Consider the following 288,358-nt stretch of genomic DNA (forward strand, 5'->3'; position numbering starts at 1 on the left):
CAGTTGTCGTAGGGATGCATTGAGGATCGAAGGCCATATGCCGCTGCTCTTTGGTGCAGAATCGAATTTGCGTTTTCGATGCAGTCCCCCCAGTATTCTTCTGTGCATTTATGTTCGATGCCATCTCGATCTCAAATTAGCTTTCTTTTTCTGCTCTCACTGCTGCAAACATACCCATGGCATTAAAAAAAAAAAACCTGTGTAAGGTAGGAATATTATGATGGGAGCACCTCTGCTGATGCCTCCTATAGCTTTGGAAAAACAACTAATACTCTGGACCGATCACTAGATGGCAAAATATGTATAGCATGCAAGAAACAGACTCACAAACCCCCAGAATCGTTTATACCCACATGAAGCAGAAAGTAAAGAATAACCTAGTGCAATAGTCCAACTCTGCATTCCCATACTTGGCATATTTCAAAATCAATGCCATAGGTGAATCCTTGTGGTTTCAAGCCCACACTCCAGGAAAGGATAGGGGACCAAAAAGGCATGACAACATTAAAAAAATATACATAATTCTTTAAATCTTTAATACGCTGGAACCGATGTGACAGCGGCTCAACCAAACGACACCAAATAAAAAGTTAAAAATCTTAAATCTGTCCGTTTTTTCTTCGTTCCACAGTGAAGAGAGTACTTTACAAGGATCTTTGCTTTTATTGTACAGTACTTAATGAAAAAGAGTAACCTAGAAACACCTTCAGAACCCAAGATGCTGATGAATGAATCTTTTTTGATGAGCTACAGTTGTGGAAGAATGAGGGCATAAGAATGGGGAGAGAAGGGAGTAGAACATTATCCAGCACTTATGCTAAATGCCAACGAGCGAGTCACATTTTGGGACACTTCTTTCCCAGGGTGGGGTAGTAGGGGGCAAGAGAAGAATTGTTGTACAGTCAATGCTCAATGAAAAAGCAAGGTCCGGGGGTTTACTTTATACATGTAGCATCATCTTGGAAACCCCTCCCTCTATTCCATTCTTCCAACCCTATACTCCCTATTGCGAGAACTGCACATTTTTCTAAAATCAAGATGAAGGCAAAGCTGGATGTGCTTCTTGGTCTGTGTTGCAGTCATGCAAGTGTCAAACCCAGACAAGGTCAATCAATTTGTGGGAGACAATAGGTTTCTTGGTCATGCTTCGGCCCTTCTACTCCTCACTCTCGCCCCTACCCATAGACATTTTATTGCTGGTTTTAATAATTGGCAGGGTTACAGACCGGGGCATACAATGTCTAGACGTCCATTTAGAAAACTTGGCAGGTCCCGTGGTGGGATGGCTAAGTCGTGCATTTACGAATTCCCTGTGTTGCAAAGAAAATTGCAGAATTACACAGAAGAGGGCTTTGGTATGGCGCTGAACTGCCAAAGGGCCATCAACAAAGGATTGGGAGGAGGGAGAGGGGATCAGAACAGTGGATGGAAGTGCTGGTGTGGGATGGTAGGTGGGGGTTATGGGAATGAGTGGCAGGGCGTTAGGATCTCCATTCCAGTTTCCAGATGTATAGCTGTCCAACCTGCTATGCCGTTTAGTCAAATAAACATCTCTTCTGTCATGATTTAAGTTAGTCCTGAACATAGTGGATCAAAAGATTTTAAATGTTGAGTGTTTTGACCTTCAGAACCGGGACCTGTGCTTGATGAATAGAGAGCAGATGCCACGAAACAAAATATGCAGTTCTTTTTACTCTTGGCTTCTCAAGCTGTTTGTTTGCGTCTACAGTTCTCGTGCATCCCCACCCCCCCTCCTTTTGGCTGAAGGAGAGGCCACCCGCCTTCACCACATCAACGACAGGGCAATGTCTTGCAGTCCCAGTGGAAAGTGTGCCCTGGGCCCTGACCCGATGCTGGATGGCTAGCTGGGCAATTCCTGCGAGATGAACCGACGTAGGCGGTCCAGGTATTGGCTGTAGAGTTCAATGTCATTGTGGCCAGCCCCCTCAACCCACAAGGGTTCCACTGCTTTGGGACAGCGCTCATACAGTGCCAGCCCGTGCGAGAAGTCGATCACCTCATCTTCTGTGCCATGGATAATCAGGACTGGGGATGTGATCTTCGATACCTTGTCAACACTAGAGTGCAAGACAAAAACAAAAGAAAATGGTGATTGGGTGACTTTGTAACTTTGCAGTGTAACCTATGTTCTAACGAGAGTGCTGAGCAGGTGATGCAAGAACAAGAAACACAAGGCCCATGCTATGAAAGTAGTATAGACTTCCAAACAAGAAGAAGAGCATGGTTAAGCTCGAAAAACGTGTCATGCTGAATCTGTTGAATACATTTTGTTGCAACTGAAGCATTGCAGAATTGTATCCTTTGGCGCTGTATGACTGGAACTCTTGTCAATACCTGTACACAGGCAATGTACCCACAGTGACCAGTTACCTGCAGCCTAGATTACCTTCTACAAACAGTTTGCAAGCGCAGTGGACTCATTGGACTTTATTGCCATTTGAATCTTAGCCTTGTCAGTATGAACAGTGAATTACTCATAAATGCATGCAACATTGAAATCTTACATTCCTGTATCGGATTAAGTTATTTAACTACTGGGTGACTTCCAGCTGATAGGAGAGGTTTGAAGGTTCCACGTTTGTTGAAATGGGAATGTTCGTGGTTTAGCTAGCTGGAGAAGAGCTTCATTAGTCTGCCCTCTACATTCCGCGATGACCACAAATGAACATTGTTTTTTTTTCTTCTTCAGTTCATCAAGCGAAGAGTACAAAAGATCTACCTCATAAATTTTGTGATCAAGCACATGTGCTTTAGCATTCAATCTGAGCATTGTGGCTTTAAACTAGGCGGGTCTGTGGTCATCCAGCAGGCTGATCGGCATTACCATACATTGTGCGGCTGCATTCACCTGGTGAAGTGTAGACTCAAGCAAGTTATTACCAATGACATGGTGCAGTTATGAATGGCTAAGAACTGTTCCAGTGTCAGCCGGCATGTCGGTTGGCAATTCATACAAGTCTAACTTAAGTCTGATTACAGCCTGTAAGGACAGCACCTGCCGCAAATTACCAATGGCCAGAGCAATTTTGCTTCCCAACTGCATCAAGCATTTCTTTCTTCCTTACTGGGAGGTTGGAGGCGATAGAAAAAAGGGGCCTTGCGCTCCTTGATTTAACAGAATAGCACATGCAACAGATGACCGAGTCTGCATAGGCGAGCAAAGGCCTATCTTCTTGGCTGGTGAGCTTTGCATTTGGCATCTATTTTTCAAAGCAACTGGTGGAATAGTCTCACTGCTGGAGTTCCCACCCACTCTTGCATGCATGAAACAGGGCTACGATTCCAGTTTCTACATGAGGAAGAGTGGAGAAACAGCTAGTCCAGTCCAGAGTACAGCCAAGAGACGCTAGCACCTGATAATCTTCATATAAAGCACTGCCCAAATGGGCCAGTCCTCTGCCTGGCTGATCGTAGTGCTAGGACCGGTAATTCTATGTCCTGCATGGGAGAGAGCCATATGTTGTGGTGGAGAAGGTGGTGGTTGGACCAGCAACGGTGGTGGTTGGACCAGCAATGGTGGTTTCTCGGGATCCCCCCCCACCCACCCCCTGAGAAAGCATCGAGGAGATTAATTGTACAGACGAAGTTGCCCAATATAGCAACTGTGTCTTCATTTGAAGTCTCTTCCTCTAAGGTACGTGCTCTGGACTAGCGGCTAAGAACTAGGCAGGTCTCCCCTGCCTGTGGGAGTTTTTTTCAGACTGCCATTTTGAAAAACACTTGCAAATAATAGGGGACAACCGTATTGCAGAAGAACTGTGTTCAGAAGTGAAACCAACTGGTCTGTGGCCCTCTCTGCAATTTCAGAGCATACCCTAGGTGTAAATGCAAGGGGAATCTAGAGACGGCCCCAGGAAGTAGGAAATATATTGCCCCAAGCCAAGGGCAGTTTCCATCATTAGCCCCCATCCAGTATACCATAGGGCAGTACAAATTCACCTCAGAGAGCCCCGTGGCAACAGGCTCTCCACAGTGCTAGAAGCAGTCATATTAGCCCCTTCACCAGAAGGGGAACGCCCTCGGTATGAAGATGTCCAGCCACCGAAGATACATTAAGGAAGCAACGGAATTGTGTATTGTTGAAAAATGCGAGATGCCGACCTCTACCTTTTGAGGAACACTCTCAGAAAAGTTCATCCCAGTAAGAACCAACCCCAGCGTCCTGTAATAAAGGGCATCAGACAATTTCCAGGAATGGTCACACACTATTCAGTGGTTTCGCCCTCCGGTCCCTCCCTTGCACGCTATTCATCCTGTAGTGGGACCCCTGCAGAACTCTGTATTGCCCCCAGACGCTAGTTTCAACTCCTTCAGCCACTCCCCCTTCCCACCATGAACATCTCTGATATTTAATCTATCCTCCTCCTTCTCCCCTGCACTCCCCTTTACTGGGCATCTAGTCTGCCGCCCTACTACTCCTGCCAGTCCACTGCAAGTTGATACCATGCCCAGGAGCTGGCTATTAACATTTCTTGAGTTGGCATGAGCCTTGGAACATGAGCATAAGCCATCATATGGCATTGAAGGCTGCTCTGTGCTTGCACACAGGATGCAAACACGTAACCCATTGTGTTTGGTTACAATGGTATGGGGCTCTAGTCAGGACCTGCAGAGGTCTGAGGTTCGGGGCCTGAAAGAGCAGTTAAGAGCCACTAGTTAAGAGGGGGAGGTAAATGGTGGATTCACAAAACCCAGTCAGGCTACAGGAATCAAACCTTCCCCACAACTCCAATATTAAGCCTCGATCCACTCCATCAATGGCACCACATGTCCCGCTCCCAAGAGGCAAAGTATTGAAACACCCAACAGAGGGGAAGGAAATGAAAGTACAAAACATACCCCAACAATTCTCTCATAAACAAAGTAGTAGAGTCGTCTCATTCTACCAGAAAGTGCAGTGGAAAACATCTCCCTTTGCATTCAGTCGCAGAGCTTACTTGTACCAATCACTGATATGGCCCTAAAAGCACACTTTAATTAGTAACTCGACATTTCCAAAGCAAAGGGAAGTAAGCTGGACCCAGAGATTTGATACTTCCCAGGCTTAAGCCCAGTTACCTGCAAATAAGTCAGGAAACCAGGGAGCAACAAAACAGGCTACTCAAACCCAAAGAGCACATGGCATGGCTTCACAATGGCCACCACCCGTTTTAACCTCCTCTCCCTAGAGTTCTGAACTACAAGGCGTCACTCAGGTTGATGCAGGGTACCTCTTGACGGCCCAGGCATTATAAAAGCATCTCTGCGGTCTCAGTCTGGAATAAGGCAAGCAAGAGAAAAGATGTGAGCTACGAGACCGGAGACAATCTGAAGACTAGTAGAGCCGAGATGACTATGTCCAGGAGCCTTGAGAGACTGCTGAAATCAAGGCACAATAACCCCTTTATCATGACAAGGGTACCCTTATCCCTTGCACAGTTAGAGAACTGGGAGACAGCAAGACCATGGGAAAGAGACAGGCCATGGGAAGGAGAAAGATGGGGAGGGATGGAGTCCGAGAGAGAAAGTTGCAAGCCTACTCTGGGCTATATATATCCAATATGATATGGCATTTATAACGCGCTTAAACAAGTGTTTCAAGGCGCAACGAGGCAAGTGAGAGGGAACAGAGGGAAGACAGAGACAACGATCTTACTAGGCCAGGTGACATTGAGGTCGCGCAAGTGGAGGGGAGGACGGAAAAGTACTAGGGGAAAAAGGGAGGGGCCAGTGCAGTACGTAGGATAACAATAAAATAAATAAAAACCTATAAATACAATAAATAAGTGTAGCCAAGTGGTGGCAAGTGTGTGGGACAGTGCAGACATCAGGTGTCGGGTGCTGTAGGGAGGCCGTTCAAGAGAGGCCCCAGCCGAAGAAAGACCTACTACCAACTTGTTGCTTGGAGAAGCGACTGACCCTGAGGGAGTTGGAGGCGGATGAGCGAAGGGCTTGAGAAGAAAGATATTTAGGAAGAGAGAGAGAGTGGTATTTAGGCCCCAGAAGGCCTTGTGGACAATGCAGACGGTTTTGAACTTAATCCTCGCAGCCACTGGGATACAGTGCAAAGATTTTAGTCCTGGAAAGATACGATCCCTGGGCTTGAGGCCAAGGACAAGTCTCGCAGTCCTGTTCTGGATTAGTTGCAGAGGGCGGAGAGTAAAGGCAGGCATATTTAGAAAGAGGCTATTGCAGTAATCCAGCCTAGAGAGAACCAGAGCTCTGAAGACAGTGAGCTTCTGGGGGAAGGAGAGGAAAGGAAGAATACCTCCAAGGAGGTGCAGCGGGTAGTGTGACTTCTTTGAGACATCAGAGATGCGAGGAGAGAAGGAGAGTGTGGAGTTGAAGATGACTCTGAGGGGTTTGGCCTCACAGGTGGGAGCAGGAAGAGGGCCAAGAGAGGTTGGCCAGAGAGTGACAGGAAGTGAGGGAGCAGGTGTGCCGAAGAGGAGAATCTCATTCTTACTGGCATTAAGGCAGAGTTCATTGGTGGCACACCACGCCTGGATAGCAGACAGTCAAGAGATAAGAAGGAGAAGAGGTGCCTGAAGGGAGCATGAAAATTAGCGGTCATCCGCTTAGCACTGAAAGTTGGGGCAGAGAGTGGCAATGCAGTGGGCAAGAAGTGCCAGGTATTGATTGAACAGGCAGGGAGAAAGGTTAGACCACTGGAGAACACCACAGGTAGCGAGAGAGGAGAGGAAGGACCCAAGTTGGACCTGGGAGGGTCGATCGGAGAGGAAAGAAGTCAGCCACGCCAGGGCCTGATCGGTGATACCCAGGTTATCACCGAGACGGTTGAGCAGGATGGCATAGTTGTCCGTGTCAAAGGCAGAAGCCAGATCAAGTAAGATGGGGGTGTTGGAATCGAAGTTGGAGAACAGGTCTTCACGAATGTTCAGGAGAGCAGTTTCCGTGCTTCTGGCAGCTCTGAAGCCAGACTGATGAACATGGAGACAACCAACAGATTCAGTGTGGAGATTAAGCTGGGAAATGGCCAGCTTTTCCAGGAGTTTGCCCAGGAAAGGAGTGATGGAGATTGGGTGTAGTTAGCCGGGCAGGTGGGGGTCGGCAGAGGGTTTCTTAAGAAGAAGGTGCACAAGGGAGTCCTTCGGGGGAGAAGGGAAGACTCCAGTGGCAAAGGAGTGGTTGCAGTCAGCCAAAGCAGGAGCCTGGGTGTCAACGTGGTCCTTGATGGTTTTAGAGGACCAGGGGTGAACCTGTTTTGACGTGACTTTTATAGATCAGACTCGTCTACGAACCTCGTCTGGGGATTACTGGGGAAAGGGGGAGGAGGGGTGACCAGTTTCCTTTCCAGATCGCTGGTTCCCGCCAAGGTCTAAGAGCCTGTTTGGGTCTTAAGCATTGTCCCAGTAAGGCGGCCCGGGCTGGTAGGTTAAAGTAGTGTGTCTATGTAATACCTTGAAGTACAGAGGAGGAGGGAAGAAACACTTGCGGTGGGAGTAGGCAAATTGGGGAATAATTGCTGGTAAGTATACCAAGAAGATGCTGTATGCTCTAGCCACGAGTCTAAGCAGTTCTATTGAGTGAGCTTGGTGCTATAATCCAAGGACTAGGAAGGCACAAAGCAAACTAGGCACAACGGAAGTGGCGATACTGAAGACTTCTACATTAGACGAGCGATACCTGAAATGTCTAGCGATCCCCAGAGAAGCCGTTACACTCTGCTCTTCCGTGGTCAATTCTGAAATAGTATGTGTGTCTCAGATAAACTGTCTCAAAGAGAGGGAGATGAAGGGGTGAGCACCCGTCTTTTATTAAGTGATTATAAAAACAGACTTGTTATCCATCCTGAACTTTTAGAACACGTGTTCCCTTTTGAGAAAATTCAACCGCCTACGCCACCGGGCACTGGTGCACATCCTTAACAAACAGTGCAGCTTCAACAATCACTCCAAAGATTCTCAGGAAGCTCTGTAGAGGTCATTTAATCTCTGCTCTCCTTCTCCTCCTCCAAGGAGCATTGAAGCAATCCACAGATCAGATCTTACTTCCACAGCGTCTGTACACAGTTGTCGAGAAACTCTAGGACTGGTGGCAGTGTGCCTCACCAGACGTTCACTCACCACACCTGGCAGAGAATCAGAAATTGAAGGAAAGGCTTTCACACCCAGCTTATGTAGGTCTTCCTTAATGTGTTGTGATGTAGGAACTGCAAATGTATCCTTTTCAATATGCACTATTCAGTTTAGTCAGGAGGGTCACTACTTCGGGCTCAACAGGGCGTACATATCAATTTCCTGGAATGAAAAGCTATCCATCAAGGTGGGAAAGCGATCTACCTATTTCCACTTGGGACGAAGATGCTAATGTACACAGCACCATTGCCTTGTTCTTTGAATAGGTAACTAGGAAGACAGACCCAGAAGACTTAACAAGCCTGACAAAACTGGGAAGTTAAAACCGAATTTTCAGCTTTTGGGTTCTCCCCTTTATACCACTAGTCACAAATTAAAGTGCAAACGTCTATCAAGCACTAACGGCTACCTGCTGGAAGGCTCCCTCAGACACAGGTCAGATAACTTTATAAATACATCTATCTCGTTTCAGGCGACCATGTAAGCAATTCCCAAAATCTGTTGCAATCGAGTCTGGCACTAGCAGTCTGATAACTTGGACACTTGCAAACAATTCTGGTTCTAAGACACCTGGTTCCTGGCAAGGAGGAACATGTTGAACTTGACCATCAAAAGATGCCATATCTCATACTCTGGTAGAGCATTCTTAATCCCACCCCTCCATTTCAAACTTGAAATAGATGGGTGAAAAACTGCTTTCAGACGAACTTGTTTTAATAATGCACAATAGTTCCCTCCAGTACAGAAAGAATGGGTTTTGGCATCCTAGGAGGCCTTCACCAGATCACAATGTTGCAGAGAGCTTGGTATTTATTAGATTGCTACATAAATAAAAAGAGAAGTATATTGGTTTTCCTACGGATGCCATCTGCTGAGGCAACCTACGCTTCGTACCAAAGGGCATCAATGTACAAGCCTTGAAAAGAGTTAGCCGTCAGATATTGGGGACCGCAGCAATATTTTGTGGAATCAGAATATCATTCTGGCCTGGTTTGACAAAACCTCATTCCCACCATTTCAACCTATAAACAAAAATATGTTGGCATCACTGCCTTTCCCATCTGAACATCAAGTCAGTAAAAGCGTGTCAAGTTGCCTCAGCACTGTTCTGGGCGCTTCACAGCAGAACACTCACCTTTCCATCTGCAGATCACATTTGGACTCCATTCTTTCCTCTCGCTTAGAATGTCCTGGTTTGGTCTTGCAAGTTTTAGATCACCAAGTACCAACTATTTGCCTCTTCCGCTCCTTACAGATCACCTACTCACTACCATTCCTAATTGCCCTTCCACTCTTTTGAACAGTGGAGTTGGGCTCTACACTCTTAAGCAATAATATCCAATAAAACCAATTCGTTTTTTCCCGATGCCTCATTTGTGCACGTCTCCATCCTGGTCACTTTCTGCCTTTGTTCTCCTGCTCTTTCATTTCCTTTTCAACTGAATTTGTCTTGTATTTATATTCCCTCTTTCTAATCTGGTTAATCGGATCTTCCTTCTTTCTGATCCCCTGCGTGTCTACAGTTTAGTTTTTATCGTTTCTAAATGCATGCATGGCTCAGACCCTTAATTAATGCTGCTCTTTTGCAGTTTACTTCTGTTCCAAACCTCTTTATTCAACGACCATTAGCAATCTCCCTATGCTTTCCCCCTCCCTTGGCCCAGTCGCACAATCAATCCTTTTCATTCACAGCTTTCACAAAATACCCGTCCGCTCTGCCCATAGCTGGTTCCTTCATTCTCTCAAAGACCACCTGCCCTGTATGGTTACTATTTTGTGCATTATGGGTTTCCATCTTTTCATGTAAATGTTATAAATTATGGTGCAGAGCATTAGTGAATTTGCATAAAACATTAAGCGAAAGATAATGAAATATCAGACATCTTTAACAGAAAAGATCTCTCTCCCCAGCCTTTGTGAGCAACTGCAGAAATAGGCCAAGATGGAAAGCCCCCAATGACTGCATCCTGTACCACTCACTCCTATGACTCACTCAGGCCTTTGTTCGGTGAGAAGGATCCTGGCCACTACAACATAGTAAAGAACACTTCAATACATTTCCGAATAAAAAGGTCCCACATTTCGAGATATTCATCCCATATACATCCTGTAACTACAGTGTGACGAATCTTTAGATGTCGTTACTTTACCCCCCCATGAGGCCAGGGGAAATAGGCCGCTACCAAACAGTCCCCCTGAGGGTGGTAAACAGCAGGAGAAGCTCATGGGACGAGACGTCCGCTCTGGGGACAAGGATTATCATCCATTGGAATCGTGGTACAACACGCATCACCAACACTCTCACATCCCTTACACCCCACCTCTGTGTACGTTTGGGAGACACTCCTACTGAAGGAGTCACATGGGAGTCAGACCCACCCCGGAGGTACCGCTAGTGAGGACGACGTCCCGCTTGGGAAGGAGGCAAAGCTGCTGACCAGTATTGGAGAAGGGGGAATTAATTCTTCCCTACCCTGTCCGCCATGCACAGGCAGATCAGAAAGCAGGAAGGACGGCAGTCCTGGCGAGAGAAGCCGCCAAACCACACAGTTGCTGAGAGACGTGCAGTACGCCCAAGAAGAAACTCTGCAGTGCCACTACGTGCTCCGCCAAAACAGGAGAACTACAAGGAAAGCCTTCGCAAGTGCCCAAGGGCGGCAGAGAATATCCGGCAGCAACCCAGAAGGTGCAGGGGCTTTCTGGGTCTTAGAAGGGAACATGATTAACCCCATAACCAGCGTCTGGGACCCAGAAATAATAACGCAAAGAACTTGGAATCATAATACCTGGCAGGATAGTGAAGTGGGTAAAAAGGGAACAAGATGCAGTGAAGAAAGGCAAGTCTGGGATCTGCAACTTGAGAAAGACCAGATTGCTCATCATCTCCGTGGCAGTACCTGGCAGGGTAGTGAACGAGGTCTGCTCAGAACGAGCCACTTAAGAAACGTGGTTCTGAGAACCACAACTGCCTTGTTAAGCCTGAGAAATGCCAGGGGAAGGGAGACATTCCCCCTTGTATTGTGAAGAGTAAGAGGGAGTCTGAGAAAGGCCAGGGGAAGACATCGCATCGCCCCCCTCCCGCCTCCCCTGGTATTGCGAACTGTAAAACTAAAGCTAAGAAAGGCCAGGTCAAGGGAGTAATTCCTTCTGGTGTTGTGAACTGAGAGCAAAGCCAAGGAAAGCCAGGAGAAAGGAGTCATTCCACCTGGTACTGTGAAAGTAAAAGCCAAAAGAGTGTGAGAACAAAGCCAAGTAGGGCCAGGGGAAGAGAGTCATTCCCAATGCTTTTTGAAATCGTAAAGCCAAGTAAAGAGAATCATGGGGAAGGGTAATTTCCCCTGGCTGTGTGTGGAAAAATACTGAAAGCCAGACGCCTGGAGAAGGGAGGCATTCTCCAGGAACCCAATAGAGAAGAAACTGTGGTCAATAAGGAATGCTGATGTTTGATCTGGAACTTTACCTTTTTAAGTTTAAATTGAAAACATTGCCGCTTTTTGGCATTATAACCTGGAGCTTTGTTTTGTGCCTTGGAAAAGGGATTGAGACTTTGGGAAGGGAGTCCTTCCTTCAGGTAAAGATAACTGGAACTGTGATCCGCTGTCTAGAAGAAGGGAGCCATTCTTCTGGACAAAGAAGATCCACTACCTCTTTAGTTATTGTGAGGGACAGATGTAGGTTTTTGACACAGGATGGTGGACTAATGATTTACACTAAAATCTTGACAAATCTATTAGCCCTTTCAGTTGAGGTAGCGGAACCCCTCTTAGAGTTAGGGAAAGTCAGTTTTCTCTTTATTTTCATTACTAATAAAGGTTAATGCCAACAATCATGACACCTCTGTGTAAGTCTCCTCCTCCTGCACTCTTACAACAGCCTTTTAATTCATAATCCAGAAGCCTAGCCCAAGATGTGACCCAGCCCCTTCCAGGTCTTTACTTCTTGATGCCCCAACATGTTCGGAATTGACAGAAACTGAGCTTAAAATAAGGCAGCTCTATTGATTGGCCGTCAATAGCCAGCCCAGCTGGTGCCCATTGCAAACTTTAAATGTGCCACACATGCCTGTACAACTCGCTTACAGATTACAAACTCTACATATTTCTACCCCTTAGCTTATTTATTTTCACCACTATTGTGACTCTCACCATTTCTTCCTCGAGTTTCCTTCCTGTTTATCTTTACTTTGTATCTCATTTGTCAACCATCTTTTTCTAGATCTGCATTTTTCTTCACTTCATCCTTCTCCCATTGCCTAGTGCCAGTTCCGTCATGGTCCCCTTGCTGTATGAGCTCTTACATTCTGCAGCATTCTCGCCCCCTATCTTTCCGTTTCATTATTTGGCTCTTCATTCATTCATTAATTCATTCATTAATTCTCCCGCTTTCATTTGCACTTCAACCCTTCACCATTTTTCTTGGATATGTGACACTTGTTTCTTTTTCTCTTCTTTCCACTCCTTTCTTTTTTCCTGTATTCATTTTTCTTCCATTGTTTTTCGTTCACTTTTTTCTGTGTCCATGTTCGGTGTTAGTCCTATTTTGACTTGTGTTGCCATTACCTGCCCAATTTGACATTTCAGCGGGGGGTTGAGGGGACACAGACATGCCAGAGCTACCCTTTTTCCTCTGCTGCTGCCAGATCAGTATGTCAATCGTGTAGAAATGTCAGACCAAAGACCGATTACCACCTGCCTTTGCAAAGACCCTTTCCACTCTGCTCCCCAGCTAGTTGCTCAGGTAGGCCCTCCCCTAGAAGGTCCCCGTTTATCAACACCCACCCAACACTGTGACTCATGTGGTACCTCTGCCTGGGTTTCTAGATTCTGAACTGATCACTGAGATTTGCAAGGGACAAAAGGGGTGTCCTCAGTTAAATAGGTCGGTTTTGGGAGCCCAAAAGACCTTTGAGTGAAAGGAAAATGGTGTCTCTCTTGATTTGAACTACTTTTTCATACCCATCGATTGAAGACTTTAAACAGATCACCAATATCCAGAGGGCTCTCTGGGCGCTGTACAAAGACTGGCTAGCAAAACAGAGGCATCTTAACATGCAGGAGCAACATTTCAAATATCCAGAGAAGGTGTACTCACTATTTTGGATGCTTGCACCAGAAGGTGGCGACCACCTTTCAAGGGGGATATGGAGGAGCAGCTGCCTAGTGATTAAAGGTTTAAGAAGGCACTGTGTGAAGGTTTAAAAGCCAGATAAGTGGAATCAGCAGCAATGGCACATTTAAAATGCAAGGCAGGCTTTTTTTAATTGAACATCATTTGTGCCACTTGCCCAGTGCAGATTTCTGGTAGCATCCAATACATGGTCTCTGTCGCAGGCCCCAAAGCAAACAAGCCACTCCATTCTGACCGCTCTCAAGTTTCCCAAATGACCTAAAGAAAAGACCAGCATAAAGGATGTTGACATAATCCAACCTTGAATTCACTGGGGACCTAACAATCAAGACAATGTCTCTAGTATCAAGTAAGCGTGGGTCACTTTTCTTGGCATTCTCCTTAGGCCAGAACACCTCTTACCCAACAAGTTGATGAATCCCAGGGATCCAGAATAGGCCCCGGATATCAAGACACACACTCTGGCAGCTCTTCATTTCTACAGTGGTGCACAGATTGCACATCAAGTCTTAGACCAATGCCGTTTTACTATGCAAAGCCTTGGATTCTGTGCTCTGGAGGAACGGTTTGCTTTTCCTCCCGAGTGGATCAAGGCGACCCTCAATACAGAACCCTCTTCCATTGGTGTTAATGGAGCAAGTCAGAAAGACGGCTTCTCAGCCTTTACCTGAAGCCAGAGGTTTGAAATATATACAGGGTACTGTTGTTCTCCAGCATGGGTCTGGCATGGATTCACATACTCATGAATATTCCCAGTCGTCAGGCTCGGAATCCTCAGTAAAAGAACAGTTTCACTTTGACTTAAAACTGTATTTCTCCTCCAAGCCAATCATTGTACACTGGGTCATACTGCCCCAATCCAATGACAGCCCTCTCCCTACGCTCCAGCCCTGGTGGCCATCTTCAGATTTGGTAAGCATCTAAAGTGGCAGTATGAACCAAGAAGAGCCACAGAGGGGACTGCAGGAGGGTTTGCATGTGAAGCCATGCCAGACCCATGCTGGAGAACAATAGTTACAGGTAACCTTTTTCCCTGCATGGGGTCTGGCATGGATTCACATGCTCATGAATAACGATTCTACAGCAGTACATATACACAACCACAGGAAGTGGCAAGGCCCAACAGAAACAATACCACCTCTGGAACAGACTCTCCTCAAAAAAACAGGTTGCATAGCACCGCTGGGCAGACTCGGACTCCCTCGAATCCCTGTTGACGCAGTAGAACCTTGTGAAGGTGTGCGTGGACCTCCACGTAGCAGCCCTGCAGATGTCGAGCAGGGGCACAGCAGAGAGAAAGGCTGTTGTTGCTCTGATGGCTCTGGTGGAGTGGGCTATCTGCCGGCCTGGCAGCAGCGTGCTCGCCAGTCGATGACAGTGTAAGATGCAGCCGGAGAGCCATCTGGAGATAGAAGCCTTCAATAAGGCTGTTCCTTGATTTACAGCTCCAAGATGACGAACAACTGAGAAGCCTTCTAAAACTTTTCGGTACGTGCCACGTAGAACTTCAAGACACAAGCAACGTCCAGTGAATGCAAGGCCCTTTCCGAACTGATTCGGGAAGAAGACGGGTAACACCAAAGGCTTGTTGATATCTAATTACGAAGTCTTCTTTGGCATTAAGGTGTGGTGTCTATGCAGTACTACCCCCGAAGGGCGGGAAGACAAGTAAGGGGGCTTGCAAGACCGGGCTTGAATATCCCCAACCCTCCTGGACGAGGCCATGTGGAAAGCGGTCTTCGATGAGAGAAACTTGAGCAGGACCTGATGCATAGGCTCCCATGAGCTTAGTTAGCACCACATTTAGCTCCCACGCTGGTGGAGGACCTTTACCGGAAGAAAAGTTCTGAAAAGTCAGTGAGAGCACAGTGACGGTCCCCTGGTGTACCTGGATATGGCAGCAAGATGCACCTTGATCGTGGCATGAGCCAGTCCCGTTTTGGCCAAGGATAGCAATTATGGCAGCAGTTGAGGGGCTGTGACCCGCAGCAGAGTAATCTTCTGAGTCCTGCACCACACAGAGAAGCGTTTCCATTTATGCCCGTAGCACTTCAACGTAGACGAGGCCCTTACCAGGATGTCCTTACATTCGTCGGGTAGAGCATAACCCTCCCCAAACTTTAGGGTTGCAGAGACGGGTCGTGATGTAGAATCTTTCCCCCCTCTCTGGCAAGAGGTTCTGGGAATAGTGATAGTCTGATGGACAGGGCCACTGACAGACCCAGCAGGACTGGATACCAGTTTTGTCTCAGTCACGCTGGGGCGACGAGTATTATCCTGCAGTGGCACGGAGTGTGTTGATCACACATAGGAGGAGAGGAGACTGAGGAAACGTGTACAGGAATGCGTTGCCCATGCTCTTGGGCTGTAGGAACCTGCTGGTGAACCTCTGGCACTTGGTGTTCGCCACAGTCGCGGAGATCGATCTGGGACTGGCCCCATTTGCTGAACAGAACATCCACCTGGTCTTTACGAAGTTCGCACTCATGGCAAGAACGGAGTTCTCTGCTGAGAGAATCCACAATGGTGTTCTTGACGCCCGCTAGGTGAAACTTGACGAACAGTGCAGCGCCACAGGTCCTGGGCCTCCTTGGATAGGGCTGGTGAGCGTCCCCCCCCCCTTGTTTCCAGATGTAGAACATGGTGGTGGTGGGGTCTCATGAACCTCACCAACTTGGCCTTCAACTATGGGAGAAAATGCTTGAGGGCCCAGAATACAGCTCAAAGTTGCAGGACGTTGATGTGTAGGTCCTTCTTCCGGTTACCAGAGGCCTCTGGCGTGCAACTGTCCGGCGTGGGCTCCCCATCCCTCTAGGGAGACGTCTGTGGCGACAGTCTGCTGGTAAGAGCTAACCTGAAACAGAGCTCCCTGGATGAGATGTGGCCATACGCTCCACTGCTGCATCGCCGACGGAACTCCTCACTGAGCGAGATCTTGTCCACAAAGTTCCCCAACACCTGCATCCACCTCGCATACAGGAACTCTTAGAGACTGTCTCGTGTTAAGTCTGCACAGGCAAACTAGGCTGATGTAGAAGGACATCATGCCAGCAGTGACTTGATGGGCCAAACCGTCTGAACAGGCAAGCACTGTACTTTGCCTTGTATGGCTCTCACCCTCTCCTCCGAGGGCGACGCCAACCACATCAGTGTGTTGTCGGACACCTAGAAATAGCATGTCCCGAGATGGCGTCAAGCAAGACTTTGGATAGTTTATGGAGAACCTCAACTTTTCGCCTGCCAGAGCGTGCGAGCGGGAACGCACCAGCCAGTCGTCCAGGTAGGGGTATACATGGATACCTTGTAGATGAAGATGTGCCACCTATTTCAGGCTGAAAGGCAGAGCCTTGAACTGTTATGCTGACCTTGAACTACGAATCGTAGGAACTTGCAGTGTTTCTTGTGAATGGGGATGTGGAAGTAGGATTCCTCCAGATCCAACGACGCCAGAAAATCCCCTTGCTCCAGCTGGCCGAGCACATGTTGCATCGTGACCATCCGGAACTTTTGGGACTTCAAGTACTTGTTGAGACGAAGATCTAGGATCGGCCTGCACTTCTCTGTTTTCTTTAGAACCAGAAAGTATCTGTAGTATACTCCAGAGCCCCGGAGACACTGGGGGATGGGTTCAATTGACCCCTTCTGTAACATGGCCTGCACCTCTTGCAGAAGCTGGGGTCCGTGTTGTTCTTGTCGCTGAATCGGCGGAATACAAGGACACCTGCGTGGGAATTCCAAGGTGTGCTCCTATCCGAGAAAGTCCAGCACCCATCTGTCCATGGTGATCTGTTCCCACGTGCCGACAAACTTCACCAGCTGTCCCCCTCCTCCCACCGGCGTGCAGAAGTGGTGGCCCAAGGTCACGGCCGGTTCAGGCCTGTTGGGGTCAGAGCTCTGCCCTGTGGGTAGCACTGTCACTGTCCTCCACTGCCTTGAGAGCAACCCCTGTACGCTTCTTGAGTGGAGGAGCATGAAGGTGGCCAGTGCGGTGTATTATAACCCTTGGAAGATCTTGCTGGTTTTCCTCTGAAAGAGCGAAAGGACGACGGCCATCGCTGCTGCAGGGAGCGTGCCATCATCGTGTCTATCTTTATAGCCTGCAAAGACTTGTCGACTGCCTTTCCAAAGAGGTTCTCCACGTCCAACGGCATATTCAGCACCTTCGTCTGAACGCCTAGGCCGAGGTTTATCGTCTTCAACCAACCTTGATGACGCAGGGACACCCTGTTCCATATCTGGCAGAAGCCTGTGTCCACGATGTCCACTGCCACCCAGATGGAGTGATCTGAGGCCACATACCCTTCCTGAAAGAGTTCTAGTGCCTCAACCTCATCTTCGAGCAGGAAGTCCAGAATAGGACCCAACATTAGTTACTGGGCATATCGGGACAAAATGGCTAGGGCGTTGGCTGCCTTGATAGTAGAGCCTGCTGTATAAATTATCCACTTGCCCAATGCATCCAGCTTTTCCCCTCCTGGTCCGGAGCTTGGCCGTCTCTTGGACACCTGCGAGCGGGGCATCCTCAAAGGATCTCTACCTCCTCCCAAAGCGAGTTCGCCCCTCAGACCGACCGGTCCTAGATGAGGCTTGGCCCTGCCCTGCAGCTGAGTCAGGGGCCTTGCTCGACTTGAGCCACACTGACAGTCTAGTCTGTAGCGGTCCCATTTGGTTTTCTCTGAGAAACCACAGCACACCTCGCATACCTCATCGTGGTCCGGATGCAGGCAATATCAGCATTTCTGATGCCGATCTTTCACAAAGACGTTTCTTAATCCAGACTTTGCGCAAAAGGGCTTAAACTTTCCTTCTTCAGTCATGGCTGAAAGGCGCGAAGTAGGCCCAAGGCCGAGCCTTCTTCGTCGATGACAATCCGACGGTGGATGAAGATCTTTGCCAGTAGCGGATGCCCGCTGCCGGCCTCGGTCCTTCATCGAAGGCAATTAACCAAAAATCAGTCAAAATTCTAACTATTTTGGTCAAAGAAATCAAAAAAACACAAACTTTGCTCAGAGAGCAACTTGAGGACTCCCACACTGAAGTGTGCACTAAAAATGTGAAGATGGCCACCAAGGGTGTAGCTTAGGGAGAGGGCGGATATTGGATGGGGGCAGTATGACCCAGAGGACTGAGATTGGTTTAGAGGAGAAACGCAGTTTGAAAGTGAAACTTTTCTTTTGCTGATGATTCCCAGCCCGACGACAGGGAATATTAATGACCATGTGAATCCATGCCAGATACCAAACTTTGTGGCCCGAGGAGCTTGTAAGTATGTTTGAAATCCCAGCTGGGTCAACTTTTAATCCTTCTGTTGGAGTTAAAATGTTTACCAACGAGTCTGCAGGAAAGTCTGCACATCAGATCTAGGTTGTTTTACGGAACATCGTGCACTTCAGTTTCTCCCCCCAGTGAGAGTTGTATATGGTTAGGCTTACAGTTTCCCTACAGTTTTCTTAACCCCTTCAACACTTGCTGAATGTCCCACTTCGATGTAGGAGGGTGAAGCACTTTTTGCACAGCATGATTGGAAGTCCCGATGCATCTGCAGGCTGGTCTCTAGACACCCCTCCGCTACTAGATCTCAGCTTGGTCTCTCTCCATCTACAGAAACACAATTAGGAAGCAGGATAGTGTAGGTCATCTTGAGGAATAGGACTCTGGGACTAACTGTGAAAACTGAACTTCGAAGAAGGGGGACTGGGATACTTTAGTACCGAGGCCAGGCCTTCTGGGAACATTTCAAATGATAGATTTCAGAGAGGTTCCATATCGCGTCCAATTTAGAGGCGATGCATGCAATTGTCAGATCTCTGAGAACATTCGTAGGCCGACATAAGCAGGATTTGACAGCAAAATTCCAGAAATGCAACTTTGAATGGTCTGGATTTGCAACAATTGAAAGAAAGGGAAGGGGCGAGAAAAAGGGCAACAGGTGGATAGGAGAATGACCGGTTTGATTATAACTATATGCAACCATTGTAAAGTTTGCGCCCATTTCTCTGGCTGTCACTGTAGGACAGCCTTCTTCATACATAAGAATTCAAAGTACCCAGAATTGCAAATGTGGCAGCATTCATTGAGAATTTCAGGTGCATAGCCAAAAAGGTTTGCCACATAACTTTGTAAAAATGAGAATTGAATCTAGTTAGTTTTGACATTTGGACGACGGGACGAGCAAAGCAGACAAGTTCCGCCTCAATGCTGGGCCCAGAGGTGATATGGCGAGGATCCCATCAATACTCCCACCATGCCATGTGCATAGGGTTATGGCTAGTCCTAGAACAACCATACATAGAGGAATCTGTTACGGCAATCCCAGAGCTGGGATTTCCTGCATGTGCAAGTCCCCTCGTGTGTGGGTAGAAATAGCTCCTAACTTTACAGAGAGAAAAAGGGGGACCTGAGCTAGGCCAGAAAATCTACGTGTTAGTAAGTCATTCCTGACACAAGCCCACCGCTGTCATTCAGTTGAGGACAGATTGGCCGTGAATAGACTCCCTTAGGCAAAATAGGACAACAAGAGAGGGCCACCCAAGAGGAAAGGCTAGGCAGCCCCAAGTCCCACCTTAGACCTAAAAGTGAAACAAGTGTCGGACCCATCAGCCAGTTCCTATATCGGCAACATGAAGAGGGAGTTAGAACTCTGAGATGGACATTGTTTTAGAAGTTGCAGTCCAGTTGGCAACAGAGACCAAGAAAACTATGAATCCCAAGTTCCCCATAACAAGCCTGCAAACATGAGTTCCCTTACTCCAGAGAGAGGATGTATAAAGGAAGATGGATCGCGAGGTGAGTTATAAGTCAATTCCAGGTCCCACACCAGGCCTGTAAACCATCAACAAGGACACGGGTGGGGCACAAACACCCAGCCCCATCCAGCTGTCACACCAGAATCCTATTACACCAGAGAGGCTTGAAGGCAGGATCGAGGCCCTATAAAAAGGCACGGTGTGTGAGAAAAGGATAGGGAATAACTACGGAGAGTGCATTTGGGGCTGGTGAAGGAGTTGAAGCTGCAGACTAGAGAAAAGCCCATTTAGCCTGGGCAGAGCAAGAGACAAGAGGCTGAAGGCTGGGGTAGGAAGGAGGAACTTAAGAAATTAGGTTGTGACATCTTATGGTGGGGGTTGGTAAAGATGGTTGGTGGAGAAAGTCATCAGGAGGCTGGTGAAGGAATTCAGCAGGGGGGTGGTAAAAAGGTTAGAAGGTTGTTGAAGCGAGGACAAGGTGCTAAAACATCTTGAAGGAGTTCCTAAAGTGAAAGAGGCAGAAGGGGCTTGTCTTGAGGCGGTGGCAGGAGACACACAGTAGGAGACCCCCGATGACCACTGTTTCCCCCAGGTAGGTTCTAGAGGAGGAGGAAGAACGTGCACAAGGTGCAATATCGAGGAGGAAGATCATAACAAGAGGAGAGCCGACTGTGTGATCCTGTGTGATCCTACCAGAGGGAAGCATTAGCACTCTTGGCCAACTATGCAGCCCAGCAAGGAGCTCAACCCCCTGGCTCTAGCTCTCACTCAGCCAGAGGCTATTGCTCTCCATCCAACACTGAAGAGACTCGAAGATGAGAAACTGTACTGCTAAAATGAAAACTTTGGTAACCACTTCAAGCCATAGACGAGAATCAAGGAGATTAGAGGGACACAAAGAACTGTGGGACCCAGAGTGTGGGAACCCCTTAAGCAAACAGCATGTTTGCTGTATATGCTACTGTGCGTAAATGTCACAGATTATATATAGGAAGCACTATTAGGAAATTAAGAGAAAGTATCATAGAACATTTCCGAACGATAAGAATGAAAGATGAACGGTTTCCACGAGGGGTGCATTGGAAATCTGAAGACATGGGACACAGCTATATGGATTTGAGGTATTTTGGGATGAATAGGCTACTTCCACATGAAAGAGGAAGACATCGGGAGAATATGCTGCAGAGAGAAAAGGCTACATTTATTTTTCATTTCAACACAACGAAAGTTGGATTAAATAAGGACAAACAATGAAATGTATTTTTAGGCAATTAATGACTGAAGAGAAAGGTATGATTTATAATTCGATCCGTTACTGCCTGGGACCTAGCCATTCATTTACTTGTATTAAAATATGTAATACAATATTGTGTTGTCGCTTAAGTACATAATGTTTCTGCCAGGCAAGAGACTTTCAATTAATCATAATATGCAAATTCTTGGTGATAATTTTGCAACTAGAGAGCCACATATACGTCAAAAGATGGCAAAACTATTAGTCCAGTTAATCCTTTGTCAACCTTGATTATTAGGGAAATACACAATAGTTATTTAAAATGGCACCAGAGTGCTGAATCATATCATTGCATCCAACTAAATATGGGCCATATCACAGAACCATTGACCAGATGACAAGAGCTTGTGTCATCACTTCTGAACTCCCTAGGGGCATCCCAGCTAAGGGCAAAACACTGAAGGGCGTGGATCAGCTGTTGACCAGCCTCTTTGCCTATAAGCCTTTGCTTTCCGAATTACTGTAATCTCTCTCCACACTGTGCTACTTCCCCTATAGTGCATTCACTCCTGCTTCTCCAACTCCCCTCTTCCTACGTGTTTTCCAATCACGCTACAACTTCCTCCTTTCCCATCGCCATTATAAAACCCACAACTCTACACTTATTCATCTCTCTTATACCTCACCTCCTCCCAACAAACAAAGCCAACAAGCAAACCATACCTCCTCTCACACCTATCCACATTGCCTCTCTTCCTCCGAGACTCAACTTCTCTACTTTTCCTTACCTCTTCAACTGAACATTGTACTCTGGAATGCTCAGTCTGTATGCAACAAAACTTTGTTCATCACCGACTACTTTCACTCCAGCTCTCCTCCCCTAGACGACCTTGATATCACTGAAACCTGGATTTCTCCATCCGACACTGCCACACTGGCTGTCCTACACGACTCCAAACTGTCCTTCATTCACTCTCCTCGACTGACAGGCAGAGGTAGTCTTGTCGGACACCAACTCTCTTCCCGCCTCTATGCCTCACAAATCGCCAATGCCACATCCTCTCCTGCCACTTCTGAATTCACCATCTCTAATATTCATCTGCCTCACTTGGTTCACATCAGCTCCATCTATCGCCCTGCTCGTCCCACTAGACCATTCTTTGACGATCCTAGGAAACTCCTTGATTCTCTTTCCACTAAATATCACCTCATTCTCTTATGTGACTTTAACCTTCACTCTCCAACCACTTCTCTTAACTTCAGTCTTTTCTTAGTGGCCATGCTCTCCACTCTAGATCCCTAACCTACCTACCCACACAGGGGGTAACTCTTTGTATCGCTTATTCATTGCCACATCTCTTTCAGCCACTAATACTACTGTCACACCATCCATAGCTGATCAGTCAATTGTTTCCACCATCTCCTTTCCATGCTCTGACCTTTCCTCACCACTTGCTTCACCCATTACTAAAATGAAATGTAAGCCTTTTTCCACCCCCAAAGTCTCCACCCCCCCCCCCCCCCCCCCCCCAAGTCTCTGCACCATCAACCATGGGTCATCCCCATTCGTACGCTCACTAAACACAGACATGCATCGGCTGCTGCACAAACTGAGGTGTACCCTCAACTCCATCTCTCTGCCCTGAACACACCCAAGTCCACTCTTGACCGAGCGAAAAGGGAATTCGACCCGACTCACTCAAACCATCCTCACCAGCTACAGGGCACCCTAAGCCCACTTCTCCCAAGTCTATGACTATCAACTCCACTCTCACAGCGAATGGCCTAGGTGAATACTTTGCTGCACAAATTTAGAAACTTAGAGACTCTCTCCTGACCTTCCTCATTTTCCCTCCTCCATTTTACACTCTTCCCGCTCTACCATCATCATTCGCCTCCATCTCCCTCTTTAGTCACAATAATACAGATGGGGCTGACCCTAGCGGCTAACTTTCACCCTATGTCTTTCCTTACACACTGCTCTAAAGTGCTCAAAAAGGGTTGTGTTCAATTGTCTTAGAAATTTCTTAGGACTTCCACAACCATCGAGACCCCCTACAAGCAGGTTTCTGCACCTGTCACTCCACAGAAACTGCTCTCGTGAATGTGTCCAACTTCATCGCCTATGCCAAGTACTCAAATCGTCCTCAATCCTAATTCTCCTTGAGCCGCCTGCTGCCTTTGGCACTGTTGAATGCTCCCTTCTTGGAAGTCGCAATTACGCCCTTCCCTCCTCCATCTGTTGCTGGTCCACAAGGCTCTGTCTTGGGCCCACTCCGCTTTACAGTCGACACCCCAGCGTTGGGGCACAGATCTCCACTTTTGGGTTCTCATACCAACTCTTTACGAACGACAATCCAATCATCTTCTCCTCAACTCTCCTCTGTTCTCTCAAAGTTTCCAACTGTCTCTCTGCCATTAAATATTGGATGGCATCACACTCTCCGATGTTAAACTCTACCAAAACAGGAGTGCTCTTTTTCCTTGCCAAAAGCTTTCTTTCTCGCTCTCATCTCTTCCTCTGCCTATCCAGTTCACAACTGACACTGTTCTCTACTCTTCTTCAGCTAGAAACCTTGGGATCATCTATGACCCATCTCACATCTTCTCTACTTTCATCTCCAAAACTGGAACAGCTCACCTCAACCTCCTGAATATTAGGAAAAATCAGGGAACCTCCTTTTCACGACCACCAAGCACCCCTTAACCACACTTGTCTTCCCTAAACTGGACTACTTGCCAGCATCTTCTTTGGTCTCCCCAACTTTGCTTTCGTCCACTCGACGAGATCATTAACTTCGCTACCAGGACTCTGAGCTCCCTCACTTCACACCTACTTCCTCGTACAGTCACCAGGCTGGATGGTCGACAATGCAAAACCGGTCCCAACTTAAATTTCTTCTCCTGGTTCACAAATCTATTCACAGTTATCCTCCTATATCCAACTCTACAAGCCTTCTCGTAATATCTGCTCTGCCTCCTCGACTACTCCGTGATTTCTCTCACTTCCTCCCCTTCTCTTTTCTTGCTCTACTTGCATGGAATTCTCTTCCCTCAGAGATCCGAGAAGCAGTCCACACCCATTTGTTCAAAACCAAACTAAAAGCCTACCTCCTCGCCTCCGAGTTACTCTTCAAGTATCCCTCATTTGCCTGCTAGCTAACATTTTCCCTCGTCTCTAACCTACCTCTGTCCCTCACTTCCTCTGCCTCTACTCTAGAACTTCCCCCATCATGGTCACATCCTGAGCACAGTTGGCTGTGCCACCTACATGCACTGGTTGTCCTTAATCTATGCATGTCCAATTATGTTTTGGCCCTGCTTACTGTTCCATATACTCCTCCACAACCTGGTCAGAATGTCCCTCAAACTCACATTGTAAGGAACTCCCTGCTTCCTGTAAAATCGGATTTCTTAGCTATTCAAAAAGAATCCTCTTTTGTGATCAAAAGAGCTATATATATATATATATATATATATATATATATATATATATATATATATATATATATATATATATATATATATATACATACAAAGTATACAGCGCTATTGATGACCAAAAGAGTTTGAATTTAAAATCACATCAATATGCACGTTCCTGGTGACAATACTGTAACTACAGCGAGACATTTATATTCCAAAAGATGGCGCACCATTAGTTAGATGTTAGTCCTTTCTTTCCTTAGATTATAGTGAATTATTTAACATGCATCCAAAATGGCACTCAACCGCAGATGTACATTGTATTGCGAGGTAAGGAAAAACAAAAAGTATATATGATGGAAAGATTTTGCAGAGATAATTTGGTAATTCGTCTGCTGTATATACAAAAAGTGTTTTCTTTTATTGGTTTTCATAGACTTTCATACCTTGATAGACGTACAGCATATAAATTAGAAGCCTTGGGGTGACTACCTTGATTCATGAGGGGAGCTGGAAAACCATACACGGACTAATCGATAAATGGAGTTTTTGTTAATTAGAATCAATACGAACATATGTGTTTAAATACTGAATAAAGTTAACATTTGTTACAGGCAACAAATTGAATCTGGTCAATACGTTTTCTACCCAAAACGGCGTTTGAATCAGACGTTTTCAACCTATAAAAGTAAGAAGATTGAGTACAATATCTTTATAAAAGTCGGGCAACCCGGCAATTATCATTTCCAAGTATTTTAAAATATATGTAATCGAATTAATTTGTTTTGTAGCCCCAGAAGTACGTGAGGCAGAGGGACTCTACTCTGCATAGTAAGAAACACATGTTGGGCGAAGAAATTCATAGCACAGACTATTGCATACACATTGTTTGATGTTTAGGGCAAATAACTGTACCTCACAGATGATTGAATATAAAGTGTTTGATGTTTAAATTGTTCAACAAAATGTGTAGGCGGTGAATTTCATATTCTAAATCAAATATAAACTGGCTGCCGTTTTGAAACGTTTCGGTTTGCGACATGCTTTTGTAAAACATTTGAGTCGGGGTATAGCTAAGCACATTAGAATACAACTGTTCACATGTGATCCCCTTAAGATCCATACTGAAAATCAATAAGATAAGCTATGGGAAATAGGGTGCAGGAACTCCTTAACGCACTAGCTATTGTGTTCATTTACCAGGAAAGTCTCCGCTCTGAACTTGCAGATAACCGGGAGAACAGTTTGTTGAACGCTTTACTTCTCCGAGAGATACTTTCTTTTGTTAAGTTGTCCCAAAGCAGTACCCCGCCCAGGAGGATAACCAACCTGACCATCGTAAATCGGATTGGCACCCTACACATTTGATATTTTGGCCATGGCTTGCAAAAGTTTGTTCATAAAACCTTTAAGATGTTTCCCTGGTCCGACCTCAGTCGATCCAGATCCTTCATGTGTCACAGTGTAGAAAGACTGGGCCAGCTATGAGAGAGAAAAGGGCAATGAAATGACAATGCACGAAAACGGGCAGGTGATTTTCCCGGAGGGCCCAGTTATAAAACATAAGCTAGCGGTTCATTTAAACTAGCTTGGTGAAAGGATGGTTCTACCATCGTAAGAACATTCAGCTATCTGACCCAATTCTAAGGGAACGGTTGAAAAAAAAATGTATGAAGGAAAATATTAATACTCTGCTAGGCAAAAGACCTCTTGAAGAGCGTGTGTACAGCAACCATGTTTCACAAGTTCTGGGAGATGAACAAACCACAATTAATTTATGCCAGAACAGAAGCCCAGGGTTATAAGAAATCCCCCGCTTTCTCTTCAACTTATGAATTAGCTTTGAGACAAGTGGTCATGGAGGTAGGCCAAACAGGAAGTCCCGACAACTGAGGAGAAATGCATCTTACAGAAATGATTCCTCCCATTCTTGAAGCAAAAATGTTACATGTCACACTGATGTTGGAAAACAATAGTCTGTTTCAAACAGGCTTGAAAAATCTTAGAAAGCATGCATTGGTGAAGTTGCCACCATGACCAATGTAACCATCCTAAAGTGTTGGTTTAGGAGAAACTAATGAAAGTAAAAGGAACAAGTTACTTACCTGTAACTGTTCTCCAGCATGGGTCTGGCATGGATTCACATGCTCATGAATATTCCCCGTCAGGCCGGGAATCCTCGGTAAAGAAAAAATCAGTATCAGTTTTGTTTCTGATCTGTCTTTCTTAGTAGTAACCAATCACTGATCTCTGGGTCATACTGCCCCCAGCCAATGACTGCCCTCTCCCTAAGCCCCGCCTCTGGCAGCCATCCTCAGATTTGGTAGCACGCAAAGTGGCAGTATGACCAAGTGAAGAGTCGCAGAGGGGTAGGTAGGAGGGTTTGCATGTGAATCCATGCCAGACCCATGCTGGAGAACAACAGTTACAGGTAAGTAACTTGTTCCTTCTCCAGCATGGGGTCTGGCATGGATTCACATGCTCATGAATAAATGAATACATAGCAGTATACACATGCACAACCACGGGAGGTGGCAAAGGCTCAACATTAAGCATTACATCCAAAACTCAACATTAAGCAATTCTTACCTCCTCACCAGGCTCACCTTAGGCGAACAGGTTGCGCAGCACTGCTTGGCCGACCCTGGACTCCTCCCTGGAGTCCCGATCGACGCAGTAGAATCTTGTGAAGGTGTGCGTAGACCTCTACGTAGCAGCCCTACAGATGTCCAGCAGGGGCACACCAGACAGGAACGCCGTAGTAGCAGCGATCGCTCTGGTCGAATGGGCTCTCGGACGGCCGGGCAGCAGTCAGTTTGCCAACCGGTGACAGTGCATGATGCAGCCGGAGCGCCATCTGGAAATGGAAGTCTTCGAGAGAGCCTTCCCTTGATTCACAGACCCAAAGTCTTCCGAAAGCTCTTTGTGCGGTCCACGTAGAACTTCAGCACTCTAGCTACATCCAGCGAGTGCAAAGTCCTCTCGGCCGGCGTCGAAGGCGACAGGAAGAAAACTGGTAACACCAAGGGCTTGTTGAGGTGGAAGTCCGATGGCACCTTGGGCATGAAGGAGGGGTGCGTCCTCAGCACCACCCTTGTGTCATGAAAAGCCAAGTATGGAGGCTTGCAAGATAGGGCCTGGATCTCTCCCACTCGTCGTGCAGAGGTGATGGCCACGAGGAACGCCGTCTTCCATGACGGAAACTTCAAAGGCGCCGAATGCATAGGCTCGAATGGGGCCCCCCCATGAGCCTGGTCGGCACCACATTAAGCTCCCACGCCGGGGCAGGAGCCTTCACCGACGGGAACGATCGGAATAGTCCTTTCATAAATTCCTTCACAAGGCGATGAGACCACAAGGACGTCCGTCCCGTAGTCCTGGTATATCGGGAGATGGCAGCCAGATGTATTTTGATGGAGGCGTGAGCCAGTCCAGCTTTGGCCAGCGACAGTAGGTACGGCAGTACTTGAGGGGCCGCAATCCGCAGAGGGTTAATCTTCTGTGCACGGCACCAGACAGAGAACCTCTTCCACTTATGACCGTAACACTTAAGGACGCCCTGGCATTTGCAAGAACCTCTCTGCAGTCAGCCGGGATATCGTACCCTCCAAACTCTAGTGCTGCAGGATCCAGGCCTGCAAGTTCAGCGACTGTGGGTCGGGATGGAGAATGGCGCCCCCTTCTCTGGAGAGAAGATTTGCGTCTGCCAGCAGCTTGACTGGTGGGGACGTTGACAAGTCCAGAAGGTCCCGGAACCAGATCTGCCTCGGCCACGCTGGTGCGACGAGGATCATTCTGCACCTGGACTTCTTGAGCTGGTTGATGAGGTGGAGCAGCAACGGCAACGGAGGGAACGCGTATAGAAACAGGACGTCCTAGGGGAACGAGAAAGCATGACCCCATGCTCCTCGGCTGCGGGAACCTGCTGGCGAACCTCTGGCACTTGGAGTTCGTCGCCGTCGCGAAAAGGTCGATCCGGGGTTTGCCCCATCGTCGAAAGAGCCGATCCACCTGGTCCTGACGTAGTTCCCACTCATGGCACGAGCGCAGCTCCCTGCTGAGTGAGTTGGCGATGGCGTTTTTTATTCCTGCCAAGTGGAAGGGAACCAGAAACATCCCTTGGGCGACGGCCCAGTGCCACAGATCCTGGGCCTCCTTGGATAGGGCTGGGGATCTGGTTCCCCCCTGCTTCCGTATGTAGAACATTGTGGTGGTGTTGTCTGTGAAGATCCTCACCACTTTGTCCTTGAGGGACGGAAGGAACGACTTGAGCGCCCAGAACACTGCTCGGAGCTCCAGAATGTTGATATTGAGAGACCTCTCCTCCGGGAGCCAAAGGCCTCTTGCGTGGAGATCTCCAGTGTGGGCCTCCCAACCCTCCAGAGGGGCGTCCGTCGTCACCGTCTCCTGAAACGCCGGGGTTTGAAAGTCCCTGCCTGTACTGAGGTGAGCCCTGGTATCCCACCATAGGATCGGCCGACGGAACTCCTCGTCGTGAGGGATCCTGTCCTCGAAGCAACCCGTCGCCTGAAACCAGCGGGCGTCGAGAAACTCCTGTAGCGGACGCATCCAAAGTCTGCAAAGGGGTACAAGATAGATGCACGAGGACATCATCCGGAGGAGGGACTTGATGGACCTCACCCTGGCCACGTCCATGGCTAGTAGGTGCCGCACCTTGCCCAGGATGGTCTTGGTCCTCTCCTCTGACGGGGAGGCCAATTGCCCCACCGTATCGAGCTTCGCTCCCAGAAACAGTGCTACTTGCGATGGAACCAGGTGGGATTTGGGGTAGTTGATGGTGAACCCCAGTTCCGTGAGCAGCCGGACGGTCCTCGCTGTGTGTTCGACGGCGAGTTCCCTTGCCCTTGTCCGGATTAGCCAGTTGTCCAGGTAGGGGTAGACGTGGATCCCCTGCAGGCACAGCCGCGCCGCCACTGGTGCAAGGTACTTGGTGAATACCCTGGGTGCCGACTTTAATCCAAACGGTAGGGCTCTGAATTGGTAGTGGCTTCCCTGAACCACAAACCTGAGAAACTTCCTGTGCCCTTTTAGAATGGGGACGTGGAAGTAAGCATCCTCCAGGTCCAACAACGATAGTATTTCGCCCTCCTCCAGCTGTCCCAGCACGTGCCGGAGGGTGACCATCCTGAATTTCTGCGCCTTGATGTCGGCTGGAGAAGCCCGAGGGTCATCGCTGCCGTCGTCGTCCGTCCCCGTCGCTGTATCCATCGCTGTATCCTCTCTAGAGTCCGGCGAGGGGGTTGAGGGGTCCACAGGCCTCGCGGGCACGAAGGGCGGAGAGTGGTGGATTCTCCTCCGCTTGTTTGGAGGGTTTCCCGACGGGCCTGGTTCTGGATCCTCCGTCGGGGTCCGTGGTAATCTCGTCCTTATCTTGGTACATAAGGACTGGATCGCCAACAAAATGGCCGCCGAGCTATCCTGGGGCTCAGGTAATGGCTGCGACGGACGGGATGGCCGCTCCACTGGGCTCTCTTCATCGCCATCTTCGATCACGTCAGCGGGGTCCGTCCCCTGGGATCGAACCTACTTGAACCTCTCGTTGAGGCCTATGAACCTCTCGTTGAGGCACTTCTCGGTTTACACCAGCTCCTCCTCAGAGGCTAATTCCGAGTCTGTAATGACCACCGCTCCCCCCCCCCTCTTTTTCCGCTGGGGACTTCACGGGGGTCTTAAAGATGGGCTGGAAAGAGGATTCCCTCCGCGGTGGCAGGGATACTCTGGGCCCAGAGGCCGTTTCCACTGGCGTAGTCTCAGCCGGCTTCGCCAGGGTCGCAGCGACCACTTCAATAGAGGCCTTTGCCGGATGGATCAAAGCCCTCACCACCTTAGGTGCGTCCTGGGCCTTCGCCTTGGGGGGAGGGTCAGCGCCTCGCTCCCCCTTCGAGATCGACCGGGGCCCGCTCCAGCAGCTTACCCGGGTTCTCGGACTTCCTCTTCCCCGAACCAGAGCGCTGGCTCGTGGTTGAACGTGCCGGGGAAGTCGCGCCCTGCCTGGCAGCCGAAGACCCTGACCTTTCGGCGCTCCCGGTGCCCGCGGACTCGCGGTGCTTGGCCTTCTGTTGGGCCCCCGTCCCAGGGGCGCCCTCACAGGACTTAGAAGCCTGCTCAGACTTTTTCTTCGCCTTCTCACCTGCTGTGCCCTTCTCCAGCCAGGCGGCGAGGCGGGAAAGTCCTGAAAAAGCACGAAAACGCAGCAAAAACCAGAGAGCTAAAGCACGAGGACTCCCAACACTTAAGCGTGCGGTAAAAATCTGAGGATGGCTGCCAGAGGCAGGGTTTAGGGAGAGGGCAGTCATTGGCTGGGGGGCAGTATGACCCAGAGATCAGTGATTGGTTACTACTAAGAAAGACAGATCAGAAACGAAACTGATACTGATTTTTTCTTTACCGAGGATTCCCAGCCTGACGACGGGGAATATTCATGAGCATGTGAATCCATGCCAGACCCCATGCTGGAGAAATCAAAATATCTCCACACTTCCATCGATTTAAAGAAATAAAAGTGGGACCACTGTTTTGAGTTCCCTGAGCAAAGCCAGCTGTGATCCAAGCATTAATGGAAAAATGTGTACGGTGGAGTGGAAGATGAGTGAGACAGAATCCCTCCCAGAGCACGGACAGAACTCAACGCATAATCTCACAGCTATCCTGATAGAAGGTAGAACACATTTCATCACACCTCTGCTACTGCCGAGGTGCTACACACATGGGAGGAGCTGGCGGGGATGATAAGGTTTATTAGAGGGGGCACACAGAAACAGAAAAGATTTCCCGAAACCATGAGATGGAGAGGACTGGTGGAGTTGGGAGAGAAACCAGTGTAGCCTCACCTCAGCTGTGGAGAAATCAGACCAGCAACCACTGGCACCCAGTAGGAAGTAGGGGTGGGCAAAATTACAGCTGGAGAAACTAAATGGTGAAATTTGCCCCCAATTCAGTAGCCTGCAGAGGTTTTTTTCCTGTCCCTGCGTCATTTTTTTGTGAATCTCACTTTACCCAGATATAGAATTTTGTTTTCACTGAAATCCAACCTTTGTGCGCTGAACTCATTTTGTAGACTCTTTAGAAAATATCTGGGAAAAAAGGAAATTTCAGTTGTGATCAGAAATGTCGGTTGACACCCCCACAAAAAGTTTACGGCCTGTAAAAAAAAAATCTTGTGCTTAGTGATTTTTCTAAACACAGAAGGGAGGCCGAGAGAGGAGGCAACATTGTAATTTTCCCATTGGGTGATGCATTGCACATGATTAGGTTGCACCACAATATGCTCACTGAGGTTAGGTTATAAAGTTTTGTACTGTGCCAATCAGAATGGTAGTGGTCTTACAGCACCAACACTGTCCAATAAACTGGCATATCAAGGCCCCCCCCCACCCCCCACAGGATCACACGATCATAGTCCTCTGATAAAGAAGAAAGGTAAACAAGGCGATAGGTGAGAGCGGGAGAAGTGGGAATAGGTTAGAGATTGCAAAACAAACAAATTGGGAAAATACCAAAGGAAAGACGGAAAATGATTGCATAAGTAGGTGGGACAGGGACAGTCAAGAGGGGGGTAGGGACCCCTCGCAGCCAGGGATGGGGTGGACTACCTGGGTAAAAGCCAGTACCAGCCCTATCCCACAGGTGAAGGTAGCAGCTAGGAAAGACCCAGTTCTTGCTCCTTCCCCATGAGAAACTTCACTTTTTCCATGCCTCAATAAGAAAAGCAAGTCTGCCCCCCACTCCTGGCAGTACCACGAACAATCGCTGCAGCTGATCGTCACAACGAAACTCAGACGCCAAGAGCAGAACCATACCAAGCGGAGGTAAGAGAGCAGCCGCTTGTAAAGGGACATGTGGCAGCGCCGCACAAACATGACACCATGCAGAGCCACTGGCTTGCAGGACCCACCACACCCGAGCAGTAAAGCTCAAGGAAAAGATGTACCCACCCTACACCACCAGGTGTTAAAAAGGGGGATGTTCCCCAAGACATTAACAGCCAAGCTAGGAAAGACTTTTCACCGCTGCCGTATAACTGAAGCAGCAAAGCCGAATGGAAGAAGTGGGCGGTGCCAAGAGCCCTTTTGAAAGTGTGCATCACAAACGCACTAGGAGGAAAAAGAGGCAAACAGATTGGCTAAGGAAAGCTGGCATGGCAGCAAGAGGGGAAGTATAAAGGAGGAGACGGGTGTGGGTTATCCAGGTAGCCTGACGCATACCTCACCAGCATGGATGACCTGCCATGAGCGACACTAGAAAAGTCTTCAGATAGTCCAGAACAAGGCCCTACGGATATCGTCTGGAGCTCCATTCTTCACAAGGTTAGCTGACCTTCACAGAGAACTGGACATTAAGATGTTGGACGAACATCTAGCAAAGCGGAGCAAGAACTTCTTGCAAGGACTAGATCCAAAACCTCTGATCAGAAGACTCTCTGCCACCAATGCAAACCCTCCGACCGCTACCCAGGGCCCATCATGGCAGAGACCCTGTGAAACCAGTCCTGCTGTGGCAAGTCCACACAATGAAGAATCCTAGCCCACTACATGCTCAACCCGAGAAGATGGAGTGATGAGGCTCAAGCCTCAGTATCCAAAAAGATAAAAATCTATCAGCAAGAAGACAGTGTTATCCAGGTGAGGTCAGCAGTGGAGGATGAGGTGGACCAAGTGAACAACAAGAGGAAGAGTAATCATCGATTCGTGGAGGAATTTGTTGAACAAGGTTCAGTGTTTGTTGAAGAGTTAAGAGTGGTCTGCAGATTGCATTTGCACGAGTGTGTGGTGGGTGCTGAAGAGTTTTTTTTATATAGGGAGGCACTATGAAGCGAATAGTACCGAGTGGAAGAAGAGTGGTTTTGTAGTGTAGTAATGGGGGCCAAGCAGTGTGAGTCGGCGGAGACGCCCAGAGGCAAGAGGCGGCAGAGGGGCCCAGAGGCAAGAGGCGGCAGAGGGGCCCAGAGGCAAGAGGCGGCAGAGGGGCCCAGAGGCAAGAGGCGGCAGAGGGGCCCAGAGGCAAGAGGCGGCAGAGGGGCCCAGAGGCAAGAGGCGGCAGAGGGGCCCAGAGGCAAGAGGCGGCAGAGGGGCCCAGAGGCAAGAGGCGGCAGAGGGGCCCAGAGGCAAGAGGCGGCAGAGGGGCCCAGAGGCAAGAGGCGGCAGAGGGGCCCAGAGGCAAGAGGCGGCAGAGGGGCCCAGAGGCAAGAGGCGGCAGAGGGGCCCAGAGGCAAGAGGCGGCAGAGGGGCCCAGAGGCAAGAGGCGGCAGAGGGGCCCAGAGGCAAGAGGCGGCAGAGGGGCCCAGAGGCAAGAGGCGGCAGAGGAAGAGGGGCACAGTAGTGGGAGGAGAGTAACTGATGAGGGATAAGTATTGTGAGAAGAGTAACAGTTAAAGGACTGGGAGAGGAGAGGGGGGAGCTGTGGCATCAAAGGGTGGAGGTGGTAGGAGTGAATTTTGCTAAGATCAGAGGGGGCAATGTAGGAGCAAGACCACAGGTAGACCATAGAAGTAGAAGGATAGCAAGAGTTCTAGTGAGTGAATTGGGCAAATCCAACAAAGAGAGAAAGGGTACTCCTCCTCCCCACCCCCCCACCCCCCCCACAATTTAGAAATGTTACTTCTGCTAGATTAGTGACAGTTAGGCAGTCCCTCAGGAGTTAGTAAGCCTGCATTTAAGCACAACTTGGCATTTGACCAGGGATTAGACAGTAGGGGTTACTGGTCCATACTACTAACCAGGTTATGGATGACTCAGCGAGGTGGACATCCCACAGGAAAAGAGCAGGCGAGGGACAGCTCTACAAATATTACCTTAAAAACACTTCAACTGCCCCAAAAATATAGCACAATTTCTGACTTCTGTGTCCTTTTCTGGGAAATTGCTGGGCTACATGTGACAAGGGGGCAGGAGTTCTAATGGTAGGCAGTAGATCAAGTGGAATACTGATCAAGAAAGAAGGAAAATAAGAAAATTCGTAGTACAAGCATTTTCCAGTGATAGCAGTTCCTAGAAATTATCAGCATTGGCGAAGCATGGGTGTGTGATGGACCAGAGAAGTGCTCGAAAAGCCCTTTAAGTGTGGGGGCACGCAGCATTTTTAGGCGCCCCTTACAAATCCCAGGTATATAAACTGGGACAGCAAAGCCTACCATCAGAAATGACAGAGCCAGGGAGTGGCTGTGTAAGAAGGTTAATTACCAGGTTACTCACCGTAGTGACCACCTTACTCCTAGTCCATAGTCCCCTTTCCTCCATACTTATGGGACATCTCTCCATCCTGTGAGACGGGACCGGAGCACTTTGTAAAAAGCATCCACATTTTTTTCAAAAAATGTGTCCCTCTTTCCTGCGCGGGGCCCGGCACGCGGCCGTAACCCCGCCCACCTTGGCTCCACCCCGGGCATCGCCCATCAGTCCTTTTCTATTGCAGGGTCAAAGACCCATTAGCAATAACAGAGGAACCTTATTAGAGGGGACGGCGGGCGTATGGAGGAAAGGGGACTAGGGACTAGGAGTAAGGCGGTCACTACGGTGAGTAACCTGGTAATACTCCTACGTTCCGTCCCCTTTCCTCCATACTTATGGGAGATTCCCAAGCACTCCTTACAGGAACTATGGGTGGATTGAAGTACCCCTTACTGAAACAGGTTCTTGAGCACAGCCTGGCCAAACTGAGCGTCAGCTCTAGAGCTCATATCGAGGCAGTAATGCTTACAGAAAGCAGATGGGGAGGCCCAAGTAGCCGCTTTAGCGATGGACTCCCAGGGAACATACTTCTGAAAAGCAACCGCGGCTGCCGTGCCCCACACCAGGTGTGCATGGATAGCTTTAGGAGGTTTAAGCTTTTGGACGGTGAAAGATTCCGTGATACAGGAGGCAATCCATCTGGAAATAGATGCCTTAGACGCCGGTCTGCCCTGAGGGTTACCGAAGGTCACAAAAGTTGTGAAGAACTCCGAAGCTCGGAAGTCCTGTCCAGGTAGAACTTAAGAGCTCTTCGGACATCCAGGCAGTGTAGAACCCTTTCCGCATCGAGGCAGGGTTCGGAAAAAAGACCGGACGGGAAATCGATTCAGATGGAATTCGGTCACAACCTTTGGTAGGAAAGCTGGGTTTGTCCGAAGGACTACCTTGTCCTTATGAAAGACCAAGAAAGGATGCTCCACCGACAATGCCTGGAGCTCACTCACTCTCCTCGCTGACGTAACGGCGACAGAAAGGACACTTTCCAGGACACGTACTTGAGGTCAACCGTATCCATTGGCTCAAAGGGTTTATGGCGCAGCGCCGTCAGGACTACATTTAGGTCCCAAGGCAGGTGCGGACTACGAACCGGAGGGTAGATGCGTGTCAAGCCAGCAAAATTTCTCTTCACCACCGGGTTAGTTAAAGAATAAGAACACCGGTCTGTAGAGAGGAAAGCGGAAACCGCTGAGAGATAAGTCCTGCAAGACAGAACATGAACCCCTGACTCTGCTAGGGAGGATACGAAGGACAGTACCGTGTCAATCGTTGCCACCCTCGGGCCCAAACACCAATGACAGAACCTGAGCCATTTACTCTTGTATTGGGATCTGGTCGAGGGTTTCCTGGCTGCCTAGATAATGCGCATGTTATCCGCAGACAAATCCCAATGCTCTAGAGACGTGAACTCAGGCACCATGCCGCCAAGTTGAGCGATTGTGGGGAGGGGTCCCACATCTGCTGTTCCCCTTGGTGAGGAAGATCGGGAGTTACGGAGCTATCAGTAGAAGAGAACAGTTGACAGCGATCTTCAACTTCCAAATTGCTCGATGAACTAGGGGAAGAGGCGGGAAGGCGTAAACTCTCATGTTGTGCCATGAAATCTCGAGAGCGTCCCTCAGAGAGGAGGCTCCCAGCCCCCCTCTGGAGGCGTACTGAGGAAGCTTCTTGTTTACCGCCGTGGCGAAGAGGTCCACCTCCGGTGCGTCCCAAGGTCCACCTCCGGTGTGCCCAAACGCGAGAAAATCAATGAGGATCTCCGCCTTCAACTCCCACTTGTAGCTGACCACTGTCTGCCGGCTGAGGGCATCCGCAGTGACATTCAGCTGGCCCGGGATGTGCACTGCAAGCAGCCAGACCCCATGAAGCACGGCCCACTCCCAAATCTGGATGGACAGGTCCATGAGAGGGGGAGACTTTGTTACCCCTTGCTTGTTTATGTAATACATTGATACCACATTGTCCGTTCCTATGCAGACCACCTTGTTGACAATGAGCGGTCTGAACGCCTTGAGCGGCAGAAAGATTGCCAGAAGCTCCAAATGATTTATGTGCAGGAGCTTGTCCTGAGGCGACCAGAGGTCTGAGACCTGAAGAAGATCCAACGTCGCACCCCACCCCAAAAGGGAGGAGTCTGTCGTGATCGTCACCATGGGGGCTGGGTCTTGAAACCCTGCGCCCACTGACAGGTTGCTGAGAGATGACCACCAGTCCAGGCCCACTCTCATGGAATCCGAATCATTATCCGCTTGGAATCTGGGTCCACAGCCTGACGCCAGGAGCTCCGAAGAGCCATCTGGGTCCGTCTCATTTTGAGACGAGCAAGAGGAAGAGCCAGTACACACAAGGCCATGAGGCCCAGAAGCCTCTGGAACCACCAGGCCGACAAGCTCTCCGACTGCGCAAACATCTAACACGTGGCCAACAGATCCGCCATTCTGTCCCCGGTCAGATACACTCGGCAGTCGATCGTGTTCCAACGAAAACCCAGGAAAGTCAGGTCCTGTGAGACCGTCATGGAGGATTTTCGCCAGTTCACCGACAGCCCAAGATGGAACAGGAGCTGAAGGAGAGACTGGAGGTTGCCCGCTGCTGCCAACGGACAAGGGCTGCGTAGGAGCCAGTCGTCCAAATAGGGATACACATGGATACCCTGGAGACGAAGATAGGCCGCAATCACCAACATCATCTTCGTGAAGACACGCGGCGCCGAACTGAGGCCAAAAGGAAGCACCCGAAACTGGAAGTGCTCCTCTCCCAAAGAGAAGCAGAGGTATCTCCTGTGTGGATTCCAAATCAGGATATGCATGTACGCATCCTGAAGATCCACCACGCTGAGCCAATCGCCCATCTGCAAAGAGGAGCGAATCTGGCCGGGCGTGATCATCTTGAATTTCTCTTGGGGTAGGAAAAGATTGAACTGGGAAAGGTCTAGGATGGTGCGCAGTTTGGGCACCGTAAACAGCTGGAAGTAGAGACCCTCCCCTCGCTCCCCAAGGGGAACGGGTTCCACAGCTCTGAGGTGCAGAAGTTTCTGAACCTCGGCCTTGAGGGAGGGTGAGCCCGACAGCTGAAAAGGAGGGTTGAGGGGTGAGGTAGGGGGGAAAAGGTAAGCGGAAGCCCGCTCGAGCGACCGACAAGACCCATCTGTCTTCTGTGATGGTCTGCCATGCCTCCCAATGAGACGCAATGCGTCCTCCCACCGGGGTCTCGTGCGAGCGCGGAAAACCCTCATTTGGCAGGCTTGTCGGTGGCGGTGCCACCTGAACCTGAACGCTGTTGTCTACGGCGGTTATTCCCCGCAGGAGTATGCACTCTGCGAGATTTGCGGTCGAGGAAGCCCCTAAAACCAGAGGAAGGTCTACTTTGCGACAACGGTCTTTGAGACTTGAAGGGAGCTTTAACCAGAACAGACAATGATTTAGCCGTCTGAGTGCTATCTTTGGTGAGCTCTACATCAGTAGAAGAGTGAAAAAGCTCCTTATCGAATGGAAGGTCCAGAACCTTGTCTTGCACTTCCTTTGAAAACTTAGTGGCATGCAGCCACGCTTGCCGCGAGGTATCAACCCCAAGCATCAGACCCTGAGCCGAGGTGTCTACGTGATGAGCCGCAGCCTCCAGGAGATCCTGGGCCAAGACCCTGGCATCGGAAAGGCCCCCTCTGAAATCTTCCAACTTCTCGACCGGAATGTGCTTCTCAAACTCCAACAGACCTCTCCACATCCGCATATTAGCTCTCGCCAAAATCAATTCAGCATTGGCCTGCCTGAGCTGTAAGGCCGAATTGGCAAAGATTTTCCTCCCTAGGGAGTCCAGGAGCTTGTCCTCCTTTTCCAAGACCTGAGTAGCCGTCGCAGAGGAAAAATTTACTTTCACAATTTAGTTATTTTGCCTTCTGTTTACTTTATTCTTCTGCATACAGAACAGGACTGAGACATATGCTCTATTACTGCCTGTACTTTTCGCTTTTCCATTTTATCAGGACACTGTATTTTGGTTTTTGCTGTTTTGATAAAGAAAGTGGAGTGAAATAATAATAAAAACTGCACCCCCCCCCAAAACAAAAAAGTGGTGTCTCGTAAATAATACAGAGCACACTCATACAATACAATTTATATTGTCTTGCCCACCCCACAGGTGGTTTAGATTACATCACTAGGATGAATCATTGGTGAATCTGTATATACTAATTAAAAAGGGGGGTCCTGGGAGTCCCTCTGCCAGACATTAGTCCTGGTAACAAGAGACTTACCCAGAGTCTTTAGCTTACTATCTTTCACAGAGAAGAAATATCCCAAACAGATCAGTCTTTGTCCTGCCCAGGGGCAGTCCAGCACCGAAAATGCTAGGAAATTCTCCTCTGAACAAGAGTACCAACAGAAAACCCAGACACGTGTTTCAGTCTGGTTGGACCTCATCAGTAGGGTGGATCTGTGCCTCTCTAAGAATAGTGAGCAAGGGGTCCACGTCTGGATTCCCCAAGTAACTTAGGGTGAGACCCAAAGTTACTTAAATGTGCTAATTAAAAAGGGGAGGTCCTGGGAGTCCCTCTGCCAGACATTAGTCCTGGTTACAAGAGACTTACCCAGAGTCTTTAGCTCACTATCTTTCACAGAGAAGAAATATCCCAAACATATCAGTCTTTGTCCTGCCCAGGGGCAGTCCAGCACCGAAATGCTAGGCAATTCTCCTCTGAACAAGAGTACCAACAGAAAACCCAGACACGTGTTTCAGTCTGGTTGGACCTCATCAGTATGGTGGATCTGTGCCTCTCTAAGAATAGTGAGCAAGGGGTCCACGTCTGGATTCCCCTAGTAACTTAGGGTGAGACCCAAAGTTACTTAAATATGCTAATTAAAAAGGGGGGTCCTGGGAGTCCCTCTGCCAGACATTAGTCCTGGTTACAAGAGACTTACCCAGAGCCTAGAGACCCAAGCTACTCCTCACTGATGAGCCCCAACAAGGGTGAAACATGTTTGGGGATGCTTGTGGTCTCGTGCAGAAGGGATGTGACCTAGCAGTTCGGGCTGGACTTCCCCTTTTGGGGTGGGGCCAAGCCTGATTTGCATATGGTTTTTCCCCTTCTGTAATGGCTTGGCAGGCGAAGAACGATGGTCTGGAGGGTTGCCCCGAGCAATGCCAGTGGTTAAGATTCAGTCTAAACCTTCCAGCCATCACCTCTTTGTTTTTGCTGAATCTGTATACACACCATCATTTTTCAATATAATTAACTACATACAGAAGTTATAGTATGTTGCAACTTTGCTAGGCGGCTACCCCTTCCTGTGACGCATTGCGGAGGAGGATGCTGCAGGCCTGGATTGCAATGTAGCTGCAGCCACCACTGTGGACAAGGGTAGCGGACAAGATGACAAGGCCACTTCTTCCGACGAATGTAGGCTGTACCTCGCGTCAATCTTTTTATTGGGAAAAAGCCCCGAGTGTGGCTTTTCCCAAACTCTTCGGACCTTGGCCAGAATGTCCTTCTGCAAGAACAGGCCGGTACGTTCCAAAGGAGACAAGGTGAACGCCCCAGAAAGCACGCCCTCCTGCGGAGCGGGTGCCTCGGGCACCAGAACATCTAAGAAACTCATCATGTCCAGCACCCGGTCATGGAAAGCTCTGAGAGGTCCTCGTTGTCCTGATCGCCTTGAGGGTCATCTGACAGGTCAGGATGCTGCTGAGCCGTGTCAGGCACTGCCTTGTCCACTGGGGACAATGGTGGCAAAGGCTGAAACGCAGGGGAAGGCACCACGAGCAAGGGAGGCGCCGGCGGGGCCACCGGCGGAACGGGTGGAGCCGGAGGCGCAGGTGGACATATCTCCTTAAAAAGCCCTTTGAAATATTCCCTCATGGGGTCGGTGCGCATAAGCGCTTGAAATTTACCGAAAAAGGCGTCCTCAGGAGATTGTTTCGGACCCTGAGGAGACCTCTCATGAGGTGGACAAATCCAGGGACGTAACGGGGAAGGGTGCCTCACCGGCCCCTCCACCGACGGATCCACATAAATCAAGGGAGCCGCCCCCGCGGGCAACAAAACATTGTGCGGAAGAGGCATCTGGGCGTTCCACTCATAAACCGGCCAGTAAGGATGCGCACAAGGGACCTTAGGTTCACCCGAAGGACCGAATCCTACACCAGGGGCCGATGGCGTAGTAGTAGGGGGTAGTACCTAAAATGGCAGCCATGGTCGTGGCGGGAACTGCGGCACATGAGCAAGTGAGGCAGGGGTCCCCGTCGATGGGTCAGGGGTCTTAACTTTAGCCTCAACGTAAGGAACCTCGGCAGAGCCGGTACTATGAGGCCTGGAATGTTTCTGCGACATACCAACCGCCAACTGAGCCTTCGAAGGAAGGGCATCGGCACTGCCGGTAAAAGAAGAAACTTTCTTCTTTGCCCCCTCAACAGATCTGGTGTCACCACAAGAGCGGGAACGGTGAGCAACCGCTTTCACCGACAGGGCCTTGCCCGGCCCCTCAGAGCTGTTGGTAGCCTTAGCCTCTGTACGAGGGACCTCGCACCTAGGCCCGGTAGAAGACTTATCAGCACGGGACTCGAACATCCGCTCGGTAACCTCAAGCCCAGCCAAGACCTCGGGGCGCACTCCGGTTTTGTTTTTGAGGGAAGCCGAAAGAGCGGCCTCAGAGCAAGCTCCGGTACCCCAAGATTCAGTAGAACTGGGTCTACAAACAGCCCCCACAGGAGGGGCCTCGGAGCGTACTCCGGTGAACACAGGCCCCCTACGGAGACCCTCGGAGAAAAATCTGGTAGAATGATTAGGCCCGACCGGCACCTCAGGGCGAACCCCGGTAACAGAACGATCAACGCCCCTCCCGGCCCGAGAGGAACCCGGAAAGGTATCCCCCAGCCGGGATGATCTGAACAGTAAAGAACTTACCGGGCGTTTTTTCTTCTCGTCGATGAACGCCTGAAAATGCGAAGGAGTTTGTCCGAACACCTCCTCCCACCGCTCGAACCGTCGTTGAAGTGCCCGGACCGAAAGGGAGTCACAGTAAAAACAGGAGTCCCAACGGTGTTCCGGACCCAAACACTCTAAACAAAGAGGATGGGGATCCGTCCTCGCGAAGCGACGGTGACACGATGAACAGTCTGGAAAATCTAGTTTAAAAGACAGACAGACAGATTAGTAAACGAACGCTAGCGAGAGCCAGAGAGGAAAACAGGGAAGTCTTCCGAGGATGCAAGTGCATCCGGCCCCGATCGTGTGGAGAAAAGGACTGATGGGCGATGCGCGGGGCGGAGCCAAGGTGGGCGGGGTTACGCCCGCGTGCCGGGCTACGCGCAGGAAAGAGAGGAGGGACAAATTTTTGAAAAAAATGTGGATGCTATTTACAAAGTGCTCCGGTCCCATCCCACAGGACGGAGAGATGTCCCATAAGTATGGAGGAAAGGGGAGGGGACATAGGATTACTAGAGAAACCACAACGGGAGATAGGGACATGGAAGTGAAAACCGCCTACGAGACCCACATGTGCATGGCATCATCATTAGGGTGAATTAACTAACATGGGCCTGATGCTCGAAAACTGTCTCTTCGCCTCCTGGATTGCTTTAAAACTCGCAGTTTCTCGGCCGGCTGACAGCAGCTGCAAACCCAACTGCATGTTGGGAAGGTTGAAAGATTCAGGAAGAACTCTGGAGTTTATTCTAGGAGCCCCATGTTTTGTGCTAGCCAATAACATGGGAAAAAGGGATTGGACTAGGAGCAATATAGTTTGCAGGTAGTCATTATTACGGTGGAGGCTCAGGCCTATAATCAAACTAAAGTTGTTATTATTAAGTTGGTTAGTTTCAGGGTTCAAAAAGGCACAACATCCACAGCATCTTCCATAACCATCCAAATCACGGGCACCAGCTGACACTGCCCCTCAAGGTTCAGGGAGAGCATGTGCAAAGCGAAAAGTGACGTCTGGAGGTTTTGAATGAAGCTGAACCCCAGGCACTGCTCTCGACAGTCATATACGGGTCTGTAATCTTTGGCTCATCAGGTGCTTAGCACTACAAGTTGTTGCAGGCGGTCAAAACCTTGGGGGTCTTCTTAGATTCTGATCTTACCATGTGCAGACAGGTCAACTCTATTGCATCTGCTGCGGCATACCATTCAAAACTGCTCAATGCAGCCAGACCCTTCCTGTCTAAATAGAACTGCCTCACCATAGCAAGGGCTATAATTGGTTCCCGGTTAGACTATTGCAATGTCCTCCTAGTAGGCATCTCTGCTAAAAACATTAGGAAACTTCAGACCATACAGAACAATGCCCTCTGGGTTGCTACCAGCATCTCAAAAAGGGAACACATCTCTGCTACTAGGAGATTAGTCCACTGGCTCCCCATCAAGGAACGCATCACCTTCAAAACCCTTGCCATCACACACAAATGTTTCAACACTGCACCCCTGTATCTCTCCCAGAGATTTGCTAAAGCCATCTTGGACAGACCTACAAGAACGGCATACACAAACATGGTCACTATTCAGAAAACCCAGGTCTCGCGCAGGAGGTTCTAGTTTACCTTTCATTGCTGCGTCCCAATGGAACGCCCTACCAACGTACCCAAGTAGCACTGAATCACACACAGCCTTCAGGAAAGCCATCAAAACATGGCTGTTTGTATAAAAGGGCCTCCTAGATTTCTGTTGCCTCCCTTGTTCTTTTAACTCTGCACCCATTCACTGTAACCTTGTTGTTCTAGGAGTTATGATTCATGGAATTTTCCATGTACCTGCCTCCTGTTCATTATGCCTAGGTTCTGCTCTCTAACCCATGAGTAATCCTTCATAATGCCCTTGGGCTGTAGTGCACTTTACAAATACAAAAATAAAGTCACATTTATCCAAACCAACAAAATCAATAGTGCGGGATCATGGCTGTAATTATACCAAACACCTGGAGAAACCGCAGGTTGCAAACCCCTATTCTGGACCACCATTTTTCAGACTACAAGCCAGGTGGTGGGGGGGGGGTACACCCCACACTAACAGTGGAACTCACTTCCGGAAGGCATCAAAGCAGTAAGTCTTCTTCATGTCGGGGAAAGCGACCCTTATCCCAGAGGTCAGAGCTGAATGCAGGACAACAGCGGCACACTCATATCGCGATGCCAGGTCCACCGTTGGCACAGTCCCAATGCTCTGTCCGTAGAGGATGATGTTCTCAGGGGAGATGCCGTATCTGAGGACGACAAAGGGTTGCTTGCTTCAATACAGGGCCGACAGACTGGAACAAAGTGATGAACACAAGTACACAAACTGATACCCCACGTAGCACACAGACAGCAATACACACCATACACTCCAGTCATAGCAAGTGAAGAATGAGCAGGGCTTGGGTGGTCAACTACATCATGAAGGACACCATGAGCACTGCGCTTTCACTGCTCCATCAATTGCCTGCTGGACGTTGCATCGTTAGGTCACTACAATTGAATAAAATGCACTGAAATAAACACATGATAAAATCAGAGGCTAGGAGAGGCATAAGACGTCTGTCCTTCCTGTTATGGAGTCGGGTAGCAACACTGCTGAGCACGGTGAAGCAAATAGCGTGGACCGTGGTCATAACTGGAGGACCTTTTTTTCAATATTCGTGACCCACAGCCGTGCGAATAAGGTATCTTGTGCACTGCTTGATCCATTCAAAATCAGCATGTGAACTCAAGTAACTGCAATACTTAATGTGGACACAGGGGGTCAGCAGCAGACCATCTTCAAGGCAGGACCTGCTAGTAGAATATGAAAAGTGGGAACGATCTGAAAAAGAGCGGGCTATGTACAATTTGTCTAGCAATATTTTTTCATTAACACATTAATGCCCCAAACAAACTCCAAGTCACCACCTTGGCAGGTTTCATTAAAAGCCCAATAATGGATAAAGAGCGTTCCTTTAAAGTGATGGGAGGGTTACCAAAAAATCTGACAGTACGGGTCAGAAGCCTAGGACATTTGAAAGTCTAAACATGCATAGGCAGACCGGTGAAAATAAGTTATCAAAAACTATGTATAACACACGGTTTTGTGCGCTTGAGGTGCTCACAAAAAGGATCTGCTGCTCGTACGGCTCAGACTAACCCCTGGGGCAAAAGGTCAATGCGAGAAGGGCTTTGACAGGTCAGTCGGTGTGAGCCCCTTACTTGGGCGAATGTGGCTAACTTTAATCAGTCTGTGTACTCTGCAGCTGGTAGTTTTAAACAATGGTAGCCGACCTGCCAGCGTTACATTGCACAATTTGACACCATGTTTGCAGAAAAACAAGTAACTTACCAACTGGTAACGTTCTTTCGAATGGATGTTGCTTCAACTTATTCCTCATCTTTGACATGCAAGGTCTAGCTGTGGCTGCGTCGGAAAACTTTTTGGCAGAGGTCGCCCTGCGTCGATGTCATCAAGCTGATGTTCCTTGAAGGCCAGAGTAGCACGCACGGCGCCCGATGGCCTCAGTTCTGTTTTTCCCCTCCTTGTGCAGCAGAAATGCCCATAAACACAGGCATGACAGTACTCAGCCTTGGTGGAACGAAAGCTGTAATAGCATGGGAAATTCTACAGAGGGGTAGGATGGGAGGGCGATGAGGAATACGTTGGAAGAACATGCCGTCGAAAGAACGTTACCAGTTGGTAAGCAACCTGTTCTTCTGCAAACATGGTGTCAAATTGTGCATTTTATTGCTGGCAGGTCAGCTACCTTTGTTTGAAACTACCAGCTGCAGAGTGCACAGACCAATTAAAGTTACCCACATTCTCCCAGGGAAGGGGCTCACACCGACTGACCTGTCAAAGCCCTTCTCACATTGACCTTTTGTCCCAGGAAGGGGGGCATATTCCTCCAACGTATTCCTCACCTTTGACAGACTCCCAAAGCAGTATCCATGACTGGAGGAGGGTGCAGAATTTATGTATATTGAGAGAGCAGAGTAAAAGTACTGCCTTACCAAAAGCGACATCATGAGCATGGCAAGTATCCAGAGAATGCTGCTTTGTAAACTTGTGTATTGATGACCACGTTGTTGCATCACATATGTTCTTAATAGGGACACCCTTTTGAAGGGCTGTCGATGTAGCCATGCCCCTGGTGGAATGGGCTTGTAAACCCTCAGGAGGGTCTTTGCCTGCCAGTCTGTAGCACTCAGATATGGTGAGGATGATCCATCTAAACAAGGTCTGTTTGGCAACAGCCTGGCCTAGCTTGTGTCCAGTATTCCCTACAAAGAGCTGGCCGTCCACTGTCAATTTTAACATTCTGGAAATATAAAGGCTTAACGCTCACCTAGGGTCCAACCTATGAAGCCTTTCCTTTTCCTTAGCAGGTTGAGGTGGAGGATAGAAGGCCGGTAGCACAATCTTCTGACTTAAATGAAAGTCAGAAACTACCTTAGGCAATAAGGAGGGTTTACCCGTAACACAACCCTGTCCTTGTGGAATACAGTAAATGGTGGCTTGGAAGAAAGTGCCTGCAATTCGCTCACTTTACAGCCTGATGTTATAGCAACCAAAAGTATTGTCTTAAAGGTTAACCACCTTAATGGGCACATGTGCAAAGGTTCGAATGGTGCACAAATCAGAAATGTTAAAACCAGTTTGAGGTCCCAAACCGGAACCTGAAAAGGAGATGGAGGGAACACATTTGTGAGCCCTTTTAGAAATTGAGACACCAGTGGGATCTTGAAATAGGAGCATTCTTCTGATGATCACTTAAAGATGCTGCCAAGTAGCCCTTAATGGTGCCAACCTGAAGACCCTTATGTGCTAATGAAAGCAAAAAGGATAAAACATCCGGAGTTGTACACTGAAAAGCATCAACATTCTTTTCTCTGCACCAGTCGCAAAACGTATTGCAATGGAGACGGCACAGAGAGCTTTTGTTGCTGCTCTTCTGGCCGAAAGCAACATCTCCATTATATCATCCGGGAGGTCCCAATCCTTGTATCGCAGCCTTTCAGAAACCAAGCGTGAAAGTTCAGAGTTTTGACCTCTGGATGGAGAACCAGACCCTCCTCTCGCGAGAAAAGGTCCTCTCTTTGTGGAAGACGCATCGAAGGACAGATGGACATGTCCAAAATGTCTGGGTACCACATTGCCCCAGATTGGTCCTGGCCCAATCTGGGGCAATGAGGATCATGTGTGTCCTGGACCTTCTCAGCCTCCTTATGACATGAGGAATGACGGGGACAGGAGAGAACAAGTACAGTAGTGAGAATTCCCAATCCACCATGAACATGTCTCCTAGATCTCCTCTTGGAGGAAAGTGCCTTGAGCAGTAGTGCTTGCACGTCCGGTTGACCCCGGTCGCGAACAGATCCCAAAGGGTGAAGATCTCTTGAAGGACTTCCTGATCTAGTTCCCACTCGTGGGAGACTGATCTGCCTGCTCAGAGCATCCACCAATGTGTTCTCCTCTCCGGCTAGGTGCACCGCCGACAGAGAGATTCCTTCTTGAATTTCCAAGTACCAGAGCTGCATTACCTCTCTGCACAGTGGTAGTGACCCTACGTCTTCTCTCGTTGAGGTAGTGCATGGCCACTTTGTTGTCCGTCATGATCTGGACATTCTTCCTCCGGACAGAGGGCAGGAAGGCCTTTTAGCACTAGTCCGATTGCCCTCGGCTCTGTGTAGTGTAGATTCCGATGGAGACCAACGACCACCGACTGTCAGATCGTTGGCATGAGCTCCCCACCCGGTGAGTGAGACATCCGCCACTACCGTCATCTCTGGCCATGGTTGCCAAAAGGGTTCTCCCTTCAGAATATGTTCCTCGCTGGCCCACAACAGAAGATCCTGTGCGAACCTGGTTGGAATCTGAAGTCGGTCCGACATCTTTCCTGAGAATTGGGACCATTGTGTTCTGAGAGCCCATTGAAGGGTTCTCATTCTCAGGAGGGACTGTGGCACCAGAAAAATGCAGGATGCCACAAGGCCGAGCAACCTCAAAAACTCGAAGGCCGGAAGATTCTGGGCACTCTGGAATTTTGTCACCATCTGAAGAATGTCTTGAGCCCTCACCTCGGGTCGCAAGCTCTTTCCCAAGGATGTATCCATCACTGCGCCAATGTATTGGAGCCTTTGGGAAGGTGTCATATGGGACTTCTTGTAATTGAGGGAGCAACCCAATCTGTGAATAGAGTGGCAGGTAATGCTGAGATGATCCAGTGCTTGTTCGGGAGAATGCGCCCTGATCAGCCAAACATCTAGGTAGTGGTAGACAGGAGTCCCCCCCCCCTTATTCCCCCCTCCACCCCCCCCCATTTTCCCCCTCCTGTTCAAGCATCTCAAGTCCAAGATGGGACTCGCTCCTCCATCCTTTTTGCGTATAAAAAAATATGGGGAATACCAACTCTTGTTCCTCTCCGTTACAGGCACCGGTTCTATAGCGCCTTTCTCTAGCAGTGTCAAAATGTCCTGCACAAGGTGTGGATCCGGAATTCTCAAAAGGTGTTTCCCCGGTGGATTGGTCCGAGGCTTCTTTATAAAAGGAAGGCAGTAACCGTGGTCAATTGTTTCCAGAGCCCAAGCATCCGAAGTAATGTTTTGCCATTCTTCTAGAAGCTGAGTCAGTCTTCTCCCCCCCCCCCCCCCCCACCCCACCAGGGAGTTGTGACTCAAGCCCCGAGAGTGGTTTTGAAGCGACTGTTGCAGAGGCTGATGGCAAAGAGGCTGCTGCTTCAGCTGGCTTGGCACCTCTACCTCGTCCACCACAAGGAAATGTTTGTTGGCCTCTCCGACTGGCTATTTCTCTCGCCCTTCCAAATGAGGAGTAGTAGCAAAAAGATCTACCCCTCCAAGGATGTCCGCTAGGAAGAAAAGGCTGAGGTTGCCCAACAGCGGCACCCAAAGATTTGGCTGTTGCCTTCGAGGTCTGCAACTTCTCAAGGCTCTAGTCAGCCTTGCTGCCAAAAAGATGAGACCCGTCAAATGGCATGTTGAGAAGTCTAGCCCGCACATCCGGTGCAAAACCAGACTACGCAACTACGCAAATCTGCACATATCGGTGCTAGTAGCAATGGACCTGCTGATGCCATCTGCAGAATCCAACCCAGGCTGAAGGGATTTACACATGGCTTTCTTGCCCTCTTTAACAATAGCGAAGAAGCCGTCCCTTTCATCCTCTTTGGGAATACGCTCTGCCGCCATAGAAATACACTCCCACAGAGTGTACACATTTTTTGCAAGGGCACAAGTGGAGTTGGCAGATTTTAATGCCATGCTCCCTGCAAAAACACCTTTCTTGCCCATCCATCTACATGCTTATCGTCCCCATCGGCAAGGATGGTAGGGTACGCTGCCTATTTAGAGGTAGCCGTAGCTGCTTGGACCACCAGACTCTCGGGAGTTGAGAGTTTTGACGGGTAGCCGGGGTCGTTACTGGTGGGGTGGTATTTCTTTGTAAGATTTTTGTCAACTGACGGATTAGTTTCCGGAGTCTCCCAATTGCTGCCCACCCTTTTTTGAAGTGCCACATGGAAGGGCAAGACTGGATCAGTAGGTGGACCCTTGTCCAGAATGTCGGTTAGATCATCCTGATCATATGGGGATGGAGGTCTAGACCTGGGGTGCACTACATACGGCGGACCAAATGCGGCCCTCCATACTGTGATGTGCGGCCCACCAGGAGTGTTTACTTTTACAATGAGATACAACCTACTTCAAGCAGTCGGCCGCATTTCATTGCTTAAGTAAACAGTTTGCCCAGGACTATTGCTGGCTAGGAGGCCAGCAGTAGAGACGGTCATTTGTAATGGACATCTTAACAGCACATTTGCCGCCTTTCTTCCCAACCGTGCATATTTTAGCATTTTCCATGTTCCTTCAAGAGGAATTAAGGTGCTGAGAAGAAACATGTAATTGCCCTTTGAAATGCAAAGTGACTTTAATTTTGGGCCCAGTCAATGGCGCCACACTTGCATAGTGACAAGTATAACAAGAGCTTTCTGATTCAACACTAGATTAGCAACGGAACAGGGTGGAAGAGGGGTGCACATTCTATTTCATATTCACGCCACAGTGTTATTTTTAAGTTAATTTGTCCAAGCATGCTGTGGCGGGAAATGTGATCAGTGATAATTTAGTAAAACGACAAAAAAGAGGGAACCAGGGTAAGGGCCTCTGCCGTATTTTATGACAGATGTCCACAATGGTTCTTTTTGTGAGTGCCAGGAACAGAAGCAGCTGTAAAAACATCAAATTGAGCATTAAATGGAGCAGTATATTAAGGCTTTGGCAATCTCTACTTTGCGGTTCATTTAATTTCCAAAAGAAATGCAAGTGCCAGAATTAAAGAAAACCAGGACTGGGCTAGAATCTTTGGAATGGAATGGGGGCCCTAGGGGTGTGTATGAACAGCTGTCATGATTTTGGGGAGGGCAGTACAAAATGAAATGTTCATGCTGATGCGTTCTTTCATAAACACCCAATAACTATAGCACACAACCACATAATGCAAATAAGGGTTTTGGCCAACTGATTGACTGAGTGCAGTAATGTACCGAAGAGCATGTAAATAGGCTCTGCCGGCTCACTCTGGCACCCAGAGGTAGGAGGGAGCACGTTTATGGAGTGCTGCTTACAGGGTGTGGCAGAGCCCCGGACCTTCAAGCAAAATGCTCCTCGGCATGAGAGGGTGGGAGAGGAAGAGGGGAGACAGACACAGAATAACAGAGAGAGAGGAAGAAGGGAAGAGATGGAAAGAAACCAAAAGAGACAGAAATAGTAACATAGGGAGAGACAGAAATAGTAACAGTGTGGAAGAGGGACGAGAAAGAATGAGCGAGCGAGCGAGAGAGAGGCGTTGGGCAGCAGCTGAAGATAAATATGTGAAGAGAGTAACATATGTTCATTTGTGTGAAATACATGGTACTGAATGGTGTTGCAGCTCTCTGCACTTGCAAATTAAGTGTTTATCTGCTGGTGATAACCTACATGGGTAAGATTGGGGGTTTTATCAGTAATCTTCACTACTCCTAGTTCTGTTCTTCCTACAGTACTTACTCTCCGAGGGCCCCACCTTCATGACCAGGAAGCCTTTTCTGTTTAATTGTCCTTGCTTCACCCCCTTGCTCATGTCGTGTGGTCACCCCTCAACCACTCCACGCAACACATTAGTAATCCGGCCCATGGTACGCAGTTTCAAAGGTACATTCGGCCCTCCGAGAAAACCAGTTGTGCAACCCTCGTCTAGACCAACCCAATTATTCGACAATCTTAGACATAAGCTGTCTGTACGAGGAGTCAGCATGCTCTCCTGGCTCTGGTTTGCCGAACTCCAGTTTAGGAGAGGTGTCAATGCCACTAGAATTGTGAAAATTGTCAGAGATCTTGCATTTTACTGCCCTCAGAAAGAAGGCACTCCGGCACATTTGGTGTACCGTACTGAAGCCCAAAAGGAGCCTCCTCCTCATCTGAACGCTCTTCCTCCTCAAAAATGGAAGTTAGGGACTTGAAAAAATCCTTTTTGGCAGGAGTGTATATCTTCTTTGGTTTGGTTTGGTTTATAACCCAGAGACTTTCGACGTTGTCGAAGTCGTCGGCTTTGTCTTAATCAGTGCCTTTTTCAGAGGTTCACTAGGCACTGGTGGCTGAGCTAGCTAAATTGGCGCAGCTGGCGTAGGTGTTGACAGTGGCATTGATGGCTTAATAGGGGTTGAGGACTTGATGGGCACCAATGGCGTCGACTATCTCGATCTCTCCCCCGGTCTCGAGTGATCCTTGGATTTCTTTTCCGATCGAGGCCTCACAATGAGGATCACGCCGTTTACTCAGGCTCAAGGGCGGGCAAATTTTAGGCCAAGACCTCTCCTTTCCAGCTTTCAAAGACGGCTCGGTCGGCACATTAGCTTGTTTTTCAAATATTTTCTGCATTTCCACACAGAAAGCTTCCCATTCTTCGGGTGTAGACTTTTTGGACGGGCATGCCACCCTCTCGGGGCAAACGCCTGATGAAGACGTTGCTGAAGGCGACCGGTGGTGCCTTCTCCTCGATCTCTTTGAAGAAGACGATGGGTGGCGGGAACCACTCCTAGACCTAGAGCGCTTGGACTTCTTCCTCCGTGGAGTCGCCTCTCGAGTCATTGGTCGAAAGCCTAGCGGGTCGGGACTTGGGGGGGCGGGGTATGGGGTTTGGAAACCTTTCCTACCTGTAGCTTCGACTTTTGTTCCCTAAAAGCCTTTCCTGTCTTGGATTGACACTTGGAACACATCAGTCTTGTGGCCCTAGCCGAGGCACCACAGACAGACTCGATGCGGGTCAGTTATGGACATCTTCAAGCCGCAGTTTTTACATTTCTTGAAACCGGATCGAGTTGTCAACGGTGCAGATGACGAAGACATAACGAGTGGTATTTGGATAAAGAAAGAGAAATATACTTCACAAGTACGAGGTGCGCCGGGTTTCTCATGAATCAAACGCGTTTGCGGAAAAACACAACTGAGGCCAACGGGTGCCATGCGTGCTACTTATAACCTCTGATGAGGTCACCCTCGACAGAGGCCTCCGAGGGACAGCAGCTCAACGCCATCGACGCAGGGTGCCCTCTGCCGAAAAAAGTTTTCTGAAGCAGCCGAAGCTGGACATTACATGTCAAAGATGAGGAATCCGTTGGACGACAACCCATTCGAAAATTACAGATCAGCTTAATCATGAATTGCGATTCAGGTCTGTGGGACGCAGTTTCTTGTTGCGGCTTGTTGTCCTTATCCTACCCTGCCTGCTGCATGTAAGACACTTGGCTCTTCTTATGGCCTACCTGGCGGGAACACTCGCCTTGTTCTCAGATGTGACATGGCCAACACCTGTTCAAAGGCAATACACATCTCTTATCTACCAACAACGCCAAGATGCCCCTTTGGGGGTGAACATGCGCGCTAAAAATACAGCCTTGAGGGACACCAAACTCGTCATCTGTGCCTTTTTTGGATGGTGGCAGGGGCGTGCCCTAGTTTTCATACCCCTGCTGATGTAGACATAGGCCTGTTTTTGAGCAACTTCCTGGGCGACGAGGCACATGCACCCCTTCCCTGCCCCCATGCCATGTTCTCAATGGGCATCTGATGTTAGCAGGGGGGCCAGAACCCCAATCCACGCGAGACCGCTGGCCTCAACGCCTTTAGTAGCCATGGACCCATGCTTTACGTTGGCGGGTGACTGCCTGGCTCTGTGCGTGGACTTATTTCGCATTTGTGGTCACCGGCGGATCTGATGTCATTGTTTAACATGAGTTAGCTCTGATACAATAACGAGATATACCTAAAAGGCAAACTTGGCTGGTCCAGGGTCCATGACATACCAGATTACTGGCAAATGACTGACACTGTCCCAGCCCTACAGGCCTTTCAGAAGCAATGGACTGACAAGAGATACCAATTCTGCGCAGCCCAGAAGAACTTAATGCAAAATGCTCATCGAACATGAGAATAAATGAAGCAACAAAAGCAGAAAGGTAGACTATGTTCTTCCGAGACAATGGAACATCAATCACTCATTCATAACAGAGTGCATTTAATACAATATTAAATGCACTGTGCGCAAGAGTACAGCACAGTCAATAAAAGGACACACTTTTGAACTAAGTAACTGGTTGGTGCATAACTCAGTGGGTTAACGCACCTGCTAAAGATATCTGTTTGCAACCTGAAGGTCACAGTCTCCATCATTTCCAAGGGGGCTAACTGAGCCTTTTATGTTTCTTAAATAAAAACCAAGGCTGCCCGGGCTCTCCAGTGTTGTGGACGCTCCCTGGAGATGGGTCCTACTATGGAGAAAGGCACCAGCGACATAAGCGCTATGCTACACTCTCATGCAGCACCACCACTCAGGGAGACCCTTCTGCCCCAGTCTGCCTACACCCTGCTGTGATGGGGGCAGTGCTGGGAGGAGGCTGGAGGTGGTCACGTGAGGTTGGCAAGGCACGGACACTCATCCCTCATCTCTCTTGTAGTAATGTTGCCTCACTAATGTCACTGATCACCCCACCATGAGTCCTGCATCACCTCCACTGAGCAGCATGCCTAGCCACTGGTCATGCGGCTTCATCCATCACCTTGCCTCCCTGAGCAGTCACCGGCCAAACAGCTTATTTCACAGTCCATCACGCCTCATATTCCCTCTTCAACCTTCGAAGAGTGGGCCGGTCACTGCTGGCTATTCTGCAGGCTCGTTACTACTGCCAGCTGTTCCTAATATTGCTGATCAATATGGAACAAGTTACTTACCTGTAACTGTTGTTCTCCAGCATGGGTCTGGCATGGATTCACATGCTCATGAATATTCCCCGTCGTCAGGCTGGGAATCCTCGGTAAAGAAAAAACCAGTATCAGTTTCGTTTCTGATCTGTCTTTCGTAGTAATAACCAATCACTGGTCTCTGCGTCATACTGACCACAGCCAATGACTGCCCTCTACCTAAGCACCGCCTCTGGCAGCCATCTTCAGATTTGGAAGCACGTGAAGAGGCAGTATGACCAAGTGAAGAGCCGCAGAGGGGTAGGCGGGAGGGTTCGCATGTGAATCCATGCCAGACCCATGCTGGAGAACAACAGTTACAGGTAAGTAACTTGTTCCTTCTCCAGCATGGGGTCTGGCATGGATTCACATGCTCATGAATAAAGAATACATAGCAGTACACACATGCACAACCACGGGAGGTGGCAAAGGCTCAACATTAAGCATCACATCAACTCAACATTAAGCATCTTACCTCCTCACCAGGCTCACCTCAGGCGAACAGGTTGCGCAGCACTGCTTGGCCGACCCTGGACTCCTCCCTGGAATCCCGGTCGACGCAGTAGAATTTCGTGAAGGTGTGCGTCGACCTCCACGTAGCAGCCCTGCATATGTCCAGCAGGGGCACACCAGATAGGAACGCCGTGGTAGCTGCGATCGCTCTGGTGGAATGGGCTCTCGGACGGCCAGGCAGCGGTCGGTTTGCCAACCGGTGACAGTACATGATACAGCCGGAGAGCCATCTGGAGATGGAAGCCTTCGAGAGAGCCTTCCCCTGATTGACAGGTCCAAAGTTCACAAAGAGTTGTGACGTCTTCCGAAAACCTTTCGTGCGGTCCACGTAGAACTTCAGCGCTCTAGCTACATCCAGCGAGTGCAAAGTCCTCTCAGCCGGCGACGAAGGCGACGGGAAGAACACAGGTAACACCAAGGGTTCGTTGAGATGAAAGTCCGACGGTACCTTGGGCATGAAGGAGGGGTGCGTCCTGAGCACTACCCTCGTGTCGTGGAAAGTCAAGTACGGTGCCTTGCAGGAAAGGGCCTGGATCTCTCCCACTCGTCGTGCGGAGGTGATGGCCACGAGAAAAACTGTTTTCCACGATAGAAACTTCAACGGGGCCGAGTGCAGAGGCTCGAACGGAGGTCCCATGAGTTTGGTCAGTACCACGTTGAGCTCCCACGCCGGGGCCGGAGCCTTCACCGGCGGGAACGATCTGAACAGTCCCTTCATGAACTCTTTCACCAGACGATGAGACCACAAGGACGTCCGGCCCGTGGTTCTGGTGTATCGGGAGATCGCAGCAAGATGAATCTTGATGGACGCGTGTGCCAGACCAGCTTTGGCCAGCGTCAGCAGGTACGGCAGCACTTGGGGAGCCGTAATCCGTAGAGGGTTAATCTTCTGTGCGTGGCACCAGACAGAGAACCTCTTCCATTTGTGTCCGTAGCATTTAAGAGTCGAGGACGCCCTGGCCTTTGCAAGAACCTCTCTGCAGTCGGCCGGTATGTCGTATCCTCCAAACTCTAGCGCTGCAGGAGCCAGGCCTGCAAGTTCAGCGACTTCGGGTCGTGGTGGAGGATGGCGCCTCCTTCCCTGGAGAGTAGATCCGCGTCCGCCGGCAGCTTGATTGGCGGGGACGCCGACAAGTCCAGAAGGTCCGGGAACCATATCTGCCTCGGCCACGCAGGTGCGACGAGGATCATCCTGCACCGTGACCTCTTGAGCTGGTTGACGAGCCGGATTAGCAGAGGCAAGGGAGGGAACGCGTAGAGGAACAGGCCCTCCCAGGGGAACGAGAAAGCATCGCCCATGCTCCTCGTCTGGGGAAACCTGCTGGCGAACCTCCGGCACTTGGTGTTCGTCGCCGTCGCGAACAGGTCGATCTGGGGTGTGCCCCACCGTCGGAAGAGGCGATCCACCAGATCCTGCCGTAGTTCCCACTCGTGGCACGAGCGCAGCTCCCTGCTGAGTGAGTCGGCGATGGTGTTTTTTATCCCTGCCAGATGAAACGGCACCAGAAGAATCCCTTGGGCGACGGCCCAATGCCACAGGTCCTGCGCCTCCTTGGACAGCGCTGGGGACCTGGTTCCGCCCTGTTTCCTGATGTAAAACATGGTGGTGGTGTTGTCGGTGAAGATCCTCACCACCTTGCCCTTGAGGGACGGAAGGAAGGACCTGAGGGCCCAAAACACTGCACGGAGCTCCAGGACGTTGATATGCAGGGACTTCTCCGTCGGGAGCCAGAGTCCCCTTGCGTGCAGATTTTCGGTGTGCGCTCCCCACCCTTCTAGGGAGGCATCCGTGGTCACAGTCACCTGGTGGGCTGGGGTCTGGAAGTCCATGCCCGCCGTCAGATGCGCGCGGGTGCCCCACCACCGTATCGCTCGTCGGAAACTCTCGTCGAGCTTGATCCTTTCCTCGAAGCTGCCCGTCGTCTGGATCCAGCGCGCATCCAGGAACTCTTGCAACGGGCGCATCCGGAGCCTGCACATGGGAATGAGGTAGATGCAGGAAGACATCATCCCGAGGAGGGACTTGATGGACCTCACCTTGGCCGCGTCGGCCACCAACATCCGTTGCACCTTGCCCAAGATGGTCCTGGTCCTCTCCTCCGACGGGGAGGCCAGAAGGGACACTGTGTCGAGCCTCGCTCCCAGAAACAGTGCGACTTGCGCGGGCACCAGGTGGGATTTGGCGTAGTTCACGGAGAATCCCAGGTCCGTGAGGAGTTGGACGGTCCTTGCCGTGTGGACCACGGCGAGCTCCCTCGTCTTGGCGCGGATGAGCCAGTCGTCCAGGTAGGGGTAGACGTGAATCCCCTCGCGGCGCAGCTGCGCCGCCACCGGTGCGAGGCACTTGGTGAAACCCTGGGTGCCGACCGCAGTCCGAAGGGAAGGGCTTTGAACTGGTAATGACGCCCTTGGACCACGAATCTGAGGAATTTTCGGTGCCCCTTTAGGATGGGAATGTGGAAGTAGGCATCCTCCAAATCCAACGACGATAGGAAGTCTCCTTCCTCCAGCTGACCCAGGACGTGCTGGAGGGTGACCATCCGGAACTTCTGCGCCTTGATGAACTTGTTCAGGCGTCGCAGGTCCAGGAGAAGTTGAGGGACGTGAAGTTCTTTCCTGGCCACGGGGGGGACGCGCGGGCACCTTCTTTGAAACTCGAGCGCGTGGCCCCGGGCCAGGGCGTCCAGCACCCAACGGTCGGTGGAGATGGACTCCCACACGCTGACGAAGCCCGCCAGCCGGCCTCCCACCGGGGTGCTTCGGTGGGGGCCCGACCCCACGGCCGGTTCAATCCTGCTTGGACGCGGCCTTGCCGCCTTGGCCTCCTTGGCGACGACGGCGGGGGCCGCCAGACTTGCCTCGTCCTCTGTAGGCCTCTTGCGACGACGAACGGGCCGCTTGACGGTAGGAAGCGAAACCGCCGCCGGAACCTTTGGAGGCGCCCTTGCCTCCGCCGCTCCGAAAGGGCGTCCGCCGTTGCTGCAGCACTCCAAGGGCCCGGGCCGTCTCAGTATCCGCCTTGATGGCCTGAAGGGAATCGTCCACTGTCTTCCCAAACAGGTTGTTCCCGTCGAAGGGCATGTCCAGGACCCTGTTCTGGACGTCCTGCCGAAAGTCCGTAGCCTTGAGCCATCCGCGACGTCGAAGGCAAACGCCGTTGCCCATCTGGCGGAACCCAGTGTCGGCGATGTCCGTCGCCACGGTGATGGCGTGGTCCGAGGCCACCTCACCTTCCTGCAGGATCTCAAGGGCCTCCGCCCTCTTGCCGTCCGGCAGAAAATCCAGCAGGGGAGCTATCTTGTACCAGAGTTCCCTGTCGTAGCGGGCCACGATAGCCAAGGCGTTGGCCGCTTTAATCGTCGTCGCCGCCGACGAGATGACTCTGCGTCCCATGGCATCCAATTTCTTTCCCTCGCCGTCCGGCGGGGAAGTCGACGTGGAGGCCGCACCCCCCCCCGCTTTCTTCCTGGCTGCCGCGGAGACGACGGAGTCCGGGGTAGGCTGCGCCCGGAGGCATAGGGGGGCCGAGTCCGGGACCCGGTACTTTTTCTCGTACCGGTCTCTTTTCGCTGGCGTCGTGGAAGGGTTCTTGAGGAGGGAAAGGCCCTCATCCCAAATGTCGTCCAACAGAGGCACTGCGAGGACCGTCTTCCTCTTGGTCTCGCGCCGTTGGTAAAGGAAGCCTTCCTTTTTCTTCTCCTCAGGGCAGAGTTGGAAAAGCTCGGATGCCCTGGCGATCATTGAGTGGAACGATCCAATCTCGTCGGGCGGAGAAGCCCTGGGGGGAGGCGACGACGGAAAATCCTCGTTGTATGCCTCGTCGTCCGTACCCGTCGCTGCCGTGTCAGTCCCCGTATCATCCCCTCGGGTGGACGGGGAGGAGGGCTGGACGGGGCGCGATGGTTGAAAAGGAGGCGGTGGATGGATCCTTCTTTTCTTGGTAGGGGGAACACCAGAAGGTCCCGGTTCTGGATCCCCCGACGGGAGAGGTTCCTCCGTCGGTAACGGTAGTCTCGTCCTTATCTCGGAGCATAAGGACTGTATAGCCAACAAAATGGCCGCTGAGTTGTCTTGCGGCGCTGGCAGAGGGGAATCCGACGGGCGAGCAGGGGCCCCGTCGGTATCCTCGACGATGTCGTCGTCGTCACCTGCGTCGGGGCCCATTCCGACGGGCTGGTCTTGTTCCACGCCTAGGCCGTGGCTTAAGACCTCGATCAGTTCCTCTTCTGAGGTTGAGGCCGAATCTACGACGACGCCCTGCCCCCCCTTCTTCCCCACGGAGGGTTTCACGGGGGTCCTATCGATGGGCACGAAAGAAGACTCCCTCCGAGGAGGCAGGGAGATTCTGGGCCCCGAGGCCGCCACCACTGGTGCAGCCTCCACAGGCTGGGCCAGGGCCGCCGCGACCGTTTCGATAGAGGGCTTGGTCGAATGGATCAAGGCCTTCACCACCTTAGGTGCGCTCACCGCCTTATCCTTGAGGGAGGGGGCACTGCCACGCTCCTCCTCTGCCTTAGAGCTCGACCGGGGTCTCTCCAGGAGCTTCGCCGGGTGCTCGGCCTTCCTCTTACCCGACCCAGAGCGTTGGCTCGTGGTTGGTGGTGCCGGGGAGGGTGCGCCCTGCCTGGCGCCCGTAGAGCCCGACCGTTCGGCGCTCCCGGTGCCAGCGGACTCGCGGTGCTTGGCCTTATGTTGGGCCCCCGTCGCCGGGGCGCCCTCAAAGGTCTTAGAAGACCGCTCAGATTTCTTCTTCTTCTCGCCAGACGGGCTCTTACCCTCCAGCCAGCTGGCGAGACGTTGATGGCGGTCCTTCATGGTCCGTTCCGACATGTTGCCGCAAAACGCACAGTCCTTCTCCACGTGCGTCTTGTCCCCATGAAGGCAGTAAAGGCAGAAAGAGTGTTCGTCCTCCTTGAAGACGTTCTGCAGCTGGCATCCAGGGCAGGCCCTGAACAGCTTTCCGGGCGTCGAGCTTCCCTTCTCCTGGGCCATCTCCGAGACCGGGCCTGAGAAGCTTCTGGAGTCCTCCGAAGTGTAGCTCGACGAAATCTTCACCCTTGAGGGGCACAGATGAATCCGACACGGGTCCCCGTTGATCGGATGTAGGATCGGTGGAGCTTGAGGCTCTTTTGACCGAAAGAATCGAAGTTTTTGTGAAAAAGCGCGAAAAAATAGCACTAACGCTCGAGAGCAATAGCACGAGGATCCCAACACATGAACGTGCGGTAAAAATCTGAAGATGGCTGCCAGAGGCGGTGCTTAGGTAGAGGGCAGTCATTGGCTGTGGTCAGTATGACGCAGAGACCAGTGATTGGTTATTACTACGAAAGACAGATCAGAAACGAAACTGATACTGGTTTTTTCTTTACCGAGGATTCCCAGCCTGACGACGGGGAATATTCATGAGCATGTGAATCCATGCCAGACCCCATGCTGGAGAACCTACATTATAGTTTTGATCTCTGCCTCGTAATAGTCAATGTAAATTGGCAATTCGATATTTGTGCAGAAACGTGAATGGAGGGAGAGATTCAAATGTATTAAAAGAAAAACAACTGTTCTACAGCTGTGTTATAATGATCATTTGAGCCCGCACTGGTGCTGGACAGACTTACTATAGCATGGATCTCAGACGAGCTTAAAATTGCTGTCTCTGCCCATTTAAAATAATAGCTGTATCCAAGTTCCGGCCATATGGGCCTTCGCCCTCCCCAACCCTCACATCTAGAACGCTAGAGAAGCACAGCCCTGAGGGCTTGTTTATTTTATTTATATAGCGCACCTGACCCTGCGGTATCTGGGCGCTTTGGAGTACAATTACATGAATCTGACACGCAAGTTGTTATACATTGCTTGGTAATCACTCACCTAGTTCCCAGGGACTGGGCGAGGCAGTCGTGTTGTGGGGCTATCTTCCCGTGTGTTCTTACAGAGTAGATTGCAAACGCAGAATAAAAAAGGTCAGCAAGGACCTCTCTTGGACAGTATGTCAGAAAAGAACATTCTGAATCTCTCTCTCAACTCATGATTGCAGAACAATAGTATAGGAAGACCCACACAATAAATACTGATTGTAATAGTGTGTTTATATCACAAAGCGTTTTCTGACAAACCACCACAAACACACAATGCAAACAATTGCGCGGTGGGGGACACACCAAATGCATACACACACTTGCAAAGAACTTCTTTTCTAAATGATCTTCGCACACTGTCCAGCACAGTTCCTTCTTGTCCTTTGGGAGGCAGTCGCTTTGCCTGGCACTCGCAATTCCGCCTTCATTGGCTCTTAAGCGATGTCTCCTAAGGATCTATGGATTTTTCAAGTCCATCATGTGTCAAGTCATTTCCTCATTGATGGGTGTATGTATTATTCACTGTTGTAATATAGAGTACGAGACCCATCACACTGATGTTTTGAATTTAAGCAATGACTGTTACCACTGCATGATAAATTGACCACTCGAGTTGACCGATCATATACCGATGAGTGATTTGAATTATACACTTTTTGCTGCTGGTCAATGGACCACCCTTCTTTCCTTACATATTTGTTAATTTGTAAAATGATTGTGTGTCAAGACAGGTGCTTCTAGGTTTACTATTTACTCTCCCAATGCTAAGTACGGAGGCTATCAACGCAACATCAAATCATTGCACTTTTGTTACTGGTGATGTCCAATAGTAATACATGAATGCGACATAGGATGCTACACGTTCCCTTATACTGTAGCGTACATATTCATGTGGATGGAATCATCATTTAGTGAACCACCTCATACTTAAGTAAACCAGTTATTTCCGGGGTGTTGACCATTTGTACCCATTTTCTTCACATTTTTTCTTTAGTGCGTTTTCCCCCTACATATACACTTTCTACACATGTTTTTATGGAGTATTATCCTTTCCGCTGGGGACTTGCACGATCTAATTAGATGACTTACTCATATTACGAGTTAGTGGTGTAGCAAATTTTGGAGCACTCTATAGATGGGAATTGAAATGTACTCCCCCTATCCCCCTCAAACCCCCCCTCCACAGATTAGTCCTTTAATATCTATTACAGTATGACGTGTAGTACATTGTTGCGAGACCCACTGTGGGGTTAGAATCTAGATTCTTGGTTCTGGTTGTAGTCAGCTACTGCATTCAGATTTGTCGTCATCTCTTCTTGTTGCAAATGGATGTCATTTTTATTTACTTGCCATTCAGTTCACTCTACTTCCTGGACATTCAGTCCGCCTTCTATTTTGATTAAATGGAGTTCGGGGTCGCTTATATCGGCATCGGAACCGGGAGGCGTTCTAACACTTACCCAGCACGGTCACGTTTTGCTCCGACAGAGATTACCGTACACCATCGGGTGATGGGTAAGATGAGAGAACACGCTTAGCCCTCCCTCTTGTGATCGTTTAGCATTGCATACCTCATGGGTGGGCATCTGATATTGTCCGCACTGTATGTGATCTTTTTTCAGAACTGTGGCACTGGTTTGCACTACACAGAGTGAATTTAAGGCACTTCACATTGGATTTACCCACCTGGGGCAGTTATCCTTTACCCAAGAATTCGAGGAGTTTCGTTATCACTTCATGGTGTAAGGGAGACTCGTTTTTCACAGGTTACTACTCCACACAGCAGACTAGGATTTATCATAATTCTTACCCCCATTACATACAGCTGGTTCTTCGGTTTAGTGAATGGAAGCTGGATTGGACATCTTGCTTCGTGTGACTCATATCAATAGGTAGGCTATGCTCGACCCTAGGAGACACAGACACAGGTTGATAGACTTTCTCCTTGATTATCCACGCAGTCTCTCTTGGGGCTACTTCTCTTTATTTACACTAATTCGGTGTTGTAGCTGCATGACTCATTGGTATTGTTTAGAATTTTGGGATATCTCGGACTATACACACGAGATGGAGATCAGGTCTGGTAGATTGTGATTTTAATGCAAGGTCTTTTTTGTGAATGTATTATGTATTAAGGCATCATGAACCATTGAGTGTAATGGAATTTCATTTGTATTTACAGTTGTATTTTTGCTCCTGAAGAAGGGGTTGACATCTCGAAACACGTTGAGCCTCTTTCAATTAAAGTATAAAGAAGCTGTTTATGGGCACCTCAAGTCTGCATTGTAAATTTCTTCCTGAAACACCACATCTAGAATCATTATTTACAATATATTTGAACTGTTGGCTGTTACTACAGCATATAAGTGTGCAGGGGATGAGAGTCCTAATTCTTACCACTGTTGTATTTGCCATTACCTCGTGTCACGCTTTTTATCTTCTTCCCCTGCACCCAAATTGGTTTACCATTATTATTTATAGTTGTGCTAATATTCTAAGAGTAGGTGAGCATTAAACACATTGATTTTTTTTTTTATCTGGCTTTCAAAGCCGCCGGCTAGAGCAGAAACCATGTTTTTAAGTTTTGCCTGGCCAGACACTAGCCTTGCTTTCAGTGCCTACATGGACAGACCAGCGATTTGGTCAGTGGGCCCATTTGGGTAGATGTTTGTCTCATTTAAAATGAGTGTTTATGCAGGTACTCTCCGAATCATCAGTACCTGCACCAAGAAATACTCAATCCTCAAAGCCTACCTGAATAAACACTTGCCTCGTTCTGGGGATTTGTCTAGGTAAGCAGATTGATCAGTCTCAGCATCTACCTTGCACATTATTCTCAGGACCAGCCTAGACAAGCATGACCAAGTTGTGGGCACATGTGTAGGCTGACCAAATTTTGAGGCTACTTTAGCAGGTGACATGCACTACTTACCGTAAAAGTATTTCTGATGATTGTATCTGCTTAGATTCACATGCTGTGCATATGGTCCAACATCCAGTGGTAACCGCGGAGTATTGCATCTTGTCTTTTGGGGGACCGAAAGGGGATGTCGGCATAGGCGTGTCTGAAACACTATCCCTATCGTGACGTGTGTAGTACCCAAAATCCCTCACGCGCCGAGGTCCCTCCGATTGTATTTTTTCTGCCATGAGGGAGCCCAAGGCTATAGAGAGTGAGTACATGAAGAGAGAAAGTAGTAAGAAGTCTATGTTACTTCCACCCCGAGCGGGGAGGCAGGGAGGGCGCATGTGAATCTAAGCAGATACAATCATCAGAAATGCTTTTACGGTAAGTAATGCATGTCTTCTGATGCTTGTTAATCTGCTTAGAATCACATGCTGTGCATAGACTAGCGAGCAGTACCCGGAGTTGGAGGTGGGTTGTGAGAAGGAACAGCAGAAAAAAAGTACTGCTTGTCCCACCTGAGAATCAGACCTAGAATGAGTGTCTAGGCAATAGTGTTTTGTAAAGGTGTACACAGAACTCCAGGTTGCAGCTTTGCAAATGGACTCTAGGGGAACATTTGCAATGAATGCAATAGATGCCCCAGTGCCTCGAGTAGAATGTGCTCTAGGCTTGAAGGGCAGTTCTCTCCTTGCAAGAGTGTAACATAGTGTGATGCATTTGACAATCCACCTTGATATTGCTGATTTAGAGACAGGGTCCCCCTTCTCTACCAGCTGCCACTGAAACAAAAAATTGTTCTTTCCTCAGTGGTTTAGTTCTATCCATGTAGAACATGACTGCCCTGCGCACATCTAGTGTGTGAAGGCTTCTTTCGGCCATGTTAGTAGGTCTCTGGAAGAACGTGGGTAGTTTGATTGACTGGTTCACATGGAACTTCGAAATAAATTTCGGCGCAAATCTGGGATGTGTGCACCGAACTACCTTATCTTTGTGGACTGTAACAAAGGGATCCAAAACCGAGAGGGCCTGTAGTTCGCTAACTCTTCTGATCGAAGTGATAGCTACTAGAAAGGCTGTCTTAAATCAGGTCTTTCAGACTAGCTTTATGCATAGGCTCAAAAGGGGGTCCCATGAGCCTATTTAAAACCACATTTAGATCCCACCCAGGGGATGGGTGAGTGATGGGGGGATAAATTCTTTTAACCCCTTCCATAAAGGCTTTAATCACAGGTATCTTCCACCACAACACCTTCTGCTGTGACGTGGTGTAGGCTGACAACGCCACAAGGTGAACCTTTAAGGAATTGAAGACTAACCCAGAGTCCAATAGATGGGTTAGATATAACATAATGTGTGAAGGCGAGCAATCGGCAAGATTGACGCCTTTGGAACTGCACCAGATGACAAAACGTTTCCATTTGCTGGCATAGCAATAACGTGTGTTAGGCTTTCTTGCCTCCCTCAGTATGTCCATGCATGTTTGAGGGAGTTGCAGATGTCCAAACTCTATGACCTCAGGAGCCAGGCTGTTAAGTTCAGAGTTTGTGGGCATGGGTGCAGTCTCTCCCCCCTGTCCTGAGACAACATGTTGTACGGGCAGGGCAGCTTGACTGGTGGGGATAGGGACATTTCCATCAGGTGAGCGAACCAAGGGAGCCACCAGAATCATGGTGACTGTTCCTGGTGCATCTTGTGTACTTTCTTGTTCAGAAGGGGAGTCGGGTGGGGGTTAAGCGTAGACAAATTTCCCCAACCAAGTTATCCAGAGACCGTTCCCCTTGGATCGGTTCTGGGGGTACCTGGAGGCGTAATCTTGCATTGGGCGTTCTCCTGAGTAGCGAACAGGTCGATCTCTGGAAACCCCCATTCTGCGAAGACGTTGGATACAATGTCTTCGTGCAGTCGCCATTCGTACTCTTCTGGCAGAGGAAAATCTCTGTTGAGTCCGTCTGCCAGAATATTAAGTTCCCCTAGAACATGTTGGGATATCAGGAACATCTTGGGTTTGAGAGCCCATATCCAGATGTTTTGGGACAGCTTGGATAGCCCTGGAGAGTGAGTGCCCCCCTGTTTGTTCAGGTAATACATTGCTGTTGTGCTGTCGGTTAGGACCAGCACGGTCTTCCCTTGCAGTTGCTCCTGAAAGGCTTTCAATGCTTTGAACACTGTTAGTAGCTCCAGTAGGTTTATATGGTTGGACGCTACCTGAGGGGACCACACTCCATGCGCTGTCTGTTGAAACAGGTGAGCCCCCCCCACCATGAGAGATGCGTCTGTCGTGAGATTGGCTTCCACTGCAGGGGTGGTGAAGGTTTTCCCCTTCAAGAGGTTCTCCCTTGACCACCACTGCAGAGAGAGAATGAGGGCTGGCGAGACAACTAACAGATCTTCCCAGTGTCCACTGGCCTGACACCACTGGCTGTTGAGCCACTCTTGCATGGGACGCATGCGCAGCCGCGCGTGGGGAACCAAGTATATGCATGACACCATTATCCCTAGCAAACGCATAGCTTAGCGTACGGTCACCTCTCGACCAGCTACATACTGAGGAACCTGATAAGAGCATATTCTGAACCCTCTAGCTGGAAGGGAAGACTAGACCGTATTCCGTACGAATTAGAGCCCCAGGAACTGTTTTACTTGGCTGGGGACTAAGCTGGATTTCTTTTCGTTGATAGAAAATCCCAGGCTGAACAGTAGGTCTACTGTTTTTTGGGTGTTCGAAAAACAAACGTCGAACGAGTCCCCCGTGATGAGCCAATCGTCGAGGTAAAGGTAAACTGGAACTGAAGTCTGCGCAGGTGTGTCGCTGCCACTGCCAGGACCTTGGTAAACACCCTTGGCGCCGAGGCTATGCTGAATGGGAGTACCTTGAACTGGTAGGGTTTGTCCTGAATCACCAACCTTAGGAATTTTCTGTGCGCTGGCACCATTGAAATATGAAAGTATGCATCTTTCATATCCAATGTTGTCATGAAGTCCCACTGTTTTAGCAATGGGATCACCTCTTGCATTGTTACCATGCAAAACTTATGGGGCTTTATGAACTTGTTCGCTGGGCGCATGTCTAGAACAGGACGCATGGTGAGATCATTTTTGGGTACAAGGAAGTACACTGAATAGATACCCTCGTTTACCTGAAGAATCGGACGGCTTCTATGGCGTCCTATCCCAGTAGCGCTTCCACCTCTTGGATCAGGATCTGCAGATGTTCCGGTGAAAGGCGTTGCTGTTTCGGCAGTCTGAACTGTGGAGGTCGGGCGAATTCCACACAGTAACCGGGGGCGACCGTCTTTAAGACCCACTGGTCTGAAGTTATCCCCTCCCATGCCTTGAGGAAAGATGTTAATCGCCCCCTGACCGGGGAGACATGGGAGGGGACCTGGACTTGGTGGTCATTCTGACCCGAAGTTGACGCTCCTCTGGAATTGGAGCCTCTGCCTCTATTCTTTCCACGCTTCTTACCCCTCTGGGGGTAGTAAGTGGGGCTTGCAGCAGGTTGACTTGAGTTGAAGTTGCCTGTGCCAAAATTGTTTTGAGCGGCGCAGGCTTGTCCTCGAAAGGACCGCCGAGAATTACTGCCCCTCTGTGAAGAGGGTTGCTGGGAAATTTGGTGCAGCGACTAATAGTCTCGTGCTCCTTGGCTGTCTCCAACGCATCGTCTACCGCCTTCCCGAAGAGGTTGGCCTCTTCGATGGGTTTGTTGATAATGGATGCCTGGGTCTCAGGCCTGAAGCCCGATGTCCGCAGCCACGCGTGCCTCTTTAGGAGAGTACCTTGTGCGAGAGACCTGCCTGCTGTCTCTGCGGTGTCCAGGGTATTCTCTACCACATTCTGATTGGCAAGTTTGCCCTCCGAGACAATGGCGAGAAGCTTGGCTGTGGCTGGTTCCGGAACCTCTTGAGGCCTTCCTGGAGTAGGTTCCATTGGGCGTCGACGTAGCTTGCCAGTAACGTTGGGTTATTGGCAATCCGGACGGTATAGGCCGCCGCTGACGTAACCCGTTTGCCTAAGGCATACAACCTTTTGGACTCCTTGTCCGGGGGGGACTCTCCCATGGCAAGGGGAACCCCTGCTCTCTTGCGAGTGTTGGTCACCACCAGCGAGTCTGGGATTGCGTGTCCTTTGATATAAAGCAGGTCGGTGGGGGAGGGTCGGAAAAGTTTTTTGACCCTTGGGTTCACAGCCCTAGTCTGAGCAGGTGTGTGTAAGGAAGGGGCCAGACGTCTCTTTACAGAGCTCAAGAGAGGGATAGACTGGCTTGCCGGAGGCTTTTCATTAATAATGTCCTCCGCGAACTCTTGTTCGGGCAAGGCTTCAAGCGTGGCAATTTTAAAGAATTCCGCTGCTTTTTTCAACATGTTGTTGAAAGACATTTGATCATCCACCGGGGATGCTTGTCGAATTGGGGTGGATGGGGGAGAGTCGAGGCAAATGATATCAGAGTTGTGATCGTCCTGCTCGGTGTCCTCCCAGTTGTCCGTTGCTCCTTGATCTTCCCCATAGTTGTACAGAAAAGAAGACTCCTCCTCTTCTGTATAGATGTCTCTATACGTGTCCATCTGGACATCTTCTTGATATCAACTTGGTGTTGGACATCTTGTGTTTGAGGGTTAGGGTCTACCCAAACTTTTTTCGGCAGAGGTTGATCAGAAGCCCTGAAAAACTGCTCCAGTCGATCCATACACCCCTCAAATTGCTCTGTGGTCCACTTGGATGACCCAAATGGACCTAGCTGAGTAGGAACCGTGTTCTCCGCCCTAAGGCGTTGAGAGGATCTCCTCAGGGTGCTTGAAAGGGGTACCTGATTTCTTCGTAAGAGTCTTCGGGATCGCCTTCCAAATCCGTGGAAAACTTTCCGTCGGATTGGCCCCTAAACTGTGGGCGGAACTGGTACTAGGCCCACCGCCGTAGCAATCCTATTGATGCTTTTACGGATAGTCACCGAATCTTCGGGAGACAACAACTCCGATGATGTGTCGGCAGTGAAAATGTCTTCCGCGGCTCCAGAAGGGCCAGCGGATGGCTTCTCGGGTAGAGGCCTACTTGTAGTTTTCGGGCCTGTACAGGCCTTGGAAACCTTGGAATCCGTCGAAGTTTCTTGTTCCAAAACTGACACGTGTAGTTTGGGGAGTAGCGCCCTTGTTATATTTGTTATGCCCAGTCGTCATGCGCTGACGTGAGGAAGGCTTCGGAACAGACCGATCCGTGGGCGCCGCCAAAGTTTCCAGCGGACCCGTTGGCGCTTTCGCCTTCTTCGATGAAGTCAAGGAGGGCGCTTGGGTTGTGTGCTTTGTGCGGTGCGATTGTACGCCTCTGTCACCGGGTGTGGTCCCTGTAGCAAGACCAGAGTCGAACCTGGAAGGGTCGGGGACGGGCGTGGTGGCCCTAGAATAGTCCGCCTCAAGGTCTATAACGTCCGCGTTGGACGTTTGGTCATCTGATGTACCCCCGTCACTTTCGGCTGGTGTCGTGGCAGGGGAGGGAGGCTCCACGCGTGACATTCTGTACACGGCCCACCGCTTCAACCGGCGCTCCTTAAGGGTTTTAGGTTTAAGGAGTTTACACGCCGAACACCGCTTTTCGTCGTGCTCTAGGGGGAGACAAGCGTTACACAACGTGTGCTGGTCTTTCCATGGATATCTGACCCTACACACAGGGCAGAATCTAAATGGAGTCCTTTCCATAGCAGAAGGGAAGGGCGACCAGACCAAAAAGCAAAGCAGTGGAAAATAGGAAAGACATTAACAGGATGGCAAACCCCGAGCCCACTCTCCCTACTGTGTAGGCCGGCCAGAAGGCCCGACCACGTGGAAGTCCGAACACCGGATCTTAGGCGCCGGAACCCACAGCCGTAGACTATTCCCCCGTAGTCTTCGTCTAAGATGTTCTTGATGGGCGAAGTGAATTAACCGGAATTAAACCGGCAATTCGGTAAGATAAACAAGGTCTCATGAAGAGCTCCACTATAGGGCGACCAGTTATCTTGGCGGAAAAAAGCAATCTGAGGGACCTCGGCGCGTGAGGGATTTTGGGTACTACACACGTCACGATAGGGATAGTGTTTCAGACACACCTATGCCGACGTCCCCTTTCGGTCCCCCGAAAGACAAGATGCAATACTCCGCGGTTACCACTGGATGTCGGACCATATGCACAGCATGTGATTCTAAGCAGATTAACAAGCATCAGAAACCCCATTATCAGCGCCTTGTCTGGAAACAATGCATTCCGAGGGTCAATCTGGCCATAGCCACTTATTCTCTAGGCCTGGACACAGTACTCATTCTTAGGGTCTACCTGGAAACACACACACACACACACACTCTTCGTTCTTGGACCCTGCCTTGCCCTGATCCCACAATCACCTTGTCCGGAGGGCCTGCCAAGCAGCATCGATATCAGCATAAATGTTCTTTTCGGACGCTCGCCCAGTGCTGACGCCATAGCCCGAATAGTCGTAGGAGAAGATATTGCAGTTAATCCGCGTGCCAAGGCCAATGTAGAAGCTGCTCATCTGACCAAGGTCCACAGCATTGCCGTGCGAGAAGAGTATCGTGAACCTGCACAGACAGGAGAGAGAGCGAGAAAGAGGCTGAGTGATGGGAGGCAAACAGACGACACATCATAGTACAACTCAGAGCAGCTCAAAATGACAAGGAGCAAAGACCTATTCAACAATAGAAAGTACACCACCAGGAAGGACAGGGTGAAAGGATTCCAGAGAAGATGCAGATATACCCTCATGGAAGGTACAACCACCAGGAAGGACAGGGTAAGAGAGGAGAGGGGGGGAGCTAGACACTCATGGAGGGTACACCACCAGGAAGGAGAGGGTAAGAGGATGAGCGCGAAGGAGCAGATATACCCTTATGGAAGATACACCACTAGGAAGGTTAGGGTAAAAGAGCATATCTGCTCCTTCTCGCTTATCCTCTCATGGAAGGTACACCACTAGGAAGAACGTGGTAAAAGAGGGGAGAGAGAGTGGAAGCTAGACACTCGTGGAGGGTATGCCACCAGGAAGGAGAGGGTAAAAGAGTACAGGAGAGAAGGGAAGGAGCAGATATGCTCTCATGGAAGATACACCAGCAGGAAGCTCAGGGTAAAAGAGGTGACGGCAAAGGAGCAGATGTACCTTCCATGAGAGTTATCTTCCATGAGAGTCTACCATCAGGAAGGACAGAATAAAAGAGGATGAGCAAGAAGAAGCTATATACTTGTGCAAGGTACACTACCAGGAAGAACAGGGTAAAAGAGGATGATTGAGAAGGAGCAGGTATATTCTCATGGAGGGTACACCACCAGGAAGGACAGGGTAAAAGAGGATGAACGAGAAAGAGCAGGTATACTCTCATGGAGGGTACACCTCCAGGAAGGACAGGGTAAATGAGGACGGGAGAGAAGAATCTAGAAACCATGGAGGGCACACCACCAGGAAGGACGGGGTAAAAGAATGAGCGAGACAGAGCAGAAAAACTCCTGTAAAGTAAGCCACCAGGAAGGGGACGGCCAAAGGTCTAGCCTCCAATAATCCATTACATGTAGCCTGTGGTAATGAGTGGAGCTTGCAGTCTGCTTCGGTTCTCTATCTGGCAACTCGCAGATGCTTTAATTGCACATGGGGTACAATGTTCCCAGGGGGTAAACGTTTTGGATTGAAAGCTGCTACATGCATTCAAAGTCAAATGTCCCATACATTATCCACATACACAGAGCACACCATTTCATATTTACCAAGAGTGAATCATTCGCGAATGGCTACTGGTCAGTGCACATTTGAATGCCTAATGTATGGAGGGGGTAGAGCAGAGAGAGACGTGTCCAGTCTGCAAAAGGCCAGTTGTAGGAGTTCAGTGTTGCGACTTGTTCTGCCTTCAAGTACACTCCCTGCTTCCTCCAACTGACTCGCTTCTACGATCTCCTGTCACCTTACACTACACACAAAGCACCCACAGGCCTATGCTCTCCTCTTTAGCCCCATCACACCCTCCTACACCAGCTGCTAAGCAGACCAAAAGCACTGTAGCCCATCAGATCTTGGGCTATTTCCTATGGAGAACATTGGCAAGTCTTTCTGCCAAACCCACAGAAATCCGATTGCCGCTTGTACACTGGGTGCTTCTGACCTGCACCATCAACACCACAGGTTCTGTGTGTGCCTCTCTTATTGTAAAAAAGGGGGGGGGTCATTAGTAGTCCACGAAAAGTGGCAAAAGCGGTATACATACTACTACTAACATTATAGAAACGGGTAGCAAACAGGCTTTCACTCATGAAACTACCACTCTGGCACGACAGGGGGGGGGTGAGATGGAGCAAACGAACTCGATGGTGGAAAGGATGGTACAATTCACTCTGAGCAGCACACAACAGAAACGGCAGAGGGGCTGGTAATAAACATGCATATGGTCTGTAAACAGAGCAGGGTCCGGAGAGGCGGGGTGACGGGGCAAAAAGACAACTGGGAGGAAAGGCGGGGTCTCAAAAATTAAGCATCCACTCACACGGAGGGGTACACGGCCAGAGAACACAGTGGTATCACCCCATTGAATTGCGTTGAAATGTGCAAAAAAAATTAAATAGAAAAAATAACAGGAACCATAGCAGCTTTGCACAGAAAATCTTTCGCCTCCTTACAAAGGGCATGGTATGTAGATTGGAAAAGGGCAGCTAAGCATGCTTACTGTAAATAACATCAGTGTGACAGGGAGGGGTACTAAAGGCCCCCCTGGTTCCAATAAAAAGTAAATGCGATTTAAAACTAGCATTGAAAAGCCAATAGTTTGGGCTGTTCTATAGGACGCACAACTTGTATGTATTCAATTATTCTACAAATAATCCAAATACAATTAATTACATGTCACTTACTACTCCTTAGATTTGTTTGTAGAAGAGAAATACAAAGTACTTTAACTCAAGGCAGTGGATTGGGAACATGTAGTGAAACCGTTAGAACATCAAGAGCAGCTGCAAAGCTGCAATTAACCCATTGCCTTTTAGACACATGCTCTTGCAGATAGAAATCGTAGTTTCAAATTACCTTAATGTGACAAGAATTCAGACAGGTATGCTACTAGCGTATAATGCATCCAGCCACAAATGGTAGAAAACAATGGCAATCCTATATATACTTTCCGGAACAAACGTTTTTTTCTAATACAAGCCTCAAACACTGCAGCGGTGCAGGCCAGTTAAATTAAATAGAAAATAGGCCCTCAACTGTTTTAGATAATGCAGAGCTGGCACCATTTACCTTAATAAAAAAAATGTCAGAGCACGAAACTTGTGTCAGCTTGTGTGTGTGATCAAATCTTACAACTGCAAAGAGAGATACTATCTCATCTCTCATTACACTTATTAGCATAAATGACTACTTGCTTCAGGGCATGCATTTTTCTCAGTGTACGGGCCGCCAACTACATAGACCACTCAGCAATAGTCCAGGTCAGAAATCTTTTAGTTGTCGGTGTACCAATCAAACGTTTTATTTTTTTAAAGGATGGCGTTAGCCTACCTTTATAATGAAACAGTTATCTATTGAAGCAAGGCATCCCCTGAAACACTTGGAACCCCACCCACACCTCGAGGTAGGCAAAGGGCTGTAAACTAGGGTAGCCACATATGATGCACCCTGATCCTCTAATGTGCATCATTCTTCTCAGCTTATGCCATTCTTGTGGCGGTAAGCCTCCGTTCCAAAGGCTGGTTGCAGCTCAAGGGGCTCGACTGGCTCAAAAATGTCCTTTAAGGCAGATGGCGGTAGATGCTTGGCGATGCACTCCTCCCAGCTTCTTCACTGAGCATGTGTTGTCCTTGAATGCAGACGCCCCAAAAGCTGAGAAGAGTGTTGCAGGCAGCTGCCATGGCCTTTAGTTCAGAAAATCTCTGGCACTTCCCAACTAGGAAGCTTGCTACAGAGCCTAGCAAAGCACGCTGTGTGGTGGCTGGGTACCGGTTCTGGAGCTGCTGGAGGGTCCTCTGGATTCAGTATCTCCCTATGTTTCCTGGAAGATGTTTAGGGGAGGGATCCTGCTTCCCTCTTGGAGGCCCTGGCCTTCCTTCAATGGCAGAAGATGAAAGGCAGACCTGTGCCTTCAGCCAGGTTCCAATGACGAGTTCTTCCTTCTACTTCTGGTGAATCCCTCAGATCTGCCAAAAGAGGGGATCCGCCCTCTGTTAAATCCAGATGGACCACAGGGATTAGTGTAGGCTAAGCCTGCCTTAATGAACCAAACCTGGGTCTCCACCAACAATCTCCTGTATGCGTGAGGTCATTACCTTTTCTTTTGTAAAGCAATCTGGTTAAGGGGTGAAAACATGTAATACTACATCTCACCCATCTTTGTCTGTTGTGGAACAAAGGGTCCCTCTGGTTAATGGCGCTCTCTGTAGTTCCCAATTAAAGCATCAGGTCTCCCTTGAAGCTGTGGCGAGACCAGACTTTCTGACTCAGTCAATCCACATACTCCTACAATCTGAATGGGGCCCCGCTGCAGGAGGACTACTGTAAATACGCAGTCCCGGACATAACATTTCACTGTCAATTGATACTGAGGGTAGGAGCCGACTTCAGTTTGACGGTGCATATGATGGGGTGTTGGGATTTCCCGTCTCCATTGTTAGACTCTGCAGCCAGGTCCCACGTTAAGCTCCGATTAGTATGCAAATGCTGCCACAAGCTACAGGGCTCTGTAGAACTCGCGGGCGGATCCATGGAGTCATTGTTAGTTCATTAGGTTGGCCATGACCGGGGGAAGGTTTGGCCCTCCCTTTCTGAGATGACATGGTGTCCTGGCTGTCATATCCCAACTAAATATGACAGGAGGACTGCACCTGGAGGCAGCGTCTACCCAGAGTACACTGTTCTATGCATATGCCATGCAGTGAGCATAAGGAAATGTGTGCAGATTAGCCCCACACATTTTCCAGAGGAAGATCTACCATGATTCAATTTCATTTAACATTTCAAAAAAGGCCAGGCGATGGCACACCCACCGTGCAGATGGTTGAATGCCTCACAGTAGCCCTCGCTCTTCCTCATCCAAATATGGTCTGTATGGATGGGGTCTTGATATATAGGCGTGTCAGGGACCATAGAGGAGAGAGTGGTCTAAGCGGAAAGAGGGAACTGCACTGGAGGGGAGTGCAAGCTGCGCTCTCCCAAGATAGTCGTCACTGGTACCATCAAGGGTTTTCCTCCCTGTGAGATCCACCTGCTGAGTACCACGTCCAGAGGGACAATCTGGTAGCAGCTTCACCTACCTAGTTTCACGGGAAGAGGCTCCCCCCTGGGAGCAGTAACAATACCATGGGATTCGTCAAACTATTTAACTAACTATTATTACCCAAAGGTGTAAGTATGAAGGAATGACTTGGCCCTGCCGGGATTCACAGTTAAGAGGCCTTCATGTCACATCTGCTTGACGAGTCAGCTATCCTCCTTGATTTTAATGAAGCAGTTGCAAATGAGGGTTATGTGACGAATCACAGGAATGCCTCTTCTCCCCAGGGGGACCCACCCCCATGTGAGGCTAGGGAAGTGAGCCCTCTCCACAACACCCTGCCGGGGCGGGGGGTTGTGGCAAGTGGGACCTCACCAGGAGAGACTCCCCCCTCTGGGGACAAGGACTCCTGTTCCTGTGAGGAACTCCCTATGAAACATCTCAACAATGCCTCTTTAAAACATCTCCTGTGGGAATATGTAGGAAGAAGCAACCAGTATGTTCTACTGTCACACAGAAACAGATATTTCTTTAAAAGAGAAAATTCCATTCAACTGGGACAAGGAGGACATATGAGAGAGAAAGACAGAGAACCACACGTGCGCTGGGGAAGTCCCAAGGCTACGTCAAATAAAAGGACGAAGGAGACTGGAGAAGAGAAAGCCTGCAAGTTACAAAACGAGAAGGCTTCATGATCCAGAGAGGGAGCATCCTGTGATCGGAAAGGAACACGAAGCAGAATTAGATGCGTGGTGTTTTATCTGGAGGAAAGAGAGAGAAGCGAAGTAGATCGCGGAGCCTCCTGGAATCCTGAGAATGAAAGGAAAAGAAGGTGGTGGCCTGAATACGGAACACTCGTGCTGGCCCAGGGATCCAATAAACACCCATGAAACCACTTGGAAAGCGGAGGCGCGGAACCTAGCAGTATTAGAAATAATGTGTGAACATCCTAGACAACGGCAATAGAGAAGAGACGTTACGCCATGAGAAACCGCACTGACAAAAGAGAAAACCCCAGGCACGTGGAAATCCTGGTGACGTTATCCCTAAGAGTACAAGGTAACAGGGAAAGTAGGGACACGGGAGGGAAGAATCATTATGGGACCAATCATACTCGTCCCAGTCAAAGAAGAGACATTGTGACTCATAAACCTTGCATACATTTACCACTGAAAGAGAAGAACCCCTAACTGTAAAAGGAATCAAGAGGTGAATAATAAAACCATAAAAAGTAACCATTAAGGAGAGAGGAAACTAAAGCACAGGGTAGCATTGAAGGAACTGTATGAACTGATAGAAATAGTCACTAGAGACTACCTGAAAATTATTTATTGAAAAAGAACTTTGCAAGAAGGAAAAACTCCAGGAGAAGGCAGTCATTCTGCTGTATTTGATTAGCATTATAGTTGTAGGGTCAGTTAGGCTTAGTTTGGACAGATGACTGATCCTGTTAAGACATTCACAGACTACTGACGAGCACCTTAGCTAGTTAATTCTGTTAGGGAGGGACCATGTATAGTTTAAGGAAAGACAGGCTTTTTTCCTTTTCTGAAAAGGCGGATCAATCAGTCTGCGTCCTTCTGACCCGAACACAGTATACACTGAAGGCAACCCGCCCCTCCAAATTTCAGCCCAGGGCTCAGAACACAAATGTATCGATTAAGTAGAGGGATCAGGGGTTAGTGGGTGACTCTCGTTCTACCCTGGGCTCTATATGTTAGATTCTAGGATCTCCATCGCTACTTGTTTCTAGGTCACTACCTCTACTCCCGAGATGCTCTTCTTAGGGCAGAGACATGTGGCTCTCCAGATGTTGTGGACAGACTCCCATGATCCCTCACCACGGGCTATGCTGGCTATGACAGGTGGGATTTGTAGTACAAAATATCTTGAGAGCCAACGGTTGCAGATCCCTGCCTTAACACGCCTAAGGATTCCGTTTTTATAGCACTTTGCAATAGCAGTTAGCCAGTATCCAGGAGCTCCCCGTTCTGCAACTAGTGGAAGTGGCCAGGATGTCCCTGCCCTCTGCTGAGGAACGGGCACCCTAAAACTAACAACTCTAGAACATGCACCTCACAGACAAGTGCTCTTGAGGGCCTTCAACTAGTATACTACCTAAATAGACAATCTAAAGCTTAAATTAGTCTATTAAAACTACTAGTAGTTTCCAACTTGAGAAAGAACAAAAAGGTATATTCACCCAGCCAATCCACTCCGGTGTAATGCTGTTTACATGTCAGACACATTCTGTTATTTCGTAGACATTTGATGGGATCGCCTGCAGCGCATGATCAATCATAATTACGCCCCGCTGCAAGAAGGAACACGGAATGATAACCTGTTCTGTGGGAATGTACCCACTCCGAGTCTGCAGCCACATGTTTCAGCTCACTGTACCTTTCACACAGAAGAAATATCAATTTTCAGATCAGTCTTTGTCCCGCCCACTTCTGCAGTCCCGCAGTCCCTGGTACCCGTACGCCCCCCATGGCGTAAGCAGAACAAGGCCTAATCTCACAGTTTTTGAAATGTAAGCAAAAGTAAGAGGCTGATTTCAAGGTTTGTCTCACTGGTGGCCCTTTAGGACTACCATTAGTTTTAGTTTTGGCTAGAATATGGTTATGAATATATATGGGAGGCGGCAGAGCGTGCACACTGAAATGTACTGGGAGCAAGAGGTGGGTGTGGCCAGTGCAGAGGATGGCGGCAGGAATACAATAACACTTATTTTTCCTCCACCAATTCCTAATTGCTCCATAGAATATTTACATGAGCTCCCCCACACCCTACTTCTGGTTATGGGGGACTGGGGGAATCTTGGCTTACTGACTTTCCAAGCATTTCATGTTTTTGCGTGCAAGTGTGGCTTCCCTGAGGACTTGCCTATTGCCCCAGTCTTCATATTGGAACCTTTTTCTTATTCTTGGGATGGCTTCTCAAGGGCGGCATCCGGCGATTTCCAACTGGAGAGATATTTCTGTTAGTCACCCTAGTCAGCTGCGCAACCCCGCTAAAGCTCCTCCCACTTCCCAGTCTCCCTAACATACTGTGTTGCTTCCACAGGTGTGGGTTTTGTTTAGTGTTTTCTAGATAATTCTATTGCAGATGGTGTGTTTTGAATAAAGTACACATATCTTCATATAACCTTGTTGCATGGACATTACCTTTATTGAATTACATTCACACCCCTCTTAAGAGCATAGCCTTTCCTCGGCCCAGGCTACCACAAAAGGCAAAGGAGGCATCTTTCTTAACTGTGCCAGTTTTACCTTTATGATTTTGTTGACTCTTAGTTTGTACAAGTGTGAGAGCTGGGTGGGCACTGTTGCTCCTACTTATCCTTGTACTCCTGCAAAGCAGAATCCAATTCCTCACAGCGAGTCCCCATCGTACTGGTCTTACAGCGTGTGCGAGCAAACTAATAGCGGGCATACTAGAAACCGAAAATAAAAGCAGTGCGATGAGAGATAGAGCAACACAATACATAAAGACTGTACAGAGGGAACGAGGATGCCTTCGGAGGCGGGGGAATTGAACAGTAAAAACAATGCCTGCACCTGAATGCTCCCATTTTATACCAGCAGAAGCCCTAGGTCTGGTCTACCTCGGCAAGACTGCTTTATGGTCACGTGATCGCATGTGGAAATTAAAGTAATTTGGAATGGGGGAACATCAGGAACCTGATCTGCCTCAAAGTTACTTTATTTTTGGAATATAGCCTGGTTTACAGAATATTCGCCCTATGCAGGCAATTTATATGCCATTCGCCCTACAGCCAAAAAGGCCCCAGCAGGCCTTTGCATCACTCACATTGCCCACAACAGAGCTATACCGCACATAGCATCACAGAATGTTTGGGGTGTATCGGTATTTTATCAAGTCCCTCTCACCTGCAGGCCGCATGGGATTCCCGTGTTAATTATTCTTATTGGAAGCATCTTCCAACACAATGCAGAGGAATATTCGGGCACAGTGCACTCTCAGCCCCAGGCCCAAGACAATTTATGCCACTACGCTATGGATTGGCTTTACTTTGCCTGTCGGTCTGCTATGCCCAGCCCTAAAGACAATGCAGACGATTCAAGCGTTGTGCACAGCAGCAGGCCCAACATGGCCCCTTTTGGGATGTCTCTCCTAGAATGCTCACTAGCCTATACTTCATTTTTACTCGTTTCCCTACAAAGCTGGATTTGAAAACCCAAAAGGTCTGAGGCTACCGCACACACGTGGCATCTTGCGTCTCATCAAAAGCACCAGAAACAATATTATCAAGAGGTGCCTATGAGCGCTGCAATTGGACTGAGGGGTTACTGGAGGTCCAATCTTTCCAAATGGACCTGTAAACAGGGTGGGTGTGGGACTGAAGGCTGCGGTTAGGGAAGTCTGCCCGGTACGGGGCCACTAGCAGGTGGATGGATTTTAAAATCAGGAGACAATTTGAAAATGGAGTTGTTGAGTACTTAAAGCCAGCCCTCGCGATGCAAAAAAGAGGTGGTCATGGAAAGAAGAGAAGTCAACGTGTCTCGTACTTGAGATTTTATAGCAGAAGGAGAAGGCAAAGTCATTGACAGAAAGAAAGGAGGAAAGAAGGGGGCAAGATAGACTGAGGAGTCACTGACCGCTTTACATGTTGGAAGGGCAGTGAATGGTTGAGGTTGGTGTTCTATGCAGCAATGGCAGAGTCGAAGGCAGCTGGGAGTGCACAGAGGGGGGTCCTTCGAGTGATGGAGAACAGGGCCGAGGGTTTTTCGCCAGTGGCTGCAAATGGTTGCCCTCAGTTGTTGGAAAGCTGGTTAGACTTATGGTTGGGGCATAGGCAACAGGGAATAAAGGGGGGGAGACTAGAGGCGAGTTCAGGAAGCCCGATAAGCGACGAGTGGTAGAGAGAGACACTGAGCGCCATTAATGGAGGAACCGAAGAGTAACAGCTTAACTGACTGTTGCGGGAAAAGACATAAATCATTCATCTGGAACAGAGGATTGTGAAAAGGCAAGTGGAAGGAGAGAAGGACAAAGGGGAAACACCGTTCTCTACTATAAACCAACTGGATACCAATCCAGACTTGACGGCTTCCAGCTATGCTGGGGAAAGGCAACTGGGAAAACGCTTACGAACGTATATACTACTACGCCCCATTGAAAGTACAGAGACTGGCGCACCAGCCCCGAAGCGCAGGGGCACTGGCAATAGTCGCAACCTCATCTAGCCTACTCATACTCCCACTCCCTCTCCCTCTCCACCTCCACCTCATTAACCTTCCCGGCTTTGCCGAGTCCTGCCCATGGTTAGGCTGGTTTTTCTGGTTTTGCACGGAGTTCAGTTTACCGACGGCCTTGGGCGCTAACCTTTAGGTAAAGAAAGTAAGAAACGGGTAACTTTGTCCTGGCCTTTCTATTCTCACACACGCACGCACTCTACAAGCATTATGCTCAGAGACCACACCCACACCCACATCTCCTCACCCTCCTTCAAACCCAGAAGGGGCAGGAGAGCGCGCGCGTGCACACGCACATGAGCAAACACACACAAGAGAGATGGGGTGGGAAAGATGTGCTCCGTTTCTACCCCTTCTCCCAAAACACAACTCCCTCCCCATTCCCCTTGCTAGAGCATGATTTGAACTACAACTACCAACAGCCCAAACCAGCATAGTCAATAGTGAGGGATCATGGGAGTCCTAGACCAAAGCATCTGTAGAACTGCAGGTTACGGACCCTTGCACTAAGCCAGGGATCGAAATAAGGATTTGATGAGCAGGAGCCAAAAGCCCTCCAGGGTATTTGGCATGCCAGTAAGCAGGAGCTACCTCTGGGAAACTAAGGGCTTCTACGAGCCCATTACACATTAGAAGACATGTAAGCTTAATGGTTCCCAAGTGTGTCCTAAAGCATTTATACACATTCCCAATCACACAAAGCTAATGCCACATAGGTATGTTTGTATGTGCCAGTTGGATTGGGGAGTTAGTAGCGCCTGGTGCTTGGTCGCAGTTACGCCAACCAGGCAGCACTTTGACTTTAAACTTTCTATTGCAGCTAACATTTCAAAAACAATGGTTCGTAATTTCAATCGTTAACAGGAAACAAAACAAATCTGCTAAAACTTCATGACTTCCATGGGAGCCAAAATACTGTTAGTGTAGTTACCTATATGCAAGCGTGGATGGCACAGCGAGCTCTACAAGGAGCAGCCTTGCAAGGGTAAAGCGCTGAGAGCATGACTGAGCTACATCTGCAACTCCATTCCATACAAACATGCTAACATACTATTCACAACACATTACATGCAAAACAACCCACTGTTCCAGCTCAAATTGTTTTCATATAGTAAAAACCAGCCACAGCAAAGGCTGCAGCTAAGCTACTCCCGCGACCCACAGGAATAAAAGGGCTCCCTGCGGTGGCAGAATCGCGCCAATCACTGCTTCACACCTGTGGTACTTACTATAGGGTGGCCAACTTTACACAGAGGCCTCCAAGGAGCAGCGCGCGCCTCGGCACTGCGTCATTCACGCCACTCATTTACCTCATATTCACTTTTTTGGTAACCGAGGTAAATGGCATTTAAACACACATGGAAACAAATATATATAAGATGTTTGTAAGACTAGCGCAGAAAACTACACGCAATCTAATATGCACATGCATGACATCATCAGAAATTACACCACACAAAATAACGTTAGAAAGTCTGCCTCAGATACCAGCGGCATGACGGTAAACGCGCCGTTATAAGACATTTTTGGTGGGTAATATAGGAATGGTCGGTATTATTATGAAACACTCAGTAAACCACGAGGCTTTTTATTTCTGAGCGGCAAACTAAATTCCTTGCAGAGACTCGCTATTTTGGCATAAAGAGACCATGAGAAAAAATTATTTGCCCATGATCACCCACAGTGGGTTAAGTAGTGAAACCAGGATTTTAGTCCTGGGGTGGGGTGGGCTGCGTTTCAGAGAAGATAGGAAATGACAGACGGGATGCGTCCGCAATAAGCAGAAAGGGGCAAAACTGGAGACCATTAAAGTTCCTGCCTGTCAAAGGAGGGCAGAAAATTAACAATTAATTTAATGGAGTTCCCCATGGCCAAAAAAAGAGTCGTTTTGCAGCTTTTATCACTAGCTTAAATACTATGCCAATACGAGTTTGACATGGTCTAGAAATCCTACCAAACTCGGTAAAAATCCCAACCGTCCTACAGAAGGGCAGCCCTTCCCCACGTGTGCAAAGCGAGGTGGATCCTTCCTACTCCAGGGGGCACCCTGTGGGGGCAGTTCACATATTGCGTCTCGCCAGCCTCATTCCATCTCTGGCAGGTCGGGCCCCAGAATAAGATATATACTGCATACTTGCTTTGCCGTGGTTTCCTTTTTATTAGATCCTGGCAAAGCTCTCCAAGGAGCTTTGGCATGATCAGAACCCCGTAAGGGGCTAGAAAGCCTGCTAATAAAAGTGTAGTGTTAGATGGACTCATCCTCCCTACCCTCGAAACCCAGATTCACCTCCCTGCAGCCTAAGCAGCCACCCCCACTTTCTAGCCATGGGGTGTTGCACACAGAGTGTGGGGGCACTTCAGGGAATCCATCCACCTCCACCTTTCATCTTCACTGCACCTCATCTCATCTCAGCAACGCCAAGTGAATAATTCCCTGCAGGGTTTCTTTCTGCGTCTTCGGAAACTGAAGTTAGGGAGCTGCTTCAACCCCAGGTGTGGAGGGTCAGTGGGTATTTAATGTTGGTCTGTGGCTGTGCGAGAGGCTTCAGGATCAGGAAAAGCAAGAGGGTAGGATTTTGGAAGAAACTACAAGGGTCCTGCCCTAATCAATTGACGTAGGCCTGACAAACTGCATTCGTTTCCCGTAGGGGGCAAGAACCCCAGCAGGCCCACTGGGAAGAGCTCCCGAGTGAGTTGGCGTGGGATTTGCCAATGCTCTCGGCCAGCCAACTATATGTGTGCTGGGACACTCGCATGTGAGGAAGCCTATTCTAGGAGTCAGGCGTGTATGCCCCCCAGAACATTCAGCGTATCCTGGACAGCCCTTCCCAGGGCTTTAAGTGGGATAAGAAATCGAGGGGGGCCCTCATTTGGGGTCATGGCATGTGGAATGGGTGTGGCCTAAAAAGTACACAAAGTGTAGTAAGGTACGCAAATAAATATATAAATGCATGTAAGCATTTATATATTTGTATGCGTACCTTACTATGGTTTGTGGAGTAGGCAAGACATTTTATAAACAGAAATATGTAACATATTTCTATGTTTATAAAAGAGGGCTTGGAAAGTACACAATTCTCCATCTTTTATAAAGCTTTGCTGATGGACAAAGCCTGAGGCGTCTTTGTCCGTCGGCAAAGCTTTATAAGAGATGGCTTGAATTGTGTACTTTTCAAGCCATCTTTTATAAACCTCGAACTATTTCAAGGAATCCCCAGGTTCGCCAAGGGTTAAAGACGCATCAGCGACCTGGGGAAAGAAAGGCACAGTAACTTCCTCTGGTGACCCCTATGGCTGGCTGGCACTTCCAGTTTGCATGATTTAATACACCGTTTGCATAATTTAAGGCGGGCGCCTCTCCTGTCGCTGCTGCAGCGGTAATGTGTCCCGCCAACGTTATGGTGGGACCGTAGGGCCCTGGCTCAGCCCCACTTTTTGAAGACTGCTGGGGGCTTGGCCCCAGCCCACTTAAAGCACTGGTCCTTCCCCTTCATCTGGCAATTCACAGATCCTTGCTGCACATTAATTTATCATCTTGAGAAAGACCAAGATTGAAAGGGAGAGGCAGAGAAAAAGAAAAGGCTCGACAGGGGGATGGGGAGATATTTAAACAGATTCTGTCTGCCAGGGTCATCAGCAGTGCGGGGAGGAGGATTTTCTGACATGTACCCTGATGGCACCTGGTTTTATCCCCTCCTCCCCACTACACGTAACTCAGTTTGTGTACTTCTTTCTCCTCAACATGGTCCCTGCTAAAAACGCCCACCATCTTGCACCATACACACAAATCCCCCAGACTCGGCCATCACAGACTGATATAACAAAGCTCTCCCCTTCAGTCCTATCACGCTGCCCCAGTAGCAAACCAGACCCAAAGGGAGGTCTCCTCTTAGGCTCTCTCCTTGGAAGAAAATACTGCCAAGTGTCTCCTCCACATGCACAGAACAGGAGCTGGCTACTTCCACCCTGCACCCTTCAACACCAAAGGTTTTGCATCTGCCTCTCCTGCTATCCCCCGTTAACATGTCCTCTAATATTCCTACAGGCACTTTACATTAGACTGAAAGAGGAACGGCTCATCCAGTACACGCCCCAAACGCTGGGGTGTCTGAAGAGCCAATGCTGCAGGCGGACAAGCAAAGGCGGCCCTTTCCTCTTTCCTGGACAGGTTTTGTGAGATGCAGCACACAGAGCAAACATTCAGGATGGTTTGCCCAAATGACCACCAGAGTCTATGCAGGCTTTAACCCCGGCTCCCAACTTCCAGCCCTCCACAGCATTTGCTATCCCTTCTGTGGCTAGACTGGCCCTTCCATCTGCTACACCACTGTGGAGTGCGCCCCCTAGTGGCACAATATCTGGAAGGGCACGAGTCCCAGAGCTTGAATAACAATGAACAACAGCTTCACGGCCTCTGCGTAACAGGCGCCTTTCAAATAATAAGCACAGCATAGAAGGACTTCCGTGCTGTGTATTCTTTGTCAGCACGGATGGGGAGGAGGGCACTGCTACTTCTGCCCTCTCCCATGCCATGGGCATCTGCCACTCCTCGCGGCCAAGAGAGAAGAAAGCAGGCACAGGTGGAAGTACAGAAGGGGACTATGGGCACTGGGGAAGAGAATGAGGTCAACGCAGGAATGCCAGATAACTGGAGCGAGAGGAAGAATGGGGGCCAGAGAGGAAAGGCAGAATGGGCGGGGGGTGCTGCAAGAGGAAGGAAGGAAGGAAGGAAGGGAGGGAGGGAGGGACATAATTGGGTCCAGATGAGAAAAGAGAGAAGGTTGCAAGAGAAAGGAAGGGGACACGACAATGACACTGAAAATGATGTATAGTTGGCCGGATCAACCGACTTATTCCCATCCTCAGAAGAGCACACAGGGGGGTGGGGAGGAGGGGTGGGCGAGGGAAGGAGGACGGTGGAGAGCAGGAAAGGGAGAGTGGGAAATGGAGGCGAGGGAGGAAGAGGGAGGGAGGGGTAGAGAAAGGAGAGGAGGGACAGACCGAGCCCGAGAGAGGGAAGCAAATAGGAAGAGGTGGGGGGCAGACAGAATCCGAGGGAGGTGACGAAAAAAGTGAGCGACCGAGCACAAATTAATTTGGTGAAAGACATCCATTCTGTGAAAGGATGGCCTAAAGATGGAAAGAGTGAGATAGGGAGGAAAACGTTGGGAGAACAGTAATAGCAAAGAGAACTGGAAATGATACAGGAGGAACAGGAAATAAACTCAAAGAAGAGGCAGAATTTTATGGGGAAAGAAAGATAGGGTGCAGAGGAGATAGAAACATACACGAGAGAAATGGAAGAAAAAGATCATATGATGAGAGATTCAAAAGTGGGAATCAAGAGGAGGCAAAAGAAATACTAGACAGAAGTGAAGGGTGTGGAGAGATGAGAGAGTAACAGCTTTTGAGGGAATGTGAAATGAGTTAAAGTGAAAGTGAGAGAAAATGGAAATGGGCAGTCGGGACCCACAAGGAAGAAGGGAGACAGAAAAAGTGCAGTGACGAAGGAGAAGCGAGAACAGCAGAAACCAAATTAAGATGGTGGGCTGGGTAAAGAAGAAGGTACCATATTAGACAGCAAGACAGCGATAAGGAATGAAAAAAGCGACTGGAGGATAGGCGGCAGTATGATGCTACTCTAGACGGTAAATCCCAATCCCACCCGTCACTAACATTTTGGTGCGGTCTGGTTGGGAAATGTGCGCTTACTCTCCCCACACTTCCGGACACAAGGCTGCTTCAGCAGAGCAAGTGTTATTCGTATTGGACTAATTGTAAAAAAACAAAGGTAATTCCCACAATTTTGATTTCAAACGAACATCCCCATTTCGCTCTTCTTGTAGGCGCCAGAGGTCAAGAGGCGTAGCAGCTACTTTTCCCCTCTAAAATTAGGCAAAAGGAGTAAAAAAAAAAAAAAAAAAAGAAATACTCCCAACAAAAAAAAATAGGAAGCAATGTACAGATTGGAGTGTGCCCACTGTTACCACCGTCAGGGCTCCAAGAATAGGTTTCTGTAGGTAGGACCAGCAAAGCGGGACCACAAGAAGGAGCTTGAATAGTATTACTGCATTTTCTGAAGATGAACTACAAGGTAAAAAATGCATCATTTGCATGAATTAATAGATGCAAAGAAAATCGGTATTAGTGTTAAAATATATTTTCACCTAAACGCACTCTTATTGGCTATGGGAATTCATATTTTACTCCCCAAATAACAATTTTACTCCCAATTTCAAATAGGGATCAAAAGAATCCCATTTCAAAATCTTGTCTGGAGCCCGGTTGAGAGGCAAGTAGGAGTGTGTGGACACTTGCTACCGGCTCACAGCTCTCACCCCCCCCCCAAACCCCCCCCAACGGAAATCATGGGTACACGTAGTGTCCGTATCTCATCCAGCAACCTCACGGATCGGGGGGGCAGGAATTCAAGGGTGGCTTGGTAAATTAAATATTGAAGACCAGTGACCTACGCCCAATTATGCACCAGTCAAACGAGAGCAAAGAGGATACATCCCCAGCCCTTGATTGACCTCAATTGAGATTGGGACAAATGGAACCAATTCTTACCATCCAATTGAATGATAACAGGGAGGCCATCGTATTCCATCTACTTCACCACTTCCTCCTCCAATGGAAAGAAGAGAAAGACACTATGCCTACAACTAAAAGCAAAAATGGACTACTGCCAAACATCTAAGTGGATTCAAAATAAATTAAAAAAACCTTTGAATGAGTAAAAAAAAGAAATGCATCACAAACTTCACCCGGAGACCAAGGGAAACGTGTCCTAAACTACAATCTGTACGGGGAGGAGGGAGAACTTGTGCAAGATCTATTCCTCTCCCAGACGCACTGCTAAACCAATGGCAAACTGGGAGCTTTCCATATTCCCCCAGCCACACGCCCCAACGAGGCACCTTCCGTGCCCCCTTCAAAAGGGTCACACAGGGAACTGCCTTAGACTCTACTGCAAATAAGGAGACACTGGAACAACAGGCGTACTCTAAAGAGGGTGTTACCAACCTTTACGAGAAACTGCCAGTACACACCAAGCTAAGGCCATGCTATGCAGTTCATAGTTCAGTCTTGGCTATGCTGCCAGCAGTCTGATTGGGAAAACCTCTACACAAGCTGCACCATTTGCTATGCAACGCAGGCAAGAAACAAAATCCCAATATCATAGCATTAACATTGTCCTCTTCCAAACCAACAACATAACGTTTTATGAGGGCCAAGTGGGATTTCATAACTGTACAAAGAAGAGTGATCGATTAAGCCTTACCTTTTACGTGTTCGTGTATTTGCACTGCTGGGTCATAAGTACAATTAATCGCCGCCTGAAGAACATAACCTTTACAATCAACCGCTCAGCAAAGCAGTTTCGGAGAAAGGTAGGCGTGTGTACCTGGAATTGGCGTTGGACTGTTTCAGTGACACATGGTGACCTGCCAGTGACAAGATTGACGTTCAGTGCACTTGTCGATAATCGATCAAGACTGTCAACACCAATCATTCTGGAATCGGAATTAAGGAGTGCAGAGATGCCAGACACATACGATATGGATGGTCTTTTCAAGAAAGTGAATAAAGCTATGACCCAGAGCTGCATTGCCAGTAATATCCGTGGTGATTTATGTTCCCATAAGAGCCAGATAATACATTGACCTTTTTAATAAAGGCAGTTTGAATTGTATAAACAAAGAAAAATAAGAACAGTGGTCATTTTAATATAGTCCACTGTCAATTAAAGATAGTCGTACCTGGGGGTGAGAAAGTCAAGTTGCACCCTCAGATCCACACAGCATACCATTTCAAGACACTGAATTGCAACTGCTCGTCCCATTTCCCCACCTTGTTCGTATTTATAGAGTTTGCCTTAATTTAAATAGACGATTTTCCTGTTTTCGATATGAAATTTCAAAAAGCTGCCATCCCAATGACGAAATTTCTACCTGAAATTTGGATGAGTGATCTGTAAGAATTCAAATCTTCGGCTATTCAAGGGAAAGATCTGCTATTTAGAGAAACTAGTATTTGGGGCATGGCCAGAATAAAAGACAATCTTCTGACTGTGGATTTGTAAGACTCCCAAAATATCAAGGGATCATTCAACAATGGGAATATATAGATAGTCATGTCTTGATTCGTAACATAGTAATAACACCATACCCATTTCATTGGCCACCTTTTATGGTCTTGATTTCTTGGCAGACATTCAAGCTTTAAATAAACTGCAGAGCACACAGATAGAAAAGACTTTAAAAGCTCCAATATTGGATCCGTTGAAACATTATTTGTGAGAAGTTCCCATGACATGCTGTGTAAAACGTATATGACCTCTGGTTGGTTGGGATGTTTGTTTTGCCATATTTCTACTAAATCCTTCATTAGTGATTTAGGAAGTTTGCAAAGTTGTGTAGATAGCCAAGTTAATGTTACTTGATTCATATAGGTTTGCCTTTAGATAAAGATGGAAGGCATTACTAATAAGGCAGTGATTTCTATTAAAGAAAAATATTCAGAAATAATTTATTAATTGTGCTTTTGACAATCGTAGGTAGTCATCTTAGATGTCCCATACAGTGCCCCTTGAATGAGGATTCAATAATTATTTTCATCGACTTATGTGAAAAACCAGAGGGTGTTTCACATCTTAATCCCTGGGGATCCTGTACTTAGGTGGCCAGTGAAAGCCCCTCGCTTTTGGATCCTGACCCTAGGAGTGGCCAAGAGAGGGAGGATCGATATCCCAGATTATTTTTTGGGAAACTACAACCTCCATAATTCCTTACAACCTCCATAATTCCTCCCCAATTCACATTGATCAAACTACTGAGCCGAGGAAGATGAGGAATGAAGCCAGCAGGATTACCTCTACTGACTTGCAATGGCTCTGTCCCTCTAATGAGGTCAGAGCCAGACACAATCCAAATCACATACACCTGCCACTTGTTAACACTCTGTCATGTTAAAAGGTGGCGCACGCAGGCACACTCAAAGCAAGTCTGGGTACGAGAAGGAACAGCTCTTTCAGGGTGGATGAGAACCAGGCTATGGAAGTTGGAAGGCCAAGGGGATGATCAGTGCTGCGGAGAACGAGAGAAAGCTTGGCGAGAATGCCATTCTTTCGGGAAGCCTCAAGCATTCCACGCCCAAATATGAAGGAGCGGAAGAGGGAAACCTTCAAAGTGCTTCCAGGTGGCCCGCTACCCTCCTGGGTGAACGACTGTGTTGGGGACGAGCAGAGGAGGTGTTGGCAGAGGAAGCGTTGGTAATGGCCTCGACTGCTATGTGAACATCATTGAAGACAAAAGTCTAATTAACACGACCAGGGAGTAAACGAGAGCAACACAAGCCTGGATTTGTGTTGAAAGCAAAAGAAAGCTTTTAGCAAGAGTTGAAGGGTCTATAAGCATACATCAGATGGCCAATTTAAATCTGATTCCGCATTTAGGGGAGCCGAGAATCTTAACGTGTACAGGTCTTCTTGTGAAAAAGTTAGTGAAGTGAGCAGAGGCAAGGGTTGCAAGGGCCAATATTCTGACAGTAGGTGCTGGGAGGGTTTGGGGTCATCTATAGTGCCCAGTCAAAGCCATGTTGTCCCTCATGGTTTGGAACTCATGATCCAGAGCCCCCTTCTTATGGGCTACTTTTTTGTACATGAATTCCATTTTAAGTGTGTCCTTTCAAAACCCTTCTTCTGCATCAGCAGTCAAGAAGGCAACGTCCCTACGCTCTCAGATCCATCCCTCTTCAACCTAATCTATGCTTTACCCAATATTGACTATTACACACCTAAATTATTGAACGAATTTAATGACAATACATGCCTTACAATTGAACACGTTATCAAGGACTACTCCTAGTGCATTAACATTGATGTAGTGGTAGCATTAAGTGCTCCAACACCTCTACTTAAAATGGGCAATTCGTGTGTTTACCTATTGCAATCGCTAGGTCAGTTAAGTACGGTCAAAAGAGTCAACACCTCTACACTTCGCTCAGCGGATGGGAACAGTCCAGAATAATGCAGCATTCAAATAAGTCCATTCAACTCAGTCTGCCAAATCTATTTAAAGGGTACATTAAAGACTCTGATCATTAAGATAACACATTATTGAGCTTTTTATTTTATTACTGTCAGGCGTATTTTTAAATGGAGAAAACTACATTTCCATTTCTTATTAAACAAGGTCTATTTTTGGTGCAACACACACACACACACACACACACACACACACACACACACCCCCCCCCCCTCCCCCCCTCCTCCTCCCACGACATGGAGGCACAGATTCTAACCCATCAGTCCAGCAGCAAACGTGGAACCAAGGAAATGGGAACAAAAATTGCCTGGTGCGCACTCCTGATCTGGAGCATTGCTACCATTAACATGGATGCCTTCTAACAAAGCACCACCAAAAGAAAAGGGTCTATGGAATCGATTTAGTATAGGGCTTGGGTCAAGGAAGACCATGCAAAAGGAAATTGGAGAAAGCCACGTACCTGTTCAATGGATGGCGCCCTTGAGAAGCATGCATTCACATCACAGTCCTCTGTCTAACAGAGAGCGAAGTGCAGGGGGGGCAAATACATGCAAGTCTGACAGCATAGAGCACGCCCAAATGGCATCTGTGAGAAAATGAAGCAAGCTCTTTACTTAAGGTCAAGATCTGTTTTGTTAGGAATCCTAAGAACTGGGACCTTGTTCGACTCCTAAGGAGTAAGTGAACTGCGAGTTAATCAGAATCTAGAAACATCAAGTGCATACACCTCGATCTATGTTCCTACTAGAAATCTCTGCTCGTCAAACCACCATCTTCTGCTGGTTCCGCAGGTCAAGAAATCAACTGTTGGCGGCAGGGCTTTTTCATTTACATCCCCATCTCTCTGGAACACTCTTCCCTTGGCCATTAGACTATTGGATGGTCATGCCATGTTTTGGAAAGTTCTTAAAACATTTATTTTTCCTAAATAGTAAAAGAAACTTCTACCTACTATGTGGTTTAGTTATGTGCGACTCAGATCAGCGCCAAGACACCTTAGGTGGTAGTGCGCTTTACAAGATTTGCTAATACAACATAAGAAGGTGGCAGGAGGCACCAAGGCGGTAGCAGGATTTGGCTGCTTGAGTGCAAGAGAAGCATTTAGCAGGATTTCATGGACCACTGCACATTGAAGAGGCAACGCCTTCTTCAGGGATGGAAGAAAGGTTATTGTTAGGCCAAGGAGCTACATCGGTTAACATTGACTTCATGGTTTTGCACCAACAAGGAGGGGAAGGCAACTGGCGGGGCCAGAGCTGCTCCACTGCCACCTCATGAGCTTCCTTAATTCGTTTAACATGTATATACTCCATCATGAGGGACTGTACCATAGGTAGACTGTCCCTACGAACATCAAAGCACAAGAGTAGGGCAGAGTGTAATCAGACAGGATGTTGCCCCTGAAACAGTACAACCTCCCTGAAGACCAAACATTCCCTGGAAATCCAGCAGGTCTTTTCAAGATTCTGCACCTCAGAGTACTGTCACCGTACTATACGCAGTGCCATACAACCCACATCCTCAGCAGAGTGAGACATGACGTCCCAGAATGCCCAAACTATCCCTTCTCCGGAGACTGCACCCCTCTTCCAATACCCTTGATCTAAGAATGAAGCTCAAGGATGCCATTACTATACAACTGCCCCAGATCTAAGAACCAAATGCAGAAAAAAGGCATATCCTTTCGGGGTATCACTAAGCAGTGATCCTCTGGAAGCTGCTGGAGAACGCAAGCCAATACACACAACCCATTAGAGCCCTCTCCACCCTGCAATGACGGCTTCCTCACAAACCAAGGTGATATTTTCACCACTGAGGAACCTCGCTAGAACAAGGGTCCACTCAGACATTTCTGTGCAAAGAACAGTCAGCCGGCATCCTTCTCAAATGACTAAGTAGAGAAAAGAAGCCAATTTCCTCATACAGCTATGATGGTGCAGTATGAGGGCAATAACCTGCACAAGCCAACAATATCCAAATCTAATCATGGGTAATTGGTCCTCATGACTTCATCGCTAACATTTCAAAAAGATCAAGAGTCTGGGAGGAGTGGATGATAAAAGCAGATTCAAGATGAAAAATGCCAAAACTAAAGTTCTGCTGTTGCGCTCACTTAACTAATTCACATCATTAATTTCAACTAGTCTTATGCCGTCCCATCACCTTTGCCAAGTCGGTTAAGAATCTGGACATCCTCCTAAATCCAAACTTTTTACAGTTACTAAAGTGTGCTTATTCCTCCTTGGTTACAGTGAACGTTACCCCGCCACCAGCCCCCACCAACTGCTGCTCTGCTGCGGATGGTTCCTTCAGAACTAAGCTGCACAATGTCAAGGCCACCCCCTCTAGCCTCCTGAACCAGCACTGTGTATACATAATGTTGACGGTTAGTGGGACAAAAAGGATCTAGCAACCCTCAGAGATAGCAGCCTACTTCTCCTCTTAAAGTCTACGCTGTGTCCCAAACGCCTTGATTTATGTTTTCATGTGTGTTTCATGTAGCATCCACCTAGCGTGCAGAAGTTTAAGGAACAGGAGGGCAGTTTACAATAGGTCTGGAGTAGTGGTAGAACTTGTTAGGAGCACAATTTCTTTCCTAAACCACAGGCGAGGCCCAGATTTGCCACCGCAATGGTGATCCAATATGGCAGGCCATAGCAGAAGGACTGTGTTGGTCCTTTCCCTGTGGAATAGTCTAGTTTCCAGCCTAGCAATGGTCCGGCTCCTAAGGTAGCTGTACCATCCAGGTTGTTGGCTTTATCCACAAGGAAGGTGGGTGTCTAGGAGGCGGTGTTGCCTCATTGGTTGAGCAGGCAACTTTGAGAAAATTCCTGGCAGGGGTAGAAAGCCAGCGAGGGCACACAGGATTTGAATTAACTGGGCTTGCTTATAAATGCAAAAGCCCCACCAACCTTAACAACAAAAAAGAAAAACTCAAACAAAACTCAATCAGAAATCTGCATTCTGTACATTACCACCTCCTAGCCATTCTGAAAGCCAGGTTAGTGTGCTGTAGTTACCAGTCTTTCCAATGCGAGCGAGGCGAGTGGCGCAGCTGCTCTTTATTATATTCTCTGGGCAAGTGTTGTGTTGTTTTGTGCAGGGAGCCCCGTGCCTACCCCGGTGAATTCTGGGCTCCTTCACTGCTCCGTGAGCCCCACTTCCTGATTGGAATCGGGTCTTCCCTCCATCCATCACGCCTCCCATCCCGCCCACACCTGCTCTGGTCCAGACGAGAGGGTTCCCCTTTCATTGCCAGTTCTCCCAGGGCAGCCCGCTGCACGGCAGCCCATCGGCTAAGGACCGAGGCGAAGGACGGCTCCTACAGAGAAGGCTCCAGATCGTATCTGCAGGTATCGCAGGAGAAGCAAGAAGTCAACAATAAATAAGTGTGGAAAGGGCAGGGACAGAAGCAATTACATCAAGCCATACTACCCTACCTCTCTCCACCCTGGAAGCTAAACTGTTGTAAACTATTCCCTCTGTGGTCTAGTCTGCATTTAGAAAGTCTGCCTAATAGCATATCTGTGGTCTAGTCTGCATTTAGAAAGTCCGCCTAATAGCATATCTGTGGTAGTTGCATTTAGAAAGTCTGCCTAATAGCATCTCTGTGGTAGTTGCATTTAGAAAGTCTGCCTAATAGCATATCTGCGGTCTAGTTTGCATTTAGAAAGTGTGCCAAATAGCATCTCTGTGGTATATTTGCATTAGAATGTCCAACGAATAGCATATCTATGGTGTAACTGTACTTAGAAAGTCTGCCTAATAGCATATCTGTGGTCTAGTTTGAATTTAGAAAGTCCGCCTAATAGCATTATCTGTGATAGTTGCATTTAGAAAATCCACCTAATAGCCTATGTGTGGTGTAGTTGCATCTAGAAAGTGTGCCAAATAAAATATCTGTAGTGCAATTGCATTTAGAAAGTCAGCCTAATAACATCCGATCTAGTTTGCAACTAGAATGTCCACCTAATAACATATCTGTGGTGTAGTTTCGTTTGATAGTCTGCCTAATAGCATACCTATGGTGTAACTGCATTTAGATAGCCCACCTAATAGCATATCCGTGGCGTTACTGCATTTAGAAAGTCTGCCCAATAGCATACCCGTGGTCTAGTTGCATTTAGGAAGTCTGCTAATAGCATATCAGTGGTTTAGTTGCACTCAGAAAATCTACCCAATAGCATATCTGTGGTTTAGTTCCATTTAGAAAGTCTGCCTCATAGCATATCCATGATTTTGTTGCATTTAGTAAGTATGCCTATTAGCATATCTGTGGAATCTGTGGACTAGTTCTATTCTGAAAGTCTAAATAGAAACTGCGATATAGTTCTACTTAGAAACAGTGAATAATCTGACTGGTGGTATAGTTTTACCAGAAACTGTGAATATTATAACCCTGTGATATAGTTGCACTCAGACACTGAATTATCTCACCCTGTGGTATACGTACATTTCAAAACTGTGATTAATCTCACCCTACGGTACAGCATATCTGTGGTTTAGTTAAATAGCAACTGTGAATAATGTCACCCGGTGGTATAGTTGAACTTAGAAAGTGTGAATTATCGCTGTGTTACAACGGTAGTATAGTTAATCATAGAGAGTGTGTCCAACTAACATCCAGTGGTATAGTTGAAGTGGGAAGGTGTGAATCAAAATCATCCAACGCCAACTATAACAGCTCAAACTAACCCAAACCATGAGTCCTTCCAACCCCCCCCAATGTCTGCCGAAAATAAACCCTTCCCGCCCGCCCTACCTCCAACCCCCTCTTCCCCAAACGATCCTGCCCTCCACCACATCCCCTACCCATCCTCTATCCAAACACCAAGCCAGAGGGGCACGATGGCAAGCCAACCATTCTAAGCCCACTCTTCCTCCCATCCCCTCCTCCCACCCGCCTACGATCATCAGACCCGCTACTCCCACTCCCCCGACTAACGCCCAACACACCAGTCCATCCCCTCCCCCAAACCCATCAACTCAACTGCCCGCCTACTCTTCCCATCGACCACCAAGCACCCCCCCCATCTAGCTCCCCTTCATCCATCCTCCCTCCTCACCCCCACCTCTGCAACTCCCTCATCATCCTCCTGTACCGAATTAAATTGCATCCTTTTTAATGCCCGATCTGTAGCAAAAAACAGACACAGCATCTTTGACCTCCTCACCTCTGACAATCCTGAACTGGTCTTTATCACGGAAACCTGGTTCTCTGTTATGTTATGTTATGTTATGTTATGTTATTTTGCATTTATATAGCGCCTTATATACCATTGGTATGGTCTGAAGGCGCTGGTAGGTTGAACGCCCTTGGGAACCGAAGTTCAGGTCAGTAGCGAGAGTAGAGGGAGTCCAAAAGTGCGTGTGCGCACCAGGTATGTGTGCAGCTGGTGCGGAAATCGAGTGGTTGCTGCTTCTTAGCTGTAGGTGTGGTGGTTGAGCGGTCAGGAGTATGTGTTCGCTCTGGTCGGTTTTACCCAGAACGAGTGTGGCTGCATTAGGCCTGAGGAGAACGCCTGGCTGGGGGGTGTGAAACCAGCAATGATTACTTAGAGTGATGTGGAGTAAGCGGGAGAATGTAGATATGAGAACAGTTATACCGAATGGTGTCATAGTATCTCTGTGTTCTAGATGAGTGGTGGTGTAAGGGGGAGAGTAAGCATGGGGTGTGGTATGATGTATGTTTTCAAGTGTTTCCTTCATTCCAAAGCATATTAAGTATCGTCCGTTGCACATATTCGTCCGTTCCTCATACTCGTCCGCTCCACACATTCGTCCAGTCATTATCATCGTCTAGTTCACACCCTTGTCCAGTCCGCACACTTGTCCGGTCCGCACGCTTTCTTTGCTGCGATTGGTGTGAGAGTGGGTAGGCGGGTCAGAGGGGGGGGGGGGAAGGTGGCAGGGGTATGATGGCAAGGCGGGGGGTGGGTGATTGTGGGGTGTGGTAGTGAGGGGAGCGGGCATGGGCAGTGCTGGCGGGTCGGCAGTGGGGTTCAGGAGACGAGTGGTCTTGGGTTTCTGATGGGCACTTGTGGAGTTGGTGCGCTCATGATTGGTGTGAGCTTTGGGTTGATTTGGGAGGGTTTTCTGATTGTAGTTCTAGGGTCGGTGACTCACACTTATAGGTACACTTCTGGGCTCAACTAGTCAAGGACTAGTTGGTGCTTCTAAGCAATTGGGTATACTTCTAAGTGCAACTTGGTACGGTTCTAAATGCAATTGGGTACACTTTCTTAATGCAGTTGGGTATACTACTGAGTTGAGCAACTTTTCAGAGAGGCTAATGGGCGCAACTTCAAATGTAGTTGGGTGTACTTCTAAATGCAGGTGGGAACAGTCCTAAATTCAACTTTCTCAGAGAGGCTATTGGGTGCAATTTCTAAATGCAATTGGGTACACTTCTAAATGTTGGTGGGAACAATTCTAAATTCAACTTTCTCAGAGAGGGTGCAGGGTACAATTCTAGATGCAGGTAGGAACAGTTCTTAATTCAACTTTCTCAGAGAGGCTAATTGGGTGCAGCTTCTAATTAAGATTGGGTATAATTCTAATGCAGGTGGGAATAATTCTGAATTCAACTTTCACAGAGGCTATTGGGTGCAACTTTCAAGTGTAACTGGGTACACTTCTAAATGCAGGTGGGAACAGTTCTAAATTCAATTTTCAGATAAGCTATTGGGTGCAGCTTCTAAAAGCAATTGGGTACACTCCTAAAATGCCGTTGGATACACTTCTAATTGCAAGAGGGAGCAATTCTAATGCAACTTTCTCAGAGAGGGTGCGGGGTACAGTTCCAGTTGCGAGTGGGAACAATTCTTAATTCAACTTTCTCAGAGAGGCTATTGGGTGTAACTTCTAAATAAAATTGGGTATACTTCTAATGCAGGTGGGAACAATTCTAAAATCAACTTTCACAGAGAGGCTATTGGGTGCAAACTTTCAGGTGCAACTGGGTACACTTCTAAATGCAGGTGGGAACAATTCTGATGCAAGTGGGAACCAATCTAAATTCAACTTTCACAGAGAGGCTAATTTGGCGCAGCTTCTAAATGCAATTGGGTACAATTCTAAAGCAGGTGGGGACAATTCTAAATTCAAATTTCTCAGGGAGGCTATTGGGTGCAACTTTCAGGTGCAACTGGGTACACTTCTAAATGCAAGTGGGAACAGTTCTAAATTCAGCTTTCACAGAGAGGCTATTGGGTGCAGCTTCTAAATGCAATTGGGTACACTTCTAAATGCTGTTGGGTACACTTCTACATGCAAGAGGGAACAATTCTAATTCAACTTTCTCAGAGAGGCTATCCGGCGCAACTTCCAACTGCAGTTGGGTACACTTCTAAATGGAGGTGGGAACAGTTCTAATGCGGGTGGTAACAGATCTAAATTCAACTTTCACAGAGAGGCTATCGGGCGCAGCCTCTAAATGCAACTGAGTACACTTCTAAATGGAGGTGGGAACAATTCTAATGCAGGTGGGGACACTTATAAATTCAACTTTCACAGAGAGGCTAATTGGGGGCAGCTTCTAAATGTAAACAATTCTAATGTATCTTTCTCAGAGGGCTATCCGGCGTACTTCTAAATGCGATTGGGAACAGTTCTAGATTCAATTTCATAGAGAGGTTGTTAGAGATTCCATCTAAGTGTGGCGTATGCTAGCAATCATTAGTTGACGTTATACTGCGGGCCATTGAAATGCAGGAGTGGGCAGGCTATTGGGAACACTTCTAGATTCTATTTACCAGAGAGGCTACTGGGCGCACTATTAAAATCAATTTTCCAGAGAGGCTATTGGGCGCACTTTCTAAATGCAACTTTCACATGCTAACATTCACAATTTCATCTAAGAGTGGACATGCTAACATTCACAATTCCAACTACGAGTGGACATGCTTAACATTCACAATTCCATCCAAGAGTGGACATGCTAACATTCACAATTCCATCTAGATGTGACGCAGGCCAATATTCACAATTCCATCCAAGAGTGGACATGCTAACATTCACAATTCCATCCAAGAGTGGACATGCTAACATTCACAATTCCATCCAAGAGTGGACATGCTAACATTCACAATTCCATCCAAGAGTGGACATGCTAACATTCACAATTCCATCCAAGAGTGGACATGCTAACATTCACAATTCCATCCAAGAGTGGACATGCTAACATTCACAATTCCATCCAAGAGTGGACATGCTAGTATTATGGCACTCTGTTATTGGTAGGTAAGATAGAGTGGCGGGGGTTTTCTGGAGTAGAGTGATTGCTCTACTCCCCACCCATGCCACACTCACGGTTTATGTTGGCGTTTGTTGGCTTCCTTGGCGTCCCTTGCGGACACCTGCTGACACGTCCTGGAGCCGCCTCTGTAGGAGCCGCCCTTTGCCTTGGGGCCCTTCGCCACAGGGGCTGCCGGGCAGAGGGCTGCCCTGGGAAAGTCAGGGATAAAGGGGAGGTGGACGAATCAGGGCCAGGGGAGGACAAAGGGGGCGGCACTAAGGGAGGAAAGCTGCCGTGCAGAAGGGAGGCAGCAAGGGTCTCCTAGCCCCAAATTGGTGGCATGGGGGGGCAGGGGCAACACAAGCACACACGCTTACCTGGGCCAGGATGGAAATGGCCGGGAAGGAGCGGAGAGAGGGGGACGCAAAGAGGGTACAGGGGCCTGGGGGCACAGAAAATACTTTGTGGGGGGGCATCTGGGGTCGGCTTGCCCTGCGTAGCACTCACCTGCTTCCTGATGGTAAAGGAAGCAGGGAGGCTACCGCGGGTCGCTAGACCAGAGACCACGGGCCAAGTTAGCCAATGGGGAACGGGGGGCGGGATGGGAGGCGGGAGCAGGGTGATCCAGGAAGGAGCGGGGAGAGGGGGACGCAAAGAGTACCAGGGGCCTGGGGGCACAGAAAATACTTTGTGGGGGGGCATCTGGGGTCGGCTTGCCCTGCGTAGCACTCACCTGCTTCCTGACGACTTTGCCCCATCGCCAATGCAGCCTTCCCCTCAGTCTACTCACTCTTCCCACTGAACCGTCCCTCTAGAGGAGGAGGAGTAGCAATCGCCTTCAAGTCTCACTTCTATGCCTCAATCATCAACAACCAACCCCCATTCCTTCCTGTGAATCACTCCTCGTAAAACTATCCCTCCACCCTTCGTTCTCCCACAGCTTCCTAATCATCTACAGACCCTGTGGCTATGATAAACAATTCTCAAACAACCTCTGCGACTCCATTGCCACCCTCCAACTAAACCATCCCACCCTCACCCTTCTAGGAGACTTCAATATATGGCTTGACATCCCCACCAACCCTATTACCCACTCTCTGGTTGATGGCCTAGACGCGATTAACCTCCATACCCACATAAATGAGCCGACTCACTATAAAAGGACACACTCGATGCCATCTTCAGCTCCCACAACCCGATACATCAAAACCCCACCCAATCCCATCATCTGGTCAGATCACTTCATTGTCTCCTTCACCATTAGCTCACCCAACCCGCTCTCATTACCCGAACCAGAACCTCACAATCTACGCAAAAGCTGGAAGAAACTAAGAATCCTTCCCGACCTAGCCGATGCACTCCTTCAGTGTACTCCCCCCACACCCCAACCCAACAAACCCCGAACATCCGAAGCCTTTGACTCATGGCTCAACAGCTCACTAATCCCTCCGACACCCCCTCTTGCAAACCATCAGCTCGGCATGGCCTTTTTCCTAGATGGTTCACACCAGAACTGAAGACCACTAAACAGCTATATAAATCCCTTGAACGCAAATGGTGGGATGACAAAACAGCCTTGAGCAGATCCTCCTTGGCCCAGCACCATCGGCAAGGCCGAGATCTGGAAAGCTAAGAAAGCCTATTACAAATCCTAAAATGTAAAAACCCCAGCAAAGAACTTCACAAAACCATCGCCAAATTCACCAAATCATCATGTACCATCACCCTTCCCATCCCCCACAATCACTGTGCAACTCACTCTCCCTACACTTTTACACCACAGCTCTCGAAAGAACAAACTCTTTAATCAACAAACTTGCTCTTACACCCACCACGCAATCCGCCCACCCTACCTGCCATCCCACCGCCTGCGACTGCTACCCAAACGACTTTCGACTCCTTCACTCCAATATCAACTGACCAATTCCTCAAACTTCTCTGTCCGCAAACCATCCGGCTCCCCGCTCGACCCCAGCCGAGCCACAACCCTCAAAGACATTTTTGCATCTACCTGCACAGGAGAACACGCAAGAACCATCATAAACGAATCCCTCTCCTCTGGAATTTTTCCCGACGTGTTCAAAACTGCTCATGTCAAGCCCCTCCTAAAAAAACCTTTCCTCGACCCTCTCGACCCCAAAAACCACTGCCCCATCTCAAACACCAGGTTCCTTGCTGGACTCATTGACCGAATCACCTACTCCAAACTAAATGCCTTTGTCGAAGCCAACAATCTCCTAGTCCCTGCTCAATCAGGCTTCAGAGCCCGACACGGAACCAAAACCACCCTAACCTCAATCTGGAATGACCTTAAAAACACTGCCGATTCCGCAGGAATCGCTGCACTAATCCTTCTTGACCTATCCGCCGCCTTCGACACAATCAACCACTCAATCCTCCTTGACCCCCTGCACTCTGGGGGGATTCCCGGGAAACTCTCAAATGGATAGCATCCTTCCTCGACAAGAGGAACCAAATAACCGTACTCTCCACCTATGCATCCCAAGCCCACCCAGTCAACACTGGAGTTCCACAAGGAGCATGCCTATCCCTGTTTAACCTCTACATGTCCACCCTCCCACGAATAATCTGCTTGCACAATATCCTGTGCTATAACTACGCCGATGACACACTAATCCTAAAACCCCTGAATTTAAAACCCAACTGCCAACCCGGCCTCGCTTCCTGCCTCCTCGACATAGATCACTGGATGACCACAAACCACATCTTGCTAAACCCCTCCAAAACTGAAATCATGGTATGTGGCAACACCGAATTTCTTCCGCACCCGCTACCCTGGCCATCTGCCATGGGCAACTCCCCAACACCGTCAAATTCTGTAAAAAACCTTGGATGCACCCTAGACTCCAATCTAACCCTCTTGCTCCAAGTCAACAACTTCTCCAAGTCCTAACACTACCAGGCGCATTTTTCCATACCTCTCCTTTCCCAACAGACTCTCCGCGGTCCAATCAATTGTTATGTCAAGACTGGACTATGCTAACCCCCTCCCTCTACCTCGGAGTCCATGCGTACCAACTGACTAAACTACAAAGAGCACAAAACGTCACGCCCAAACTGCTACTAGCACTTGGCACAAGAAATCACATCTACCCAGCCCTCAAAACTCTGCACTGGCTTCCGGGTGCCCGAAGGGTGACCTTCAAAACCTTATGTATCTCTCACCGAGCAATGCATAAAACCGGACCTCCATAGCTTCAAGACAAACTAAAACCCTACCATCCTCCACGCACTCCAAGATCAAGCTTTACCAGTCTCCTGGTCATACTAAAAACCAACTCAGTCAGGTTAGGTGGATCATCATTCTCAGCCCTGGCCCCCACTTTGTGGAACGCACTTCCACCCCACATCCGACTTACCGAGGACCTGATGTTTTTCTGCAAATTACTTAAAACATGGCTCTTCCCCTAAAAATAGCAATCAATGACCTTAGCCCAAAGCTGCTTTATCATGAATAACAATCCAACACTACAATCCAAGCGGGAAATCGAAAACTAATAATGTAAATTAAAACGGATAAACTGAATAGAACGAGTCGAGTGGACAAAATTAGTAAAGTGGATGAAAGGAATTAACTGGATGAAAGCAGTGAAGTGGATAAAATTAAGGAAATGGATGAAATCAATGAAATGGAAGTATACATGACGAGAGGAATAAAATGGAGGAGAGGATGGAAAGGATGAGTACATGTGACGGATGGTTTGCACGGAATAGAGTACATGGAATGGATAGATGACAGAATGACAGTGCATGGAATGAACGGAACAAATGGAATAGAAGGATCGAGTGCATGACATGGATCGAGTACATAGGACGAATGGAGTGCATGAAACGGCTGGAGAGGGCAGGAGACGGCTGGAGTGCATGGAACCGTTGAAGTGCATGGAACAGTTGACCATGGAACAGTTGACCATGGAACAGTTGATGACCATGGAACGGTTAGAGTGCATGGAATGGTTAGAGTGCATGGAATGGTTGGAGTGCATGGAATGGTTGGAGTGCATGGAATGCATGGAGCATGAAGGCGCTCGATCTCAAGCACCTACTGAAAACCACCATATCACGCTTACTCTCTTCTAGTATCACTGTATTCTAGTTGAGTGGTGGTGTATAGGACACATTCGGCATAGCTGTTCTCATACCAACACCTGCCACATACTCCCCATCATCCTAACCAAACACAGCTGGCTGCACACCCGCCAGCCTAGGCGTTCTCCTCAGGCCTAACGCAGCCACATCCAGTCTGGTACCACCCTGTCAGAGCGAACACATACTCCTGATCTCCCAACCACCACACCTACCACTAAAAAGCAGCCATCATACGAGTGGCCACACCTGCTGCACACATATCCGGTGCACACACGCACTTTATGTCTCTCTCTCCCTCTCTCTCGCTACTGACTTGAAATACAGTTCCCGAGGGCGTTCAACCTACCAGTGCCTTGAGATCATACCAATGGTACATAAGGCGCTATATAAATGCAAAGTAACATAACATAGTGGCAATTTGGATTGCCAGCCTTCCGAACTGTTAAGAAACTCGAGGGGGGCTAGGGGCGGTCTTTACAAGTAAAGTCAAATTATCACTCTCCAATGGCTAGTGGAAAATGAGGTTAGGTTGGCTGTAAGGTTAAGAAGGGACATGATGCCAGATTTTGGATTGCATTGCAGTAAAGTGTCTCTGTTCCTTGCTACTCTCAGAAATTGGCATTGTGTTGCTTCAGTTTCTTCCGCACCAGGCATGGACATCCTAAGCCCAGGCAAGCGACCCTTTTTCCAGCCGGCACCATTATGGAAGTGCCTAAAATAAAGTGTGCTGTGTGCATTTGCAGATTAGATAAGGGCGCGCAGTGAATTTTTATGGCTGGAAAGAGTAGCTTGCAACTTGACATTTTTACCCGTGGGGTTGGGGCACGAAGGCAACATTGTACTTTATGGTGCGCACATTAGAAATAATACGCACAAAATAAATGAAACAGAGTAAGGCCCAAACCTTAAACTTCATTACCAGAGCCTTGCATGATGAAGGGCAATGCTCCTGGGGTTTCCCTTCCCTAATTACCTGCTGTGGCACTGCCTTCCTGGTGCCGGCTGTCCCCTCTGTAGCAACACTGGGCACCAGGAGACCGGAGCAGAGTGTGTTCTAATCCACAGCCACAGTGGCAAAGTTGCGGCACATCACGCCCCAAGCAAGGGGGTGGACTTGGCAAATAGGTGCAATGCGTCATTTCCTGGACGGCTTATGGGCTGGATCACTCAGTTACATATCAATTACGACATAAGGGCTGCCTCAGGCCCAGGTACCAATGCCATTGAACTAATCGAGCTTTAGCCCCCGCCTCCCCTCCCCCCACGAAATGTAAGCTGAGGGGTAGGGCTGAAGCACAATTTGCTCAATGGAGCGAAATAGTTTTTTGTTAGAGAGGAGAAAGAAGCCGTTTCTCAAACCGGCAGCTTTCTGCACAGACACAGCAACACTTTAAAGCTGCTTGTTTCAAGAAAGGCTTCCCTCACCTCGGTCTAAAAAAAAAAATCAAATGCACACCTGAGCCCTCTCCACAGTGATGCGAGCAAGCATAACGTTTTATGTTCCTTCACATCTGCATCCTAACAACAAACATTCACATAAATTCATTCCACTGTAGATTATAACAAGACCTTTCCACTAATTAGTCCGTCAAAGCCTGCTTCCATGCAATTCTAGGGGGCTCAAACTCCATAGGCCCGGTCCACTTAGACTCCTGACTGATTTTATCCCCAGAGCAGTACGATTTGCTCCAGATGAAAGAGGATTGTTATACCCATCAGTCCCAGTTGGCCAAAAGGTTTTGAGTAACGGTGCGAGCTGACTGAAATCCCAGACTTGGGCAACCAACTGACGTGCCCCAGACCACTCAGGACACTCTTTGGTCCCTAAATTCCAGAACCACAGAATCATAGAAGGCGTCAACCGCGTTAGGTAATCTCTTACAACCCAATATGGCTTCCCCAGATGCCGAAACACATCCTCCGACAGTACGGAGCCAGTGTAGGCATTTGTTTAAGAGGGCGTCCTTTCACTCTCGCTTGTTGACCTGCAGTTTCGGCTCCCGAAGTAAATATGGAGTGGCATTGTTAGGGCTCTTGGACCATCATTTTATGTCATTCTCCCTCTAGAATGGGGTCGGAGTACTCCAGATTCCTTTGACTTAGTCCAATGGGTAGCCGAGAGCCTTAAGCCTCATCATTCAGTGTGGCAGACTTTGCATAAGGGTTATGTGTCTTCCTAAACTCCCTAGTCGTAATCGGCTGCAATGACTGCACAGCCTGGGTTTCCATCATGTTGTGGGCACCATTGCGCTTACATGGGGCAGAGACCAAGTCAGAGTTGTGGACACCAATGTTCTGATCCAAAAGGCACTGGTGTGGATGTATCCAGTGCGGGTGGACATAATGGAACTGGGTTATATGGCCTTGTTACAACAGAAGGGACTATAGGAGGCGCCTCTTGGGGCCCACCTCCTCCCCTCCCCTGGCTGCCCTGTGTCATTACTAATAGCAGTTGTTTAATGATGGTCAGCTCAGCTAGCACTTGACTACAATGACAGTTACATCCCTGAGCTGGTTGGGCCTCCTTGGCGGGTGATTCAGCAGAAGGCAAACGTCTTTGGTGCTTGGCCAGCACAACAGTTTATCAGCCCTTAGTGGAGTTAAATCGAAAAAAGGAGCTCGTCCCCGAGCACGTTGCCATTAGGGCCTTGCGCCAGGTGCTACAGGTGGAACTGGGAGAAGACTTGCCATCCATGGGTCCATGAGCCTCTGTTTCCATTAGGTCAATTGAGGCCGTTGGTCCATGCCCAATGATTAGTTGTGTAGGATCCTTAGAGGCACCGGACTCTTTCGACAGGATAGTGGGCGGAAACATACTCAGAGAAAGGGGCTTGGGTCTTGCCCTCCCTCCAGGCACTGCGGGCAGTGCTACTAACAAAAGAAGCCGGAGTGGCAGTGGCCTCCTCGAATGTTAGGGAGCCCTTCAACTAAGGACTGGACGGGTCTGGTAGCAGATGTTGCGTGATCCTACTGGGGGAAAAGGGTAAGGACAGGGGTCACAGTATTGTGGGCTACCTGATGCAGTAGGGGACAAAGGTAAAGACAACTGGCCATTCCAGCTGGCCATAGCTTCCGTTTTTGGGGTAAGAGTTAACATTAGATATGCAGGGAAAGAGCCCAGTATCACTATTGATACTAACAGGTACCTCTTGAGTGATGTCTATGGAGCCTATTTGCTTAGTGAGCGTTTCCTCCCAGTTGCTGCCGGTTCCGCCTCCTGCCCCCCGACCCTCCGTGGCAATAATCTTGCTCCTCTAGCTCAATTATGGCTCCTACCGAGGGCTCTTGGTTGTACCCCAAGAACCAGTGAATTTCTCGGATCAGATAGGTGGCATCCCACATAGTGTTGTTAGAAGTATTAGGGTCATTTGCTTCCTGTGTGTCGCTCATTTTCACCCTCAACAGGGAAACCATTGAGGTTGCAAACCCTGCCCCGATTCGAAGGTTTGGGCCCCCCCGCCTTCTCCAAATGCTAGAATCTTGCAAAGGATCATGGGTTTTGAGGCTTGGATAGGATACAGGAGGTCAGTCTGTTCACATTAGTGGAGTGTGTGGTATGGAGGGGTTGGTGGCGATTCCAGCTCCTCCATTAGGGATAGATCAGAGTACCAATCCCCAAAATCAAGTAGTCAAACGGTTGAATTCCAGACCCAGCCCAGCTTACTTTCTCTTTTCTCCTTGCACTCGCTAAAACTTGAGACCAGGACGTTCCTCTTAGACTCCACAGGCCTTGCACCCAGCACCAAATCAACTCGGGGACTTTTGAATTTAGCCCTCTGGGGGAAGGGGGGCGCAACCCCAGCAGCGCCGAAAACCAAGCGGTGACAAACACTGCGCCCTTGCCCCGCTGCGGGCGTCACCGCTGTGGGGCACGTCCAGTGAACATAAGCCCAATGGGGCATGGACAAGTTGCAGAGAAACAGGAAGCAAGGAGTCCAACGGGCCCAGCGCGAAACACTGCGCCATTGCCCCGATGCTTTTTGTTAGGCAGAGACGCGAGGGAGGACTTTTCTGAAAGTATCAGTGTTAAAGGGTGTTGTGCGAATTATTTCATAATGTATACATGTGTGCAAGGAGTGTGTATGTAATGTATGTGTGTGTGTGTGCACATCTAAATGAGCGAGTGTATGGTGAATGGGACGTTAAGTAAATGAATGTAATTGCGTGTGCGCCGTTGCGGGATGCTGGGCTACTACCATTTGATACTTGGGCCCCATGCCAGACAACCCTGCGGGTTTAACAGACGGGGTATATAGCCTTCAAGTTTGCCATGCCCCGTTTAGAAAGTGGCCCCTCTCACCCGTCTCCCCCACCACCAATAAATATAGGTTTTGTTGCACCCCTGCAGGCCTACCAGCTTTGCAGAGGCATCAGGCCAAGGCATGTCACACCACATTGCTGACCGTCCGGCTATTCCCTATGGGATAATTCATCAAAATATTCCAAAGTTATTAACTTTAAAATATGAGGCAAACTTACAGGGGTAGGTGACAAGACAATAGACATCTGACCAGGGGTTGAAATGAGTGAAAACTACAGGGTGCAATGTTCCCCATCCCCCTTTAGTTCATACTTTTTACGGTCCGCCGCACTGTTCCTGGACAGTGGGAAAGGGACACTTTTTTTTCTAAGTCCCCCCTACAGGGATACCGGTGGCACAGCGGTCTTGTTGCTATGGCCTGCTTACCAATCTTGCAGAGTCACCCTTTCTACACTTTATTTCGATTGTTTGCTTGGGTCATAAAGCTCGTTTAAGAACCTCCATGAAAAAAACGACACCCGCAGTGATCAGCTTTTACCATCTACAAATAAGACAATGCATTACTTACCGTAAAAGCATTTCTGATGGTTGTATCTGCTTAGATTCACATGCTGTGCATAGGTCCGACATCCAGTGGTCACTGCGGAGTATTGCATTTTGTTTTTCGTAGTCGAAAAGGGGACGTCGACAAGGCATGTCTGTAACACTATCCCTATAGTGACGTGCGTTGTACCCACAATCCCTCACGCGTCGAGGTCCCTCTGTTTGTATTTTTCTGCCCTGAGGGAGCCTTCTAGACGTGAGTGAGTACAGAAAAGAGAGATATAAAAGGAAGTCTATGTTCCTTTCATCCGAGCGGGGAGGAAGGGTGGGCGCATGTGAATCTAAGCAGATACAACCATCAGAAATGCTTTTACGGTAAGTAATGCATTGTCTTCTGATGTTTGTTAATCTGCTTAGAATCACATGCTGTGCATAGACTAGCGAGCAGTACCCGGAGTTGGCGGTGGGTTATGAGAAGCAACAGTAGAGAAAAGATGTCTTAATACTGCCTGTCCCACCTGGGAGTCAGATCTTGAGTGTGCATCTAGACAGTAGTGTTTTGTAAAGGTGTGCACAGAACTCCAGGTAGCCGCTTTGCAGATGGACTCAAGGGGAACATTTGCAATGAATGCTATGGATGCCCCAGTGCCTCGAGTGGAATGTGCTCTTGGCTTGAAGGGTAGTTCTCTCTTAGCAAGAGTGTAACAGAGAGTGATGCATTGTACAATCCATCTAGATATAGTGGTCTTAGAGACTGCATCTCCTTCTCTTCCTGCTGCCACCGAGACAAAGAACTGATTAGTCTTTCTCAGTGATCTGGTTCTTTCCATGTAGAACATGACAGCTCTGCGTACATCTAGTGTATGCAGACTTTTTTCTCCCAAATTGGAAGGGTTTTGAAAGAACGTTGGTAGTTCTATAGATTGGTTTACATGAAATTTAGAGATGAATTTTGGTGCAAACCTTGGGTGTGTGCGAAGAACCACCTTATCCTTGTGAACTGATACGAAGGGGTCGAATACAGAAAGAGCCTGTAGTTCACTTACTCTCCTAATGGAGGTGATAGCTATTAGGAAAGCAGTCTTAAGAGTGAGGTATTTAAGAGTTGCCTTGTGCATGGGTTCGAAAGGAGTGCCCATGAGTCTAGAAAGTACCACGTTTAAGTCCCATCCGGGAGCTGGGCTAGCTATTGGGGGGTGTATTCTCTTTACCCCTTCCATGAAGGCCTTTATAACTGGTATCTTCCACCACGACACTAAGTTGGGAAGTGGTGTATGCAGAAAGTGCCGCTAGGTGGACTTTAATGGAATTAAACACTAGACCTGAATCCAGTAAATGGGTCAAGTACAGAATAAAGTTAGTGGCAGAGCAGTCAACCGGGTTGATGTTCTTACTTCTACACCAGATGACAAATCTTTTCCACTTGCTAGAATAGCAGTGGCGAGTATTAGGTTTTCTGGCTTCCCTGAGGATGTCCATACATCTCTGAGGGAGATGTAAATGTCCAAATTCTATGATCTCAGGAGCCAGGCTGCTAAGTTCATGGTCTGAGGGCATGGATGCAGTGTCCTGCCCTTGTCTTGTGACAGCATGTTGTACGGGCAAGGAAGTTTGATTGGGGGAGATAGAGACATCTCCATCAAGTGAGCGAACCATGGCTGCCGGGCCCACATTGGGGCCACTAGTATCATGGTCACCTGCTCTTGGTGCATCTTGTGCACCACCTTGTTGAGGAGGGGAGTCGGGGGAAAGGCGTAAACAAATTTCCCTGACCATTGAATCAACAGACCGTTCCCCTTGGACTGGTTCTGGGGGTACCTGGAGGCGTAACTTTGGCATTGTGAGTTCTCCAGGGTTGCGAACAGGTCTATTTCCGGGAAACCCCATTGCGTGAAGACGTTTAAGACGATGTCTTCTTGCAATTGCCATTCGTACTCTTTGGGTAGGGGGAAGTCTCTGCTGAGTTTGTCTGCTAGCAGATTGAGTTCCCCTGGTACATGTTGTGATAGTAGGAACATGTGTTTGAGAGCCCACTTCCATATATTCTGGGACAGCTTGGACAGTCCTGGAGAGTGAGTGCCCCCTTGCTTGTTGAGATAGTACATGGCTGTGGTGCTGTCTGTGAGGACCATCACTGTCTTTCCTTGTAAGTGTTCCTGAAAGGCTTTCAGTGCTTTGAACACTGCTAATAGTTCCAGCAGGTTTATATGTTTGGAAGCTAAGCTCGGAGTCCACACTCCGTGAGCAGTCTGATGGGATAGGTGAGCCCCCCCATCCTGTAAGGGATGCGTCTGTGGTTAGAGTGGCTTCCACTGCGGGTGTGGCAAAGGTTTTCCCTAATAACAGGTTTTCCTTTGTCCACCACCGTAGCGAGAGAACCAAGGCCTGCGAGACCACCACTAGGTCGTCCCATTGTCTGCTGGCCGGACACCACTGGCTGTAGAGCCACTCTTGCATTGGGCGCATGCGCAGGCGCGCGTGAGGTACCAAATAAATACATGACGCCATCATCCCTAGCAAACGCATTGCTTTGCGTACCGTCACCTCTCGACCTGCCACATAATGGGGGATCTGAAACAGCATGCTTTGGACCCTCTCGTTGGAGGGGAAGACGAGGCCGTCCTTTGTTCGAATTAGAGCCCCTAGGAATTGTTTGATTTGGCTGGGGTCTAAGCTGGACTTCTTTTCGTTGATGGAGAAGCCCAGTCGGGACAAAAGGTCTACGGTCTTTTGGGTATTGGAGAAGCATGTTTCGTAAGAATCCCCTGTTATGAGCCAGTCGTCGAGGTACGGGTAAACCGGGATGGATAATCTGCGCAGGTGGGCCGCTGCCACTGCCAGTACTTTCGTAAATACCCTTGGTGCAGATGCTATCCCGAAGGGTAGTACTCTGAACTGGTAGTGTTTGTTCCCTATCTTGAACCTGAGGTATTTTCTGTGCGCTGGCAACATTAAAATATGAAAGTATGCATCTTTCATGTCTAGTGTTGTCATGTAATCCCCCTGTGATAACAGTGGGATTACATCCTGCAAGGTTACCATACGAAACTTTTGGGGTTTGACAAAATTGTTCGCTGGACGCAGATCTAATACAGGGCGCATGGTTAAATCCTTTTTGGGTACAAGGAAGTACACTGAATAAATACCTTCTGTTACCTGCGATAGGGGGACAGCCTCTATAGCTTCTTTTTTCAGTAGCTCTTCTACTTCTTGAAGAAGAATGGTGAGGTGTTCCGGTGTCATGCGCCGGTTCCGTGGGGGTCTGTATTTTGGGGAACCGTTGAATTCGATGCAGTATCCGTGGGCTATGGTGGATAATACCCAGCGGTCTGACGTTATTCCCTCCCATGCTGAAAGGAACGATGTTAGCCGGCCCCCGACCGGTGATGCATGGGAGGGGACCCGAATCTTTGGGTCATTTGTTGGTATTGGGCGTGGGGCCTTTTGGACTGGAGCCACGCCCTCTTCCTTTGCCACGACGTTGGCCTCTTTGACTGAACTGGGTGCTTTGGTTAGAGGGCCAGTTGGTAGCAGAGTAAAATTGTTGTTGGCTTTGCTGCTGGCGTTGGCCATGAAAGGAGCGTCTATTGCCATAGCTGCGTCTGTTAGGTGGCCTAGAAATTTGGTCAAGAGTTTTGATGGTATCAAACTCCTCCTTCGCATGTTCTAGGGCCTCATCAACTGCTTTCCCAAACAGATGTGTTTGTTCTATGGGCTTATTTATTAGGGAAGCCTGGGTTTCTGGCTTAAATCCCGAATTGCGCAGCCAGACATGGCGTTTGAGAAGTATTCCCTGAACCAGGGAACGTCCAGCTGTCTCTGCGGCATCCAGGGAGTTCTTTACGATGCCCTGGTTTACAAGAGTTCCCTCTGATATAGTAGCCAACAGGCGTGAACGCAGGGGTTCTGGTGCGTCCTCTGCTTCGCTGCGCAGTTTGCTCCACTGTGCATCTGCGTAGCTAGCTAATAGGGAATTGTTATTCGCAATCCTAGTTGAGAAGGCGGCGGAGGTTGTGATTCTCTTCCCAAGTGCACAGAGCTTCTTGCCCTCTTTGTCAGGTGGTGCCTCACTAGTAGATAGTGGTACCCCCGATACTCTTCCTTGCGTTAGTAACTACCAGAGAGTCCGGAATAGAATGTCCCCTGATGTACAAAGGGTCAGAAGACGAAGGGCTGAAGAGCTTTTCTATCCGAGGGTTGACCCCTCTGACTAAGGCCGGATTGGAAAGGGAAGGAGTTATTCTTCTCTTTATAGAAGCCAGGAGCGGAATGGACTGACCGACCGGGGCTTTTTCTTTAATAACTTTTTCTACAAAGTCTATGTCTGGGAGAGTCTCCCCTGTGTCTATTTCAAAATGCGCTGCTGCCTTGCGCAATAGTGCATTAAGTGAGGGCTGGTCATCTATAGGGGAGGTGTTGCCAATAGGTGAGTCCTTGGGAGGAGAAGGGTGAAAGACATCAGGGTCTGAGTGCACTGATGGGGATTGCCAAGGCTGCACTGATGGGGAGTGCCAGGGCTGTGAGGTAGCTGTATCTTCCTCAAAAGCTCCTGTGGTAGTGTAAGGGTCTTCCTCAAACCTCTCCTCCTCATGTTCTTCCTCTCCACCTAAACACTCCTCATCTTCCTGGAGGTATTGCTCCTCTTCAGTGAGGTCATATGCATCTGTAGAAGGGGGAAACAGCCTAGGAATCGTGACCCTAGGGTCATCCTGGGTCCATTCTCTTGGTCTTTTGGGTGTGGGTGGGTTTTGGCTACCCAAAAACCTCTCCATCTTTTCCATACAAGAATGGAGTCTTTCCATGGTCTCATGGGGAACCCCTGAATAGTCTAGAGGGGGGAAATCAGTGTTGTCACCTTCAAAACGCTGTGAACGCTCCCACAACGTCGACAAAAGGTTTCCGTCGCCCTCAGAAAAGCCCTCCGGTAGTTCAGAAGTGCCTTTAGATGAATGGGGCAGTTCCTGGCTACTTTTGTGCTTTTTCGGCGTTTCTATTTCCTTGGGTGCGGTATTCGACGTCTGTTTCGTCGTCCGCTTGCGTTTGTCCTCGGAAACAATTCTCGCCAGGCTCTCGACGACGAGTTCGTCGGTAGAGGGTTCTGGAGTCGGCGTTGTCTGCGTTACGCGCTGTTTCTCGACGGCCGCTCTATGGAGCGTTACATCGGGTGTCTTTGAGGTAGCGCCCGTGTTAGATGAAAGCCCAATCGCTGGTCGCCGCTGCGTTTGCGGGTGGGGCTTAAGACCCTTACAGTCTAAGGTCGACGCCGGAGTGCCCTGCGTCCCCTTCGGCGCTGGTGGATCCTTCGTCCTCGACGAAGAAGAGCCGTGGGTTGTGTGCTTAGGCCTATGGGGTCTGTGTGCGTCCTTGTCGCCGGGGTGTTCATCCCCATAAGCAGGGCATGAGCCGAGCCCGTCGGGGCCGGGGACGGACGTCGAGGAGCACGAGCGCTCCTTCTGGGGGTTAATGACTTCCGTAACGGACGTCGAGTTATCACCCTCCTCGTCACTTTCTGTAACAGCGGCGGCGGGTGAGGAAACTGACTTCGACATAGCGTAGTCCGCCCACCTCTTAACTTTCCGTTCTTTAAGGGTTCTTGGTTTTAAGAGCTTACAGGCCGCGCAGCTGTCCTCTCTATGATCGAGGGGCAAGCAACGATTACAGAGCTTGTGTGTTTGTCCTTCCAAGTGTATTTGCCCCTACAGCGTGGGCAAAACTTAAAAGGTGTCCTCTCCATAGCTGAGGCAATAAAAACTGGTGATAACAACCCCAAGGGAAAGATAGGGGAGAAAGAAAGACATTCTCGACGAGAAGAGAAAAGTTCGAACCCCCACTCTTCCTACTGTATGTTGGCCGGCGAGGCCTGGCCACGTGTTCGGCAGCACGGAAGGATCTCCTCCGTCTCTTCCTCTCCGTCGAAAACTTGCTCGGCGGAGAAACAGCTTCACAGCTAACGTCGAGGGGAGGGATCTTTTAACAGTAAGTATATATTAAGGACCGAGGTCCGTAGTACTCGTTTAGCAATGTCTCTCTAGGAGCTCCGCGTAAGGCGACCATAAGCTGGGCGGAAAAAAACAATCTGAGGGACCTCGACGCGTGAGGGATTGTGGGTACAACGCACGTCACTATAGGGATAGTGTTACAGACACGCCTTGTCGACGTCCCCTTTTCGACTACGAAAAACAAAATGCAATACTCTGCAGTGACCACTGGATGTCGGACCTATGCACAGCATGTGATTCTAAGCAGATTAACAAACATCAGAAATATGATTATTTCTATATTGCTGGGGGCACAGAGCTGCGTGTGGGCATTGGGGGTGGCTATAGCCTTTGACATGTCTCTAAAGATGGCAATGTTAGGCGATTCGATGGGGGAGGAGTCCGTACAGCTGTATGATGTGGGGAACAATGACAAAGTAATGCTGCTCTTAAAATGATGCATTGTCTTTCAATGCAATCTGGATGGTACAGTTGTAAAGCACAGTGGTGGCGGGTGCAGGAGAGACGGGAAACAAGGTAAGAGCTTTGTAGTGGGTGAGAGTGGAGGAGTGGCTGAAGGGTACGCATAGTTAAGCCTTCTTTTGTACACGTTGAACATTAAAGATAATAGAGCCACTTACACCCCTTTGTCTAGGTGTGATATTCCGTTAAATCCTTCAGGCCACCAACTCATCCCAACACTACGACCACCAGGGTGTGTTATGTTGTGGACATCCATGTTATGTTTGAGGCGGTGCTATGGTGGGAGGGGCAAGGAAAGGAAGTGATGTGATGAGGCAGGAAGCCTCGGGGTAGGGGGTTACATATAATAAAGTTCGGGCTAAGTCGAAGACCAGTCATAGCAATCGGAAACTTCTTGCACAGCCTCGAGTTGGATTCTCTATCTTAGAAGACGCAATACTAAAGGACTTAGCCCTTGCAAGCCAACGTAAAGAAACAAAACGAAGAAATAACACAAAGCTAATGAGGAAACGTCTTCTTTTGTAAAAACTGTCAACACAAACACAAAAAAACTAAAATAATAAAGTTAGAGTTGTGCCGGGGTCGGGGTAATTTGGAGGTGCTGGCAGATGAGTGTGGACTTGTTTTATTGAACTCGCCAGGGCATACTAGGACTGACATTCATACCGGTATGGGATCTTGTTTGGATTTGACATGGGTATCAGCATCTATGGTTTCGAAGTGTGTTTGGAAACTGAGGACAGATGACAGATCACAGGTCTATATCCGTAGAAGCAGGTGTCAGGGTGGTGAAGTCAGCAGGTCCTGCCCCGAGAGGGTGCAACTGCCGTAATTTGGATTGGGCGAAGTTTGGAGAGGGGTGTAGCAGGTTGATGGGTACGATGGGTTTGGGTGATGCTCAGGGGGTGGGGGTGCCACCCACTGTGGAAGCAATGGATTTGGCTCTGCATGATATCTTTCGGAGTGTTGTGGCAGAATTGGCCCCGGCTCGAGGAAATATCTTCCGGAAACCTGAGGTCCGGTGGTGGTCATCAGAATGTACAGCGGTAGTTCAGGATAGAAAAAGGAAGCGGCGGAAGGCCATGCGTACTAAAGCGGTGGCAGACATTGTCGCATATAAAAAGGCTAGGGCACTGGTGCAGAGGGTGATTCGATGTCATAAGCGGATGTATTGGAGGAATTTTTGTAGTACTCTCTCTAGTGATGCATGTTTGTCAAAGGTGTGTTTATGTTTATTCATTTATATTGCGCACCAGACCCGAAGGTATGAGGGCGCAGGAGCAGCAAGGTTATTTACAGTTTAGTGTTCTACAGTAATATACATTGTATGCATGAGTTGATACAGTTGCAAAGGATCCAGTGATACACAGTATGTAGCTAGACATATTTACATAGATAGCAGTGGCACATATTTACAAAGATAGCAGTGGCACGGTCCATTATTGGTCCCTATTTTTTAACCATTGAATGTAGCTGCGCCTGAAGTGAGGATAAGTTTGAAGTGTTCTGAGGGATGGTGGTAGGGAGTTCCAGTGTTAGGCAGCTTTCACCTGGAAGCTGTTGCCACCCATTTTGGTTCGGTTGAACCTTGGAACTGTGATGGTTAGCGTTGGTAGATCTGGTAGGCCTGTTAGGGGAGTATCTCTTTATTCTATCGGCAAGGTAGCAGGGGGCTGCAATATTGAGGCATGTGTGTGTTAGGGAGGCTACCTTGAGCATGATTTTATCGGTGGTGGTGAGCCAATTGTGAGTTCTCCTGGTGTTGGAGATGTGGTCTCTCTTGGGAATGCTGAGTGCTGCTCTGAGAGCAATATTTTGCAGGGTCTGGATCTGTTTGTTAGCTCCTACATAGAGGGCGTTACAATAGTCCAGTTTTGAGAGTACAAGGGCTCTGGCTAGGGTGATGCAGTTCTGAGTGGATAAGAAGGGTTTGGCTGCTCTTATTAGCTTACACGTGTAGGCTGTGGAAGAGGCCATGGAGCTGACCTGTTTATGGAAGGAGAGGGTAGAGTCTAGATAGATTCCTAGGGTTTTCACCTTAATGGGGTTGCAGTCTATGATGAAGCTGGAATAGTTAAGGTCCAGTTTGTTGAGATTATGGGTGGAACCGAGGATGAGGAGTTCCGTCTTGCCATCATTCAGGCATAGACTGTGTGAGGCTCTCCATGTCTGGATGAGGTATACCCTATTCACCAAGGCCAAATCCTTGTTGTAATCTCCCGTCAACGGGATGAGAATCTGGGTATCATCGGCATAATTAGTGTAGGCGATACCCAGACTGTCAGGATGATCAAACAGGGGCTTCGTGAACACGTTATACAGTGTGGGGGAGACGCAGGAGCCCTGTGGGACTCCACATGTGATGGGGATAGGGTCGGCAGAAGCTGAGGTGGAAAAGACACGCATTGATCTGTTACTTAGGAACGACTCGATCCAGCCGATGGCTTCTTGGGAGAAGTGGGCAGCCGAGTCCAGGTGGTTGCATAAGATTTTGTGATCTACTAGATCAAATGCTGCTGAGAGGTCTAGGAGGAGTAGTAGGGCCGTTTTCCCATTATCTCTCAGAGTGTCAATTTGGGCCTTCAGGTCAATGAGAGCCGTTTCTGTCCCGTGCTGGGGTCTAAAGCCAGATTGCCGGATTCGTAGCAGGTGGTTCTGTTCCAGATATTTTTGTATTTGTAGGTAGGCAGTCTGAACTAATATTTTGAGCAGGAAAGGGACAGTGGTGATGGGTCTATAGTTAGTGGGCATCGATGGATCTAGGGAGGGTTTTTTGAGTAGAGGGAGGACCCATGATTCTTTGAGATTATTGGGGATGATGCCTGATGAAAAGGAAGCGTTAATGAGTTTGGTAATGAAAGACGAGAGGTCTCTTGCGGCGTCTTTGATGATTTGAGAGGGGCAAGGGTCGCCCTGGCAGTTAGAGGGTTTAAGACTGAGGATGATTTTTTTCCACTTCTAATGTGGAGACTTTGGAAAAGCTGAAAAGGGTGATTGGATTAGGTGTGGGTTCTGAGGTGTAGGTCGTGGGGGAGTGTTAGTGGAGTTGATAGAGTTAGATAGGGCTTCTTTCTTGTTGATTTTGATTTGAAGGCCTGAGATTTTATTGGACAGGGCGTTTTGGACGCTGGTGCACTCTGGTTTATCTTTCACACATGTGTCTGGGACTGGGACGGGAGTTTCCAGCTCTTTGATGATAGAAAACAGTTCCCTAGTGCTGGATTTGGCTCGTGAGATTCTCTGGTTGTATGATTCTTGTTTAGCGAGAATGATTTCTTTTTTGTATGAGGAGACTATTTTGTTGAGGATCAGCTTGTTGGTGTCTATGGGGGATTGTCTCCAAGCTTGTTCCTTTATACGTTTCTCTACTTCGAGAGCTTTTAGGTGGGTAGAGAACCAAGTGTTCAGGTGTTTTATTGGTTTACATTTTCTCAGTTTTAGGGGTGCAATGGAGTCTAAGGCTGAGCGCATACTGTTGTTATAACTATCTACAAGGTGGTGGGGGTTGGAGGTAGCTGGGAGTTGGTTCAATGTGGGTAGAATGAGGGGGATACGTTTTTCAGCTGTGATATTTTACTTGCTTCTCGTGGGAATAGCGGTGGCAAGTAGGTTATTAGGGGTAGGACTTGAGGCTTGAAGGTGAGGAGATGGTGGTCAGACCATAGTTGAGGAGTATTGGCGGTGATGGAGGCCACACAGTTGTGGTTTGCTACCCAGTCAAGGGTTCTGCCTTTGTTGTGGGTGGGGGTAGATATTCTTTGGGTAAAGCCTAGTTCTAGCAGGGTATTGTTGATGAGGGTGGCCTGGGGGTCTTTGAGGCCTAAGTTGAAATCTCCTTGTAGGAGACTCAGAGGTATTTTTTAGGTTGTAGGTGAGGCAGGTGGTGAGGTCTTCCTCGAAGGAGCCTAGATGTCCAGGGGGTCTGTGGAGTACGTGGCTGTTGATGGTGATGGTTTGGGAGTTGGCAGTGGGGAACTTGGCTGTGAGTACTTCACATGATGGGAAGTGGTTAGTGGAGTCAAGTCTGATGTTAAGGTGTGATTTGGCAAATATAACTAGGCCTCCGCCTCTGGGTTCTGTTCTGTCCGCTTGGAGGATCGTATAGTCATCCGGGATAGCTATTGAAAGAGCTGGGCCAGTGGCTGCGTGGAGCCAGGACTCAGTGATGGCTAGGAAATCTAGTTAGTCTGCAAGGATAAGGTCTGCTATATCTGTGGCGTGGGCTACTACAGATCGTGCATTAATTAGTGTGCCTCTTATGGGCGGGGTGATAGTTTTGGTGCTAGGGGGTAGGGTGGTTGCGTTGCAAACCTTGTATTGGTTAGGCTATGCTTGGAGGTTTCCATGGGATGGTTGGTAGGTGTGACCGTGTACATAGGTGAGGTCCGGTTAGTCAGTTTAGTCTGTATGGGCTCCCTGGCTCGAGGCTCGTATAGTTTCGGTAGTCTAGCCCGTAATTTGGCATTTCTAGCAGTGAGGCTGCATGGTGCAGTGGTGTACATGATGGGAGGGGTGGTGTTGGCTATGGGGGTCAGGCACGAGGCAAGGCTGGGCTGGCCGGATAGGTGGACGATGTGGAGAATTACTCTCAGCAGTACTGAGTAGATGCCTGGTAGGTACATTCTGTTAGGTGTAGGTGAGATATGGCAGTCAGATTGCAAGGCGGGAGGCTACTGGGTGCATCTAGAGAGGTGGGGCGGTTAGGTCCAGGATTCAATAATCCTGTGCAGTAGTCAGGTGGAGGGTCGGGTAGCTACTGGACAGCATACAGAAACCGCAACCTGGGCAAAAATACAGTGTGCAGGCATGTGTGAGCAACTATGCAGTCTGACTACATTCGAAATTCACAACCAGGGCAGAATACAGTGCGCAGGCATGTGTGAGCAACTATGCAGTCTTGACTAGATTCAAAATTCACAACCAGGGCAAAATACAAAAAAATACAAGGACACAGTGTGCATGTAAGAGCAGCTATGGCAGCAAGGTTTGACTATGTAGGCGGCATAGGTATGAGCTTATGAGCTACTGCAATAGCGCTTAAGCTGGAGAGAAGTGATTGTAGAACCAAATTACAATTTACTGACATGTGCTAGGTATAGATAGGCAGGTCACGAGTGAATCCCTTGGGTAGAACATAGTACCAATGAGCAATGCTACAAGAATTTTGCAGGCAAGTTAGAAGCAGAGTGTTGATCTAGGACCCCACAGGAACAAGATATATGCATGTTAGCTAGACAGAATTACGTGCGCCTGGGGCGAGTGTGCAATGAAGGTGAAGGCAACAGGTTATGACATTGAGTAAAGGGCAGTTCACAGTCTATTTGAGGCAGTAATTTATAGGATCTTACATAGTTTTGAGGTCGAGGTCCGGCAGGTGCCGTTGGCAACGTGGTGAGGCATACCGAGAGAGTGTAGAAGCTCAAGGTTAGGCAGCAAGTGCATGCGGTCCCTGGGGAGCGTGAGGGGGTACAGGGATCTTGGTCCTGGGCTCCCTGCGGCTCCTGACAGGCTCACGACAGGGGAAAGGCGCCTTTGTTCAGTGGCTTCATTTGTGGGCCGGCTTGAAGCCTGCCGGCTTCTGATTGGGTGTCAAGTAGGTGGAACAGACCAATCCGGTCAGGTGCGGTGTTGTGGTCCGCATAGGAGGTTGCTGGAGAGACGGTCAGCCATTTTGGAGAGGTCTAAAGCCTTGTGGGGTGCAATGGTGGTCAATTGCACTCTGTAATGAAGAGGACAGATCCTGCTGTAGCGGCCACGATAAGACCGCAGCAGGTATAGTGCGGATGTTATTCCAGTGATCCGCCACGAGCTACAGATATTTCGACCTCACGCTGAGAGAAGCGTGGAGCGGCTGTAAAACAGCCTTATGGCCTACCTTGATACGGCCTACCTTGATACAGGCAGGGCTGGAGTAGCATCTTGGGCTACTTGCTGCTCCTATAGTGGGAGCTCCTGCTCCTCCTGGATGAGGGATACGAGGCAAGGTTTTGGTGTATGTCCGGGCAAGCGAGAGGCTTCACTCGGATTTCAGTGATTACAGATACGGGGTGTGATATGGTGGATGATGGTGGTAAAGCAGAGGCATTGGGAAAGTATTTTGCGGTTGTGCACAGCAAGGAAAACTATTCCCTGGTGTCCAGACGGAAAATGGCAGCATTCATGGCCGTTAATCAGGGTGCGCTGAATGTTCTAGACAAATGGACATCCAATATGGATATGTCCTTCACTTGAGTTGCGGGCTGTGCTAAGGGGCCGACAGGATTCAAGTCCGGGGGAGGATGGGATACAGTATATTTATTTGCAGCATTTGCCGGATGTTTGCTTACTGGAGGTGTTGCGGCTGTTTAATGTTGTGTGGGATCATGGTGCATTGCCTAGTGGGTGGAAGAGGGCTGTCAGGCTTCCGATTCTGAAATTGGGGAAGTCGGATGGTTTGTGCGGGTCCTATCGACCCATTACTCTGACATCCGTATTGTGCAAGGTGATGGAAAAAATGGTGTGTGGCCGTCTGGTGCACTTTCTGGAGTCGGAGCAGCGACTGAGTGTGTATCAGCACGAGTTTCGTAAGTCTAGATCCGTGATGGATGCAGTTGTGGCATTGGCAACAGATGTGGAGGAGGCATTGTCCTGTCGGGAAATGGTGGGGGCAATCTTTGTTAATATGTATAAGGCGTACGATATGGTGTGGAGGGATGGGTTGCTATTTGTGTTGTGAAAGAAAGGTGTTGGGGGAGGGGGGGAGATGTTTTCCTGGATTAAGGATTTTCTGATGAATAGGGTGCTTCGAGTGCGTGTTGGGGATGCATTGTCCCAAGAGTTTTTGATGGAAAATGGGACGCCCCAGTGTAGTGTTATCAGCTCTATTTTGTTTCTTGTAGCAGTGGATGGCCTTATAGAAAGAGTTCGGGAGTACGGCGTCAGGTGGGATTCTATGCAGATGGAGTGATTTTGGTTAGGGGGTAAGGTGGGAGGAGTGATTCGAGGAAAGTTGCAGGAGGCTTTGGAGGTAATGGAAAGGTGGTGTCAGGATTGGGGATTTAAGGTGTCCTCCTCTAAAACGGTGAGTATGTTGTTCAGACAACGTAGTGGTTGGATCTCAAGGACAGCGGGGATGAGTTGGTTCGGGTGATGGAATTTCGGTATCTTGTTGTGCTCTTGGATCAGTGCCTGTCATGGAAGTTGCAAGTGGAAAAGATGGTGGTAAAGTGTAAACAGCGTCTTAATTTGTTGAAGGAGGTGTCGGGTCAGGAGTGGGGTGGAGGGCAGGGGAGTAGGAGGATGAGGATGTTGTATGTGGGGTTGGTCAGGAGTGTGCTGGAGTTCGGCTGCAGTGCAGTTATAGTAGGACTCACCTTAATGTGTTAGATGGTATCCAGGCCAGGGCAATGAGAATTGTGACTGGGACTGTTCAGTCATCCCCCACACAGGCTGTGCAAGTGTTGGCAGGGATGTTGCCAATGAATTTGAGAAGGGAGGAGCCGAGTGCTAGGTATTGGCTGCTTTGCAAGTCCCTCAGTGTGTGGCATCCTGTGACGAAGTGTCTGGAGGTTAATTGGATGCATGCTTATAAGAGTGGGAGTTGGGAGAGGAAAGGGGGGACTTTTGGATTCCATACGGACAGGCTGGTGAAACAATTGGGTGGTGGAGGGGTTGTGTATGGTGGAAGATGTGGATAGGGATGTAGAACCAATTTGGATGCAGCATGACCTAATTGTCTGTTTGGATCTGGCCAAGGTGGTGACCAAGAAGGGTGATTAAGAGATTGCCGGTGCAGTGTGCGGAGGGGAAAGTTGGAGCTCAAGTATATACGGATGGTTCCAGGGATCCAGAGAGGAACAGGGTTGGTATGGCTTGCTATTTTCAGGGAGATGAGGAGTTTTGGGTGGCTAGTTTGTCGGATGATGTATCCATCTGCACGACGGAGTTAATGGCTATTAATATAGCGGTGCTTCGGATTATAGGGAAACAGTTGGCTTAGGGTGGTGGCGTTTGTGGATTCGATGAGTGTGTTGTTGGCTATCAAGGAGGGGAATTATGATAGGGGGGATATAGTTGTGCTCATTAGACAGCAATTAGGGGAGTGTGTTGCAGGGGGTACTGTGGTGGAGTTGGCTTTGGTTCCCAGTCTTTGTGGGGTCTTGGGTAATGAGTTGGTGGATCGGCTGTGTATGGGGCCACGTTGCGGGGGGAGGTGGATGTGTAAGTTCCATTGAGTGTGGCTGAGATACAGGTGATGGTACGTAGAAAAATTAAGGATATGTGGCTGGATCAATAGGATATGAGTTCAAAGGGACGGCAGTTGTATGCAGAGTGCAGGGAAGTGCGGGTTCGGGCATTTGAGGGGGGTAGAGTTGACACAAAGAGAGGAAACTATTTTGAATCGCCTTAGGGTGGGTCATTCGGGGTTGGCGGGATGGAAGTGTTTGAGGGGTAGAGTTACATCAGCGGCCTGTGAGGCTTGCGGGTGCCCAGAGACTGTGCCTCATATGTTGGATTGTGTGAGATTGGATGTGCAGCGGGAATTACTCAGAGTCCCGATGAGTGGCATTGAGGTAATTGTACAGGGGTTATCTGATCTGGTCAGTTGGAAAAGAGGGGTGGTGAATGAACAGTGTAGGTTCCTGCTTCAGTTTGTGCGGGAGACTGGGAAGTGGGATGACATCTAGTGGAGGTCGATGGCTGATTGGTGCTCTTTTTGGCGAACATCATCTTAATAGATGGAAATCGCCAGCTTCAGATTTCTGGAGTCATCCTAACAGAAAGAAGAAGAATTGTGCCGGTTTCCTCCGTGTGGGCCTCCCTTCTGTTCGTGCGAGCTGCGCGCACCGGCAGTAGTGTGTTGCGTGTTGGCAGCCACCGAATGTTGGACGCTGACACTGGGGTAATAGCAGACCCACCACTGGGCCTTGCTGTGTGCACTGTTGGGAGTATCTGGCCTGCGGTGTCAACCTGTGAGTAACTGAGGATCCTACGGGGCCCATTGCTGAAACCTTTTTGCCAGTATTGTCTTTGTTGCTGGTTTTCCTTTTGGCGTTTGTACTTCTGTTCCTTCAGTGGCGCCTTTAAACTAAAGCAGGTGTGCGGGTCGTGGAGGCGGAGTTTAGGGTGAACAGAATTATGGCAGTCACCAGTTTGGCTGTTATTAACTTTAAGGAAAACTTTTGCTGCGTGTTTTTACTGTTAGAATGTGTGCTTATGGGGTTGACTGGAAACAGCTGGCCACCTCACCATGTTTAGTTAGCAATAGCGGTAATATCGGACTATAAAGCCTGAAAACTGGTTGTCAATATCAAACTCGTCTTCCTAGACCCAGTGTACTACGTGCTGCAGCTCTTATTGCCCGTCTGCACCCAAATTAAAAGGCCTTCTGCAGGGCACCACTATACTTGCCTACATTCCAAAATCAAAAGTCTTGAGACTGTAATGCCGTCCACAGCACTCATCCTAACATTGCCCTTAATATTGCAAACTCTGTCAGTGCCCCGAGAGAGAAACAAAGAGAGAAAGAAAGAGAAACAAAGAGAGTATATATATATATATATATATGGGATACATTACTCACCGTAATCGTATTTCTGATGCTTGTATCTGCTAAGATTCACATGCTGTGCATAGGCCGACATCTAGTGGAAGCTGCGGAGTATTACAGTTTGTTTTTCGAAACTCGAAAATGGGCGTCGACACAGGCGTGCCAGTAATACTATCCCTAGTGTGACGTCCACTGTACCCAAGATCCCTCACGCGTCTGGGATCCTCAGATTGTATTTTTTCTGACATGAGGAAGCATGAGGAGTAGCGTGAGTACAGATAATCCAAGCAGATAGACAGAAGGTAAGACTACAAGCAATCATGCGCCTTCTCTCGGAGGGGAGGAAGGGTGGGTCGCATGTGAATCTAAGCAGATACAAGCATCAGAAATACGATTACGGTGAGTAATGTATCCCTTCTGAGGCTTGTGGAATCTGCTTAGATCACATGCTGTGCATAGATTAGCGAGCAGTACCCGAAGAAGGAGGTGGGATGTGAGAAGGGTCATGAGCAAACAGGTGTCTTAGAACCGCTTGTCCCACTTGTGTATCTGTCTTGGAATGAGTGTCAATGCAGTAATGCTGAGTAAAAGTGTGAATAGAGCTCCAAGTAGCTGCTTTGCAAATGGTGTCGAGGGGAACATTTGCAATGAAAGCCAGAGTGGCACCAATGCCTCTAGTAGAATGGGCCCTTGGCGTAAAAGGCAGAGTTTTTTCAGAAAGAGAGTAACACAGCTGTATACAGTTGATAATCCACTTCGAGATCGCGCCTTTAGAGACGCGATCCCCCTCTCTGCCTGTAGCTACGGAGACAAACAGTTGATCTGTTTTTCTTAGCGGTCTGGTCTTATTTACATAGTAGAGGACCGCCCTACGCACATCAAGGGTGTGTAGTTTCACCTCAGCCGAGCTTTGCGGGTTCTGGAAGAAAGCCGGAAGCTCGATGGACTGGTTTACATGGAATTTAGATATGACTTTAGGTGAGAACCTAGGGTGTGTGCGTAAAACCAGTTTGTCTTTGTGGATAATAAAGAAAGGATCTTGCACTGACAGAGCCTGAATTTCACTGACCCTTCTTATGGAGGTAATGGCTACTAAGAAGGCCGTTTTATAAGTCAGGTGTTTGAGACTACTTTTATGCATGGGTTCGAAAGGGGGGCCCATGAGCTTAGCTAGCACCACATTGAGGTCCCATCCTGGCGGTGGGTTCGAAATAGGAGGGTGAAGTCTCTTTACTCCTTCCATGAAGGCGTTAACTACTGGTACTTTCCACCACGATACTTTGTTATGGGATGTGGTGTAAGCCGAGAGGGCTGCCAGGTGTACTTTCAGAGAGTTAAAAACCAACCCTGCGTCCAGCAGGTGGAGCATGTATGTTACCACGTTGGAAGGAGTGCAATCAACTGGGTTGATTTGTTTATTCTGGCACCAAATAACGAATCTCTTCCACTTGTCAAAGTAACAGTGCTTTGTGTTTGGTTTCCTGGATTCTTTTAGGATGTCCATACACCTCTGTGGTAAATTGAGATGCCCAAACTCTATGACCTCAGGAGCCATGCTGCTAGGTTCATTGAGTTGGGTTCTTGGTGCACTGTTAGACCTTGTTGCTGGGACAGTAGGTTGTACCAGGCTGGGAGTTTGATGGGCTCGCACAGCGCCATCCTGCGTAGGTGTGGAAACCATGGTTGTCTCGCCCACATGGGAGCAACTAGGATGAGCGTCATCGATTCCTTGTTCATCTTGTACACCACCTTTCTGATGAGGGGTTGGTGGAAAAGCGTACGCAAACATCCCTGACCAGTTCATCCACAGGGCGTTCCCTTGGGAGTCTGGCTGGGGGAACCTGGATGCAAATCCTGGGCATTGTTTGTTTTCGCTTGTGGCGAATAGGTCTATAGTGGGGAAACCCCACTGAGAGAAGAGATTTTCTACGATCTCTCTGTGAAGGACCCATTCGTGTTCTTCTGGAAGGGAGTCTCTGCTTAGGGCATCCCCTAGGGAATTGAGCTCCCCTGGAACATGTTGTGCTGATGGGAAGATGTTCCGTCTGAGTGCCCATATCCAGATTTTCTGGGCAAGCTTGGACAGATTTGGCGAACGAGTCCCTCCTTGTTTGTTCAGATAGAACATGGCTGTCGTGCTGTCCGTCCGGATCTGCACCGACAAGTTTAGTAGATGGGGCTCGAACGCCCGAAGCGCTCGGAATACTGCCAGAAGCTCTAGCAGGTTGATGTGGTTCTTGGCTACTGAGTGAGACCAGAGACCCTGAGCTGTGTGGTGGAGATGGTGAGCTCCCCACCCAGTCAGGCAAGCATCTGTAGTTACCACTGCTTGTACTTCGGGATCGTAAAAGGGTTTTCCCCTTGCGAGATTCTCTTTTGTCCACCAGTGTAAGCTCTGTACGAGTGTTGGCGAAACGACCACTAGATCGTCCCACTGACCACTTGCCTGAGACCACTGTTTCGCCAACCATTCCTGCATGGGACGCATGCGCAGACGCGCGTGGGGGACCAGGTAAATGCATGACGCCATCATGCCCAGTAACCGCATTGCTTTGCGTACCGTTATTTGTTGACCTGACTGATAATGTGGAATTTGCAGTAGTATATTCCGAATTCTCTCTTCCGAGGGGAATGTCAACCCTTTCTGAGTATCTAGGATTGCTCCTAGGAACTGTTTTGAGGTGCTTGGCACCAGACTTGACTTTTTCTCGTTGATAGAGAAGCCTAACTCGTGGAGGAGGTCGATAGTCCTCTGAATGTTTGACCTGCAAATTCTTGGGGTTTCCCCCGTTATGAGCCAGTCGTCCAGATAAGGGTACACTGGGATTGCCTCCCTGCGTAGGTGTGCAGCTGCCACCGCCAGTACCTTGGTGAATACCCTTGGTGCTGAAGCTATCCCGAAGGGCAGTACCTTGAATTGGTAGTGGCGACTGTCCACTTTGAAGCGCAAGTATTTTTTGTGCGCCGGGAGCATGGAAATATGAAAATAAGCATCTTTCATATCCAAGGTTGCCATGTAGTCCCCCTTTTTTAGGAGGGGGATTACCTCTTGTAGCGTGGTCATACGGAATTTTTGGGGCTTGACATACTTGTTGGCAGGCCGTAAGTCCAATACTGGGCGCATTGTCAAATCTTTCTTTGGCACAAGGAAGTAAGTTGAATAGATACCCTTGTTTACCTGGTGTCCTGGGACGAGTTCTATCGCGTCCTTTTCTAGCAGAATGGCGATCTCCTCGAGAAGGATCTTCTGATGTTCTAAGGAGTGTATTCTTTGTCGTGGAGGGTGGTTCCGGGGACGCTGCAGTAATTCTATACAATATCCTGTGGACACTGTTGACAGCACCCATCTGTCTGAGGTGATCCCTTCCAAAGCCTGGGTGAAGTTGGAAATGCGTCCCCCTACTGGGGTTGCGTGAGAAGGGACCCTGAACTGAGCGTCACTGCTTTGGCGGAGGCGTGCCACCTCCCTTGTTGGGGCTGCCTCTGCCTCTTCCACGACCTCTCTTGTTACCTTTACTGTAACTTTGGGTAGACTGCTGGTTGTTGTTCCATTGTGTACCCTGTCCTTGGGCATAGTTGCCTCTTTGTGAATTTTGGCCGCGTGGGCGACGAAAATTACTGTTCCCCCTCTGATTAGGGGGTTTGTTGGTAAGCTGGCCAAGGGATTTGAGAGTCTCGTACTCGTCCTTGGCATTCTTAAGTGCGTCTTCGACCGCTTTCCCAAACAATAGATCTGGTTCCACCGGCTTGTCTATTAATGAAGCCTGTGTTTCTGTTTTGAACCCCGACTGCCGTAACCACGCATGTCTCTTGATAACAGTTCCTTCTGCTATCAATCTTCCTGCGTTGTCTGCAGCGTCGAAAGTTGCTTTCAATATGCAACCAGACACGGCTCTCCCTTCTGCCGAGATCCGAGCCAACTGGCCCTTTAGCGGTTCAGGAGCAGAGGCTATGAGCGCCGCGACCTCTTCCCATTGATGGCAGTTGTAACTTGCCAACAGGGTGGTGGAGTTTGCAATCCTTGCTTGGTAGGCGGACGTTGAGGCTACCTTCCTGCCAAACCCGTAGAGTCTTTTGCTCTCCTTGTCGGGAGGAGCTTCTGACGACGATAAGGGTGTCCCAGCCCTCTTCCGAGTGTTGGTAACCACTAGGGAGTCTGGTTTAAGATGACCTCTTATATAAAGAGGGTCAGACTGGGCTGCCCGAAAAAGTTTTTCGACTCTGGGGTTGACGGCTCTGGTGAGGTTAGGATTCACCAGGGATGGATCTATTCTACGTTGGATGGATTTAAGGATAGGGATGGTCTGAGCGACCGGCCTCCTCTCTCCCACCAACTCTTCTGCGAAGTCCCTTTCCTCCTGTACACCGTGGGTGTCGATGTGAAAATGTTCTGCTGCGCGAGCAAGAACTTCATTAAGGAGGGGTTGGTTATCAACTGGCGAGTCGGTAACTGGGGCTTCGCTCTCTACCGGGGAATCTACTCTGTAAATTTCCTCATCTTCTACCTCCTCCAGGTCCTCATCCTCCGCATAGTATTCAGACCCGGTTCGTTCCTCCATAATTGAAAACTCCTGGTCCCCTTCAGGGAAAGGCTGTCCTTGGTATCTGGGGTGTGGAGTAGAGTATGGAGTAGAGTAAGGCTGCACCTCGAAGGGGTCAGGTCTTTCGACGCGGGCCTTTTTACTTAGGGGGATAGGATCAGAGGAGCCTGAGGGTGTGGCCCCTTGAGGGTCATACGAAAGGAAATGTTCTGGGTTTTTGTCATAAAAATCCGCTAAGGAAGACATCCTTGACATGACCCTGTCTATGTCCTCACTGGACCATTCTTTGGAACAGGGTATGACTTTAGTAGGCAACTTAGAGGACTTATCAAGGGTACCCTTGCTGGATGTTGATGTCCCAGTAGATTTAGGTTTATCTGTCTGCTTGGGGTGGAAGGATGGTCTTACAGGAGTGGAAGGCTGAGCTTTCCGCTGTTTCCCTCCCTCCCCGTGCGTGGAAAAATGTTTTCCCTGCCCCTTAGAGGCCCCAGAGACTTTCGACGCCTGGCGCCGAGGGTCGGGAGAGGTATCTTGTTTCGAGCGTGGGGCCTCGCTGGTGTTAACTGCACTCTCGGTCTCTTGAAGCGCGGCCTGGGGGTGGAAGTCGTTTTCGTCTTCCGACGATCGAACTTCCGTTAATCTAGGGAGCGAGGCACTCTTGGCAAGAGTGGATGACTGCCTTGCGTCATGAGGCGATCTCGATCGAGAGCGCCCAGAGGACACTGAGTCGGACCGTTCTATCCGTGCCTCTTTCCGAGAAGTCGACGTCGTCGAGGTTCGGTTGGACTTAGTGTGCTTAGTGTGTGTAGGTGTAGCGCTTGCGTCGCCGGGGGTCTTCCCCATAGCCGCCCTGCCGGACAACCTTCCGAGGTCGGGGACCTGCGCTCGGCAGTCTTTCGACGCCGTAATGCCCTCGCCGTCCGAAAGTACGGCGTAGCTGCCATCGCTGAAGGCGCCCTCCGCTGCCATGGCTGCCTGCCTGGCGTGGTGGGCCCAACGCTTTGTCGAACGGTCCTTAAGTGTTTTAGGTTTAAACCTACTACACGCTCTGCAGTTCGCTTCGGGGTGGTCCCTCGGCAAGCAGAGATTGCACGTGGCGTGCCTGTCGACCCAAGGGTATTTGCGATTGCACTTGGGGCAGAATTGGAAAGGGGTACCCTCCATACGCACCTTGAGGCAGCGGGCTGGTAAGTGTAGGAAATATAGTGTACCTAATACCAAGAGTGAAGAGTATGTACCACCCCCCACTCTCCCTACTTGCAGGGCCGAGGCCAGCGGCCTACTAGGCCCGGGCCGAGGCCAGCGGCCTTCCGAGGCCCAGATCCGTCGTGCAGCAGCCGACGGTCGATGTCTTCTCCAGCCGTCGTCGAGATCGATGTTCGACGTTGGGGTGGGGAAGGATGTTAATAAATAATTTTAAATTGCAATAATAGCAAAAGTATGGCTAAGGCCAGGGGACTCCGCAAGATGCTTCCGACCAGTATGGCGGAAAAAAACAATCTGAGGATCCCAGACGTGTGAGGGATCTTGGGTACAGTGGACGTCACACTAGGGATAGTATTACTGGCACGCCTGTGTCGACGCCCATTTTCGAGTTTCGAAAAACAAACTGTAATACTCCGCAGCTTCCACTAGATGTCGGCCTATGCACAGCATGTGATCTAAGCAGATTCCACAAGCCTCAGAAATATATATATATATGGGATACATTACTCACCGTAATCGTATTTCTGATGCTTGTATCTGCTTAGATTCACATGCTGTGCATAGGCCGACATCTAGTGGAAGCTGCGGAGTATTACAGTTTGTTTTTCGAAACTCGAAAACGGGCGTCGACACAGGCGTGCCAGTAATACTATCCCTAGTGTGACGTCCACCGTACCCAAGATCCCTCACGCGTCTGGGATCCTCAGATTGTATTTTTTCTGACATGAGGAAGCATGAGGAGTAGCGCGAGTACAGATAATCCAAGCAGATAGACAGAAAGGTAAGACTACAAGCAATCATGCGCCTTCTCTCGGAGGGGAGGAAGGGTGGGTCGCATGTGAATCTAAGCAGATACAAGCATCAGAAATACGATTACGGTGAGTAATGTATCCCTTCTGAGGCTTGTGGAATCTGCTTAGATCACATGCTGTGCATAGATTAGCGAGCAGTACCCGAAGAAGGAGGTGGGATGTGAGAAGGGTCATGAGCAAACAGGTGTCTTAGAACCGCTTGTCCCACTTGTGTATCTGTCTTGGAATGAGTGTCAATGCAGTAATGCTGAGTAAAAGTGTGAATAGAGCTCCAAGTAGCTGCTTTGCAAATGGTGTCGAGGGGAACATTTGCAATGAAAGCCAGAGTGGCCCCAATGCCTCTAGTAGAATGGGCCCTTGGCGTAAAAGGCAGAGTTTTTTCAGAAAGAGAGTAACAGCTGTATACAGTTGATAATCCACTTCGAGATCGCGCCTTTAGAGACGCGATCCCCCTCTCTGCCTGTAGCTACGGAGACAAACAGTTGATCTGTTTTCCTTAGCGGTCTGGTTTTATTTACATAGTAGAGGACCGGCCTACGCACATCAAGGGTGTGTAGTTTCACCTCAGCTGAGCTTTGCGGGTTCTGGAAGAAAGCCGGAAGCTCGATGGACTGGTTTACATGGAATTTAGATATAAATTTAGGTGAGAACCTAGGGTGTGTGCGTAAAACCAGTTTGTCTTTGTGGATAGTAAAGAAAGGATCCTGCACTGACAGAGCCTGAATTTCACTGACCCTTCTTATAGAGGTAATGGCTACTAAGAAGGCCGTTTTATAAGTCAGGTGTTTGAGACTACTTTTATGCATGGGTTCGAAAGGGGGGCCCATGAGCTTAGCTAGCACCACATTGAGGTCCCATCCTGGCGGTGGGTTCGAAATAGGAGGGTGAAGTCTCTTTACTCCTTCCATGAAGGCTTTAACTACTGGTACTTTCCACCACGATACTTTGTTATGGGATGTGGTGTAAGCCGAGAGGGCTGCCAGGTGTACTTTCAGATAGTTAAAAACCAAACCTGCGTCCAGCAGGTGGAGCATGTATGTTACAACGTTGGAAGGAGTGCAATCAACTGGGTTGATTTGTTTATTCTGGCACCAAATAACAAATCTCTTCCACTTGTCAAAGTAACAGTGCCTTGTGTTTGGTTTCCTGGATTCTTTTAGGATGTCCATACACCTCTGTGGTAAATTGAGATGGCCAAACTCTATGACCTCAGGAGCCATGCTGCCAGGTTCATTGAGTTGGGTTCCTGGTGCACTGTTTGACCTTGTTGCTGGGACAGTAGGTTGTACCAGGCTGGGAGTTTGATGGGCTCGCACACCGCTATCCTGCGTAGGTGTGGAAACCATGGTTGTCTCGCCCACATGGGAGCAACTAGGATGAGCGTCATCGATTCCTTGTTCATCTTGTACACCACCTTCCTGATGAGAGGAGTTGGTGGAAAAGCGTACGCAAACATCCCTGACCAGTTCATCCACAGGGCGTTCCCTTGGGAGTCTGGCTGGGGGAACCTGGATGCAAATCCTGGGCATTGTTTGTTTTCGCTTGTGGCGAATAGGTCTATAGTGGGGAAACCCCACTGAGAGAAGAGATCTTCTACGATATCTTTGTGAAGGACCCATTCGTGTTCTTCTGGGAGGGAGTCTCTGCTTAGGGCATCCGCTAGGGAATTGAGCTCCCCTGGAACATGTTGTGATGACAGGAAGATGTTCCGTCTGAGTGCCCATATCCAGATTTTCTGGGCAAGCTTGGACAGATTTGGCGAACGAGTCCCTCCTTGTTTGTTCAGATAGAACATGGCTGTCGTGCTGTCCGTCCGGATCTGCACCGACAAGTCTAGCAGATGGGGCTCGAACGCCCGAAGCGCTCGGAATACTGCCAGAAGCTCTAGCAGGTTGATGTGGTTCTTGGCTACTGAGTGAGACCAGAGACCCTGAGCTGTGTGGTGGAGATGGTGAGCTCCCCACCCAGTCAGGCATGCATCTGTAGTCACCACTGCCTGTACTTCGGGATCGTAAAAGGGTTTTCCCCTTGCGAGATTCTCTCTTGTCCACCAGTGTAAGCTCTGTACGAGTGTTGGCGAAACGACCACTAGATCGTCCCACTGACCACTTGCCTGAGACCACTGTTTCGCCAACCATTCCTGCATGGGGGACCAGGTAAATGCATGACGCCATCATGCCCAGTAACCGCATTGCTTTGCGTACCGTTATTTGTTGACCTGACTGATAATGTGGAATTTGCAGTAGTATATTCCGAATTCTCTCTTCCGAAGGGAAGGTCAACCCTTTTTGAGTATCTAGGATTGCTCCTAGGAACTGTTTTGAGGTGCTTGGCACTAGACTTGACTTATTCTCGTTGATAGAGAAGCCTAATTCGTGGAGGAGGTCGATAGTCCTCTGAATGTTTGACCTGCAAATTCCTGGGGTTTCCCCCGTTATGAGCCAGTCGTCCAGATAAGGGTACACTGGGATTGCCTCCCTGCGTAGGTGTGCAGCCGCCACCGCCAGTACCTTGGTGAATACCCTTGGTGCTGAAGCTATCCCGAAGGGCAGTACCTTGAATTGGTAGTGGCGACTGTCCACTTTGAAGCGCAAGTATTTTCTGTGCGCTGGGAGCATGGAAATATGAAAATAAGCATCTTTCATATCCAAGGTTGCCATGTAATCCCCCCTTTTTAGGAGGGGGATTACCTCTTGTAGCGTGGTCATACGGAATTTTTGGGGCTTGACATACTTGTTGGCAGGCCGTAAGTCCAATACTGGGCGCATTGTCAAATCTTTCTTTGGCACAAGGAAGTAAGTTGAATAGATACCCTTGTTTACCTGGTGTCCTGGGACGAGTTCTATCGCGTCCTTTTCTAGCAGAATGGCGATCTCCTCGAGAAGGATCTTCTGATGTTCTAAGGAGTGTATTCTTTGTCGTGGAGGGTGGTTCCGGGGACGCTGCAGTAATTCTATACAATATCCTGTGGACACTGTTGACAGCACCCATCTGTCTGAGGTGATCCCTTCCCAAGCCTGGGTGAAGTTGGAAATGCGTCCCCCTACTGGGGTTGCGTGAGAAGGGACCCTGAACTGAGCGTCACTGCTTTGGTGGAGGCGTGCCACCTCCCTTGTTGGGGCTGCCTCTGCCTCTTCCACGACCTCTCTTGTTACCCCTGCCGTAACTCTGGGTAGACTGCTGGTTGTTGTTCCATTGTGTACCCTGTCCTTGGGCATAGTTGCCTCTTTGTGAATTTTGGCCGCGTGGGCGACGAAAATTACTGTTCCCCCTCTGGTTAGGGGGTTTGTTGGTAAGCTGGCCAAGGGATTTGAGAGTCTCGTACTCGTCCTTGGCATTTTTAAGTGCGTCTTCGACCGCTTTCCCAAACAATAGATCGGGTTCCACCGGCTTGTCTATTAATGAAGCCTGGGTTTCTGTTTTGAACCCCGACTGCCGTAACCACGCATGTCTTTTGATAACAGTACCTTCTGCTATCAATCTTCCTGCGTTGTCCGCAGCGTCGAAAGTTGCTTTTAATATGCAACCAGACACGGCTCTCCCTTCTGCCGAGATCCGAGCCAACTGGCCCTTTAACGGTTCAGGAGCAGAGGCTATGAGCGCCGCGACCTCTTCCCATTGATGGCAGTTGTAACTAGCCAACAGGGTGGTGGAGTTTGCAATCCTTGCTTGGTAGGCGGACGTTGAGGCTACCTTCCTGCCAAACCCGTACAGTCTTTTGCTCTCCTTGTCGGGAGGAGCTTCTGACGACGATAAGGGTGTCCCAGCCCTCTTCCGAGTGTTGGTAACCACTAGGGAGTCTGGTTTAAGATGTCCTCTTATATAAAGAGGGTCAGACTGGGCTGCCCGAAAAAGTTTTTCGACTCTGGGGTTGACGGCTCTGGTGAGGTTAGGATTCACCAGGGATGGATCTATTCTACGTTGGATGGATTTAAGGATAGGGATGGTCTGAGCGACCGGCCTCCTCTCTCCCACCAACTCTTCTGCGAAGTCCCTTTCCTCTTGTACACCGTGGGTGTCGATGTGAAAATGTTCTGCTGCGCGAGCGAGAACTTCATTAAGGAGGGGCTGGTTATCAACTGGCGAGTCGGTAACTGGGGCTTCGCTCTCTACCGGGGAATCTACTCTGTAAATTTCCTGTTCATCTTCTACCTCCTCCAGGTCCTCATCATCCGCATAGTATTCAGTCCCGGTTTGTTCCTCCATAATTGTAAACTCCTGGTCCCCTTCAGGGAAAGGCTGTCCTTGGTATCTGGGGTCTGGAGTAGAGTATGGAGTAGAGAAAGGCTGCACCTCGAAGGGTTCAGGCCTTTCGAACCGGGCCTTCTTACTTAGGGGGATAGGATCAGAGGAGCCTGAGGGTGTGGCCCCTTGAGGGTCATACGAAAGGAAATGTTCTGGGTTTTTGTCATAAAAATCAGCTATGGAAGACATCCTTGACATGACCCTGTCTATGTCTTCACTGGACCATTCTTTGGAACAGGGTATGACTTTAGTAGGCAACTTAGAGGATTTATCAAGGGTACCTTTGCTGGAAGTTGATGTCCCAGTAGATTTATGTTTGTCTGTCTGCTTAGGGTGGAAGGATGGTCTTACAGGAGTGGAAGGCTGTGCTTTCCGCTGTTTCCCCCACTCCCCGTGCGTGGAAAAATGTTTTCCCTGCCCCTTGGAGGCCCCAGAGACTTTCGACGCCTGGCGTCGAGGGTCTGGAGAGGTATCTTGTTTCGAGCGTGGGGCCTCGCTGGTGTTAACTGCGGCCTCGGTCTCCTGGAGCGCGGCCTGGGGGTGGAAGTCGTCTTCGTCTTCCGACGATCGAACTTCCGTTAATCTAGGGAGCGAGGCACTCTTGGCAAGAGTGGATGATTGCCTTGCGTCATGAGGCGATCTCGATCGAGAGCGCCCAGAGGACACCGAGTCGGACCGTTCTATTTGTGCCTCTTTCCGTCGAGGGTCGGTTGGACTTAGTGTGCTTAGTGTGTGTAGGGTGTGTAGCGCTTGCGTCGCCGGGGGTCTTCCCCATAGCCGCCCTGCCGGACAACCTTCCGAGGTCGGGGACCTGCGCTCGGCAGTCTTTCGACGCCGTAATGCCCTCGCCGTCCGAAAGTACGGCGTCGCTGCCATCGCTGAAGGCGCCCTCCGCTGCCATGGCCGCCTGCGCCCTCCGCTGCCATGGCCGCCTGCCTGGCGTGGTGGGCCCAACGGTGGGCCCAACGCTTTGTCGAACGGTCCTTAAGTGTCTTAGGCTTAAACCTACTACACGCTCTGCAGTTCGCTTCGGGGTGGTCCCTCGGCAAGCAGAGATTGCACGTGGCGTGCCTGTCGACCCAAGGGTATTTGCGGTTGCACCTGGGGCAGAATTGGAAAGGGGTACCCTCCATACGCACCTTGAGGCAGCGGGCTGGTAAGTGTAGGAAATATATAAGGTGTACCTATATACCAAGAGTGAAGAGTATGTACCACCCCCCACTCTCCCTACTTGCAGGGCCGAGGCCAGCGGCCTACTAGGCCCGGGCCGAGGCCAGCGGCCTTCCGAGGCCCAGATCCGTCGTGCAGCAGCCGACGGTCGATGTCTTCTCCAGCCGTCGTCGAGTGTCGAGGGTCGACGTTGGGGTGGGGAAGGATGTCAGTAAATAATTTTAAACTTCTATAATTAGCAAAAGTATGGCTAAGGCCAGGGGACTCCGCAAGATGCTTCCGACCAGTATGGCGGAAAAAAACAATCTGAGGATCCCAGACGCGTGAGGGATCTTGGGTACGGTGGACGTCACACTAGGGATAGTATTACTGGCACGCCTGTGTCGACGCCCATTTTCGAGTTTCGAAAAACAAACTAATACTCCGCAGCTTCCACTAGATGTCGGCCTATGCACAGCATGTGATCTAAGCAGATTCCACAAGCCTCAGAAATATATATATATATATATATATATATATATATATACATACATACACATACTCACATATATACACACAATTGTTCAGTTTAAATATTAGCTCATTTTCTATTTTGTGCAAACAGGCCTTGTACAGCTCAAAATAGAACTCCCACGTATAAGACCAGTTCAAAAATTAGATTATTTGAAAGTTACACAAATAAACAACTTGAAAAATATATGAACCTTTAAAGAAATCGTTTATAAGCAAAGGAGCATAATTTAACGTTTTGTGCACCCCCTCCCCTACATTGAGTTCATGAAAGTTTATTCCGACCTTTTAATCCCATCAAGCTCAAAACATTAAAACCAACAATATTACATGCACTGAATCAAATATAAAAATACATAAAAGATTTAAAAATAAGAAATTCATATACAAGGCGCAGTTACAGGCCATTCCATTAAAAATCTAACGCGATCATTAAAATGTATCCATTTCTAACGAGGGGACACAATGAAAAAGCATTTTCGATGCATGAGTAAATGCACTGTGCCCCGGATAAATCCAGGGCAGAAAGAAGCCTGAAAGCTGCTTGAAGATGCCTCATGCCTCTCACGTCCTCAACAATAGGAAAATAAATCCTTTCTCAGGGTCAGAAATATAGGGCAGAAAAACGGAAAGGATGTAACACTGGCCAGGTTGTTAAAGAAGTTAGCACCAAACTTTAATTGGAACATGTTAATCAGAACCAAAGACGGGTGTACCACGAGGCATGTCACCAAATCTGCATCTTGGGGTTAGTGCTACTATTTTCAGTTCCAAGTATTATTTTGGTAGAGTCCCCGCTCCCCCACTCCCCACATCCTGACTGGATGATTACAACTAAAGTTGGGCGTTGTAACAGGCATCTTTGGACACTGTTCTTTTAGGCAAAAGTTGTGAAGTCCAAGTGTGAACAATCCCCACCCCATGTACTCACGAGCTTCTCACTAAGAGGGAGATGTTGTATCTGCGAGTAAGTATGTGTGAATGCAGAGGTAGGCCTCATGGAATGTGATGTAGTATGTTGGAATCTGGGGAACCATGAGGTTCCAAGAAAGGAGTTAGTCAACTTGGATCCTAGACAGGAACCAGGGTGGATGCTAGCGACCTACTCCCTCACCTCTAACCCATGTAACCTGTAACAAAGAAGAAATAAAGAATCCTGTCTTGGTCAGTCTGGTTCCTACTCCTTGTTCACTTACCCGACCTAGACACTTCAGAAGGCTGGCCAGTTCAAGACAACATCTCGGTAAGACCTACCACCGAAAGATGGCTCCGTGCATTGAATGTCCTGGTCTCTACTAGGGTTAACGCAGCTTTGAATCATGTCAGAGGGTCCAAGCATCCGTGTTTAGGCCCAAAACTACTCACACTATGCGTTCCATGTGTAGCCCCCTGTGAAAACTGGGGGCAAGAACAATATTCATGTTTGTCATTTAGGTTTTACTTTGAGGTTGCAGCCTGGCATGCTGAGGGTTAATCTGTTCCAGTGGTCACTCATTACTTAACAGAGGTGACTGCATTGTGGCATTCTTCCCTGAGTGTGCAGGGGATTTTGGGGGGGTGAAATACGATTTACAGGCTAAGTGCCCTACAGTAATGCATCATTTTGCTTCGACAGGAGTCTATTCTTTGAACAGAGTTGAAAAGAAGACTGGTTAATGTGTTTTCATCTTCTTCCAATTAGTATTAATCAATTTCTTTTTACCACGGAAAGGTAGGATGGTGGTTTGGGGTCGCTACACTACACTTTCTGTAGTGTAAAAAAAAAAGGTTTTGAGCAGTTAAAATTCGATGAAAACCCATTAAACGAAGACAGCAGAAAGGGGTCTTGGGTAAGAGGCCTCAAGAATGCCCCTTGAATTCCTAAACTGCGGAGTCCTCCCCCGCCCCCCCGCCATTTAGCCACCATGAGAGGGGGAGGTGCAAAGCGCATACTTGCAGAGGTGGACCAACTACGTAACTGAAAAGAACGACAATGCATGCGAAGGGAATGAGGTATCTCCTGAGGCAAAGCACCATGAGGGTGGGAGTTTCGTTGCTTTAGCCTCAGCTTATTAACTTGCACAGATAGCCAGCCCAGGGCATTTGGGTTCGGCAGCTTCCAGAGCTGGTCGCTTTCAGGGGTCTGCTTTCCCCTTCGCGAGTATCCACAGGTACTCGGGTATGCGGGAGTGGGGGGCGGGGGGTGGAGATGAAGGAGGGATTGCCTGCGCTCGAAGGGCCCTCTAGGAAGCTCCAGCTGTGAAGGCGAAATGCACGCGGTCTGTCCGTTGCAGCAGGCGCACCCCACAGCTGTTCTTTCAGCGATGCGCCGAGACTTGTTAAGCACGCAGCTGTGTGCGCTCTAGATATGACGGTTCAGGCATTCCTGCTTTCGATGGGAACGGTGTGTCTTTAGCAAAGGTGATGTGTATTTTGGAAAGCTAGGAGACCTCGGATCTGTATCGCAGACGTTTAACAGCTTAATATTTCCCCTGGCCCTAGCCGAAGGTAATTTGTATACTGTGTTGTCGCCAGGTACTCTTACTCTGGATTATGTATCCCCTTAAGCAATTCATTATATAAACTCCATCATTTAGATATTCGGTGCACAGCTGGCGGTCCTACAATCATTCCCTGGATCATACATAAAGTAAACATTCGGATTCTAAAACACAAGTATGTGCAAATAAAATGCACATTGCCGGGCGTAACAAGGCCCCTGCAATATCGTATTTATCTGTCAGGTAGGAGTCATAACAGGCGTTTGTATCATTATACAAATGGTGTTAATTTGCATCGCGTTACATATTTCAAATTCAGTCTTTTTTCCCCGACTGTAAGTTTCGCTGTTACCTCTGCTATGTCCACCCTGCTCTTGCACATCAGTGCCATTGTGGGTTCCTCAGAGAAAAGGCAGGTCTACCTAGTTAGTACACAGTTGCCTCTCAAGAAAAAAGGAGTGAAGGGGCAAAAGGGTTTACATGGCGTCTAGATTATATGGTATCCCTACATGTTATCCCCACCAAAAATATTGCCGTACATATGGTAGTTTGTCTCGCCATAGGCGATATTTTTGGCTGGGATAATTTGTGGGAGCGGGGGTTGCCCCCCGCAGGGTCCATGGCTCAATATCGCGCAAAAATATAGCGATATTTTTATCGCCATATTTTTGCAGGGATATTAACACATGGAATCGATTACATTTCATACCGGTGGCTAGATTCACGTTTAATTTATTTTTGTATCTTCACAGTATAAGTGCCTGACAGAACTGTTAACCTATTAAATAAGCTCATGCTGTGCTAAGACAAAGGCTGATAAGATGACCTCTGCCCTACGCAACTGCTTGCCCTGCCCCCTTCTGGTCCTGTGATTTAAGAGTTGCAAAGTAAAAGCCAGGGATAGAAAAAGAAAGGGGGGGAATTTATGCTTGGTCCCATTGGGACGGGAATGGGTTTGAACCAGTGTCCGCATATCGATGGTAAACTAGCAGCATATGCATCACACCCCACTTGTGTCTTCCAATACCTACACACGCAGACACCCAGTCCGTGCACCGCTCCACAAACTTCCAACCCACAGAACCTCATCTGAATCCCTCTTCACCAACCAGAGTCCCCCTCCAAAACACAATAGCCATGGAATAAAATAAGCAGTGCTGCATAGCAGTAATGCTATGCAATTCTGTAGGTGTGCTAATTAAACTTGACACTTGTGTTGCACAGCAAGCTACACTGTTCAGTGAAGGAACAGAGTGCCCTGCATTCATTTCTTGCCTTCAGGTCACTCCACCCGCTTTACTTCGTTTAGCAAGTTCAAAGGGGCTAATGGGAGTGTGCAGCAGTAACCACCCTATTCACCCGTAAAAGTGGCAAAAACTTGTGTGAGAATGCTAGCCAAATTAATTAAATACATTTTAACACGCTTGGTACCGGAGACCTGTCTCTAAGTGCAGGACCGGGATTCAAACCTATGTTGCTCTGCGTTTTCTTGGTTCCAAGACAGATGCCTTGTCCCCGGAGCTATCCTGCCAGCCAAGAAAGGTTATTTGTCAAATAATTGCAAACCAGAAGTAATTGCAATAACACTTATTAAGCTAACTATATCCTGTTTGGCAAAGACCAGTAGATTCTTTTTAAAAAACGTTTAAGGCAGTCCTGCAATTCCATTCCTAAAAATATAAGTTACCAAATGCACAATTACAGTATTGCTGCTGGAAAGCACTGCATTGTTTCCATGTTTTCCAGTAAAGTTTAGTGTATCTAAATCTCATCAACTAGATTTAATTTTGTTGCGGAAGGTGCATCATATTCACAAATTAATACTTTTGAAAACGTACATGATCGCGCAGCCTAGTGTTATGGATGGCAAAAGTACTGTGGTTGCATACATCTGTGCAACGGTGCTCAACCAATGAGCTGACTCCGAAACTCATCGTCCACCCTATGTTTTCATCCTGTTGCTTTATAGCAACTACCCTGGAAGTGAGAAGGCCGTAAACTACAATATTTGACCTAGTTGGCCCCGTGCTCTTCCCACTTCGCCATCCACTCTGCTTAGTCTCTTACCTTCCTTTCTTTCTTTTACATTACGAATACGCAAAGCTAACTAGATGTTGCAACAAAGCAGTGCTGAATAGTTCCATCCAGTCTGTACATAAACACATCTGGTGCCATAACATACACTGAGGTTGCTTTGCTCCAAGATTATGATTGCATTATATATTAGCACCTGCTAAAGAGAGCTGGCCAATCTAGGGGCTGAGAACACAAGTGTAATATGCAAGTAGCCACCCGCATTTCACACCGGCCAGATGCGTCTCTGCCCAGCCTTCACCCTGTCCTAGGGGGCAGTGCCCCAGGCCAAGTCTCGGCTGGAGTGCCACACCTCAACCCCCCTTCGCCCCTCCCCTGCACACCTCGTGGCCCACCCGCATGTCCTGGAAACAGTTATTTTCAATTGCAGACATGTGTAGTTCCTTTTTAAAGAAAGCAAGAACTGTGCAAAGCCTGGTTCCCTTGAAAACAAAAAATATCAGCACCCCAGATGGCATTTCCAAGTGCAAATCGCAATAAATACTGCGTTCATAGGTGTGCAGGGCTAGAATGCTGCTCTTGGGCCTACCTGGCTCATTCACCCGAAAGTGGTATTCAACACCATATTGAAAATAGTTGAGATCAATGACAGGCAAGGTAGAGGAAGTCTCGTCTCCTAGGGATTCTTGCCCCTCAAAGGCGCTTCTACTAAGTAGGAGAGTTCTTCTATGGACTCTTGGGCTAAGCACTGTTACATCAGATAATGACAAGTCTGTGGGAACTGTATTACCCACCTGTGTACCTTCTGGCTTACTTCATCCATCACAAGGGAGTCTACATGTTAAATTGACACCTGATGCTGATGAGTGTCTGTTCCGATGCTGTTCCATTTGTTGCCTTATCACAATGTACAGTATTATACTTTATTATTATTTTTTTATTTGATCATAGTTTCATACAAAACATTTTTACAAAAACAAACACTTCCACACATCATATCTTTCACCAATGCACATCTCATTTTACAAGGGAGTTGGACTTCCACTAGAGATCTCAACCTCATCATAAAGCAACGCTTTCTTTCAATTCCTATGAGTTTATCTAGATAGTTAATGGTGGCACATATCGGCATACAATTGTGGCCGGCAATTAAGGAAGACCACCAGTCGTCGATGTTATGTGAGGCAAAAGTCGCCAGCGCAGCTGTTCGTTCCATAGTTGGTTCCGGACATTCGATGACCAAGTGACAGAGTGATTCTACACATTTGTCACAAAACCGGCAAGTGTTATTTAAAGTGTTGTTATCGTGTCTTTGGTCGGCAGCACATTAAGTCTCATCCAAAGAAACTTCTCTCGATGGTACCTGGACGGGAAGAATTGGAGATAATTCGGAACCTGATTTGTTGCACGCATGTCATGATTTTGAATTTGACTCTACTTCAGCAGCCGACGTTTTGTCAATGGTCTTGCTCCAATCACATTTACTGACTTTTTTTTTTTTTAACTGCGTGAGGGTTATTACAAGTTCTGTAGATGCACCAACATGGTCAAGATTCGTTAACACGGCTTCAGACCAAATTTTAAGTAGACCGTTTTGAGGTCTGGTCAGGATTTCTTTCAATATATTATAAGGTGCTATCGATCCAGGCAGTATCAATTTCCTTAAGTGAGAAAGATTTTCATAGGATCAAAGCACTCAGGGACTGAAGACCAAGTTTGAACCGAATTGCGGCAATAGAGACAAATTCTACTTTGCAGGACATACCGACATCCAAGATCGCTCCCGTTTCTGTTAGGGCTATTAAGTTTCACATTGCTCTGGACTTTACAACCTGAAATGTGCCCTACTAGATCCCTTGTATTACATGCTACAGAAATATTGGCTATGATATCTACTCTGGATTTAGACTGTTTCTTACTGAAACAGTTACATGAGGCTGCTACACAGCAGCACTGTTAGCCACCCCTCTGGGTTTTAAGATCTTTAGTGCAGATCAGCTCTAGAGGAGGGGGTGTTGCCATTATTGCCAAAGATTGGTGGAAATGGCATTTATCCAATGTCGCTGAGCTGGGCAGCTGTGAATATTTATACCTTAAGTTTAGCGTCAATTACAGTACCACTGTGGCATTTATTGTCCTATATAGACTCCCTCAAAACACACCTTGTCGGCCCAACTGCCATCCTAGACTGACTTAAAAAAAAGTATGTAATCTAAGAGGTCACCTCGGAAGCCTTTGCTGGCCTTGCTACACCGCTACTCATTGGTAGGCCTTCTCGCCTCATATACGGATATATCAGTGGCACAATTTAAGGAGATTACTTCCGGTGTAATTAATACTCTTGCACTAGAAAAACGAGGGTCGTTAAAAGTGAAGACAAAAATAAGACCTGATTCAACAGCAAAATTATATTGAACAGGAAGGTGAAAATGTCCTGTGAACCGTCTTGGTGTAGGGTCCCTTGTCCAGAGACAAACATTGCTTACCAGCTGGCCACTGCAGCCTATAAAAATAAAATAGATTGAAATGCCCAAGAGAGAATTATAACAATAGGATTGCTGAGGCCAAATCAGGACCTATGGAATCGTTTTCCATTCTTGAAGAGTTTGAGAGTAATAAACACAATGACAGCAAGTGTCAAAGGAGCTATAGCTGGTGTGAAAACATTCAGCTTGCATTTGTCAGGAAAACGGCGTCACACCAGCACAATATCCGGCTCAGTCAGCCAGGACTTCAAGGTGCCCATTTCAATGTTACATTTGGAGGTTAGTAGCCCAGGTAATAGGGATACTGCTCCCCCCCCTTAAGATCGTCTCAGGGCTTAAGCCCACTTCATGTAAAGGCGATGTTTGTCCAGCGAGCATTTTTAAGGGGGCTATTTATTGCCTTGCTCCTATATTCTCCTGCATAGTCAATTTGTCATTTTCCACCTCCAGTGTGACCATGAGCCTTAAAGGTGACCCCCCCCCCCCTTGCTTAAGGCGGTGACGTGACACTTGAACCTGAGGTTGCGGTAATACCGTCCAATGACCAACAGCCCTTTTATTTAAAAAAATCTTGGACAGGACAGCTTACCTGCAATTTAGGAAGCATATTGAAAACAACTGTCTGCTTGGGCGACAACAATCTGGATTAAGGAAATCTCATGGAACCAAAACTGCATTGACTGAGCTCAGGGCAAATGTCACTGAAATTATAGACAATGGTCGAATTGATCTGTCTGCAGCTTTTGACCTTGTGAATCACCCATTATTGCTGAAGAGGATCACTGATATTGCCAACTACTCCGACTCGGCTGCAGCTTGGATTGGGTCCTCTCTTGGCCCAAGACTCTCTATGGTATTAACAGCAGAATTTAAGGCATGAACTGTCTCATTGTCATGCGGTGTGCCGCAAGGGTCGTGTTCATTCCCTATGCTTTTCAAACTATACACTTGCCCATTATTCGATCTTTATGAGACCGGTGTGAAATATACCAACTATGCGGATGATACACAGTTTGTTTTAGAGTTGACTGGGACAGGACACAGATTCTTCTGCTATCAATCACATCTACCTGCTCGTACAGACCAGGGTGGCCTTTAACTCCTTGGCTCTAAATGACAGCAAGAGAGAGCTGCTAATAATTGGGTCTGCTCAGCGCTTGAAGTTGGAGGAAAGTTGCAACCAATTTGTGATTGCTGGCTTCAATATCCAAGTGTCCTCATCGGTTAAGACACTGGGAGCTGTTCTTGATTATAACGACAATGAAAAAACATATTGCACACCTTTGTTAGATCTACCAGTGCTTATACCATTAAACTAATCAAGCAGATTAGGCCACATCTCTCCATCAATTACTTGTCCTATCTTACTGGTGCACTGATTAATATAGACTATTGTAACAGCTTATTAGCCGGTATTTCTCAAACTAAGTTGACGTCTCTACAGGTCATCCAGAGCTGTAAAAAGGGCTCAAGAAGATGGCACATGTCACTGAGGCCAGAACAGCGTTCTTCATTGGCTAATGATGTGTCAGTCTCCCGTAAAATCTTACTTTGACACACAAATGTGAAATAGGTAGCGCCCCTAGATATCTTGTGTTTCGTTTACAGGAGGTTCTGGCCTCCAGGGTGCTTAGATGTAGTGGAAATAAAAAAGCTCCAGCAGGCACGCGTCAACGCGTCAAACTCAAGTATTCTGGTGGTACGAGCTTGGACTACTGTGCCCTGGAGCTCTGGAATAATCTTACACCCAATTTACGGGATGCCATGATTCTTACTAGCTTTAAGAAAGCAATCAAAACTTAATGTTACCTTTTTTTTTTATGAACTCTTAGTTATTCGTTGGGCTTCTGAATCTTTCTTCCTCATACTGGATGCCCTTTTTTTGTTGTTTGTTGGGTTTTATGGGCGCACTTAGGCGAGATGCGCCTTACAAGTAAATAGGGCCAACCTGTCCCCCTTAAATTGACAATTACCCTGCCTGCTGCAACACCATACTATGTACTTAGTCTCAGGCTATGACTTTCCTTTATTATTGTGAACTTTTGATTTATGAAACTTCTCCTTATACAGAAAATGCTGGGTCAAGCATACAATATACTGGACAATGCCATCCAGCTGCACAGAGCCTGCACTGAAAACTATTTTCAGAGCCCTGTCCATTTTGTGTCCATTCAAGCAGCTAACCTTCACATTTTACAGACATTCCTCTCACTACTGTTTTACTTGGCATGGTTCATTTTCTGTCTTGGCAAAAATAACTTCTGATGACATTAAGTAGAACAGTAAAACACTGCTAATCAAATAAGTTGCTAATCAAGAAATGTTTCATTAAAAAAATCTGCTAATCAATTTTTGAAAACTATTTTTGCCTTGAACACAACCTCATGCTCCTCAATGCTCATGCCGCAGTAATACATGCCAGAACATTGCTGATCTCCTCCCCATCGACAACCTAGAACTACTCTTTACCACCGAGACATAGAGCACCCTCACCTCCAGGTGCATCCTGTACGTTACATTCCTACAGGGGCCAATACAGTGATTTCAATGGGACGACTGGCAGGGGGCTAGACATTATCCACAAGACCTCATGGAAATGCACCCTCCAGGAACACACCCAACCTGCATCCATGAACACCTCTCTTGCCATTTCCCGCTGACCCACACTCATACAGCTACCTTCCACCTGCTTTACCAAGCAGCCCACCCAAGAAGGCCTTTGTCGACAGAATCACAGATTTCACCACAACAGCATCAGGCTGCCTCAGAGACCTCAGGCTGATAAGGACTCATGCCATTAAGAAAAGCAAAGAGACTATTCAAACTTTTCATCAACTAGGACATCAAACAACCAAAGATACAACCCACAATGGCAATAAACGTCACCTTGTATTCACTTCAACTGGTCTTCCACCAAAAACAGAAACTTTGGGCCTGATTCATGGAACGTTTTCCTATGGGATTTGTGCCATTTTAAAACGCTTCCATGAATCAGGCCCTTTGACTCAACGAATATAAGCCCTTCACACACTAGTACAAATAAGAACTCATCAACATCAAACATGCTATCTGCAAAAAAGAAAGTTCTAGTGGGTGGGATTTTCTTCAGAATGGCTTATCACTCCGAGAACCCTCTGATCAGCACACAGGACGTTCATCGCCAAAGTAAACTACTAAACACACATCATGGAAGCATCCAACAAGCAGAGCAATCTTTCAAGCCACGAAGCACTGCACCGACCTGCTGCCAGACCCTGCGATATCGTAATTAATTGAGAAATTCATTGCCATCAACCCCTTTTCACAAATAAGGTAAGACAACACGTTTGACATTCGGACATCCTGCCTATACCAACCCACAACACATCAAGATGGACCAAATTATGGACATTTACTCAGCTGGTGCTGGCCCACACTCTTGCAGCCGTCAAACAAACTAGAAAAAAAACCACAATCTCCCCACTGCCATTGTGAAGGTCAACAAATCTCTCACACAAAGCAAGTAACTGTACCACACAGACCAACTCGCTCAAGTGGACCACAAGAGATTGTAGCACCGCCCATTAGCCTGCTTGGTTCCACAAGTCTCCATCATCTTCCCTAGTCATCCCCAACCTCTACATGGACCCTTCTCAACACAGACATCAAGTCATAGCAATATGCAGAGGACACCCAGCCTCTGCCTAAAGATCAATTGTGTCAATGACATACATCTACTCAAGCGCACTGTCTGTCCCTAAACCAAGCCTGGATGTCAAGCGTTGACCTGGAGCCCAACCCTACGAAGGCCACCGTGGCCCCTCTGAAAGCCACCCAGCAAGCTGCAGCAAGGCTCATCACAGGACCAAGAACATTCTACCACATCACCCATATCCTCAAGTGCTGGACTGGCTTTTCCTTCAAAGACGCATCATATTTAAGTCTGCCTGCATCACATACAAAGTAGTCAACACCAAAACCGCACTCCACTTGGCAGAGAGAATGTCAGAATCTCTGGAGGACAGTGCACCACCAGAAGCCACTACAGCACCACAGCTGAAAAACAGGAAACCGGCTCTAGAACAATGTAGAAATGCAGAGAACATTTTCCCACCCTCCGTCCTACATTCAGGAAGGATCGGATGACACTACTCTTCAAAGAGCACCTTGCCAATCCCTCGACTCAATCTTATTTCTCCACGTCTAGAGACCCCTGCCCTCAGCATCCCAGCACCTCTGCACCCTACACTGTATAACACTTTGCGGCTTCCTAGCTAGGTTCACCCTTTATTAAATCTCATACATACCAGGAGCATAATTCTTACTTTACTTCTTAACTGGAGTGTTACGATGTGGGGTAGGTCTCTAACCAGAAGTACACACACCAGCTGTGGAGCCACGTAGGTTAAACCAGGATGCTTTATTATACATAGTTACATATGTACAACTCCAGTTACTTGCAGGTATGTACATAAAAGGATCAGGTAGACATTAGTAGACATTTAAGGGACAGACCCACCGGCCACTCTCTCGCCTCCAGCTCAGGTCCCCAGCTGACATTCATGGAAGACACTCGCTCAACATTCTCCTGAGCTGTCTTATCATACATATATCAACATTCTATCAGTATGAACTCCTGGCCAGTGATAAATAACAAGACTAACTCACATTACAACATCTCCCTTCCTAAAAACAGGTCATACAACACAACATCTCCAAAACCACACACGCCGTTCCTCTGCCACAACCAACAATCTTCCAGCCAGATCTGCCACTCCCGAAATACAGAGTCTGCCACACTCTGGCACAAAAACCTGAAGGGAAATTGCACAAAAACAAACTACACACCAAAAGGTGGGGAAGCAGGGAGGAGGGAATTACGGATTGCCAGCCACCGGACCCGGATGCAACGCAAAACATCGATGCAGAGCCAAAGCGAAACACTGCTACAGAAAACACATAGGGAAGGGTGGTGTTGCCCCGAACAGGAACAACAAACACAGAAGGGGCATGTAATCCACCAACTCCCAACCTCCCATTCCAGACACAAACATTTGCAATCCGCTCGCAAACATTACCCAAATCAGACAGTTCCACAAGAGTATCAACCCCCAAGATGCAAAGCAAACAATCAATCATCACTTCAAAACATCTGTGCACGCAACAGTCACCAAACATCACCAAATACCATACACAGACATCACTATCTATGCATGCACTGCAACACTCAACATACAAAAGCAGGATGAGTGGAATGAGGCAGCTAAGCAACACGTGCATGCAAACCTCTCACAGGTGGTGCATTGTCACACCCAACATGCCAACTCAGAAGGGAACCATGTTCATCTCTACTATGTTCTTCATCCATCCTCCACCCACGCAACATACATCCAGTGTAATCCACTCACGTGCATGCACAAATAACCCACAAATATACCAACACACGTACCACCACACCGCGACACACTCATCACAACAAAGTTAACAGGCGAGGTGCTCCTGGCAGCACCAAGAACCACTATAATTATATCTTTTTAATAACATACTAAGAAACTAATGGCGACACCTGGCCAACATTGTTTTCAAAATAGCTATAAACCACCTTTTCAATTCAATGCACCATTTTCTATACTTTCTTTTTCCTGCTGGGTGCACCATCAACAACTTTTCACTTTTTTGCTCAATACACACATTACAACTTTTAAAATCTATGCACAAATTACTATTTTTTACCTCTACAGCCCTGTGCAAAACTACTACTTGGAACACACGGACAAAATGTACCCGTTTCAATGTTTTTTGTTTATGTCCATCCAAAGGACAATCCAGGGTGTGTGTCCTATTCCGCTGCTGCGCAAATACCCCTGAGGCAGTCAGAAAACCTTCAAATCATCCACCGGGCGCAAAACTTGTACTGCATGAATACACCCTAAAGGCACCTGGTGCAGAACGACTACGCAAAGCATCTATTCTGGATGCCAAATAGATTAGCGTGAGCTTGGATAACTGAGCAGACCAAGCACCACAAAACAATTGTGGTACAAGGTCAAGCAATCACATGTAACGTTAATGTGCCATGACACAAAAAACCACGTTGACACAACAGGCCCAAAACTCAAAATAGATGATCACAAAACAGATCAGTCAGATCTAATGTCATTTGCACACTCTACATTTTTAATCACACATCATGTCACTTGAAACCACTTCAATTCTGCTTCTGTTCGACATTATTAATGCTGGTTTCACTGCTCACAACCTAGTGGCAGAGGCACCTAAATTACATGTTTTATGAATAACACAATTGTTCATCTATTTAAATATCCTTTATGCTGAGAGTATGTCCTAAAATAACCATTTCTCTTTTTCGTGAATGTCCTTTATACTGCAACATCTAACTGTGCATAACACACGAAATGCACCGGATTCCCAAAAGCAACTTTCTCTTTTATCTGAACTTTGCAAAAAGTCACTTTAAAAACACTCAAAAACGAATTTTATCATCATCATCATCAATAAATCAATGCACGCTCCATTAACAAAAGTATTTTCAACAGCGCGAAACTAACACACACACTACATTTTCATTAAGCATTGCTGTACCAATCTTTGAGGTTCTATTACATCCTCGGCAATCATGTGGTAATAAAAGAAACAATCTATCATGCTGCACGTCAAAATATCCTCGAGGAACCAGCAGCGTTTTACAACATGCTGCCTAACCTCTTCGCCGATTCACTAGGCCACTTGACGGGAGTGCTTGACAATAGTATAAATACAATTGTTCACTGGAAGAACTGCCTGGGCGCCAAACATTGTCTCACGTAGCACTGGCACACACTTCTTTTTTTATCCTTTTAGCGAAGGCTCATGAACTTTAAAGCAGTACATTAATCCTCTGTAAAATAAATGGTCACAGCATCATTAAGTGAAACTCATTTATTGTTCCTCGTGTGGTGGCACGGTGACGGCAGCTATGCTCGATCCGTTTGACATCGTGCTCCTTAAATCCCCTTTTTTCCATTCCTTGTAGCCACATATGCAATCTAATCACGCCGCGACCCCTGTGGCAAGCTTCATCTCTTTCAGAACGTTGAGAGGTCCGTTCCTCTAAAGGCAACCTCTCTGAAATCACTTACCTGTGCATCATGACACGCTTAGACTGTCCGGAGGTCCTTTTCTCTAAATGTGGTACTTAGACTACTGAAGCAGGGACAAATGGCTCTGGCTTTCCAATATGTGTTCTAGCCCAACAGCTGCTGTGAAACGCAAAGGACCCATTTGGCACACGCCACCAATAGTCCTACAGCGCATGCTCAAACTATTTTCCTTTTTTTTCTTATCCGCCTCATAGACCAATCCCTACACTGAAACACTAACCCGCCAGTGGACCACATGTCCCAGGATCCTCCCACAGCGCTGCTTGGTACTGCAGGGGCTAGGGCAATTCCTCAATAACAGCAGCAGCAGCGTGCACCATACTTTGACTGACACAGTAGGTGAAGTGATTTGATTTAGTTTTTCTTTTCTTTTAGCTGTTGGAGCACAGACGCTGGTAGCAAGGATATGCTACCAGAACTTCCAGTTTGTGCCACGCCGATGTTCCCATGGTGGAGGAACTGCTGTTGGGGGCCTCCAGCAGCCCTATGCGGAAATCCTATGTCCATGCGCTGGGACTGGGAGAGGATGTATTTAAGTGTTTATGCTTAGTACAGGGGAACAGTGGGTCTGACTGCAGCCGCTTCCCCCTCCCGCAGCTCCCCTTACTTTCATCCAGTGCTGTGTCTCCTGTAGCAGATGTTCTCTCTTCCTGGTGTGGGTTCCTTAAGACTTCCTCGTTGCCAATGTTATGAAGTGGGGTAGGGCTCTAACCACTCTAACCATAAATACACAGACAAGCTGTGTAGCCACGTAGGTTAAACCGGGATGCTTTAATATACATAGTTACATATCAGTTACTTGCAGGTACGTACATAACAGGACCAGGTAGACATTAGTAGACATTTAAGGGACAAACTCACAGGCCACCCTCTCACCTCCAGCTCAGGCCCCCAACTGACATTCATGTAACGCTCACACACAACACTCACTCAACATTCTCCTGAGCGGTCTATCATACATACATCAACATTATATCAGCATGCACTCCTGGCCAGTGATAAATAAGACTAACTCACACTACAACAGAGGTGCCAGCCAACCACACAGCCAATAATGCAGGCTTTGTAGTGCAGTTAAAGCCCACCCTCCATTCCACCCACTGGTGCCTTTTCTGCTGTCTGCAGTCGGTGCACTCCCTTGTCTGCGTCCTACAGCCACTCACCCAACCTGACCGCCCTTTACCTGCACCCCACTTCCTCTCCCCATTGCCCATGCTCGTATAGCACTTAACCTCGGGTCAGACAGCTGTTAAGGCCCTCGTGTCTATAGGCCTTTACTGTTTGTGGCAAAGCCGTAATGGTTTGTCTAGACCTTGGAAGCAGGCTAGAGTGCTAAATTAGGAACAGTGCACTTACTACTTGAAAAGGTCAGAATGCTAATACAACATTCCACCAACGTTCTCTCTAAAAACGGGGAGACATGAAGAAACATTGGAATGCTGGGAAAGAAGACCTTCAACCAGCCATTATTTCTCTCTGCTACGGGATGTTCCACAATGGCACTACCAGCATTCAACGGTTCTTTTTTAGACCACAATGCTGTTTGGTTGTCAGACTCAGGATGCAGTAGTCTGCAGCCCAAGTGAAATGAATTGACTGCATGTACTGCCAACTGGCTATTACCACCGAGCATTAAGGACATTAGTACCGGGGCAAGACCTCCAAGGTCTGGATGGAAAAAAAGGCGGCTGTACAGAGCGCTCTAACCCATTTTCAATTAAAAATGTAATACTACAACACAAAATGTTTTTTTTTAAAGCGCTCCTCTCCAGAAAGAACATGCCATGATAACCTGTTGAGAGTTTGCAGCACACGCTTTTTACTCACTGTACCTTTCACAGATGGTAAATATCCATTTGCAGATCCGTCTTTGTCCTGCCCAAATGGGCAGTCCAGCACCAAAATGCTATGGCAATTCCTCTCTGAACAAGAGTACCAACAGCAACCCCATAAACGTGTTTCAGCCTTGTTGGGCCCCATCAGTGAGGTGAAGCTGTGCCTCTCTGAGCACAGTGAGCAAGGAGTCCACGTCTGGTTGCCCCCAGGTAACTCAGGGTGACCAACCCCAAGTTCCTTGCAAATATGATAACCTGTTCTGAGATGAGAGTTTGCAGCACAAGCTTTTTGCTCACTGTACCTGTCACAGATGGGTTTTCGGTGCTGGACTGCCCATGTGGGCGGGACAAAGACTGATATGCAAATGGTTATTTCCCATCTGTGAAAGGTACAGTGAGCAAAAAGCAGATGGCTGCAAACTCTCAAAGTGGTTAAACCACTGAACAGGTTATCATGCTGTGTTCTTTCGAGAGAGGGGAGTCTGCTACCTTGTTTGTACAACACAAAATGGCTACCATCGAAATTACTAACATGGGAGCCTGTCTACCATTGCCGTTGTGTCAGGAAAAGAAACCAATTTTTTTTTTTTTTTTTTTTAAATGGGGTGGGAGCCCTGTTTAAGTGCTGGCTGGTATCACAATGGTAAAGGCTGGAACAGCCTGCCACAGAAGTCAATAGTTACGAGGGCAGTGGACTACTACATTCCATCGCAGGGCTTACCTGGTAGTATTACTGCCACATTAGCAATCGCAACAAGTGGAGGGTAACTACTGGAAAACCTTTCTTTTCAGAAATAACCAGAAGCGTTATTTCAGAGAAGAAAAGAATTCCAAGCGAAGATGGCCACCGGATAAAACAGAAAAGCGGCACAGAGGTGAAAACCTTTCCCATTCCATGATGGTAGGCGAGAGGAATGTGAGATGCCGGGAAAAGGGGGAGGGGACTTAAGATGTGGGAGGGATCTAGGATGCAGGGAAAAGGCAGAGGATGGGCGACCATAAGGAGGGGGGGAGGGAGAGGCCAGACTGCAGCAGCACAGCATAAGTGTGAGGAACAAGAAAAATAACCAATTCTGCCTGCATGCCCTGATCAGAAGGTAAAACACATTTAGCAAATCATGCAAATTAAAAGATGGATTTGTACTCTTTAAAAAAACCTCAGCGAATAGGAATGACCTTTTATGCTCCATAAAAGAAATCATTTGATACCCAAATTCAAAACACAGGGCGAAAAACCCATTGGGCCTCATTACGACCCTGGCAGAAGACCATGGTGCTATTAGCACCATGGTCCATGCCGTTAAGTTACTGACTCCGCCATGGAGAAAGGGGAAATTACCACCCCATTACAAGGTTGGAGGGGCGGTAATTCCCCCTTCCTCCCTGGCCCTTCCCATTCCCATTTTTGCCCCACAGGGCTCAATGGGAATGGGGAAGGCGCTAATTAGCACCAAGGTCCCTTTGTGGGTCCCTACTTTAAAGGCTGGTCTACACCAGCTGTTAAGGTTGGGTCCAGCAAAGGGACCTCGTAATTAGGCGCTAATAGGTTAACAGCGCCGCAGCCTTTTACGCCGCCGTTAACCCATTAGCGCCTGGGTTGTAATGAGGCCCATTAACTTCAGAATCTCATCTAGAGTCCTACACAATGGTCTTACTCTCAACTCTCCGCTCTGCCTTAATAGGAGAGTCATGCCTCCTATGGACCTCACTGTTCCAGCAACCCACTCCCCCCAACCCCCAAAAACAACTGTTAATCTCCATTGACGACAAAGAGCTCCTAACATGTCCGTTTTTCGCGTTATTGCGCGGTGTGGCCAGCCTTTGTTTTCCGTTGCCGGGATACCATCAATTAGAATCATCTACGCAGCCAACCTCTAGGTGCGATTTTAAATCCTTGCCCGGTAAAGTATATCCAACATGTGCGCATACACTGGGCCCTAAATAAAGTGCCACTGAACAGGATTCTCCCGCCTCTCAAAGCGCTTATTTAGTGTTGGGTCCACCGATAATATACTACCGATCTGATTTAAATGCAGCTAACCTCTACCTACATCGCCTCAGAGTGAGCACCAAGAGTGGGTAAATACTGGTGACACCGATCATTACAGCGCTTAAAAGGCAGAGTAATCATGCCTAAACTGTTATACAAGTGAACACATTATCATTTTAAAAAATAACGGGTGGTATTCCCTAACTCACTGGCATTTATTTTACCCAAGGCGAGTTAGCATTACCTGATCTAAACGCATCACTCATACTGTACACAATATTCTGCAGCAGGTGGTCAATACGCTGAGCTATCCGTGCTGGCCTCCAATTTCAAAACCTTCCTTCAAAAGGTATCACGTGTGACTGGCTGTTCAGCTTTGTTGGTTCTAGGTCTTAAAACCAATGTCTGAAGGGCTCTTCCCCCTCCACCCCCCAAAAAACAAACACAAAAACGCAGCCAGCTTTTTTTAGGCTGCATTGGAGAGGCCTTCAACGGGCTGGATTGTGCGCCATATGCAGAGGCCCACTTACAACACACACACTTATATGCTCCTCTGCGCTCCGTGTGTCATCTCTCTTCTAGTCTCCAGGTGTTCGTCCATTTAGGTCGCGTTTACTGGGCAGTCGTTTTTAAGGTGGCCCAGGAAACACCGTCTAAAAACCGAATATCACTTGCTCATTTAAATTGTCTGTTTAGGCATGTGTTGTAGCTTGGATTTTAGTGGGCCCTGGGTGTATGGGTAGGTGAGTGGAATGTGGTGTTGTCACTGGGAATGTTGGGTGTGAGACTGGTGTGGGAGTTCTGTACAGTGTCCGTTAGACATGGGAGCTGGCTCGGGTGGATGTGCCAGTCTTACTGTCCTATGCACTTAACATGCATGACACTTAACTGTTGGACAATAAACCTACTTACATTGATGGTGTGTCCAGGCGTCTTCGTATCCACAGAGGCCCCTACATTTTAGCTATGAGCTAGTCTTAACTGTTGAGGAGGGGGCAGCAGATGGACAGGACACCGACCTCAAGTCGCACATCCAATGGTTTGTGCTGGCTGTCAGGACCAGAGGGAACGGCTCTGAATGTGCTTGGAGGCCGGATGGTGCAAGCAGGTGCTGGAAGGTAGCAGGAGGAAGGGACCTAGCGAGGAGGGGCCGAGGCCCTGGGTGCTTGCTGTTCCAGGCAGAGCAGGCGCTGCTGTGGACAGGAGCCAGCTGGTGGCAGGGAAGCCATTGGAGCTGGGCAGGAGGGCCTGGAGAATTTGACAGGCGAGCCACTGGTGCCAGCGACCCAGGCAGGAGTGGCCCTTGGATGTGCTGGCAAGCCAGTAGTGCTAGCGGGAGGAGGGACCTGGCAGGCGGTGCTGCCGTGATCCCAGTTGTGCTTGCAGGATAGGTGGGTGCTAACAGAGGGGAAGCTCGGGACACCCTGCCTACCAGTTGTAGGGATGGCAGCGTCAGGCGCAGGGTCCTGGAGGGAGCTGGCAGTGCTAGGCGACGGTGTGACAGCTGCATGGGGTCGGCAGGCGGAGCCGTGCGGTTTACAGGCTGATGCGACCGCTAGGAGATTTCAGCATCAGGGAGCTCCTTCCTGCTCCGGAGTCTGCAGTGGAGTGATGACGTCTGTGATGCTGGAAATGCCTTATACAGGGGCAGGGTCACCTAGCCCTTGTACTACCACTTCTCCGTGTGCGTTTTCTCCATGTTTTCTGCCACAGAGGTCCAGCCTGGACCTCTGGCACTGCAGCTCTTCATGTTTTCCTTTCCGTGAACAACACCCCCTTATGGCATCCATGGTTAGGGGTACACCCTTGTATTACATGTGTATTTTTGGGCACTTGTGTGTTGCCCACAGAGCAGGGTATGGGTGTGTGGCAGCTACATGCTGACTTGGCAGTGGCTCCAATCGTCCTCCATTTTTGGGACACCCAGCCCCTGCCATAGGAATCAATGTATTCCTGATAGAAAGCAAGATGGCCCCCGTGTCCTCTTGCCTTCTACTGCCTTTTACATGGTTTCCCAAAGTCCTGGGAAGCCTTGACTCTGTCACTTCCTCCTGAATGGCTATTGGGTGGAAAAACCATATATGGCTCTGGGGCTGCTTCCTGACAGACTGACTGGAGCCTTCCCAGGGGCCGTGTGTTGTGGGTGAGCCCTAGGGGTGGTACCTGTGTCAATGGAGTCTGAAGTGAACTCCCATTCTGTGTTATGGGTGTCTGGGTGTGGTGTGTGTGGGGAACAATGCCCAAGACTGATCCGACATGAAAGCAGTGTAGTGTGCTGAAAGGCTGGGTGCTTACCCCAATCCACATTCTTTGTTATGGGTGTCTGGTTAGAGTGAATGGCCTGAATGCATGTGAACCTGATTGGCTGTCTGTGTGATTGATTGACTGAACCTGGCTCAGCCTGAGTGAATTGGGACCAGATGTGTATAACCAGGGACCTCTCACCAATTTCTTCAGAAGCGGAAGCAAGAAGAAGCTGTTCCTTGAAGCCCAGCTGGAGGAGAAGTCTGCTGCTGCATTTTCTTCGTGTAATCCAAAAGCTGCTGTATTCTTCCAAGGACTGATCCAGAGAGGACCTGCGAAGGACACCTCTCGAGCTACGAGGGACCATCATGCAACCTGATACTCTTCATCCGAAGTGCCCTGGAAGCCAGCCCTGTGAGCCCGACGTCCGGAGAAGGGGTCTTTGTGAGTCCTGAAGAGGAGTGCCCGGACATCTCGAGTTGAAAAGGTCCACTGGTGTCACTCAGGGTCCATAGGTGCGTTTCGTGACCACTGAAAGCCATTGCTGTCTGCCGCCCAGAAGAGGGGGTACCCTGGCATAGTGCTGCTGGACATGGGAGCTGCATGGAGCTGTGAAAGTTACTGCCTAAGAACATTTCAAAGGACATCCTTGCCATCATCACTGACCAATTATTCCTGCCGTAGGGAGTCCAGTGTTGCCGAGAGCAGAGAAAGGTCCGGTCGGTCGGTCTGTTTCCCGCCACCAGAAATGAACAAAGACGCCCCGGGGGTCCAGACTTGGTGAGGGTCCGAAGTCCATTCCAGTGGTTGAGTCCAGGTCACCAGAGGTCTGTGCTTTGGCTGAAGCACTGAAAGTCGGACAACCGGTTAAATCCGAAACCCCACACCAAGAAAGACCTATGCACCCGTCGCCACCAGAAGTCATCCAAGGGTCCCAGGGTTCTTAATCTCATCTGCCAAACCTTCAAGGAGCCCACAGCAAGTTTCATCTTTCCATGACGTCTACAGTCTGAGAAATCGTCGACCAAAGGAGAGCACCCGCGAAGAGCCAAACTGCTGCACTTCAGAAGACACTGGTTCAATTTTTCTTCTTGGACACAGCATCCTAGTGGCTCCATCTTCCAAGGAGGGTGTCCATCCTCTTAGGGAATCTTCGAACGAAACCGAGAAATTCTGCCACAAAGGCACTGTTACGAGGAAAAGCATCTTCTAGCCTCAGGAGTAGTCCAGGGGTCGCAGAGTCCTCGTCGATCCTGTTCTCCTGTGGATTCTCAGATATTTGGGGTGGTAGAACCTTTTAAAATAAAGTATAAGGTTACTGAACATTGTTGGACTGGGCTGTAAAAGATAAGGTAAGTTACTCCCTAACTTTCCCATTAAAGGCTGCCTAGGTGGGGGTTGAGGGGATTCTCAACCCCCAGCTTTCTTCTCTATTCTAAGCTGTTACACCCCACTTAAGAATTTACATGCCTATATAAAACAGTTTGCAGTTAGTGCATCTATTACTGAATTTAAGTATTGTGTGGCGCCACAGACTGTATATAGATTTGCCATTCTTTGAGTAAGTATTACCAAAGTACAAAGTGTTATTTAAATGTGTGTGTGTACATAGGGCTTGGGGAACCACTGTAGTTAGGAACCAGCCTGCATCATGTCCTGAAAGCTTAAGCCTTGATGGCTCGTCCATTGCTACTCAATGGGAGCCTTGGTTGGGGGCTCTGTGCCTTTACCCTACCATATAGAGGGCAGAAGTACCGATAGCCCCCCTCCAGTCTTTCCAGTGTCTCAGGTTTGTTCAAGAGGGCATGTCACACGAGTTCGGTCCAAGCTGGTGAGTGCTGTGATGACATCACAGCGCTCGCTGTGAAAATAAGGACGTTTTCGCGGCAGTCGCAGCGGAAGCGCGCACGGGTGGTGGACAGTGATGGCACACATGAGAAGGATAGCGGGGGCATCCTGGAGAAAAGAGGCCAACCCAAAAATGGAAAGGGGAATGTTTCCAGTGCATTTGAGTGACACATGGAGCTACAAGAGTGCTCAATATGTACAGTGGGTGCATTTTCCAGCGCCATAATCTGCCAAGGGAGTTGCAGATTTTTGGACAATTGAAAAGAATTGGATGCCGATCTCTGGGATTTTTACATGTAGTTGGGACATTGTAGTATAACAAAGGACTAAGGAGGCTCAGTTGTGTCAGGAGGTCTGCCATGGTGTCCCACAGGGATCCTGTGTCTCACTCATGTTCTGCAACACATACACTAAGGACCTATTCGATCACCTTGACAACCTCAGTATCCCTTACACAAATTTTGCTGACAACGCACAGATCCTCCTCAAACTATCTGGCACCTATGACCACGACTGCGCAAACATCAATCAGAACTACATCATTCAGGCATGGATGGCAAACCACCACCTATGCCTAAATGATGATAAAACCGAGCTACTCATTGTCGGATCACCCCCACCACCTCAAACATCTTGATCCTGCCTACTCCGCCTTCATCATAGACTGAAACAGCATCCCCGTCTCCCCTCATGTGAAAACACTAGGACTCTACCTAGATGCAGAACTCAACCTGAACAAACGTGGGAAAGCAATGGCCTCCTCCGCTGCATACTCAACCAAACTCCTCAATCTCTCCAGAAAATTCCTCACCCCTAGCAACTGCCCCACTCTTGCTAGAGCAACAGTCGGTAGCAAACTGGACTACTGTAATGCCATCCTAGCAGGGACCACCAACAAGAATCTCAAACTACAACTCGCACAGAACAACGCCCTCAGACCAGTTTGGGGCCTCAAATGCTCAGAGCACATCTCCCAAATCAGACGCGAAGCCCAATGGCTTCCCATCAAAGCATGCATTGACTTTAAACTACTCTCCGAACACCCACCGCTGCCTCTACAACACAGCCCCGCCCCTTATCTCACGCACCACATCTCCAGGAAATCCGATCCACGAACCATATGCTAAACTTCTCCATCTCACTTACTACACCTAAATTCAACAGAAAACTATCAGGGGGCTCCTGCTTAACTGGCATCGCACCCACACTATGGAACTCGCTCTCTCCCACCATCAGGAACGAACCTTCAGACCTTGCATTTCTAAAACAAGTCAAAACCACAAGTTTTATCACAATATGATAAGGTTTCATTGGAAAGTAAAGATAAAAATGAGGACTACATAAAGCTATGGGGACCTTTTTTGGCTCTTTATGATTGATGTGATAGTGGAACTGTTCTGGTGGATATGTCATTTTAGAGGTAAGAGAATGAGGTGGAGGTAAAGGTGTTTTTTTTTTCTTTTTTTTTCTAATCTTTTCTTCTTCCCATTTGTGTTGTCTATTGTGCTGTTTTGTTTATACTTGTTAGTTTGAATATTATGTTTCGCAGGATGAAGCTATTTTTGATGAATTTGATGATATGTAATGTTTAAATGGTTCAGCAAATTACGTTATGAAGTTTTACTCTGAGACATTGTATACTTTATGTACGGTTCTTGTTTTTTGCAAACTTAATAAATTGTGTTTAAAAAAAAACACCTTTTAACAAATCTGCATTATTACCTATGTATCTGTTGACTGGACTGTACTGTACTGTAACTACCTATGCCTCACTGTATGTAATCTAGCGCTGTGATAGCTGCCGGTCCTGGGCGTGTATAACAAATGAAATAAAGAAAGTGTGAATATTAGCTTGCGCCATTTCTAGACGTCGCCTCTAGACAGGATAGTGAATGTTAGCTAGTGCCACATTTAGATAGAAACGTGGAGACATTCACACGCCACATTTAGAAGGAATTTGGAACATAGCATGTACCACATCTAGATAGCAAGGCCACTAATCAAACCAGTAATAATTCTCAGCCTTCTGCATACACCTCTCAAACTCTAACCAAACACAACCACACCCCTAAACCGTACGTATTTCAATACACTGCAACAATAAACAATCACACATAACGTCGCACAACAGAACACAATGACTACCAACCAAAAAGAACAACTTAGCCCAGAGAACGGTGCTAACGGAACTGGAGCTGCCAACAGCACATCACTGCTCCCTTGCACTGTTCCCGCTCGGTCCCACCAACTCACCTCACCCCTTTCCTTTTCAAATCTGCCAGAGCGCCAAGGGACCACTCTGGTGGTGACAGTGCACGGTACAAATATCCTTTAACATTAGAATTTGCCCAATCGTTGACTGTGCTAATCCATGTGGCCATTCCCACTCAGTTCATGCCCCCTCCCTGCACAAAACACGTTCTCACGGGAACTCTTTGAGCTCCCTTTACTAAAGCCTTACCATCAAATTTTGTGCTCGAAGTGCCTGCCAGTGTATTTTCAAAGCAGTCTTTTGAGAATGGCTCAATTGGAGTTGTAAACCAGCTACTGGAGTAATACAATTCTTAACAAGGTCTGCCTTCGAAATGTACAAGCAATCTGCGTGTCCTTCACTGAACTCCTGTTTAAAACAAGCCGTTCTGGCTTGTGTATATGTATTAGGCATTTGTCATCTGGCACCGCTTTCAGATGCCCAGGTACTCTCACCATTTTGCACATGCTACCATCAATGGGCAGTTAATACCACTACAGCCATTCCCAGGACTACACAAATGCCCAAACTGTTGGCATTGCCAATGCTGGTTTTAAAGTGGATGTGGCATTTTGTTTAAACATTCAGAGTGAATATTGATGTAAAAGGCCCACCTGCCCACCTACAGTACAGTATTTTAATGGTATGTTCAAAGGAGACTTGTTCTCCCATGAAGAAGTGCTGAGATCCCTGAAATTTCACATTAAAACATTTTGATTATAACCAGGGCGTATTTGAAAATGAAATCTTATGTTACTATGCAACCACTGTATTCAAGTTAAATACTGCAATCGGTTAATGAATTAAGCAAAAACAAGCACACCAAACTAGAAAATAGCTGTATACGCGATATCTGGAATTGAAATAAAGAACCGAAGAGCGGAAGCTATAAACAGCGCGTGGGCATAAGCACCCCTCCCAGTAAGCAGGCGCTACCTCCTGGGAACAAGGATCTAGTGCATAACATGCTGCACATTTTACTGCCACATACAGTGCAAGCTAGGACTTTTGGGCCATTATCTGTTTGAACCATTATACTTTAAATATCTTTTAGGTGTGTTCGTAATGCCAAGTTAGGCAGGCACAATTAAATAGCACAACGGTACGTTTGTAAAGCACCTGCTTGTCTGGGCGATCAAAATTAGCTCCTGGTGGTGGTTGCTTTCAAGCTAGCCAGGCCCGTCTACGCTGCACGCAGATGCGCAATAGCTTTCAGCCATTTTGAACCATGAGACGCAGTGTCCATAAATGTCTTTGAAGGGTTGTCCCCTCCACAGATTCGTGAGTATTCTGGTAACACTATGCTCTCTACAACGGTATGGTTTTAGGTTCCTCCTTCAGCTCGTTGAATGCCCACTGCGTTTGTATTGGATTCCTTGAAGGATGGGCTGTAATTTCGGAATCGTACAAAAATGTCGACCTGAGAATTGCAACGGCCGAAAATGCCGACTTTTTTTTTAAACCCCCCTTATACCACATATATATGTGGGGGGATATGGGATATTATAGTAGTATGGAGGGTTGCGGGGGTCTCCCCCCGCATATCTATGTGGTGTAAAGAGGGTTTAATAAAAATAAAAAAAAGTCTGCATTTTCGGCCGTCGCAATTATGTGTGGTCTCAGTGATCACATAGATCCGTAATTTCTACTAGACATGACGTACATAGGAAAGCGTGCATGAGACAGAAGCGGCCTTAGGAAATGGTGCATTTACAACGGCTCCAGGGTATCTGAAAACGAGTAGATGGGCTTGTCAAGGAGAGGAATACAGAAATCCGAGACAGGACAGGGGAGCAGCAGGTCACAACTAGAAGACCATTAAGGCACAATGGGTCACATAAAATTGACCAAAATATGCGGTTTGCATAGCATGTGCATGCAGCATGCCATTTACTAGTTCCTCTTCCCCCAGACATAGCTCCTTGCTGGCGGGTGAATGCTTATACACAGGAGTTGCTTTCAGCTCCAGCTCATCAAATCTTTGCTCGTTTCACAGCTACAGTTGGTCCGAACATTCATCAGGTTTCTTACTAAAAAGGGAAAAAAATACTATTTGGTTCTTAAGTAAAACATTGCATTTTGCTTCATTGAACTAACGATTCTGCAGCTGAGTTTTAAATTGTCACGAGCTGGGAGCCATTTAGCTCCCACCTCTAGTGTAGAAGAGCCTGGTAAGTTAGCACCAACTGCTACTAGGGACTATTTTTGACTCTCCAGGCCAACCGGTGCCACAGAAACATACCTACGAATTATTAAAATGGGTTATTTGGGAATGCCTCGAAAAGAACATTTATAAGACTATTAAATCATATTGGTTAGATCAAATGTATGCATCTCATGTGCAAGTTACATTAACCACTCAATATTTACTAGCTCCTGTTCCCCAGTGGTAGCTTCTGCTTACTTGTGGGTCACCGGTAGCCAGGCTCCGCTTTTAGCTTCTGCTCAACAAACCGGAAAAAAAATCACCAGGAAACTCCCGACCCTTGAGATCTGCTAACACCTTCCTACTTGTTACCCCTAGATTCAAGCTCACCACAGCTGGAGGAACTAGCTTCCCAGTTAAAGCAGCCCAAGCATGGAACACACTCCCTACTAACCTCAGACGCCCCCTGCCCTACGCTAGATTTAGAGTCAATGCCATCAAATGGATCCACTCCAACGATTCTTAACCTCTTCACGCCCCATAACCACTGTCTAAGACCCTATGATGTACCCTACCCCCTATTCGCTGCTACAACTACAATTGTAATGTATCCTGTACTGTAATCCACTTCTGTATTCACTTGTATGTACTACAACTGCACAAGCACTGTAACTAAGCTTCGAGATTTCTTGCACTGCTGCGCCCAGCTGCCCAAGGGCTTGGCTGCGCATTATCAAATAAATAAACAAACAAACCCTTATTTCAATCCCTGCAGCAGTCTCTCAACTGACTGATGTAATTTTCCCTTTCAATATTCCAGCAGGTAATTGTTTGCTCTGTGTCTGGTTTACTGTACCCACTAGGATTTTCGTTCCACGGGATTGCAATAAAAAATTTTTTTTTTAAAAAAAATAAAATTTAAAAAAGGTGTTCACATCCGCCTTCATTACAAGGAAGAACTTTATTGAATCATTTCTAAACCCTATCCTTAAAATTTCTCCCTTGAATAGATTTACTTTATGCATGAAGCTGTGTGTTAGTGAATAGTTAACCTACAACAGTAGAGTGTTCTTGCTAATGTTTTCTTCCTGCCTCCTATCAAATCCTTACTTCATTCACCATTTTCATCTTTTGATCGAAACGTTCCTATCAATGTGTATTTTATCCTGCTCTGGTGGTCCTTTCTTTGTATACAATTATCTGACCACTGTAGAATGCCCCCGCCCCGTGTAACGAATATCACTACTGCCCAAGAGAAGAACTTTCTTTGTAGTTAAATGGAATTTTGGGGAGTAAAACTACTACCCAGATTTGGAGGATACAACAAACAGTTCCTATCACCAAATATTTAACAACTATTTTACATAGCCAAAATGTCTGCCTCATTCAACAACTCAGTTTCATTTTATTTCGCTCCCGTTATAAAAAAAAGGAACAATCCAAATTCGAACTAACCTGTTTTGAAAAAACTGAGTCCAAAACAAAGAATCCAAAATGCTTTCTTTTGTGGTAGTCTTTTTCTGGCTAGACTCATCTCTTATGTTTTATGGCACATACATTTTCTGAATTTGGAATTGAGAAACTGAATGTTGCAGCTCTACAAAATGTTGGACATTCCGGGTTGCGAAGACCTCATTACAGTTCTAAATGGCTGGGAGTTATTTAGCTCCCGTTTCTGCCCTAGGAGAGCCTGGGAACTTAAAACCAACAACTGCGATGAGCAACTTTTGGCTCCTTGGGCCAACTGTCACCCTACAAAAATGCATATGTAATATTAATTTTGCGTGTTTGAGAATGTTACGAAAGATGAATGATGATCCATTAGACTTCGTGGCCAAAAAGTCAAAGTCTGCATCTTATGTGGAGATAAGATTTTTAGTGCGCTGTGTACTCGCTCCTAGTTCTCCTGCGGTAGCTCCTGCTTACTGGGTGATGCCCGACACAGACGAGCTGGCTTTAGTACCCACTCATAGTTCCTTAATCTTGAACCTGGACCCACTCCTTTGGTCGCCCTGCGCATTTGACGCCTCCTTTCCCAAAAGCACACTTTAAGCAATTAACTGTATTTTCCCTAGTATACAAATTCGATCAGTTTACTAGTCTCGGATAGGGTAATGCATCGCCTGGGGTAACATTGTTACAATGAACACATCATAGGCACATTGTGGTGGTGCATGGTTGTCGAATGTTTTAATTCTATTGGATTTCATTGTGCACAATCGGATCTGGTACGCAATTGGTGAAACGTTAACAAATTCAGCATCTCATCTGATGCATTGGCCAATACTTTTTGCCACTAGTGAAAGTATTGTGGAAAAAAAAAAAAAGGTTAACCTTGGCATAGGCTCTTTAATAATCATGCATAAAACACCCATTGTCCGAGTTGGACGGCATGGGGTAGCTGGACCAGTTTGCTTCTTTGCAGCAGAGCTCCACCTTTTCTGTGAACCTTTATACAGGTTAGTGCTTTTTGCCGTTCGAGTGCGGTCTGACGCGGAAAACCTGTACCGCACATGTGACTGAAAGACACAAGTGCATGGGTAAACATTTCATCTTGAAAGCTACTTGCCAGGCACTTGCCCTACCAAGTTCTCCACATACACACAGTACACCATTTATGGCTGAATCTGGTGTAGGGGTCAAAACGCCTCCCTATGAATAAACTCTACTGAGCTCCGTTTTGGATTTGTTACAGCTCACAGGTGTGGCTGCAAAATGTGATAAGGACTGCCTACTGAGGCAGGTGGTGGTATGGGGGGTTGGGTCAACATTTACTGCACTCTTACTCAAAATCACTTCACCACTTGGCAGAGGGTGCAGGAGCAGAGACTATGTAAAAACCCCACTGATAATTCAAACCTGATTAAAACTCAAACCTAATAGTTTTTTGCTACACATTGTTTGGCACTGAGCGAGGGAGCAGCTAATGGTGGGCCCACCCCCTTGCGGAAACCATTTAGCAGAAGAGCCATAACAGAGTCAGCACAAGGTCTATGTTATGTTAGGGTTTTTCGTACCAAGGTACAGCGCAACCGACAGCGAAAGGCAACCTGGCGCTAAGCATGAATAAGCACTATTTAAATGAAGAAGAAGGGCTTAGAAGAGTAAAGTCTTCAGAGCCTTTCTAAATTGCAAATGGGTGGTAACAGAGTGGAGAGCAATAGTAGGGCATTCCATAACATGGCAGCCTTAAAAGTAAATGAAGGGCCGCCAATTCTGGCACAGTAAAACCTAGGGACAGCCAGAAGGGAACATCCTTAGAACGTAGCACATGGGCAGGGACGTAGGGTCGAAACCTCAGAAACTCAGGGCCTGCTGCATTGAAAGCCCTATGTACCAGACACATTTGAAATGCACCCGTTTAGCCACTGGCAGCCAATGCAAAGCATTGAGAACTGGAGAAATGTGCTCCCGATAGCGAGCACCAGTGGCAAGACAGGCAGCTGAATTTTGAAGAATTTGAAGGCAGCATAACAAGTAGTCAGGATGGGCCAGATAAAGAGAATTGCAATAGTCGATCCGGCTAAGGACCAACACAGAGACCACCGGGGCCCATAGATGGAAAGGAATAAACTGCAAAACGTTTCTAAGCATCTTCAACTGAAAATGACCAGCCTGACAAACTGAGCTGATCTGGGAAGTCATAGAAAGTGAAGCAGACAGCTTCACACCCAAGTGCTTAATCACAAGAACAGCAGCAGGAAATGAACCAAAAGAAGAGGTCCAGAAAGAGGAAGTCCAAGGAGAAGTGACAGCAGCAGAACCCACAATCATAACCTCCGACTTAACCCCATTCAACTTAAGCTAATTGTCCCTCATCCAGCACCCCACAGCAGACAGTCTTGCAGCTGAGTGGCGTGGGCCGAGTGAGAAAGTTCCAGCCGAACAAAAATCAGAGTATCATCAGCATACGAGTAACATCTGAACCCATGTGAGCAGATGAGAGCGACCAGAGGCTGGATGTAGATATTAAAAAGAGTCGGAGATAAGGCAGAGCCTTGAGGAACCCCACACACCAGAGGAAAAACCACAGAGAGAAAGAACTGGAGTGAAAGCATCTGTGAACGATCAGAAAGAAATAAAGAGTGGAACCAGGGAAGGACGGAACCAGACACTTCCCCGCCACTGGAAGACGGCTGATCAGGATGGGGTGATCGACAGTATCAAAAGTGGGAGATCGATCCAAAAGGATCAATGCTGCCACTCCACCCCGATCAGCAATGAGCATCAGGTCATCAAGCACCGAGACCAGAACAGTCTCAGTAACCCGTCCTGGCCTAAAACCCAACTGAAAAGGATCAAACAAGGACGCATTTTCACAAAACTGCCCAAGCAGCAGGGAGACCAGGGATTCCTGCAATTTCATAAAAAACAGCAAAAGTGAAATAGGGCAAAAGTTTGCAAGGACTAAAGGGTCCAAAGAAGCCTTCTTTAACAAAGGAATCACCATTGCGCATTTTAGAACTGAAGGAATGGTCCCGGTCGAGCAAGAAGGATTGACCGCAACCATGATGTTAGACCTAATCAAAGGCAGAATGGCTTTCACCATTTTGAAAGGGATGGCATCAGTAGGAGAGGCCAATTTCATTCTCTCAACTGCTGAAGTAATATCTGCAGCCGGAAAGAAGTCGCAGAGAGCACCGGATGGTAAAATGAGCTCTAGGAGCAAAGCAGAGGATAAACCTGGTATCACCACGGCCGGATTGCAAGTGGCAGAGATATTAATCCCGAATAGCGTCTATTTTATGGACAAATAAAGCACAACATTCATGGGTCGGAGGAGTGAAGTCACCAGAAGACACCGTGCCAGACAGTTGAACGCACTACCCTAAAAATCTCCTTCGGCTGAGTGATCAAACTCTCAATTTGGGAGGTGAAGAACATTTGTTTAGCCTGTTTAATGGCCAGATGATAAGACAAGGTGATGGCACAGAAAGCAGTCCTATCGCCAGCGGAGTAAGAGGACCACCATTTACATTCTTCTTGTCTACGTTTAAGACGGAGAGCCTTAAGGTCGTCACTAAACCAAGGCTGAGACGGCCAACCACGTGCCCTAATCTCAACCAAAGAGGCCAGTAAATCAGCTGCATTGATAAATATTTCTGAAAGAGGAGCATCAAGATCCAGAGAAGAAACCACACTGCAGCAAGCATTAATATGGGCAGCGAGCACTCTCCGATTCCCAGCAACAAAAGGGCAATCAATATAATCAGACAGTGTACACTGCCTTTTCCAGGTCAACCTCTGGTGACAAAAGACCCATAGACAACCAAAGATTCAAAACACACTTCTTGCAACTCACACATCACTCAATACCCACATAGCATCCAGTAGAAGACCCCTTCACCACAATGCACACCGTGACGATACATCCACAATTGAGGCCTCTTCCAGACACAGAGAACAAGACGTGCGAGTAACGTAGAAGGTTGAAACCACTGTTAGACACCTCTCTGGGAACAGACCCCCCCTCCACCACCCCCACCCTCTCCAGGGACAGCCCACAACAGGTTAGAAATCCAGCCATGAAATTTAGTAAGGTCTCCATACAAATCCTAAACAGCGTTCAGCTCCAAGAGGATATGCACATGGCAGACGGTGGTACGCAAACGCAGTGCACCATAACACAAGTTTATGCCAGCTAAAAGAAAAGTAAACTGATACCAGTCCCATCTGTACCTTTCCATACCATGTCGTATGGTGATACTGCAAATTGACAAGGGCCCCATATCCGGTAGGATAGCTCAGCGGGTTGAGCGCTGATTCCGGGGAAGGTCGACCTTTCATCCTTTCGAAGTCGACAACTGAGTACTAATTGCGATTGGGTAATAATAATATATTCCTGTTCTGTAAATAATTAAAAGGGATTTCCAGCCAATTAACTAAAAAGCCTAGTGGAGCTGTGTTATTCACACCACACACTGGTCTCGTGACAGCCCAGGATCAGCAGTAAACAGAAGCTGCCAGCGCTTGGAACGAGTTGACAGCTCCGGGGCAACAACAAATTGCCAGCCGTGGAAGAGATACATAGCGCGTGAAACGATGGACCTTCGAAGGAGCAGCTCATCTCATGTCCAAATCAAAAGAATTGCAGTAGACAGGCGAAAGTCGACATTTCTGTGGAAAAGACCCTCCGAGGGGGGAACCCCCGTATTCCCAGGACCTCGGACTCTTGAAACGTTTAGGGCCTCAGTCAATGTGACCTGCTGCACTGCAACACACTCTTAAAAGAAAGTGAAGCTGTATCCAATAGGTCATCAAAAAACTGTTTGAAAGTACGCTTTTACTCAGGTGCATTGTGGGGGGTCGTCAAACTTGAAACGGCACATCAGAAGAGTGTTCCTAGCTCCTGGCCAACCAAACACAAAAAGGACCTCTGAAGCGTTATTAGTGGGCTGTGCTCAAAACAGGACAGACGATGCCGATTGGGTTCCTTTCCATAACAGAGGAGCTACTTCACAGAATGGCAACAGTGCCCCCTCCCGCCCCCCCCAACCCTATCTAAATGCAGGGCCCCTATGCTCACATGCGCTGGCTTGTACCGTTACCAGTGTCCCTCAAATATGAGACTATGCATTGTGCATGTGTGACAGACTACAGCCAGATCTCCATGCTCCCACCAGCTGGAGGTCAAAACAGCAGCAGCAAGTGGTTTGAGCAGGTAAGACCTGCAGGAGACCAGAGCAACGTGAGCACAACCAATGAATGGCCAGAGGTCGAGGTGAGCAGGAACTGAGATCTAATACTTCAGCTGCACTACTTTTTACAACCATTTTCACAGTTGTGTTCTTTTTGACCTTTGAAGCATACTTCCTCCATTTTACTAAAACTACTTTAAAAGCACTTCACTTCGACTACTAAGCAGTAAAACAATGAAAGGCATTCTTAAATTTGGGAACACCCTGACGCGCTCACAGCAGTTACACTTCAACAGAATCTTCAGAAAAGAACACAAAATCCAAGATAAACCAACACGGAGGAGACGTAATCCTTTGCCCATATCATGTCCATCTACCCGAATCCCTAAACACGCACTTTTATTTCCCATGACAACCCCGCTGCACTTCTGAGAGGATGCAAAGTGTGAGGGCCTTTGCTTTCATGGTGCCCAACTGTCACAAACTAGAGCAGAGGTATCCAAAATGTGGGGCACGAGACCCCAGCGTGAAAAGTCAAAAAATAAAATAATCTTTTATTGTTAGGGAGGAAAGAAAAAGCGGGACTGAAGGGAGCCCTGGGCAGGTGAGTCTTGTTCATAATGGGCGAGGCGGCGCCGACGAAGTGGCCCCCCCCCTCACCCATTATGGAGGCGTCGAGGAGCCAGCCCAGTGAAACATTGACTGCTCCCTCGGTTGCTGAGGGAGTGCTCCTAAACTGGCTTGACTATCAAAGGGAAATACTATTTGTGGGGAACAGAGTTTCCCTCCGACAGTTCAGTTCTGCAGCCGCACATGCTCAATGAGCCAAGCAAGGCTCGGGGAGCTTTGCTTTGCCAGCCTGCCTTGCATTGCTCATTGGAAATGCTGGCTGGGCAACTGCATGAGGGCCAGCTAGAGCAGGGCGTTTCAGCACCAACACTCAGGGCCCCTGCACCCATGTGCCGGAACCAGGAAGCTTTTGCTTCCTTCCAATTCCTGTTCATGATACAGGAGCTGGAGCGCTGGAGAGGAAACTTCAGTACCGGGGCAGAAGGTACAAATATGTTCATTTATTTTTTATTTATGTTTATGGATGCATGTATGCTTGTGTTATGATCGAGTGTATGATGATGTGTGCTTGTGTGAATGATAAGAGTGTTTGCTATGTGCGAGTGCATGTGTTGGTCCTTGGAGACGATTTTGATTAGTGGGAGGGGGGGTGGGCTGTTGTACAACAAAGTCATATTAAAATGTATTGTTGCACAATCCCCCTTACCCACCTGCCAAATCAGCTCTCCTGATGCGCTGTAGAGCCCAGGGAACAGGGATTTTTTTTTTTTACTGGACATCCACTATGGATGTCCAGTAAAAAAAAAAAAAAATGAAAACAAAATTTTAAAATTGTATGCGTACCCCCTGGGCCCTGCAGTGCCTTGAATACACACAACCACTTTGATTGTGTGCGTGAATTCGGCGTTGTGAGGCCCAGGGGACAGGGACGATATATTTTTACTGAACATCAATCATAGATGTCCAGTAAAAAATACGTGTTTGGCTTTATACCCAATGTTTTTTAAAAGTATGCAACATTTTAACCCCTAAAAAACGTCTGGGGGGTGGCTTAAAACCCCTTGATTGGCTTGGGCTCCCTCGCTACAGTCGGTTGCTGTGGCATATCTGGGAGAAATAATCATGACCCTACACTTGAAGTTCACCAGCCGCCACTGTCCCTGGGACTGTGCTGGGAGGAGCCATGGCATAGTGGTGGGAGCAGGGTGGGGAGAGCCCAAGGTCTGTTGTCGGGTGGGGAGAGCCCAGGGACTGGGTTAGGAGAGGGATGAGGGAGCCCAGAGACTCTGATGGGAAATGGTGGGGGAGCACAGGAACTATACTGGGAGTAGTGTGGTTCATCGCCATTTGGACTTATTGTCCATTTGACCTTTTTTGGGGGCGGGGGGGGGGGGTACCTGCCCACACTTTGATCAGGGACCCAGGGCAAAAACGTTTGAAGACCACTGAACTAGTGTTGCTCCCTGAACAATGGCCTTCAGTGTAGAAAAAATGCATTTCTAATTGCATAGTGATAAATAAAAATTCTGATTAACTCGTTTGTTTCTAGCATTTTCTACAAGAGCCTTGCAGTTACATACTTTTGATAAAAACATGTTATTTTTCATCGAAGTCATGAAATTGATTTAAATCAAACGAGGGAGAATGAAAGGCACTGGCGTCACGCGGGGATTCCCACCTGCAGCCCACACACAGATCCCTGCAGCAGGCACATTAGCCCGCAGTGCTTGGATAGTGTCTTCAATGCATCTGGTTTTGTTCATCGGGGAAGAGAAAAACGGAGAATTGTTTTGTAAAGCCCGCAGCAGTGTCTCGGTCACTGGGGTGGGGGCCGGGTGCAGGGACGTCATTTCACCAAAATGCCAGGGGTAGCGGAAGTGACATCACACGACCCTTGACCCCCTGGTGACATCACAGGACGTGATGTCATTTGATCCCACCCCAAAGTGATATCGCGGGATGCGATGGAACGCGACCTTTCACCCGTTGACCAAACAGGAAGTGCTATCGCATAGCATTGTACACTACAAAAAATATGGTTACGCTATCACTATAATGTGATGTACATTTCATACAAGAATGGATCGCCATATGTATCGTTAAGATCAGTGTGTATAGGTCCATGTTACCAAATTACTGTGAATGCAAGCACCATGACCAAATGATGATGTGTTGTTATATAGCACTTATGCTTAAGCGCTTTATATAGAAAAAATATACACCCAATATCACCCAACCTGTGTTGGCACTCATGTATCGACCTCAGAAGGATGAAAGGCTGATTTGAGGCATTTAAGAACAGACTAAATCAGTGACTCACCCCCTGAAGTGTGCCTGAAATAAACCTTTAATGAGTATCAATTATTGTATAGAATTCCAGAAAGACACTTTATTTGGTATTCCTAATCTTTCTTATTTAGGGTCAGTGCTGAAAGTGTTAGACTTGTGTCACTCCTTTTGTTCTTTTTCTTCTTTTTTTAAGGGGCTTTAACAAGAAAGCCAGTCACTCCAGAAGTACAGTGCCACATGGTGCTGGCCACAGCCCATGAGCTTGCATTACAACAAAAAAAAAATTCAAAAAAATCTTTTTTTTTCCATTTTTTTTCTAGAGGTCGCAAGGGTGACCACAGAGGTCGCAAGGGAGACCTCAGAGGTCGCAGTTGCGACCTCTGGCGACCCCCAAATGACGTCCCTGGCCGGGTGGTGGCGCATTCCATGCATTTACGAACTTCATTAAGAACGCGGCGGAAGCGGTCATCTGCAGGCCGCCACTACAAAATGGACTATCTACGAAGCATTCAACGCAAACTGCGGCTGCCTCTACAGGCGGGCAATATATTTTGTATAGGTAAAACAGCCTGGGTCTATGTTAAGATGAATGAAGTGCGGGTCTGTCAAAAACAAGCATTACTTCTGAAAAAATAATCCTCCGAAAATACGAAACCGATGTCTGCCGAACCCCACCCCACCGGCCGCCCCGCCCCGCCCATGTCCCTTGGCGATATCAGGACTTGGCAGAAGGGTAAACATCGTACTTTCCACGGTCGGTATGAAGCAGCTGCGAATGCATCATGGGTAGATACGTCTTGCAGGACCAATTCTTCACTCTAGGTGAGATGTACACTTTTCATGAACCTACAACCTCGCTGTTTCTCTACAAGCACCCTTCGGCTCAGAGAAGCATACCTCCTTCTGGAATTTGACCAAAATATTTCGTGCGGCCCTGCACCCACATGGGTGCTACAAGGCAGGGAGGTGGCCAGAAAGGCCAGTCCCTCAAGGTACTGAATGTAAAGCCAAAGATCATGAATGCACTGGTCTTAGTTTACAAAAAAGAAGTACACGAACTATGTTCCTTGCTGGCCTGTCACCACCCCCAAACCCCATCGCCACACTCCCTGCCACGCACAATTCAAACCTCCAAACTAACACGTGCTGTGTAAGGGCATGTTCGGTGCAGCGCACTGAAGTGCAAGTGTCAACTTCTTCCTCCTTTTATTTTAAAACGGAACCATTCCGGAATAAAAAAAGAGTAAAAGTAGAGGAGCATCGCTCCCGCCCACTGCATGAATGACCTGGTTCTGACAGGGCTTGTGCAAAAAAAGACGGAAAATAATAAAATAAGAAGTGCAACTATGATCCAAACTCTGCACGCTCCCCATGGACACCAAACTCAACCCCCCACAATTCAAACACCATCACTTCCTCTTCTCCTCTACACCCCCACACTGCTGCTTTTACAACAGTACTATCAAGACAGATGATAACACAACGAAAAAAAATGCTTTTAAAGAACCACCCTTAGTTGTCATTCACCCCCACAGCATGCAGCTTTAGGCAGCCTCTCCCTTCCAATCACCCACCTTTCCCACCTCTTAAGGTGCACTCCAAGGGCTATAGCAGTGCAGCCCCTCCCATTATCTGTACATACACTGTGTCTGAAACAGTCCATTTGCAGAAGATACAGCTTCACTGCCCAGCAGGGCTTTGCGTCTGCTCAGCAATGAGCGTTGTGTCCCAGGTGGTCTATGCCAATGTACAAGAGCAGCCCAGCACCTGCGCACCATGGCGTGACACTGGAGTGTACCCCACACGCCACAGGTTCAAATCCCCAGTAGGCAACATAATAAATAAAAGGTGTCCTTCGCTAGGTCCTGGAAGAGTGCTCTGGGGTCACAAAGTAATGGAACGAGGACTGATTTCCCTCAAAAAGTAAGGGAACGCCGTACCCTTTAGTTCTCGCCCACTTTGACCTGTGTGGCTGTGCACTGATGTAAGCAAAGGAGATGCCGAATGGCGCACGACCAACTGCTCTTCAATACGTGAAGGCGCCACTGTTGGCAGGCAAGTAGCCCCAAATAAAGAGCCTTCATCAAGTAGTACTGGAGTGTAGAATTGAACCCCGAAATACACAACTGAATTCTTTAAAAATGGACGACAGACAACCCCTCAACCAATGTGCTCATCCTACTGGACGTTTTTTGCCACCTTTGATACCATTAGTCATGAGATCCCAGACGAGTGAGCAGGAGTAAAGGGAGCCAACCTACGGTGGTATATCGCCACTCTCCTGACCGAGGGCGCAGGAGCTACCACTGCAGAACGAGGAGACAGTATAGAGTATTCCGCAAATCCAACTGTCACATAAGATGCAAAAGAAACATTTTGTCCATTACTTATGACCCCTTATGTTTTTTTTATGCCATTTAGATGCGTCCTAAAGCTTATATATAGATTGTCCCAAATGACAAAGATACTTTCATATAGGTTTGCTTGCTCGTTATCAGCTGGTCTGGGGAGACAAAAGTGGCTCCTGGAAGATGTTGGTCTCAAGCGAACCAGACTCTCCTAGGCTACAAGCAGGAGTCAAGTAGCTCCCAGCTCCCCTCAATTTCAAACCCTGGACACCTCACCTTCAGAAAACAGGTGAAATACGGGCTTCTGCACCAACTTCATTTCAATGCTGGCACTAGAACACTAACCAATTATAGATATACCTGCCTCAAAAGCACCCCACAAAAAGTGCATTCTAAAACACGAAATACCGGTAACCCTACCCACCGGCCCAACTAAACGTTCAGAAATGGGCTCGCTTGGACTGGCCCACACACTGGCAAAAGTGATCAAACGATTATCACAGCGAAAACCTGACAATCTCCTAATATTCACTTCACAGCAGATGCATAGTACCCCTGAGCCAGGGACTGGCCACTAGTGCACTCCACACTGCCCATTCCCAGTCTATCAACCCCCTTTACTGACCGACCACCTTCTCTAAAATCTCCTACCACTTTACACGTCACACTGATGTCCCCACTCATGACCAACACAGGCCTAGCCAATAGCACACAAACATCATAAAGTTTGACTAAGCTCTCCTCTTTAGTTCCATTACACACTCAGCATCAGTGGGAAACTGACCTATAGTGCACTAAGGCACTCAAACCTCAGCTGTCCCTTCCAGACAACACTACCGAAGGTCTTCGACCAATCCCAGGTAAGCACACTGGCCCTCAGGTCCAGGGATGCTTCCACCCTGCACTCATCAACACAGCAGCTTTCACATCTGCCTCTCCCACTTCCCCACTAACTACCCTGCCTCTCTTGTCTTACAGTGCCATGCACATTTAAGCAAATCAGAAATGACAGAGGGGCACTATACAAGGCCACATTTATGATAGTTGAGAACTAACCATCACTAATTTTATGTTGTGTCTGCGCGGCATGCCTTGACCAGCATTTTGCGGGATGGGAAGAAATGAGTGAACTACATAAAAATATATTTTTTTTACAGTACCAGACCCTCTCACCCACATCCCACAAACCAAAAATGGAAGAAAAATCCCTGCAGAGAAAATGCCAGATTCCCCCACTAGTGCGATATGGCAGGTGATTAGGGGCTCATAATCACCTGCCATAACATCACATCAGGAAGATATAGCAATACAGAAATGTGCTACCGACACCTTACACAACACAGGGATTAGCTGTCTCTCGGGTTTAGATAGGTCACAGTTCTCCCCCCCCTCCACCCCAAAGAGCAAAGACCCTGCCAACAGTGGCTCAGAAGAAGGGACATTCCATTCATACTACTTCTAATCTGAAAAGACAATATAATTCCTGGCAATCCCTCCCTGGCCTCGCAGTGCACGAATGGAGGGGGTGGGGAAGGCAGTGCTGGAGGCTGGGAGCCGGTGGAGAAGGCACATTACTGTGTACGACTGAACGGAAGGAGAGGGGTGACAAACGGGGCGCCGGGGCTTCTGATTGGGTGCCATTAAAGAGAACGTCAAAAGCATGGGGGCCAAAAGAGGTAGTGTACGGCACACCAGGGGTCAGTGGATGGAGGGAAAGGTGTGATCAAACGCCTGCCAGTGGTGGGAGGGATTATGGCGACAGGCTGGGTACTGCCAACGGGAGAAAGTGAATGCAACATTTTATGTTAGAGTAAGAGTTTGAGGTAACAAAAGAGGGTTACTGTGTCTGGGCAAAGGCGTGAGGGCCGGCAGAGTGAGAGCTGGAAACTGAGCGGCGCCTAGGAAAATAGATGAGCAGAGTAACATGGTTGACAGTGGATGTTCTCTCCTGGGCTTTTTTGAACTTTTAAATGAAATTGAATGATGGTAGATCAACCTCCACAAAATGTGTGGGGCTAATTTTCCTATGCTCACAGCACGACATATGCATAGACCAGTGTACTCTGTGCCTACAGGCGCAGCCCCCCCCCCCCCTGCCCTATTTAGTTGGGATCCTCCAACAAGTGGAGTAAACAACGCATCTCCATAAGGGGCCGGGCCAAACCTTCCGCCCCCTGACATGGCCAACCTAATTAACAGGCTCCATGGATCCACTTGATCCTTTAGTTGGGCCCTGTAGCTGGTGCCAGCACTTCGCATACTAATCAGAAAGTAATTCAAACAGGTCCACATGGGGCCTGGCTGCAGAGGGTAACAAACGAGACAGGAAACCCAAACACCCTTTCATATGCACTTTGTCAACCTGATGTCAGCTCCTGCCCTCTGTATCAATTGACAGTGAAATGCCATGTATGGGACTGCATGTTTCATAGTAGTCATCCCTGCAGGGGGGACCCCCCCATTCAGAAAGGTACGAGTAGGTGGTTTGACAGAGCAAGAAAGTATGGTCTCTCCGCAGCTCCAAGGGAGACCTGCCACTTTAATCAGGACCCATAGACAGCTCCATTAACCAGAGGGGCCCTATGATCCACAACAGACAGAAAGATGGGTGGGACTTTGTATTACAGGTTTTCACCCCTTTACCTTTTCTGTTGCAAAGCACTCTGGTTTTGACCCGACGCATACAAGTGATTGTTGGTGGGGACCCAGATTGGTTCAGTAAGATAGGCTCAGCCTACACCAATCACTGTAGCCCATGTGGCTTTAAAAGAGGGCCGAGCCCCCTTTTGGCAGATCATCTGAAGACTTTGCAAAGGAGTAGCAAGAAGAACTAGGTACAGTCTGCCTTACATCTTCTGCCAGTGAAGGAAGGCAAGGACCTCAAAGAGGGAAGCAAGGTCCTTTCCCATACCAAATCCAGAGGACCATCCAGGAGCTCCAGAACCATACCCAGCCAACACAGCATGCCCCGCAGCAAGCTTCTTAGGTGGGAAGTGCAAGAGAGTCTCTCAACCAAACCAAGGAAAAGGCAGCTACCTGCAACACTATCCTCAACTTTGAGACGTCCGCCTTAAAAGAACAACACGAGCCCAGTGAAGAAGCTAGAAGTTCAACAGAAAGCATCTACCGACGTCCGCCTTAAAGGACCATTTTCTGGCCAGTCGAGCTGTAACCGACAGCACCGCTGACTGTAAGCGAAGGCCGTCCCAAGTGTCTCAACCAGTGCTTCAGAACCTCCGACCAGCACAAAAGATTCCTGACCCCGAGACCGTGTAGGCCAGCCTGCAGCCGTCTATACAGACTCGCTCGCTGAACTGCCTGCCCCTCGATACCCTCAGCGGTCTCCAGTCTTGAACTCGGTCGCAGAAACTGCAAAGCACTTTAAAACCAACTGGACCCTGTCAAGCACCAAGACTCTACAGCACAAGGTGCATTGTGGTTCTGTCCCCCTGGTCCTTCTCTGAAGACTTCTAGAGACTTATTAAGACCCACTGATAACTGTGCTGAAACGAAGTGTCCTTGAACTGTTGTGATTATTTACTATACAGACTACCCTCCCGTCAGCACCCAGAGTGCATCCCTTTCCTTCTTTGAAACGGTCCGTCCTCTGCATTCCTATACAGGGTGGGTTGCCATTGCAATTCATACTGTGCTAGAACTGCCTGTTGTGATGATAAAGTAATTTGTATGCAACCTTGAGTGGACAGTCCCTTTTATCATTGGGTAATAATTGTATTTTCGCTGTTTTGCAACTAACCAATGATCCACGACTTTTCGGAGATAAGAATGCCATTCCCTCCACGTTACCAAAATTGGTCAAGGAGGTTTAGAATTTGCTTGCATTTCCAATCTGTTGAGATCCCTTCTGGTGTACTTGAGGTGTGGGGTTGATGGTTTAGAAACCGATATTCATCCCCTGGACCACTGGTGACCCGAAGTTGATTCGTCACAGTCAGGCGGTTTACCAATGGAGGGACCAGGAGGGACGAATGACCCCGTGAATCCCGTGGGAGGTGAGGAGTGGAACACGAGAGGCCTATTGGCTACGGATGGAAAGGAGAGGGCAGCCTAAGTGTGTGGGTGAAAAAGCTGGCTGAAGCGGGCAGTTTGAATGCCAGTGAAGAGAGAGACGTGTCACATGGAGGACAGTGAGCGAGATTGCGTGTCAACACGGGCGTCCCTCAAGGGGAGGGGGCCTGGAAGTCAACCCGGTTTTCATATATGGTTGGGTTTGCACCTAGAGCCAGTCGGTTTGGGCCTGGTCGACCAGCACAATCTCAAGCAACCCTTTTCTCACGTTCTCTTCGCTGGGAGTTTCAGGTCGAATATGTTTTATTATTATCGGTCGCAAACCGCTTGGGCCACAATCCGTGCAGCTTAATTGCATATTCGCTCAATGTTGCGAAAAATAAAATCTATGCTCCATGCAGGAACATCTCAATCGCCAAAAGTCAACAAGAGCGGGCTGTAAAGTCACTCGGAAGCATCAAACAAATACTCATGCAGTGGCCATAATCAGTTGCTCTATATGATGATGGCCACGTTTATCTTGCCGAGGGCTTCTTTAACAACTTGCTTTTTCCACGTGTGTTCCCGAGGGGCACAGTATGGCATTTTTGCAGACAATGCAGTTATTTTGGGCAACTCGGTACACGAGCGCCTCTGTCACATGGCTTATAGAACGGCCCTCCCCAGTTTCAGAGGACTCACCAATGACGTTGGGCCCTGCAACACTTGGCTGAAGGCCAAACCAGTGTCTGGAGAGGGCGAAAGAGGGTCTCATTTTTCAAGTGTGGGAATATCCAAGAGTGGGCACACATTTACTTCAGAGGAAACTGGACCTTCAAGGCAGCGTTTCTCAGAGAGGCCAATAGGAAGGCTGGTTCATGATGACAAAATCTGCGGCAGAGGTTCTGTGTTGCTAACCAAAAACCCTCGACGTAGCGGGCTAAACGGAGCAAAGACTGGCCGGTGGTCTCACCGGTGTGTGGGAGACAGCGAGGTGGTTCAACTTCAGTGTAGTGCGTCCCGCACATGAGAGCAGTCTCAGAAAAACAAATTATTAAGAATTTCAGCCTCACAGCTTCTGGTGTAAAAATAAACAGGTCAGGATATATAGGTTGATACCAAGCATGCATTTAGTATGAAATGCTTCTGGTGTATCCGGTACACCTCGGGATTTTTCTACAGTACTACATACAGGGCTCAAACCGTGCACTCAAGTTGCCACTGGCTAGTGCCAATTGACACTTGGCGAGTATGAAATGGTGTAGAGTGTGCATGTATTGAATTGAGGAGGCAAGCGACTTTGTTGCTTTCTAGTAGCTTGCAACTTAAAATGCTGCACCCTGCTGTATGCATTTATTAGATAGGTCAAAGACCTCCCTTGTAATTAGGATTCAGAAACCTAGAATTTGCTAAGCTTCTTTAGCTCGGATGCCTACAGCTGAACCGAGTGGACCATCTACCAGTAATAGCTGGAAATGTGCCATCTGGGCAAGGCAGAGTCAAAACTAGAGACGAAGAAATCACACAGATATTTATATTAACCATTTATTTAACACATACACACAAATTATCAATAGGTGGCCTAAACTTTCATATTAAGAACATTCAACGAGGCAATATGCGATAAATTAAAATTATTAAAATAATACCCCTAAATCTGCCTCTCGGTAACCAAAAAAGCCTTGGGGCCTGCGACAGGATGCCACCTGTGAGGGTGCAAAAGCCAGAATTTAAAAAAAAATGAAATTAAAAAAAAAATAAACTAAAAAATAAATAAATAAAGTCGCTATTTAATGATGCAGGTAATTCGTTTCTGAAAGTGGCATCTGCTCCCACATTGATAGTGTTGCATGCCAAAATGGCTAGTGCACCCACGTACCTTCGCTGTGACAGTCTTCTAATGTGCCCAGCAGTGGCCAGTTCAAAGGTCACATGTGCATTCCAGCATAAAGTTGCTAAATTCCAAAAGCCAGGTGACTTTTCAAAGATCGCCACCTCTGGGTCAAATTCTTAGAATTGTGTACTCGACTAACCTTGTGGCATGTTAATATTAAAATATAAGCCATGTCTGGTTTGGACATGGTGGCTACTGAGATTACACAATCTTATCCCTAGCCACTTTGTGCAGACAAAGCCCTCTGGATATGACATCAGAAGGCAAATAACACTTGTTATAGTAGCTTAGATTGGACCCATGAGAACAGTCATTACTTTGGACCAATCTGCTGTAGCGTTTTTACTATATAAAAGGAACTGGAAAGATCTTTCTATCCACCTCAAAAGGTACAATTGGGGTGAAACTGATGTGGACCAAGGAACCTCTGCTGCCTGTGCACTAGAACCAGGGTCTTGCTCATTGGAGGGGAAGGACACCTCTGCAGCTGTCAGACAAACATCTGGAATGGAGTGCAGAACAAAGGATGCAGCTTGTCCTTGGAGCCCCTGGGTTGAGATTCCAAGCAACTCAATAGCTCAAAAACAGCTCATAGCCCTGTTTACCGCCTCAAGACACTTCGAGTTGGCTTGACCACGCTCAAGTCACTTGGAACTGCTACAGGACTTGCTTTTGGTACTGAAGCACTTCCAACAGTTTACACGATTCTTATAGCAGTCTCAACATGGACTCAACCACCGGCTCGCCCCTTTGGAAGTACCCGACTCGTCCCAACAGAAGCATCATCTTTACCATCTCACTGGAAGCCATCGTCTCACCAGTCTTGAACACCAACTCAATCCACACAGGGTCCAGTCTCCAAGCTGTCTCAATGCAAACTCTCCACTGGAACAGCACAGCACACGGTCTCGACGGCAGAAAAAAGCACCAAGAAGTCCGGCTTAAGAATGTCGAGCCACCAAGACAAGCAATATGTAGTGGTGGTGTGCCCCTGGAGACTAATAACATCCCACATATTACTTTTTCAAGACACTTTCAAGCCCAGAGTCCCCCTTTGTTCTCAAAGCCTGCATGCTCTACATTTCTGTCATCATTTAGGTCTTTAGTGTGTTTAATTAGTTGTGTGCAGTTTTCGTTTTTTTTTTTTACAAGTCCTATTTGTATAGAACCTTGTTTAGACATTTATTTATTTTGGTACCACCATATCAGGGCTCAAGTCGAGGGTACATGCAGGTGGACGGAGACCCCCCCATTTTTCACAGTGGGCACCTTGATATGCTAATTTCTGCTGACACCACATTCAATTGGTATGTTAATGAGTCCCCACTTTTTTTTTTTTTTTTTTTAGGACTTGACCCCTGCACCATACTATTGTTTGTATTGCATCTGTACCAGCTAATGCCTCACCTGAAGAAAATAGCCAGCCCTCGGCCCACGTTAACAAAAGTGGCAAAGGAGGTTTACCTATCGGGCTATGCCCGTTTCACCTTTATGATTGGGATCGCTGCTGGCTTTTTGGTAGTGTGCTGCAGAGTAGGCACGTTGGCTATTACTCATTCCTGTACTTCTGCAGAGCTGTAGCCATTTAATAACGCCAAAAAGAATACTTGCAAACGTTGATTAAACAGGGCGTCCTCCCTCAAAGCAGGATACTGCAAGGGACATTAAATTACTCACATTTAGCACCCACTTATTTGTGCATACTTTCCTATTTTTGTCTCCATCCCCGCTGCCATGCAGACTTTGAACCACCCGAGCCCAGCAGCATTTAGCCGAAAGAGTAAGTCTGCCAACCACTCTAGTTCATCATGGACAGATTTAGGGGACACCCTGTCACCAGTTTCAATGCAAGGAGGCAAATCCAGCACGTAGTGGGTGTAGGGGGGCACATGCTTGCAATTCCAGGGAAGTCAAACAATGGGTTAAGAGGTGTACCTCACTTCTAAGCACCAATGGAACCCCCAAAAGAAACAAGGATAAAGAAGACTGTTGGTAGGGCTGGCAGAGGAAGTATGTGGGAACGTGCAAATTAAATCCATGCCTCATTTCAGATTGCCCTTAAGGCCATCAGAGTACCCACCCTATAGAATAGGGTGTTCGGGTGCATGGACGACGCCTCAAGAGCCAAAGAGCCCCGTTTGGCACTGAAGCACTTCCGTTTGATACTACGGTCTGAAAGCAATCAATGTTCTAGCTTTGAAGCACATAGCCGTGTCTCAAAGCACTCTGATGCATCCATAACAGCGCCTTAGAGATATATATTAAAAAATACACACATTGAATCGTTTTTTCCTTAAGTAATAAGGGCTTTTAAAACCCATCTCAAATGGCATTTCACAGACCTACGGAAGAGGAGACTGATTGGACTCTACTGGTTTGCAAACCTGTGTGACCAGAAGGAAAGTCTCTGCATTGGGCACTCCAATGAATGACCTTATCTTGTCAAAGCAAAAGCAAATTCCAAGAGGCTTCCTACTATTCAATAGTTTAAGTACCTTTGCGCTCCGTACACGGACACCACGCTAATTTACGAGCAATGTTCTGCAACGGAAATGACAGGAGAGTTGTCTAGTCAACGAATTGCAAAGAATAGCCCGAGCAGTGCTGATCGATTATTGGATGGTTGCACTCCTGGCCGTAATGATCTGCTCGCCCTGGATAAGGACGTACGGCAGAATATTAGCTTTCGAGCACTACTGTCTCATGAGCGTTATTGAAAAAAACCTGGTTGCGTTTTCTCCATGGAACAACCTGGCATTGCACCTGAATCCGGACCAGAAAGTGCACACCACTTCACGCTCACTGTCACGCAGTAAAGCGAGGTTGTGTGGGCAGGATGTATATATGTAGATCAGCGGTGCCAAGTCAAATCGACCACGGGACTGGTTTGAACTCGAAAGTACCGCTCGCGGACCGCACCCTGGAATCTATGAAAAGGTATGCGTAATACACAGTGGTTGCTAGTAGATCTTTTTGCGGTGTGTGCTTGCACAAACTGCTATGTACTGCTCTGAGGCCCACGGGCACGTCGCGCAATGTTATAAGAATGGTTAATAAATAAATGTACAAAGCAAGCAGCCTAAAACTCAGGAGGGTTTAGAAGGGAATTCAATAAATGATCGAAAGGTGCATTTTACAGCACAATTTTCAGGTGAAATTGGATAAAAGCCATAAGCTGAAAATAAATGTCTGTGGGGGAGGGGAGCAAATTACATGGAAGTACTTTAGATGCCAGAGAAACAACGTACACAATCAAATTACCACGCACCCCATGGAAACAGGAGAGGCACAGAAGACGAATCTATATTTGTGCCACATCATCACTGGGACAGGGCCGGAGCGGACAGTTGCCACTACTATACTGGGGGAAATGTCAGCCGAAATGACACCCTCTTGAAATATTAAAAAATGTGGGATACCTGCATCTCAAACTGACACTTGGATTACGTTTTGTAACGTAGCTTTAGGATGGGAGTTTGTGACCTTGTTGAACACTGCACCTGCAACGTTGCGCGCTGGTGGTTCAATGAATGTAGATTCACCCGTTTCAGATGGTCAGCAGGTTTAGTAATGCCATGTTCCAGGCAACGGTGATGATGTATAAAGCAGTGTGTAGTTTGTTGTGCTCCGAAAGATTGCCGTGTCGTTTTACTAATTGTGCCACATTCTTACAGAGTGGCTGCTTTTGCTTAAAAGAAAGTCGTCGTTTAATGGTATTTATTGTCTTTTGGTTGGTTGCATTTTGTCAAAGCGTTGTTCACCTTGCTTATATCCCATCCCTCTAAGGGGTTCTGCTTTTGGCCTGGTGGTGCTCCCGTTAATCAGCTGCTGGTGGCACAGACTAACTCCCAGGATGAGGCCTTTTTTTTTTTTGCTTTCCACAGTGGAGGGAGGGCCAGGTGAAGTGGCTTCAGCGGCCCGATCCGCCCCATACCTAGATCCACCTGATGGATTACTCAGAGTGCTCTAAACAGTATAAACCAAGCCCAGAGCGCTGTGTAGAACACAGAGCAAGCTTCTCAAAAGGTTCATACGTCTGCTGCTCCTGACCTGAACTTCAACAACAGGGGCGGGGGACAGAGACCGCTCACAAGCCCAGAGGCGTGGGAGGGAGAGCAACATAACACCTCACTCGCCTCTGTGAGAAATCTACAACAATATCAGATGATCCCCCCCCTCCCCCGCAGGGTTTACCTTGGCTTGATCCATCTGGAAACAATGCATGTGAATGCTCCTTTTGTGCATTTAAATAAAGGCAGTGCTGTCCGCATGCCACACCGCAGGCAACAATGCGCCCATGGAGTGTTACTCCATCTTGGTTTACTGGCGGATCACCCGCCGAGCAGTGCGCAACGTGGAACAACCATCCCAGCCTGTAATGTCTTGCCAGCCTGCTAGAACAGCACTGTAGAATTTGAAACGCGGTGCCGATGAAATAGGGTGTTTCCAGTCACGTGCTCAACGAATCATACTACGTCATCATAGCATGGGTGCGACAAACTACTTCAAAATAAAACGTGGCCCCGTTTCCCACCCTGATGTGCATACGCCACCTGAAGGCACTCAAAGTGTTAACATCGTGTAGCTAGTAGTTAGTTATATGGCTATCTGGCACCTTGCCAAGTAGCAAATTCCTGCTGTGGCACAAAGGGTGAAAGACGAGAACCAGGGTAAGGAGGAAAAAGTCGTACCTTAGAGGAAGTATAAATAGCCAGCCAGAGGAGAAAAGATTATGGAGGGCATTAGGTATGAGGGGAGGAAAGAGAAACAGACACCAAAGCGAAACCGGAGGGGGAAGCGATCAAAAACAGAGAAAAGGGACTAGGGAGGGCTGCGAGAAGAATGGGCCATATAGGCTCCGAGGAACCAGGGACAAGTTAAAGGCCACCCTGAGGAAACGGTGTCCATCTTCTCAGGGAGCCAGACCAGGAAGGGGAAATGACACGGTACTCTGGGGATCTAAAAGTGAAGAGTCTGATTACCTGCCACTGGCCAATACAAGGGAGGTGTTGGTAAGAAGTACAAACCAAAAACAGCAAGGAGAGGCAAAGGTGAACTAGACCTGTGGCCTTTAAAGACCTCCCAAAGAACCAGCACTGCTCACCCAGGAAGAGGGACCGAGGAATACCGTGCTGCTCGCCCAGGATGTTGGAGTCTATCCCAGCAAGGAAGGTCACTGCATTTGCCCAGATTGCCTGCTAAGAAAAGCTACATTTTACCCACAAGGGCAAGGCTAAGCCCAGTCCGGGGAAGACCCCCCCCCCCACTCACACAGAAGGGCCAAATTGCTCTTCGCCCAAGAAACGCTGCAGCATTTGTCCAAAAAGGCAGGACTCCTCTTCCCCTAAGAAAAGGCCTCACCAAACACTCAAGATGCTAGACTAATAGCTCATCTCAAAAAGGCCCCACCAATCAGTGAGGGGAGCGGAATAGTGAGTGACTAAACTAATGAGGGCGACAAGAAAGAACACAAATTGAGGGACAGACTCAGGACTGCGTTCCACTCAAGTGGCAACGTTATTTCACCCCATTATTTCCCTGAAGGGAAGTTCCAAAAACCTTACTCCCTCTGGTTTTTCAACGAACAGAAAGAAACAGGATGATCCAAAAATATCCTCTTCCCTTTATCTGACCCTCGCATTCCACTCTAGCACCGGGGCTTGTCAATCACAGGAACAGCACGACCGATCCTTTCACACGCTGGTGCTGCCCATCCAGCACTCGTGAAATGGAAACTCATCGGATCCAAGCTTCCATGCGCATCCACGGCACATTAACAGACGATGAATCCAGGGGCCTGCTGTATAGACAAACGCGGCTTGCTAAGCACATTACAAAACTAAATAAATGTATGAAACGTCACCAGTCATGGCTCTCACCCGGTCCACTTCTAGAACAGCAGACTAAATCTGCATAACAGCCGAGAGCTCACTGACGCCAACACCAGTCACGGGGAGTTCACCCACACTGGCCGTTCATTGCAGCACTCTACACAGAAAGATTATTCGATCGATTAACCATTGAAACTCTGCAGCCAGTGCACGGGCTATGAGTGCGAGAGCAAAGTGCAGCACTGAAGCTGTCATTTTTGTTTGCTTTTTTCGTGACACACCGTGACTGAATTCTTCAGCCTAGAGCCACCGGTTTTCTTGGTTAACCCCAACGCATAACTTTTAGCCCCTGTGGCCTATGTGACACAAACTGCGTTAAGTAGTTTTCCAGATGAGCCAACACGTAACTTTAGCCGGGGGAAGCTTCTAACATCTGCAAGGTATTTGATGCAAGCTTTTGAAAATAGCTGAGAGATGCAGTGTGACAGCTTTTTAGATGTGGCAAGCACGGAAGGCTGCCATTGAGCGAGATGGGCAGAGCCGAGTGGTGTCCCTTTATGTGAAGGCCACCGATCACAATAGCCTTTACTGTTGGCAAAGCTACTTCCCAAGTACTTCACTCATCTACACCGTTCCCAACAGTTGGTTTCATCCAGCAGTTACTATTTCTCCCCGAGTCCAGCAGCAGCCCAAAAAATATATATATATTGCTTTGCCTCAGACTGGTTGGCAAGAAAGCTCCTGCCCTCCCTCGTCCATTCGCCACCATCTCCTTATTGGTGCACCCGACTTCATTGAAATGTGTACAGGGTGGCATTCACACTGTAGGCTTAGGTGAGTACATTGAAGAGAATGAAAATAAGGGTGCTTGTTGTGCCACCTTGCCTTAGTAGAGGTTGTTACTTCAATATCAGGGTCGGCCCACGCCAGGCAAAGCTTTCTACAACAGAGCTTTATGGCAAGACTGCCTCCAATGGACATCTTCTGAGAGTCTTGTGGAGCCCAAAGCCTGCCCGACCAGAGTCCTGACAAGTCGCTCTGAAGGACCTGCCTACATGCCTTTAATGCACGACCTGCTCTTGTGGTGCCCGCTCAAGCCGGTTGGTTGTATTTTGCCACATCTGCAAGCTGGTAATGCGTTGTATACTAATCGGCTGCAAGGAGTAGCCTGGTTGTGGTAGATCCAGGCATTGCTGAATTGGACTGGGAATCCTGACCTGGACTGTCAGGACTTGGGTCGCCATTCTACGTGCCCTCAAATACCAAGCAGCTCGAGGACCCGAGGATTGACAAAAAACATGGGTGCACTTGAAACCCTACAGTGCCGTGACACTAGGCACCCCTCAGTATCTGAAGTATTATAGCTTGAACCTCAGGAGTAGGAGCCAGTTTTACCTCTGAAATTATAATTAGGATTGTATAGAAGCAGGTTTCATTTCTTCATTTGATCTTTGTGCTGAAACAGAAGCTTTGCTTACACTAATACAGTAAGTGTTGTGTATGCTTGTCAGGGTGCAAAGTTTGCACTCGCCACTAGCCTTTGGCTAATGAGATTTGACTCTTTGGCGAGTAAGAAATGGAGTTGTGCGTATGTATAGAATTGACGTGGGGAGTCACTATGGCTGGCCAGTAGATTGACATTTCAGAGCGCAATTCTCCCATTCTTTTTGCACTTTGGTCTAGTATGGAAGGTTTTGACCATAAGGTTGAAGATTAACTCAATTGCAGCCTTTCTACCCAAGAGTACAAGAACTTCATTTTTGCTGCGTTTGCATATTTTTCAAGGGAGTACCAACAGATTTTCTCTAAAATAGACATTTTCCTAAATATTGCTCTTTGCACCTAGTATGCAATCCGTGGAGATGTGTGGGTGGAAGCAGAGGGGCTTCCTTTTCCTTTTTTGGCTGAAGGTATTTTTACTCCCCATTATTTTTGATGGGTGTATTTTCCCAACCGTAACGGGTAAAAGCGGCTAGTTACTTTCTTATCCGTTATGTGTAAATGAAATAACGAGCGATACAATGGATTGTGGACTCCAAGTAATTTCCAAGTTACCAACAGTTCTTCCTCTAAAAATGTTTTACGAGAATATATTCACATTTTATTTATACAGAACATAGTCTAAAAACGCTATTGGAGACCATATTCCTGGAAGTTGCAGACCAGGATTGGAAATGTAAAATAAAACATCTGGATGCAGATACGTTTATTTGTTCTTCATTTTATAAAGAAACAAGAAGGTAACCTCTCTAAACAAGTGGCGTTGCAGACGTTAGATGGGCTTCAAAAACAAGGAGATGGAGAGCGTAGAAAGTACTGCTCTAGTTTTGTGCCAGTCAATAGCTTAACGATTTGGAACAGCATGGATTTCTATCAAAGGTTTAGGGAGATACTATATGGCTTCAAACCTTTTTTAGTATACATTAAAAAGTCAAGGGGATTGGTCAAAAACCTTTTCCACATTTAAGGCACCACATGGAGAATCTCAGTTCTTGGGAGCAGAAATAATCTGTGAGAACGAGTGTTTCCTCTGCACTATGGTTCTTTTGATAGGCCTGCTTGATCGGATATACTTTTTCATACTCTTGGTGACCAACATTTGTCAATATTGCTTGCCTCCAAATCCATGCAACATCTATTCTTTGTTAATTCCAGCGGGTGTTCAGGAGACAACACAACAGCATCTTTTATATATATGTCGAAAGGGAAGACGTCATGGCTAGATAATTAGATCCCAAAAACATCAAAAGTGGAATGTGCTTAAATTGCTTCATTTGGTATTATAGAAAGATTACATACTTGCAGGGTGCAGTGTATTTTGTCTTTGGTTCTGTGTACACAGTGAATTCGTATTTTTGGAATTATGCTGCAATTTAGGACAGGATTCTTTGACCAGGCCCTGGCAAGAGGATAACTGCTACCAGGACTTTCTCGCTTTAAAAAAGGTAAATAAAAAGTGGGTTACTAGTTGTTACAGTTGACAGAAAAGCGTGTCTTACTTTGTCAACTTGAAAAACTGTGCTTCTACCTGAGAGTTTTTTGTAATAGTCTTTAGTGAAGACGAGAGAAAGTTAATCCTCATTCTTTCCTGTCTGCCTAGGTTTTAATTCTGGCTCTTTCCCAAATGGTTCATTTAGATTCTCCTTTCAAAATAATGCAAGAGCAGCTAGCTGCCTGGAATCCATCCCACCTACTCCTAGATCAAGTTTCCCGGTCTCAAAATCTCTTTGAAGAGACCATTTACACCTCAGGCAATGCAGTATGTTGACTACTACCAGACTTCTGTGTTTCGTTGCCAATTTACTCATACTAGGAGTACGATACTTGAGGCTAGAAGACTTCGGACATAATGGTCAGAAATGGACACCAGAAGCACTGCAATGACAATAGTGCAGGAATCTCGAGATTAAAAAAAGGGATAGATTCATAAATACAGTTGGTGAGGGTGGGAGATGAATGTGCTGTGTGGTTAAACGACCACTGGTCTTGCAGCTGAACGTGGTTTAGATGTACTATATTTATGATCTAGCAAAGGGCCAATAGGTATGCTGAAGTTGCCGCTGAATATCGGAAAATAACAGATCGGGAAAGAACAGGACGCCAGATTCTGGTTGGTGGGTTTATCATTTGTTGATTCCTACAGAATACCTAGTGGATAGATCTTTTCAAACAATTACTGCGCCTGCCTCCCATGTAGCGATTTTAACCTTGCAAGACTAGGGGAGAAGTAGGAATCCTTATTGGGATGGGCTGGTTGGTAAACAGAGGCTGTGGCATTGTTGGCATTCCTGATCAATTGTGAGGTCTCCCACAAAGAGAAACGTGTTGCTTATAAGACGGTAAATTCACATACCAAATGTTTCAAGTGCGATAGATTGTTCACAGTATATTTGGTGGTTTAAAACGTCCACATTGAACCAGACTATTTTACATGGATTACCTGGAACCAGGATTTATCATGTTTGTGGTGTGGAGACAGGCAGCGGGGGCCAAAGGAGAGGATGCGATACCTACAGTCGAATTACAGTGACCCTTTAGTGCATAGCTAGGGGTTTTTTAACACTGGAGATGACGACAACCATGTACGTGTTTCACCATCATTAGGGATCATCAGCGTGATATAGTCTGAGATCCTGATGATTGGAGCATCGGCAGTACGTCAGCAAACAACATCAACGTTACCTGAAATGCAAGAGTAAAAGAGTCCATTTCAGCTAGCCATGTGAACACCGACTCTTATTTTCCATTTTCACTTAATTTTATTTAACAGAAAAGTGTCAACTCCTATCTTTCCTAACCTAAGGGCATTCCCAGCCTAACAAACTAAAGGTGCTCGTCAGCTGCCGGTCTAAGTCTTATATCAGATACTGTCCACTATTCCAAAAACGAATCTATTCTGGCTCTACCACTATTATAACTACTAAGGTTTTGGAGAATGCCTCCCTTCTCCCATTTGGGGGTTTTCCCAGCTTTTATTCAATAGGGAATTCGTAAATGTTCTTTGGTCACCACTCTTATCAGATTGTTCATTTCCAAAACTGGGTTCTTCCAGATTTGACTATGTTCCTTCACTTGTTTCCTTCAGTTTCTTTCTTCTGCTTCATCGATTACATCTTTTCTCTGACCGAACATTCCAGCACAGTTGACTAGTTTCATACCAGTCTTTCCAACATCTTATTGTTGATTTTGTATCCTGTTCAATACCAAGTTATAAAGTCCAAATATTCATTCTCATTCCCTATTTCAGGTTTCTCTAGATTGGGACGAGTTGCAGTGTTCCGATACTGATCAGTAAAGCATTCTATAAATAAATAAAATCAATCAATAACACTCTGAATATTGTATTTTCTTCTTACTGGGACAAGTATGAATGTTCCAGTTATAATACTCTCTTCAACCCTTCTGGTTGATTGGGGCGAGTACGAGTATGCAAATAATGATTCTAATTCTTTCTAGGATCCCACCCGGTCTCCCCTTTCCCCCCTGTTACCTGTAGTTTGCAGGAGTAAAGTCACTGGGGTACTGTGAGGACTTTCTTCTTGTCAGGATAGTTTCTCACTCCGTCAACAGCGTCGGGGACAGCTGCCTCGTTTTCCTCTTGTGCATTTCCTTCTCCCGTGATTTTTCCCACTGTGATCTAGACATTGTTTATGGACACACCTGTCCACCGCATCTCTTCTGCAGTCATGCCACCACATCTACACGTTGCAGGTTTGGGAGGTCTCTGTGCGCCCTCCCTTCCTCTCAGTGCGCTCTGTCTCATTATTCTTCCAACGCTGCGTGTTGCTAACCTACTTTGGTTCCACACTCAGCGGCTCTTCACGCTCCAACAACTTCATAGGCTTCTTCTTGTTGGGCGCCACGCGTTTTGGATTCTCTCAGCGAGGCAACGGCAGCTGATGAAACTCCCAGTCTTTGTCCTTGCCCAGGGCCCGCATTCCATTTTTATGACGTAGACAGGGGGTTCCCCTTTAAGGGGGGGGGGGGCTCATTAACATAACAATTGAATGTGGCGTCATCCGATATTAGCATATCAAGGGGTTCTCTGCAAAAAGTGGGGACTATGTTCACCCGCATGTACCCTCGACTTGCGCCCTGGTTCCCTGGTATGATGGATATGTCATTCGCTTTCAGACTTTTCAAAGCTTTCTCTCACAGAATTTAAATGGTGTACTTGGATGGCAATAACATTTCTATGTTTTCCTCATGTCTTTCTTCATTATATTTTATTGAAGATGGTGCAGTCTTCTTTGATTGAGGGAGTTCCTTACTGGAACAGAAGTCCTTGTCCCCCAAGGTGTGTGTCTCCCGGTGAGGTCCAGCTTGCCTCTACCCCTGGTTGGGAGGGAGCGGGTGGTGTTGCTTAGCAGGCTCTCCCCCATAGCCTCACAAGGAAAGGCTCCCATCTGGAGCAGAAGTGGCAGAATCCCGCGATTCGTCACAGTATGCTATGGTATTTCTTGAGCAAAATGCATGCTTTCAGCTGATATGCATACCCGCAATACATTGCTCTGAACTGGAGGTGTACTTTCAGGGATGGCTACTGGGTGTCGCTGTAGCATGTGTGGCTAAATAGCTGAAATTGCATGTTCTCTCTCACATCACCTCCTCGTCCTTTTGATTTTCTCCCTGCCTAGTAACCCTTATATTCACTTTCTCCTTGTCTACTTCTTGGCTCCCTCCCACCTTGCTTTCATAATCTCCAATCTTCATCTTACATCTGTCACTACCCTTTCACACGGCTAACCAGATTCCCTAGTGCCATGCGCATGTAGGTCCTCCAGTCCTGGGGTTTTCTTTGCAGCTAAAAAAAAAAAAAAAGACAAATCCCAGAATTCCAATAAAAAAATAACAGGAACAAATCACTGACTTACATGGCATGGGCAGACTCAAGGGCACCTACTACCCCCTCTCACTCAGCCTTCCGCCGGTTCGATTTCTTGCTTCTCTCACCCTCCCATTCTCTTGCCTTAAGCTCTCTGCTACTAGTCGTTTGTCCTTTCCTGTATCCCTCTGGGTAATTTCTGTCTGCCTCTCACCGTGTCCTCTTCCTCTCTCGCTCTGCACATTTCGCTCTCAACCCATCTTCCTCTGTTCACCTCACTCGGTAAGTTTGGTCCTCTTCAGCTCGCCATCGTTCTGTTACAATCTCTCCCTCTCTTTTTCTGTTTGGTCTCTTCATTTACTCAAATTTTCTGCCGACTTGCTTCCCATTCTGTTAAGCCTCTCTCTTGTCGTCCTCATCCCGATCCCTTTCAGTCTGTTTTTCCTTGTTGCGCTTGAGAAGCACGCCTGTTAGTCTCTTTTCAAGGGGAGTCAGTTGCCCACTTCAACCAAGAAAGAACCCTGCATGCATTCTTGATTTATCGATAGAAACATGCCCAGCTGCCTCAGGTCCCTATCACTTATGTGCACAGAAGCTTCAGGCTCAGCGTGGAAGGCAGACCAGTCAAGAGTGGTTGTAAAGGGTGCTTCGTTCTGTGGATAAGAGGCCACGAACTGCGTGCAGCGCCAGTGCCTTCCAAAACCACTGCCCTAAAACATGTTGGCTAGGACTGTGACGTATGGCACTGAACATTAATGGATAATGCAGGGGAACAGGTACAGCCTTTGCTGCTACAGTATTGAAGCACTGCTACTATTTGAAGTCAATGGTACTCATTAATCTGCAAAAAATTTGACTCAAGCCAGACCTGCAGGATTCAATCCGGTGCCTTGTAGAAGGTTGCAGTGGCACTCAATCGCTGAGCAATCTTACCAGCTGTGCGTTTTCAGATCAGAGGGGTGATTCGGGAATAAGGGCCCCCTTCTAAACAGGTGACTGCTACCGTGAATGCGAGCAGGGAACGCTGCTCTTCCACTGCATACAGGGAGCAAACAAATGTCAGCTCCTGCTTACAGCTTAGAACATCCTAGAATACGCAACAGATCTGGACTGGAGCTACTTCTGCTCCAGTACAAATGGTGTCATTACAAAAATATGCATGAGACATTCACCTGGGTTGACCGTTTGGGATTCACCCGAGTATGAACTTAGGCACATTACTAATTGCGATTTTTCTTTTTTTTTTTTTTTTTAAAAACAGACATGATTAACATGTCACCTTGCATGCTTTTTAGAATTCACAATAACCGAAATATACACAAAATACGGAGCAGATAGACATTCATTCACATTGTTTTACGGATTATTTTAACTGTATTAGTCAGTCTTTCATTGTTACATTAGTTAATGTGGGCTTCTCTATAAGGCACTCACAAATAGCAGGCCAATAACTTTCTGACTATATTTTTAGATTGCTGCACACCATGCATAGTACTACCTCATTGCTCTCCAGAAGTAGCTCCCGTCCCTCGGATTGATCTCCTGCTTTTAAATTTACTTCAATCCCTGTACTGCAAGCTAGGTTCTTTTTGTCTGCGTAGTGGAAAACTAACGGTGCAAGAAAAGTAAGATTTGGACAGGGGCAGAAGCTACAGGAATGGATGCATCACAGTATTTGGGGCGTGACAGACGGCAGGGAATGTGCCACTCCAGATGGGCCGTGGCATTCGTCTGCTGCCAACTGCTGTGTTTCTATGGCATGGAGCCGTGTGTGGGAGTATTGGCACAAAGTGAGAGTCAGTGACTCATGATACAAGGAATCCCTCCAGCGGAGCATGGCACACTCAGCTTCAATCAGGGAAACGCCAGCCGTCCTACAGCAACAGAGACTGCACAGGCTGCCCTGCACAAGCCAGAAGCTGCACCTGCCAGCATGCACAAGCCAGAAGCTGTAACAACCAAGACAATAATGACAAGTTTAGCAACTGGATCAACACCACCATCCTTCAACAAACAAAGCAACTCCCAAAGAAACCAAAGGCAACCATTCCACTGCAACAATGATAATCTTGCAGCAACTGATCGACACCAGCCAACCCACAACAATCAGACCAACACAGACAATATACAGAACTTGACCCAACCAGCCCATGCCTGGTCACCACCAACATCACATAACACCAACCATTTCAGAGGAATAATGACAACCATATGGCATGTAGGATAACACACCATCTTATGGCACCCTGGAAAATACAGTGCTTTCTGCGACGCTCAGACTGTTACAGGTGAATTCAGAAGCTTTGACATTCCTATGACACCCAAGTAAACGTACGACATCAGCAGAAACATGGCAGAGAATTAAACAGGCAAAATATGTAAACTGTCATGATGCTAGAGCACTCAAGAATATTGCAGAGAGCCGCATCAGCAAGAGAACTGCACAAAGGGCAACATTAAAGATCCCATGCACAGGATCAGACCAACCACACCCATAAGAGGTGTCCTGCAACTGCAGAACAAATGTGAAGATCCTTTATGAATCTTGAAGGAATGGTGAGCCACAAAGCAGCATGCCACACTATAAACAAAGTGGATGCTCTTCCCAAGATGCACCATTGTTAAAGCAGCCCAGAGAGATGGCCCCTAGAAAAAACCTGTGTATTCTCAAACTAGAGCCAAATCCATCTTGCCATGCCCTTAAAGACAATGCCATAATAATTAATAATTAATACTTCGAATGTAAACAGCGCTCAGCAAATGGAAGATTCTCTTGGCCCTTAAAATAGCAGATGCCGTTACTCTAGCATTCACTTCCCATGTTTGGAGTCCATACGCTTCCATGGGGATTTTGGCGGAATTACCGTAAAATGTATCTAATTGACAATTTTTTAATGTAAATTGCAGAAATCACCACCAGTTTTTTTCTGGGAGGTGAATACTCCACCTTAACCCCAAACTCATAATACGGTAGTGTGGTAAAAAGGGAATCCGGTTACTGCTACAACAACAAAAGTGGTGGTACCAAAATGACTGCCACTTTTTAACCACACTGCTCAACTCTTAATGAGGCTCTATAACGGTGTTCCTTAGTTTACTACCACTTTTCGGAAATTTGGGACATCATACAGGGTCAAAGGTCTAGTAGGAGAGAACAGACAAAGATGAGGAGAGGAATGGGAACCAGACAGTGGTAGGTGAACAGAAACAGATTAGAAAATGTGTTGTAAGGGAATCAGGTGTATATAGCTACCCAACTATCAACCTTAACTTCTCTATCGCAGGCAAGGAAATGAGAACCTCTATCCAGTCCTCGCAGGTTGGTTTTCTATCAGCTTGCCACAGTCTTATCACGCCTGTTAGGCAACTAACAATGTACTGTCCTACCACGATCCGAGACTAAGAGGCATAGGTTGCGTGGAGAGACAGTAGGCTTCATCTAGGAGCCAGATATCTCTCCAGTAATCAGTGACCCTCTCATCATTGCATAACATGTAAACTAGTTCTTTTGGGGTTTTTGTTTTCCCCATCACAGTCTCTGGGTGTTCAGCTACCTTTTCCAGCCTGAGCCAGGTAGCTTGTGCAATGTCGAGGCCGAAAGGGATTGAGAACATGATTGTGATAAGAGAGAGACTGACTCAAACAGGACATGCAAGAAGTCTAAGCACTGAGAATGTAGTTTGCCATAACTGATCCCACCAGGATGACCTAATTTATACTCAAACCATTTGTTTACAGTATTGAAGGCAAACAGACTGCAGTGTAAGCAAATGTCTAATCAATATGATACCGGCTGAGGCCCAGGATCTCCAATTCAAACACCAGGGCTCTAAAATGATAGGAACTGGGTGCTATGTAGCTCCTACTTCTAGCACAGAAGAGATTGGTCAACTTGACGCCAACACTACCAGGAGCTATTTAAAGAGCATTAGAACACATTAATAAAGACTTTGAAAGCACAATGAGTTACACAAGAAGGTTTTAGTGCCCATCTCTTGTGGAAGTCAGATTTGTGGCACACCATTGACTCCTATGTACTAGCCCCTACTTCCCCACAGGTAGCGCCTGCTTACTGAGTGATGCCTGATGGCCATGCACTGAATAAGGTCTTGCTCATCAAATCCTCATTTCCGATTCCTCTTGAGGGACGCATCCAGAGCAAAAAATGGTTATTGCCCATTGCAAGAGCAGCCCTTCTGAATTGCTCAAAAGCGTTTGAAATAGACAGGGGGTATCTACTAGTGCAAGAGAGGAGGGCACCCTGCGGGTTTGGAGGCATCAACACAGGCTGGTTTGTAACCTCCCATACTTCTCGCCTGTAATCCTGCAGCCAAAGAATAGAGAGTGACTCAAAGCATAAGCACAATGATACATGGTATTCAAATACCCAAAGCCCCCTTTAAGCACCTGTACTTTTCGGAACAGAAGGTATGATTTTAGACTTGCCTCCTGTCCCAACTAAAAAAGAAAAAAAAAAAAAAAAAAGTGTCCATTTATTTTTAAAACTTTTATTGGGCGCACCTACGAAACTACAAAAAAACCTAATGGTTGATAGTAGTCATTTTGATGCCATCACCTTTTCCCCAAACGTAGCCAAAGGTTCGTGCAGCAATAAAAATTACAAGAGCATTTAAGAAGGACTTTCCACTTGGTTAACATCCAGAAAGCATCTCCTTTCATGCTACCAACTGATCTTTGTCCTAGTTTTCTCTCTCCCGACTATTGCTCTGCACTACTTCTTGTTCCCTCTGCCAAGCAATTGCCCCGTCTCATTTCTAACTTCAACCGCTTTTCGCGCTCTGAAACACTTGGGTACGAGCGCAATATAAATCAAATATCATATCATAACCCGCCTATTCTTCTGTAGGTCTCCTTGTGAATCTGTGCACCATGCGCTACTTTCCTTCATTGGCTGACCTTTGACTCTTTGATATTTCGCTTTAACTTATATTGCCTTCAAAGTTTGGCTCCAGCCCGTCCCCCCCCCCCCCCCAACTCTCCTTCTCGCAGTCTTCGCTCTCAATTTCTCTCGACTGTCCCTCGTGCTCCCTGTACTCCATCCCGAACTTGTTCCTTTTCTCCCTTAGCCCCTAAGCACAATCTGCCGAACTATAACCAACATAGTTTAGTTACTGCCATTCGGTCCCCGGGATTACTAGTAGTGGCAAAGTGGGGTAAATCTCGATTTTGGAGTCCATAAAACTGCATCCGGATTTTGGAACAATGACTGCGAGCTGTAATTTCACCGTTTTTTGGAGGTAAAGTGAAAGATTCACCTTCAGATTTTTGTTGGAGGTGCATCCTCCACCTTACCCCCAAACCCGCAATTCGGAGGTGTGGTAAACAGAGCAGGTATTCCATTACTGCACAGCAATGTGGTGCTGGGGGAATTTGAGCCCATTATGATTAACCAATTACAAAGTGTACCCCTAAAAACGTCCCCATGCCGTTAGATCATCGGCTCTACCTGGTATATTACCATGCAACTTCTTTTTCCACACAAATTGTAATGCTCATTTCTAGTCTGCGTGGCAAAAGCACTGTGCAGTCCAAAATACATTCAAATACTCCTCTTATGTGGAACTGTAGGAAAGTGTTGGTGGCTCTTGATATTGTAATCATACAAAAAAGTAAATTCACCCAGCCCATTTAATATCCAAACGCATAAATGGGCGCAAGACAGGCTTCCTTTTCACAACATATCAGCACTGAAATAGGGGATTTTACTAACTTTTTCAAAGCGGGTGAACACATGATGTGCCAATTCGTCTATTTGACATAGAGCAGGACTTTTGTATTAATAATGCCTAGAGTTGATAATGCTTAGGAGTCCATAGCAAGATCAAACAAATATGGAGACAGGAAAACCGGTCATGTACATTTTCATGAATGACATGAATGTGGCACTTCAAAAAGAGAAAGGAAACGCATTGCAAACCCAACTAGCTTATTCCACGGCACCTTTTTTAGTCAATTCTAACCATGGTGCAGAGAGAAAGTACCTTATAGTGTAAGGGAATGATATTCAAAGTGTTCCAACTTAATCATAGCTATACCCGCCTTTCATAATGCCCACCCGGAACGTTAACATGACCGTATCCATTCTAATGCTAAAAATCTTGGCAAGCAGTTTCACATCTGAATAAAGCAAAAATGGCTAACCTTTTGAATACGCAGGCTGCAAAATATGCATTCACCAATGGCTAGTGCCAATTGACCCTTGGCGAGTAAGAAAGGGTCTGCTGCCCGTATAGAATTGAGGCGACAAGTGACTTTTAATGGCTGGCTAGTAGCTTTCAACTTGAAATGTTTACCCCTGCAACATGTACGAGGCTTATTTGGATTGGGTTATGGGTGAGAAGTGCAGATGTGATGGAAGGTGGAGGCTCACCCCTAAGAGTTACTGGTTTAAAGACAAAGAATAGAGAACAGCACTTGACTGAATACTCCACAGAATGAAATGGTGGTTCCGCCAGGTCTAGGGCATTGACCGAGCCTCATCAGAATGGCCACCTTTAGCCACAACCCTTATTCTAGCCATGAGGAGTCACATGAAGTACTGGTGTGAGCATCTCACCTTCCGAATAGAATCCATCAAACTTGGCTGCGTCTGTAAATATATGCTTTTTGAAGAACAAAAAAACTGGAAAAGAAAAGGCACACGTATGCAAGTATGAGCTGGCATTGGGTTTAGTAGTATGGGATAAAGATGGCAAGGATTTTCTGAAGAGGGAGGACATGGGGTAGAAAATGGTGAACTAGGGTGGCAGATGAAGATGTGCTGCAAAAGGGTGGCATGGCGAAAAGGGTGTGCAATAAGTTAGTCAATCAAGAGGTGCCCAGGCTAAGCTGCATTGTTGCCAAGGTTTTTGCCAGCAGGTTAAAAATGATATGCATTACTGAAGTGTTCTTCTACCGTCGTAGTGGAATGGCATGGGGCATCGAGTTGCTCTAGTATTGGATAAACCTCAACCTCAGAATGAAGGTTATTTGGGAGCTAGCAATTAGGGTAGGAAACAAAACAGTGTTACAGAATGGAATTGAGGTGCGTGTGGCGGAGATAATGATGCTTGGAACCAAAAAGGTATGGTACAGAGGGTGAAGCTGCAGAAGAGAGGGGTTCTTCCATCTTATCCCTGCAACGATGCAACAACGAAACAGACAATCACCCAGCACCACCTCTCTAGGCCTTCGGGGAGGCCATGAAAAACTTCACCCTGTAACTTCTCGCTCAATCTGTGGAAAAGCGCCAGCTGGATTAACTCAATTGATCATCAGAAGGAAGCATTTAGAAGCAATAAGCTCACAGTGTGCACCATTCGATAAAGTTGACATGATATTTACCTGGCCCCAGGGACGCAGCGTATATACATGCAGCCGATACGGTTTCCACGACTGCTCTTCGTCATGAAGACCTCCATTGTGTCAAGCTCCCGTTGTGTGTACTGGAAGTCCGCCCGGTCAGTCAAGTGCAGCTTCCAGCGGGCCATGACCCCACTCCCGCCTCGGAGTGAACCTGTGCTGACGCTGGTGGGGGCCCCTGCAGCTTCTGGCTCAGGGACAATAGAGTAAGTAGCTGCTGGCGGTAAGAAGGCCAACTTGGCCGCCACGCTGCCAGGGCATGGCGGGCAGCAAAAAATGCAACACCATTCGTTGAGAGATAGCCCGTTCATGACAAATTTTGGAGGTATAGTAAAAAAGGCAAATAAAATAACTTTACAAAAATTCACTTGATAAGATGGTATGGGAACAGCAAGTTAATCAATACAGACTGATCTAAGTAGGAAACAAATCGTCTTCAACAAGGAGCTACCGAACTTCTCCATTTAACTGGAAGATTTGCAAAATTGAAGATGGCCATTTTTACTTCCGGGCACCTAGTCGAAAACGGTCATCATGTGAGTAATGAAAGGCACAATACTGAAAAAAAATCGGTTTTTGCGTTTCTTTTTTAACTGGCACTTTTCGGCAAAGAGTTACAAATCAAGAAAGTGAAACATTTAAACGTGCCTTTAATTTAGAAGGATAGTTTGAATGAACCCGAACCTTGAGATCCCAGAAGAATTTTCTTTAAAAGTTTAAAACCGGCCAGCCGGTGCGGAAAAACAAGATTACTCCACTTTTCAGTCCTTCTTCCCCTGAAACCGCACCCTGATCAAATGGATCCGCGGGGTGCCAAATGTTTTCTCTAGTAGTAAATATAAAAACCTGGGTATAAAAGCTATGATTTTGATTTAATCCAATGTCGCACGTTTTATGCTGGCTTGGACACCTCACAGGTGAAATGGGTGGGAGACTGCAATTTAAGACCTGATCTTTTTAAATAAACAAACGGCCAACTGCTGGTGCCAGTCTGCTTACACCACAGACCGTAGGACCAGAAGATGTGCTGATAAATAGTTCCGATATCAAAAAAGGCTGACAAGAGGATATGGAGAAGGGGTCGGGGGCAGTCTCACCTTTGCCAAGTGCAGTTGATCTTTACCGCAAGCAGTTTCTGAAGCAAGACCGATGTATCAGCAGAAACAACACTAGCTGGGAGGGAGAGCAAGCAACAGAACAAAACGGACCAGAGTGATAGCAGAACGAGCAAAGAAAACAATTTTCGGATGTGGAGGATAATACAGAATTAACAAAATGAAAAAAGGGGACGTGGGGAACCACCTGGGTTTAAAAGCAAAGGAACCAAAAAATGGACACGGACCTGGGAAACGGGCAGCGACAGAAAACGACACACCACAGATAGGGCAGAGCAGTATTCAGAAGAGAGGGTTTGGAACAAGCTACTAGTGGGGTCGTGACATGGAACAAGACAGGCTAACGCCAGGGAGTCAATGGGTCTCAACCCGCCCGGATTGCCCACCTCCTGCTGAGGGCACTGGGATTAAGTCCTACTAGGAATCCGAAACAAATCAGCCAAACCCTTCATTGCCAGAAAACAACCCAGGCCGGAACCAACAGCAGACGAAGCCGGGACCAGCCCGCAGCAGTGGGGGAGGGGGCCTTCAGCAGCCCGGGGAGAGGGGTCAAGTGATAAGGGATCCCAGGCGGGGCAAGGGCTGCGGCGTCAGCCCGTCTCTCTCCGGCCCTGGTTGAGCGTCGACCCCCACACTCCTCCTCTCCCCTCCTCTCTCCCGGAGCTTCTGAACGCCGGATGTGACCACAGAGCCCGGCCTGGAAATGACGCTCCCTCCCAGGAGCTCCTGCTCCCTACCCCGGACACATCCCATCTCTTCCCCGGCCTCCTCCCACTGTGCCATGCCGCCGCCCCTTTCGGCTTCCCAGGCTTCCCCCAGCTCCAGCAAGGTCTCCTGCCGGACGGACTTGTTTCCCTTGTATGCTAACCAAGTCCAGAATCATGTATGATGATGGGCACTCCTTGCTATTCGGTGTTAGTCGCGCTACTAAAGCCTTACTGTGTTTTTTTTATTGCGCCAAGCTTTCTCACTCCTTAGTCCCCTACTACAGCAGGTCTCCTCCCCAACCTCCTCTTTATATCCCACCCTCTTAATGTCCCCAATGCCAGACTCCCTCTCCTAAAATTATGCCCGTTCTATAGTAGGAGGGAATTCATTCGGATTCTATCCAGGAAGGAGGGTGGCACCAAAGGAAAGTACGTCGCGGGGTTAGTGGGAGCAGGGCGGAGCAAAGCAACATCAACAGTTCACCAGAGAGCCCAGTAAAGGGAAAGCCTACGTGTTACTATGCAACACAAAATACTTCAGTGGCATGGCTAACTATAAAATGGCATACGCGCTATTGCTTTCATACCTTCATGAGATCTTTTTTGTTATGCGTAAATTTCGTTTGTAGAGCGCCATCGCATGCTATGGTTGTGTAGCTGCTTCAGTAATTTGGTTGCATCGTAAACGTACGTTTTTTTTACAGTGCTTCATACCGCAGTTGTTGCCATTTGATTGCTCTGTAAATAACAGGTGTTAGAATTATTGGTCTCCAACTCCAGGCCTTGATGGCTGACAACTTGACGGGTTCGCAGGATTCCCCCCATTAATGCCAAGGAGCATTTGTATACATTTAGAAGCAATGTATGCAAATGTGTCTCGTGAATGTTAATTATGGAAATCCTGAAAATTCGACATCTTTCCAACTTTCTCGAGGCCTGGCGTTGGACAACCCTCAATGGTACTACATGTATTTAAAAACAAATAATTATTTATTGAACATTTGTATGGCACCTACACAGCAGAAAGTGTATCCATGCGCCACAAGACAAAAAGGGGGGGATTGAGGGCAGAACATAGGAGAAAAACTGCAATGCCGGTCCTACTAGGCCATGTGACATTCGGATTGTGCAAGTGCAGTACCTAGAAGTGCAGGGAAGAGGGAAAGGTCATGGAAAAGGGATGGGATAGGGGGAGGGAGAAATGCTGGAAGAAGGGGGCCCAGGGGGCTGGCAAGTGCTAATGGGTGCTCAGGTAGGCTAGTGCCAGGGGAGGCCAAGAGCAGGGTACAGTGCGAGTGGGGGAGGAGCAGCCTTGAAAGGCTAATCGGGGAAAGGAGCCCAAGAGCAAGTGCTGGTAGGAAGGAATGAGAAGGGGAGACTGGATGAAGGATGGCCTGCTCCGAGGGAGACTCATGGGACACAGGCATCCAGTCGTAGTGGCAGGAGGAGAATAGCAGGGGAGGGGGAGAGAGAAGGAGGAAAAAAAAAGAAAAGTCTTGAGGAGCTTCCGGGAACTTGAGGAGATCCAGCTGAAGACAGAGGGGCAGAGAGGCCATTCCAGAGGGAGACTCCTGCCAAAGAGAGAGATCTATCTCCCACTCCCTTCTTGAAGAAACGGCTGATCTGCAGAGAGTCGGAGCTAGAGCACCAAAGGACTCTAGCAGGAAGGTATTTAGGGAGAGAGATGAAACATGAAGACTAAACTGGACCAACACAAGCCCCGGTCCAAACCGGCATATCGTACCTGGGTTCATTAATATGAGTGAAGGTGAAGCATAAGAAAGAGGTAGAGCCAGAGTATATGACAGCTTCTTTATTACTCCGTCACGCGAAAACTGAAAAGCTCTGTGTGACACCCCACCGGCTTCTCTGACAGCTCTTCTTTAACTGCCTTCAATTCTGCATCTTTCCTAATATATTCTATATTCTGTATTCCCATGTTGCATCACACAGAATGCTACAAATCTCCCTTCTTTACAGCACTGCAAACAAACATGAACAACTATGTAGAGGAACAAGCTCATTAAAATATAATAAAAGTAAATAACTTACAAGGCATTGATATTTACAACTCATACATAACATTAAAAAAACTCATCATTGATACTTAGAGGAGCTTAAATTGCAGCAGAACTTCACCCAACATAGAAACTAAGAAAACGACTGCAAAACTAATGGCACAATTGCATGTCTATTCAATATTATCTCTCAAGTACAACGGTCTACCACAGACTCGTTTGGAACTGTAGTGGCAATAAACCAGGCCAGGAGAGTTATATAAATAGGTTTATTGCTTGTAGGATGGATTGGATAGCAGAGACCCCCAACCATCTCCACAGCACAGCATCAACTATAGATAACAAAGAATAACATTCCAAACACTGTACCATAGCAACATGTCATGACATCATCAATAGAGTTCCACTCAACATAGCAATGGCTGAGATCCCAAGACATCACCATAACACACCCCCCTCCCTTATCCGGACAATGCAAACTATTTACATCGGTATAAATTAATAAACAATGCAGAAGTATCAACTGCGATCTACAGTGAATTTCATCATTTTCATCTCCTCACACCCACAACTCTTGACAGGTTCCACACCTGCCCACTTTCCAACCTCACGACACCCTCGAATACTTGCGCAACCTTAAGAGGATTCGAATATAATGGATCTCCTTTCTTCACAACAACAGCCTTCCTTATCCTCACCAAATCACCCACCTCAACAATCGTTCTTTTCCTTGGAAACTTTTCATTGACCTTTTTGACCCACTTTCTCTTTGGTTCATTCATTCTCCTTTTTACTTCTTCCACCACCTTATCAGTTTCTCTGGCTCAACCTAGCCAGGCTGGAAACAACAAAGTACTACCTCTCCTTCCTCTCATCAACTCAAATGGACTTATTCCTGTTTCAATATTAGGAGCCATCCGCAAGGCATACATTTGTTCCTTTACCGCAACCTTCCTATCCAAACCACATGCACTTGCACATCTAATACCCTCCATAAGGCAACGGTTGACTCTCTCAATCATACCATTAGCTTGAGGGTAATATAGTGCGGTTCTTTTATGTTTGATGCCACATCTATGTAAGTACTCTTGAAAGAAACCCCCAGTAAACTGTGGACCATTATCTGTCAACACACTCCTTGGCAATCCTTCCCTCTCAAATATTTCTTCCAGAAAAGCCACAACCGATTGCCCTGTGACCTCCCTCATTATTTTGAACTCAGTCCAGCGCGAGAACATATCCACTACCGCCAACACAAATCTGCCTCGACCTCTACCCACATCCACTGGGCCTAAAACATCCATGGCAAAATCCTGCTAGACACCCTTCGGACTTTCAACTCCTTTGACTAGTTGCACTACAGCAGATATGCTCTTCCCTGACTTTATACAATCTACACATTCTCCCACTGTCCTCTCAACCTCGCGATCCAAACCTGGCCACCAATAATCAGCCTTAATAACTTCCTTAGTCTTATACGTGCCTATGTGCCCTTGATGCGCAATAGCTATAAGTCTTCTCCTCAAACTCAATGGAACAACAAGTTTGTCCCAACAATATATTAGCCCATCCTTCATAGAGAGCTCAAATCTCACCTCCCACATAGCTTTCTCTTCACCAGATAACAGCCTCTTCTCTGGCCAGCCATCTTTAACAAAATTCGTTATGCGTCTCCACACTTCATCTGATGACAATGCTTCAATCCATTCTTCTTTGTGTAGCACGCCATTAGCAGTGGCAAATACCATATTCTCGAATTCGGCAGACACTTCCTCACCATCCTCATCTTCAACTCTTATTCTAGATGCGTGATTAGCCTGCCCATTGTCCTTACCAGCTACAACCTCAATCTCAAACTTGTGACATTGCAATCTCGTCACCCAACATGCTACCATTCTCGAAACTTTGTCCAAACCTTTGCTTTCAAATATAGATTTCAACGGCTTGTGGTCCGTTCTAAACACAAATTCCTGACCCCACACAAAGTTCTTTAGCTTTTCTATGCCCCAATTGCATGCCAAAGCCTCTTTTTCCAAAACTGAATAATTCAGTTCAGGAACTCTCAGCATGCGTGAAGCGTGCAGCACCACCAACTCCGTTCCATCAATTCCCACCTGTGACATAACCACACCAATTCCAGTTTCACTCGCATCCACCGACAATATTGTCTTTTTCTTGGTGTCATACATGGCTAGGGGTTTAACCACATACATTTTTGACTTCATCTCAACAAATTCTCTTTCACATTCACTGTCCCAAATAAATTCCACACCTTTCCTCAATAAAGCTCTTAAAGTGGTAACACAATCGGCATAATTTTCTATGAATCGGTGATAAAATTCTATTGTCCCCAAAAATGACCGTAGTTCCGCCTTATTCTTTGGAGACTGCATTCTCATTATTCCACTCACCAACTCTCTCTTAGGACGCTGTCCTTCCTCAGATATTTCATGTCCTAAATACTCCACCGACTGAGTGGAGAAGACACATTTCTCACTGTGCAAAGTAATACCACGTACTCTGAATATTTCTAAAACCATTTCTAGTTTTCTTCTTAATTCCTCTTCAGTTCTTCCACAAATGAACACATCATCCTGGAAACACCAAACATTGTTAATCCCCTTTAACAATTTATCCATGACTTTTTGGAAAACCGATGAGGCTGATATTAATCCGAAAGGCATGCGCCGAAATTGGTAAATGCCTTCGTATGTAATAAAAGCCGTTAGTTTTCGCGACTCAGCATCAAGGTTAATCTGATGATAGGCACTGGCCATATCCAATTTGGCAAAGTATTTGGCGTTTCCAATTCTGGTCAAAAGTTCTCCCATATTGGGGAGTGGATGCCGGTCAGCTACCACACACCGTTTCAACTCTCTCAAATCTATACATACCCTCAAATTCCCCCCCAGACTTTTTTAACAACAACGACCGGGGAAATCCATTCGACAGCCTTGGCTGGTTCAATAGTACCAGCTTTCTCCAATTTCTCCAACTCCACTCTCATAGCATTTCGCATTGACACCAGCACCGGTCTGAGTTTTGCCGCCACAGGCTTGCAATCGTCCTTCAAAACAATCTTATGAACCATTCCTTTTAAACAACCAACCGTTTTGTTAGACACATCGGGATATTTCATAATAAAATTCTTGGCACCGTCATCCAAACTACGGTCCACAGACACCTTTTCCACGTTCAGTACCTGTTCTTTGCTATTAGGATCTAGCTTGATACATAAACCTCTTTGCTCTTTCCATCCCAACAATGTCTCACCCTTCTTGGTAACATATAATCTACCACACGTGACTCTATTTTTAAATTTGAAAGTTGCCATATAGCATCCTAACACGTCAATTCTACTGCCATTATAACCCCCAGGTGTCTTATCTGACGGGCTCAAGTCTTCAATTTTTCCACCAACCACATTTTCATATACTGCCCTTGACATTAAAGTGATTTTAGAACATGAATCTGCCAGCATTTTAACTTGACAACCGTTCAATTCAACCCAAGCGGAAGGATGTTCACATTCATCCATTTCCACACATTGAACCATATTAACTGTAACAATTTCATTTTCAGAACCTTCACATTCATCTGAGGATGGACCATCAGCCTCCTCAACCAACATAATGCTCCTCCCAGCACCTACACTGTAATTGGAACAACAATTCCCAAAATGACCCCATCTTTTACAAATGTTGCAGGTAGCTCTTCTTCCAGGACAGATTGGAGAGGATGATAGATGGCGAGCACTCCCACACCTGAAACACAAACGTTCCTCTCTCCTTTTTCCTCATTGTGTATTATCCCTTTGGGTAATCCTATTTGCTGACTGGGCACTATTGCCACCCTTCCCTTGATGCGTGTCGCCCCGTTGAGAAGTTTTGTTCTTCCTTTTCTTCTGATCCTTGACTACATCTCTCCTTATGTCACGAACCTTTAGGACTTCGACCTGTTGAATAGTTTTGGATTCTTTTGTGGCAAGCTTCGCCACACATTGCAATGTATGCTCAATATTGTCGGTGGATGCGAGTGAAACTGGAATTTGTGTGGTTATGTCACAGGTGGGAATTGATGGAACTGAGTTGGTGGTGCTGCACGCTTCACGCATGCTGAGAGGTCCTGAACTGAATTATTCAGGTGTGGAACCTGTCAAGAGTCGCGGGTGTGAGGAGATGAAAATGATGAAATGCACTGTAGATCGCAGTTGATACTTCTGCATTGTTTATTAATTTATACCGATATAAATAGTTTGCATTGTCTGGATAAGGGAGGGGTGTGTGTTATGGTGATGTCTTGGGATCTCAGCCATTGCTATGCTGAGTGGAACTCTATTGATGATGTCATGGCATGTTGCTATGGTACAGTGTTTGGAATGTTATTCTTTGTTATCTTCAGTTGATGCTGTGCTGTGGAGATGGTTGGGGGTCTCTGCTATCCAATCCATCCTACAAGCAATAAACCTATTTATATAACTCTCCTGGCCTGGTTTATTGCCACTACATTACATTTGTGGTCCCGGAATACCTGATAAAGCCTTGGGCACAAATCAGGTGCCTTATCCCGTTCTGTGCACTCAGAAACTTCCCCCGAGTCTGTCCAGGTCAAAACAGTTTAAGGGCTCTCACCTTTAACACGACTCCCTCAACGAATCCACCCAGGTCACTGGCAAATGCTAGTCATCGAACGCTCCTCGTTGCCGCCTTCCACTAGTGGCTCTAGGCGGATCCTTGCATATAGATCCACTCGTTTGGATCCAATCGTTTAATGAGCCGACATCCACAGCTCCTTTCTGCACACCTGATGCGGCGCGCAGTGAGTTTTGATTCTTGAATCGCTCCGTGCACCGGGAGCTTCGTGAAGTCGGATTAGCTTCCGCACACGTGACGCGTCACGTGTCGGTAGCCGGGTGCCTTACTCGAGCATCCTCGCTCTACTCCGTCCTCGCTCTCGAGCCTCCTCCGCTGACACGAGGGCAGCGCGTCCTCGCTTCCGATCCTCCTCTGTTCCCGCTGTGTCCTTGCGCTGTCTTGCGGCGTTACCAGCTCCCCCTCGCGCTCACAGGACGCACTCTCGTGCACCCTCCTCCACCAAAAGGGAGGCTGGCGGGGACACCAGCCCTCACTCTCTACACCCACGGATTGGGTTGTGGAGCGGCCGCGCACAGGAGACAAATGGGGCTCGGATGAGCGGTCAAATCCACCAGCGCACTTCCAGCACCTCCAGACGGAAACGTCCACGGGGCAGGCTACGCCTGGACACCACAACAGGTAGGCCGGATGGGAGTGGGCGCACCTCGTCTGGTCTGGGTGAGGATATCAGGATCGGGCCCAGCTCTAGGTAGAGAATCTTCACGGTCGGGGATCTCAAGCAGGTTGTTTCCAGTCACTGCTCCACCGCAGTAGCACATCCCATCCTCGTCGCCAATGTAGTGGCAATAAACCAGGCCAGGAGAGTTATATAAATAGGTTTATTGCTTGTAGGATGGATTGGATAACAGAGACCCCTAACCATCTCCACAGCACAGCATCAACTGAAGATAACAAAGAATAACATTCCAAACACTGTACCATAGCAACATGCCATGACATCATCAATAGAGTTCCACTCAGCATAGCAATGGCTGAGATCCCAAGACATCACCATAACAGGAACAAGCCTTGGAACAACTTTACCCCAGCATATCGAAGTGATTCTCCTCATGAGCACCCTTCCTTTCTCTCCTGGACTTCATCCTCTCAAAATTATCACTGGTATGTTTTACACCAACACACATGTACACCCTGTTAGCATTCCACACTCCAATTTGAGACGTTGGCAGCTCCATATAACCTCTTTATACCTTTCACAGGCTCAGACCAGTTCAATTCCACTTCTGTCCTGCCTTCGGGAAGTTTAATGCACAATCAGTCCCCTTCCTCAACCACACATTTCTTCGTGGCCTTCCTAACATCAAAGCTAACCATATTACACATCTGCTTCTTATTGATACTCTCCCTGACTAATTGCAGATCAATGTCCTTCTCGCACGCCCTTCCCAACCAAAATGGACAAACTCTAGCATTAGGCTTTGTAAGGAACTCATGGTGACAATAGGAAAGACAGACACAAGTGATCACAGTTCAAGGGTGTTTATTAAACTGAAAAGTATGTGAGATAAACGCCTAATCTAAACCTCAATCTAATATGGGAGCAAGTTTCGACCATCAAATGAAAAATCAGGCAGTCCTTGTGGCATCTTGTCAAATAAAAAGAGCCTATGCTAAAAAAAACTATTGCCAAACCTTACAACTACATATAAAAGAGTGTGGGATAGGATTCATAGGAAAGGGAGAAGTGGACACAAATAATATGTCAGGATGTAGTAGTCTATATTCAAACAATAGTCATGTTGAGCTGAACAATGCTAAATAGGCAAGGAAAAACCGACAAAAAAAGACAGGAAGGAACCCAGAACATACACTGCAGATCAACCCAGAAAAAACATGATATACTTATAAAACTATAATCATTTTATTGTCATTTAAACATTAAAAAATAAATTTAGAATCTACAAAATACAATAAAATGCATCACAATAAAGTGCTTGTCTGAGTAACGGACAGTCTAACTGGTCCGTGCCGCTGAAACACAACAGGGCTGCCCGAAAGCCCGAGTGAGTGAAGGAGATCACTCAAAAGGGGGGGCCGGCAATCTCAGATGCATCTGCGGATTACTGACTGAAAAATCAGAAATATGCAGTCAAACAATGGAAATACATACAAGAACTAACAATGGGGTGCCGTACGTCGACTACTAAAGTGTCAAGAAAACAAAATTCAAAAAAAGTATAGATCTGACACTGATTATTAATAGCAGTTTCGATGGTGTGATGTAGTAGTTTCCCTTCGCCACGTTTTGAGCACAGGATAAGATGGGACCTTTGAGCACAGCACACTTCTCGAGCTTCCCCAGCATAGCATGAGACAACAGTTCTGTTCTCAACTTCTCAAGAACCTCGATGGCCAAGTCTCTTTTCAAAAGTCTCTTGCCTTCGAGGGTCGGAAAATAACAAACCAAAAGGTTCCTTTCATACGATATGGTGATAATGGCCCATCCCTGGTTCCCCCTCTTCCGGGCGCAGACCCTTCTTGATTCTCAGTCTCCCTCTGCCGTGTTCACTATTTCTCTTGTTTGATCGTTTTCTTTTTATTCACCAGTCTTTGGATGACGATCTTTCACCCTAGGATCCCCCTCTGCCTGGCACAGACCGCTTCTTGACTGTTTGCTCCGATTCAGAACACTTGTTCCTTTTCCATTCACAAATCTTATTGGCCTTTTAAACAATGAACTGTTGACTTCCCTTTGTCGGGTTCAGTCTTGCCACACATACAGTTCTTTCTCCTTTTCTATCAAACAGAATTCATCTCCCGTAGCTTTCAATGGTTTGCCGGTCAAAGTCTCTCAATTGTACAGATGCTTTTGCTAGACCCGTATATGACCACTTTAACAGTTTCCTTGTGGCCCTTCCTGTATTCCCATGTAGTTGAGATGATGGCTTCTCACCGCTGGATCCCCCTCTGCCGGGCTCAGACCCCTCTCGAGTGGTTGCCTCCTCCGGCTGGGTTCACTACAGCCTTCTCAATTTCGCTTACGAAAATCTAAATGTCTTTTACCCAGTTCAACGTGGACATCCCTCTGCCGGTTTCACCTTTTGTCAACACACTGTTTCCTGGGATGTTAGACTTCGCCCTTCTTTATTAGCATGCCTCCGCCAGGTTCACTCTTGTCATTTTCTCTCTCTTTATGTGGGATTCACTTCTCTTATGTTTTCAGTGGTTTTGTCGGTCAAAGACTTTTGACTGTACAGGGATTTAGCTGTGACCCCTGTATTACCAAGGCCTTCTGGTATTAGCAGTTTCAACAAACGCGGGATTGACCAGAGTCTCTGGAGTAAGCACCCACGTGATGCCGGATCCCTCTGCGGCTGGTCTTCCCTTTATTCTAACAATTCTTAGAATTTTGCCTGAGTTGCTACTTTGCGGTTTTCGCTTAACACAGTTCGGCTCTTATTGGTTCTCCCTTCTTGACTCACTGGCTGTGATGAACCGCTTGGCTTTTCAGAATATCTGGAGTCAAGGCCTATACCTCCCTCGGTCCTGCCTATCAGCGTAGGCACGCTCCGTGTACCGTTGACATCTGCTGCAACACACTTGAGCTATTGTCCGTGGTCTTACGATTCCCTCTGCAGAGGTTTTGCGGGCCTGGGTCGGAAAGGGCAAGGTTGCGTCTTTCCTTGTCAGCCTTCTGATATTCGCCGCCTTTCTCCTCCTCTTAAACTGCTGTGCATGGATAGCCGTCTCGCTGTGCAGTCTGTCCTGCTCGTAGTGTGCTCTCGTGCTCCACCTTTTATCCCTGTGAGGAAGGGAAAGGGCCATCAGGTGTGTGTGATTCTGGTCAATTGCCTGACCAGGCCTGACCCTTATATTGGGACATATTAGGTAAACAGTTCAGGTGTTAGTCCATTGTCTGTGGTGTGCGAAAGTGTTCGTGTCGGAAAAGGGGGGGGGGCAGTGTTTCAGAATATCCTATGTGGTAGGAGGGGGAAAGGTGTTGAAAGAAGGGGGATACCGCATCTCACCCAGCGGTGTCCTACCTCCACTCCCCAAGAACCCCTCATCCAGGAGATCCTCCCTCACTGGTCCACCCCCAGGAACGAGATCCAATAGCGATGGCCATGTCCTGGCCACCTAGATGACAGACCCCCAGGGACTAGTCAGGGAGACACCTTCAGGTTTCTCACAGTTTTCTTCCTCTCAGCATCTCAAAAGGCGATACCGCTGTCGAAGCATGGGGGGTAAACCTGTAGGGCACCACTGTATCTGCAGCAGCTTTCTTCCAATCTCCACCCTCCGAAATAGCAGACCTAATGCTATTTTTGATGACTCTATTAAACATTTCAACAATACCATTGGTTTCTTTATGATATACTGAACTGGTTCTGTTCTGTATGCCATTCCCATTAAAAAATGACTCAATTTCTCCAGGAACAAGCTGAACACCATTTTCAGTCACAATGGTAGAGAGATATCCTTCTCTCCTGAATATTTCATCCCAAAATGTAACAATATCCCTAGTACAGATGTTCTGTACCCAAAAGATCTCCACCCAGCGGGACAGCATATCCACCAATACAATGCAATACTTTGATGTTCCTTAACTCTTTACTGGTCCTACAAAAGCCAATCCCATTCTCTCCAAGGGCACTGACAGAATAGACATCAAAGTAATAGGTTCCACTCTCGCAACACACCCTTTAGCAGTGCTCTCACACACTGGACAATCTCTGGTTAGTTTCTCAACTTGCAAATCCATACCAGGCCACCAGTAGTCCTGTCTTATAAACTGCTTTGTTTTAGTCATGCCCTAATGACCTTCATGTGCCATCTCCAAAATATTTCCTCGTACTCCATCTGGAGGGAACAACTTGTTTCCCCTCAAAACCATACCATCTTTAATGAGAAATTAATCGAAGACATACCTCACAGCATCGGAATAACTCCTTTCCTAATCTCACTACCTTTGACCCCACATTCAAGTTGCTCTTTAACATCAGTTAACACTGGATCTGCCAACATTGCCTCCTGCCATTCCCCTTTTGACACTACTTCTTGAGTAATGCCTTGTAATGCTTTTAAAATGCAATATTATTGACTGAAAAACATGGATTCCAAATATTAGGAAAACCTTGCGTTATACTTTTGCTTGCATTTTTATAATTTTTTATGATTTTGATTCTTTCTTGCTATTGTTTTCAATGTATTTTTAGTTTAGTTATAATGATTTGCCAGTTTCAAAAGTCGATTTTAATGCCACTGAGTTATGGAAGTCAAATGTCCAAGGGTGGAATGTAATGCTTTTAAAATGTAATAGTTTTGACTCAAAATCATGGAGTCTATTCAAAATGCATTCTGGGTGCAGCATTGGACATTTTCCTCAAGCCTCTGTGAAGGCTGCATGTTTAATGTGAGGTCTGAATACTGTCTGCATTCTTTGAATCACTAGAAAAATATATTGTTCCAGTCTGCAGTGTTTCAGGGGTTGTTTTGAATAAAGTGCCTGATAACGTTGCAGGAGCCGAAAGCAAACTATGTTGTCTTGCGCGCTACCATGGGAAAAAGGCCTCTTGGAGTTTTCCATGTGACATTTTGGACGATTGCCAGTGGATGCTTGCAACAGCTGAGTTTCTCGAAAAGTACTATCCTGCATTTGTGGGAGCTTTAAATTGGGGAACACCAGATCAGGAGATCAGATGGAGCTTAGGGGGAAGGATAGACGTATTGCTTCCTAATTGCCCATTAATCGCACATCTCTCTGTTCGCCTGGTCTGGAGTCCCCCAGTGCAGATTTTGGTACAGATCAAGAGTTGCAGAAAAGGCGCTTTAACAGTGATGTATTACTAACGTTTTGTTTTATGTAGTATTTTTAGTGTATTCATTTGTGTAATAAACGGCCATAATGAGCCATTTTATCAAGCTGAAAGTGTGTGTGTGAATTCTTGCCTTTCAAGTGTACAATGTTTTCTATTTAGTGAATTGGGCAGAATAATTATTACTATACCTGTGCACTTTATGGAAAGCAAAACATGCCTAGAACCTGATTCTCTTCACCATCATCTTCTTCATCCTTAACCACATTCGTCAACCTGGAAAGACAATCTGCTGCTTTGTTTTTTACACCCGGCATATATTCTACTTCCTGATTATAATCTTGCAAACTTGCAACCCATTTGCGGATCCTTGATGATACTTTATCCAACCCTTTTGTGGTCAATATTTCCGTCAAGGGTTTATGGTCTGATCTAACAATTAACCTCACACCCCAAAGAAAAGGGCGAAATATATCAATTGCCCATTTGATCACCAACAATTCCTTTTCAACCGTGGAATCATGTCTTTCTGTCTCCTTCAACAACCTGGACGGAAACACAATGGTACACAGGGCCGGTCTTTGCATCAGGCAGCCCAGGCGGCTGCCTGACATCAGTCAGCCACTAGGGGGCGCTGCACCAGCAGTCCACAGTGCCAGTGCTAGAATACTTGTGTAACACGTTTGTTTCCTAAAAATTAATGTGCCTGTTCATTTTTATAATGTTAGGAAACAAACGTGTTAAACGTGTATTCTACCACTGGCACTGCTGCAGGCCTCGGTCAGGGCAGTTTCTAGACCATTTGATGCCCAGGGCTAAAAACAAGGAATACGCCCCCCACGCACCACGCCGCATGTGCCACTCCAACCGCACCCCGTGCTCCACTCCCGCCGCATCCCGCGCACAACTCCCACCACACCCCGTGCACCACTCCCACTGCACCCTCCGCGCCATTCCCAAACTACACCATTAAGGAACTCCTACCCAAAGACAAACAGTCCGTCACACAAGGAATGAATTGCCATTTGCAATGGTGGGCCACTTTTTCACTGGTGCCCAAGACAATGTTATGCCTCAGTCCCACTTAGGCTGCAGAAAATGAGCACTGGGCTCACCGCACAGGATGCAGTATATACAACCAATAAAGAACACAAGATGCTGAAGGGGGTTTGGAGGCAACCTAAGCCAAGAGGGCAATGACAAGGAGACACCTGCACCCAATAAACAATCAATTTAACATTCTTTGAATTGGAATCAAGTGTATGCTTTGATACAGTAAAGGCTTGACTGTTGTAAGGATACATGGACCAGGATTATTTATTTATTCATGCAATGTTTGTCGGGTACCTGCATATTTATTTATTTATGCAATGTGTGTCAGATACAGGTATCCAACAAACATTGCATAAATAAATAAATTATCCGTCTCCATGTACCCGACAAACAATGCATAAATAAATAAATAAATAAACCAGTTCGTGGCTTAAAGAATATTTACTCAGCAGTACTGGTCAAAACTATGATCCGCATACTGAAGTAACTCATCACCAGTGCCATGGAAGTGGTTTAAAGTGTAATTGATATATAGTTTGAAAAAGAAGCGGCATGAAAGAAATAGCGCTGCTTTAAACTATTATTTTGGCCATTTTTTGGGCTTGCAGGGATGCACCATGGGCCCAAACGGGTCTCCGTTTGTACCGTGTCGGGGCCCACGGTGCGTCCCTGCAAGGTACGCCCACTCCCCACAGCCCACTGGACCTCCCAACCCATCTCAATGCCAGCACAAAACCATTTAGTGACTAATGGGCCACCATTAGCAGTTTCCTGCCGGCACTGTGATGGAAGGGGCTGGTCTTAGCTGCAGGGGGACCTAAAGTGTTTCTATTGGTGTGCTTATGCCCCCCACCCCAAGTGGCGTGAAAGTGGTCAGAGGGAGCCTCTGACTTCTGTAATGTCACGTAGTACTTTTGTACTACGTGACATTACAGTCAGAAGGGGCAGCGCCAACACCTGACCTGCAGAACTTTCCCCCACGTCAATGCGCCACCCCACAAAGTGGGGAATTCCATCCCCTCCAGAGGCTCCAGGGACCGGGGCAATTGCACCCCCGGGGCTATTGTGCCCCGGGCAGTTGCCCGCCTCGCCCGGGCCAAGGAACAGGCCTGGCCTCGGCCCTCAGGCAGGGCAGGGCAATTGGCAAATAAATTAGCAACATTTGTTGCTTTATTACCTTGCCCCAGCCCCGGGTGGCGCCGGCGCCGCTGGAACCAGCCATGCCCATGGGCGCACGTGCGGTGTGCCCTCCTCCAGGCTTTGGGCGCGCACTGACACTGAAGTGTGGATCGATTGGGGCTGGCTGGTGTTGTCGGCCGCGCCCATTACAGAAAAGAGGAGAGATTGGGTCACTAAATCCTGAATTTGTTCCCATCACAAGCACACACTGCCAAGCAGCAGCAGAATCAGCATATACAAATAGTTGCCACCTCCTGCCCTCCCTGATTGGGCCTTGTTTCAGGAGATCTGGCAGTAATTACAGCTACCCGAGGCAAGCACACTTCTTTCCTCCTGTTCCCGTCCTCGCAGGTGAGGCCTATTGCTGCATAGGTGTTTTATTTATTTTAAAATGGTATTGCGGAGATGACTGGGCCAACCAAGAACGGTCTCTGGAGGCCACAAAGCTAGACACTTTTGTCAAGGCTCAAGTAGTCATGAAAAAGGAAATGAGCACTGGTGGTGGACTCTCCTCAGGAGATCAAAAGGCCGGTTCTCAGAAGACCTGGGCAGAGTGTCACCGTCAGCAGATCTTAGACAGTTGCAAGTTCCAGCGGGGTTGGATTGGTCCGTCCGTCAGCCATTCGGCCCGTGGGCAGGCTAAAATCACTTTGAGGGCAATGCCCTGGGGGCCAGTACCATGCGTGGGCCGGTTTGGAGGTTAAAAGAGATCGGAAGCTGTACCGTGCAGGGTATTTTAAAGGCCATGAATTGATGCTACAGCATGTCGCCCCAATGGAACAAAGAAAGTGAAGCATGCATCCTGCAAGTCTGGGTATTTGCATTATACGGAAGACGGGACAACCGTCCACGGAGACGGTTTCTACTGTAGTTGCTGAGTCACTTTCTCAAGCCAGCTGCTGTGCAGACTTCACTCATCTTTTGGTCCAGCGCCTGCATCCAACCTTCACACCATGATGTGACTGAGGGGAAATAAGAGGAAAAGACTGCCAACATCCTATCAATGTAGGGGAATGTAAGGTTAGTTATCAGAGTGGAAAGGATGGTACAATGCCTCGCCCAAAGTCATTCTCTCCCGACTCCCCAAGGACCCTGCAACCAGGTGATCTTCCCTTCCATCTCCACTCCCAGGGTCAGGATGCCAAAGTGATGACCTTTCTCTGGCCACCTGAGAAGAGGATCCAAGGGGTGTAGGTGTGGAAATGCCTTCAGTTTTTTCACACACCCTTCCCCTATGCGAGTCCAAGATGCTTAACATGGAAACCAAGAGAGAAAATCCATGTTACCTTGCTCTCGACGATTCCGGTGTTTCACAGTGAAGCAATAAGTGTGAATGTCCAAGAACCACTGCATAACCCTTGGGTTGGATTCATTTCTCTGACTAATCCACACTAAAGGGGAGTGGTCCGTGATTGCGGAGATGACTGGGCCAACCAAGAACGGCCTCTGGAGGCCACTAAGCTAGACACTTTTGTCAAGGCTCAAGTAGTCATGAAAAAGGAAGCGACCACTGGTGGTGGACTCTCCTCAGGAGATCAAAAGGCTGGTTCTGGGAAGACCTGGGCAGAGTGTCACCGTCAGCAGATCTTAGACAGTTGCAAGTTCCAGCAGGGTTGGATTGGTCCGTCCGTCGGCCATTCGGCCCGTGGGCAGGCCAAAATCACTTTGAGGGCGAAGCCCTGGGGGCCAGTACCATGCGTGGGCCAGTTCAGAGGTTACTACGCCCCTCTAGTTCCCGCTCCCGAGCATATTGTTCGTCGTTCCCTCTTTCATGGGCATACACTGCTGACTTTATTTTAGTGCAAGAGTTTCATACATTTCACTGTTCGCTCAGACTTGCCTTATACTCTTCTTTGTCGTTGTGCTTCTTTTGTTTGGAATAGCAATCACGCTAGTCTAACAAGATAAACAAACACCTACACGAACGTGCCTTGTGAATGATGGTGTGAAGGATGGATGCAGGCGCTGGACCAAAAGATGAGCGAAGTCTGCACAGCAGCTGGCTTGGGAAAGCGACTCAGTAACTACAGTAGAAACCGTCTCCGTGGACGGTTGGCCCGTCTTCCGTATAATGCAAATACCCAGACTTGCAGGATGCATGCTTCACTTTCTTTGTTCCATTGGGGGGCGACATGCTGTAGCATCAATTCATGGCCTTTAAAATACCCTGCACGGTGCAGCTTCCGATCTCCTTTAACACAAACGCTGGGAAATGGCCATGACTAGCTAACGCCACATTAATCAAAGCCAGTTCTCTAAAGAATGGTTCAAGTGTTGGGGAATCACCTGCTCACACTTTCTGTTGTGTGACCAACGATTTCTGCATTTGATACACCAACAGCTAAACCCCCCCCTGGGGAGGAAGCTCCTTCTGCGTAGTCCATTTCTCTCCCAAGCTCGGGACAATGTTCTTTACCATAATGGAGAATGTGAAAAAGCGCAGGGCTGCAAGGCTGGGGGGTGAGGGTGGAGGGCAAAGCGCACTACGCTTGGGGTACACTGGAGATGCTTCCCCTGTTACCCGCAGTACTCCAAGTCCCTTGAAATGAAATTCATCCATACACTGCACAATGTGCAAGGGCCACTGTTATCCAAGCAGCACGAGACTAGTAATTTGCTAAAAGTAAACTTAACGAGTCCCAAGAAAAGGTTGCATTCCACCCTTTAAGAATTGCATTGTTTTTGTTTTTATGTTGGGATGGTAGACATCGTTTTTCTTTGTGATTTTACAGTTTCATGGTGCTGTCGGGAGCTAAAATGAGTGATCACGAAGGAAACATTTAAGAATTTTGAGAGTTCACGAGCATGAGCGAAACAAACTCCAATACTCGAACTGCCATTTCTCTGCCATGGTAATGCACTACAGTGTGTTTCAATGTAAAGTCCACATTGTAATGTCATAATTTTAGAACGCCACCTCTCCAACATTAACATTGGGAACTATGTTGAATTGTACTTGCATGTTAACTCTCTGCATATGTTTAAAGTAGACTTTACCACTCATATGGAGTAGTGATATTGTTTACGTGTGTCCCTCCTAAATATATTTAACTTCCTGTGAAATATTTGATGCAATACATATTGCATAAATGCAAGTATTTTAATGCTGAGATAGATGGGCTTATACAGCTATCGATGGGTATGTTGCTGGTGCTTGTTCTTGGAGGTTCGGGTAACACTGTTCAAGACCAGTTCATCACCTTTTAAGAGTGGCTAAATGTTTGAGGTCATACGAATGACATTAGTGTAGATCTGAAATTGTCGATTCTCTGACCTGACTCACAGCAGCAAACTGGTAATTGTTACTAAAAATGAAGAGCAAAAGCAGACTAACATAACCAGGCCTGTTCGGGTTTGACCCTCTTATTGCTGTTTTCTGAGGTTCATGAAATTCAGCAGATGCCAGCATTGACAATTATGTTAACTCATAGTCCCCACTCCCGCTGCTCAGCCCATGACACATGCATGAGATCACAGGTTGGGGGAGAAGGGGGTGCCAACGATGCTTCTTGCCTGGGGTGCAATCTGTTGTAAGACCGGCCCTGATGGTACACTCTTTCCCTCACCTTTCTGAGAGAGAACTGCACCTGAGCAGTGATTACTGGCATCCATTGTCAACACATTCTTCTTCCTCGGATCAATACTGTTTAAAGTAGGGGCCTTACTTAAGGCTGATTTGATCCCTTCAAATCTTTGTTCACTCTCATCATTCCATTGGAACCTCACTCCTATTTTAACCACTCTCCTCATGTGAACAGACTTGCTTCTTCGATCTGAAATACATTTTGAATAATAATCGGCCGTTCCAAGAAACAACACAATTTTTTCTTTATTACTAGGACTGGAAAAATGGCATTCTTTTTTGGCCGAATAACTTGTTCTGAAATCTCATGTCCCAGGATTGTATGACAGATTTGTGAAATGTGCATTTATCTCTACTCAGTGTCAGACCAGCAACTTTGAATATAGTGAACACCCTTTTTAGTCTTGCATCATGTTCCTCAATATTTCTCCCATACCCCAACATATCATCCTGAAAGCACAATACCCCTTTTATATCATGATACAGCTGATCCATGACCCGCCGAAATACTGCTGCAGCAGACTCCAGACCAAAAGGCATCCCATTGCATTGAAACAACCCTTCTGGTGTTATGAAAGCTGTGATGTTCCTGTAAGCCAGATGCAAAACAATCTGATGATAGGCTGACTTCAAATCCAAAGTACTCATAACTGTTGCACCATTAATAGTGGCCAACATCTCTGTTATATTGGGTAAGTGGTGTCTATCCGGCATTATACAGCGATTCACAGATCTTAAATCGATACATAACCTCAACCTGCCATTTGGCTTATGGGCAACCACTAAAGGAGAAACCCACTCAGAGGATTCAACCCTCTCTATTACACCTTGCTCCTCCATCAGTTCTAGCTCTACCTTTACAGCAGCTCTTAGCTAGTGGTAGTGTTATCAGTTTCTATACACCCGCAACAGAATTAACTTTCATTCTGATTCTGTGCATATAGCCCTTCATGCTATCCAATTCAGCATGCTGCATAGGTTTCTGAGTTACTTTATCACTCATGCCATCTACAGCATAGACTTCATCTTTAGCATTTGATTCCAGTTTTATATTTAGCCTTTTCTGATGCGACCAGCTCAAAAGCAGATAGCTTCCTCTGGTGGAGACATACACCTTTCCTTTAGCCGATCTGTCTTTACATTGCATAACAGTCCAGAACCATCCCTCAAGTTTAATTTGTTTGCCTCCATACTCCAAAGTTTTAATGTCTACTTCATTGAGAGTAATGTCTCTTCACATCTTTGCTTCAAAAATAACCTTTGGCAATAAAGAATACTTAGCTGTAGTCTATTACCATTCCTATGTTCAACCCATCAATCCTAATCATGGACATCGGTTTTTCAATATCAGCAACTTCATCCTCACCAATACCAATCTCATCACTCATGCTATCAATGACACATGTACATTCTTCCAAATCCTCACATAACTCATCAATTCAGTCAACATTCTCAATTTTGGTTCTGCAACAGTTAGTGAAATGGCATAGCTTACACTTCTTGCACAGTGCTTTGATACCAAGACATTTATCACTGCTAGCAAAGGGATACAAGCTATCACAGCAAAAACTCCTTTTCCTTTCTTCTTCATTTTTCTTCACCCTGAACCACCCCAATTCTTTCTTCACACCTTCTTTCTTGAAGCCCTGCTTCTTCTTTTCTAGCTTTTTGTTCCTTGTATTGCCAGAACCTCCATTACTTCGTCCACTTTTTTTTAAATGTCTGGCTCAGCCCTCTTTTCTAACTCTTTTACACATTTGTGCGCATTCTCCACTTCTTTTGCCACCCTAATGACTTCATAAATAGAGGGATTACTGTTGCATCACAAAGCTTCCCTCACTTTTCCATAACTGCATTGTAGCACAAACTGGTCCCGTAGTCTTTCATTAAGAGTACTCCCAAATGCACACAAGGCTGCGAAACCCCTAAGAGCAGTAATGTATTGGTTCATGGATTCTCCTTGTTGCTGTTTCCTCTTGCCAAAATGATACCTTTCCAAAATGAGACGCACAGATTTATCATAATGTTAATCCAGCATTTCTATACACTTTTCACATTCTGATAGATTTGCTGATTCATCATCCGGAACAGTGGGGCAAATTGTTCTTGTCCTTAGTTTCCCAAACAATGCATCAAAATACATTTTTCCTTCCACTTCCAAAGTTCAAACCATGAACAGCTATTACATAATGGTCAAAAGGCTTCTTCCTGTGCTTCCATGGTATGCTAGGCTCTCCTTGGCTATTCAAAAAATAATTTGGAGGAGGTACTCCCTGCATGAGTCTTGTTTAATTTCTCTTTCTGCACTTTCCCTTGCACTCTCTCTGCACCACTTCTGATATGCAGCTGCTACCACCCTTTTTATTTAGATGTGCACCTTGTATTCTTTAATCCTTTTATTTTAATGAGCCTGCAGGGAAATATAGTGCAGACAAAATTATACTTATAGTTATTCTTACAAGTATACCTTTCAATCCTTCATAATAGTGTCTTTACTATTCGTTTTATAAAGTAATTAATTCCACAGTTCCACTAATATGAGGAAGAAGCTATTACTGTCCTCATTGTTTCCAGTTCTTTGTATACAGGTCACCGTCGCAACCAAAATTGGCACACGCATTAGCAGGCCACACTGTCTGTTCCTCCTACCATATCACAAAGCCGGAGTGATGGCGTCTCTGCCTCGGAGACAATGGCACGCTCCCTTCTTCGCACACTACAATCGTGCTGTAATGGCAGGGTGATGGCGCTCTCACCTGCTCACGCACACACTCGCGCTGTGACAAAAGATATTGCGCGTGCCCTGCCCTTCACACTTCTGGAGGAGGACTTTTCAGATTTGCTCCTCCCCCTCACTGAGCGCTATATGTCTCCTTTCTTGTACGCCGAGCGGCACTACAACTGAAGTTCATGGATCCATGGAAGGCAGACTCTCGCCGGATCCTAAGCTCACCCTGGACTACGGCAGGCAGTAGACACAAGTTCAACCCAAAACAATTCAGATCTGCAATGCAGCAGGTAAGATATGCCCTTCAGGCACATACAAGCAGGTTCCCACAATGACAGCTACTCAGTGCGGCTGCTGTGTTGTCCCTCGTCACCATTGAAACAATGCAATTCCACATCTTTCCTAATACATTCTAAATTCTGTATTACCATGTTGCATCACACCGAATGCTACACCCTGCTTCCTTTCCTTCCTGCTCTCCACCCCATAGACCATCTAATTGGCTCACACAGCATCCATGTGGAGTGTCACAAATCCCATGAATTCCCCGGGGGAAATAGACTACGCTCATACTGCACCTGCTCTTCAGGCTTCAGACCTCTTCAATTAGTCTTACTGGCCTTCGTATCACTCTTGCAAGTCTGGAGTTCATATGGAGTTCACCTGTTCTTTCGACTTCACCAGTCTCATATGATGTTTCTTCATCGACCAGGAAATAAGGAGGAGCATGCTCATCTTTTGGCACATATTTCCTGAAATGTGCCACATTTCGTGTGACTGAACACCACAGAATGGGCTGGACCACTATGGTTGTGTGCACTATTGGGATACCATCATAGCTCATGACAAAATACTTTTGGTAAAATCAATTTGATTGGTTACCAGCACAATTTTCTTTATATAAAACAGATCATTTTTATATTGTACAAAAACATTTAACAATACATTATCATAAAAAATATTCTAAAAACGATTTAGTCATTCAACCACCACTGGTAAATAGCTTACTACAAAAGCATCTCCAGAACACAATCCACCCACGGGAAAATGGAAAATAACCACTCTCATTACCACGTGAGGAAAGTACCACTGTCCAAAGGAAAAAACACTAACAGTCAAACCACAAATTAGTAAAAAGCTTCATCACAGTCTCGAAGCACAGCAGTGAATGAGAAAATCCCCAAGACTAATCCCCAGGAAAACACTGAAGCCTAATAATCAGGCCTAATTCTTATAAACACACTTCAATGTATTTATTTCTTTATTTATTATTATTATTTTTTTTTTTTTTGAAACGTCAGCCATGGTATCGCAACTAAGAGAAAAGTTGGACAACCATAACTTTTGTTACATAGAAGACAAAACTGTTCTTCAAAGGGACGTCTTACAATCAAGTAACTAGATGTACTTGCAGACGTATACAGCCTCCAAGGTTACATTTACGTACCCAGAAATTTTATTGATTGGTGGGATCATTAATCAATTTGTAATTGATTTTGCCTCATGACTTAAGAAAATGGAGTCCAAAAAGTTACCAATGGCACATGTAAGTTGGATGTCATGACCAGAAATTGCCCGACACCACCAATTGGCTATGTCGTTGTCCAGAGGAGCATATTTCCCAAGATGACGTTGTCGTTGGGTTTTCACCCCGGCACATGCTGTTATTAAATGATAAGACGATTCCCTGGCGGTGCAGCAAAATCGGCATATGTTGTCGACAGTGTCCTTGATTTTGCGTTGCCACAACATTTCTTTAGATTGAATGGCGTTCAGCCGAAACTTCAAGAATTTTTCACGATATTGCGAGTTTGGACATTTTACTAAATATCGACAAGGTTTGTTCAATTTATGAACTGTGGTATCTAATTTCAGCGTGGATTTCAGTTTGTTGCGAAGTTCTAAGTTGCAAATCCACGACCACTTGTCAAATTTGATTTTTGCCAACTGTGGTAAATTAATTAAATCATCGATTGATATGTCAGCACTATGTAGATAGGTTGCCAGGGCAGTTTTCCAGGCACGAAGTAGATGGTTGTTGGTAACTACATGTTTCTCAGCCAGAATTTGGTAAGCAGGGGACGGTGCAGCTACGCACATTTTCCTCCAGGCAGTCAATGATTTCCAGATTACAACAGAGTGTAGAGAGTTCAACGATAACTCATAGCGGATCGCGGTGATGGATACATAGTTTGGAAGTCTTAAGACACATCTCCAGAATATTGCCTCAAGTTTATGCCAGCTCTGAGCGGCCAAATTCCATCCGGCCTCCGCTCCAAAGGTGATTGCTGGAATTACCTTTTGGACATAAAATATCAAAACTGGTGATAGACTAAATTTTCCAAATTCTCTGTTTATCTTGGCGCCTTGAATTGCGAACTGGTTCATCCGTGCGATCAGATCTTGCATCCAGTCGTGTTCGTTGATGGAATTATTGAACATGATGCCAAGATAGCGGATGGATTTCACCAATGACAGGGTGTTATTCTCGATGGTCCATTTAAATGCTTGGTCTTTCCGTGATGTTGTTGTGCCGATAGCCATTATCTTGGTTTTGTTGACATTCAGGTTTAGGTCATTTTGTTTTAGATAGTCGCTGAGATTACTCAGCAGCCGTTGAAGACCTATCTGGGTACGATCAATTAAGACGAGGTCGTCCGCGTATGCTATGCAGTTTATCGGTGTGGTGTTAATTTTTGGAGAAAAGCACTGGACCCGTTTTAGGCAGGCTGGGATGTCTGCAATAAAGAGCTTGAAAAGCTCGGCTGCCAAAGGGCAGCCTTGTTTCACACCCCTATGTGTTGGAATTTTTGGTGACAAGTCGCCTTGGTTGTTGAGCCTTACTTAAATTGATGTGCCAAAATGTAAGGCTTGAATGGGTTCCAATATAGATTTCGGACAATTCCAGGCTTGGAGTTTTGTCCACAGCAGGTCACGGTTGATCATATCAAAAGCTTGGCGTAGGTCAATAAAAGCAAGGAATAGTTTTTCCCTGTTTGCAAAGTTTCCAGCTTTAAAATAGTTAGTATGAGTAAGTTGATTTCAACACCTACGCCCTTGGTGAAACCTGTTTGTCTGATGTCTGGGATCCCTGCGTGCGAAGCCCAACCTTCAAGTTTTTGACGAAGAGACGAGCCCAGGATTTTTCCGATAGTGTCGAGTAAGGCTATCGGGCGATAGTTGTTTGGAATCGCTCGATTTCCCCGCTTGAATATTGGAACCACGATTGCCTCCAGCCATGATTCAGGCATTAGTTTTGTGAATTGAATCGTTTTTAACAAAGCTTCTATCATAATGGCCCATTGCCGGGCGTGTTTTTTCAACATGATGTTAGTAAGCATGTCAGGACCTGCGGCATGGGAATTCTTCAGAGTCATGATCATTTTCTCTATTTCGATAGCCGACATGGTTACCTCCCAGACAGCACCGGAAGGCACGAAGTCTGAGTTACGTTCTTTTTCAGGCAACTGGTACACTTCAGAAAAGTGCTCTACCCAGGTTGCACTGTTGATTTCGTTGGATATGTAAGTTGAGCATCGGGAATTGCCAGAATTTAAGATGTCCCATATCTGACGGGTGTTTTTGGTTACTAGTATTTTCATCATTGCTTCAGCCTTATTTTGGTCAATGATCATTTTATGCGATTTCAACCAATGACGATACACCTGACGCCTTTGTTTAATTTCTTTCCTGAGTGTCTCGGCCATCAGGGGTGATTTTAAGAGCTTTTTCAGCTGTCGAATGTCAGCTCTCATCGTTTTCTTTTGTGCCGAAATGATTGTGCTTGACACATGTTTGTGAACTATTCCCATTGATCGGGCTGCGATGGTGGTAGACATCATATTGCTGACCAGAGGTGCGTAATTGACGTTTTGATCTGCATAAAGATTATATAGGAGGTCGGTTAGTGCGTGGAGTTTTGAACCGTTTATTCGTAGGCGATTTCCTGCTGCATTTACTGTGATAGGTAGTCCATAATGTCCTTCGAAAAGTGCCCACTCAAGGGTGCATGAGAGACGTAAGAGATCATGATCACTATTCTGCATTTTGTCAACCTTTAAGTTTGTTATCTTGGCCATCATGTTTAACGACACCCAAAAGTAGTCCAGGATACTATGAGAAGTGTCACGGTGCCAGGTTGAGGATGGAGGATCGTCTCCTTTAACATTTCCGTTCACCAAGTGGCAATTTCGATTTTGTAATGCCTTCATCCAGGCCTTGCTTCTGCAAGATAACTCATGTTCGCCAAGGGGTAGATATGTTTGTCGACTCGTGTCAAAGCCAAACCAAGTACAGTTTAGGTCCCCGCAGCAGATTATTGACAAGTTTTTGTATTTTATTACAGCGTTGTCTATGAGACTAGTAATGGCCTTCAGAAATGTGGCAGTACTGTTTTTATACGGATTCCAGTAGCCGTTAATAATCAGGAGATTGAGCCGCTCGTCTATGGTGCCTTGAGTCGATTGCATGTGAATCCCCTGGGTAAAGGGGTTCGGATTTGAGACTTCCATGAGTTTCCATTGGTTGGTTATTTTGGTCATTGTTAATAGCCCAGAGTAAGGGCGACCTTGTGGATTTTTTACGGCGGGGTTTAGATGAATTTCAAAGCCGTCTTTCGTTGGAGCCTCTACAAGCCACGTTTCTTGTAGACAAATTATGATCACATGCTGAAGGTCAACTTCGAAGTTGTTAAAGAGGTGTGTAAATCCTCTCGTATTCCATGATAAGATCTCGCTCCGAGTTTCACAATCAGATGGTTGTGGCTATTGTTTCGTGTTGCGGGAGCGGGGAGATTGATATTCCCTTGTTGACTTTCGACTGTTCTGAAGATTTTGATTGTGTCGTAGTGAGATTGCCGCAAGTGACTGCCTTATCTCTTTGCAGCTTATGGAGACATCAGCCTTAGATGAAGGCGAGAAGGAACGGATGTTGGGACTCATTGTGGGTGTCGGAGGTTCGGTCGAGATATCAAAGCCAAACGCCAGTAACTCATCAGAGGCACGCAACATAGTGTTTCGTACAGAGGCAGAAGGAATATGCAAAATGACCTGGTCAGCCGTAAGTTCAGTTGGATATTTGACAATCTTGATGTCGGCTGATTCGATTGTGCGTAGCGATGGAATGCATTTGAGTAGTCTCATCACATTTGCACGATTGAGATTGACGTCGTTTTCGTCATCTTGAATGTTTTGAAGACGCAATTTCCCAATTTGTATAGTCGAAGGGGAAGAGAGATTTTGGTGAACTCTAGAGACGTGGTGCACCTTCTTGCTTTGTTGGTGTTTGGTACATTTAGGGTTCCATCTAGATGAGTGTTTGGAAACATGTACAAATTGATCGCTCACCCTGTGGGTTTCGTTGCCAGTACGTGAACACAGAGCCGTTGACGCTGGTCTTCGGTTTATAGTGGATTTAGACTGACCCTGAACGTCAGGAGGAAAAGAACGTATGCCGTCAATGGCACTCACGTTGTGTCTCTCGAGTGAGTCTTCCTGTACAGAGTAAGTAGAGAGATTACAGAGGTCTATTTCAGGATCACTCTCAGAGCTTTCAATTGTCTCACTTGCAGACTCGGTTCTCCGTCTTTTCAATGGGGGATGAACTAGTGCACGAGTTGGTCTTGCAGTTTGTGCAGATGTGGCAAGAACTTTGGCTGCGTCTTCTTCCGGTTTGGTTGTTCGTGTGAACAAACTCCATTTTGTCGGCGAAGGTAAATTTCTGATGAATTTGTTTTGTTTGTTGTTATTGTTTCCTTTCGATTTATCAATGATGCCATGTGAGCATTTAGAGTTTATCTTACTGGTGGCCGGTAGGCTCTTCACTTTTTTGAAGGAATTGGCTGTAGAATCAGGAAGAGAAAAGGTTATTGCTTCCGCGGCTCCCGTGAATATGCCAAATGAACTTGGCATCCCCTGCGAAGTCGAGAGCGCGGAAGGCGGGTTCCTGTCTTTAGGAAGAATTGCTGCGGATTGGGCCGTGTCAGAGACCGCTCCTTTTGAAGTCATACATAAAGAATTCGTTTCTTTTTCAATGTTGTCCTTACTTGATTTCAGATTTTGTTGGGAGTCGACGAGATGCGACTGACTACCTGTCGAAATAGGCATCACAGTTGAATGATTAGGTTGCCCAATTTGAGACTCAGTTGAGGATACCAAGAGATTCTTTCCCAAGTTGGAGGTTTGCCCCGAAGCCAAGTTTGGAAGAGCATTTGACTCACTTTCTGTAGGAGACTCTGTTGCTAGAGGTTCTAGAGTTTTAGTATGCGGTGGATATTGCAATACTGAGTGTGAGAGAACGGCGTCGACATTGTGCCGCATCCACTTTAGGGCTTCCAAGAGACCTTCCGATAAGGTGTCGTTTTGGCAGTGATGGCGTGCAGCTAAGTCTGTTAGTCGTTCCTGCCACCGAGTCGTAAGATCAGCTTCTCTCGAAATCTGATTTTTCAGAAAGTTGTTGAAGTTTTCGGTTTTCACCATTTTGTCAGATAAGACTGCGATTAGCGCTGTTTGATCTTTTAAGGCGTCATGAAGTGATTCGTAGAGTTTTGTGAAGGGAATCATTGCCATCGATGTCGCAGCAAGCACATTGTTATACAGCTGCGTGGCTGCTGCTGCCGAAAGACTGGGTTTCTGAGATGACGATGAAGAGCCATCTACACAGGAATGTAAGCTCGAGGAAGTTGCCTCATATGACGCTGCTTGGGCGCTTGATTGGACTTTTTTCAGATGATCTGATAAATGTTTCTTCGACAAGGAGGGACGGACTCGAGGAGTACTTGTAGATGTCAGATTTGGTAATCGAGGACCTTTGGCAACACTTTTGTTTGCAGACACGTTGGTATTTATAGCAGGCTGTTCGACGGCAATGTCAGGTAAATTGCTGCTCAGGTCAGCCCCATCGCTGTTTAATGATGATGAGTGGACTTGCCGTGAGAAGTTTCCCTGAGTGACCAAGTCAGCTGATTCTGTTGAGTTTAACTGTGGCTTTGTACGAGAACAGGTTTGATGACGTTGATCATAGTAAGTCAGCAGCCTTTCTTTTGCGGCGGCATAGTCTGCATCAAGTTGTGCCAGAAGTCGTGCCTCACGTCCTTCCGTACTTGGATTTGTGTTTGTTTTTTTTCTACTATTGTTCTCGCACTGTGTTCCTGTAGTGTGAGATTTGTTGGAATTGTGAGGCGGCGCGGTTTGAATGTCCTTAAAATGATTATTGTTTAGACCTTTGAGGGTATCACATACTTGATGACTGGCAGGTGTTAAGAGTTCCTTGTCATTGTTTACTTCGGTTACGAATTTAATAATGTTCTGAGGCTGTTTCCCTGGTACTGTTGACATTCGATTTAGAGTGGAACAGTTTGTAAGGGAATGCATGTCAGGTGGGTCGCATAAGTTGCGAGTACTTGCTGTGAGTTTTGAATTTAAGAAATCATTGTTTGACAAGCGAGAAGTTGTAGAGGCCGAATTTAAAGACGTGGTACTGGAAATGAGTGGTTTTTCGCTCTTACTAGATGTTGCGAGACACTTTGAGGCAACAATTGGAATATCAATATGGGGTGTATACGGTTCGGCCGAAGTGATCACAGTTTGAGGGTCGGCTTCAATCATTTCAACGTCAGTCACGTCAAAAGGGGAAAAAAAGACTTCAGGACTATTGATCAACGGAGTGGGCGATTTATTGTCTCGTAGCAATGGGACAGGATGGCTGAGTAATGCAGCTGCTATAGAATTTCCTTTGCTGCTAATATGATCATTCTGCTTGTTAGAGTCATCAAGTTGAGAGACTGACGCCGGCAGACAATCAGGTGAGTGAACAGAAAAGAAAGTAGAAGTTGGAATAGAAGGCTGTGACGGCTCTTCGTGGAGCACATGTGACTGATCACGGAGATGGATTGCGGATGCCTTATTTGCAATAATCGCAATGATTTCTGCATCTGGTTGAAGGATGTCGTTTACCTCGACTGGTGCGAGGGATATAGTGGCAGGCGTTGTTATGTCGGTGACAGCAGGATTGTGGAGCGTGGATATATGAGGAGCTATAGGAGTTTCTAGACACATAATTGCTTCCACAGGGGCAGGAAGCCCGTCTCCCCGCTCGCTTACCTTTACTGTTTGGGAACCACTTGTAACTTTCATTGCAGACCACGGATTTAGCATCCTCCGATGCTGGAGCGTTTTCTTCCTTGTTTGTGGACCTGAGTTTGCAGTCATCAGGGGCGCCGCTCCTCCGCTCACCAGCTAAACAGCAGAAACAGTATAGTCAGATGCGTTGCCCTTGTCTCCGCGTTCGGGCTTAACGCCGCAAGGGTGAACTGGCCCTGTGTTTATGGGCTGGCAGTGACACGTGAGCAGTCACGTGATCGGCACGATGCTCCGCCTCCTCCTGGAAGCAAGCGTCCGGCGAGCGCGAGTTTTAAATGAACTCCCAGCGCGAAAAGGCGTGCAGCAACACCTGGTATTTCTGTTTGTGATAGCAAGGGCAAAGCAAAGAAAGTCTTCCACTTCTAGAGAGCGGTTCACGCCGCTCAGCTGCACTGGCCCTGTGTTTATGGGCTGGCAGTGACACGTGAGCAGTCACGTGATCGGCACGATGCTCCGCCTCCTCCTGGAAGCAAGCGTCCGGCGAGCGCGAGTTTTAAATGAACTCCCAGCGCGAAAAGGCGTGCAGCAACACCTGGTATTTCTGTTTGTGATAGCAAGGGCAAAGCAAAGAAAGTCTTCCACTTCTAGAGAGCGGTTCACGCCGCTCAGCTGCACTGGCCCTGTGTTTATGGGCTGGCAGTGACACGTGAGCAGTCACGTGATCGGCACGATGCTCCGCCTCCTCCTGGAAGCAAGCGTCCGGCGAGCGCGAGTTTTAAATGAACTCCCAGCGCGAAAAGGCGTGCAGCAACTCCTGGTATTTCTGTTTGTGATACCAAGGGCAAAGCAAAGAAAGTCTTCCACTTATAGAGAGCGGTTCACGCCGCTCAGCTGCACTGGCCCTGTGTTTATGGGCTGGCAGTGACACGTGAGCAGTCACGTGATCGGCACGATGCTCCGCCTCCTCCTGGAAGCAAGCGTCCGGCGAGCGCAAGTTTTAAATGAACTCCCAGCGCGAAAAGGCGTGCAGCAACACCTGGTATTTCTGTTTGTGATAGCAAGGGCAAAGCAAAGAAAGTCTTCCACTTCTAGAGAGCGGTTCATTTCTTTATTTACATTTATATAGCGCGCAAGCAGCCCAGTGGCATTGAGGCGCTGTTACTTGCAATAAACTTAGTTACATGGTACAGGCAGGATAGCGATTGTTGACATATTGTGAATGTTACAGGGAAGCATAATGTTGTTACAGATATTGCTTTTGGTCATATAGTACGGTATACACGAAGGTGAACGTACTGGTGTGTCAGGTCTTATGTGAAGAGGGCAGTCTATGTACATATGCCCATCATAACATGTCATGTTGCTGTTCCACAGGCAAAAACCGCCGAACATTCATGAAGGGCAATTCATGCTGTCTTCTCAACACTATTGGGGCGAATACAAAAGCTCCTAAAGTTGGCTTTAAGTCTGGAGAAAACTGGATAGATATGTAACTCAATTTTAAAGGTTGGGCTAATTGAAACTGTCTCCGATTAGATAAAAACATTCCAGTATGTACGAGTCCTACATTGGAGTGGAAACGCAGGGAAGGCACCTCGCCTCTCAGTCTCTCTCTATGGTTCTGTCTGTAAGCCTTCCATGCTCCGGTTTCCAACTCTATTTGCAATCCATACGGTGTTCATAGGTGTCGCTCCCACGCCGTTGCAGCGCCAGACATCTAAAAAAGGAATTGTGACGACACAATCTGGGGCTATCGCTATTACCATGGTTCCCTTCACATGAGGCACAGTCAGAGGCACGGGGTCAAATAACGAATCTGATTTCCTTTTCTGTCGGCGATGGACAAGAACCAAATCACCAGCTTGCATTCCTAACTGCGCAGCTTGTCGTCGCTAATCTGCGTAGACCTTCAATCTTTCTTTCTTGGCGCATTTTTCATATTTCAAAATACCGTGGACCTGGACTCGTAGGCAGTCGTGGCAATCTTGTCTGCACCTGTAGTCCCTGAGCATACTGCACAGCGCTTGATAGAGGGACTTGGAACTTTGAGTGCTCTGCTGCACTATCTTCTTGAGACTTCTCATGAACCTCTCAACTATTCTGTTTGCTTGCAGCCATTCAGGAGTTTTTTTCCTCTTTCCCATGTATTGCATGAAACGAGCAAACTCAGTACCCCTGAAAGATGGCCCATTGTCCGATTTAAGGACATCTAGGATTCCCCATGCAGAGAACATTTTATCCAACTCAGGTATTACGACAGACACTGAGGAAGATGAGGTCACCTGCACGAGGGGACATCGTGAGTATTCATCCATCAATACTAATAGATACTTTGCATCCTGCAGCAGTCCAAAGAAATCGATCACAATTTCACTCTAGACAGCTGTGGGTAAGCCAGACATGCTCAGTGGCTACGGTTTCTCTGCCTTCATAGTGCACTGACAGAGATGGCATGACTGAACAGTGCGTGCGACAAATGTGTCAAGACCAGGGAGCCACACTGAGTTCCTGTAAAGACTGGTAGGGGGTATCTGTACTTCCGCTCTCTATATGGTAGAGGAGAGGCACAGGAGACCCCAGCCAAGATTCTCTATAAGGTAGCAATGGACGAGCAATCAAGGCCTAGCTTCTCAGGAGGTGATGCGGGCTGGTTCTTAAGTACAGTGTAGTCCCCGAACCCCCACAAGGGAATGTCCACACACTGTATTACTGAAAACACAGTCTTTATATAATTAATTTTCAAGGGTATGTACATGATCACAATAACGCACTTTGTACTCGGAAGTCAATAATGATAAATATATACAATTCTAAAGTGGTACCACTAATGTTATCAAATCTCATTAAAGTGCATCAACTGTACGGTTAAAATGTCACACAGATTAATAACGAGGAAACCAGCAATAGAGATAGGAAGGAACGCAAGATGGTTGAAACAATAGGCAGAATACTGGCCCCATGCCCTAAACACAGTGCTGTGTGGAGATCCCCCCCACCTGGGCAACCTGTAAACTAAGATATATCACACAAGCCCAGTCCATATGTTCGATAGTCTCACTTCTTCCTATTAAGGTTTTTACCCCCCCCCCATGTACCTGGTGGAGTAGAGTCCTCCGACGATGTGTCGACCGATCCTTCTTGATTGCCTCCCTTTCAGGCGGGAGCCACGGATCGTCGAAAGGTGTTGGGGAACTTGGCATTCGGTGTCGGGGAATCGACGGCCCTTCTTGAGTGCCCTCCCTTTAAGGCGGGAGTCACAGGTCGTCGAACATCCGACGGTGAACAGGTGGAACTACGGCAGTGAAGTGGCAGCTTCGTTCCTAGCGGTGCTCGTCGACGACAGAGCGTTGGCGTCCTGCAAGGAAGAGGTGTGCGGGGCACCTCGGTGACGATAGTTCTGGACCGCAAAGAGATGATGAAGAACTGTGGCCCAGCAAGGGCGTCGAGTCGTCGGCGTCTCTGTGGTCCTTAGGTGGCGGGAAACCCACCGGTGGATGCTCCTCGCTGCGTCGACGGTCGGGCCTTCTCCAGCGGGAGACAAGCGGATGACGATGCAGGTGAGAGCGTCCGATGATCAATGAAAGTTCTTAGGCAAACGGGAGCATGGCGTCTCCGGTCAGCGATGGCGGTCGTCGACAGTGGCGGACAACAGTCCGAGTGCTTCTCCTTGGAGTTCCGCAGCAGTCCCCGTATCGGGTCGGCAGCCTGTCGAAGGTCTGTCTACCAGGGAGCTTTGGCAAAGATCAGCTGTGCACGATGGTCCCTCGTAGCTCGGGAAGAGGGCGCCTTACCAGGTCCTCTCTGGGTCAGTCCTTGGAGGCACAGCAGCTCTCAAATTGTGAAGGAGAGCAACAGCAATTATTCTCGTCCAGCCGGGCTTCAAGGTCAAGCGTCAGTTAATCCAGTTACTCGTCGTAGTGGACTTCAGCTTCTGAACACGATTCCTAGCAGTGAGAGGTCCCCAGATATACTGTTGATCTCCCATTCATTCCGCTGGGTCACACTCAAGCAACCAATCACAACTACGGCATTCAGGCAGGCAGGCAGCCAATCAGGCACACAAGGTATTCAGGCCATTCACTTCTCTCCAGACACTCACAACAAGTTATGTGTATTGGGACAAGTACCGAGCCATTCAACACTCCAAGCTGCATTCATACCGGTTTCGGGCAGGGTTGTCTCAGTCATTGTGTCAACCACCAGATACTAGACACCCACAACACAGAATGCATATTCGTCACACACTCTATTCACCCAGGTCCCACCCACAACATACATCACCGGGAAGGCTCCAGCTAGTCTGACCAGGCCTTCACAACAACACCATATATGGCATTTCCACCCAACCGCCAGTCAGGGGGAAGGGTCAGAGTCAGGGCTTCCCAGGACTTTGGGAAAACAAGGTAATGGGTAATAGAAAGCAAGAGGCCACAGGGGCCATCTTGTTTTCCATCAGGAATCAACTGATCCCAATGGCAGGGCCGGGTTATCCCAAAATGGAGGATACTTCGCGCACCTGTCAAGTTCAGCATGGAGCTGCCACCAGCCCATACCCTGCTCTGTGGGCCACCCACAGGTGCCCAAAAACATACACTAGGGGCACAGGGTTGTACCCCCACCCATGGGTGCCATAAGGGTATCCCACGGGTCCGTTCACCAAACCAAAAGAGAGAGCTGCACCGCCAGGAGTCCCACATGAACTCCTGCGCGGAAAACATGACAGAACACTCAATAAAAAGCAGTAAAGGACAAGGATACGGAGGCCCTGTCCCTCCGATGCATTTCCAACATCACAGTCGCCCCCCCCAGACTGAGGTGGAGGGTGCCTAATCTCCCACGGGATAGACACCCTCATCCAGACGGTCAACATACCTTCTGGAAAGGCCATCTGCATTATCGTGACTCTTCCCTGGTCTGTGCTCTATGGTGAAGTCTAGCCCTTGCAGGCTAATGGACCACCTGAGCAGTTTCGGGTTCTCACCCTTCATCTGCATAAGCCACTTCAGGGGCTTATGATCTGTTTGGACCTTGAAGGTAGACCCCGTAAGGTAGGGCCTAAAACACCTTAGGCTCCAAACTATGCTAAAACATTCCTTTTCAACAGTAGCCCACCTAGATTCTCTACCCTTGAGTTGTCTACTGATGAATATGATAGGATGTTCTCTCCCTTTGTCATCTAACTGGGACAAGACAGCTCCAATTCCGGTGTCGCAGGCATCCGTCTGGACGATAAAGGGTCAGCTGTAGTCAGGCGCACACAACACGGGTGCCCGACACAGACTTTCCTTCAAGCCATCAAAGGCCCTCTGACAGTCTTCAGTCCAATTGACCTTCCTAGGCTGCTTGGGTGTCAGTGGTGCAGCTATGGTTCCATAGTCCGCCATGAAATTGCGATAGTACCCGGTGAGGCCCAAAAAGGCTCTCACCTGGGTTTGAGTAGTGTGAGTCTCCCAGTCCTGTACATCCTGTACCTTACTGGGGAGAGGTTGGATTTGACCCCCTCCTACCTCATGACCAAGATACTTGACTTTCCCCTGAGCTATCTGGCACTTGGTGGCCTTGATAGTGAGGTTAGCCCTCTTTAAGGCCTGCAACACTTTACCCAGATGTGTCAAGCGCTCTTCCCAAGTGGAACTGTAGAAGGCAATGGCGTCTAAATAAGCCACACAAAAGGCTTCCAGCCCACTGAGAGCATGATTGACCAATCTCTGGAAGGTGGCAGGAGCATTCTTTAGCCCGAAAGGCATGACCCTAAACTGGTAGAGTCCCTCTGGTGTTGAGAACGCCGTCTTTTCCTTGGCATGGTCCGTCAGAGCTATTTGCCAATAGCCTGAGGTGAGGTCAAAGGTGCTCACAAATTTGGCAGCACCTATGGTGTCCACGAGCTCATCAGCCCTGGGCAAAGGGTGCGCGTCAGTTTTGGTGGCGGCATTGATTCCTCGGTAGTCCACACAGAACCTCCAATCCTTGGTCCCTGCTTGGGAACTTGCCTTGGGGACAAGGACCACGGGACTGGACCAGGGACTGGTTGAGGGTTCAATAACACCCAGATCCAACCTCTTGGCGACCTCAGCCTGGATGTGGTTCTTAACCGTATCTGACATTCGGTAGCTCCTGCTCTTGACAGGCACGCTGTCACCAGTGTCAATCTCGTGCTTACACCACGGTGTAAGGCCTGACATCAGCAAAAACAGAAAAGCATACTGCTGGAGCAAAGTCCTGTGGCCCTCCGCTGCTCGGTTGTCAAATCTGGAGAGAGCTGCACTCCCTCCACTGAGCCATCCTGAGGGTCGCTATGTAGCAAATCACGAAGGTGCTCACTCTCATCCTCTTCTTGCTCTGAAGATAGTCAGAGACATAAGACTTTTGCTCGCCTGTGGAAAGGCTTGAACCTATTAACATGGAATACCTGAGGGGCTACCCCTGGGACTCTCATGTCAACCAGATAGTTGACCTCGCCCATCTTGGAGATTATCCGGAAGGGTCCAGTCCGTTTATCTGCCAATGCCCGAGGCTTGGTAGGCTCAATCACAAGGACTTCCTGTCCCGGAGTCCAATCCACTTGCAATGCTTTAAGGTCATGCCAGTATTTGTTCAATTCCTGGCTGGCCTTGAGATTCGCCGTTGCTTGACCCATCATCTGTGTCATCCTCCGTCTGAGGCCTAACACATAGTCCCCCTCTTGCTTGGCTGGACCTGGAGGGGTGGCTTCCAAACCTTCTCTGATCAAGGCAAGGGGCCCCCTCACGGGATGCCCAAAGAGTAACTCATAGGGGCTGAAACCAACACCCTCTTGAGGTACCTCTCTGTAAGCAAACAGCAGGCATGGCAGGAGGAGATCCCATTTCCTCCTTAGGGGCTCTTCCAAAGCACCTAGCATGCCCTTGAGAGTTTTATTAAATCTCTCGACCAGACCATTGGTCTGGGGGTGGTAAGAGGTGGAGAACTTGTAGGTTACCCCGCACTCTTTCCACATGGTTTTCATGTAACTAGACATGAAGTTGGATCCTCGGTCAGAGACAACCTCCTTGGGGAATCCAACACGGGTGAAAATGCCCAGGAGGGCCCGGGCAACTACCTTGGCTGTAACAGTCCGAAGGGGTATAGCCTCAGGGTATCTGGTGGCATGATCTACCAAAACCAGGATGAACCGATGTCCACCTGACGTGGGAGGGTCAAGGGGACCGACGATGTCAATGCCCACCCTCTCAAACGGTGTGCCAAACACTGGCAATGGCTGCAGTGGGGCAATGACACTGCCTCCAGTCTTGCTAGACAACTGACAAGTTGGGCAGGTCCTGCAGTGGGACTCCACTTCTACTCCCATTCGAGGCCAGTAGAAATGGGCCGAGAGCCTCTGCTTAGTCTTCTTGGTACCAAGATGACCAGCCAAGGGCACCTCATGCGCCCACTGCAGTAGGAAGGGCCTGTAAACCTGGGGTACCACCAACCTCTTGAGGGCACCAGGTTCAGGCTTAGTGGACTCACTAACAAGGAGCTCACCCACCCAATAAATCTGGAAATTCCTAGGCACCTCTCCTTGTGCCTGGGACAGGGCCTGTTTCCTCAGACCCTCGAGAGAAGGACACTCTCTCTGTCCTTTACAGAAGTCTGCCCGGGAGGGTCCCCCTTCAGCTAACAAGCATTGAAGATCGGGATGATCCTCCGGGTTGAGAACCTCTCCCACAGGAGAGTCTTCTGGCTCTTCTCCCACAGGAGTTCAGACGGGGTTTACCACTGGACCCAGCCTGTCCGGAGCATGGATCCCAATGGGTGCTGTAGGAACAGCAGGAAGAGAAGGAGCTCCCTCCACAGAGGTGGCCTTCTTGCTCTTCCGTCGTCGTGCCTTAGGCCGCGCCTTCGGCTTGGGTACCTGACTCACAGCCAGACCCGGTATCACCTGTGATCTAGTGACCACAGCAGCAGTCATGGGAAGACCATCCGCAATCAATCCCAACTCGACTAGATCGTTACCTAACAGAATGTTAGCAGGGACATTGTCCTAAACCAGGACAGGTAGCTTTGCTGTCTTGTCTACAATTATGAGTGTGACTCGGGCTACAGGCGATAATTTGGGAGGCCCACCAGCTAACCTGGTGGTTCTCAGAGGAGCATCTACATAGTCCTCTGGCTTGAGCAGGGTCCTGTCCACCACTGTCATGCTTGTCCCCGTGTCTTTCAAACCAGTAGAAGGCTGGTCATTCAGGAGGACACTTCTCAAAAATCTACGGGTGTTCTGTGGGATAGTCGCCAGTACTTCCGCGTACTGGTCACAGGAACCAAGGGACACTAAGGAATTCTCTACGGGAGCACCAAAGGTGATCCCTGTAGAGGAGGGGAGGACAGTGGCCTCCACCTCAGACATGGGGCAAGGGTAGGTCAGGCTGACAGCCTGTACTCCAAGTGCCTTACCTTTACACTTGGAGTCACCCCTTTTGTGATCCAGAGCCCCACAGTCCCAACAAGTGCCGGGAGTGCGGGGTACGGTACTGGAACCACCGGGAGCCTGCTTTGCAGCAGGTGGACCACTATTCTTATTCCCACCCACAGATGACTTATTCCCACTAGATATTTGGGTTTTAGGAGAGGAGGGTTTAGGTTTATTCGACTGTGACTGCTTTTGGGACTCCTCCGCTTTCTGAGAGGTCCCTTTTTCTTTGTCCTTGTCCTTCCCACTGGAGTCGTAAGGGGACACCAGGTGGGAGACCCACTTGTCAGCCAACCGAGCCAGCTTAAAGGGATCCAAAATGTTCTGGTCAGCAACATACTGACGCAGCTCCGGTGAACAGGCTTCAGAAAAATGCTCAAAAAACAATAGGTGGGACAATTCAACGAAAGTTTTCACCTTGTAACCATCAATCCACCCCATCATATTCATGTGCGCAGTACTCACCCAGTCAGCCCAAGACACAGTCTGTCTTTTCTTAAAATCCCTGAACATTTTAAGGTATTGGGTAGGCGTCTTGCCAAACTTGGCAATCAAAGCAGATTTCATACACTCATACTGACCCCTTTCTTCCACACTCAGCTTCAGAATACAGTCATATCCAGTTTGAGGCACTCTGCTTAGCAGACACTTAGCCCAATCTCTTTTGTCAACATCATGAATTGCACACGCCATTTCAAACGCTTCAATCCACTGGAGGATATCAGAACCCTCCGAAAACACACCAATCAAATCATTCATAAATTTAGTTGCTGGCAACCTGACACTCTCACTGGGTTTCGCTGAAGTCTCCACTCGAGCTTTCTCTAGCTGGATTCTTTGACATTCAGCGTCCTTGTCTTTGAGTTCAAGATCCCTATTCTTGAGTTCAAGATCCCTATTCTTGAGCTCCACTTGTTGAGCCAACTCCTCCTTCTTAAGCTCAGCATCTATTTCCAACTTGCGATATTCAAAGGCCAATTTCATCCTTAATACCTCAAGCTCCAATGTATTGCTGGGGTTCGGAACAGAGGCAGCAGGAATGGCAGCATTCCCAGAAACAGATTCAGTAGAAACCTAAGGGGCAGAGTCCTCATTGGTTGCATTCCCCCCCTCATCGGTCTGGTAGTCCACCAGGGCAGCTATCAGCTCAGCCCTAGACTTATCCACAAAGTCTAACTCCTTGGATTCACAAGCACTCTGGAGAGCCTCTAAGCTCATCCGAGTCAATTTACCATTCGCAATAGACTCAATTGCTTGTATTGCAGTTATTCTGTAAACACCCAAACCTTAATCTAATAAGGTGTGGATATTTTGTAAGTGGCACGGTTATACACTGAGTCTTAAAACCATAAGCATCCCACCACTGCCACCAGTGTAAAGACTGGTAGGAGGTGTCTGTACTTCCGCTCTCTATATGGTAGAGGAGAGGCACAGGAGAACCCAGCCAAGATTCTCTATAAGGTAGCAATGGACGAGCAATCAAGGGCTAGCTTCTCAGGGGGTGATGCGGGCTGGTTCTTAAGTACAGTGTAGTCCCCAAACCCCCACAAAGGAATGTCCACACACTGTATTACTGAAAACACAGTCTTTATATAATTAATATTCAAGGGTATGTACACGATCACAATAACGCACTTTGCACTCGGAAGTCAATAATGATAAATAGATACAATTCTAAAGTGGTACCACTAATGTTATCAAATCTCATTAAAGTGCATCAACTGTACGGTTAAAATGTCACACAGATTAATAACGAGGAAACCAGCAATAGAGATAGGAAGGAACGCAAGATGGTTGAAACAATAGGCAGAATACTGGCCCCGTACCCTAGACACAGTTCTGTGTGGAGATCCCCCCACCTGGGCAACCTGTAAAATAAGATATATCGCACAAGCCCAGTCCATATGTTCGATAGTCTCACTTGTTCCTGTTAAGGTTTTTACCCCCCCCAATGTACCTGGTGGAGCAGAGTCCTCCGACGATGTGTCGACCGATCCTTCTTGAGTGCCTCCCTTTCAGGTGGGAGCCACGGATCGTCGAAAGGTGTCGGGGAACTTGGCGTTCGGTGTCGGGGAATTGGCGGCCCTTCTTGAGTGCCCTCCCTTTAAGGCGGGAGTCACAGGTTGTCGAACATCCGACGGTGAACAGGTGGAACTATGGCAGTGAAGTGGCAGCTTCGTTCCTAGCGGTGCTCGTCGACGACAGAGCGTTGGCGTCCTGCAAGGAAGAGGCATGCGGGGCACCTCGGTGACGATAGTTCTGGACCGCAAAGAGATGATGAAGAACTGTGGCCCAGCAAGGGCGTCTAGTCGTCAGCGTCTCTGTGGTCCTTAGGTGGCGGGAAACCCACCGGTGGATGCTCCTCGGCGCGTCGACGGTCGGGCCTTCTCCAGTGGGAGACAAGCGGATAACGATGCAGGCAAGAGCGTCCGATGATCAATGAAAGTTCTTAGGCAAATGGGAGCACGGCGGCTTCGGTCGGCGACGACGGTCCGAGTGCTTCTCCTTGGAGTTCCGCAGCAGTCCCCGTATCGGGTCGGCAGCCTGTCGAAGGTCTGTCTACCAAGGAGCTTTGGCAAAGATCAGCTGTGCACGATGGTCCCTCGTAGCTCTGGAAGAGGGTGCCTTACCAAGTCCTCTCTGGGTCAGTCCTTGGAGGCACAGCAGCTTTCAGATTGTGAAGGAGAGCAACAGCAATTATTCTCGTCCAGCCGGGCTTCAAGGTCAAGCATCAGTTAATCCAGTTACTCGTCGTAGTGGACTTCAGCTTCTGAACACGATTCCTAGCAGTGAGAGGTCCCCAGATATACTGTTGATCTCCCATTCATTCCGCTGGGTCACACTCAAGCATCCAATCACGACTACGGGCATTCAGGCAGGCAGGCAGCCAATCAGGCACACGAGGTATTCAGGCCATTCACTTCTCTCCAGACACTCACAACAAGTTATGTGTATTGGGACAAGTACCGAGCCATCCAACACTCTAAGCTGCATTCATACCGGTTTCGGGAGGGTTGTCTCAGTCATTGTGTCAACCACCAGATACTAGACACCCACAACACAGAATGCATATTTGTCACACACTCTATTCACCCAGGTCCCACCCACAGGAGGTACCCACAACATACATCACCGGGAAGGATCCAGCTAGTCTGGCCGGGCCTTCACAACAACACCATTGTGGCATTTCCACCCAACCGCCAGTCAGGGGGAAGGGACAGAGTCAGGGCTTCCCAGGACTTTGGGAAAACAAGGTAATGGGTAATAGAAAGCAAGAGGCCACAGGGGCCATCTTGTTTTCCATCAGGAATCAACTGATCCCAATGGCAGGGCCGGGGTATCCCAAAATGGAGGATACTTCGCGCACCTGTCAAGTTCAGCATGGAGCTGCCACCAGCCCATACCCTGCTCTGTGGGCCACCCACAGGTGCCCAAAAACATACACTAGGGGCACAGGGTTGTACCCCCACCCATGGGTGCCATAAGGGTATCCCACGGGTCCATTCACCAAACTAAAAGAGAGAGAGCTGCACCGCCAGGAGTCCCACATGAAGTCCTGCATGGAAAACATGACAAAACACACAATAAAAAGCAGTAAAGGATAGGGATACGGAGGCGCTGTCCCTCCGATGCATTTCCAGCATCACAGTTCCCAATTAGCTTTTTTGTCGCAACCACACCTCTGTGTCCTTCATAAGCTAGGTCAAGGATTTGTTTGCCGAGTTGAAAGGGTATTATCATGATGGAACCTTTCATAACAAGCCCTTCTACTTACACTGATAGTTCACCATGGACTTGCTTGAAAGCAAACAGGTGTGTTGCCGAAACCTGCTTTTCTTGGAGTCCTCTAAGGACACTGAGTTCCAGCGGCTGGAGATAATGAGTTCCTTCACCTTAGTCAGGGTAGCATCCCGCAGGTTACACTCAACAATGCAAGGTAAGAAAAGTGGTCCTAACAGTAACGTCTGAGTGAGGAAGTTGATGTATTCCTCCGCAATGGACATGCATGGAGTCAACTCCAGCAAAGCGCATCTGGACATGAAATCAGCCGGATTGTATTCTTTGCTTGGTTTGTGAAAGATGCAGAAGTCAGAATCCTGTAAACGAAGGCCTCATCGTTCAGTCCTTGATGGCATTTTGCAACTGGGGATGCCATATATTGAAACCAGAGCCTGATGATCCATAGACAGAGGCTCAGGCCATCGGACTCTTGGTTGCTTCTAATATAATCTTTGCTGTTTGCCTAACAGAGCATTTGGAGAAGGGGGTACTAGATAATTTCATTCTCCCAGACACCCAGGCGGGCTTCCATGGGGGCTTCCCCACGACTGACCAATGTTTTATATTAAACATGATTGTGGAGAAGTACACTATAAGGAAAGGCCTTTTTAGATCTCACAAAGGCTTTTGACTCTGTAAATCATAACCTTCTGTGGGAAAATCTTGGGAGGATTGGGGTCCCACCAGGACTCCTTCAACTGATAACTCTCCTTTATGAGAACACCTCAGCTAAGGTGAGGTGTGTAGCAAATCATAAATACTCAGGATGCTTCATGACAAACCTAGGGGTAAAGCAGGGGTGTCCTCTGGACCCATTATTGTTTACTCTATTTCTTTTCAATTTGAACCTCCACATGGTATCTCAAGGTCTAATCCCCCTACTTCTAAATGGTGCGAAATGTTGTGCCTTACTATACGCCGATGATACAGTGCTCATGGAGTTGACACCAGTGGAGCTCCAGCAGAGTTTAGATTACTCCAATAACTATTTTCTGGAGCATGAACTAAAATGGAATACCTTGAAAAGAAAGGCAAGAAGAAACCATAATTTAAATGGGCCCTGAGCAATCAATCGATCTAGGTGGTCGACGAGTATACATATTTGGGGCTGGTGTTTTCGGGAAAGGGAGGCTGGAGAAGCCATGTAAATGTGGCAGCCAAGCAAGCTACGTGGGCCTGAGAGTCCTCTGTACCATCCATAATTTTGCCAGAAAATATTTGAATAAGTACCTCCAGGTCTTTGTTTCCAAGATTAATACAGCCACATTCTATGGCGCAGAGATTTGGAGGGCATCTCCATGAGGGGGCCTCAATGTAGCACCAAATTGCGCCTTAAGAATGATTACAGGGCTCTCCTCGAGAGCTCCCGGCGATGCATTAAGACACGAGCAGGGGATTGTTAGTGTATCATTACAAGCCCAGCAGAAGTTTTTTGAATTGTATTTGAATGTTCACCTTAATGTTTTTATAAACCTAAATATCAAGATTGCTTTGGTGAGTCTGTGAAAATGTTAATAAGGGCCAGAGGTGTTGGTATAACCATGGAATCAGCCTCTTGGAGAAATGGAGGGTGAGGTAAGTAACAGCGCTCAGTGATTTAACTCGTAGGCAGCGAAGATCACTCCTGCAGGAGAGATCTGTACAGCTTGAATTTGAGGCTCTTATGACGAGACGTGCAAATTTAGCCTCCCTAAAATGTTATATCCCTAGGCCTAATAGAGGAGGATCTGCCCCTGGTATAACTAAAATCAAGACCGTCAATTGCCGAATGAACATCCTTCAGATCAAATTGAATGTGCTCCCACTTAGAACATAGGCATCATGGTTGGGCTTGGATACGGTTTGCCCATTTGGCCTGGGGTGTGGTGAAGATCTCGCACATTTTTTGTTGGACTGTACATTTTTAATGAATCTGACGAAGTAGTGGTTAATGCCTCATTTTATCCCGAACCAATTACGGTTATGTAGGGACACCATGATCTTCATTATGAACTGTGTGACGTGAGGTTTTTATATGATTTAGCTCATTTTACCAAGGCAGCCATGGTGCTGGCCTATAGAAATAGGTCACTGGCAATTTGATATAATGAATCTTTTAATAACCATGTTTTCAGGATGTAATGTTGTTTTATAGGGTAATTTATGAATGCAGTTTTTTGTGTATGTTTGTTTATGTATTAATGGACCTTGTATCCGAAAACAATTATTTACTACTGATGATCCGTTATTATCGTGAACGGCTTGCCAATTAGAAACATGTGGCAGTGTTCGCAGGCCCAGACCACCACTAGACCTTTCTTCTCAGGCTGAGAATAATTCCTTTCGGTGTCCGACAAGCTTTTGCTGGAGTATGCAATTATTGACCACAGAGAGTCTTGACCCAGTTGATGTTGTGCAAGTATTGCACCAAGACCAACGGGGCTGGCATCAACGGTCATTTCTGTACATAAAGATGGGTCAAAATAGGCCATGTTCTGAGGAAGTGGTGGCAACATTTATTTGTCGAAAGGCTGCTTCACACTCGGAGGACCATTGAAACAGTAGACCCTGCTTAGTGAGCTCTCTTAGTGCAGTACCGGTGGTGGCAAAATCCTTGATGTATCAGCTGCAATAATTGAACATCCCCAGAAAGGAGCAGACATTGCTGACATCTTCAGGAGGCGAGATGTCAGAGATAGCTTTGCATTTATCCGGATCTGCGGTCATCCCTTTACGAGAGACCATATGTCCAAGGAACCTAAGTTGAGTCTTATGAAACTCGCACTTGTCAGCATTGAGCATAAATCCGGCCACTAGCAGTGCAGCACACACTTGCCCAAGAGCCTGGTCATTCTGCTCTATGGTTGACCCAAATATCAGAATGTCATCACTGTAGTTGAACCAGTTGTTGCTGCATCTAATGACTTTGCAGATGCTTTCCTGGAAAATCAAGGCCACTGATGTGATTCCGAAGTTTGTAGCAGAACAAGCCTAGATGGGTAGAGAAAGTTGTAATTTATCTAGACTGATGATCGATCTACGTTTTGAGAAAAACTGCACAGCGTTGAGCAAGCTAATCATGTAATCTAGATGCATTCCTGCATGTCTCTCCCTTCCAAATGCCTTGTCGGCCTGTCTCATGTCCACACAAATGCATATGTCATTCATGGAATGTTTCTTAGGGACAGCGATGATGTGCGACACCAATGGGATTGGGGCCTGATGCTGGTTCGATTATTTCATTTATTAGCAAGCATTTAATCTCCTCCACTTGCGCTGAAGATGAATTGGTATACGTCAAGGATGCTGCGCTACCAGGTGTGAGGGGTCAGTAATGTAAGGCGGACAGCTGTTTGAAGATTTATCAAAGTATGCTATTTTACTATTTAAAAATATGTCAAAATGCTATTTTACTATTAAAAAAATATGTCCAAATGCCTCACTGCCCATACTCTGCTGAGGAATTCCCTGTCTAACCAAAGCTAAGGGAATACACTCTAACATAGGATAACTGGCCCTCACACTAAGCAACAAATACATAAAGAAAATCTATAGCAATTCAACATGACATGAACAACATTCACAGCTCCTGAACAACCTTCTACTGTGTTGGGTAATTTACCTTGACAGGATTCAAAGTCACTTCTGCAAATGTTCAACCACAGAAAGAAATGTCTTGAATCACTTCTTGATGTTTCAAGGTCCAAGTAAAAGGTCATTAACCAAAGTTCTACTGGCAACAAATCTCCTGTCTTTTCAGCAAAATAGCCCCAATGGTAATTCTGGCCACAATGATTTGTCACGTCTTTAAGAAGATTTGCCACAGTTCAAAAGGAAATGTAAGAGCACCAATGGTTATCCTGCGACGATGCTTTGTCACTTCTTTAAGTAGAGTTGCCACAGTTCAAAAGGAAATAGCAAATTATATTATTATTATTATTATTATTATTATTATTATTATTATTATTATTATTATTATTATCATTATTATTATTAAATGCAATAGCCACACTGACAATGACACACAGTTAGGAATTCTTGAATTACAGTTTTAGCATTCACAATGGATGTTTGTCAGTATTCATTCTTTTTGCTGCTGCTTCCACTTCAACAACTGCGCTTCTACTTGCTTCACCATAAGAACAGTCAGTCACCTTTGTCCCACAGTATTCCACAACTGCAATGTTGCATCTACTGACAACCATACATACCACCAAAGCGTCAGTATATTTGGACTACTACAACAGCTTCAATGAATTGGACTTTTAGACATGTTTTGACAAGATATACTGTAGCACACGTCAACCTCTTCAGGTAGGCAAGGCACTCTTTCTCTGAATAACTTTCTTCAAAGTGGCCGTCTCTTTGCCTCTCTTTTCTACCTGCCACAATAACAACCTAGGTTTGCCTTTAAGACTCACTTCTCTCTGGTTTCCACAGTCTAGGGCCCTACAGGTTGAGTCTACTTCAAAATAGTCTTTACACACAGCCAGTTCACCTTCCCCAACTTTACCTGCACCCTTCTGCCAGCTATCAGCCTAATAAGTTATCAAGAAGCCTTGGTGCCACTCTCCTAGCTTCAGGTAATGCTTGCACACTGGTGTTTTAGGCTAATTAACTGTTAGTAACTTCACAGTACAGCTGGATTGTTCTTTAACTTTGAGAAAGGTTAGTTTTAATGTTAGTATGGTGTGCCTCTTGGCATGTGCAATGCTTGTTCTCCTCTTCGACAGCTTATACATTTCAACTTCTTATAGATGAAAGGTATGTCGTATTCAGTGGCGTCGCTAGGAGGGGGGATAGGGGGCCGGTTCCCCCCCTGTGAACAACCTTCTACTGTGTTGGGTAATTTACTATTAATAAAATATGTCCAAATGCCTCACTGTCCATACTCTGCTGAGGAATTCCCTGTCTAACCAAAGCTACGGGAATACACTCTAACATAGGATAACTGGCCCTCACACTAAGCAACAAATACATAAAGAAAATCTATAGCAATTCAACATGACATGAACAACATTCACAGCTCCTGAACAACCTTCTACTCTGTTGGGTAATTTACCTTGACAGGATTCAAAGTCACTTCTGCAAATGTTCAACCACAGAAAGAAATGTCTTGAATCACTTCTTGATGTTTCAAGGTCAAAGTAAAAAGTCATTAACCAAAGTTCTACTGGCAACAAATCTCCTGTCTTGTCAGCAAAAAAGCCCCAATGGTAATTCTGGCCACAATGATTTGTCACGTCTTTAAGAAGATTTGCCACAGTTCAAAAGGAAATGTAAGAGCACCAATGGTTATCCTGCGACGATGCTTTGTCACTTCTTCAAGTAGAGTTGCCACAGTTCAAAAGGAAATAGCAAATTATATTATTATTATTATTATTATTATTATTATTATTATTATTAAATGCAATAGCCACACTGACAATGACACACAGTTAGGAATTCTTGAATTACAGTTTTAGCATTCACAATGGATGTTTGTCAGTATTCATTCTTTTTGCTGCTGCTTCCACTTCAACAACTGCGCTTCTACTTGCTTCACCATAAGAACAGTCAGTCACCTTTGTCCCACAGTATTCCACAACTGCAATGTTGCATCTACTGACAACCATACATACCACCAAAGCGTCAGTATATTTGGACTACTACAACAGCTTCAATGAATTGGACTTTTAGACATGTTTTGACAAGATATACTGTAGCATACGTCAACCTCTTCAGGTAGGCAAGGCACACTTTCTCTGAATAACTTTCTTCAAAGTGGCAGTCTCTTTGCCTCTCTTGTCTACCTGCCACAATAACAACCTAGGTTTGCCTTTAAGACTCACTTCTCTCTGGTTTCCACAGTCTAGGGCACTACAGGTTGAGTCTACTTCAAAATAATCTTTACACACGGCCAGTTCACCTTCCCCAACTTTACCTGCACCCTTCTGCCAGCTATCAGCCCAATAAGTTATCAAGAAGCCTTGGTGCCACTCTCCTAGCTTCAGGTAATGCTTGCACACTGGTGTTTTAGGCTAATTAACTGTTAGTAACTTCACAATACAGCTGGATTGTTCTTTAACTTTGAGAAAGGTTAGTTTTACTGTTAGTATGGTGTACCTCTTGGCATGTGCAATGCTTGTTCTCCTCTTCGACAGCTTATACATTTCAACTTCTTATAGATGAAAGGTATGTCGTATTCAGTGGCGTCGCTAGGAGGGGGGGTAGGGGGCCGGTTCCCCCCCTGTGAAACCCTGTGCCCTCCTTGTGCCCCCCTACCTAAAATGAGCAGTGACCATGTTCTCCCCCTACTTTTTGTGTGTTGCCCCCCCTACTTTTGTCTTTGGCCCCCTCTGTGCCCCTCCTAAATTTGATTCCTGGCGACGCCACTGGTCTTATTCAAGTATAGTATAGGATTCACTCTTTCAGTGGGAAACACAAATAGGCACACACAACCTCTTCTTGATATAGATTTCAACGTTTAAAGATTGTATATCTGTACAAAAGTAAAAATTAGAGTACAGCTTTGTCTTAAGGAATCACAATTAGGCACACGCATCCACCCTTCGATGTACTTTTCATAGGTTAAAGGTTTCCACAATTGTATTGTCAATGTTAAGAATTCGGTAAAGGTCTTCACAGCTCCACTCCCTTAATTGGAGACACGCGACCACTCCTTTAGGTAGGAACAATGGGCCTCATTACACGGTAGGCGGTAAGGGAAAGACAAGGTCGGTACAGGCATCGCTAACTGCTCCTGTCAATTATGACCCGCTCACCCGCTATTAGCTGCACCGCTAAGAACAGTGCCTCTAATAGCGGCACGTTTGCGGGCGCATGACCCCTCATGGCGGAATAGCGGCATGGCAGAAATAGGAGCACATCACAAGTCAGGCGGGCATGCAAATAGCGGCATGAAGCAGGCCCAAAAAGCGCATACCGGCATGCCGGAATTACCGCCATCGCGAACCACCCGTAAAGGGCCATGTGCAGTGTTCCCAAATGCCACAGGTGCACACAATCAGCACAGGTGGAGGGAATGGAGACTGGGCCAGCACAAAAGGAGCACACCACACACCCTTAACACACCCATTCACACACCAAAATGATTCCAATACTAGTAGCATTACTGGGGCTGGAGGACATGATTGCATTGCAACAGCAACAACAACAGGCAGCACAGAGGATACGCAGGAGGAGGAGGGCGAGACAGGCCCAGCAAGCCCCACCAGTGCAGGTAGTTATACCACAGAGGCAGCCACCAATCCCCAGAATCAGAGCCAGTCCATTCAACCTAACCCCTGAGCAGATACACACCCTGTGCCGTCTGGACCGGGCTATCATCAACACCATCATGGAAATGATACACAACGACATAGTCAGCCTTATAGACTTCTGTACTGCCATGCACCCTCTACTGAAGGTGGTCTCTGTGCTCCACTTCCTGGCCACAGGCACCTACCAGCACACGGTAGGGCAGATGCATGGCATATCACAACCAGTATTCTCACGCATGCTGAACCAGGTGCTCGATGCCCTCCTGAAGCACACAAGTGAACACATATCCCTACCATAGACTGCCCAGGAGATCTCCAACACCAAAGTTGGCTTCCATTCACTGGCAGGCATCACAAGTTGCATCGGGGCGCTCAACTGCACCCATGTGGAATTGGTGGCCCCACATGCCATGGAGGCAGTGTAGGGAAACAGAAAGCAATACCACTCCATCAACGTCCATATGGTATGTGACTCTAACAAGATCATCACACATTGTTGTGCCCGATATCCCAGATCAACCCATGATTCAATGGTGCTGTGGAACTCAACGATACCACGCTACATGGAGCGACATGCCGGACAACGTTCGTGGCTACTCGGTGAGTAGCATAGCAAGCACATAGCAGTGTGATGTGGGGAGTAGTTTGGGAGGGGGAGAGACGCATACTCCAACAGGGTGTGATTGGGGGGGGATGCATACTCCAACAAGGTGTGATGGGGGGGGAGAGATGCATACTCCAACAGGGTGTGATTGTGGGGGAAAGGGAGATGCATACTCCAACAGGGTGTGATTGGGGGAGAGATGCATACTCCAACAGGGTGTGATTGGGGGGGGGGGAGATGCATACTCCAACTGGTTGAGATCAGTTGACAGAACAAACAATGTCCATACAGAAATACACCACTGTCCCCCAAGGCAGGCCAGACTGAACCTGACACATGAAAACTACATGCAAGACGTAAGCTGCACAACAATAACATTAAGCCATTACTGCAACCATGCGATATACATCCACATGTACACTGCACATCATCAGACCGTACCCTCTACAACACAATGCAGCAACATGCTGCCAATATGGACAATGGAAATGTCCGCTGGACAGCATCACAACGGAAATGCGACCATGAGTGCATACAAAGGGTCACCAGTAGCTATTATACTGAATCTCGCCCGTACACCACAACCGAAGTGCTGCATACCATCATGGGGACATCAAGTTAGGAATGGCAGATCACTAGGAGTCTGGTTCAAACAGTGACAGGACCAAAGGATACGAATGACTAAACATCACCTAGTACATGGCAACAACAGCCGTAGGCATGCACAGTGCATGAACACTTGCAAGGACTAGATCACCTCCCCACATTGCAGTTACTTTGCTTACCTCCATGCATGTAGGGATATGTGGATGTCATCCACAAATCAAAGTTGACTCGTGTGTGATAGGTACTAGTTCCATTTGACGTAATCACTTACACAAATCCATTGTTGCATCCACGTGATGCTGGCTATCCCTTATAGAGGTGGTTCCTTACCCCTGTCCGGAACCCACAGAACAGGCACGAAGAGGACTACAATCGTGCACATACCCTTACTCGTGTGGTAATTGAGCAAACATTTGGCCTTTTGAAGACACGGTTTCGGTGCCTCAGCAGGTCGGGTGGGGCACTCCTGTACGGGCATGAGAAGGTGGCCAAGATCACCATGGCATGTGTCAAGGTCCTTGACTTCATCCCCAAACAGATTTGTCAGCAGTGGAAGGGGGCAGAAGGAGGAGACTAACACACATGTGGCTTGGTTCTTGGCATACCCTATTATTATCTTAGAAAATAACGAGAAAACCTACCTTTCACAAACTCTAAGATGGGTTTCCCTACCTCAACTAAAAGTACTAAGGCTTCAGATAGGATGTCAATGTAAATCAAGAGTCCACCGTCCTGTGTCAAAACCCTGCTTCTGTCCCTTACACCTGTAACTAAAACTAAAGAGGTAGGGGATCCTCTTTGTCCAGAAGAATGACTATCTTCTTCTGGACAATGGACCACAGTTCCATTTGTAGGTGGGACCTTAACCTGAGGGAATGGCTTCCTTTCCCAGGTCTTAATCCCTTTCCAAGATACAAAACAAAAGGTCCAGGTTGAAATGTCACCAAGCAGCAATGTTCTCAGTTAGCTCAACAGGACTTTGTTCTCACACTTACTTGTTTTCTTTCCCAGTTCACAACAACAGGAGAAATTGCTCCCTACCCCTGGCCTTTCTCAGGCTTATTATTATAATTCACAACAGCCGGTGTAATGCCTCCCTTCCTCTGGATTTTCTCAGGCTCCTTGTTACAGTTCACCACTGTAGGGGCAATGTCTCCCTTCCCCATGCCATACTGTTACGCTCACCTGGTTCCTACAGGGGCGTCATTCAGACCCGGACAGCTGCGGTCTCCACCAACGTGATGCATATTGAAGAGATGACAGTCTGGACTGGCCCGCCTAATCTTGTCTGCTGGACTCGTAGAAGTATTCTCCTGCAAGTGGAGAAAGGGATTTAGCCACCTGTGGACTTTAGTGATGCCCCCCCAACAGTTCTCGTTCTCCCCACTAATCACCTCCGATATCCCCTTTTGGTAATCTCACCTTATGTTTTTAAATGATGAGCTCTCCATCCTGCATGGCATGCAGGGGCGCGTAGATACCAGTTACTTCACTGGGTTGAAGGTACTGGAGGAGTTCCGGAGGAATATTAACTCCAATTGTCTATAAAGTTCAAAGAGTTCAATATGTCCGATGTTCACTCTTGTTCCATTCCCTCGTTAGGTTGCAGCTGGGTCTAAAAGAATATTGCCTGGAGGCAGCTGATGGCGTTCAGGTAAGAGTCTGTATTACCAAACACTGTCCGGTAAAAGTTGCACGAGTTTAACTTGCTGTTTTCTCTCCCTTTATAGGTGCGGCATAGGAAGATGCAGCGAATTAAAGAATAATACCTCCGGTGGTAAAACAGGTAAGCCTATGGTGGCAAAGAGATTGTCTTTGTCGATTTTCTCAGCTCACCTTGTTATTCCTTTTGTTTCCCCCCAGGTGCTGGATTTCGACGAAGAAAATGATGGAGGCAGCGCCGAGTCGAAAGATGCGGTGGACTGGTGAGTTTGAAGCGACGTGTGCTGAAATAATGTCCTTTCCAGGGTCGCAGATGTGCTGGGTCTGGAATCAGGTAAGGAATCAAATAATGTCCGTGATCTAACCTCTTCTCCTTTCTTTTCCTTTTGTCTAGGAGCTCCGGATTCGAGGCGGGCGTGGCAGAAGAGTAGATGCTGACTTGCAGACACGGTGAGCGTCACGCTGCTGGATGCAGAATAACGCGAAGCATCGGCCGCTGTTCGGGCGTGGTTTAAATAGCCTGCAAAGTAGTCCCAGGTAAGAAGTTCCCCAGAACCACACCCGAGTGAAAAATAGTCCCTGTAATAAAATAGTCCCATCCAGGCCTCACGTTGGCTTGGACTCATTTGCAGCATGGTCTGCATAAGGTAAGTAAAGTCTATGAGCCTGGCGCCTAAGGCGCTAGGACTGAATCCAAACAGCCCCCAGCCGGGGCAGTTCGGGTTTTAGTGAGTTTCTGGATGTCTGCTCCCGGGGCTGATGGACACGATCCGGATGCCCAGGGGTAGGCATCATGACACTTACTCAGGCCTCTTGTTTCAAATCACACCATTGACAAATCCGCTGCGCTGCCACTAAGGTGTGACAGTACAAAGGCTACTTTGGCTTGGTCGTTTGGAAAAGCTCCTGGTCTGCATAAAAAGTGCAAGCGGCATTGGTTCATGAACACGGCAAACCTTTTTGGGTCCCCAGCAAAGCGTTCGGGTGGAGCTAAAGGAATGCTCCCTGATAGAACCACTTGCACGGGGCTGCTCGATGAAACGGGGGTTGAATTCCCCCCAAGTCCAGGTAGTGGTGTTTGCCCGGCTTGGTTTTGCAGCAGTTGTTTGGCAAGATCATCAGTGTGCTCCTTTGACACAATCAGTTCTCTCCTGAGGGCATTAGATTCTTGGCGCGCGGAGTGCACTTCTGCCCTAAGTTCTCCTAACAATTGGGCTAGTTGGTCGGTTTCTGAGATCTCCATTACTCCAGGGTGGGGATTTGTAGATAGGCTTTGCGTTCTTTTACGCTCACCTGGTTCCCACAGGGGCGTCGATCGGACCCGGACAGCTGCGGTCTCCACCAACGTGATGTGTAGTGAAGAGATGACAGTCTGGACTGGCCCGCCTAATCCTGTCTGCTGGATTCGTAGAAGTATTCTCCTGCAAGTGGAGAAAGGGAATTCGCCACCCGTGGACTTTAGTGATGGCCCCCCAACAGTTCTCGTTCTCCCCACTAATCACCTCCGATATCCCCTTTTGGTAATCTCACCTTATGTTTTTAAATAATGAGCTCTCCATCCTACATGGCATGCAGGGGCACGTAGATACCAGTTACTTCACTGGGTTGAAGGTACTGGAGGAGTTCCGGAGGAATATTAACTCCAGTGTCTATAAAGTTCAAAGAGTTCAATATGTCCGATGTTCACTCTTGTTCCATTCCCTCGTTAGGTTGCAGCTGGGTCTAAAACAATATTGCCTGGAGGCAGCTGATGGCATTCAGGTAAGAATCTGTATTACCAAACACTGTCCGGTAAAAGTTGCATGAGTTTAACTTGCTGTTTTCTCTCCCTTTATAGGTGCGGCATAGGAAGATGCGACGAATTAAAGAATAATACCTCCGGTGGTAAAGCAGGTAAGCCTATGGTGGCAAATAGATTGTCTTTGTCGGTTTTCTCGGCTCACCTTGTTATTCCTTTTGTTTTCCCCCCAGGTGCTGGATTTCGACGAAGAAAATGATGGAGGCAGCGCCGAGTCGAAAGATGCGGTGGACTGGTGAATAGAACGCAGCGCTGCTGCTGGCGAAGCGACGCATGCTGAAATAATGTCCTTTCAAGGCTCGGAGATGTGCTGGGTCCGGAATCAGGTAAGGAATCAAATAATGTCCGTGATCTAACCTCTTCTCCTTTCTTTTCCTTTTGTCTAGGAGCTCCGGATTCGAGGCGGGCGTGGCAGAAGACTGGATGCTGACTTGCAGACACGGTGAGCGTCACGCTGCTGGATGGAGAATAACGCGAAGCATGGGCTGCTGTTCGGACGTGGTTTAAATAGCCTGCAAAGTAGTCCCAGGTAAGAAGTTCCCCAGAACCACACCCGAGTGAAAAATAGTCCCTGTAATAAAATAGTCCCATCCAGGCCTCACGTTGGCTTGGACTCATTTGCAGCATGGTCTGCATAAGGTAAGTAAAGTCTATGAGCCTGGCGCCTATGGCGCCAGGACTGTTTTCTGTGATGAGCCTGGCACCTAAGGCACCAGGACTGAATCCAAACAGCCCCCAGCCGGGGCTGTTGGGGTTTTAATGAATATCTGGATGTCTGCTCCCGGGGCTGATGGACACGATCCGGATGCCCGGGAGTAGGCATCATGACACTTACTCAGGCCTCTTGTTACAATTCACACCATTGACCAATCCGCTGCGCTGCCACTAAGGTATGACAGTACAAAGGCTACTTTGGCTTGGTCGTTTGGAAAAGCTCCTGGTCTGCATAAAAAAGTGCAAGCGGCATTGGTTCATGAACACGGCAAACCTTTTCGGGTCCCCAGCAAAGCGTTCGGGTGGAGCTAAAGGAATGCTCCCTGGTAGAACCACTTGCACGGGGCTGCTCGATGAAACGGGTGTTGAATTCCCCCCAAGTCCAGGTAGTGGTGTTTGCCCGGCTTGGTTTTGCAGCAGTTGTTTGGCAAGATCATCAGTGTGCTCCTTTGACACAATCAGTTTTCTCCTGAGGGCATTAGTTTCTTGGTGCGCAGAGTGCACTTCTGCCCTAAGTTCTCCTAACAATTGGGTTAGTTGGTCGGTTTCTGAGGTCTCCATTACTCCCGGGTGGGGATTTGTAGATAGGCTTTGCGTTCTGTTCCGCTCACCTGGTTCCCACAGGGGCGTCGATCGGACCTGGACAGCTGCGGTCTCCACCAACGTGATGCGTAGTGAAGAGATGACAGTCTGGACTGGCCCGCCTAATCTTGTCTGCTGGACCCGTAGAAGTATTCTCCTGCAAGTGGAGAAAGGGATTTAGCCACCCGTGGACTTTAGTGATGGCCCCCCAACAGTTCTCGATCTCCCCACTAATCACCTCCGATATCCCCTTTTGGTAAACTCACCTTATGTTTTTAAATAATGAGCTCTCCATCCTGCATGGCATGCAGGGGCACGTAGATACCAGTTACTTCACTGGGTTGAAGGTACTGGAGGAGTTCCGGAGGAATATTAACTCCAGTGTCTATAAAGTTCAAAGAGTTCAATATGTCCGATGTTCACTCTTGTTCCATTCCCTCGTTAGGTTGCAGCTGGGTCTAAAAGAATATTGCCTGGAGGCAGCTGATGGCATTCAGGTAAGAGTCTGTATTACCAAACACTGTCTGGTAAAAGTTGCATGAGTTTAACTTGCTGTTTTCTCTCCCTTTATAGGTGCGGCATAGGAAGATGCGGCGAATTAAAGAATAATACCTCTGGTGGTAAAGCAGGTAAGCCTATGGTGGCAAAGAGATTGTCTTTGTCGGTTTTCTCAGCTCACCCTGTTATTCCTTTTGTTTTCCCCCCAGGTGCTGGATTTCGACGAAGAAAATGATGGAGGCAGCGCCGAGTCGAAGGATGCGGTGGACTGGTGAGTAGAACGCAGCGCTGCTGCTGGCGAAGCGACGCGTGCTGAAATAATGTCCTTTCCAGGCTCGGAGATGTGCTGGGTCCGGAATCAGGTAAGGAATCAAATAATGTCCGTGATCTAACCTCTTCTCCTTTCTTTTCCTTTTGTCTAGGAGCTCCGGATTCGAGGCGGGCGTGGCAGAAGACTGGATGCTGACTTGCAGACACGGTGAGCGTCACGCTGCTAGATGCAGAATAACGTGAAGCATGGGCTGCTGTTCGGGCATGGTTTAAATAGCCTGCAAAGTAGTCCCAGGTAAGAAGTCCCCAGAACCACACTTGAGTGAAAAATAGTCTCTGTAATAAAATTGTCCCATCCAGGCCTCACGTTGGCTTGGACTCATTTGCAGCATGGTCTGTATAAGGTAAGTAAAGTCTATGAGCCTGGCGCCTATGGCGCCTATGGCGCCAGGACTGTTTTCTTTGATGAGCCTGGCGCCTAAGGCGCCAGGACTGAATCCAAACAGCCCCCAGCCGGGGCTGTTGGGGTTTTAATGAGTGTCTGGATGTCTGCTCCCGGGGCTGATGGACACGATCCGGATGCCCGGGGGTAGGCATCATGACACTTACTCAGGCCAATTGTTACAATTCACACCAGCCAAGGGAATGCTTCCCTTCCACTGGCCCTACAGTTCATAAACGTAGGGGAGTGTCTCTCTTTCACTCATCCTTCTCCCTCATGCACTGCTACGAAAAAGTTTGCAATAGTATCTCTAGGCTTTGGCAGACCCGGTTCACTCTCCTACCGGGTACTGCGATGAAGAAGATGACTGACAAAAGTTCCTATGGTTTCTGGCAAACTTGGTTCACTCTCCCGCCAGATACTGGCACAAAGAAGACGGCTTGGCTGATGCTTCTCGCTTTTTGGGTACAGGTCCCAGACCTGTATTGGGTTTCTTTCCCAGGGTTTCCCCCATTGCCCCTGCTCTGGAGTTTTCCACAGCTCCCTTACACCATCACCAACCTTCCCAGCAACCCAGATACCTTTTGGGTTCATACTGGCTTCCTCCAGTTGGTCTGGGTCTCGGCAAACACCGGCTTTGGTCTTCACCTGGCTTCTTTGGCTCTCCGTCAGGCTGCAGCGTTCCCACAGCGTGCCTCTTCCTTCCGCGTGCACATTAGAGGTTGGGCACACAATCCAGGTTCTTCTTGTGTCAGAACCTTCTCCTGGCCAGGCTTCCGCCCTGTTCCTCTTCATTGGAGCAAACCGGGACATCCCGGTTCCCTCGTTCCTGCCGCAATCGATGGCTTCTTGCCGGTGCTCTGCTGGACCGCTTCCTCACTTGTGGTTCCTTTAAGGAGCATTTCTCCGTTTGGTAAGTCCTTTGTTGGTTTTTATCTTAAACGCATCAAAACAACTAGAACGCGTATGTATGGTCTCTTGAGGACTCCTCATTGTTCCACATGTCTTTCTCGTCCCAGTACCTTCCAGGGGGATCCTTCTACAGTCACCCCTATTCTTCCTCAACCCAGTTAATCTTGGGTTCTCTGAGTTACAGAAACAAATTGAAGCTTGGACTGCACAGGGTTCAGTGAAGGGATAGGAGGATGTGTAGGAGATGAGTGGAGGTGGTGAAGGGTTGTCATTCCGTGTTTCCCTTGGGTGGTCGTCCTTGTCCCTAGAGGGGCAGCCTCGCCCCATGAGATCCCCCCACTGAGTACCACCCCCAGGGGGACTATCAGGTAGCAGTCACACCTCCCAGGCCTCATGGGAACGGGCTCCCCCTCAGTGAGAGTGACGACATACAAGGATTTGTCACAGCAGTCTTCTTTTAAATTTGTCAGAGGAGTTGTCATTATAGACCTGAAGATAATTCTCAAACCGCCCCAGTCAATGCTCCCATCTTGGTCCAAATGCTTGAGGGTCAGATATGAAAAAGGACATTGGATGTCGACAAGCAGCCGCACCTGATGGCTATTCACCAGTCGTTGCTGTGTACGACATCTTGTGTGCTGTTCTGCACCTGAAATATATATATTCCACCAGGAAGTGTTCACGAAGAACAGTGTGTGCACCAGGAAGCCTAAGCCGATGGACACTGAGTGTGTTCCTCCTTTCACAAGTGCATGCATGCAGCAATGTGAAATATATATATATATATATATTTTTCAAATCAGAGGGCAGAGACACTGTGTACAGCATCCCATCCTTGTTGCCATTATCGTCTCTGGGTCCGTTCATGCAAGTGAAGGTGAAGCGGAACAAAGACACATAGCCAGAGTATACAGCAGCTCCTTTATTACTCTGCCGTGCGTGAACTGAAAAGCCCTGCTTCCTTCTGTGAGGAACCTGGAATGTGACACAGAAACAGAGGATTCATGATTTTGGTCAAAGACTTTATTAAAATAAAAGGTGCTGGGAAATGCCTCTCTGTCCCTGCTGTAAGAGTTGTTTGCCTACCTAAAACAAAAACTAAGGGTCTTTCAACAGTCAGAATGACCAAAGCAAAACATCCCATGTCCAAAGTGCTATTCTGGTCCTCCCATTCAAAAAATCAACTATACGGTGAAAAGGGAAAATGTCTTTGGTCTTTAGTAGTGTATAAATGTTCAAAAACGAAAAAGCAGAACTCCAGCACAAAGGTTCCGGAAGGATAGAGTTCTTTTTTTCCAGAGGGTGGTTCCCTTCCTCCTGATTTCTCTTCACTCTGTTTTATATTTAAGAATATCAGTTCCTTGAGTTTCTCTTGATCAACAAAACAACTACACAAAACAACTTGGCTCTTAGTCGTTATCTTGTTAGGATGCCTGGTGTACTCTCCTGCCAGGTCTCTCTCTTCAAAATATTTCAACAGCCTTTTCCTAGTCCTGATGTGCTCTTATCAGGACTTCTTGGCATAATACCTTTAACGCACTGTTCAACTTGACCATGCATGGTATGCTTTTCTGACAAGGCTTTCTGACATAAACATGCTCATAACCTGCATCTGCCTGATCTACTTTCCTGCCAGGGCTTTTCATATGTGATCGCACTTGCAACTTTCATCTGCCTGGTATACTCTCCTGACAGGGCTTTTCATATCTGCCTGGTATACTCTCCTGACAGGACTTTTCATATATAACAAAAAACGTTGTTAAAAGGGACGTTATGGTTAGGTTGCACTAGCAAAAACCTATGAACTTCAATGGAAAAAAACGTTTTTACAGAGCCGTTATAGTTACAGGTAAAACCAAAAAACCCAGAAATTCGCCAGTTATGGTAAGCTAAGCAACCATAACTCATGCCACCAGTGTGCACTGCAAGGACTAACACCCATGACATCAAAGATGCCATCACAAATCTCAATGATGACATCACTGATGACATCACATGTGTGTCTGCCTCTTTTCTGTTCACTGACATAAGTAGGCCAGGTGCTTTTCTTCACTAACAGTCAGGAACTAACAATTCAAAAGGTCCTATCTTTGTGTACAGCACCCTTCTCATATGTTCTTGCGCTACTTTCCTCAGGGTTCACTCACATCATATGATACCTAGACATATAGGGGAAGAAGAAAGCGTAAAACACAGCAATCATTTCTGTGCATGAAGATAATCAGTTATGTTATGAACAGTTTCTGGTAATACTGCTCCTTTTTTGCTTACTGTGATTTCCCTGTATATGCTCATATTTGTATGCATTGTGGTGTCTTTATGTTTTCTGTGCAGTAGTGCAATTTGTAGTTATTAAGGCAATTGTAGCTACTTCTTACATGTTTCACAGTACCCGAAACTCTAAAATGAAAGCATTCATGATTGCACTAAGTAACATGGGAAGATTTTCAAGATTACCCTTCTATGGGGCCTGGTGCAGACAATGGCTACATGTCCACATGAGTTGGTTCATGTACTGCAAAGAAGTCTGTAATACAATGGTGTGTATAGCAATGCATTGCGCAATGAACTACTTATCTCATGATAGTTCTTCCAATGATCTTTGATAGTTTTCTGCCACAATTACAATAACAATCCCTTGTGGAGGCTTTCCATGAAAACTAAATGCACATGTGATGTCATCAGTGATGTCATCAATGAGATTTGTGATGGCATCTTTGATGTCATGGGTGCTAGTCCTTGCCGTGCACACTGGTGGCGCGAGTTATGGTTGCTTAGCTTACCATAACTGGCGAATTTCGTTTTTTTTTTTCTCGGTTTTACCTGTAACCATAACGTCCCTGTAACAATGTTTTTCCATTGAATTTAATAGGGTTTTGCTAGTGCAACTTAACCATAACGTCTCTTTAACAATGTTTTTTGTTAGTGAATTTCATAGGTTTTTAGTAGGGCACTGTAACCACAATGTTGCTTAAGCATAGTGTTTTTAGTAAAGGCGATAGTTTTTTAGTAGCGTAATTTAACCATAACGTCCCTTTAACAACCTCCAGTTTATAGCGATTTTGCGATCCTGCAAAATGCCGCAAAAACGGCCGCATTGCGCAAAATGCAGCAAAAACAGCCGTTTTGTGCAAAAACAGCATCTTTTAAAAAAAATAATATTTTTTTAACATTTTTTTTAAGTAATCTTCAAAAAATACTGTTTTAAAAAAATAATACTCAGGGTGCCAGGTTCTCAACTTTTTTTTTTACACAAGAAATGAAATGCGCTAACACATCTCATCACTTGCGCCCCAAAAAAGTGCAGCCCAATCAAAAAGGGACACATGAATGGGCACATTTTATATGCGCGCCCATTCAGATGGCCTTTTTCACCTCCTTGATCAAATAAAGTGGCGTTTCTGTCAATTTAAAAGCGCAACCCTCATTTCCAAGCAAGATGCACTTTTAAATTTGCAGAAAGATACGCACGAGATGTGGGGCTGCCACTGCATGACAGGGTCTTTCCTGACCCTGTCATGCATTTCTTTTAAGGTATGAACCGCTGCTGTGTCGCTTGCATTTCTGTTCCTCAAACAGGATAAAAATGCATTTTTTGGGTCGCATTTTACAGGGCAGGCACCTGGAGGGCCTGTCCCTGTGAAAGGCACTGGGAGCTTGCAGAACACTGTCGGGCGAGCGATTCTATTCAAAGTACTGCCCATTTTTATGAAAAACATCTATCGAATGTTACAATTTGACCTATTTCGTCCAGTACTATTTGATCGATTTTTATAACTACTGAACATGTGTTGCGGGGGTGTCACCCGCTCCCCGTGTTCAGTATTTTTGCTCTAGGGTGGCTGCAGAAGTGTTTTCCCCTTTTTCCTCAAAATTGGAGGCAGGGACAGAAAAAAAAGAAAATAACGAAAAAGGGACCCTGCGGAGTCGGATCCGACCCGCGTTAGAGGGACGGATCTAGCACCGTAGGGTTGCAGGGGAAAGGCAGCGACCAAGCAGCTAAGTAGGGGAGGGGGTGAGGTGGTGGTGAAAGGTACATTTTGGGTTGTTTGGCTGAAGTGCAAATCAATTCGCAGTGAAATTGACTACGGTCAATTCCGCCGCAAATAATTACACTTCGGTCAAACAACCCAGAACAGCATTCAAGGCAGCTGGTCAGCGCAGAATTTGCGCTACAGCTCAAGCCTGTGGAAATGCGCCTGTCACCTTTGAGAATAAGGTGACCTGCTCATTTCCAAAAATGGGTTGTCTAAAAATAGCATATCCTCAGTTCTTTTTTTAAATGCCCCATTATTTGAGGAACTGGGTCAAAATCTACATTTAAAAAGAGAGGGAGAGTGATGGGTGAGATGTGAAGTGATAGGCAAGAAAGCAGAGGGAGAGCAGAGAGGAAGCGCTGCACAAGAGAGCAGAGGAAGCAGTGATGCGGTGGGTCTGAGAGCGAGCAGAGGTACAGAAAGTAGAGGGAGCGTGTGGTCAGTGAGCCAGAAAGCCGAGAGGAAGCGGTTGGCCAGAAAGAGGCAGTGGGCTGCAGATTGGGAAAAAGGATGAGGGGAAGAGTGCAATAGAATGGGAGAAAGGATGCAAGATGCAGAAGCAGCACAAAAGAATGAAGGACTGTATATTGCGGGAGGAATTGTAGAGTGTAAGGTGTGAGTTGGATGTATGATTTGGAGTGTGGCAGGGGCTGGGCAGTGCAAATTGTGATTTCACAGTGTGACATAGCACGTGAGTGTTTGTATGACAGAGTGAGAGGTTAAGAAATGTAAGTTGTGATGGAGAGTTGGTGAGATGTGTGTTGGTGAGAGAGGTGTGTGGGTGTTTGGGGGATTGAAGAACATAGAAGGGGAATATTTTCAGCATTACAATTGATAATGATCAATTTAGTTAATACTATTAAATAGGCATGAACATTAAACTAGAAATGGAGCCAAATCAAACACTGTTCTGCCAAGCCAGAGACATCTGGGACTCTTCCTATTAAGTTAAAACAAAAGATACATAATAATGATACCCTGGCTCTCTTGTAGCCTTGCACTCTGCCTATTTCCTGCAATGTGACAATCTTATACCCTCCAGTTAATACAAAATGTCACGCAAAAAAGCCACACTAAATAAAGGATTGTGCCGGAAAATTTGCCATTTCATGCCGCAAAATCCTGGAAGGTCTGAACGTGTTTTCAGAGAGTACGGACTGGAAAGTACCAAGACCAGAACGTCACTACAATTTAGTAAGCACACTGACGTTTGTCTAATAACTGCACAGGTGCTGCAGTAAACAATAGTAGAGCATAATGTCTCATTTATTACGGAGCAATGGCAAGCACCTTAGAGTGGCTGGAAGAAAATTCCCCTCATGACTCAATGACTTACACTACTAACCCCATTGGTACGCACAGTACTGTGAAGCGTACATTATGTAATATATATTCGTATATGTACAGCAAACACATTTTCTTTTCTGTGAGTGAACATATTAGAAAGGAAAGCAAGGCAGCACAAACGGCAACCCTTCCACAACAGCATATGGCCATAGCAAAGGAAAGAAACTCTGTGCATAGCAAAAAGGAAAGGCTGGAAGCCAAAGTGGAAAAATTGGTGAACAATTGAGCCGGCTGAAAGGTTGCGTACAAGGGTGTATTATTTACAAAATGAAGCAGCTCTAGCAGACCTGCACGTGTACCCCTTCTCCATGTCAAAGGGTGCTATCCCCTCAAAATCTGTGTGATGGGAGACGTAAAGGTGATACCTCAATGTCTTCCTCCCCTCCCAACCAACTCAAGGAAATTCCCAATTCCCCACAATAAGTATCCACTTATGCTAGCACTTCCCTTTCCTAATGGTAACCGCAGTTACACGAACTATCCACAAAGACAATGGAGGCATCCGTACGACGCCAGCATGCTCTGCATGTCCGCATGTTGTCCTCCACCTACGATGACGTGTGGGAGGAGACAGTTGGTTGTTGTGCAAGCACACGCATGTGTATGTGTTCCTCTGTGTCCTGGTAACACTGCCACTGTGCAGCATATGCGAACAAACGTTAATTAGGTCACACGGCCCACACACGGCCTACAGGTAACTATACAGATAAACATCCCACCTGCTATACCCTATAAACAGCCAGCATCTCCCAAAATGCTCGGCACAGGTATGGCGCCCTATTATTCAGTATAGAAGTGGCAACGGTATGCACATGCGCACAATGTATTCTGCCCAAAACGCCTCGTGCGGACAGCAGTTCGAAAGGAGAGCAGTGACAATGTCACTATGTGACCGCACCCACGCTGCGCGTGGCCCTTATTTCGGTGACACGATCCGGACCCATGGTCAGCAGCAAAGTACAGTGTTGAGGAACATAGGGAGTGTTTTTCGGAAAGTACTCTCTTACAAACACACCACAATGGGCTGTTGTACATGTATGTAGGTTTGTGAACAATGTAGGCCTGTTTTTTGGGTGCAAGTTCTCCACAGCAGCACAAAAAAAGGCCACCCCCAGAGCTGCTCCGCAATCTGTTTGCAGCCTTTCAGAACACAGTAGCAGGCCACATAGGTTTGGTGTGTAAGTGATGTTGGACCAAATGGGCTGAGCTACATTGCATTTGCAAGTAATTGCAACCATGTCAGTCTGACTCTGTGTGCACAGTAAGGTAGAAAATTAAGAATGGCCCTTCCTGTGACCCACACCCGCAGGTGTGATAGTCCCCACTGTCCCAATGTCATGGGTAACAAGCTGAAACCGGGAGTATGTGTATGTGCGTTTCCCCAAGGATGGCGAGGGCCGTGCCCCAATAAAGCAGAAACATTCCTTCTTCCCTTTCTACTGTCTTCTTTCCAGCACGCCATCATTGCGTACTGTTAAAAAGTTCCACACGCATCCACCAATAACATTGAAGAGCTCCCCATGTAACAGTAATTAATTCTGTACAACAGTCCTCTGCGTACACACCACGCCCAGAACTGTTATTGTGCAATCCCTCTGCCTCCACAGTCCCATTTCCATTACTGCCATCCTGAACATCCCTGGATGTGGCTTCCATGCTGCGTGTGGGAATAAATTGCAACCAGGGTAGGGGGAGTTTGTTGTAAGGGGCAGCTCTGAAAAGAGCTATTATTTGTAGATGTTTCTAGAGAAACACCTTTTTTCGGTTTTTATTTGATTTTGTGTTTTTCTGTCCTCACATTATTACAGTAAACTCTTCAGCGCATCCTGTAGACGAGCAAAGAAATCTGCATTACCAATGAACGACAACAAAATGCCATTTGTTTGGAACAACTCTGCATTTCCACAAAGAAAACTATTGTCAGCACTTGGTTAATGCAAGAGGGGGAAACAAAAGTGGCAGGAAGGCTGCCCTTCAATCAGAACGTGTAAATCGATTCAAAGGGGCTGGTTAAGTTGAATCTTTCTCCAGGCGAATGCTTTCCCACAGCTCAGGGGAGCCTGGGAAAGCAAGACAATGAAAAAAACAAAGACGCACTTACCAGCGGCACACGGCAGGAAGGATCCTGACTGCATTCTCTGCTATCCTGCTGTAATAAGCAAAAGCTCCCAGTAGGGGGCTTTTGCTTGCCTTATTATTGCAGGGAGAGCAGAGATTAACAGAAACACAGGATGCTCATTCATTTCACAAAATGGATGCCTCCAAGTGCTTGAAATGTTTAACTTTGAGCCTCATTTGCTCAAAACTTTACATAGGAACTTTCTTTAAAAATATGTGTTGTATATATTTTTGGTTATGGCCCATCTTTTGAGACAATAACATTTCTTTGTGAACCTCCCCTTTAAAGAATAAGTGGCAAGACCACAAACACTAATGGTTAATTGTTGTGAATCATCCTGACAGATCAACATTGCTTATGCAAGTGCATTGTGAACTGTTGCAGAATCATCATGACAGACACATTTTTGTTGTTACTGATGCACTTTGGAAGTACACCTTTTTGTTGCTAAGAAGGTGTTGTGTGGAACTCTCTACTAACAGTGAAGAGACAAAAGACTAGCTGAACATAGTGCATTGTGAACTGTTGTAGAGTTATCCAGACAGAAGTATTTTTGTTGTTACTGATGAACTGTGCAAGTACATTTATTTTCTCAGAAGCAGTTGTGAGGAACCTTCTACCCCCAGTGGAGGGATAAAAGACTTTCTGAACATTCTGAACTGTTGGTCAAGTACCATTGAGAAACTTACTGAAGTAAGAAGAACTTTATTAGGATTATTTTGCAAGACAGCACTTCCTTATTCCTTTGAACTGTTGATTGAAATCCTGATTGGATCTGAGGAAGGGGATCTCTCCCAAGGAGGAACAGTTACCAGATTTTAACATAACTGTTAATTTTGTTATATTTGAATTGCCATCTAATATCCTGTTCATTTAATTATATGTATAGGTGTGTGGGACAAAATCCTTTTGTTAGAGTGTTTCCTTTAGTTATTTTGATAGGTAAGGAAATCCTCGTTAGGGTAGGGATAGTGAGGCGTGTATCAAATCTTTTGAGTTCAATAAAATGCAATCTTTTGAAAAACCTTCACAAAGTTGTCAGCCTCACAACTGACCCTGATCCTTCACAGTTCTCACTGATCTTTAAAAGGGCAAGTCAGTTCTGGATGACTTGTAGGTAGAGTCTGAGCAGGTTTTTTCATGAGTCTTAAAATGCAAGTTAGATTTTGACGGCTTGCATAAAGATCTTGTGAAACGGTTTTCAGTACAAATCCTGGGTGGATGAGGGGAGGTATAACAATATGCCATTAAGGCATTGGGCATGGATGGGGTATCAACAAAAGAGAAAGGGGATACCATGTCTCATCTGATGATGCCATGATACTCTTCCGGAGGTTGTCTCCCCCCATGTGATCCTCCCTGTTACAGCTGCCCCAAGGGTTTGGATCTGGCAGTGTCTCCTATCACCTGGCTACATGGGGAGAGGTCACTGCTGGGAAAGGTGTGATGACATCATCAGATTCCTCACATACCCTTCCCCTAATGCTGCTGGTTCTCTGAGTACCTATTGGGAAACAGGAAAGGAGGTCTACATTTCCATGTTCTCTTCCTTTTCGGTATTCTACTGTGACATAATAGGGCTGCATGTCTAAGAACCAGCACATGGCCTGTGCAATGGTATCCTTGCGGAGACTCATCCATGCTAATGGAGAGTGATCTGTGACCAATCTAAATTTCATGCAGGTGAGGTAGTATTTAAGATATGACACTGCACTTTTTATAGCTAGGACCTCCAACTCAATAGTGGCATAGTTCTTTTCTCTTGGTTATAGTTTACTGCTGATATAAATAATAGGGTGTTCAATGCCATCATGGTCTTGTGAAAGGACATGGCCATCGCTTTTGGATCCAGTTCCTAGGGGTGGACCAGTGCGGGAGGATCACCTGGGTGAGGGGTCTTCAGGGATTGGTGGTGAGAAAGCCGATGGTGAGACACAGTATTCCCCCTTATTTTGTTTATCCAGCACATCCTATGTTTTAGGATACTCTGAGGTCTCAACTCCCCCCCCCCCCGTTTTTGCACAAACACTGGGCTGAGGAAGAGGGTGACTGAGAATAACATTCACACATGATACTGGACATGTCCCGCTAATCGGGTCAGGCAAAGTCAGGCACTTGATTCTAAGTGCATACACTTGATACCAATTAGCACTCCTCGCACGATTAAAAGGCAGATTCAAAGACACACTCTGAGCAAGGCGGAACAGAACACAAGCAGAACTTTCGGGACAAAGGCAAACTTGCTGGAGCAGAGCGACAGACCAGAAGGCGAGGGAGTGGGTTGAAACCCCCAAGAGTTCCCTATCGGAGGTTGTTGCCCCTGACAGGCCGCGGAAAGCATGTGGCGAAGACCAGATCCCACAAGTGAAGACTGCATTGTGTTTCGAGGATGCCAGCGACCCGTCGTGTGAACAGCAGAGTTGGGGAGGCGAGGGCAAGCCTCTGGTACTAACCTTGACTCGTGAATTGGATATCGCAAAACCAAGGAAAAGATTCACACAGCCGGTGAGTTGGCCAGCAACCTGAACGACTGGTGTGTGTTAAAGTTTAAAATAGCAAAATGTTATCACAAGTGGAGGCTGCACCTGTGTGAGTGAGACGCAAGGAAAGGCAGATCTACGAATGAACTCTGAAGTAAAAGACAGCTGCAAAATCTGTCGATACTAAGTAATGGAGTCGTCCGGTGAAAGGAAGTAACCCACTCAAAAGTCTCTGTGAAAAGAAAATTGTTTGAAGTGATAAAACGAAAGAACAACAAAAGTAAAATAACAAGGTTTAACTCCTAGAGAAGGGGAGAGGGAAAGTTGAACAGTAGACTGTAAGGCAAAGTGGTCCTGCAGTATTCTGAAAGGTAGACCACGCACATTCGAAAGTCTTTGACATCTAAAAGTGGTCCGAGAGGGAGACCCGAAGTGAAATAAGCCCCCATGGCAGGTTTGTGTTGAGAGGTCTGAGCCCGGCTGAGGGGGACCTACGAGAACTGTGTGGTGAAAGGTCTGAGCCCGACAGAGGGGGACCTTTGTGAACCTTTTGGTTAAAACATTATTTTGAAGTCGAGAAAAGAGACTTAAACGTGGAAGGCCAGACGGGCCTCGATCCATGTTCTGGAACTGTTTCTTGTATTGGAAGCCGAACCAGAATGTGTCATCCTGCCTACAGGGACAGCCTTACTCCGTGAGATCTAACGTGGGGAGGAGAGCTGCTTCAAATACATTTTTATTTGAACACTGATTTTTCCTTTTGCATACTGTGATGCTGGAAATGCATTGGAGGGACAGGGTCTCCATGTCCTTGTCCTGTGCTCCTTTCGTCATGTGTGTTCTGTGTTATTTTCTGCACAGTCTTTTTGGTTTGGTGAACAGACCCTTGGGATACCCATATGGCACCCATGGGTGGGGGTACAAACCTGTACCCCTAGTGTATTTTTGTGTGCTTGTGTGTGACCCACAGAGCAAGGTAGGAACTGGTGGCAGCTCCATGCTGAATTTGACAGGTGCTCTGAGTATTTCCCATTTGGGATACCCAGGCCCTGCCATTGGAATCAGTTGATTCCTGATAGGAGACAAGGTGGCCCCTGTGGGTGGCCTCTTACTTTCTATTGCCTGTTACCTTGTTTTCCCAAAGTGTCATGATCTCTGCTTCCAAAAGGTCAGGGTTTTCCCAACTCCCTTGGAAGCAGATCCATAACCCAGGTTCCGAGTGCCAACCAGTCCCAATTGGGACCTTTTGGACCCAGTCCTGGCGCCAGTGGCACCAGGCTCATAAATATGCCCAGTCCCAGCGCTGGAAGCGCCGGGCTCATAATGCTTGGGTGGACTTACCTTCAGCAGACCATGCTGCTTACTTGCCTGCCAGTTGAGCCTCTGATCCTCTTCTGTTTGGAACTACTTTTCCTGTTGGGTGGGGCTGGAGCCACTCCCTAGATTCAGAACACTGGAACACTTCTGGAAGGCAGGAACTCTTTTCTTACCAGGAACTCTTTTCTTACTTAGGCGTGGCTGTGGAAGGAGACACCTAAGCACTACAGGAGGCTATTTAAACCACACCCGGTGGATGAATCTTGCTTTGCGTTATTCTGCAACCTCTGCAGCAGAACGCTCATCGTGTCTTCTGCATCCGGTCCTGGGCCTAAGGAAAAAGGCTTACCATCCTGAATCCAGTCTTCAGCAACACCTAGAAAGACAAGAAAGAACAGGTTAGCATTCCGGCATCTGAAAGGCAAAGGCTTACCATCCTGAATCCAGTCTTCAGCAACACCTATAAAGACAAGAAAGAACAGGTTAGCATTCCGGCATCTGAAAGGCAAAGGCTTACCTACTCTTCGCACGCTCCGGAGGCCTTGGGCGCTGCATCGCGCATCTGAAAGACAAAACAAGGTGCGTTTAAAGACATTGGGGAACTTTAATACTCACGTGCCATTACTCCTTTCCACATCTAATCCAGTGGGTATTCCGGCACCCTGCAGCCGCTCCGAACTCGTACCTGCAAAATAAAAAGACAGTTAGAGCGCATAGTGAAGCAGGCAACAAGCGCTTACTTACGTGCTTCCAGGCGCTTCTATTCATCACACGGGCTCCATCTTCAACTCACTTCAGCCCGTCATGCGCCATCGCCGGAACCCTGCAAAACAAGAGACATCATTACTAAAGACTTTAAAGACATTTGAATGACTCGAAACTTACCGTTCGTGCAGTAAACGACGGACAGCAGTCCTCTGAAGTCAAGAGGCCTGCGCTACCTATCCAGTGAAGAAACTGGTTACAGCACCCTGCCCCGAGGCAGATGGAGAGCTCGGCATTCACTTACCTAAGGTGAGAGCGTTAACCTTTGGGGGTCTACAGGAGAGGAGAAGAGGAAAGAGATAGGGACACCCCAATAACCCCAGTTCATTAACCCCATATTTTCTATCTGCAGACATCTTACTCTACACGTCAGGCATACAGTGCACAGAGGTCCAGCCCAAAGAGCCAACTGGGTGCTACACATCACCTTTGAAGATACGGTAGTCGCCCAGTCAAGACCGGCGCCTCTGCGAGAATCAGGTGAGCGTTACAGAACGCAAAGCCTACCGCAAAACTCTCGCCCAGGCGCTATGGAAACCTTGGATACTGACCCCCTAGCCCGGTTACTTGGGGAACTAAGGGCAGAAGTGCATGCAGCTCGTCAGGAAACGAATGCTCTAAGAAGGGAACTAATTATTTCCAAGGAGAGAACAGACAATCTTGCTAGACAAGTGCTACAGTCACAAGCCGGACAGACCCCGTTACCCGCATCAGGGGCAAATCTTCCTTCAACATCCTCTATGAATCCAGTGCAGATCAACCTACCTGGGAATGTACCTCTGGCTCCGCCCGAACGATTTTCTGGTGACCCAAAGAGGTTTGCAGTATTTATCAATCAGTGCCGGTTGCACTTCTTATGCCGGCCAGCAGCCTTTCCAACTGATCAAGCAAAAGTAGCTTTTGTACTTTCGTACCTTAGTGGCAATGCGGCAGACTGGTCGATCCCTCTAGTTAATCAAGATGATCCGGTTCTCCATGATTTTCAAGCCTTTCAGCTTAGTATGGAAAAACTGTTCGCAAGACATTCACAGGGGCAGGCCTTGGACAATGAGCTTCTTTCGTTGCGACAGGGTAATCAAGACCTTTTGGCTTATATTGCATCTTTCAATAGACTAATAGTGGAAACTCAATGGCCTGAGGACAAAAGGATTACGCTGTTTTATAGAGGTCTATGTGGAGAGCTCAAAGACGTTTTAGCCCAAGTAGTGAATCCCCCACAAGACTGTTCGGATTATATAGACTTGGTCGTTCAAATAGATCACAGGCTGCAGAACAGGAAGGGCGATCGTTCCAAGTTTGATGCTCGAGTATTTTCCAAACCGCCAACTCCTTCCAAAGGAGTAGACTCCGGGGAACCCATGCAAATAGGGGGTCTGAAAGGTCCTCTAACACAAAGGGAGCGGGAAAGGAGGAAACAGTTGCAATTATGCCTATATTGCGGAAACTCAGGGCACTTTCTTCGAGACTGTCCGGTGAAACCTGCCAAGAAGGCAGTAGGAGCTGCAGTTACCAAAGTTACAAACTCTGAGCAGGGAAACGACCTCGCCCGACAAGAATAGAGGTCCTCTTGCCGAGCGTGAAAACCAGTTCCGTGACCTCGCATTTCGTGATACCTATGGTCCTCATTAGCCCTGATAATCCGGATCGATTACATGCAATTGAAGCTTACGTCGACAGCGGTGCCATCGGCAATTATGTGGATCATGAAATGGTTTTGAGGATGAATCTAACTCTTTGTCCCAAGGCTGTAAAGGACGTCATTACTACGGTGGATGGTACGGAGATAGCCTCCGGGCCAGTAACGCATGCCACTCAAGAGGTGACGCTAGTAAGTCAAGATGGACACCATGAGAAGATCATGTTCGATGTGATCAAGGCCCCTCAGTTTCAGATTATTCTAGGAATACCTTGGTTAGAGAAACACAATCCTCTGATCGATTGGCGAGCAAGAACGGTCCAGTTTCCAGAATGTGTCTCTACTTGTCACCCTCCACCTGGTGTTGCACTGGCCGCAATTTCTTCAGAGACTCCCCAGTTACCTCCCGAATACCTAGAATTCCAAGATGTCTTCCGGAAGGATCAAGCTAACTCTCTACCTCCTCATAGGTCTTATGACTGTCAGATAGACCTGATACCTGGATCTACCCCTCCTTGTAGTAGAATGTATGCCCTCACCGAGCCTGAGAATCTTCACCTCCGACAATACCTGGATCAATACCTAGCGAATGGGTTTATCCGTCCTTCCAAGTCCCCTGCTTCCTCAGCTTTGTTCTTCGTTCCAAAAAAAGAAGGGGACCTCAGAACTTGTATAGATTATCGCGCCCTGAACCAGATCACCGTTAAGAATAGATATCCGTTACCTTTGATCCCTGAACTCCTGGACCAAGTCAGAAAAGCATGCATATATACAAAGCTGGATCTTAGAGGAGCCTACCACTTGGTACGAGTAAAAGAGGGCGATGAATGGAAGACGGCCTTCCGCACCAAGTATGGGCTATTTGAATATCAGGTCATGCCCTTCGGACTTTGCAATGCCCCGGCCGCCTTTCAATATTTTATGAACGACATCCTCAGAGAGCTCATAGATGTTTGTGTCGTTGTCTATATTGACGACATCCTCGTTTATTCTTCATCGGAAACTGAACATCGGAAACACGTGAAAATGGTCCTCGAGAGGTTGCGTCAACACAAACTTTTCGCTAAGTTGGAAAAATGTGTTTTCAACGTGACTGAAGTTGAATTCTTGGGATTCATATTATCACCTAGCGGAGTGCGTATGGATTCAAAGAAGGTCGATGCAATTCTCAAGTGGCCTTCGCCATCCTCCGTAAAAGGTGTTCAAAGCATGTTAGGCTTCGCTAACTTTTACCGCAGGTTTATCCCCGAATTCTCTCGAATAGTCCAGCCCATCACCGCCCTGTTAAAGAAAAACAAACGTTTTGAATGGTCTACCGAGGCGGAACAAGCTTTCCAGAATTTGAAGACTAAATTTATCTCTGCACCGATCTTAAAACATCCTCGCCCAGAACTCCCCTACATTGTTGAAACTGATGCTTCGAGTCTTGCCATGGGAGCAGTTTTATCACAAAAGGACCCAGTAACCAATCAGTTGCATCCCGTGGCATTTTGGTCCCGCAAATTCTCGCCTCCTGAAATCAATTACACTATTACTGATAAGGAACTTCTGGCTATCAAGTCCGCCTTTAAGGCTTGGCGGCATTATCTTCTCGGGGCCCGACACACCGTTACTGTGATCACAGATCACCGTAACCTGCAATATTTGAAAACCACGAAAGCTCAATCCTCTAGGCAACTCCGTTGGGCACTATTCTTTGCCGAGTTTGACTTCATAATTACCTACCGACCTGGTACGAAAAACGGTAAAGCTGACGCCCTTTCTCAGATGGGAGTGGAAGAACACTTGATCAATCCTAAACCTGTACCTATCATTCCCGAACAAAGAATTCTGGGTGTATTCGCCACACAATCCATTGAAGAAGTTATGGATAAAGCCAGGCAACTGGTAACTCCAGCAGAGATACAGAATTGGCATCTGCAGGGAAAGGACTTTACGGTGAAGGACAATCTATTGTATTTCCAAGGACGGTTATACCTGCCCAGCACAGATTTACAGAAAAAGGTAATCTCCTGTTATCACGATTCTTTAATGGAAGGACATCCCGGTATAGCCAAAACCTCGGAAAAGATCAAGCGCTACTTCTGGTGGCCGTCTTGGAAAAAAGATATCAGAGACTTTATAATGTCCTGTGGAGTATGCGCCCAAAACAAGAGTCAAAAGGAAAAACCAGCCGGCCTCTTACGCCCTATTGACATCCCACCTCGCCCTTGGCATACACTTTCTATGGACTTCATCACCGATCTACCTCCATGCTCCGGATACAATACGATCTTAGTAATCGTTGACCTATTCTCCAAGATGGCGCACTTCATTCCACTCAAAGGCTTACCATCAGCAGCAACTCTGGCCCAAGAATTTCTCGAAAACATCGTCCGACTGCACGGTTTTCCTTCGGTTCTAATTTCGGATCGAGGAAGTCAATTTATTTCTCACTTTTGGCGAAGTTGCTGTCGGTCGGCTCAAATTGATGTGAGACTTTCGACCAGCCACCACCCCCAAACCGGACAAACCGAGAGGACCAATCAAACTCTGGAACAGTATTTACGCTGCATTCTGCAACAAACTGAAAAAACTTGGAAAGATATCCTTTGGATAGCCGAATATGCCTACAATAACTCTGTCCACTCGGGAACCGGGAAGACCCCGTTCTTTCTTTTATAAGGTAGTTACCCTCGAACCTCGGATTTGGATCCACTCCAAGATCTTGGAACACCAGCAGTAGACCACCTGCATTCTACAATCACCCAAGCCTTTAAGGAAGCCGTTTCTCACCTTCAAAGGGCTAAAGAACAATACAAGAAAGGAGCAGACCAACATCGGAAGGAAGCCCCCCAATATCAAGTAGGAGATCAAGTCTGGTTATCCACCAAATATCTACCTCTAAAAGGACCACGCACATTCAACCCAAGATACCTTGGTCCCTATTCAATCACTACCATAGTAAATCCGGTAGCGGTCAAGTTGGACTTGCCCCCTCACATGAAGATACACCCGGTCTTTCCACGTCCCTCTACTAAAACCCGTGCAACCAAAAACCTGACTAACTAAATCTCCAAAACCTATCCTAGTTGATGGAGAACTCGAGTTTGAAGTCAAAAGTATCCTGGATTCTAAGATCTCCAAATCTAAACTATTTTACCTGATTGACTGGAAAGGTTACGGCCCCCAAGAAAGGTCCTGGGAACCTGCAGAATATGTCCACGCGCCTCGTCTAATCAAAAGATTTCATCGAACATTTCCTAACAAGCCCAAACCCCCGGAGAAGCCCGGTTTGGGAGGGCGCATTGAGGGGGGGTGCTGTCATGATCTCTGCTTCCAAAGAGTCAGGACTTACCCAACTCCCTTGGAAGCAGACCCATAACCCCGGTTCTGGGTGCCGGCCAGTCCCAATTGGGACCTTTTGGACCCTGTCCTGGCGCCAGTGGCACCAGGCTCATAAATATGCCCAGTCCCAGCACTGGAAGCGCCGGGCTCATAATGCTTGGGTGGACTTACCTGCAGCAGACCATGCTGCTTACCTACCTGCCAGTTGAGCCCCTGATCCTCTTCTGTTTGGGACTACTTTTCCTGTTGGGTGGGGCAGGAGCCACTCCCTAGGTTCAGAACACTGGAACTCTTCTGGAAAGCAGGAACTCTTTTCTTACCTAGGTGAGGCCGTGGAAGGAGACACCTAAGCACTACAGGAGGCTATTTAAACCACACCCGATGGATGAATCTTGCTTTGCGTTATTCTGCATTCTCTGCAGCAGAACGCTCACCGTGTCTTCTGATCCTGTGCCTAAGGGAACAAAGGCTTACCATCCTGGAATCCAGTCTTCAGCAGCACCTATAAAGACAAAGAAAGAACAGGTTAGCACTACGGTCTTCAGTGGCAGCGCATCTCTTACCTGGTCCAGCGGCTGTCACCAACGCCTCGCGCTGCATACCTGCATCTGAAAGACAAAGGCTTACCGACTCTTCGCACGCTCCGGAGGTCTTCGCGCTGCATTCCGGCATCTGAAAGACAAAAGCTTACCGGCTCTTCGCACGCTCCGGAGGCCTTCACGCTGCATTCCGCATCTGAAAGACAAAAGAAGGTGCGTTTAGAGACATTGGGCAACTTTACTACTCACGCCGAAATCAGCGGGTATCCCAGCACCCTTCAGCTTCTCTAAAGCTCTGAACTTGGTAAAAGGTAAAAGAGACAGTTAGTGCGCATCGTGAAGCAGGCAACAAGCGCTCACTTACGTGCTTCCAAGCGCTTCTATTCCTCACACGGGTTCGATCCTCAACTCTCTTCAGCCCGCCATCCGCCATCGCCGGAACCCTGCAAAACAAGAGGTATCATTACAAAAGAACTTTACATAAGTCAAAAGCCATACTCACGTACTCCTCGGCACCGCTCCACAGCAGCTACGCCTTACGCACTTAAAGACTTTTAAGACATTTGAAGTGCCCAGAACTTACCGTTCGTGCAGTAAACGACGGACAGCAGTCCTCTGAGGTCAAGAGGCCTGCACCCTTATCCAGTGAAGAAACTGGTTACGGCACCCTGCCCCCGAGGCAGATGGAGAGCTCGGCGTTCACCTACCTAAGGTGAGATCGTTAACCTTTGGGGTCCTACAGGAGAAGAGAAAGGGAAGAGGAGAGAGGCACCCAATAACCCCAGTTCATTAATCCCATATTTTCTATCTGCAGACATCTTACTCTCCGAGTCAGACACACAGTTCACAGAGGTCCAGCCCGAGGAACCAACCGTGTGTTACACATCACCTTTGAAGACACGGCATTCACCCAGTCAAGACCGGCGCCTCTGCGGGAATCAGGTGAGCATTACAGAACGCAAAGCCCACCGCAAAACTCCCACCCAGGCGCTATGGAAACCTCGGATACCGACCAGCTAGCCCAGTTACTTGGGGAACTAAGAGCAGAAGTGCATGCAGCCCGTCAGGAAACGAATGCTCTAAGAAGGGAACTGATTATTTCCAAGGAGCGAACAGATGATCTCGCTAGACAATTGCTACAGTCACAAGCCGGACAAACTCAGTTTCCCGCATCAGGGGCAAATCATCCTTCAACATCCTCTACGAACCCAGTGCAGATCAACCTACCCGGGAATGTGCCTCTGGCTCCGCCCGAACGATTTTCTGGTGACCCAAAGAGGTTTGCAGTATTCATTAATCAGTGCCGCTTGCACTTCTTATGCCGGCCAGCAGCCTTCCCAACAGATCAAGCTAAGGTAGCTTTTGTGCTTTCGTACCTCAGTGGCAGTGCGGCAGATTGGTCGATCCCTCTAGTTAATCAGGATGATTCCGGTTCTTCATGATTTTCAAGCTTTTCAGCTCAGCATGGAAAAACTGTTTGCAAGACATTCACTGGGGCAGGCCTTGGACAATGAGCTCCTTTCATTACGACAGGGTAATCAAGACCTTTTGGCTTATATTGCGTCTTTCAACAGACTGATAGTGGAAACCCAATGGCCTGAGGACAAAAGGATTACGCTGTTTTATAGAGGTCTACGTGGAGAGCTCAAAGATGTGTTAGCCCAAGTAGTGAATCCCCCGCAAGACTGCTCGGACTATATTGACTTAGTCGTTCAAATAGACCACAGACTACAGAACAGGAAGGCCGATCGTTCCAAGTTTGATGCTCGAGTGTTTTCCAAACCACCAACTCCTACCAAAGGAGCAGACTCCGGGGAACCCATGCAAATAGGGGGCCTGAAAGGACCACTAACCCAAAAGGAGCGGGAAAGGAGAAAACAGCTGCAATTATGCCTCTATTGCGGAAACTCGGGGCACTTTCTTCGAGACTGTCCGGTGAAACCAGCCAAGAAGGCAGTTGGAGCTGCAGTTACCAGGGTCACAAACTCTGAGCAGGGAAACGACCTAGCCCGACAAGAATAGAGGTCCTCTTGCCGAGCGTTAAAACCAGTTCCGTGACCTCGCATTTCGTGATACCTATGGTCCTCATTAGCCCTGAACGTCCGGATCGATTACATGCGATTGAAGCTTACGTCGACAGTGGTGCCATCGGCAATTATGTGGATCATGAAATGGTATTGAGGATGAACCTGACTCTTTGTCCAAAGGCTGTAAAGGACGTCATTACTACGGTGGATGGTACGGAGATAGCTTCCGGACCAGTAACGCATACCACCCAAGAAGTGACGTTAGTAAGTCAAGATGGACACTATGAGAAGATCGTGTTCGATGTGATCAAGGCCCCTCAGTTCCAGATTATTCTAGGAATTCCTTGGTTAGAGAAGCACAATCCTCAGATCGATTGGCGAGCAAGAACGGTTCAGTTTCCAGAATGTGTCTCCATTTGTTACCCTCGACCTGATGTTGCACTGGCAGCAATTTCTTCGGAGGTTCCCCAGTTACCTCCCGAATACCTAGAATTCCAAGATGTCTTCCGGAAGGATCAAGCTAACTCTCTACCTCCTCATAGGTCTTATGACTGTCAGATAGACCTGATACCTGGATCTACCCCTCCTTGTAGTAGAATTTATGCCCTCACCGAGCCTGAGAATCTTCACCTCCGACAATACCTGGATCAATACCTAGCGAATGGGTTTATCCGTCCTTCCAAGTCCCCTGCTTCCTCAGCTTTGTTCTTCGTTCCAAAAAAAGAAGGGGACCTCAGAACTTGTATAGATTATCGCGCCCTGAACCAGATCACCGTTAAGAATAGATATCCGTTACCTTTGATCCCTGAACTCCTGGACCAAGTCAGAAAAGCATGCATATATACAAAGCTGGATCTTAGAGGAGCCTACCACTTGGTACAAGTAAAAGAGGGCGATGAATGGAAGACGGCCTTCCGCACCAAGTATGGGCTATTTGAATATCAGGTCATGCCCTTCGGACTTTGCAATGCCCCGGCCGCCTTTCAATATTTTATGAACGACATCCTCAGAGAGCTCATAGATGTTTGTGTCGTTGTCTATATTGACGACATCCTCGTTTATTCTTCATCGGAAACTGAACATCGGAAACACGTGAAAATGGTCCTCGAGAGGTTGCGTCAACACAAACTTTTCGCTAAGTTGGAAAAATGTGTTTTCAACGTGACTGAAGTTGAATTCTTGGGATTCATATTATCACCTAGCGGAGTGCGTATGGATTCAAAGAAGGTCGATGCAATTCTCAAGTGGCCTTCGCCATCCTCCGTAAAAGGTGTTCAAAGCATGTTAGGCTTCGCTAACTTTTACCGCAGGTTTATCCCCGAATTCTCTCGAATAGTCCAGCCCATCACCGCCCTGTTAAAGAAAAACAAACGTTTTGAATGGTCTACCGAGGCGGAACAAGCTTTCCAGAATTTGAAGACTAAATTTATCTCTGCACCGATCTTAAAACATCCTCGCCCAGAACTCCCCTACATTGTTGAAACTGATGCTTCGAGTCTTGCCATGGGAGCAGTTTTATCACAAAAGGACCCAGTAACCAATCAGTTGCATCCCATGGCATTTTGGTCCCGCAAATTCTCGCCTCCTGAAATCAATTACACTATTACTGATAAGGAACTTCTGGCTATCAAGTCCGCCTTTAAGGCTTGGCGGCATTATCTTCTCGGGCCCGACACACCGTTACTGTGATCACAGATCACCGTAACCTGCAATATTTGAAAACCACGAAAGCTCAAACCTCTAGGCAACTCTGTTGGGCACTATTCTTTGCCGAGTTTGACTTCATAATTACCTACCGACCTGGTACGAAAAACGGTAAAGCTGACGCCCTTTCTCAGATGGGAGTGGAAGAACACTTGATCAATCCTAAACCTGTACCTATCATTCCCGAACAAAGAATTCTGGGTGTAATCGCCACACAATCCATTGAAGAAGTTATGGATAAAGCCAGGCAACTGGTAACTCCAGCAGACATACAGAATTGGCATCTGCAGGGAAAGGACTTTACGGTGAAGGACAATCTATTGTATTTCCAAGGACGGTTATACCTGCCCAGCACAGATTTACAGAAAAAGGTAATCTCCTGTTATCACGATTCTTTAATGGAAGGACATCCCGGTATAGCCAAAACCTCGGAAAAGATCAAGCGCTACTTCTGGTGGCCGTCTTGGAAAAAAGATATCAGAGACTTTATAATGTCCTGTGGAGTATGCGCCCAAAACAAGAGTCAAAAGGAAAAACCAGCCGGCCTCTTACGCCCTATTGACATCCCACCTCGCCCTTGGCATACACTTTCTATGGACTTCATCACCGATCTACCTCCATGCTCCGGATACAATACGATCTTAGTAATCGTTGACCTATTCTCCAAGATGGCGCACTTCATTCCACTCAAAGGCTTACCATCAGCAGCAACTCTGGCCCAAGAATTTCTCGAAAACATCGTCCGACTGCACGGTTTTCCTTCGGTTCTAATTTCGGATCGAGGAAGTCAATTTATTTCTCACTTTTGGCGAAGTTGCTGTCGGTCGGCTCAAATTGATGTGAGACTTTCGACCAGCCACCACCCCCAAACCGGACAAACCGAGAGGACCAATCAAACTCTGGAACAGTATTTACGCTGCATTCTGCAACAAACTGAAAAAACTTGGAAAGATATCCTTTGGATAGCCGAATATGCCTACAATAACTCTGTCCACTCGGGAACCGGGAAGACCCCGTTCTTTCTTTTATAAGGTAGTTACCCTCGAACCTCGGATTTGGATCCACTCCAAGATCTTGGAACACCAGCAGTAGACCACCTGCATTCTACAATCACCCAAGCCTTTAAGGAAGCCGTTTCTCACCTTCAAAGGGCTAAAGAACAATACAAGAAAGGAGCAGACCAACATCGGAAGGAAGCCCCCCAATATCAAGTAGGAGATCAAGTCTGGTTATCCACCAAATATCTACCTCTAAAAGGACCACGCACATTCAACCCAAGATACCTTGGTCCCTATTCAATCACTACCATAGTAAATCCGGTAGCGGTCAAGTTGGACTTGCCCCCTCACATGAAGATACACCCGGTCTTTCCACGTCCCTCTACTAAAACCCGTGCAACCTAAAACCTGACTAACTAAATCTCCAAAACCTATCCTAGTTGATGGAGAACTCGAGGTTGAAGTCAAAAGTATCCTGGATTCTAAGATCTCCAAATCTAAACTATTTTACCTGATTGACTGGAAAGGTTACGGCCCCCAAGAAAGGTCCTGGGAACCTGCAGAATATGTCCACGCGCCTCGTCTAATCAAAAGATTTCATCGAACATTTCCTAACAAGCCCAAACCCCCGGAGAAGCCCGGTTTGGGAGGGCGCATTGAGGGGGGGTGCTGTCATGATCTCTGCTTCCAAAGAGTCAGGACTTACCCAACTCCCTTGGAAGCAGACCCATAACCCCGGTTCTGGGTGCCGGCCAGTCCCAATTGGGACCTTTTGGACCCTGTCCTGGCGCCAGTGGCACCAGGCTCATAAATATGCCCAGTCCCAGCACTGGAAGCGCCGGGCTCATAATGCTTGGGTGGACTTACCTGCAGCAGACCATGCTGCTTACCTACCTGCCAGTTGAGCCCCTGATCCTCTTCTGTTTGGGACTACTTTTCCTGTTGGGTGGGGCAGGAGCCACTCCCTAGGTTCAGAACACTGGAACTCTTCTGGAAAGCAGGAACTCTTTTCTTACCTAGGCGAGGCCGTGGAAGGAGACACCTAAGCACTACAGGAGGCTATTTAAACCACACCCGATGGATGAATCTTGCTTTGCGTTATTCTGCATTCTCTGCAGCAGAACGCTCACCGTGTCTTCTGATCCTGTGCCTAAGGGAACAAAGGCTTACCATCCTGGAATCCAGTCTTCAGCAGCACCTATAAAGACAAAGAAAGAACAGGTTAGCACTACGGTCTTCAGTGGCAGCGCATCTCTTACCTGGTCCAGCGGCTGTCACCAACGCCTCGCGCTGCATACCTGCATCTGAAAGACAAAGGCTTACCGACTCTTTGCACGCTCCGGAGGTCTTCGCGCTGCATTCCGGCATCTGAAAGACAAAAGCTTACCGGCTCTTCGCACGCTCCGGAGGCCTTCACGCTGCATTCCGCATCTGAAAGACAAAAGAAGGTGCGTTTAGAGACATTGGGCAACTTTACTACTCACGCCGAAATCAGCGGGTATCCCAGCACCCTTCAGCTTCTCTAAAGCTCCGAACTTGGTAAAAGGTAAAAGAGACAGTTAGTGCGCATCGTGAAGCAGGCAACAAGCGCTCACTTACGTGCTTCCAAGCGCTTCTATTCCTCACACGGGTTCGATCCTCAACTCTCTTCAGCCCGCCATCCGCCATCGCCGGAACCCTGCAAAACAAGAGGTATCATTACAAAAGAACTTTACATAAGTCAAAAGCCATACTCACGTGCTCCTCGGCACCGCTCCACAGCAGCTACGCCTTACGCACTTAAAGACTTTTAAGACATTTGAAGTGCCCAGAACTTACCGTTCGTGCAGTAAACGACGGACAGCAGTCCTCTGAGGTCAAGAGGCCTGCACCCTTATCCAGTGAAGAAACTGGTTACGGCACCCTGCCCCCGAGGCAGATGGAGAGCTCGGCGTTCACCTACCTAAGGTGAGATCGTTAACCTTTGGGGTCCTACAGGAGAAGAGAAAGGGAAGAGGAGAGAGACACCCAATAACCCCAGTTCATTAATCCCATATTTTCTATCTGCAGACATCTTACTCTCCGAGTCAGACACACAGTGCACAGAGGTCCAGCCCGAGGAACCAACCGTGTGTTACACATCACCTTTGAAGACACGGCATTCACCCAGTCAAGACCGGCGCCTCTGCGGGAATCAGGTGAGCGTTACAGGTATTCAATTTCCTCAATTTCGGTATTGCTTGCAGGAGGCGTATTGTGTTTGTTCTATTCATGATAATTTTGGACTCTTTATCACTTTTTCCTTCTAGACTTAGACAGATTGTTTTAGGTTTCCATTGGGGGTCAATGAATTTCGGTTGTTCCAGTTGCATGCTTTCCACCCTAGATTTGTTTTTCCCATTTCGCTCGGATCCTTCTGAGCTAATGAAACTGTCCTCTATTGATTGATTCTCATGATCTGCTCTCTCTCGACTTGTTGACGAGAGATTGTAGTTTCCTGAGGGCAGTTCGTCATCCGATATTTCCTCACCGGATAGCTCTATGGATATCTGTGTTCCTGTGTTTGTTTCTTCATAACAATCTACTATGTTAATTGAATCCATATCTGTTTGTTGTTCAGATAGCGTCGTTCTCATTGAGTTTTCGTTCTCGTTATTTTCCTTGTCGTGTGTCGAATAAGTGGATAGGTTCATCATCAGATCGGTGTTTCTCTGTTCTATTTCTTCTGTTTCTAATTTTTGGGTTGTTAATTTTTCTGCCTTCTTTCCTAGACTTTGAGTGAATTCTTCAGCTCATCTTTTATTTTCGATCATGCTTCCGTTAGCTTTAGTTCTAATTGGCATCTTTATTTCTGTCTGTTTCAATTTTCTGGAAGTTTCCCTATCACTCTGTACCAAGTTTCTGAGGAACGCTCTTGAGCCTCTCTGTTTTTTTTTAATTCGTTTTTTCATGCCCTCTGTTCTTACTTTATCTGGGGTGTTGTGTGTTTGTTGTCCGAATATACTATAGTTCTGGTCCCCTTTACGTTGTTGCTTGTTCTGGTCATTCTTTGTTTCTGCTAGTTCCCGATTCTGGATCGGATATTTTTCATTTGTCTTGTTCCTTGTAGTATCTAATGTTAAATCAATCAGAAGTATATTCACTTCAGGGCTCGTGTCTTCTTCATGGGTTTTATTTTCCTTGTCCTGGTTGATTAAATCTCTTAGTTAGGCTTTCTGTCCTTTCGTAATTTCTTCATGTAATTCGTTCTTCTTTTGGGTCTGTTCTCTGAGGTTATTACTCGTTAACGATGTCTTGGTGATCGTGATAAGGGCTTCTGTGAATGAAGCCTTATCCATTCAGTCTTGTCTTGCTATTTCTGCCAGGCGTAGTTGCCAGATGTAACTATTTTCAGCTTCTACACTCAGCCTTTCTTGTATCTTGTGTATAAGTTGTTCCAGGCTCTTTTGTTTATGGTATATAGAGTTTAAGATCTTTGAGTGTTCTTTAATTGTTTCTATATTTACTTCCTGTAGTCTTACATATGGTGTCATTATATATAATATTTCTATATTATATATAATTTTAGGATTTTAATATGATATTTAGGATGATTAAATTACAATGATAGACTACTGTTGAGTCTATGGTATCATAAATTGTCAATTTTGGAATGAAGATGATTGGTTGCGCCCATGTTAACTTCACCAATGCTGGCTTTGAAATGGTATTGGGCTCCGGGTGGAAAAAAGGAGGGTTACTCATGGTCTTTATACTGCTTTGGAATTCTTTGTAGATGTTGTTAAGGGTAGTGTGGGAAAGGTTATTGTTATTTATTATTACTAAATAAGAATTGGGTATCCATGTGGTGTTGTATATCTTTATATATTAAGCAGTCTTTTATATAGAAGTCTGTGGTGTAACGGGACCATTTCCTATAGTACTAGGGAAGAAGACAGCGCTGTGAAACGAAGGAAAAAGGACACGGATAGAGGCACTGTATATTTAGTGAAAGGAGTTCTGCACACATCTGTTACTGCGCCACAAAAAGAGTTCAAGTATCAATCAGAACTGTTTTTTTCTGCATTTCTTGCATATATTTATTAGTGGCCCATAGTGATAACACGTGTTTCGGCACTCTTAGTGTGCCTTTTCAAATCTGGGCAGTAAAGTTTGTACAAGTTGCTGTATTCAAGAACATAAGTAAACAAAACAAAACAATAATTTCCATGAGTTTTCACAATGCAAAATAAACATATTAAACATCATATGTTTACATTTTGTTTCCCCATGTTGGAAAGACCATTTCAAACAGTAAGAACAGTAAATGATTCACATAAGAAAGAAAAAAATCATGTGATATGAAATGTTAGCACATACCTTAATGGCGGCCAGTTGTAGTGTTGACACATGAGTAATGATACGTATTCCGAGGGGAGTTGGAAAGAGAAAAGGATAGGGGGGAAGACATTATGGTAAAACGAAAAAAGAAAAAAGAGAAAAAACAACATGTAAGGGTGGAGTTAGCGCAGGTAAGATTAAATAATTAAATATTCTGCTGTTGAAATTGAATACAAGTTATCTCCAAATAGGGCTTAGCTATCATTTGGTGTTCGTAAAAGCTCTCTAATGACGTATTTGGACAAATGATATAAGAATCCCATCAGACTCATAAGCGTGGCTGGTGCTTGCAAAAGTAAAGAAAAATGGGGAATATGTTAGTTTCCCTTTATATGCTACCAGATTCCATTTATATTGTATCTAAACTCAGATATGTACGATAGATGCATTTGCTGTGTTGAAAAATCCACTTGTTATCAATGTGGAATTTTCAAGTTATTTCATGGTAGTTAATCCTGTTTTGACATGTGATCCCTGAAGAAAAATTATATTACGTTATCTAAAACCAGTTTTGCTTAGGCATAGTTTTCAGCACAGAGAAAACAATGGCACACTGAGACTGCCTTTTCTTTGTGCGGATCTAATCATGATTGGAAAATCAAATGAGTGGTCTCACATTATCCGTTAGGGCTTACCTACAAAATCAAGTTTCTGGCATCACGCGTCGTGTTCCTGCTGAGAGCTCGCTTGGATTGCCGTGAGGCGTATATGTATTATTGCCACGGCAACCCATCTGTCCTATTTTCATTTCTATTTCTGTACTGCTGTCGGCCATAGATTGGGATGGATTTCCCTCTACAGATCTCAATGACGTTATTCTACGATGACAATTTTTACATGTAAACGTGCAAGCTAAATGCTTATCAGCACTATTACTGGGTCTTGGGCATCAATCTATGACAAGAACGAGCCGTGAATGCTTAGGTGGAAATGATGGTTAAACTCGTTTGTTCGTAACCTGGTCACGTGTATCCTTATTCCCAAGGCTTCATGGGAAATGTAGTACCCAGTATGTAGCTGTTATTTCCATTTTTTTTTAAAACGTATGAAACTTAATGTAATGGTACGTACGTTCAACATGAAGGTTATTAGTACTGACAGCAGATATTCTTCCACTTTTTTTACAGTTCCACATAAATACATTCCATGTTAATAGGATTGTCTGCTAATTTACAGCAAGCCGAGTTACTCGCATGGATTAACTAGCGTATATACACAGGTATATAAAAAAGGAAACAGGATTCAAACACCCAAGCAAGTCCGTTTTCAACTAACGAACCTATCTACCAAAAAACAACCTTTGCTCGGAGAAGAGGAGGGAGGGGGTCGGGTAGACTCCAGAAACCCAGATGCCTTAGAAGGTTTTCACAGATTGACAAGAGCAGCGACAAGAGAAACTGCCAAGAAGAGCCAATAAAGGATCTTGTAATGAACCTATCTGATGTTGAACTAAATCAGGATGAAACTAGCTTGTTAAACAAAGGACTATCATTTGCTCCTACGTCATACATGGAACCCATGCAAGTACACATAGACCTTTTCAAGTTTATAGGGAAACATAAACTTAAAAAATTCTTTGCTACTCAAATTACAACAAGCAAAGAACAACCACATACAGCTATACGAAGTGAAGTTACAATAGAGGAACTGGGGAATATCCATCTCATAAGATCTTTGCAAGAAACAGAATCCTTCCCGATTCACCAAACCATGCAAGAACTAGCAATCGCACCGATTAGTTTAACCAAAAAAGAATTGAGACCAACTTCCAAATTCCTACCACAATTTCCTACAGATAACATGATTGATGCTTTTTATAAATCAGTAACGAAAGATCTACAAGAAATAGAGGACAGACACAGAAGAATGGGTAGAATGAGGGAGCGTGAAAACCTCACAACACAAGAGAAAAATGCCCTTAAAAAACTGGAGAGAAACCGTGCAATTGTTATCAAAGAGGCAGATAAGGGCGGAAACATAGTTATTATGAACCGTCCAGATTATATTAAGATGGCCCTCAACCATCTAGATACACCAAACTGTTATAAAAGACTATCAAGTAACCCCAAGCTTGAAATTGTACAGGACCTCAAGGACGCAATCGATGGATGGTATAGGCAAGGCTTCATAACTGATGAGGAAAAAAGATTCCTCTTTATTCCCAAACCGATTCTACCAACTATTTACTTTCTCCCGAAAGTACACAAACCTTTCTTAACAATCCCGGAAGGTAGACCAATATTAAGCAGAATAGGCTGGGCCACGGAGTCTATTTCAGAATATATTGACAATATACTAAGATCGAAAGTCAAAACAGTACAAGCATATTTGAAAGACGCAACGGCAGCAATAAATATTATTGAAAATATTCAATGGCATCCAACCTATTTACTTGCAACCTGGGAAGTCAAGGCCCTTTACACGTCTATAGGCCATGACCTCGCCTTAGACGCAATTGATCACACTTTGAAACACGAATCAGCATCATATCTTCCATTTATCTGTATGCTCAAAGAAATGCTCATGGCTACACTAGAGAACAGCATCTTCACGTTTAACAACATTTTCTTCAAACAAAAACGGGGTGTAGCTATGGGGGTGAAATATGCACCTGCACTAGCAAACCTAGCAATGGGTATGTTTGAGGATTTACGGATCTATACTACCAAGAATGCAGTCAATATGTTGTGAAATAGACCTGTTACATTGACGATGTTCTGTTTATATGGAAAGGAACACCACAAGAACTGGAACTGTTCAGACAAGAAATAAACAACAATGTTTAGGCATAGAGTTCACAGGAGAATCCAGCAATACAGAGATTAATTACTTAGATTTGACAATCTATGTATCAGGAGATTGGGCCTCATTACACGGACGGCGGTAAGGGTTAACGGTCACCGTTAATGGCAACGGTGACCGTTAACCCTTACCGCCGTACTACGAGGTCCCTTTGCGGGTTGGAGGATTTAACGCCTGCTTCTTGCAGGCGTTAAAATCCAACCCGCTAAGGGACCTCGGAGCTAATTACGGCACCGCAAAATTGCGGTGCCGTAATTAGCGCCTTCCCCATTTCCATAGAGCCCTATGGGGCAGAAATGGGAATGGGGAAGGGCAATGGCGGAAAGGGGATTTACCGCCCCTCCAACCTTGGAGTGGGGCGGTAAATCCCCTTTCCGCCAAGGCGGTGCCGGTATTTTACCGGCATGAGCCATGGCACTAATAGCGCCATGGCTCACCGCCTACCGTGTAATGAGGCCCATTGTCTCAAAACCAGAACCTGTCAGAAGAATACTGAAGTGAATTTTACATTACATGCCACTAGTTGTCATTATGAACCCGTAATTCGGAATATCCCTAAGGGCGAGCATATTAGAGCGAGGAGGAACTGTCATGAACAAACTAATTTCGAGGAAGAATGTAAAATCCTATCTACTAGATTTAAAGCTAGGGGTTATTCTGGAACAAGCATTAAAACAGCCTATAACAAGGCACATCAAACACCGAGATCACAAACACTTATACAACAAAACAAACCAACCCAAAGGAAAGAGGTACAATTCATTACAACCTTCTGTGCCAATAATCAGTTGTTCAAAAAAACCCTCAAAAGACATTGGGGCCTGCTCAAACTGGACCCATATATTGGACCACTGATAGAGGATCACCCCTCAATAGTTTACCGACAGGCTAGAACTTTAAAACAGAGCCTTAGCCCTTCACTATTACCATATGACAACAAAGAAAGGCCAGACAATTGGCTACAAAAACTGAGACTAGGCTTTAGAAAATGTGGAACTTGCACTATGTGTAAGCATGCGGTTACCATGACAGACAACTTCAAGAACGAAAATGGGATCAAAATCAAAATACGAGAACAGATTAACTGTCGTACAAAGTACGTGATCTATGCGATTATATGCATTTGTAGAAAAATCTACATTGGAAGCACGATTCGTGAACTTCGCACCAGAATCCGAGAGCATTTGGCAGTGATTGGAAGCCAAGATAGAAACCTACCATTGGCTGAACACTGGCAGAGATTTCACCAGATGGAGTATAAGCAAGACATAAAATTCATTGGTC

The 288,358-nt window shown here is 47.3% G+C and overlaps 1 protein-coding gene across 3 annotated transcripts; it reads right to left on the bottom strand.

Annotated features, from left to right (window-relative positions):
- Positions 1-515: 515 nt before the first annotated feature.
- Positions 516-201,437, bottom strand: ABHD17A (abhydrolase domain containing 17A, depalmitoylase). 3 transcript variants are annotated; one of them, XM_069649495.1, is made up of 5 exons: positions 199,191-201,095; positions 69,742-69,936; positions 43,888-44,067; positions 13,380-13,484; positions 13,149-13,251 (listed from the first exon to the last, which is right to left on the bottom strand). In XM_069649495.1, the coding sequence occupies exons 1-5, from the start codon at positions 199,517-199,519 to the stop codon at positions 13,164-13,166; spliced, it is 897 nt and encodes a 298-aa protein (XP_069505596.1). In that variant the 5' UTR covers positions 199,520-201,095; the 3' UTR covers positions 13,149-13,163. The 3 variants fall into 3 exon arrangements, with proteins under 3 accessions (XP_069505598.1, XP_069505596.1, XP_069505597.1); XM_069649497.1 differs by lacking the exons at positions 13,149-13,251; positions 13,380-13,484 and adding an exon at positions 516-2,078 and having other exon boundaries at positions 199,191-201,437; XM_069649496.1 differs by lacking the exon at positions 13,149-13,251 and having other exon boundaries at positions 13,352-13,484; positions 199,191-201,089.
- Between the last annotated feature and the right edge of the window lie 86,921 nt (positions 201,438-288,358).

Source organism: Ambystoma mexicanum, chromosome 1p (assembly GCF_040938575.1).
Source record: "Ambystoma mexicanum isolate Mex_15411 chromosome 1p, UKY_AmexF1_1, whole genome shotgun sequence".
Lineage (NCBI taxonomy): Eukaryota > Metazoa > Chordata > Amphibia > Caudata > Ambystomatidae > Ambystoma > Ambystoma mexicanum.

Coding starts and splice junctions, on each gene's coding strand:
- ABHD17A (XM_069649497.1), bottom strand. CDS start 199,519: ATGAACGGGCTATCTCTCAACGAATGGTGTTGCATTTTTTGCTGCCCG. Junction 69,937..199,190: donor CGCTGCGTCCCTGGGGCCAG/GTAAATATCATG, acceptor CTGTCTGTGCAG/GTTCACGATACTCTTCTCGC. Junction 44,068..69,741: donor TGGCAGGCCCTCCGGACAAG/GTGATTGTGGGA, acceptor TGTCGTCCTCAG/ATACGGCATCTCCCCTGAGA.